We start from the raw sequence: 280,491 nt of genomic DNA on the forward strand, positions 1-280,491 counted from the left end.
AATAATACATTCAAACTAGAGCTCTCTTTACAATATTTTGTAAACATCACCCCAAATCTGCTATTGAAAGATTTAATTTACCACGCGAAAATGGTGGTAGGGGTTTTTCAAATCTAGAAATTCTACAACACAATCAAATTGCTTCACTAAAAAATTATTTTCTCAATAGAGCTCGTGATAACACTTTTTTTAATGCTTTGGTTTCAGCGGATAAAGGTTACACACCTTTAAATTTAAGTGATAATATAAGTTCAGATATTGTTGAGCCAAATATACCTGACAGTATAGCAAATATAAAACAGAAGTCTTTACATGGGAAAACAGAAGTCTTTACATGGGAGATATTTTAAAGAACTGGAACGACCAGACATTAATATTCAGGCTTCTCAGGAATGGCTTAAGAAATCAAATATTCACCCTGAGACTGAGGGTTTTATAAACTAGGCAAAAATGAATAGGGAATTTTTGAATTTTTGAATTTTTTATAAATACAGTTTAAAATGTGTAATGAAATGTGTTAGAAATATAAATATGTACACATTAAATGTAATGTTTCAGGTACCTGTACCATTTAAAATTTATCTAGTGTTTAAGAATATGTGGAAGGATTGGGACAATTATTTTGCTTTCCAAGAAAAATTGTGGAATTCCCTATTCATTTTTGCAATACAAGATCGTGTTATCAATACCAAAAATTATAAAAAACACATATGCGGTTTAAAATCGATCATCCATAAATGTAGGATTTGCGGAACTGAAGGGGAAACCATTGAACACATCATTTCTTCTTGCACCGTTTTGGCTCAAAGCGAATATAAGAAACGTCATGATATATTCGCTAAAATTATACACATGAATTTAGCTGTTAAATTCAATTTATTAAAGGATACACAAACACATTATAGTTATACACCAGAAAGTTGTTTGGAAAATGACAGTTACAAGTTATATTTTGATAGAACAATTTTAACTGACATTCATATTAAGCATAACAGACCAGACATTATAATTTTAAATAAACAACAAAAGCAAGCATATCTTTTAGATATAGCTGTTCCAAATTCACATAATATAACACAGACATATAACACAAAAATTAATAAATATTTAGAACTCTCCGTTGCTATGAGAAATCTTTGGAGTTTAGAAAAAAAATCTATTTTACCACTTATAATTTCAGCAACGGGAATAGTACCCCAATCTCTTTTTAAAAATTTAAAAATTCTGGATTTAGGGAACACATTGGTAGTTGAAATTCAAGAAGGTATATTATAATACTCATGTCACATCGTGAGGAAGTTCCTTAACATTGACACAGAACATAATACACAACAAAGTCAAAATGCGGAGGCGAGACGCCGGTAATTATGTTGATAAGCACTGCACTATTACTTGACAGTAAGTAATATCCGTAATAGTGTATACATATGTATACTCCGGCAAAATTGCCGTGCCGCCGGGTGGCGGAGGGATCGCAAAAATCATTTAGGTTTGCTTTGTCGGCCAACTGTACTGACTATTTAAGTCAAATAAAAATGTAATTTCCGAGTAGCACTAATCTCTACAATAGAAAGTAATTCAGAATATTCATGATTATGCAACCAGAGAAACAGAATAGTTTCTACAGCCCAGCAAGTAACATTAGTATGGTGCGGCGTACCGATAGCGTTTGTTCAGAAATGATATCAGTCAAGAAAACTTATTGTATTTATACAGTTGTTTAAAAAATGCCCCACTAAAATTATTGTACTGTGTTCAGAAGCATTTGGTAGGTGAGGGAAAAACATTTAAAAAATTCTTGGTCTTCATTTCTCTACACAATAGGAGTTTTGTAAAGATCTTTAAACGTTGTTAGTTGTAATTATTATTACTAAATAATACCCAAAATGCAACAAAAGTATGCAGAATAGAAGGTTGATTAATAATTTTTAACCCAATCTCTGCGGTATTTAATATTAAATGCGATTTACCTCGAAAATTATGCAAAAATCGATTAAACTATTTCACGCATTTGCCAAATTTACCATAAAAGAAACCTTCATTCTCGTGCAAATTTAACACCAAGAATTTTTTAAATATTTTTCGCTCACTTACCAAATGCTTCTAAACACTGTACTATAGTTTTAGTGCAGCATTTTTTAAACACCCTGTATCTATTGATCAACAAATGAGCATCGAATACTGTAAGACGTATGCGGATTAGGTCTAAACTGACCTATGTAACAAAATTTATTTAAACAGAACAATTCGGTTGCCATGATGACCATAGCACTCCCGATCATTGAAAATATCCCAATTTAATATATACCGGGTGTATTATGAAAAACCTTTGGTGCTATAACTTCCTTATTTTATATCCGATTTTAACAAATGATACGTCAAACACAATCGTTTTAGAAACACTATAGCCCGACATGAAATGATTTTTTTTAACATTATATTTTTTGACAGACCGCAGCTAACTTTGTTTTTTTAAGTTGCACTGTATATTTTTTTATCTTTATTCTGATAGATGTTCATCTTCTGAATACATAAACATTAAAATAAAAAATCTAAAATTTGTTTTAATAAAGAAAAACAGAATTTTCAAAAATCAAGTGACCATAACTTTACTATAGCAAATGTTTGAAATTACCTCCATTCTCTTTAAGGCACATTCGACACCTTCCACTGACGCCCATTGCGATAAAAATTCTGGTGGTATTTGTTCACATACTGCTACGATTCTTTTTATTAAATCATCTCTGTTGTTGACCGGAGTCAAATAGACAATTAGTTTGTTTCAAAATTTAGCAATATTATTATTGAACAACATTGATTTTGCATAGATCCAACCAATCAACAGCTTCATATCATAGCAACTACAACCTTGTTATATAGCAATATTGGTAAATTTTAAAACAGAATCGCACCAATTGTCTTGAATGTCCATAGCTGCCTTAGTCACTTTGCAAATTAGAATGCACTTTTATTACTGTTTAATGTGACTGCTTAATTAAAAAAAATACATCATTTTTTAATTTCTTCTTTTTGTTTCTATGCATGAGCATGGTTGTTTACATTTTCATATTTAAAATAAAAATCTCTATAAAACTGAGCAAATAAAGTTAATATGTAGTGCCATTTGAAAAAAAAAAGTTGACTATCATTTGTCAAAAACAGAACTCAAGAACAAATATTGGACCAATTCAAATTGTAGAAACGATTTTGTTTGACATATCGTTTATTAAAATCGGATAAAAAATAAGGAAGTTATAGCACCAAAGGTTTTTCATAATACACCCGGTATAACTATAATAAAGAAAAATAAGCACAAATATAATTTCAAGATCATTTATTAAAGAAATCATAATGAGTCGTTTTTTGTGCCGATCAGTGTACAGTCGGGAGCTTTGAAAAATAACCAAAAAGTGACATGGAGTGTATAAATGGTAAAATATTCTAGGAGAATTCGTTACACTTTCACCAGAAATACTTAATTTGTTTCTTATTAATACATGCAACTATTCTTCAGCAGATCTATCACATGAATTATAAATGATCTTGAATTATTATCTACACATAGAATAAATACAAAATATTTAAAACAACTGACTTATAAATGTAATAATATCGAAAAAATTAAATATTTGTTAAGGAATGAGCAAAACAGTTAATTTTTTATTTGCTTATATTTAATATTCTTACTTGATTATTTTTATTCGATATTTTTACAGTAGGTATACATATAGAGCATGTTATTTTAACATTATGTAGAATTTACATTATCATTACAATTATGTATTGTAATGAAAGAAATTTTATATAGCAACATCTTTCTCAATTTTTACTAAATAGAAACAATAAAAACTCAATTGATTTTCACAAAAATATTTCTTTGTGTTTTAATAACAAAGCCACTTCCTACAAAATTCTAAAACTAAAACTATTTATTGAGTGACCTTTTTGTCATAAAGATTTTGAAAAATATGTATGTAGAATAAGTTTCCAAATAATCATAAGCATAATATGCTTCGTACAGAGAAATATTTGGATTTGGATATTCATTTTATTTCCTCATACAGTAAGGTAAAAAAAAATAGTAATTTATTATCCGAGTTTTATAATAAGACACCATTTTGTCGTACGCATTTTTTAGAGCATGAGGAACGCAGCGAGGAGTACTAAAAAGCAAACAAGTACGACAAAATGGCTTATAAAACGAGTGTAATACAATATTTTTTCTATTTTGCCCCTATTTTACATTTTAAATTTTAAAAAAGTTAAAAAACATAATGCTAGGAAAATTATATTTGGCAAATATAAGGGTTGGTAACGCTGGTAACTAGACGAACAATTGCAAGTTTTGAGTGTTGTGAAGTGCAGTGATCACGTAGCAACTACCAAGCAACTATGTACTCACTGTGAGTCACTGCAAACATTAAAAATTTAAGAAAATGTTCCTGAAACGCGTATCGAAAAGAATTCCTTTTCGAAACCCGTTTGTGTTATAATGAAATGTTAAAGGTGGAAAATCGAAAAATAAATAAGTACATATTAAGCGATTTCATGTCAAGAGATTTGCAACAAACAACTTTAATCTTAGATTCAAGGCAAAATTTTTCTTTCAGATTTGCAAAGATATTTTATTTTATGCGGTAATCACAAATTATTGAGAAACACCAGAGAGAAATCATTTAAATTTTTTGTAACGAGCGTTCTAAAAAGAATGTGTTCAAGCAGGCCGTGGTTTTCTCTATTTTACAAACGCAGGTCATCTTCTTGGACATTTCCTTCAGATACATAAATCCGCTTTGATCATCATTTAATCATTAATTTAACGTAAAAATCAAGCAGCACTGAGAAAACCAGAACTGGTTGACAGTTCTAAAAACAGTTATTTTTGTAGAAGAAATAATTTACACCTCTACTTGTTCGGTGAATAAATGACGCTTAAGATCTACCAGGCGCGTAGCCAGGGGAGGGCCTAGGTGGCCCTGGCCCACCCCAAAATTTGCCGGCCCACCTGTGTGCCCACGTTAAGGAAACTAAGAAAATATTTTTGAATTAAATAAATGTTAAAAAAAAAATTTTTAGAACAAGAAATATAAGTACCAAATCTGAAAAGTAACAATATCCTTTACATACCTAAACATTTTTGCCCATAAAAATACTTGAGTCATTAAATCAGACCTGCCCGTCCAAGCTATCGACAACGTTATCATTATCAACTGCTTAGTCGTCAAAAAACAATCATATGGGTTACTTCCCGGTTCAGCTTTCAGTTTCTTTCTTTCGTCTTTACCGTCTGGTTTTATAATTGACATTTTATTTTGTGGACTGTGGTACTGTGTTACTGATTAAAATGAGTGGTAAAAGAACAATACAAGATTTTTTTTCGTCACATAAGAAGCAAAAAAAAGTGAAGAATCGTCAGAGGAACCATCAACAAGTACAAAAGTTACTGAAAATCAGCCTCCTGGCTTTGAAATACTGGTTAAAAGCGCCGAAACTGTACTGTACACCAGATCTTCAACTTGAAAGTGACGTCTTATCAGACTCAGAGTCCGACCCTGGTGGAGATGATGAAAAATCTCCCGAATTTAACGAATGGTTGTTGGACAAAAATAAGCAAAGTGAAAAAGAAAAGCCATCGATTCACAAACAACCTCCAGGACCAGGAGATATTTCACAAAATGTTACTGATGGACCCACGCAACCAATCTTGAAGTTATTTCCGAGAACGAAATTTAATGATAAATTTAGACAATTTAATAGTTCATGGTATAAACTCTACCCTAGCTGGTTGGCATATAGTGTATTAAATGACGGTGCGTTTTGTTTTGTGTGCCGACATTTTTCAGTAAATCCTAGTCAAGTGTTTACTAGTGTTGGTTTTAAAAATTGGAAAAGAGCTTTAGAGAAAGAATCTGGATTTAAACAGCATGAAACTAGCTCCGAGCACAGAAACTGTCATCTAAAATGGATTATAGTCAGGTAAAGTCAAATCCAAGAATATCTGTGGCCAGTCAGATTAATGAAGCTCATTTGGCTCTAGTAAAAGAGAATCGTAAATATTTAGGAATCGTCATTGATATTTTAATGTATGTATACTGCCACACAAAATATTGCACAAAGGGGACATCGTGAAAATGAACAGAGTTCTAACCGGGGAAACTTTTTGGAATTATTAAAACTTTTTTCGAAATACAATCCCATTATTAAAAAAAAAATTAGATGAAGATCTACCCCAAAACGCAAAGTATACAAGCCCGCAAATTCAAAATGAAATTTTATATATACGTTCTAAAATGATTTTAGACCAAATAAGTGCTGAAGTTAATCAGGCTACATGCTTCGCTGTAGTGTGTGACAAAACAAAAGACATTTCCAAAACAGAACAAATTTCGGTAGTGTTACGTTATTATTTAAAAGGAACTATTTATGAACGATTTATAGGATACAAAGCCGCAAAAGATTTGAACGCTCAAGCACTGCTAACTTATCTTAAAGAACTATTAATTCGATGTAAAATAGATTTACAAAATTGTGTTGCTCAAACATATGATGGAGCAAATGTGATAAGTGGTCGCTTAAATGGGGTTCAAAAACTTTTCCGTGATGAAGTTCCAAAAGCTGTGTATGTGCATTGTTTTAATCATCGTATAAATTTAATTACCGTGGATGTTTGCAAAAGCCTAGCCCACGGAAAGACATTTTTTGATCTCTTAGAAGCACTTTACATTTTCATATCTGGCTCTGCAGTTCATTCCAAATTTATAGAAACCCAAGTGCTTTTAAATCCCAAAAGAAAACCTATTGAATTAAAAAAAATTTGTTACACACGATGGACAGCACAAGTTCAAGCATGTTCTGCATTTAAACAACTAATTACTGAAATACTTGTATTTTTAAATAAATTAATCGTGGATAAAAGTGATCGGGCACCAGAGGCAAACGGATTTTTATATCAAATAAATTTCAATTTTATTTTCAATTTATGTATGTATAAAAATATTTTAAAATTACTAAAAGGGGTGAGTGACTATTTTCAAAAGGTGTCTTCCAATCTAACGGAGGCGAATATTCTTTTAAAATCTACACAAGACACTTTGAAGGCAATGCGCCAAAATGACAAACAGTTTGCATTATTATATTCAGAGAGCGTTAAAATTTGTGAAGATAACAACATCGAAATACCAAGTAAGGACACAAAGCCATCCAGAAGAATTAAAAAGATTCCAAAGCGCCTAGAACAATATCTCATCACATCAGAACTCGGTATTCAAGAAGAAGAAATGCTTGAAGATTCTCATTTTAAGACTATTATATATATTTTTCCCCACATTAGACTTAATTTTGCGCGGCATGGATGATCGCTTCAATAAATGCGAACATATTATCAACGCTGTCAGTGTTTTTCATCCAGAAAGTTCTGTGTTTTTAAAATACGAGTGTGTGGAACCTCTTGCTGCCCATTATGAAATAAATTTGGAAGCCCTTAAAGCAGAACTTATCATTTTGCCACAAACAATCGAGCGCTTTGAAAGTGAAAAAAATGTTAAAATTACAAACATTTTGCAATTTTTAGATATGCTAGAAGTTTATAAAATAGTTTTTCAACAAGTGTATCAACTAACAGTAATCTCAGTGACAATACCAGTTTCTAGTGCCGGTTGTGAGAGAACATTTTCCTGTTTGAGGAGACTTAAAACATATATTCGGAACAAAGTGACTGATGAAAGACTTGATCATCTGGCAATAATAAATATTGAACATTCTACCGCAAAAGCTCTAAACACGGATGAAATTATCAACAAATTTGACGACAGTCATAATAACAGAAAACTTGCTTTACACTAAGGTAAGTTTTTTGTGTGTTTTATGCCTTAATTAAGCAGCCCACCCAAAAAAATTGTTGGCCCACCTGTGGCCCACCTAATATTAGCAACCTGGCTACGCTCCTGAGATCTACCAATGACCACAATTTTTTTGGAAGCTCTTTACATTTTATTTTATTGTGTTTGATACTTCTTCTTCTCAACAACTTTAATCGGTTCGCTACAAGGTGTGACATTCACTTTGACTCTTTGAAAACAATTCTTGACGCTGTAGAATACCGACTGTTGTCTTTAAAGAGTTGATCATTATTATGACTTATTTATTAGCTTGTAATCTAGTTGTACAGCACATTATTTCCTGTAATTGGGTGCTTCTTGTAGGAAATATATTTATTATTATTATTATTATTATTATTATTCTTTACACGTGAAATATATGTAGATGTAGTTGTTACAATTTATTGAGAAGAATATTTTCAACAAAACTCTATCTCCACATTCCTAAAGCTTTCAAACGATGGAAATTTCGAAAGAAACATTTTTATTCGTTTTCAAAACTGAACAAACATTTTAGTCTAATATTTATTTAATGTTGAAAGTGTACCTCCGATTCATCTGACATTGAAACATAAAATACACGAAAATCTCAAAGGAAAAAAATGTTTTACTCAATTTTGTTTGCAAATAAATTTTTGTAATTTATTATCACGCAAAAAAATTAATTCAACGAGAAATCTAAGTCAGAGCTGTTTTACAAGTTCAAATTATTTAACTTCTAATTTTAGAGATTCGATGATTTGAAATTAGCGAAAAATGTTAAAAAACATGGTAAAGTATGAATGTACTAGTTTTTTATTTATTGTTATTTCATATCAGTCGTCGTACTTGTAGCCGACCCCTTCAAAAACACTTTTCCATCTCTTACGACCACTACACTACTGTTTGTAATCTGACACTTGTCATATCAATCGTCATCCGAGCTCTTGCACGAAATACGTCTCACTCAATACTCCAATAGTCAATAATTAATTCGAACAACTGTTCCCATTTGAAATATCTTAAAATCAACCTCGAACATTGAAGGCCAACCGGTGCCAAATCGTTTCGCCAAAAACCCATTTACCCAGACCCATTACATGTCAGTTTAATTGCAACTTGTGCCAAACGTCGTTTAAACATCATCTGTTTACTTCGACAACATAAACAAAAACAAAAAAACCTGACGTCTCACTTTGTCCCGGTTCAGAATAATCACCGGATCATCTTTAACGTCTCCACCCCCGCGTGCACACCACCCTCGACTGTTCACCATCAACACATGGCTTACGTTGTCAGAGTGCCAATAAATCACCCCATCGATGGTTTACATTAAGTTCGAAGTGGGAGCGGCGATAAGGACACCCAAATTTGTCACAACATAGGTGGGCCACGCTCTCAAGACGCACGCACTCTCTACCATATGGGCACAGAGACACTATTCAAAATTTCACTTTTATCGCATTTAACGATTTCACGGTGCCCCGACTTTATTACTCCCTTTGAAGACGATTTATTGTGTGTGCGGTATAAACCGGGGGCGTAAAATCAAAGTTACAAATAGTCGGACTACTGTTTCGGATTCCGGACTATCAAAATATGTCGTAAATTAGGGGGCGACAGTCGAGACAGGGGGTTGTGGCGGGCGCAGGGTGGAGGCTTCTCGGGTCGTGTTTCCGCATCGAATAGATCATCTCTGGGGATCTTTTTGAAGGAGATAATTTATTCGTTATATATAGATGGGTGTTGGATACGAAGAAGCGCGAAGTGTGGGTCGGATGGATGTCAATCGTCGTGTTTGTGATGGAGTTTAGATGTTCCTCTCAAAATAAACATCATTTTAAAGTCATTAAGTCGGGTGTACCTTGGGAGTCTTTCTTTTTGGCGCGCACACCTAATTTACCACGTACAGGGTGGACACTCAACACTGACTGCTGATCGGTGTACCACAAGACCCCGTTCGAGGACCTTTCTTATACTATATCATAAAGGAAAGAAGGGTGACTGCGGACACCATCCTCTTTTTCCATCATTCTAGGCCTCTGGTGATCATCAATAAGCAGTGGTGACTCGTCGGAAAAAAAATTGACCTCTTCGTGCTGATTGGTGTACCGTAAGACGCCGTTCCAGGACCTTTGTCATTACCTATATAAAGGAAAGATGGGTGTTTCCGCACGCGACTCTTTTTTTCCAACATTTTTTACCTCTGGTGATCATCAATAAGCAGTGACGACTCGTCGGAAAAAATTTTAGGTCGACCGATGACCCCAAATTTCCTCATGCATCTTGGTAAAAACGCAAAGCTTGGCTCCACGTTTTTATTGGACAAGATGTGTGAGATTTTCTTGGAGCTAAGATTTTAGCGTTTCTGCGTAGATTTCTTGTGAACCGATCCACATCGACCGTTTCTATTTTGGTCTCGATTAGGGACTCCGGCCCTGATAAATGCCCCAACGCCAAAAGCTCCAACTATTCTACTCAGACCGTACAGCGTGAACCATTAATACCGATCTCTTTTACACGAAAATAGTTCACATTTTCGTACAAAAAAAATCCACATCGTCATCTCCGCGTTATCTCTTTTCACATGGCGCTAGTCTCGCGCTTATCTGGAACGGGTGAAGGTAGAGCCCGGAGGGTTTTTTATAAACGTGAGATGTTTTCGAGCTGATGGTAATTAACATGAAGTGCTACCACTTGACGTAAACAAACTGGCCATAAATTTAATGGAAACCATTCGACGTGGGAAATGAGAGTTTTGTGTATACAAACAAGCCACAAATCATCCAATTTTGATTGTGTGTTACTCTTCGGAGCAAGAATTTGGGTTGTTTAGAAACCGGGACGATGACAGAGGAGCCTACAAATTCACACACTGCAGGACAGTGGAGGTATTCATCGCGGCTTTGGAATTTTACGACGTCGTCTAATGAAATTCCTCAGAGAGAAAAATTTTCAACAGTACAATAATAATTTAGAAGAAGCTCAAAAACTTAAACAAAAATTGTGTTGGATTCGGTGCGCCACAGTCAATAGATACGTGGTAGGTACGGCCATTTTGATCGTGACGTCACAAGCTTCATCGAAAAACGAATTAACCTCCAGAATTTAATAAAAACAGTAAAATTTTTGCTTAGCACTCTTTTTTTTAGTAGAACGATGTGTTTAGGCTTTACAATTACTGCCTCGTGGAGTAAAATCACATTAATGACGCGAAAATTGTCATTTACAAGTGAGGTTAAGTTTGTGTATTTATTGTTTTTGCGTAATTTTTACTTTGTGAATCATTTAAATAACACCAAATCACAACAAATGCTTCTTACATCTTAATTATATGTGTAGCAAATATTTTTTCAAGTAAATTGTACTTACAACGACTTACAATCACGAAAATGTTGAAAAGATACTTTGACTTTCCAGGTTTCAACGTCTTTTGCGACGTTTGATGAACAGTAAACACCCTGGTATCAACTGAAATTATTATATACACTTGCCACCAAGCTTTTGCTTATCTCACAATTTTCAATCTTGCATAAGAATGATTAAAACACCGTATTTGATACTTTCTGAAAATGTAAACAAATTTTGACGTTTGGCCTTCCTCGTGACGTCACACGCTGTCTGGCTTAAAGACACGCTAAAGTCCATTCAATAAACATCTGGACTGTGAAAATCAAAATTGCAGTTGTTAGGTTGGTTAAATCACTAGTTATTTTCATATTGCCCAATTGTTATCCATGATTTTTTAATTTTTCAAACTATTCATTTGTTTAAATTGACAGTGTCAAATAAATTGCAAAATTATTTAAGTGTATTTTGTAAAAAGGTTAAAATGGAAAGTTCAAAACGTACTATTGGGGACAAAATACTTTGGTCGTCATTTTTCTGTCACTTCAAAATAAATTAATGTAAACCAAGCATTAACGTCAAGTCAATAGTGATGACAATTTCAAATAATTGACTTTTCTCTTGTCAAAAATATGGCACCATCCACCATTCAAAAATTTAGAATCATCTCCTTTGATTCTGGGGGATTGTCCATGGGCCAAATTGCCTTGTGGAAACCTTTTCTATTTTTCTTCCTTGGAATATCTCCTTCAGTTGTCCATTTTTCGGTATTTATCATTTTGCAATGATGAGTTTGATAGTGACAGTGGTTGACAGTAGTAAAAAATAAGGTTAACCGTCCTAATGCTTGCTTTACAACTTTATGTCAGTCAACTGACTTTGACGACCAAAGTAATTTGTCCCCAATAGTACTAGGGTGGTTCTATTGGTGCGAGAGAAGAGGGCCATAAGAAACTATTATGAGGAACAAACAAAAAAGTGATAATAACGGGAAGAAATTACAAATTTGTGCCAAAGCCGCTCCAGTATTGTTAACTAAGAATTGGTGTTCGTTCTTGTGGTTCAGAAATCAAAATTTTGGAAAGATAAGCGTTAATCAAGTGTTAAATAATAAATGAAACAAATTAGTTTATTTTGAATGATTTTGGTTGTGACCTGTTTTCAGTTTGTCACGTGTTTTTATAAACTTTATTAAATTGCTCTAATTCATTTAGTTGCTGCATTTCACTTCAAGTGTTCGAAGCATTGAATGATTCAAAACATTTTTAGTTCAATGATTAAAAATGTAAACATAACCTAAATATATTTTGTAACTAGATTTTGATGTCAGTACTATTACGATCATAAAATTTTGGACATCAAACTTCTGTCACTTTAAAAAATTTACTCTAAATCATGCTTTATTGAAACTGTCACATGAAAGATGAAATTGTTGTCAATTTGACACCGGTTTAAAATATAATTTTTTTACTATGCGAGTATATTTGGGTATTTGTTTTATATTTTTTTATTAATTAAAACCTCGTTCCATTCCATTTGTCTGATTTTTACAACTTTTTGAATATTTTCTCGGTAAATCTGACATTCACATTTTCAAAATTGACACAATCAAAATTGAGGTTATTAATACATAAAGGTCGTTTTAAAATGTATGACAGCACGATGACATTAGTGTCAAAAATTTTTTGATCGCAATAGTACACTCTAGCGAAATTTGTTTATATCCAAGTACAGTCAAAACAAGCATTTTATTTAAAATTTAATTTTGACAGTTCAGGAGGTTTTTGAATTTACTATAGGCCAAATACGCGTGAGACATACGTCACATCAAACTTGCTTAATATCCAATATTGTAAAGATGAGAATGTGACACTCTGCTTGCCTTCCCTTCTCCTAAATAATACTCCGCGGCTAGCTGCCTATAGGAGATGTTTCGTTTTTATTGATTGCATATTTGCATATTCAGGAATATGTTCTCTAACGAGCCGCCACTGCTCATTAATGGACATTAGGCCTACAATCTATAATCGGTTAGAACTCTACCTTTTCGGCTTAATTAAAAAAAAAATATATACAGGGTGATTCATATAGTTTCATAAATATTTTAACCAGCGGCAGATTCCGGTCTCAAAAGGCTCTTGAGAATACAATTTTCAGTTTTTTCACTATTAGTAAATGCCATTCTTCGCTAAATTATTCCACTTTACGTCCAATGTATAACAAATGTCATTAATGTCATAATAGAAGCAAACAATTGTTGCTACAGAGAAAATATTGGTATTATAAAGTTCGCTTTAGTTTCATTTTGACAACAATGCCTGACAGTTTGATTAAACGTAAAATATTTTCATTTATCTGCAGTTCTTAGAAGGTGGTAGTACACTCTTCAACATGCTGTATCTTCAACAATTTTAACCTTAGAACCTAGACATTTTTGTAAGAGTGTCTAGGGGTTGGAATCTACCATTGGTGAAAGTTTGTATGATACTATACGAATCACCCTGTATATTATTATTAATATATTTCGAATGCTTCTTTTTGGTAATGGGAGAAATTCTTAATACTAAGAGGACCTTAAATATTCTCTCGATGATGTTTGACGAAACTTCCAGAAACTTTCAGTAAGAGTTTATCCTATTCCCACTTCTAAAACGTACAGGATATAGATCCAGAACATAGTTGGAATTAGAATGGCGTCCTTTTTTGACGTTACTGTGTGTTTAACAAATAAGGAAAAAGTGTATCGTATCCTCAGATTTAAAACGAGCAGTATATACAGGGTGTTTCTGAAATAGGTGCATTAATTTTAACTGGTAATAGAACTCGTCAAAAGGAACAAGTTTTTTATCTACCATTTTGCCGAAAAACGATGTTTAATTCCAAAAAAAAATTGGAGAGATTTTTCACTGAAATAGCCCTACGCCACTAAATACTGCAATGGCTAATTGAGATCAGCGCTAATATGAAAAAAACCTCCATTTTCATCCAGAAAACGTGTTTTAACGCAGAAATCAAAATTCAAAGAAATCTACATGTATAGCAAAAAATCCACTTCGTAAGAATCTGGTTGTTTGAGGTTTTTAGGTAGCTTCGTTTTGGAGATATGAACGGTTTTAGGAAAATCTTTCCGACTTTTTTAAGCCATTACGCAACGTTTTTCTCCAAAATGGCAGAGAGAAAAGTTGTTCCTTTTGATGAGTTCTATTACCAGTTAAAATTAATGCACCTATTTCAGAAACACCCTGTAGATCCAGAGCTTGGGCGGAATCAAAACGGGGTCCGTCTTTGATACTGCTTTGTGTTTAACCAATAAGGAAAAAGTTTATTGTATCTCCACTTTTAAAACCAACACGATATAGATCCAGAGCTTGGGTGGGATAAGGCGTCCGTTTTTGATGTTTTTCCCAGAGGGGAGCACAAAATTGCACTTGATGTGATAAATCTTTAGCCAAGACGACTCAAGAAAAAACGCGATGCACACACGTTGAAGCAAAAAAAAAACGTGTAGCCGTGTATACCGCTTGTGACAGACCGTATGTTTCCGAACTAATGATTAATTAGCAAAGGGACACGTAAAAGTGAGCGTGTGACGACTTGTCACAGATCGTGGGACGTGATTGATGCGTTTCATACAGGGTGGCGCACCGAAAATGATCTGTGAGGTCCCGGTCAAGGCGGCTGGGCGGAAGCGTTCGTCGAAAAAAACAAACATTAGAAAACGATTAGGACGGTGTGGGCCGACTTTAGTTTCAGTCGTTGCTGACTGAAGACTTTTGATCAGTTTTGCAAAACGAGCGACTCAACAAGCCGACGCTCGGTCTCACGTCGCGACTCGCAAATAAAAGAGACGAAGAAAATATAATTCCGTTTATTCATCTCACCTCGTTCACATATAAATAAAAATAATACTCTTATGATTTTAATAATAATAATAATGCTAATAATAGGAGATAACTGATAATAACTGGTAACAATATATTTTTTTGGTGGCGCTGTTTGGGGGCGGTGCCTTCACCGCGGCCCGAAGTCGTAGCCGTTCTGGTGCAGGGCCGGACTCCTGAAGTTGGCGTTGTTGCCGTAGAAGCCTGTGTAGTTGCCGTAGACGGTCCTGCCGAAGTTGGCCCCCCTCATCGCTTTCTCGTTGCTGTACACCGGGTTGTAGTTGTGGAGGAGGTTGTGGGGGTGGTAGACTGGTCCGTAGTTGCACAACTCTCCCGAGTAGGGCTGCCCTATCGTCGTCAGGATGTTCGACTGGAGGAGGGAGGTCTGCGGCGGCGGCGGCGGCCCCTGCTGGTACGTCCTTTGCGGGGCGAAGAGCGGCGCCGCCTCCGTCGCCGCCTGGAGGTGGTCGGGGGCGGCGGCGTCGTCGCCGTCTGCAAAGCGGGCGATATCTGTTAGTTTTTCGTGCGGAAAATGTAAACTCGTTGTATAATTTATGTAGTCGATGGTCGGCCATGTGCTCCACTAAATTATAAACACAAATCTCTGTGTATGTGTATCATCTACTTAACCAGACTGTTTACAAAAGCGTTAAAAAGCACCAAAATCCTTACCGTTTTACGATATATACTTGTAAACAGATGGTAATTGAGTTTATGTTTCAAGACTAGTAGCTTAAACTTGAAGGCTTCTTAAATTCTCGGTAGGATGGTTGGGTTTTAATTTTTTTCTGGGAGTTTGTTTTCCTAACGTAATTTCGTTTGGGAGTTTGGCGAAGGTAAATATAAATAAGGAGAGATCAATCGGGCCGACGGTCGACGAGGTTTCAATTTATAATTATTGAAATGATCTGAGTTAAATTTACCTTTGTTATTGCAGCTGGTCGGAGTGGACCGTGATGTAGTTCTTTGCCTCTGAACTTGACTGCTCTGGCTAACAGCTTCTGGACCACTGTAACACAAAAATAATTACGTTACATAAAGGACCATTATTAAACCGTTTTTTCCTTGCTCATGTATTATTTATTACAGGTGAAAAGGCACCAGAGAAACTCTAAACTTTTCTTAATTTTATTATAGAAATTTCTCTACGAAAATTCGTAGACAATAATTTTTACATATGTACAGGGTGTTATTAAATGGTTAGGAATAAATTTCGGGGTGAATTCCTTATGAAAAATGTGGCTTAAAACCTAAATAAAGTTTTTCGTTAAAATGAGTAGTTTTCTCAAAAAAAGAAAAAATAAAAATAAACGTATTCTGGCATAACCGTATTTTTTTTTTGAAATACTGCGAAATAATGGTTTAAAGAAAAAATTTAAACGTGGAACGTTGAATTTAAAAAAAAAAATCAAAACTAATGCGATTTTAGGCAGACAAATGAACTAATTAGAGAAATTCTCCAACAGTGGACTACATTTTTTTTTTTTTTGAGAAAACTACTCATTTTAACAAAAAACTTTATTTAGGTTTTAAGCCACATTTTTCGTAAGGAATTCACCCTGAAATTTATTCCCAACCATTTACTAGCACCCTGTATAATAATGTTTTTTCTTAAGGTGTTCTTTTTAAATTTATTTAATTCTTAGTAAAACTTGTCCAGTTAAATTCAGATTTGATTGTGTTGGTTGTTCTAAAAACGTTCAGCGTCTAGATACTGTAATCGTTATTTACATTACAAATGCGGTAAGCTACATTTTACATTCCACTTTTTTCTAAACTTCCTGGCGTGTAGGAAAATCAAGATATAAAAGGTGTTTTTTTTTAAATTAGATTATAATTTTATTATTGAAAGAACTATTAATACGAAAGAAGAATTGATTTTTACGTATTCAGAGCATATTTATTTTTTACTGAAAAATGTATCATCGAAATTTAAACAATTTATTTAGAAATCATAAAATTTATAACAGAGCAAAAACCAAAGTCAGTTTTAAATACTTAAATTAATTAATGTTCTATCCAATGAATTATTTTCAGATTTTTGTTTTTTTTTGGGTTAAAAAAAAAATAAAAAAACAAACAATTTCTCCAGTGCGTCATATTTTTCTGATGTCATTTTTTTTTTCTTAAAACAACATAACGAGTAAATTGATTTCTCTTTAAATGTTTGTTTAATACTGAGACGTTTTACAATACCTAGGTACTTAAAAATGTATAAAACAAAAAATGCTTAATTACTTATTTTTAAAAAAAATATTCGTCACATTTCTTCGATATCACTATTATTTATATTTTATTATACAGAGTGATCAACAAGAATCCAAATCAGAGCATGCGTTGCAAATTATCGGTCACGTCGTAGCAAAATCATATGCACATAAGCGGTCAAAACATGGGCGTAGACAATTTATGGTCTCAAACGCTACTTAATAAAAATGATACTTTATGAATTTTAGACGTTGGAATTATAATTGTGCATTTTATTATTATTATAAGATAAAGGAAACAATTTATAAGATTAACAAGAGCAACATTTTACATTTGTAAGAGTAAGTAAATTATCATCTTTATTGCCAAACGCGACGCTACTGGTACGGAGATGCTTCGTTGAAATGTCACATTTCAAAATTCAAGGTTGTTGTTGTTGACAATTTAAGTGATTTAACCTAGAATACAAATCTTCGATTTCGGCAAAGTTTACAGACGTTTATTGAAGTTGTAAGCAATAATTATCCCAGAATAAGTTGTAAAATGGGTTTTACCATTATAGAGAAGGCATTTTTATTAGATTATTTTCGAAAGAGGGTGAAACAAGAAAATGAAGACTGGCCTTACTTTGTACCCCCTTACACCGAAGAATTTTAAGCCAGATGTTCGAACCTGATGGTATTGGTTATCAACAAGTTTATCAATGTCTTAAAATTATAGTACCTAATTTTAGCAAATCATAACCCATCATTAAGAAGAAGTCAGGTCAGTCCTTAGTTCAAATTTTAGAAATGGTGCAAAATGTTCAACAAATTATCAAGGAACATCCCTCAACTTCCATAAGGCGTTTAAGACAACAAGTTAAATTGTGTTATGGCACTTATCAGAACTTTTTTAAGAAGGATATTAATTTGTTTCCCTTTGTATGTTGCAAGAAATAAAACCCACACATTACCCTAAACAAATTGATAGCTTCATAAGGGTTTTTGAAATTATGAGAGGCGAGTTTGATTCTGTCTGGACCACAATGGAGAACATTTTGAGCAGTTTTTGTGAAAACTTATTTTTTGACCTTGGAGTAATTTAAATGTTTTAAACACTGCTAGAAAAGATACGAGTAAGTTCTCAATTACCCAAAAATTAGAGAATAATAACTTTTACACTTTTCTTACAGAAAACAACAAAACAAAGAATGGTGAAAAATAATTATTTTTAAAATTTTGTAACTCAAGATTGTGCCTTATGAAGGAATTTTGTGTAACTGTGTGTTTTTTCCTTAATCAATAATAAATAATAATTAATTATAACTTGCTTTTAAATCTATTATTCATGAATTACAAAAAATTTATAAAGGCAATTAATGATAGATTTTTGAGAGGTAGGCAGCCAACAAAACGACTGTCCACAGCAAGTAAATAAAAGCGGCTGATCCATGATAGAAATACGTTTCGATAAAACAAAAGATGAGGTAGCACTCTTGATTTGGTTTCTTGTTGATCACTCTGTAGTATTCGGCAGTGTCAAAATGAACAGAATGTCAGAAAGAATAAAATTGTCGTGGAGCAACGAACCATCTCAGATAAAATCCCACCAGCCAGACCCTCAAAAACATTTAAAACTTCATCGTTTATTTTTGTGATGTACTGTACGTAATCTACCAATATTTTACAAAATCATGAAATACAGGTGTCCCGAAAGTGCGCCGCCTCCGCCGCATCTACCGTTGGTATTTTTAAATTTTATAATTGGCCCCGGTCTCGGACACACGCCGCCGCCTAAAATAAAACAAATAAATCGGACACCCCGTGTCAAAACAGCACCATAAATTCGCCGGAGCCGGGCGAAGAGTTTCGAAATTCCCCCCATCTTTTACGGCCGAATAAAATTATTGGAAGTGTTAACCTGGACGCCTCGTGTGGGTGACTAATTCGTTTTTAATTTCAAACAGAAGCCGGAATATTTTAAAAAGTTAGTCGACTCAAACTAATAAAGTCGCTCGTAAATACGTTAAAGTGACGGTCTTTGTAATAATTTGAGGTAATTTGCTCGTAAATACCATAAAACAGTTCGTTTCGTTAAGTTATTGGACAGGTCGGTTATTCTGTGGATGCCACGAGACAACCTAAATCCGCTCCGGACGGCTTACATGGGACTTTTGATGTGTGACTGTTGGTATTTTTAGACTCGAGAAGTTGGCGAGAGCGTCGCTTCTCTGGCGCCCCCTTTCGGAATCGAACGAAAAAAGAATGGGTGATAACGCCTGACCAAAAAGTAAAGCCACATATTTTGCACGAGTGATATTTCGTGGGATTATTATCGGCACCGCTCGAAAGAATGGTACCTCTTGATCAAATAAATCAAAACATTTCAAAGATTCAAGTTAAAAAAAAAAATGGAAATATTGCATCCCGTTTTACGAAGTGTTGGGAACTTGGTGTGTATGTGTATAAATAAACGATTCACAAACGTCAATTTTAGTTTATAATGTTGATGAGTTCTCGTAAATATTATTAAAATAGAGATTTTTTCAGTCTCGATATACTTAAATTTTTATTAATCCAATAAACCAAAATTTTGATTGCTACTTTTGTCGATTTGCAATAATTAATAAAAAATAAAAACACGCTGTACAAAAAAATCAACCAATTTACGTGCAAATGATGGCTGAATCAAAATCACAGTGGTGTACTCGAGAGGCTTTTTTGCGACCCCGATTTGAGTTATATTGAAAATACTTGGAATAAATGATATTGATTTTTTAACCATTTATCTGCAAATAACGAATTCGTTGAACACCGAAACATTTATTTAGAGAAAAATGAAGCAAGCTTGAGATTGGATCTATCAAAAGAAGAAATATTGTTTTCAGGATAGAAATGAATCTTTGGACCAGGTGACAAGAGCAAAGGAAAAAGTCACCATTTGACATCGTCATGATTTTACAAAGTTTGACAAACGACGAGAAAATTTTAAGCACACGGAAAGTGTCAAAAGAAAGACTCTTTTTTTCTGCTTTAAAATGTTTTCTCCTGAAAACAACCAGAATCTGGTAGAAACATTGTGATTGTTTTGGAAGACTCTGAAAGCAAGATTGATATTTCAAAAACTTTGTGATTTCTCAAAATCGTATTAATATTAAAATTGGTAGCCCACTATAATTGATTGCTCCAAGTTCAAATAAAATATTATCAAAATGGCGGAAATATCAGAAATCGACGCCATCTTGGTTTTTTTTTATGGAAACACCCCATTTTGATATCATGTTTGGATTCTACGTTAAATTTTGAATTTAGAACCTCCTTTTGTCAACACTTATCTGTCATCGTTTTTAACCTGTCATTTTTTTCGCAAAAAGCGGGGTTACAGGGCTTCATTAACAAAATTATAACTTCTGAACCATTGGGAACAAATAATTGATATTTTTTTTATTGAATTCCTGAAGGTTTGGCCAATCTTTTGCGCTACTAGTGACATTTTTTTTTATGTTTCATACGCCTACTGCAATTTTTTAAAATTGATGATCAAGGAATGTCGAAATCTTAATTTTTTTAAATGGCAACTACCATTTCTATTTTTTAAATAAAATATTCTTTTCTTTTGTCAAGCAATTGTTTTAGGTATTTGAATTTTTATTCAAAAGTCGCATTGCAATAAATAGTAGATAACAACAAAATAATAAAAAACAAGCAAATTAACAAACAAAAAATTTTGCAAATGCTCAATGTGTGCTCCGTTTTCATTGAAAATTTCTTACGAACGGGCTATGTGAATCACCCTGTATATTAACAAAATCTCTTTTGGGAAACGAAGATAAAAGTAAAATGTTCTCTTGAAAGAACTCTTCACAGCATTATTATTATTATTATTTGACCGTTGTTTTTTTGCCATTTTTAATTGTTTGTTCGTTCGTCCTTATTTCTTTTGATTTTTTTTTTCAGTTTCCCTCAACGTGTTTTTAATGTTCGTCGTCGGTTACGCGTTTTACGCTTGGACAATTTACGATGTGTAAAAAAATAGTCAGGATGAATAGGCAGGACCGGCTCGTAAATTTGAGAGGAGACCGGTCTAGTGCCGTTATTATGGATCAGTTCCAATGATCCCGTAAGGTTGTCATTACTGAGTGGAGAGAGTGTTATTTCTGTAACTGCCAAGCGTTTGAATTAATAGCCCCGAAGTATTCGAACGCATCCATCTTCCAATCTGGCTGTCTCCCCCTTACAAATGATGCCATTCCTGGGTGCGTGTCGTACCGAATTTTTCAAATACACATCGACAATTATGTTCGACGCAGAAATAAAACCGAAAGACGAAAATCCCGAATCGGCGGCGAGAAGAGAGAGTGGATCATTCGTCCCGCCGCCACTTAATCATTCCCACAATAAAGGATGCGATTCTTCCTATCTCGTATAAATCTTGTGGACGATTATGAATGTTATTTATTTTGATTTTGGGGGATTTTTAAATTTGAAACATTTCTTGCTAAGCTCCCGATATATTTTTAGATTAAAACTAATAAACATTTCAGTGTAGCGCGAGATTTTTAAATAAATATATCTACACACTGCACAGTTTTTATATGACACGGGATGCTTCGTACCATATTTATAGCTTTCATAAGTGAAAATAGAAAGTGCCACTTATCGCATCGAGATACGGAAAAAATTTCACGCCTCTGTTCTTATATTATTATTAGACGGATTTCCACGACCGTTAATTCCTAAAGACAGATTCGGATCGGTCGGCCTTGAACGATTTGCAACCGGAAACTGTCACATTTTTCCGACAGGTCGAATCGAGTTTTCCGAGTCTTAGACGAGAAAGTGAAGTGTTTTGAAATCTGTAAAATTTCAATGTACCTATCCAATGAGTCACAAACTGATTCATTTACTTTTAAAACTTGACTCTAGAACAGTTTTTTTTTAAAGACAAATTAGAAAATTGTAGTTAATACGGTGTGGACAATATAACTAAGTCGTGCAAAAATTTAGGAATTTTAGAACCTTTTGCGCGAGAATTTAGATTTTCTGATTCAAAATAAATTTTGCCAGTCACTGTTGATAACTTTTCTTATTGATGGAAGAATTTTTGAGAGCGGTACCAACAAATTCGGAACCTAATTGTTTGAATCAATTCTCAAAAAATTTTAAAACTTTTCTACGATCGTGCAAAAAGTGAGTGTTCATTGCATTGTTTTTAGTGGAAAAAATGCCTCTTAATTGCACTAGTGCAATAAAGTCTTTATTGCACGCATCTGTCAACAGTCTGTGTATGATCGTGCAAAAAGTGAGTGTTCATTGCATTTTTCGCACACGACGCACAGGACTGAACTGTTGTTTATCGTTGCTTTTTTTTGTTCGATTGTAGAAAAAAATGTTGTAAGCAACACGTGCAAAAAGTGTTATTGCACTTGACGTGTTGTCCCACTCGCCTGCGGCTCTTGGGACAATTTTCACGTCGCGTGCAATAATCATTCACTTTTTGCACTTGTTGCATAAATAACTATTATGAATAGTGAATATAGATGTCATCCTTTTTAAAATTCGAATAAAGAAAACAAAGTACAGTGTTTGTTTTTTTCACTCGCGTTTTAATCTGGCCCACTCATACCAAAAAAAGCCCAATTTACACACGAACTCGTTAAACAAATAACTATTATAGTACAAACAGATATTACGTATCAATAGGCAGATGCACAAAGTGCAGTAAGTATTTGAACCTGTCGTTGTTTATTTTAAGGAAAATAAAAATCCATAAGCAGATGTTTTAGAACCGCACCCAACGAAACGTGTTTTTGCACTTTAGCAGTTTCATCATAACTCAAAAAAAAAACTCATATTCGTATTGCCATAAAAATCTAAAACAACTACAAATAACAAATGATGTCTACTTACGTCTCGTCTGGATCACAGTCTCGGAAGCCTTTCGCGAACGGATTGCTGGCGATCTTCAGCTGAGTTATCTGTCAAAACCTCAACCGTCACACTCTTCCAATAAAAAAATCCTCTCGATACTCACCCTGTGATTCTGGTAAGCCGTGACGGCCGTGAACGCCGTTTCCGGAAACACGAAAGTCTTGAAATTGTCGCTGCAGTTCTCCTCATTGGTGTTGTTGCTGTTCTTGGACGGCAAATACACGATGTGGAACCTGGGCTGGTATCGGTGCATCGAATTCAAAATTATCTGCGGAAAAATCAAGTTACCTCCCCTCCGGGCGCCATTTTGGCGTTACTCACGTGACCGTTATCGTCGAGTTGGTTATTGGTCAGTTTGAGTTTGTCGAACGACACTGTCTGCTTCATCCACTGCGCTCCAGTGGCGGGGCTGTCGGGGTGGACGTGGATGCGCGGGGGGGACACCGGATCGGCCTTGCCCGCCACCACCCAACTCGAACTGAAATTGCAAATCTCCTTCTTACTCGTTTTTGTCTCTACCACACTCTACGTACCTGTGAAATGCGTATCTGTATCTCTTGTCGTCCACCGGAACGAAGTCCATCATCAGCATGTACTCGGCGTGCAGGTCCAGGCCGCACAGCTTCACTTGGAACGTGGGGAACATCCTCCTGCCGGCTTTGGTGACGATCATCTCGGTGCCAAGGGAGTGGAACTCGTCCCAGAGATGCTTCATCTCGAGGATGGCGCCGGCGTTCGTCAGGGCAGGCGAGATGGAACTGGCTGTCAAGCTGCATCCACAGATTGGTGTCAAACACACGATCCGTACGAAGATGTGTACGCAAGTGGCACTCGCGTTTTTTTTTAGATTGGAGGTGACTTACTTGGAGTGGTTTTTGTTGTGTGTAGTTGTCCTGTTGTTGTTGTCTCGTTCTGTTTCGGTTTCGACAGGAATGGAGTCGGCTTGGTCTAAGGGGGAGTAGGCTTTTCGGTCCTTGCCCGCGCTTTGGAGGCATGCTGCAAGAATTCACAAAGATGTTTAAAACAAATCCGAAACAAAAAATATTTATCGACAAAGACTACGTTTTTTACAAAAAAAATGGGAAATATAAGTAGGTATACCTAATAAAAAAAATAAAAGGATCCAAATGACTGAGATAAAAGAAATAACATCAAGGTTGAGTAAATCAAGAACAATACACAAAATACACGGATGAGAATGATGAAGATTTTTTTCAATTTTTTTTTCATTTCTTCAATTTCATGGCGAACAAGAAACTAAACAGAGATGAAAATGAAATGAAAATTCAAAGATATCTTTTGACTTGGCAATATGAGTCATATAGAGGCAACTAAGAGCAAGACAAAGTTGAGAATGCCACAGGTCAAAGTTGAAGTCATTTTCGACAGAAAACCGAAATGTAATGACTAATGACAAGAAACAAGACGGAGATGAGAATGAATGAAAAAAATATACGTTTTTTAGTAAACAGAAGACAAAATAGAAAGGAAAATAATAATATATAATAAAGTTCTAAAATTTAACAAATTTTCAATTTACTTTTCAAGTATCAAAGTTTGTGCTATTTCTGTTAAAATTCAGTGGTAAGTAAAAAAAAAGAAGAATAGATGAAACTGAAAAAAAAATCAGAGCTCCACAAAAGTGGAAACTATTTTCGGCATTATGTATTTAAAAAATTTAATGATAAGCAATGTCAAAGCAAAGTGAGAAATTATATGTCAATCGATAGCTTCAAAATATTTTTTTTTTATACTTCAACAGATATAGCGATAAAAGTACAAACGTCAAGTTAATGTTTCTTGAAAATTTGTCAAAAAGAACAATCTGAGTAATAGTAATAATGTTTTTTTGTAAAAACGGAACATAACCAGCGAGAGGATGAAATAAATGCCCTAATAGAAATTCACGTCTTGAAACAAACTAGTGCAGTTTACTTTTTCAAGGTTCCTGATCTTAGCATAACGACAATGAAATGTCAAAATAAACGCGAAAACAAAACGAATTTTAATTTAAGTTGTTTCCGTGGAATATACAGTTGTTGCAAACATTAATTATTACATTAGACGTGTCTTAAGTAGTTAGACTAATTCTAATCTCGTATTTCTGGCGGGGTACATACAAAATTGTCTTCGGTCATTTTTCATTTGTTAATAACAATTGAAATTTGAATCTTCCAAACAACATTACATTTGTTGCCAACCACGATGAAATTCCCCAAATTTAAAAATTGTTAATTTTCACTTAAAAATGACTCAAAAGGTAAAAGTAGAAAAAGTGGTCGTGGTGATAATATCTCGTTTATAAGGCATTTTGTAGCACTTACTTCTTCATGGCATTCCTCACAAGCTCGTCGTACCCTAAACCCATGCATGCTACAAAATGCTGCTTATAAGACTCGTATCGTAATATAACGAGTGTTCAATTGAATAGTTCATCAAGTTGGCTATGAGTTTTTGATGAAAGACGAGAGCGAAAAACGGATGATGAGATGATGCCTTCTTTGACAGTTGACAGATGTCATTTGTGTTTTGGGAGTGTAACGTCTTTTTTGAGTTGAGTTTCGTTGATATTATTAACGCAACCTTAGTAACGGCAAGTGTGCTTATTTTGACCCTGATTTTTAAAAGCTTTAATTGAAAGTTTAAGGTTTTTTAATAGAGCAATTCAATTTAAAGATTTGACAAACAATACCTTACATTTTTTTTCTGGCGTCAAAATATCTCGTTACAAATCACTGATAACAAAAAATAAAAATTATACAATAATATAATAGTTAATAGTATAATAGTTTGTTTATTTTATTATCTTTTTTTAATTCTTATTTTATTAATTATTGAGCTTTATTTGATATAAATTGCACAGAATTTGTTTTTGTAACTACATTTCTCACATTAAAAATTTTTAGAAAATAATAAATGTTAATTTCAAAAATCAAAAATTCACATTGTATATACTCATAAATGTTTTGGTGAAAAAGACAAAAAAAGATGAGAGTACATAACAGAAGAATATAAAAACCAAAAATTTTCCAAATTCCAACAGATGAAAGAAAAATTCCACCTTAAGTACATAACATCTTTGTTTTACAATACAAAAATTTCCGATAATAATGCGGAATCTGGAAAAGTGCCGCGAATGCTTGCAGTGTTTCCACGTTGAATGGCAAAGGAAATCCTCTCGAAAAGGAATTTCTTTGATTTTGAATCGCCTGATTCCGCGATAAGTCGATTTCCGATGACATTAATGAAATCGATGGCTTCTTTGCACCAAGGGCCTAAGGTTTCAAAGGCTAAACCTTTAAATACGTAATTTCACGAAATAATTGAAGTATATTTGCTATGTTTGCATTTACAAGTCATTTCAGCGGCAAAACCTGAAACTTCAGAAGTTTTCAAAACGTAACTGTCTGCAAGTGTATCTACAATAGTAACCTCCCAAACTAAAGGTTGACCTTTAATCCATGGTACTAAAGTCATCCCATCTGGGCGTTTTCCATCATCCCGAGACAGTCCGTTTGGTTCTAACGTTGAATTAACATGAATAGAAGTCAAAGAAGTCAGTTAAACGTAAATTAAGTATTCTTCCTATAGAAGAATCAATTGAATTAACATAATTAGAAAATTTCCAAAATGGAGTTGTTCTTAATAAAAAATTAAATTTTGGTATGAAAAGACAGTTCTTGATTAAAGTATAAGCCACGTGTCTGCTAAGAAGTTCAGCTTTGTTTAAAAGATTTTCAACTGTAATTCTAGTTTTTTCGACAGTATTTTTGAAACCTTGGTCAAAGTTTGGAGAGCCTAAAAGAGATAAACTTCCTCGGTCACAAATTTTAATACCTGGTGCTAAATTTTGAAATTCCTTTATCCCTTTTAAATCTGTGTCTCCAGAGCAGCGAAAGATCTCCCATTTGTTAATGTTTAATTCAAGACAACTTTTAGATAAATTGATAACTTCGGACAAAACTACTTCTGGGTAATCAGCTAAGGTTCCATCATCTAAATACCAAATATTCAGTTGAGAATCCAAAGATAAAATAATTGATTGAATGGCAAGACTAAAAAATCATAGGACCGCAAGGATCTTCTTGCGTTTTAACAATTCTCAACTTGTTTTTTGAAAAATTATGAAAAACACACTTAATGACTCAATCTTTACCGTTAGCTACCAGAAAAATTCGATTCTGTTACATTTCGTTGAAATTTGCTTCGTATTGATAGATTTGCAGATTTTTTAAATTCTTGTAGGTACTCGACTGGAGTTCCAACAGAAAAATAAAAAATCTTTATTACATCTGTTCATAATTATTGTACGTTTCAATTCTTATATGCTTCAGTTCATCATCTTCTTTGTAAGTAGGTATGTACTATATCCTTGGACCTGGATTGACTTTTATATTTTCTAGTCCGTATCAAAGCATAAACCCTCACAAAAAATTAGCCGCTGATCGTGAGATGCACATTTTGCTTGGGTGATTCAAAATGATTGTGGATAAATATGGCAACTATGTACGAAAATTTATATGGTAGCTCTGTAGGTAGGATAGAGTTGACATTTCTTTGACAGTTCATAGGCGCACAATTTTGAAAATTGTCAACTCAATGTGTAATGGTAACAATGATTGAGTCTGTTGGCAATGAAACAATTGAAAAGTACTGGTGTTTTTTGTCTGGTAAGTCGCACTAACCGGATTTTTTAACTTGAGACGACATTAAAAACATTTTGGTTATGTTTATGCTATTACAAAAATGAACCTTTGATGGTAAATTTCAAATTTGACACATTTCACTGTTACCAACAGATTCAGTCATTCTTGATCACACCATATAAAAAATCAAATGCACGCATATGAAATGTCATACAAATGTTAACTCCACCCTACCCACACAGTTGCCACATAAATTTTCGTACATAGTTGCCATATTTATCCACAACCATTTTGAATCACCCAATATCTCGAACACTAAAATAGAGCGACAAAGTCCCAGTGATTGTGCAAATTAAAAATGAAAAAAATGTATTTCATGTTTTTACAAATTGACATCTTTTTTGGTTCTCCCAGCATCTTATACTCGTATGTTTGCATACAAAATTATTTTTCGAACAAAAATATAGTAATACATATAATACATGTCATCGTCACTTATTTTTTGTTTTATTTCTCAAGTGAGTTGCACAGTGAGGTAGTAACTCACCCAACAAATTGGTCAGCAGTTGCCATTGCTTTGTTCCAATTGAATTAGTGTGACGAACATAGTTCTCAGCTTTAACTTCCTCGGGAAAAGTTTATTTTTCTTTGAAGAAAAAAAGCAGATTGCTGCTTGATGTTAAAATTTTGTCTTTTCGAGGTGATCAAATTATCTAAAAAATGATCAACAAATCCCTGTGTTGTTTCAAAGATGATTTCATTTTTTTTCAAAATAGACAATAATTTTAAGATCTTACAAACGGGTGGTCAAAAAGTATTTCTGGCAGTCTTATACATTCTTCTCTTTTCAGTAAGGTTTTCTATTGAAACTTGCTTTAAATTGTAACGTACGGGAGTAAAAAATTTAAATAATTATTTTGTACAAATTACTCAAGTAAGGTCACTTTCATCGAATTTAGCAGTTGATGAAGTAATCGCTCAAAAGGTGAAAACGTTTCAGTCAAGATTATATTCTTTGTACCTAGATAGGTAGATGAAAAAAAAAATGTCGATTTCGCTCCAGTCTTTTCCCACCCGATTAATCACCGGAAAAGGGCGAAAAAATGGAGAATATTTTCGTCGCACTTAAGCAACGAAAAAAATCCTTTCAGAAACAGCGACGCTTGCCGACGCTCAGCGCCGTCTAATTGCAGCCACCCGACGTACAACTATTTCACTAAATCAAACAGTCTCATTAGTTAAACACATTGCACATTTGTAACCAAACCGTGTGATTTATTTGACACCGAAAAGAAGACGAAAAAAAACCCTCTCAGAAACCATCAATCTCCGGCGTTTTTTTCTCCGGCTCGCCACTCACCCTCAATCTGCTTCATCGGCGTCACCGTCGAGCTGTACTGCCAGCCGTCTCCGGGGGCGGTGTAACAGTACTGCGGTTGGTACGAGTCCATGGCCGTGCTGGTGGACGGCTCCTTCAAGAACTGGTTCTGCTGATGGTGGTGCATTTCTCCCGCATAATATCGCACAGGCACGCCACTGGTCTCACCACTCGCTCACAACCACCCCCGAACCGCCACGACCGCGAGTTCAAGAACCCAATTAATCCGGGATCTAGTTAGCCGAGTCCAATGAAAACTTGATTAGCTTCGCGGGCAGTCGCGAACAGTTGAACGTCGTCACTTTTAATTTGATCGCGGCACCGGCGATGAAATCGAATTTTCGACACCTTCGACCGTATTAACCTGGAATTTATAGTTAGGCGGCGGCGTGGAGAAGGGGAGCGCGCGGCGGCTCGCCCGGAGGCGGACGGGCGAAAGTGCGGTTTTCCGGAGGGCCCCGGCGGCGGCGACGCGGAAAACTAATAACACCGACGACACACCACTGTCGACGGAATATTCTCTTTTATATCATTAACTATTTAGATATTTTCACGGCCAACTTAAATGAAGCACGTTGAGTGACTGAAGCTTAAGTTTTTCACACATGTTGTCAACGTTGGCCATGACAATTTTGGAAGACTGCTTCCCCCACCACGCGATCCTGCTCGGGAAACGGCTTATGTAGAGCGTGGGCGGGGCCTAGGTGCATCGTGTACACTCCGGAAAGAACATACTTGTTTAAATTCGGTGGCGATAAAAAATACCAATAGGTACATCTATATTTTTTTTATTTGGTCCATGCAATAATAGTAACAGTAGTAATAATAATAATTTCATTAGGTATTTGCTGTCAGAATTGTTGTCTGCTTTGCTCTTGTGTAAAAAGTGGGGGTAGATATAGCAAAAATAAATGGTATAAGAAATAGTGCTTTGAAAGGAGATATCATTACTTAGAAATAATATCCGTATCTAATAATAAATAATTCCGCTCTTGATACTTCTCCTTTTTTTTAGGTAATGGTAGTAAAAATAAAATTTGTCTATTGATTTAACATTTTAAAGATATGTAATTTGTTAAAGTTACCTACTAGAAGTAAGGTTGACAAAGTTGCCTTCTACATAGTACCTACTTTTTGCTTTATATGGTTGGCAGCACGTAGCTTTGATCTTAGTACACAAAATTCGAAATTCGACATCGCGGCAAAATTGCAGTCATCCTATCTTGATGCTGCTCAACTCTGATTGGTCAAGTTTAGGATGTCTTTTCTGGATTATCGCTTGAGATAGAACTTTTTTCTTCAAAATCAACATGTGCGTTTCAACGAGAGGTACAGCTTCCCCATTGTAGCTTGAGCTGTGAGAGTTGGATGCGCAGTGGTCTAACACTGATTTTGTCGCATTTCTTTGCTGCTTCCAGGATCTCGTTATCGGACCTCTTTATTCAACTTTGCGCATCCATCACAGCTCAAGCTACAATGGGCAAGCTGTACACGTCTATAAACTTGCGCAGACATCTGACGCATCTCGGTAGCCACGCCTATATACCTATGTACCTCTCGTTGAAATGCACTCTATAACATTTACTCAAATACCTCCTTTTTTCTCTGGGGACACCCTGTATATTTGAGAGTTACTACAATCACATTTGCATATGTATTATTTTATTAGGTATTGTTGAGTTTTACATAAAAATTGACGGTTAGGATGTTTGACACTGACAGATTTGACCCCAAAACAACTTACACCGTTCAATTTGGTAAAATTTACACTAGCGGATGGAATGATGGCCCTACGTAAGTAGATATACTTTTTTCAAGAAGTTGACAGTAGGTACGGAACATTGTGTTACAATAACAATAACATAGTCAAAAATAACTGTGGTCATGTGGGCTAATGCTTGCTTTAGTTTTCATTGAGGTACTATGGCGGACAATAAATTTAGGCCGGCCTGTCGTTGAGTTGACATCAAAATGTGAAGCTGGCATTATGTTCAACTAACCCCATTTTCGATTTTTGTCATTCTTGTCATCGTGACAGCGATAATCAAAATTAAAATTGGGAAAAGAATCGTGCACCAGAGAGAAGTGCTACTACAAATCAGTTATGCTAGTGCGTCATGATCTGTAAGTAACGAAAAAGGCGAAGGAAACGCCAAACAGCTTGAAAACCTTCAGTCTGACAAATTGACACATCAGTCATAATGACAATAAATGGTCGCTTGCATTGACTTTTTTGAAATGTCAGTAATTTGCCGGCCTAAATTTATTGTCCGCCATAGTACCTACCTATAGTGTAGTTTCATTAGTTGACAAATCATGGTGGTGTGATTAAGAACGAGGACAATTACGGGGTAATAAAGTAAAAAAGTCAAGAAAAGAAAATGTACGTTTATTTGAAAATAATAGCATTAGGTATCCTTTAATTTTGCTGCGAAGTGAAGCCATTTTTCACCACACTTCACACTTAATACTTAATATAATATAACCTCTAAACTCAAATATCGGTTAAGCAGATTCATGATATTATCGATCGGCAATCATTCGAAAACTCACATGGAAATAGACACCGTTCTATTTTGAATGACAATACATATATGATTGATTCGATATGATTGTCTTTGTGACTGGCCTTATGACTAACTTTGCGTGTTAAAACACATAGTGTAAATAACCAAAATTCTTGCTTGTGATAAAATCACGTGATAAATCACATAGTGTAAAGCGCACTTTACTGCATTCTTAACATTTTCTGTTAAAATTTGGAAATTTTGTTATCAAAGGGTATATGTAGTTTTTTAATGCCATTACAATCAGAAAAGAAAACTCTAACAGAACCAATAAAAAAAATTATAGGTTACCATTTGAAAAATAAATTGCCCATAAATGGGTAGATAGTAGGTATAAAAGTTATATGTTCACTCAGGTTTGTAGTGTTTTTAGAGCCATTTCATTTCCTGTATAATTTTTTGGGTCATTAATAGCAAAGTTATAACGTGGGCCGTTTTTTTTTAAAGACAGACTGTATAAATTTACAGGGTGAGCGAAACTCAATGTCTCAACTCTATTCATCGATTTTTTTTTCTTAGAATATTGGCATATTTAAAAAGAGCTAATTTTTCTGAACAAATTTTGTAAAGAAAAAAATTTGCTATCTTTTTCCGTTAAAAAATTATAAGCAAATTTGTAAAAAAAGTATTACCTATCAAAAATTCGCATTGTCACGATTTAAACAAGATATCAAATTTTTTTCTATACAAAATTTGTTCAGAAAAATGAGTTCTTTTTAAATATGCCAAAATATAGGTATGTTTCTGGGAAAAAAAAATTCGATGACGTCATTACTTCAGTTTCCAAATATGGAAAAATATGCAAATTTGGTTTAAAATGAACCTTACTCAATCCCATTTAAGATCCTCTTTTCAAATTTTTTCTATCGTCTTTCCTTTTCTTTTAATAGAGCTGAGACATCGAGTTTCGCTCACCCTGTACATTACATATAGTCTGTTTTTTAATCAAAGAACCACGACCTGTTGATTTAGGTTTGTAAATATAAAATTTTACCAAATTTAGGGAATTTAATGATATAAATATATACATATATATAATAATATAAAGTACCTACGCAAATTTGCAGCTAAAATTTGAACGTGTATTAAAAATGCCTCGCAATGTAAGACATTATTAAACATTCAAATTAATTGTTATTAGTTGTTATTAACTTTATTAACATGCTGCGCTACTACTCAATTTTTATATGATGATATTTTTTACCCTAGGACCCTAGGTCAAAAGTGTACAATGTTGCCAGCTCTATTTGTGTTGTGGTTCTTTGATTAAAAAACAGACTATATACTCCATTCTTTATCTTGGTGAGTGGTCGATGCGATCAAGCAAGTCATGGGTAGCTTTATAAGTTTTACTTTTTCCACCAAATTTTTGTGTGGTGTAAATCAAATATTAACTGTCATCGCTGTCATTCAGATTCAGAATCTTCGTCAAGCATTCATGTCCAAATCTCGCGATCTTATGTCGCGAAATGTAAATACATATGTATACATATAAGCCGTACACATCGATTTAACCGTTCCCGGTCTGAAAATCATCGCCGACCTTCGTCGGTCAATCCGACCGAAAATTATGCCTGTGTTAAGGTAGATAATATTGCAAAGAAGTTTGGGTTTGAAAAATTAACCGGATTCTTAAACTATAAACTGGACCTAATTTGACCGGAAAGTGTGTGGCCGGTCTAGAACATTTTGAAATTCTCAAGTAAGTTATTAAAATTTTAGAGAACGATGACACGTTTGAGGTTATGTTTCGGTGCATGTGAATCATGAGCAATTTAACTTGGAAAATAATAAATAGAAAGACTGCGGCGTCTCTGTAAGTACATTATTGTAATATTTGAATATTTTTTAACAACTACCAACAGTACCAACGCACTTTTCCATGGGAACTTTAAAAAATCCCTAAATTCAACGTGACGGCTGAAAATTTCCCTAAAACCACTCACCAAGATAAAGAATATGTATTACTGCGTGCCCCAAAATTCGCGGAACAACTCAATGAGGCAATGTCAACTCATGTTAGAAAATAATGAGAAAAATAATTTAAAAATTCTATACCTCTTAGATTTGAAGATATGGGGGCTCAAAAGGGAGCTTTGATCTCATTTATTTTAAAAATTAAAAAAGATTTTGACTACATATTTGTCTTTTACTAGCCAGTAACCTAATAATTCTGAACGATTGTGATCAGGTTTGTAATGATTTTGTTCATTTATTTCCAGCATTTCCAAGTAGTAATTTTAAGTTTGTTTTATCTCAAAAAGCGTGCGGTAACATGGCTTTGATTTTTCCCTCTCATTTCCATGGATACTACAAAAATGAAATATTTTGCAGACTATTGAGATGCATAGAATGTTTTCAAATGTTGCCACATTTAGTGTAACGAATAGGTCCATATTATCTTCTACAAAAAAGAAGATTTTTTTTTTCAGACATTTTTACCTGATATCTTAATGACTACTTAACAACGTAGTACTATGTATGTTGTTCCGCGAATTTTGGGGCACCATTATACAGTGAGCGGCAAAAGTAGGTATGGAATAAATTCCTTAAGAATTATACAAAAAAATTTTCTGAAAAATTTTTGGACAGGTCAATTTTAGTTTATAAAAATACATGTTTTAGTACCAAAGAAAATTCCAAGCAGTCATTTGTTTTCGAGTGATGACGTCGTCGGTATTTTTTTATACCCCTTTTAATTGTCTAAACGACAGCATAAAAATTTTGTTATCTTACATAAGAAAATTTTTGAGAAAAAAAAAAGTTGGAAAAAATAAATTTTATAATGAACAAAAACAAGTCAAAAAATCAAGTAGGTAAATCAAACAGTCAAATGTTACTGTCAATTTCATTCGTATGTGTTATTTGTTATACAAAACGTTTTCGAAAATGACTCATTTAACAAAAACGTATAGAAATTTTAATTTTGATTGGGTGCTGGGATAAAACTAAAACACTCGAAAACAAATGACTGCTTGGAATTTTATTTGGTACTGAAACATGTATTTTTATAAACTAAAATTGACCCGTCCAAAGATTTTTTTGAAAAAAATTTTGTTTAATTTTTAATGAATTTGTTCCATACTTTTGCCGCTCACCGGTAGGTACATTTAGGTACTTCATTATTTCCAACATTTTCAAGAACGGATTTTATGTCGGTTTTACCTCAAATCAAATAACATATGGCAGCATGGTCTTGATTGCTCTTTCTTATTTCCATGGATACAAAAAAAAAGAAATACAGTGCCTTCAAAATTAGAGTAGATTGTGATTTTATTATGAAGTTGGCAACATGCAATTTTTAAAGACAGCCCAGCAGTAACAATTGACAGCACAGTACACGTTTATTCTGATCGTGACATAAAACTATTAACAACTGTCCATTTTAAAAAGTCTACCAACCGTTAATAGACAAAATATATTAATCACAGCCTACTCTAATTCCGAATTTATTTAAATTAAAGGCACGGTATTTGTAGATTTTTGGGATAAATCGAATGTTTTTAAGTAAATGTTGTTACATTTAGTGTAATTAAAGATCCATATCTTCTACAAAAAATAAGATAGTTTTTTGTGAAGATTTTTACCTGATATTTTATGACTACATACTTAGAAACAGGGAATCGTGGCTGCAACGGACATTTAACTGGCAAATATGTGTGATGTGTGAACTGGCCTTTATTGAATATAACCCAACTTTTGCCCCGATAATGCCCTTTCCCTGCTTTTTTGATGTCATAAGAAAAACTTCAAAGTGATTTTTAATAATTTATTAATGACACTAATGAGTGGTTTACATCATTTTTTTTAGAAATGGAAGGGGTAAAACGGATTTATTTCCTTACAAACCACAAAAATTTCTGATGTGAGGGTTGCAAATGATTTAAACGTCACACTTTATTCTTAGAGTGACCAAATGACCAATAACATAACAGAAAATGCGAGAAATTCATAAAAAAAAAACAAAACAGCAACGCATCCATCCTTTCCTGTTTGTATGTTTACACAACGTTTGATTTACAATCCGTGCTGCCAACGGCAACTCCAAGAAACATACACAGAAGGCGTGGCTTCCCTTTTCGGACACACCCAGTACACTCCGCCAAACAATCGACCATCCGTCACTCGTCATCCTCGCTAAGTAGGTGCGAATGTGACAATTACGACTCCATTAATCAAAACGAAAAAATGAATGTTCGTAGATCGTTGCAGGACAGAATCAGTTTTCAATTTCACACTGGAACACCAATAAAAACGCGTCGCTTGTTTGAACAAATTTTGTTTTGATTTGGGAAAAGGAACGGTGACACGTGGAACACCTTGGCTGAACACACCCTCTACAAAAAGATTTTGTAAATGTGCTCACATATGGCGGCAATAAAATTGATGCACTGAAATAGAGCCATAGGGAAGTGTTGACAGTCGAGAGTTAACGTTTCCTTCCATTTATAATATGTCTGTCAATGGGATGACCCAGGTTGCGACCTTTATTACAAAATTGAGTTAATTTTAACGGCGGATGAATCACTCGATTTTCAGGATCAATCGACGCTCTTAATTGCGGTGCCACTTCAGCACTTCAGGTCACCACGCGGTTCGACACATCAAAGACGAATTTCAAACGTTTCCGATGACTTTGATGTTACTTACAGTGCCACGTGACTGGCTTTGATGCCACGGTTTAGAGAGATCAACCACTTCGTTTTAGATATTTTAACAGATTCGCACGGAGACGAACAATATTCTCGAGATATTTTTGTGCAGAATGTTCAAACATCGCATCTTCAACATTCTCCAACTGAACCCCGTTCAAAGATGAAAAAATGACAACTCGGCCAAAATAAAATTTTTAGTTTTTATTAAAATGCAACAGATGGCGCAACAACATGCAAAAAGTGGTGGGGATAATTAACATGGCGACCAGAGGGAGATCTCGCTGCCTTGACCTAATCTTCTTTCACGAAATCTTCGTCAGCTTTCTGGAAACCATCACGCAAGTGTTCTGGAACGTCGACTTCTCGTAAATTATCTTCTCCTATTTCTTCTTCGGTCCTGAAAATCGACAATCTCGAGTGAAGAACAACGATCATTAGTACCAACCTAATAAGAATGTCCACTAGATTCTCACAGGCCAGGAGCGCTTTCTTGTCTTTTTCCCACTTGTGTAATTCGCGCAAGATGACGTACGTGTTCTTGTCGCGGATAAATTCCCTGTTTTGGCGTTTGCTACACAGCTGAGTCAGCGCCTCCAGGAGCATACACCGGATGTCTGGATCTTCCTCCCTGACCTTGTCCTCCGGAAGATACTGTAAGTCAAGAGGTAACTTATCGTTGTCTTCGTCGTCGAACTCTTCATTTCCGGCCAGAGGTAAGAGAAAACTGGGCAAAATATCCACTTCCGCCCCCAAAAGCCACTCGTGGAAGTCGTCCTCAAAGCAACAATTCTTCAGCGTCCCCACGACCCCCCCTCTCCGCACCAGCGACTCCTTGTACTCTGTAAACGGCAAGAGTCGTTGCACTACGCACTTGTCCTTGTCGAGAATGTACCTCCGCACGCGACTACTTTGCGACAAGTTCGACAAAACCGGCCCCAGATAATGAAGCTTCGCCCCGACTTCGTTGTGTTGTTTCTTCGTAAAAATATTGATGACCTCGTCAAAAGTCTTGCCGCTTTTCTCGATGCCGTCAATCACTCTTTCAAAAAGATGACTGGGACGGGAGAGGTTTGACAAAATCATGCAACACGAATCGGCGATTTTACTGCGTGGGTCGAAAATGAATTTCAATGTAGTATTGATTATATTGTCGGGTGGTTTCTGGAGGGGCGGAGAGTGCGTTTCGATGTCTAGGTCAAGGAGTTGTTCAGCAGCCTTTTCTTGGGTTGAGATGTTGATGAGGCACAGCGAGGCGTCTTTCGCTATGGGGGTGTTGCTGTCGTCCAAGAGCGATATCAGGGAGATCAAGAGGACGGGGAGCTCGGTCAGGGCGGCGATGCCAGACTCGCTACCAGTTAAACCTGGAGTTTGTAGTTGACAAGTAAACATAACCTAAAAGTATCGAGTGTTACCTAAGATGTGTTCAAGTGCGACGACTTTCAAATCCAAACGAGCACCGATTTGGATGAATTTCAACAATTCCTTCAACGAGTCACTCATTTTTGTGTTTACTTTGAAATTACAACTAACAGGTTAGAATAGATGCACATGAGCACATGTTATTGAATTGACATTTTTGTTGCATCTGTCAAGCACTGAACACTTACTCCAACTTACTCTGTCAAGAGCACAGTCAAGAGCACGTCAAGGGTGTCAAGCACAGAACACCTGTGTCAAGGTGGTGTCAAGTGTCATTTGCAAATGCGGTCCATCGGACGTATCGACGATTAGAAAGTACATTGTAAATAAAACGAATAAATTCTCAGTTCGAGACAGTAACAAAGTGACGTTTTATGGTATTTTTTAACTGTTTTGAATACTAAGTCCAAGTTACAAATGATTTAATAATTATTTACACACTTTCCTTTCCTCGTGTTTGACGTTTGTCATAGTGGTGGGCACATCGAAACAAAAACATCGATGTCTACCAACATCGATGTTTAAAAAATTTGGCATCGATGGTCGATATATTGTCAGAGAAACATCGATATTTCACAAACATCGATATTTTGGGTTATGGTACGGTACAAAAACTCGTTCAAGTTTAAATAAATGTGTTATATTCCCAAACGATAAAAAAAGTAACAAAAATAAAATGCGAAATTCTGTAAATAATTAAATATTACGAAACAATAAAAAAGTAACAAAAACAAATCAAAAAATTCTGTAAATATGTAGATAACAAAATTCATGTCAAAAAAATAAAGTATAAACAATTCTGGTAAGATAAGGCAAGTACCTAATTATTATCAATTGAACTCAAGAAAACTAATTTATTTAATCTCTGAGGTTTGAGGCGACTTCGTTTTGCAGTTACGATTTGCCCAGTCTTCGAAAACAGCCTCTCTGCAGGTACTGAAGTTGCACAAATCTGTAAAGTTAACGATTTTAGGTAAATTTGATAATAATAGATACATAAATAACTTAATACAAACCTGTAAATATTTGAGGGCAAGCTTATGTAAATGTGGGTATGTAATCTTCATGGCTTCCCATATCAGCAGGGGATCACTCTTCAAAGGGTACACTGGACTATTAATGTACTGTGACACTTCTGCATTGATGATATTTTTTATATCGTCTTCACTGGTTCCTTTATTTTGGTGTTCAGCGACCATGGTTTTGTGTAATTTCCACAAGTCCATTTCTTTTTCTATTTCTTCTTCTATTGGGCTGCTCTCCATTTGATTATCCACATTATCAACTGCAAATAGTTTTTCCAATTTTCGTTTAATAACAAGAATAGAATTTCCCACGGCGACATAATCTTTGAAGTGGAGCTTTTTAAACCGGGGATCCAGTAATGTTGATATTGCCAGGGTTTCAACATGTTCCATTTTTCCAAATCTTTTGTGAATTTCGGACGATAAGGATTGCTTTAAATTAATCACCTCTGGAGAGTCTGTTTGTTGATTATCGAGTTCTGATTTCAGACAGTGAACCATTGGAATGATTTTACTTATGGTAACGTATTTGTCTGCAGATACTTCCTTGGTGAGCACTTCTAACGGCTTTAACATATATTTTACATCCTTTAGTATATTTATTTCATATGCGCTGATCATATTTGGAGCACTTGGCTCATTAAGTAAAATATCGCTCACAACAGAGCGAAGACGTAAAAATCTTTCCAACATGTAAAACTTCGAATTCCAGCGTGTATCTACACACTGAATTAATTTCAAAGGTTCACTGGTACCGCTTTCAATTTGTTTAGCTCTTAGCGCCTCAGCGGCGATACAACTTTGTTTAAAATATGTGACAATGCGTTTCACTTTATCAATTACTTCTGAAATAGTGGTTTCACTTTTTATAGCATTTTCTGAAACTAAATTCAAGGTATGTGCAAAACAATGCACATGTACCTTCAATCCAAAGGTGTCACATGCCGCTTTTACCATATTTTGGCCATTGTCTGTTACAATGGCCAAAATCTTATTATACTTAATATTCCAGTTCTCACATTCCATTTTTAAAATCTCAGAAATATTTTCTGCTGTGTGGCGTTTCTCAAGATGATGCACACACAGATTTACTGTTTTTATAGTACTTCCCTCAAGATAATGTAGTGTTATACCCAAAAAACTAATCGTCTGATGGGTTTCAGTCCATATATCAGCTGTCAGTGTATAATTGTCAATGTTTTGTAACCTATCTCGAAAAATTCTAGATATTGTTTCGTATCTAGAATCAAGTAGCCTGGAAAAAGTTTTTCTGCTAGGAAGTGTATACAGCGGAAGAACTCTTTGCAAAAAATTTTGAAATCCAGCATTTTCCACAAAGTACATAGGGAGATTGTCTGTAATTATCATTTTCAAAATTAAATTTGTGGTTTCAAAATCCCTTTTACCGCCTGGTTTGAATTGTGTTATTTCATTAAAAACTGTCGGAATAGTATTGGACTTTTTGATATGTGATGATGAACTCTCAAGGGTCACAGTACTAGCTAGGCTATTGGTACTTACATTAGACATATTATTATTTGTATCGGCACTTGTGGCGCCCTGGTTTGATTCTGGTTCAATTTCGTTGTTTGTACTTTTGTTTTGATTTACTTCTTCAGCCGTCTTTACGTCTTCAGCCACATGGTTTTTATGCATTCTCGAAACATGTCCTAAAAGATTTGTTGTATTGCCGGATGTCTTGAGTTTTTTTCCACACAAATTGCAATTGGCGAATCCATCTCTTCTTTTTGTGAAATACTTCCAGACGGAGCTTGTTTTCCCCATGACCCTTCCTGAACTCCTAAATTAACAAACAAAATAATGAATACATACCTACCTACAACAATCTTCTAATTAAATAAAGTACAAAAGAACTTCACTTACCCTGTTGTAACTTGTGACCAACTAATTTTAACTGGACGACTACCACTGCAACAATGCGATAACCAAAACCAAATTGTTCATATACTGTTGCGTTCACATGAAGTCACGAAATCACGTTAATCAGGGCCCAAATTACATTTCACATCACATCACAATGATTTTTTTGCTTAACTAGCACATTCCATAACCGGATCTATCTGCAAAATCCAACCACATCCAGATCAATCCAGACTTTCTCCCGCCAAAGAGACGCCGTTTCAACCACAGACCTCTGCACAGACCACAGGTTTCAACTTTCAAATCTTTGTGATGGATTGTCTTTGTTCTTTGCACGTGCTTTGCGCTGCAAAAAAACCAATGGGGTTTGCGTTGGCCAAGGATTGACTCTGGGCGTGCGTAGAAGAGAAAACCGCTAACATCGAATAGCAAAACATCGATAGTCTTCGATATATCGCCCTCATGAAACATCGATATGTTTTCATCGATGTTGTCGAGAAAACCTCGATGTTCTAAAACATCGATATTTTTTGCCCACCACTAGTTTGTCAACTGTCTTAAAGTTTGACAGAATACAACAAAATAAAACATTAATTAATGGATAAATCTGGAGGCAGGACGAAGGTTCAAACTTTCATATTGACCCAAAATGAGTTCGGCCAAAAGATATACACGTCCCAGTCGGACAGGACCAAAAGGTGAGAATTTTCCTCAATAAACACAACACACGAACATAACCTCACTTTGCAGCTACATAATCGACGACGAAGGTAACATGGTTCAGTACCAACCTTCCACATCAATCAGAGCCGTGAAATTGGAAGAATGTGGAGTTACCGCAGAAGATAACTTCGACGAAATGAGCGCTGAGGAAGATGACTCGACCCATTTCGGAATGATCAATTCATTGGAGAGTGCCAGTGATTTTGATGATCATTTAATGCAAGAACTTGATTCAGACCTCATGAATGTGGAAGATTCACATTCAAATCTCATTATGCAGCACATGGACATACAGGAGCCACTCTCCAGACTCAGACAGTTGTTAGAGCAACGACTGGGGCTCAGTTTAGCAGATTATTCATTTTACCTTCAAGGGGCACAGATGGTAAATATTGATACTAAGTCAATAAATCAGTAAATAAGTCAACATAAATAATTGACATGTCAATATGATGACCCTGCCCAAAGATTTTTTTTATTCATACATACCTACCTAATAGAAAATTTGTGACATTTGTTGTGTTTGATTTTGGAAAAATCGGCATTTCTTGATTTTGTCCATAATTTCAAATTTTAGTCGGAATTGACACTTCTATTAAATAGAAACAGGATTGGCTTCAGGTACATTTTGGGAAGGCCACATTAAATAGTATTTTCCGTGAAAGGCAAAATTTAGTTTATTTAATTTAAGACATTTAATTAAGACATAAAAAATCGTGTTAAAAAATATATTTATATTCTAGTTGGAGAATAATAAAAATTTAGTGGAGCAATGCGTTCAAGGCCAGGGTCTGGTCCAGATCAACGTCCAACTTCAAGCAAACCTCAAACGGATCAACATTTTGGACGTACTGAAGCCAGCTGAAGACTACATCCACGTCGGTAAGTCTGCGTCGCCTGCGAGGTTAAAAAGTATAAAATTCGCATCGCGTTTAGACGAACTGAGCCAGAACGAGGCGAAACAGTCTCCCCCGCCGAAAGCTGTGGTCCAGTGGCAGGTGGATCTGCCCTACAAGAAAGAACAGGACCGGCTCAAGATCCCCCACGATCCCATCGAGTGGACGGAACTCCAGGTTCGCCACTGGGTCCAGTGGGCCGTCAGACAGTTCAACCTGCCCAACATAAAACTGTCAGAATGGACGATGACCGGAAAAGAACTGTACGAACTGACGGTGACCGACTTCCAAAAGATAGTACCGCACGATCCGGGCGACGTCTTCTGGACCCACTTGGAACTCCTTCGGAAGATGAAGGTCGTGGCGACGAAGAAGGAAGACGCTTCGCCGCCCAGAGACGAACCGCAAGCCATCATGAAACAGAGGCGGATCAGCCGTGTGATGAACAATTACGCGTCGGCGGTCAGCTACTTCGACAACGCTGGAACGTCAGGAAACAGGTAAAGACACGACGAGAACAATAACAGAAACGTAACTGTACATCATAGCCAACAAAATTCTTCAAAATAATTTTATTTCGTTTTTGTGGTCGCCACAGGTCAGGCAACAACGGCCAGATACAGCTGTGGCAGTTCCTCTTGGAGCTGTTGACGAGCAAAGAGTACAAGTCGGTAATTCACTGGACGGGGAACGACGGCGAGTTCAAACTGAGGAACCCTCAGCTAGTGGCACAGCTTTGGGGCGAGAGGAAAAACAAACCCACCATGAACTACGAAAAGTTATCTAGGGCCTTGAGGTACTACTACGACGGGGACATGATATCGAAAGTGCACGGCGAAAGGTTCGTCTATAAGTTCGTCTGTGATCTAAAGGAAATGTTAGGTTATGATGCGCGAGAACTCTCAAATTTGATCAATTACGGAAATCCGATGATCAAAGACAAAAGTTAATGACGCAGAAGTTGTAGTCAAAATGACAGAAACAGAAAGTGTATCGAGAGTGGAGCAAAGTGGTGACGCGGAAAGGTGTCTGCAATTTTGATTTCTTTGTCCTTGTGTACTGTTATTAAAACCGAGAGGTTGAATGAAATACGTTTTCTACTTTGAATTGATTTTTATTTATGATACAATCAAAGTTACACATAGCTTACTAACAAATATTGCAATAAAAAATACTTGTTGCATTTTTTTAATCGATGACAGTCTCGAGAGACGCGCCCGGTGCACCGAAATGACCGATTTCTTCCCAACAAGTCGCAACAAAAACAATAGAAAGAGAAGAGAGCAGGATGAGAGAAAGAGAGAGAGAGAGGAGCCGGGCGCAAGTCTCAAGTATAACATCCGACCAAGAAAAACAGAAAACAAAGTCTAATCTGATAGTTCTAACTCGACCTAGATTTATTTCCTTAATTACCTTAGACCTAACTGAGTATTTAGCGTATACATATAATAGTCACAAGAAGCTCACTTATCTATCATGGTTCAAGCGGCCGCGACCGTCCGGTCGCGGTGTTTCAAGTTGCAATCTAACGCTTCTTCTTGTAATGACTTTCGAGCAATCGTTAAGTTATCACAGACCGACATAGCAAAAAATAATAAACGTAACACCGATATGGCGATCACGCGTCTCTGGACCGAACAGAGACGGATTTATTGCTGGTTCTGGTCCAGGGACGGGCGGGGACTACCCGACTTGTCACGCACTACAGCAACTATAAAAACGTAGTATATACACTGCATTTACGTATACATGAGTTTAAAAAAGAAAACGGGATCGGTGTCTAATGCCCCGAAATGGCAACGGATCCAAACAATGTCATGATCACACGTACTAACAATATATTATTTTTATTTTGCTTTTTCATATATGAATTGGATGGAAACCTTCGGATACCTTAAACTATTTATTGTATAATTACGTATATTAGTTCCAAGTAGTATACTTTTTGGGGGTGCGACATCCGAAGAAACAAATTCTCCTAGAAACGCTTGGAATGTCTGACCGAATTCGGCTCGTCGGATGTCGCGCCGGTTTACTCGTTCAGAAAACATTTCTTAATCCTAATACTGTACGACGATGAGAATTCAACTTACAACGATTTATACAACGACGAAAACAAACAGATTAATCCAGAGAGATAGAAGAGAGAGAAAGAGAAATATAATAGAGGGCGCTCTTGCAGTGTTACATGATTATTTATAATTAATTACAATATTCATCTTTTTATACATAATACTGGAATGAGCATTAACTTTGAAAATGCGTATACATTTAAAACGTAAACACGTCCAATGGAATTGAGGTATATATTACGTATACAGGTTTCGATAAATCAACATACATTTTTTTTCCATAATTTCAGCCTTATGAATGCGTTTAGTTTTCCATTTGTGGCGCTCAACACAAACAACTGTTAGGCGAGTTTTGCTTGGCCTCGTAGATATGACTTTTGAAAAATTTTCGCTTTCAACTGGACTTTTTGGCTTACTGGTTGTTTCATGGCCTTTCGGGAGCATTGTCTGGACTGTTTGCGTAACTGAGGGGGTCCACTTGGTGGCCGTTCTGGTTGATCTCGTTCTGGGCGTTGGAGTCTATCACCAGACTGCCCTCTTCGCCGTCGCTGCTGTACGAGTCGCCCTCGTCGTCCGAACTCGACAGCATTCCTAAGAAAACGTCAACAACAAACCAATAAAGTGCATTCAAAAATCGCGCCTTCAAATCTACTTCTGCTAATCGTGATATTGTCAGATGGCGCTACGATCTGTTCAAAAACCCGAAGCGTTCACCGACATTCAAAACTAAACCAGGTCGATAACTCACCGCTATCGATCTGGGGCTGCATGTTGGCGAAATCCTGCGGCCAGAACCTGCGGTTGTTGTTCTGGTTCTTCTTCTTCTTGTGCGTGGGCGAGGCGGCGACCGCGTTGTTGTCGGCGGGGGCGCTCGCGTCCAGCATCGGTTGCAGGATCCTCCTCCTGGCGTTGATGAACCAGTTGTTGACTTGGAGCAACGTCAGGTTGGTCTGGGCCGCTATGTGGCGCTTCTCGTCCTCGGTGGGGTACGGATGGACCAGGTGCTGGAACAGCCACGACCTCATCACGCTGGTGGCGTGCTTCGGCAGCACGCCCCGCTTCTGTTTACGACCGCCTCGCGTCGTGAAGTCGCTGTCGCAGTCGTCGGCCGAGCCGCCAGGGGTGGTCGGTGCCGGGGACAGCGGCCCCGAGCTCTCGCTCGGCGGCACCGAGCAGATGTTGGCCCCGATCTGGGACAGGGGAGTGGAGCCGTGCACCACGAGGTTCTCGCAGGGGGGCTGCGCCGGCTGCAGCGGCGGGGTGGGACCGTTGTAGTGGGGGACGCTGTAGCTCGGGGGGTTGTCGAGTTGCCGGTCCATCACCGTCGACACCACCTACCAATGTAAACGCAACAAAAATCTAGAGCAGTCCGCTTTTCTCCCGTCAACGCGATTATCAATTTATCGATTAAATCCTTCGATTATTATTAATTCATTAATGAAGACTCACCGGCTGAGGCGGACTTATGGAATACTGCACCGGACTGTTCGAAGCGGATCCGCTCTCGGAATTGCCGTGCGACATCATGTTGTTGTTGTTTTCTAAACTGTTCATTAGTCCAGCTGCACCTAAAACATCTAATTTTCAGCTCGAACAACGCGCTACGTTCCCGTTTTCTTCAGCTCACCTTGGGGATAATCCGAACGCAAGAGATTTTCCGACTGCATTTTCCCTTTGAGACATGTGATGTAACGATTACAAAAATCTTTGCACAGTTCCTGCACCTTCTCCAGCTCCAGCAGATGTATCCTGAGCACTTGGATTGCTTTGATCATCTGAACAAAAACAATAATAACAATAACAATACAAGAATTTATTGAAGAAGACTATTCACGTGCATCAAAGTTTCAGAAGAAGCTTTGCACTCATTTTTTTTTTTTTTTAAATTAGCAAAAGTGCGGTGGATTTGCATTTGATCATTTGAAGTTTGTCGCATTACCAATCCGTCAATTTCCGGTTCGTTGGCGAGGAACGGCTTCCGGTCGCGCTCCTGGTGCTGGACGAAGGCCTGGATGTCCAAATTGAAGGCGTCGCTGGACTGAGGGTCGGACGATTGCGTGGCCAATTCGCATCTTTCGAACAGGAGGGCCAACAACGGAAACAGGGGGTGTCTGAGGGATCGCGTCCGTTAGTACCATCCGTCAAAATGGAAAAGTACTAGAGAGTGTCTTACTTGTACACCGCCCTTTTGTCGGCCTCGAACTGTGCCTGATCCGAATCGGCCGGGGGAAACACCGTCGTCGCCAAGGTCTGCGGTACGGAATCGGCGGCAGGTGGCACGCTGATCATTGCGCTTTGCACTCCACACTCCATTTCATGTTACCTGTTCGAAATTAAACAAATCTTGAGCGAGTCGCGAGATCCGACGGCGATAATAAAAGAAACTAATAAAGAAGGGATGTAGCGAGGGTGCTCTTTAGAATTTAATTTAACTAATTTCGAGCGGAAAATGTTCGTTAGATTGTTTTCCTTAATGATATTATGATTACTCGACGGCGGTCTTTCCGGCACAGAAATCGATATTTTAAAAGGGATGACGAAACGAGTAAATCACAAGCGAATCTCCGTCACGACATCGTCTTTATTTCTACGCTCACACTTTTCTCATTTTTATTCGAATCGACAATAACGGTGTTGGGATGGCTTACGCCACTTTATATCCATCTGAAATCGACAAACAAACAAACAAGACGAGGGGTTTTTAGATTTTTTTTTGTTGGGTTGATCTATCATTAATTAATTTTGCTACTTGAAGAGTTCACCAGAAAAAAAAATGGCTGTATGAAATCAATGAAACTGACAGATGTTGACGAAGATGACTGACATGTTCGCACTTCTGGTTTAATTTGCTTTATTTTTAAAATGCATTTAATTATTTTTTGTGCAACCGTACGCGAAACGAGCATTTCGCGTACCCAAAACCTAAGAGGAAAAAAAACCAATATAACGGTCATCCATATTCTTAGCATATTTTACGTTGGCAACAAGATTGCTGACATGTGAAATTTTTCTTTAAAAAAATCGAAGAATTCGTTTTATTAATTCTTTTGTCATTTTTGATTACATCAAAATGAGTTCTATTCCATTATTATTGTATAAGTATAAAAACCACAAAAAAAATGTATGCTTTTTTCGTCACAGCTTTCGTAAATTAAGAAACTGAATTTCGTCAATTTTATACAAGAAACAATATTAGACTATTATCCAATTGATAAAATATTATTTTTATGTGACGCTTAAGTTACATAATACAAATGTCAAAGTATGTATATAAGATTGTATCCAATTAATTACAGAAATCGAAAAAAAAAATTTCTTTACACGTTTCTCTTTAACATAAAAATAAAGAATCTAGGTGCCATCACAATTTCATAAAAAAAAAATAATGTGCTTAGTATTGAGTTACCAACATTTGTTGAAGCTTATAAAGTTGGTTGGTACCCATGAGCAAAATTTCAAACTATTAGGTTAACAATAAATGTTTAAAAATGACAGTGTTGTCAACAGAAATTGGTAACCAGAAACGCATACCAACCGAATAAAATCTTAACCCAATGTTGATCCCCAGGTATTTGTTGATTTTAATATATACAAAGTGTTTTGTAAATACAAGGGATAAGATAATAACATTAACCCTAAACCCGACAACTCCGAGTGTCCCTACAAAATATTCGATAAAAGAAAATGCGCAAATCTCTTGGTTTTTTTCGACTTCTTCGCTTGGCAGAACTCGAAAGCCGCGTCGCATTTCCACGTGACATTTCCCGTTGAAAACCGGAAACCGTGAACGGAACCGAATCAATGCAAAGAGGGAAAACAGAGTCGCTCCCATAACTTGTCGACTCCGGCCACTTTTCCTTCCTCTCCGTTATTCGGGAATCACGATGCAAAGAACACAATGTGTCCAATCAATAATGGACATTCCCCATGATTTACAAAAAAATAAGCGCAAGAAAAGAAAGAGCAAGAAGAGAGAAAAATCCAGACTGGAAACGCCGGTCTGGAGGCGGCGCGCACACATCCACACTAAAAAACAGCTGGTCCGGCAATATTTGGTTAAAATTAATAAAAGAACATCGGGTGGCGGCGAGCGTGGCGCTGCTACATCGTGGACGATTTGTGACCTTATATAAACGTTCCATACGTCACGGGATGCCGCCCCCGATATGTTTAATTCATTCCGTTCCGGGCGGGAGAGGAACACAATTATTGTACTACGGAATCTGTCCCTCGGTGACACTTGTACATAATGACCCCTAAGGCCGTCCTTTTTCGTGTCGGGGGGTCCTGTGAGGGCGTCTCCGTCGCACGACGTCGCGACGCCTCTCTGTTTCTTTCCGGTGCACCACTGCATTGCACGCAACGGCGGTACCGGAATTTGCATCTCCACCATCGGAATTTCCGCGCTTCCGGGACGAAAATTCTCACAAACACAAATTAAGAAATTAAACGCTTTAAAAAAAAACTTGGGAAATTTTTATTTAATCAAGAAATTATTATTACTGCTAATATACATATGTATATCAGGTGTTACATAAATTTAATCAATAGAACTCTTTGAAATAAACATTTTTTACATATTGATGTTTGTTTAATCGAATATTTTTTTTACGTTTTTTCTAACCCCTAATACTCTGCTCATGGGATAATCATCACTTGAAACAAAAGACTGAGTGAAAATGTTTTTGTGCGATAAAAACTTGATGGTTTTTTTGAAGAAAGAACGATCGCTGTTCTAATACAGTTTTTACTATTTTTCATTCGAATATTTTAATCGAATAATTTTTTTTTCGTGCTTCGTTATGAATATATGTGTAAACACATGAGCGCGTGTGAATTTTAGGGTTCGAATTACATTTAATTTTAACTCTCGTTTGAAGAATTTGAAAAAATGATAAATTTATTACGTGGACTTCCACAACACCCGGTATATCACTACGACACTGACGAAAACGATAAGAATACGGAATACGTAAAATTCGTAGATTGTCTCATACAAATATCATGCGTTCAAATGAAAACCTGGGCTGAAAAAAGTAAACCATTTGGAACAGTGTACCCAGTGAGTTAAGTTTCACCGCTCGAACCTCTAATGGATTTAAAATTCTCAAAAAATTCAGGAATAATTGTGTAGAACATTCTGTAAAAATTTCGATTTTTTTAATGAAACAGGTAAACATTTCATTTTAATTAAATAACCCCTACATGAATTTACATAACATTTCACTGAGAGTCCTTTCATACATGTAAGAAAAATTTGGTGTCATTGAAATCAAGAAAAGATCACCGGTTTTTGAAATAAATAGAATTTGATATTAAAGTGCAAAATTTAGCTATGCTGTACATATTATTAAATTGGGCGGTCACTTCCACATAAGAGTTTGACATGGGTTATTTATGGTACCCTTTAACTTTATGGACTTATGAATTATAAAGGCTGTTTTTTTAAATTTGGCGTCGAAGTTGGCGTTGGAGAGTCGATTGAGAACGCACCACTCGTGTAAAAATGTAAGATCCGTATACAGGGTGATTCATCTTTTAGCGCCGGTGGCAAAATGACCCTTAAGAATTGAGAAAAATTGATGCAATTTACATATCTGATTTGTCAAAAAATTGACTTTCGGTCGGTATAATTTATTTAAAATTTTTTTTTTATGGGCAGATATTTATGAAAAACTTTTTTTTTTTATTTTTCGTGTTTAAATGTTTGCATCAGCATGTGGCTAATGACGTATAAAATCGATATCTGCAATCCGTTTCGAAAAATGTTTGATAGTTTTTGAATTAATCTATTTTAATAGAAAAATTGCTTTTATTGCTACTCTTTGGTTTGTGGCGTTGTAAATCTTCTTTAACAATGGTTACCTTGTAAAACTGACCTGCTTAGGCGAATTTATTCGATTTTACGAATAGAGTTGTAAAGGACCCACTGATGTGGCAATAAAGATCCCCTAATAGATCTTATTGTTAAGATATTGGGACATTATGTCGTAAATCATGAAGTAAATACAAATTTGATTATCAAAATGCGTTTATTTCAATAATACGATATGTTAAAATTAATTTAACATGGTCAAATTGTGTGAAAATACCTGAATGTATATATGCCACAAGGTTGAATAAATTAAACAACTAATTGAGAAAATTCCAAAATTTGACCTAATTAACTTATAAATTTCATTTTGGTAATTGTTCACTTTAACTACTTCTAGAATTTTCGCGTTTTTCTAGCTAGACAGCCTCAGGGCGTCCTCCTAGATCATTTCCCACCATTCAAACCTCTCTAAAGTTTCGTAATTTTTATTAATTTTTAATAATCGTACGGGCGGTAAGACTTTACTCACCCGGTACAGTTTGAATTTCCCGCCGTTTGACACGAGTGACATTTGTTTATGTTTAATCGGCACATGATTGAACATGTTCGTTTTTAGCAAAGGGTGCTCTTAGATATTTGCTTCGAGAATAGGAATTGTTAGTTATTCTATTTTTAATGTAAAACGTTGCAAAGAAAGAAAAACAAAACAGAAAGATGTTTTTGTTTAAAAAAACTGTAATACAGTATGTTTCAAAAAAAGTAAGAAGAGCGGCTGTGACAAATAAAAGCCACGGGAACATATGGCATACACATAATCACAGACTAAGATTCACATAACCTAACTTTCAATTTGAGAAATCTACGGGACAGCGTGGCGGCTCGGTTTTAATGTTGATAACGGTGACTCATTCACCTAGGAATCGTTTTGAAATCAAAACCATTCTTCGTTCGAATCGAAATAGTGACATTTACGGCTGGATTATTCAAGTTAAGTCGTACGTTTTCAAATGTTTTGTGTTTCACAGCCGATCTTTATCATAAATTATTTAAAACATTTGGTACATACCTAATACATATTTTACACCCGTTTCACGTCATTTATTGAGAGATCACATCTAAAGTAGAGAAATACACTCACAATACATACATAGTTCTTTCACACATTATTATAATAAGTAATGAGTAAAATAGTTGGCAAAGCACTACATATTTCGATAATTATTAAAAAAATTTAACAACAATTTACGATTGATTTATATTAACTCATTTTTTATGAAATAGATATTATATTGATGATTATAGTACAGGGTTATTCTAAATGATTGTAGTCGAAGTAGGCCATGCCCATGTTATTACGTTTTTGCCGCTTTCATGTGAACTGTCAGTTGTGTCGCTGTCACTGTCATTTTTTAGGTGAAAAGTGCAGTGATGAGGATTTTATTTATTTTTGTTAAATTAACGATTGAATCCAGAAATATTGAGTTGTTCTACAATCAATTTTAAAAATAGTGAGTTGTTTTGTACCCAATTTAACACATCATTTTGATGATTTTTTTATGTGGAGCGGCTTTTCACGCCTACTTCGACTACAATCATTTAGAATAACCCTGCATATGAATCATATAATAACTTCAATACTTCGTAGGAATTATCATTAATTTATAGAAATATGTACCCGTAATGATAAAATCAAATCCACCCTGGATGCCGTGCCCTCTTTTTTTATATTATGATTAAGTACAATAAAAGTTCTGTAATGTTTATTATCCTAATTGGAATAGGAATTATAAAAATTAAATTTTTAATTTAATTTACAATAAAAGTCCTGTAATGTTTATTATATGATTATTATTATTCCTAATTGGAATTACATATCACTATTATTTTATGTATTATCATTATCGTGATTACATTTTTCTTCAACATCTGAAGATGTAACACACACCTACACATTTCTTATTGGTATTGAAAACATTTATATACATTAGAAAAACGCAAAATAAATCCCGTTTATATACAGGCTGTATTAAAAAAAAACGGCCCACGCTATAACTTTGCTATTGATGACCCAAATGAAAAAAATTGTACAGGAAACGAAATGACTCTAAAAACACTACAAACTTGAATGGGCATATCATTTTTATACCATCTACCCATTTATGGGCAATGGGGAACTTTTGTTTTTCAAATGGTACCTATAATTTTTTTGTTGATTCTGTTAAAGTTTTTTTTCTGATTGTAATGGCGTAAATAACTATACCCTTTATTGACAAAATTTCCGAGAAAAAAAAGGAAAATGCATCAAAATTAGATTTATTGTTATATTAATGAAAAAATCAAGTTAACCGACCTCTATTACTAAATAATTTTCAGGAATTATAATTAAATAAATAAAATTTGCAACATGAAACGTGCGTAAAATTGACATTTTTAAGTCCAGTACACTACCGACAAATTTTCGTTTATGAAATAAGGATAAATCTAATTTTGATGCAACATATTTTCCTTTTTTTCTCGAAAATTTTGTTATCAAAGGATATACATAGGTACATAGTTTTTATGCCATTACAATCAGAAAAAAAAACTCTAACAGAATCAATAAAAAAAAATAGGTTACCATTTGAAAAACAAAAGTTGCTTATTGTCCATAAATGGGTAGATGGTATAAAAATTATATGCACACTCAGGTTTGTAGTGTTTTTAGAGCTATTTCGTTTCCTGTATAATTTTTTTCATTTGGGTCATCAATAGCAAAGTTATAGCGTGGGTTGTTTTTTTAAGACAGCCTGTATATAAACGAGATTTATTTTGCGTTTTTCTAATGTACATAAATGTTTTAAATACCAATAAAAAATGTGTAGGTGTGTGTTACATCTTTAGATGATGCGCAATCAAACTGTTAATTATAATTATTAACAAAATTACAAAAAAACAAAAATATCAACTTTCTAACGGAAAGTACCGTTAAGTAAGCTTAAAATTCTACACTGCTTTGCTAATTTAACCGACTTAATAATCATAATCTTCAAGAAAACTATGGGTTGTTAAACGTTCTTGGTGTCAAATTTTCTCCGATTCAAAAATACACAACTGTTATATTTTGAAATCAGCAAAAATATGTTTCCGGTGTTAATAAAAATACATACTGTACAAAATTCCGTTCCTTCTTTGTAAAGCAATTAAACGTTGTTAAAAAAAAAAACAAATCCAACTAAAAATATACATATACAGGGTGATTCATATAGTTTCATAAATATTTTAACCAGTGGCAGATTCCGGTCTCAAAAGGCTCTTGACAATAAAATTTTCACTCATACATCAAAAATTGGCAAAAATTACCATATCGGTTTTTTCACTATTAGTAAATGCCATTACACGCTAATTTATCCCACTTTACGTCCACTGTATAACAAATGTCATAAATGTCATAATAGAAGCAAACAATTGTTGCTATAGAGAAAATATTGGTATTATAAAGGTCGCTTTAGTTTCATTTTGACAACAATGCCCGACAGTGTGTTTCAAGGTAAAATATTTTCATTTATGACATAATTTATCATCAACAATTTTAACGTTAGAACCTAGACATTTTTGTAAGAGTGTCTAGGGGTTGGAATCTACCACCAATTAAAGTTTGTATGATACATTACGAATCACCCTGTATAAAGAAATTCAATTTAGTTTTGATTTTAAACGTCTGTTAGACGTTATTAATATTCGAGGGTCATTTGAAATTAAAAAAAAATCCCCGCGTTGCTACATTTGTCCCATTGACAACTGTCAAATGTCAAGTGGATCTGTTAAGTATTGGGTGATTCAAAATGATTGTGGATAAGTATGGCAACTATTTACGAAAATTTATGTGGCAACTCTGTAGGTAGGATAGAGCTGACATTTCTTTGACAGTTCATAGTCGCGCAATTTTGAAAATTGTCAAGATATAAAAAAATTAAATGCACGCTAATGAAATGTCATACAAATGTCAACTATACCCCACCCACACAGTTGCCACATACATTTTTGTACATAGTTGCCATACCTACTTATCCACAATCATTTTGAATCACCCAATAGTTTGTTGTACAACTTTTTAAATATCTCTTTTGTTCGACACTGTCAGAATTTGAGAATTTTCTCCTGTGTGAACGGATTTTGATTTCTCAAAAAGAAACGTCAAGCTAATTTTACAGATTTTAAGCGATTTGTTGCCTTTAACGGGCTTGTCGAACAAAAAAACGTCGTATTCAACGCGTTTCACTGGCGTTTTAAACTGGTCCACTTATGCCATAAAGAGCCCAATTTACACACGAACTCGTTAAATAATATACTATTATAACGAAATGCCTGATTTTGTTCTCTAGATTTGTAACACTACACACACTAACAAAAAAACACAAGTCAAGACAAGGGATAAATGCTGTATCACTTAAAAAATATATCGTAGGTAAGGTTATGATTGCAATGTTTTCGGAGAAAAAAGGGACGTTGTTGATTATCTTCCCAAGGGCATAAGAAACTAAAAAAAAAAACAACTTTTCAAGTTAAATCGAATTAAAATTGATAACGATCACGCGGTATTTTACATATTTTTTCAGATTCACTCGACTCCAAAACTGTAATATTTTTACTATCTATTAACGACAACAATAACAAGCAAACTAATAGATCATTATACGGGGTCATTATATCGCGCATTCAAATGAAATCCTGGGCTGGGGAGGCGTTGGAAACCGTCAATTGTTGTGCTTTTTTAAAGCGTAGATTAATTGGAGCATGTTGACAGCTAACCTAAAATTTAGAGCCAAACAAATCTTCCTTTTTTTCTTTCTTTGCAATGTTTTACATTAAAAATAGAATAACTTAACGATTCCTAATCTCGAAGCAAATATCTAAGGGCACCCTTTGCTGAAAACAAATATGTTCAATTATACTTAAACAAATCTCATTCGTGTCAAATGGCGGGAAATTAAAACTTTAGACTGTTCTAAACGGTTTAATTTTTGCAACGCCTACTCAGCCCAGGATCTCATTTGAACGCGCGATAAATTATCGTACCATCATAGGTGGCTGTACACTATGCTTTAGGTGCACTAGTTGTTACAAACATTTATAATTAGTGCGATTCTGTTTCAAAATTTAGCAATGTTGTTATTGAGCAACATTGATTTTGCATAGATCCAACCAATCAACAGCTTCATATCATAGCAACTACAACCTTGTTATATAGCAATATTGGTAAATTTTAAAACAGAATCGCACCAATTGACCCCGTATTTAAATGACAAAACAATCTGTAGTACGACGTTACCAAATGATACATGCTGATTCACACATAACTTTCCGACCCTAACGAATTTTAAATGCAGCCAGCAATACGTTTTTCATTCATAACTTGATCCACAAACGTGAATAATTTTAAACTTTTGAATGGTTTGGTCATCCCTCACAAGTCTCCATTATAAAAATTTTAAAAAGGCAGTAATCGACATTCTTTTTTTTATTTAAGGAACTGATATACATTACATCAATATCATATCGACCCTTGCGTTATTGGAACACATTTTAATTAACAAAAAAAGTCATTTCAGAATTATACAAAAAGGAATTGTCAAGTGATTGTCAAATAATGCTAGGAGTGTCCACATTTCATAGTAAATAAAGGTATCAAGTTAGAATGAAAAACGTATTACTGGCTGCATTTAAAATTCGTTAGTGTGTGAGCAGTCTGTATAACGTTTTGATTAAAATTAAATCTGCGTTTTTATATTTTATTAATAATTAATTTATCAATTGCGAAGTATTAGAAAAGTTCATTTGAAATTTAGAAACAAATATGATTTACAAATATCGAAAAGCTGTCTGATTTTTTTAATGACGAAGTAACCGACATTCGATAATGACAGTTCCGCCGCCTTGATTAGCAGAATGCTGAAGTCAGATGTGTTAATTGTAAGAAAATTGCACTTCACACCACCCTACTCGTTTTAACAATTTCCCGACCGAATCCGCTCCAGTGCCAGAAAGTAATTTTTCCCAAATCCCCGCCATAAATTCCAATAAATCCTTTTTCCACCTCGCATTCAAAACGTGGCCATTCCGTCGGTAAAGAAAACAAACACACACAAAAAATGAAAGAAAAGACACCTCGACGCCAATTTTCCGTCTCTGTTTTTCACGTTCGCCACCGCCGTCCCCATCCCTTTACGCCAGTCTGTTTTCTTTATATTTTTAAGTTGGTGCATGCTTAAAATGTTTATGACTGCTTATGTGTTATTTGAATACACACCGTGAAATATGCCGCGCTACGGATCCCGCATTAATTTAAAAACGAGAGGGAAAAACGTAACGTCCCGGAAATCGCATCCGACGTGAAAATTGTGACGGACACGTGATCGGTGACTTTGTGATTGAGGCGATTTGATTTTTGGGGAAATGACAGCCGTCAGGTTGTCATTGTGTGAAGCGGTCACGAATGGAATGGAAATTGTAGCGACCGCTTTGGCTTCAATTAAACGAAAGGCGAGACGTAAATCTGAACTTGTTTACACACGACGCACCTAACCTAAACGATGCGATGTGCTAAATGGTACAGAAAATATGGAAGGGCATATCAATTTACACTGATTACAGTCCGAGTGCTAACCAACCGACGGGTTAACCTCGTGACAGGCCGCGGGGGTTGGTCCCGACACCCAAAACTTACATAATTCCTCTCAAAAAACGGCGAACTCCTTGAAATGGCTCCCCATCAGGAACCGATAATTCTTCCGCACAAAAACACCATCATCACATCAAAGACACCCGGTTCCGAAACACAACGAGCAAGGTTAACTCGATCGCGCACCAAAAAAAAACACACATACGAAAATTCACCAACAAATCACCAATAGTCGTGGAAACAAGGGAAAAAGGCGCTCGTCACCGCCGCGACGCTATCACATGTGACTATTCCGGTATTTTTCGACGAAAATCAAGTGTTTACATGTCACTTTGCTCGTAACAAATGACTTTCTGTCTAGACTCGCAAGACGTATGTCAATATTCGTCAAAATCAAAATGGCTACGCCTTTAATTCTCGAGTACGGACGTACGGCGGCGCGTGCGTCGCCCTCGCACGTACAACTTCGCGGCGCCCCAAATCCGAACGTATGTTCTAGATTGATCAGACTAAAACACGCCCAACGCAGTAATTACCGACGAAATGGTTCAAATTCGAGCGCCAAATATATTTTTTTACCGTCCCAAAGGCCATCAACGGCATCGTTTGCTTTCGTCCCCGTGCGAAAACGTCAACTTGGACCCAACGGCAATTTTGAAATTATCTCTCTGAGGCATGCGCCCTAAACAGTTTCCTCGTTTTTTATCTATCAAAAACCGCTTTACATAACGTTAAAAACTTAATGGCATTTTTATTTTTGCATAATATCTACGTTCAAAATGGAAAAAAGCGGCATAGCTTAGAAAAAGTGTTAAAAACTGGTGGTGCAATTTTAAATGGGCAAAAAAAAAGATTTTGCGCCGTAAACACCATCCTTCTCTTATAGACAAGTCTTCCAGACTAAAGTTTATTAGGCACTTAATAAATTACGTTGGTACACCTGTCAGAACTGTCAATTATTTTTTTTACTTTTACAGTTTCGGTGTTCTACAAAAAAAAAATCACTAGTGGAATCTAGTCTTTTACCGATTCTTAATTAGCAAAACAATTAGTTTACGTCACGACCACTTTTTGCGTATTAATCCTAAATTCTTAACTAAATAGTATACATAAGTTGTTATAAAAGGCGATGAAATCTAAATTCGTCATAAAAAAGGCAGTGTAATTTATTAAACATTTATTATTTATTTTTACTTTTCAACAGAAAATTTTTTGAATCAATTCACAAACCCTCCGTTTAAAAAAATTCAAAAACAACACGAAACTTAGAAAGATTAGCAAGACAGAGGTTAGTAGAAATCTTCGCCGCTGATCTTCCACCATCGCAACATAATCTTTTATGTACAAAAACCTGTTCCTGTAGTGTTCAGGCAGCTCGAATTTGCTAGGAATCGGAAAAAGTGAAATATAAAAATCTAACATCAGCCTTTTAATCATTTGATTATCTACAGAACGCATTTGGTCCAGATTGTCGTTGAGGCAAACAAACTTCCTGAAACGAGACTTTTCAGATTTACACAAAAATACAATCGAAACTCACTTTGTGTTCTTTCGTATCTCGTCCAACTGGTTAAACACTTCGGTGACGTTCGAATTTAACATTTTGAAGAAGACGTGTTTCCTTTCCGCATCTTTGATCATCTCAAATTTGTACTTGTGTCTTATTCCGAAATTTAACTGGAGAAAGAACGAAAGTCGGTTGCACCCGGTTACGATTTCTTTGGTTATGAAAATATCAGACTTGGGGGAATACCCTGAACAGTTCATCAGGATGGAAGTGAACTGTCCGAAGGATTCGTCGCTTATCGGAAGATCGTACAGTTTCGTCATTACAGTGCGAATTTCTGTTTCAGACCAGATGCTGAAAAATAAACAAAAAAATATTGTTCACTCTGTGGTTATCAGTTATAACGGTTATCACATATTTCAGAAAAATTCATGCATCCCTTTCAGAAAAAAAAATACTACATAGTTAACTATTGATCAACGTTTCCATAATTGGCGATTTCGACTACCGTTGGGGGCGCCACTGTTGCCAAGTCATACTCCCGCTCGATCCGGCTTATGTCTGTGCATTGTTTTTTAAAGCAAGTGTTGGTTTTACGTAAATTTGCTGTTTTTCTGATTGCTGTTTTTAATGTTACGTAAAACGACAACACTTTAGTTTATTAGGGGCTACAGCCGAAAGCGGATGTGTCGTGGAAGGCGTAAAGTGTTGTGTGCGAAGTTAATTTTATGTGGTGTTACTAAAGTGATAGAAACAAGGTAGGCACGAAATTTTTGGATTATGTCTACAAACAAGTGTCTTGAGTGTCACCCAATATAAATCATTTCAAAATATAATCTTAAAATACTATATATTTAACTTCCAAATGTAGTCTCCTTTTTTAAATTGTTTTCCACAGACCCGCATATAATTAGAAGATTTTTCCATTAATAAAGCACTTCCCCATGTTTCCTTCTCTCTACGCTGTCTTTAGAACCGAAAACATTTTCGCTGCAAACATGTTTTTTGGTTCGACACTGTCAGAATTTGAGAATTTTCTCCTATGTGAACGGATTTTGATAAATGTCACAAACTTGTCAAAACGAAACGTCAAGCTAATTTTAAAGATTTTAAACGATTTGGAGCTTTTATGGGGCTCGTCGAATCAAAAAACGTTGTATTCAACTCGTTCGTGTGTAAATTGGGCCTTTTTTGGCACTCGTGGGCCTTTAAAACGCTCGTTTCACTCGCGTTTTAAAATGGCCCACACGTGCCAAAAAAGGTCCAAATTACACACAAACTCGTCAAATAAACTACTATTTTTGTTCGACACTGTCAGAATTTGAGAATTTTCTTCTGTGTAAACGATTTGGGTTTTTTTGGCACGAGTGGGTCAGTTTAAAACGCGAGTGAAACGAGCGTTTTAACGGCCCAGGAGTGCCAAAAAAGCCTAATTGAGACACGATCGAGTTGAATATAACGTTTTTTTGTTCGACGAGCCCCTTAAAGGCTACAAATTGCTTAAAATCTTTAAAATTAGCTTAACGTTTCGTTTTGACCAGTTGTGACATTTATCAAAATCCGTTCACACAGGAGATAATTGTCAAATTCTGACAGTGTCGAACAAAAAAATTATTTGTTTAGAGGTATTTTCATATTTGGTGGCGGAAACAAGACTGATAAATGTCACAAAAATGTATTGTCTTACTTTTTTTACGAAAACTAAGCAAAATCAGATTAATAAAAATAAACTGTATAGGAACTTTCGTGCAAACGTGTTGGTAGAACATTCGAAAAGTGGCGCCAATAAGTAACATTTCAAATGTTACTCTGTTAAGCCGCGAAAATAAAAAGTGTAGTGACTTAGTTATGTAGTAGTTGTTTTTTCTCAAGTTTTGTTCACTTTTCAATAATCACATACACAACAAAAACAATGCGGAAGTACCTGCTAACAATCAGATAAGTTCTTACAGATTGTTTTAAAATATGTAGTTACATAACCTCACATTTTTTCATTCATGCATAGCCTAAGACTAGAACGTTACTCGTTCTTTGAGAAGACTTATTACTGTCTAATATGATATCCATCCTTACCCCGATGAATCTGTATCGAACCGAGTAAATATCTCATCGATGCCCACCTCCACCTTCTCATGTATCACAAAATAATAATAAGCGAAGGCGAACTGTACATCGTCGACGCTTCTGAAGCGATTTCTCGCCGTCTTCGCGAAATATCGCCGGAACTTTTTTTGCGCTTCTTCCATTATCTCCTTATCGATCAAAATGGGGGCGTGTGCCGGTACTTTGCGTACTGAAAAACCGTAAAACTCGTTCAGTATGCGATTCGTATGTTGCAAAGATGCGGCATACGCGTCCACGCTACGGCGCAATTTGTACTCTCCGCTCAATTTTTTGCGCAATTTGCGACGTTTCAACTTATCCAACTGGATCACTTTTTTGTTGTGTTCGGCGATTAATTCCGAAACGTTCGCGTTGTTTTGCAAGTGACGGACCACGCTGAAGTTGCGTCCGGAAGTTGTGTTCTGCAGAGTGAACAATATTTTGTCGTAGTTCGTCTGTTGGGTCTGTTCAGGGGCATCATAGTCAGACAATTTGACTATAACATCACCAAGAAGAGTCTACAATTGTACAGATCAGCACATTGATTTGGGAAAGCGATTTTGCACCTTGTACGCGGCGTCACAATCGCCTCCGTCCATCTGACAGTTGGGATTGTTGCAAGCGTTGTCACAGTGGCCATCTGCCACATACAACCAAGAACAATCTGGCGAACACATTGGTAGCAGCCAAGCTAAATAGATGAGGAAACCGCGACTGGGAGAAATGAAGTCGTCTTTGTAGATCGGCGAGCGCAGGAATACATCGTCGTTAAAATAAATAAAACGTTTAGACAGCCCCGGTATTCTAGAAAGGTTCATGACTGAGACATTTGGAGGTTAGGTTTGGTAATAAGTCACCTATGTAAATGTAATTCAATTGCTGGACTAGAAAATGTTGGTAGGTTATATTTATCAGTGAAAATCTCATTATGCGTGATGAGTGAGACTTTATCACAATCTAAATTTAACCAGTGCGGAATTTGCCCGTTGGTCACGATGTAGACGTGCCCGACCCACGGCGCGAATTTCTCCAGCGATCTCAGAGAGAACTTGAGTTCGTTTTTATCGTCGTATCTCTGGGCGGAAGAGTCAACTCGTACCCCAGTTTCTTTACGAAGGTAAGTATTCAGCAACTTGACAAATCTCGGGTCGGAGCCGTTCACCCACGTGTACACCACATCGATGGGTTCGTCACGTGGACAGTCATTCAAGAAATGATAAGTTATCTGAAAGGCTTTAATGAGACGGTAATTTTGATTTTGTCAAAACTAACCTCAAAAGTGTGGATGAAGAACAGAAGTATCGCAACTGCTGTCAGACATAGACACTTGTGATGAATCAGACGACGGTTCAAATGGAACACCAAAACCATTTTCGGTAAAGTAACTCATCATTCACTTTTGTGTTACACCGAAAATAGTTTTGAATTTGGCCCCTGACACGTTGACATTTCGTCGACAGTTGCGCACACAGAGTTGCGCAGTTCGACACTTCTTCACCTACATCAATAAAACTACACGTCCTCGTATTTGTTTATTTATTTTATTTGATCACAGTACTTTACTCCTACTACACTATTCCGAAGGCTTTATCGAATTGCACCTCGGAAATTCTCTTCTTCTTCAACTTCTTCATCAAAGCGACATCCTTGGCCAGTTCGGCGAACTCCTGCTCACTCACCCCACCAGTTTTTTTCTTTTTCTTAGCCGGCTCATCACCGTGACCCTCTTTTGCTCGATTTCGCTTCAACTTCTTCGCTTTCTTGTTTAATTTTTTCTGTTTGGCCAACGACCACGGCTCTGTGGCCTTCTTAACGGTTTTATCCTTGCGCCCCGGCCATGAACCGGTGTCTTTGTATATTTTTAACTTTTCTTGTCTGACCGCTTCTCTCTTCTTGTCCTTGTACGGAATCGTGCTTAAATCTACGTCATCTGTGTTGTCGAAACTCGACGAATCGACGGTTTTCAGTTCGGGCATTTTCGGGAGCTGCAACAGTCCGTAGGTGTGGGCCACTTGTGCGAACGGTAACTCTTTCACTCGCAACAAGAGGGAGCACTCGTGTTTAGAGTATGCCCGGATGTGCGAGACGAAAGCCCTGATTGCCCTCTCCATCAAGTCTCGGTCAGTTTTCTGCAAATCTCGCAATGATTTCGTCAGAGAAGTTGAGCTGTCGTCATTGGACTGGTCCGGGATAAGGTGAAGTTTAACTCGTTGATTTTTCTCAATGAAGTGAACATAAGCTTCTTCCGTGTCCAATAAAAGAATGACGGACGAGCCCTGACGGCCCTGGCGAGCTGTTCGACCTACTCTATGGACGAAGGCGCTTGCATTGGCAGGGGGATCCCACTGAACCACCCAATCCACCTAACAAGTGTCACATCATTAATCATTTCGTTATTTCCATTTTTCAACATTTCTACAAGTTGTATCGATTATTCTTAATTTGAAAAAAGTAAATAAATTTATGAAATAGAAAATTTTTTTTTTTAGTTTTAGGGACTTTTCATTTGTAACCACAATGTCTCAAATGAACCCACTTTAAAATTTGTTGTAATGAAACAAACCTCTGGTATGTCTATTCCTCTGGACAAGACATCAGTACAGAGGAGTAACCCTTTAGACAAGCCCTTGAACTTATCCAAAATTTTCCTCCTTTTGTCTTTCATCTTCCCGTGCATGGCCAGGACCGGCATGTCAATTTTCGTCCCAAAAACATGAGGCAGGATTCCAGACCAGTAATCAACGCATGCGCATGTCGGCAAAAACAACATTCCTTTCTTCACTTCCTCACATTCAAAAAACGACAACAGAGCAGCCAACTTATTGTTATTGTTCACAACAATGTAATAGTTTTCTAACAACTCAGGCGTGCTGTGTTTGTCTTTGACGCTGACGCTGACCAGAACGGGATTTCTGAGACCTGCCCTGATCAAATCTTGCATCTGTTTAGTTTGTGTAGCGGAAAACAAGCCTGTCCTCCTCTGTCTCGGTAAATAACTGAGAATCGTGTCAACAGACTTTTGGAAACCGTAATCTAAAAGTCTGTCAGCCTCATCTAAAATCAAAATTTCCTGAAACATCAGTTAGGTGGCGGGAGTTGATTATCATATCAGTACCAAACTTTTCAGTGATGCTGTCAAATTCAACTCAGTTTTCCTCGAAAGCAAATCCTCGAATCTGCCAGGAGTGCATATAATTATGTTGCCACCCTTGCGCTTAAAATGGTCGAGGTCGTGTTCCACCGAATTGCCTCCGACCAGTAGCAGGCGACTTATCCCCTGTAAGTGAGAGTTGAGAATTTAAATTTTAGGCAGGCACTACATACCATTACAAAAACAAGTAATTTAACCAGGACTTGTTCAGTTTGTAATGCTAATTCCCGCGTCGGTGAGATTATCAACGCTCCAATCTCGTGCTTTTTCCATTTCTGCTCGATCTGTCGCGTCTTCAAGATTTCCAACAGTGGAATTAAAAATGCGAGAGTTTTCCCTGAACCTGTGACAGCTTCAGCGACGACGTCTTTCTTGTTTATCAGCTGCGGTATGGTGGCAGCTTGAATTGGTGTCATAGTAGGGAAATTTAGCGCTTTTATGGCACTTTTTATTTCTTCGTGTAGGGGCACCCCCAAAGTTTCCCAAGACTTTCGAGTGGTGGATTTTTTATCCATTGTATCAAATTATTTCAACTGTAATAAATTATTTGTGAAATTTGTCTCAGTTGGAACACGAAATTGAATTTTATGTACGTTTTAGCATATTCCAACAGACCACTTTTAGGTTAGGATCGCAACAACACTGAACAACACGAGATGATACACTTTCGGTAGTTCTGTCTAATGGACATTTTGTCGAAATTTAAATTTGAGTATTGTGTACTTTTCTACGATGCAATTTCACCTTGTATCTTTTGTTCGGTTTAAATCAACATTATTAATTTATTACAGTTTCTTTGTACTAATTATTTTGTGTTTGAAGCTTCATTATTTCGAACTGTCGTCGGATGAACTGCACGACTTTACAAACTTTATGCCAGTGGCGTAGTCGAAGATAATTTTAAAAAAGGTAATTTTACTTGAAATCGCTCAATTTTCATAGTTAATTGTTGAGAAGGATAATTATGAGAAAATTAATAGCGGCACAAATGATTTAGTTGTTTTTTTATTGAGAATTTTACATGTTAGAATTTTATTGTTCGTTATTTCCTTTTAAATTCGAACATTTATTACTTATTCATAAAGTTATTAATTAGGTCTTGAAATTTTACATTCTGTTTCTATACACAATAACTCTTTATAACTTATCTTTAAATAGAAATAACTACAATATACAACTGTTCATATTTATTTAAACTAAACGATAACGAAATAAATATTTATTAAATTAAGGGAATATTTGTTTTGTCTATAATAATATTAAAAACCGACAACTAAAAGAGACGGAGGGGTCGGTTCGCACTGTCGAGTCCGGTAAAAAGAAACAACGTTTACATTTGGTCGCGACGTTTATGAGTGAAACGAATAGAAGAAGCTTTACCGACTCTGTTCTTCTGATTATTAAACGTTAGCAAAACATTACCACAGCCAATGGAGCTTAAATCAGCGATTAATAAAACCGACGGAATCACGAATTCATTACATGACTTATGGCATAACTCTCGATTCCGTCTCTAAAAAACAAAAAAAAACCAATAACAAATTCTATCGTTACACAACTTTAATTTGGCATAGATTTGGAACAGCAGCTCTGATCGTTTTTGTGTTTGGGAGAGTTCTTCTTGGGCGATCCGTCAGACTTCTTTGACGACCCTCCAGCGCCCTTCGGCGACGATCCGCCGCTCTTCGGCGACCCCTCGCCCTCATCGTCCTCCTCTTCCTCGAGCAGCTTCCGCGCCAACTTCACCGCGTAAAATTCGTTATAGTGTTTCTTACGTTTGTTCTCAAATTCTCGTTTTTTCGCCTTCTCCTCGGGGCTCAGATCCTCGTCTTCGTCGTCCGATTCTTCCTGCATCAGAGCCTTGGGGGGCAGGGCGGCACCCGATTTGATTTTCTGTTCGAGCTCAGCCAAGTTTAGACCGTCAACTTTGTCCGGATCCAGGTAATTGTACGGGGTCTTGGGTTCGTCGATTTTCATGTGGCCGTAGTCCTTGTCGGCGGGGTGGAGCGTCGCTATGATATTCATCTCGTCCCACGTCGTTTCTTTCAGCGATTTTCTACAAAATGTTCCGATTAGTCATCTGATAAGCAATCCTAACCAAACAAAAAGCGGACAGTGACTGTTGTCGTATTTTCGGCGATTTCGCCTGCGGAGCGCAACCCTACCTTGCCGTAGCGCGTACATCCTGTTTGTCGAAGCTGCTGGAATTTTTTAATATGCCTTTCGAGGGCCTTTTTTGTAAATTATCTGCCATTGTTGTTACTGAAATTTGACATGTTTTGTGTCTACAGCCACACCACACACACCCCACTGTCCCTTGGCGGGACCCGAGAATCAGCCAAATTACGTGTCTCGAGCGGAAAAACACCGGCCCAGACGTGGTTTCCACCAAAACAGGTGTTGTCACTTTTATTTATGTAATTATGCGACGAACGACTCCCTCGGAAGGTGCGAGGGACGTCACTTTACTCGCAAACATGGCGCATGCGCGTCACAAATTCAAGTGTCAAATGTATCATTTTGTCAATAATTTTGATTTCGCAGCGTTTTTCCCTTCATTTTTCCGCGAAAATTAGCAATACAGTGATCGGTCAGTCGACAGTCATCCGAGCGAAATTCCAGTGTGGGACGATAACAGTTTTTGAAAATCGCCGAGTCCCATTGCGCACGCGCACTTTTTTATAAATAGCTTCTTTCAGTATCAAATTTCTGGTTTTTAGTCGTATAGTGAGTGCGGTGGGTTGTTGTCGTTTTTCACGAAAAACCAGTGTCGTGCCAAATTCGATAGGAAGGAACTTATTTTTTACACAAATCTAAGGTAAGTCCCTCGATTTTGCACGTTTCCAGTCATCGGCAGTCGCATCTGCGACGTTTCGGCGTTAAAAATGGAAAAAAATTAAATCGGCCACAAGCCTACACGTATATACACGGGGTGAGTCCAATTTTTGTCGCACCGGCGGAGAAAAATCAAGCTGTCTCGAATGTCATTGATCGTCACTTGTTCCGAGACAGTCGGCGGTGCCGGGGCGAAACAGCAACACGATCCCTTCATGTCACAGTTTTTTCCCTCTGTTTCTTCGTTGGATATTTTTTTTTGCGTTGCAGTCGGGTCCGAGCGGTGCATCCAGATCGCCGCCGCTTATTTTTTCACGTTGCACACCTACGGAAGAATTTGGATTGCAGCCAACTTTCTAAATTTGTGCGGAATTCGGCGTGTTTTTCGGAATTCTGAAAGCGACGTAACACGTTTCGATTTTCATCGCAAACCGGAATCGCACACGTACGTATGTGCTCACGTACAACGGGAGGCTGCCGTTGTCGAATGGTCAAGCAAGCGTAGCATTATTTCCACGGCTACTTGACCCGGCCCAACAAACAACGACATTCTGACCTCGTCCTGGCCGCTCCGGATGGTGGTTGTACTTCTTTGCTATCCGGCCGTCGTGAGCGTTCAGACGTAGATGATACTTTTTTTTAGCGAATGTTGCTCGTTTCCACTGCATACCTAAACAACGACCGGAGTTTGTTGATCTCTGACAGGCGAGTTAATGACCTAGTCGCGGAATTTAGGACTTTTTTCATTTTTCTCTGTTGTTTGGATCAGGCTGGCCAACATCGAAACTTGTGGATTTTTGTTTAGCTGATGCTTGTCAGTTTTTTCACAGTTTATCCCATTATTTCACCTGACAGAAGGCTAAAATAAATCCTGTATGAACCTACTACAAAAATAATACTTCATATTAAAAAAAAAATGTTGTAGTAGTACAATAAATGTTTCTAATATCGTAGTTGGCTGTGATGTATGGTGCCGTATGGATTTGCCGCCTCTTCTGGACTTGTAAATTTGACATTTGACAGTTCACATTTGTCCTTTGCAGTTTTCATTGTTTATCAGTTTTTTGTAAGTTCATTAGTTAGTTGAAGAAGTAAAAAAAGTTCTAATTTGAAGACGTTTTTGTTGGTCCAAATTTTAGACGTAATCAACAGATTTGTGTTAGGAAAACAATTAAGTGGAAAAATTTGAGGAAACTATTGAGGATTAAAGGAATGACCAGAGCACAGCCCACAAACATTTTACAATATTTTAATTAAAAAAAAAACAAGTGTTTAAATGACAGTTTAAAGACTACAGGACGCAATATTGGTCAATGTGCCAAAACATTTTTGAAAATAAGTGAAAAGGAGCAATCAAGTACATATCTGGAACAACGAACACTTTTGCTTTGAAAACAATACTTTTTTTTGTTTGTTTTTGTAATGTTTCAATAAAATTTTAATCAATGAAACAAGCTAAATTAGTTGTGAGGTGATTTGATTTTAATTATTTGTTACAATTTTTTTACTTTAAATTACACCCATCTTAAATCCTTGTATTTAGTCAACCATGCAATCACATTAATTTACGTTTAGTGTAGTATAGTTACGCTATGTATTGTAGGCGGCAAATTACACTGGCAACTACGATGTACGATGTTAGTACATTAGTACACAGAAAACTCTGACAAATCAAGAAGTAAACTGACAATCTTTTGTTTAATAATAATAAGGCTAGACTTGCTCCACCACTTGTTTGCTGTTTTTTGTCCGGGCGAGAATCCGGACTATTCGCGTTTTGTTTGGTCAATGGCGCTCTCCGGTCGCACGACTGGTCGAGATTAATCGCGGCATGCGAAAAAATTCGAAAGATCGACCATATTGCCCCAATTAAAATACCAATGAGCTCTTTAATGGTCAGCGTGTTTTTTTTTTGTTCGACGATTTGTACACGGAGGAATGTTAAACGATTCGCGCACAAAAAAAAAAAAATAGTTTAGAACACATTGTCGATTCACGGTGCCCACCAAACCGCAAATTCTAATTCGGTCGAGTTTTTATTTTTTCGTTGTGCAGATTATATTCTAATGAATGAATTAAATTGTTCAGCGGTGATAACCGCGAGGTTAACTGGCGTGACGGCGATATTTCTTTCAGTTTTCATGTTTACCTACTCCAGTGTTGCGTCGCGGTTCGTCGTCTTGTCGTGTTGACATAAAATGGAAATGTCAAAAAAATTTCGAAGGTCAGATTTCAAAGCTTCAGTTGTCAAATACGTAACAACTCAAATTGAACTTGAAGTACACTGAAGAAATGCTTCTGTATGTTCTTCTCGCCAGTTGTACATCTTAACTTGGCGACTGTGCTTGCTGGAAATAACTTCAACTCTAACGTTTAAAAGGGATGTTTTATTATTTTTCTAATGGTGACAACGAAAACTGTGTCGGGTTCATTTTTAGCATTAAATGTCAAACGTGATTCATTTAGCGAACAAACAGTGGTGTGAATTGTTTCTGTTGTAAAATACATTTTTTTTAGAACTTACCAACTACAGTTTTGCTGTTTTTCTCAGTGCTACATGATTTTTACTTTACATTAATGATTTAAGTGAGGGAAATGTCTAAATATGTATATCAACCTGCGTTTGTAAAAGAGAGAGAAAATCACGGCCTATGTTAACACGGTTTTTTTTTGAACGGTCGTTATAATTGTTCAAAAGTGCGTTTATTAAAAAAAATCCTAATCTACAGGGTGTCGTAGTTACGATGAAGACATCTCTATATTTTCATTAACTGTAGGAATAGAGATTTGAATTTTTGCACAGTCGAGGTGCATCTTTTCTGGTATTTATCTCAAATGTAAGTTGCAAACCCAGCCAATTGCGATCTCGCGAATTGGGTCAATTCTCGTTATTTTGCTTCCTGTTGGAGATATTGAAAGAAGTTAGATCAGAAACGGTTGGGAATCTCATTGTAATCTAATATACAGGTGTCTCAAAATTTGCGAATTCCGAATTCAGAGCGTTGTAGGGGATCACTTCAGTAGTCTTTAGTAGCTTTACTGTAGAGTAAAAAATCTTAAATTTTTGTAATTTTTCTTAAAAATTGAACGGCAACATAGCTAGAATAGTATTTTGTTACTGTGGATATGAAGGCTGCTATGTATTGAACAAAATTAAAGTGCTTATATCTTCTTCAGGAAGACCGAATTTTTTTTTTCAAAGCATTTTTCGACCTCCACTGGGTCCTTCCCTACCACGTTCTGAATTCGGAATTCGCGAATTTTGAGACACCCTGTACATCCAGTTTCAATGCAAAATTTGATCTTGATTTTTCAAAATAAATAGTTTCCATAAACGTGCCATGAAAATGAAAGAACTTGTTAAAAGCAAATTGAAAAATAGTATATTATGCAACGAGATTTATAAACGGCACTTTACACACGAGTTTTATTTATTAGGCAAGAGCGGAGCGAGTGTTTAATAAAAGAGTGTCCAAAGAAGTTTATAAACGAGTTGCATACTATACTTTTTCTATTTTGCACCTATAACACAGTCGGTATAACACTCAAACGGGTTTCGAAAAGAAGGTCTTTTCGATACACGTTTCAGGAACATTTACTTAAATTTTTAATGTTGGCAGTGACTCATAGTGAGTTGTTGCTACGTGATCACTGCACTTCACGACACTTTAAATTCAAAATTTACAATTGTTCGTCTATTTACCAGCGTTACCAACCCTTATATTTGCCAAATATAATTTTCCTAGCATTATGTTTTGAACTTTTTTTAAATTTAAGGGGCAAAATAGAAAAAATATTGCATTATACTCGTTTTATAAACCATTTTGTCGCACTTGTTTGGTTTATAGCACTCGTCGCTGCGCTCCTCGTGCTCTAAAAAACGCGTGCGACAAAATGGTGTCTTATAAAACTCGTATAATAAATTACTATTTTTTACGACCAAATGAACAATGCAAATACACATAACACATAACTTCTTTATTCAACGTTAATTTAAACATAAAATTCGAACCTGATAAACGTCAATTGACAAGTGACAACTAACTTCATTTTGACTGTCACATGATTTTTGCTATTAGAAAGACCAGAGCGTGATTAAAAAGCCCGTTCCTAACTTCACCTCGTTATTAAAACGCACGAAGTCACATCTTGTCAAGGTGTATTTAAAAGATCATAAAATTTGAAACAGGTATTGTAACACAAACTGATTTGAAACAATGAACTATTGCATTTTTTTTCTTGCAAATGTTCCACCTTTAATTTGGGTTAGCTCTAACTTTTGTATCAATTTTTTGTGGAATCGCTTTATCTGTTTCGTAAATATTTAAAAAATGACATTTACAAAAAGGACATGTATTTGTATACTTTTGCTATCGATGTGTAGTTGAATTGAGGAATTTATCGTTATCAGTTTGACATTTCGAGATTTAATTTGAACTGCACAATTCGGATGTAGCAATGCTTTTTAATAATAAAATAGTAATAAAGATACCAGAATGAATCATGTAGTATTTCGACGGCGCGGCGCTTAGTTCAACGGTTTAACCCACGAGTGACATTTGACATGTAAACAATTGCATTGTTTCGCAAGTTGGTAAAGACTACATGAGATTTTGTCAAGTCCACAATGACTAAACGTTGATTTGGACGAGGTCAAGTGCGTTCTCTACTAATATTTGAGGAGAACTAGTAAGCATGTTAGGTCTTAAGCAAATTTGACATTTCGACGAGTCAAATTTTTTACAACAAGTAGTAGTCTCCTTCCGTTCTACGTCGTCATGAATGGGAACCTTGGTGTTGTGTGCACACAATGCAAATGTTGTATGCTTCTCAAGATCATACTTCGAGTTCTGGAACATGTGCGGCCGGTAGTATTTCCGTTCGATACCAGAAGAAACAAGATGAATGATCGTCTTCTTCAACGCGCAACGTGGCCATAAAAAATGTTTGACTTTATCAGCGTCTCACCAGAGCTCGATGGATTTATAACCGCGAAGGGAACAATTCTTATCTTAAATTATTATAAACAGTGCGTGCGCGCCACCCAGATTTCACTCGAAGCCCCCGTGAATGATTTTTTCTTTTGGCGGACTAAAATTTACCGTCCACGACGAATCACAGTGCGGGAGAGAAGATCGTAAATTTTGTCCGAGACAGTACGTTGACCGGGAGGGAGGTTTAAAAATCCACACCCCGGGAACGCGCCCCTGAATCGTCCCCATAAAAATAAAACACGCCGAAGACGGAACAAATTATATCACTTCGTCTAGATCGAAACGTTCAGGTGCATCATCGGGTGTGTTCACCTCGCAAAGTTCTATATCTGATTCTGTTCGGCCGACGGAGATCCAACATCAAAAATAGATCCCGGTTGGATGTTTGGAATTGCTCTCAGCAGTTTCTGGTACATTATTTCCGTTCGATGCGTGTCATTTCTGCGAACATTTCGCTCCAGGAAGCGGGAAGGATCGCTCGCGGACACGTTTGAGCCTACCCAACTGTAGCTGAGACCAACGGAAGAGTTTGCAACAGATCTGCGGCTGTAGAGCAAGAGTTGCATCGTTTGTTGTGTCACATGACATTTTTGCCAGATTTTTTCACAGATTTGACACTCCATAACGTTCACTTTTTTACCTACGCAAAAACTACGATTTCGATAGTGGCAGCATTTTTATTTTGGTCAGATCTAACCGGTCGCTGTCAACAGGTTAGAATTAGCAACTTTTGATTTAGGTCATACTCGTATATTATGAGACGTACCACAGTGTTCTATTTTAGGACCTGTACTTTGTCAAATACAACAGAGGAAAACTTTGTTGGTGAATCATCACTTGATAATAATTTTAATCCGTGTACTGGTGTACTCTTCACTTCGTTAGATACTTTGGAAAAATAGAAATAGGAATAGAAATTGGAAAAAATTTATGATGTTAGTAACACTCTTAATTTTTAAAAAGGAAATTGAAGAGACATATAATTAAAAATGAATTCAGTATTTCTGGAGACAGACAAAAAACAGTGGTGCTAGACATCATGTTCTTGACGTACACTTTATTTGTTGGCATTTTTTCAACGGGAATGGAACAGTAAGCGTTTCTGACACCTGTCAATAGTTTCTGGATTCTGCAACTTGTCTAAACGACCGTGTAAATATTTTTTGTAGGGTTCAAATCGGGACGACCCGAGGATCACTAGATTTGATTTAACCGACTCGGATTATTATTACGTTGAGGTTGGTCTTTCGTCAGCTCGTAATTTTTTTTTTGAGTTGGTTCCATCCAAAAACAAATCTTTTTTTCGGATTGTCGAGTTTTTGACGATTTCAAGCTAACTTTATCCGAACCGGACGATTCCTTTTCCTCGGAATTCTATCAAAAACTGTAGTTCATGAAGGTGTCAATAAATTGTTAAAAAAGACCTGGGTCTTGGAACTTTACCTCCATAAAAAGGGGTCCACTACAATCGCACATTTGTTATTACCTCTCTCTCTCTGCTCCTTTTTTTCCACAAATTTCAAGCAATGTAATATTGAACCAACAGCTCGATACGAAAATATGTGATTTTGAGTAAATCTAAGAGTACATATTTGTGTAACATATCAATTCTGGACAAATCGTAACTAGTTTTTCTCTTGCCCGTGATTACAGTGAAATTCTTAGTACGTCTTATCATTAATGGATGCTATAGTTTGTCCAGCGAGAGATTGGTTGACATAAAAATCACTAAATTCTACCAAGAGAAAGTAGTACCTAGCGCACGTAAAATTTGAAATAATTTAAATAAATTTTAGATCCTTCAAGCAGTAAGATTTTTGCCCTGAAATCATGCTCTAATTAATGTAGTATGTAATGTAGTGCATTTTGTAGTGTTGGGTTACAAGCCTACAATTTAAAATCTCCCAATATCGCTGAACGAAGTATACTAGTAAATAAGCAAAGCAAATAGAAATCAAGAGATTTTTTCAAAAGAAAGTACATATGACGTTTTTAAAATCTAAAATGCGTGTGTATAATCTGTTTCAAAATCAAAAATCCACCAACACTGAATTCTACCTCGAAAATACAACCGACAACGTCGCCAACTTTTGTTTTTAGTGTGTGTGCAAGTGTCAGAAAAAAGTGGGGTTATGAAAGAAAACTGTTGGACAGTCGTTTTGGTCGTAGTTCATCGTGTTTTTTTATTCTCATTTTATTATTTCACTCAAAAGGTAAATAAACTCAACAGTTCAATGTCAAATTATGGCGGGAGGAAGGGCCAACCCAAAAAAATGAAACTTATTCTAGGGATTTCTTTTTTTCTGCCAACATAATTCAACAGGTGGTGGATTTTTGATTGACCGAGACCGAAAATTATTCTAAATGGTAAAACTGTACAAAAAAATCAAATTAAATGTAAAACGAAAAAATCATTGTGCACCTCATCTGGTTATGATTTAATTATTGCAAAATATTTAAAGTGCATTACTAAGTGACCAAGCTCAATTAACTCTTGCACAAATATGCCAATGCTAATAAAATGCAAAGGTGTTTTCGAGGCATTTGCAAAAATTTGAGCCTTGAAATTGATTTTGTGTACAGGGTGATTGAAGTTTTACCGCCCGATCAAAAACACCCACTTCTAATCGATTTAAAAAACTGAAAAAATTCAGGAACGATTGTGTATCGCTGTAGAATATTCTGTAAAAATTTCAAATTTTTTAATGAAACAGGTAAAGATTTGCTTGTAATTCAATAACCGCTACATTCATTTACATAATTTTTCACTAAAAGTCCATTCAAACATTTAGGAAAAATTTAGTGTCATTGAAATCATGAAAACATCACTGGTTTTTGAAATAAATGGAATTACATATATTAAAGTGCAAAATTCATCTATGATTTATTATTAAATTGGGCGGTCACTTCCACAAAAGAGGTTGACATGGGTTATTTATGGTACCCTTTAGGGACTAGAGAATTATTAGAAAAGTTCTCAACAGATGTTTACCAACAATGAGGTATTTACTTATGACACTGTCTTAATGTTAAAATTTGAATAATTCAAAAACTAATCGTTTTATTTTGATGCGAATTTCATAAATGTGTTCTTAGAATTAATTGTGAATTATGAGCGTGTACGAAAAAAAAAATGTTTTTGCTCAAAATCGATTTTTTTAATTTTATGGCTCTGAATGAAGTGATAAGGGAAAATTGATTGCACACATTTGAAGCCTTATATCAAGAGAATGTAACCCTAAGGTTTCATAAATTTTACTAATTTTTTAATAGGGTATCGCGCGGGCGATAAAACTTGAATCACCATGTACATAAATGTTGAAAACGGTGTTAATTTTTTTTAACTTAACATCTGGTAACGTATTTGTCAGAACATCGAACCGGTATCTTGACACAACAAATAAAATTTTCTGAAACATATTTAATGTCAATTTTCCGAAGAGCGACTCGGTTTGCGCCTTATTTTAAACAAGCCCCGCGAGATTATCTAATTCGGTACAACATCCGAAGAATTTATCCTGTTCGGTTATTTTTAAACGACCGCACATTCCTCGTCTTCACTAGGTAAGTGTGACGGTCGATACGAACCAATCTATTTCTACATCGGAGGATTGTCTTTTTATGCGTCACTCGTATCGGTTTGGCATTGGGAAAGTGGCATTTTTGAAACCTTTTTTGGAAACGGTGACGCGACCGACAGTTACACGAGCCGATTACAAATTCTGTGTTTATTTATGTTTGCGCAAACATTGCCGCATGTGATTTTGATAACGTTTGTTGTGCCGCAGGGGAAGGTGGGGGCGGCAAGTGACTACATTGACGTGCTTGGAACGATACGATTTTGTATTCAAATGGATAAGAAAACATTTGGACGAGGTGCCAGTTGAACACTTTTTTTTCCACCAGAAACATAATTTAATAATTTGTATTTCGGCAAGATTCAAGTTCACGTTCGATTTGACGTTTCGAACGCATGACGAAAATAACCGAAATATGTACATGTGTCCGAACAGTTTAGTGAAAGAATCTCGTTTCGTAATTGTACATTTTTAGTCCAAGAACAAGAAATGCATCTCATTAATCTAAATTCACTCTGACCGGTAAATTGCATAACGCCCAAATAAAAATATAAATACATAAATGACAAAGTCGGCTGCGAACGAATGACATTTATCTCAGTTGTTATTTCGATATGTTGGTTCGCTTTATGTTTTGCTTTCTACTTCTACTTTGGAGAAACGGAATGTGATTCTCAGGACGCAACAAAATGAAATGTTTTTTTTTCGAAATGCAGTCGGATGATGAAACAATGAAAAGCGAGTGCAGCACCGTTTAAAGACACAAGCGGAGCTGATGGCTCTTGAGAAATTACGACGAAAGTGGATACGCGGAGGATTACAGGTAGAAATTTGGATTCACCAGGAAAGCGTGGTGTAAAAAAAATGAAAATGATGTCATTGGAAACGGTCGGGGGGTCAATTCTTGATCGTTAGTAACTTTGCGAACATTCGCAAAATTGCGAATTTTTCTTAAATCCAATTCTTGACTATTCGTTTTGTTACGAATTCGCAAAATACTATTCGTTTTTTGCGAGCGGAATTATAAGTGGTGTAAAATCACGATTATGATAAAATATCAACATTTAAGTGAAAATCGATGAAAATGGATTAATAAAATATGTGATTTTTGAATCGGTCAATAAGCGTTAAAAAAAGTGCCATAGCCGTTCATTTTTGCACGCATTTTGCGTTTAAAAAGTGCCGTAGCGTGTCATTTTGTAACGCAATTATAAAATTTTTCATTCATAATTAGTAGTTTTTTTAACGAGTTCGTATGTAAATTGGGATTTTTTTGGCATGAGTGGGCCAATCTAAAACGCTAGTAAAACGAGCGATTTTTAAAGATCCACGGGTTCACACAGGAGAAACTTTTCAAATTTTGAGTGTCGAAAAAATTGTTATCTAAACTTACGGGCGCCAAAAATTTTTTGTATGCAACTCGTTAGTAAAGTATCTTTTTTTACTCGGCGGATTTGCGCACTCGCTTCGCTCGAGCGGCAAATTTTCCTTCTCGTAAATAAAAGTATTAGGTACATACTTTACTCACTTGTTGCATAAATAATTAAATAACTCCACCAACATTTGCCTTTGCTTTTTAGTTGCATTCGTTCCCAGTGTCATTTTATTACTGTTCATTTTAATCAAAAATTAGGATGAGCACAAAGCACTGACAATAGTGACAACTTTTTAATTTGTATATGACAATTATTAAAAAGAAGACTTGTCAAGAATAGGCTTTCTTTCCACCATTCGCAATTTATTCTTCGCAAAAATGCAAATTCGCAAATAAACGATCATAGTCAAGAATTAACTCCCAGAATAATCCAGTTGTTTTTGTTTCTTAGTTCTAACTGGCTTTGTATTTAGTTTCTAAACGCGATTTTTTTTTTTTTTGAAAAAAGTTGTTTACATTGTTTAAAGAGAAAAGAACTATCGCGCGTTCAAATGAAATCCTGGGCTGAGTAGGCGTTGGAAAAATTAAACCTTTAGAACAGTGTAAAGTTTGAATTTCCCGCCGTTTGACACGAATGCCATTTGAAAAAGAAAGATTTTTTTGGCTCTAAATTTTAGGTTAGCTGTCAACAGGCTCCAATTAATCTACGCTTTAAAAAAGCACAACAATTGACGGTTTCCAACGCCTTCTCAGCCCAGGATTTTTTTTTTATTTGAACGCGCGATACAACTATTACACTGTTTTTTAAAAGGGCAACCACTCGTTAAATTTGTGTGCGGTCGTAAATTTTGTTATGGAAAAGAACAGAACTGTTGAGGTAACCCGATTATTGTCTATTTACCTGCTTTGCAGTGTGATGAAAAACGTTAGCCATCACATTTCTGCAGACCCAAATTTACGTTCGTTCATAGACAAAAATGATATTTAATAAAAAAAGCTTTTTTAAGACGGACACGAATTTATAACTCATTTATTAGAATAAGTAAATAAGAATGGTAACGAGCTTTCAAAATAATTTATGCTCAAGCGGCCCCGATATTCTCTCGTTTTTAGTTGGTATGCTTTGACATTTCCTTTAGATACGTAACCTCACATTGATCGTCATTGTAATGTAAATTAATTCATTCAAGTAAAATTCATATTGTCGCACTCAGAAAACCGGGACAACTCCCATTGGATAGTTCTAAAAACAACTATTTTTTGCGGACGAAATAATTCACGCGGATGCTTGTTAACCTAATAAATGACATTTGACATTAATTGTGGTTTGACAGGTGATGAAGCTACGCCATACGGAAACGGAAGCAACAGGCCAACAACAACAGGTTTTTTGAACGCTCGTTAGTTGCCACTATAAAGCAATATTTAACTGTCATAAGTTGCAAATGTCAAAAATTAGTATAACAACGGTTTTTCATGACTTTTTTTTAATCATCGTTTAAATTTCGTGTATTTGTTTGTTAGTATTGTCAAATTGGTGATTTCATTGCTTCGAAAGGGGTCACACTTAGTGACAAGTAACCTACAATAATTATTTATAATTCTTCCTCTAGCGAATTCAGAAATTTTACCTATGTAGCCAGAAACTTTGCATCAGGAGCAATTATGTAGAAATCATACGCTTTTCGGATTAGATCTACTCGTACATTGAGTTTGCCGCGATCTGCATCAATTTTTGAGCCGTCGCTCGACAGTTCAGTACACACTCACTTCAAGATGTTCGCTAAATACAACAAACGTTATCAAAACGTAAATAGCAAACGATTACAACTGTTTATCTATTAATATTGAAGGGCAATCTTGCGCTATTTTTGACATTTGTTTGACATCTGATCTGACATCCATGGGCAGTTGGACACGCCCACAAGTCCCACAAAGGGCGACTCGTCTTTAATCACAGTCGAATCACTTTTTTAGTATTTCGTGTAATTGATAATTGTAATTAATAAATAAATCGTAACAAATACTTCAAATGACCTTATATTTGACCCCGCCGAGCCGCCTGTGGACACTTCTACTCCGCTCAGAAAAAAAAATGAAACTTTAATCGTCTATGGAGAATCACAAAGGCGCAATTTTCGACCGCTTGAAGATAAAAAGTATTATTCTTTGTTTTCAAGGTTTATTGTGGGTTGTTTTGAGTCTCGTACAATCAAAACATGGAAACAAATACGAAGTAAATTTACACAGCCAAAAAATTGCAAAAATCTTTCTCAAGACTTGTATGCTTTTTCCGTGAACAGAAGTGTACTAATTTTTGCAAAAAAATTAGGTTTTTTTATTTTGACATTTCTAAAAAAATCATTGTTTTAAGCTTCTAAAAATATCAATCTCCAATGTACTCATTTTACGAATATTCGCCAGGCCAAGGTGCATCTCAAAAACGGGTGACCCAATTTTTTTTATTTTAAACTATCATATGTCAAAAATAAATTAAATCGACTACCTTGAAGTCAAAAATTCTATTTTTGTTATTTGATTTGACACGGAATGACCATAGATGTTTAAAAGTTAAAAATAAGAAATGGAACATACAGTCATATCATAAGTCACTGAAAGTTCAATCGTTCTGGAACTGTTCAGCCATCTGTCACATGATAAGGAGAATTGTTAATGGCAAAATAAAAACTGAGTCTTACAATTTACTTTGTAATAAACCTTATGGTGTGGGAAAACGTTATAATCGTAAAATGAAATCCAAACAATAATAGAACAATCAGAATTAACAATCGCATAAAGCACAACGCCCACCTTCGGAATTCGCCGATAACACATTTGACAGTCGTTACAAGCGTGGAGCGTTTATCCGGACGTTTTTGCATTCAAATAAAAACATTTATAACGTGAAGAGCAAAAACCCCATCTTAAGACTTGGGTGATCCACGTTGGAACCATTCGCGAATCATTTCCAATACCGATTCCTCGGCCGGACTGGTGATTCACGTAGATTTTGAGCAGTGAATCACGAATTTCTCCGCAAGTCGAAAGCAATGTAAACACGACGGTCGCATTTATCGCGTTCTCGTAAAGAAATAAGCCGAGCATGACTGGCTTGTCAATAGTGCAGGCAAACAGCGCATCTGTTGACAGTTAACGTTATCGGAACTGAGTCGTTGTCTTCTCGGAGGTCCCCGATCCGTTTATCAGTCCCATTGCTCGGAAGGTTACGAAAATCTGTCCTCTCTTCCCCTCGGCGCAGGATGCGGTCTTCCATGAAGGTGGACGGTCAAGCGACGAAACCGGGGAAGTCGGACAGGACGCGGTTGATAAGCACGCCGCACGATCCGGAAAGAAAATTCCGTCGCATGAATTTCCGTAAAAGTTGAAAATGATCGTCGTAAAGGATTTCTCAGGATTTCAAAGGTAGATTGCAAGTCTCGGTCGGCTGTTTTGCGTCCTACTTGTTCCTTGGCTCCGGATAGGAGATTCGAATTCTGCCGAAACTAATTGGCGGTTTTCTTTTTCCGCGAAGGTGGCGAGGAAAAAATATTACAGCGGATTTGAATTTTTGGAACGGCGGTAATTGTTGTGCTCCATCCATTCCGGCTTCAATGAGATTCCATTAAGTTTGTTGGTCGGTGTTTCCTGTTGCGGAAACTCTGAGATTTTTATCTGGTCTTAATTAATTTAATGAATTCGTAAATGTACGTTTTCTCTTGTTTTGGGTGCATCTGGGCCGAATAGGTGGAGTTCGACATGATCCTGTTCTATTCTTGGTAAAAGAATTGGTGTTTCTGGTGTGGATTCGTGTGCTTGACAGATTTACGAACGATTATTTTCGTTTTTAATTTGTGGTTGATTGGTCCGACGAAAACTTGATCGGTTGTTGGTTTGTTTCCAGATGGCCGAAACCGTGAAAAAGTCAAGAATCGTAAGTGACACCGACGATAATCTAGAGGAAGCCTTGATGGAAGAATTTAACCTGAGACTAAAAAAGTGCATGAGCCAAGTGTGTTATTTCGCTTCACTTATCGCTCCACTCTTCCCTAAACATCGACAGTGTTGTGTCGATTTCTACGGAAGCAGTGTCGTTTCTCAATCGATTAACAGGCGTGTGTGCCGTGCGTTTGTCTACTAACATCAATTTCCAGGACGACCTCCAACAAAACACCGAAACGACGATCATCGACAACGAGGAACTGTCGAAAACCGCCAGTCGAGACTTGATCAAAGCCGAACAAGAGAACTATTACGAAGAACCGATCGAAACGAACGGGAAACAAAACGGATACCATCAAGAAGAGAACATTTACGAGAACGTAGGACACCAATCAAATAAGACTGATCCAGTAGCGACGGAGCAAAACGTCGACAACGCGACGAGAATCGACCAAGACGACGAAACGTCCGCGGTCTACGAAGACATCGACGACGACCCGACGACGAACAGCCGACCGGACTTGACCCTGACGGACCTGTGCGAGGCCAAAGAGGTCGAGCAGGAGGTCAAGTCGGCGAAAGACAGGATGCTGTTGTCGACGGACGTCGCGCCGTGTCTGCTCTTCACCCAGACGGTCACCTCGCCCATGCTGACTCCGTCCGAGGAGAACATCGACTTCTTGAAGGGTTTCCGGAGGGAGTCGACGTCGAACGGCGACAACGACGCCGTCGTCACGGACATCGACGAACTGAAGACGAAAGCGTCCGGCGATTGGGTCGTCGTCGATAAAGAAGAGAACGTTTACGAGAATTCGGAGTTCCTCAAGCGGAACAAGGACGCCGCGATCTACGAGAACCTGAAACTGGTCCAGGAGAACATCTACGAGAACCTCAAAGATCTAGAGGCGAAAGTCGACAAGGAGAACCAGGAAGTGATATATCAGAATGTGGGCGAGTTGAGAGAGACGCAGGAGGAAGAGACGAAAGAAGAAGAAAAGATGGCGGTGGCGACCGAGGAGAAGGGAGAAAGTGACGAAGATCGGCCAGAAACGGAAGTGGTTGATGTCGGCAAACAGATCGACAAGTTTGAGAGCGAAGAGGTAAGCAAGAAACGGGGGAGCAGGGTGGAGGTGGGACGTCCGGAGGTTCAGTGAGTCGGTAGTTTCGGTGTTGTTTTTCGCTTGCATGTTGTGTAATTTACACATTATTATTATTATTATTATTATTATTAGGTATTATGTTGTTGCTTTGGGATGTGGATTCAGAAACTTGTGATTTTTTTAAACATCAACGAAAGTCACATGCTATTACTTTTCTTATTTTTTTTTCTCCAAAAATATATTTTTTTTTTACTGTTAACTCAAAAGAATTTTTTTTGTTTTTGTTTTGATGTTTCAGGTTTGTTTATTCTTTCAGATTGGACTGTTTTTAAAGTTAGATTATGTCAACGTTACTGTTAGTTCTGCAATTGGGAGAAATAATCAAATTAAGGAAAACGGTACACTTTTTTGGCCTAACGTCAAAAAAAAATACGTCTATTATTGTATTCAAAATGGAGTCGTTTATGGATATCTATTAAAGCACTCGTGGTTTAATAGATCTCTAAGAAAATTTTTATCAATATTTCAGTTATTATGTCATTTACACCAAAAAACTTCCAATATTAATATTCAAACTCTACTTTTTAACATCTGTTGCAGATATAGTTGCATCCGTTACCTTGAATTACCAATTAATACAAAATTCCATTTGAACATTTAATTTTTTTATTTAAAAATTTAAAAAAGGGTCCAAATTCGAAAAAATAACAAAAAACTCGTTTTATAAGGGCACTCGTCCCAAATAAAACCGGGACTCGTGCGCCAAATCAACCCTTCTAAAACTCGTTCTTTAATATACTATTAAAGATCATCAAAATCAAAGTAGGTAAAAAATAAATGAGGCGCGTACGATTTGACAGTTACCAATGTGGTAAACAAAATTAAATTCATGTCACCAACATTAGAACCGTAACATTACTGTTTCCATTAGTTGCCTTTATACGTATTTTTATCGACCGTTCCGACATAAATTCCTTCTGAAACACCGATTTTACGGCAGAGAACTTTGCACCGTAACTTTTCTGAATCCACCACAAAGAGCGCTGTTTGTTCTGTTCGTTATAATTTTTTTTCTTTTCATTTCGAATTTAGAGCACGCAAGTGACTGAATCTTATGTAGAAACCACAACTGTCGAGTCGCATTCGTCGGCTGACAAAGGACTGAAGAAGAAAAAATCGAAAAAGTCGCGAAAAGAGGAGAAAGAAAACATTTCAGTTGTAAGTTGTGTTGTTTCGTTTTCGTACGTCTTTCGGTCTCTTCTCTTGTTGGGCTTCGACTAGTTTAGTTGTTTTTTTTTTTTTTTTCAATTAACGTTTGTTTTTAGAATGGAACTAACAATGATTGCGAGGATTCTTTTTATAACGTTAACGTGAAAAACCTGGTAAGCGCCTGTTTTCTTTTATAGATTTTTTTAGTTGCATTTTTTGCTTTGTCCCTTTTGTACCACGTCCTAGCGCATGATCGGCCTTAATTTTCTGTTTTGTTCGCAATCAGTGTAGGAGTTTCGGAGATTTGACTAAAATAGGAGACGACAAACCGTCTGCTAATCACAACCGTACAGATAGAACGGTAAGGCTTTTCCCCATTTTTTGTTGTTTATTGTTGTTATTATTTTTATTTTGGTCTCTACCGTTGTGCATGTTGTTGATTCGTTTATTATTTTGTCGAATAGCGTACTAAATCTTTGTCCGATGCTATGTGCCTTGCCTCTAACAAACTCATTGAGAACGTCTTCTCCGGAGTGTCTGTACGAGCATTGGTAAGAGCTTCTAGTGCCTCGTTCTAAATACGAAGCGGCTAACTTGTAGTTTTTTGCATGTCTTGCATGGTGCACTAACCCAATATCCGTAGAGAGAAAAGTTTCATTCCAACATTGGAGACTGTAGATTCACAAAAAAACTTGTCGATCGTTCAAACGTAGACGTGGTAAGTGTCGACAAGGAGAATAGACAATTTTAATTTCGTCCGGACACGTTTTTCCACGTTTTATTTTCGGAATCGTTAAAAAATTGTGTACACGATAACCTCACGAGCGGGACGAAAGAATTTAAGATGTGCAGATGGATAGATAAACATTTCGTTTTTCTCCCGGTGGGCTTTGAAACGCTTGAATGCTTAAGAGGTTTAACATAGTTCTTTTCGAGCGACGTTTCCTACTGGAAAAAAGATGTCCAATTTACTTGCTCCAAAGAACATTTCAAAATGTGATTTTCTTTATTCCGAGTGATTTTTACGAAGCAAGAGAGAAATGTTTTCCAAAAAGTGTCCACCTGTATTTACACAATATGTATAATTAAGCAATTTTTAAAACTGAGTTGGCGACGAAAACCAAAACTAGGTGCGTAGATTAACTCGTACCAATGCAACTGTCAAAATAAAAAAAAACTTATACGTCAATTATATTTTCAATTAAACAACTGTTTAAGTACACCTCATTTTTTGACAAAATCAATGAATAGTGTTTTGTTTTTAATAAAATCGACAATAAACAACTTTTTAAAATAAATATATTTTTTTGTTATTCAAAATATCATCAGAAACTTTGATTACGGTAATAGACGTAGTTACTTAACACAATAGAGAATCAAAAAAAGCTTTCCCTTGCAAAATTCTTATCGGATGCAGATTTCCTTTTTTCGTAGATGTTTTTATTGCTTGTAGTTTCTCGTACAGTTCCATAAAAGTATTTCTATTATTTTCACTGCTGTTTCCATCAGTCTATGTTTTTACCTCCCGTATGTGTACATTTTTCTTCCTTCATCCCAACATTCTCATTATACAGAAAAAATATCTAAAAAATTCTATGTCCAAAAATAAAATGACATTTATTTTTTGAGCTACAATTTTTTTTAATTGCTTTTAGTCTTCTACCTTGTCCTACAACCTCGTAGGTAAAATTTCGGCACATTTTAAAAATACACCCTGTATATCATGTTTTTTAAAATGTACGCCAATGCGAAGTAACCTATAGGAAATATGCTTTAAAACAAGGAAACCGCATTGGTGTACGTTTTATAAAATATGATATACAGGGTGTATTTTTAAAATGTGCCGAAATTTTACCTACGAGGTCGTTTGACAACGTAGAAGACTAAAAGCAATTTAAAAAAATTGTAGCTCAAAAAATAAATGTCATTTTATTTTTTGACATAGAATTTTTTAGATATTTTTTCCGAGTTCTACATGAAGCCAGTAGCTCGTGGTTAAAATATCTGTACAACTTTAAATAACACCCTGTATAAATAAAAAAAGGACTATTTCACCATAAGATTTTGATTTTGACACGTTCCGGTAATTATACTAATCGACTTTTGTTTTTCATTGGGCTTCAAAATTTTTGTGATCCTTTGTATGTACTATTTCATCGATTCCTCTTCTATTGTAAATTTTTCTTGTCATGTTAATTGCTATTTTTTCATTACCTTTAAACGCTTCTTGTCATTTCGTTCCTCTGCCGGAAGTTGTTCGTTTTAAACCCCTCTTCCTCTCTTATCAATTCAAGACATTTTTACATTTTCTAATGCTTCAAACAATTAAAATGGTTCGATATCCAACGTCCCACATACACATAAATCACCATATCGCTTTATAATACTGCTTTGACATTTAAATTCCAATACATTTTTTTCGCCATAAATTAAACTCGCATTTATCAATTCCAGAATCGTTAAAGCCTAGGGATATTTACATTTCAGCTTGCCGAGGACTTGATTTCGGAAAACCCTCCATTTCACTGTGGTATAAATTATGTGAAGCGTGATTTTCTCCAAGTCGCGAGACAATCGTAAAAATTATTTTCGCATTTTCAGTGGTCGCCTCACAAAACGAAAATAACTCGTGTGAATAATCGAAGACATCAAACAATTGCTTTAAATTTAGAGACATTTCGCCGAGTAAGTTGGCATCGCCAAGATGAGATCATCGCGGTTAAATGACTCACCGTGCTGGTGGTGCCAATTCGGTTGACCCAACGCGACAATTTTTGATAGCCACTGTTTCATTTTCGAGATATTATGGATTTTTGTTTTCGTTTATTTTAACAAGTCGTCGTTATCAGAGACTACTTAGTGCGTAATCTGTATTTATCACAGACGTACACCCACACATTCAACAATCGAACACCCGACAACTTCGATGTGTTGTTCAGTGCATTGCTTTTATTTTGGAATTTTTCATCTGAATCACAAAAAAAAAACACTGAACAAAATGTAATCTGCAACTTTGCTGTATAAAATCGTCGTTTGCCATCCATAATAAATGTCAAAATAGGACTTCTGTATTCAAATATTTATGGAGTTGCAAAATGTAGTCTGTTGGTATTCTTAAATTGGTAGGTTGGTAGCACTTATACACTTCAAGAGCTCACTAGAGCCAGATTCTATGAAAAATGTATCTAGTGTAAAGGGGTAAATGCGCAGAAGTCGCAAAGTTGTTGAGGTCTCGTTGTTAAAACTTGACTCCTTGGAGTTCAAGGTTTTACAGTTTATTGTAATAAACCGTGAGAGTCGTCAAAAATCGGCAGGAAGGTGTCTACTTTACCGACTTTGACGAACAATAGTTTACGACAAAAATTAAATTGCTTACCGTCTACTGTTGCGCAATAGTATATTACATAACGACAATGAAATAGAGTTATTTGTACAACTAGTTATGAAAGTCATACTTTTTTTCACGAATTTGCAGATATGTAAATGAAAAAAAGAGACTTTCATAAAGTGTTGTATAATCTGTTTCAAAATAAAAAATCCACCACCTGTTGAATTCCCCAGAAAGTTTTTTTTTTTTTTTGGTTGGCCCAACCTCCCGCCAAAATTTGACATTGAACGTTGAGTTTATTTACGAAACACAAAATAATTATTATGTACAAAAAGGTTTTAGCTACCATATCATACTTTTTGAGTGAAATAATAAAATGAGAATAAAAAACACGATGAACTACGACCAAAACGATTGTCATAACCCCACTTTTTTCTGACACTTGCAGACACTAAAAACAAAAGTCGGCGACGTTGTCGGTTGTATTTTCGAGGTAGAATGCAGTGTTGGTGGATTTTTGATTTTGAAACAGATTATACAATCAAGCTTTTCGATGCAAGAGTGCTTCAGATTATTGCATTGACGACGAAAATAAAAATGTCTGATAGTGAAAATAAATCAAACAAATTGAGTGTGCGACTCGATAAAACGCTTCACTTGTAGCGTGCTGCTCAATTACTCACATTTTGAATATTTCACAAAACGAAAATTTATAATAATATCTTCGAAACACTTCGAAAACACCACACGTTTAAATAAAATAATTTAAATGACGTAACTGTCATGAACCAGTGTCGCCAACATTAAAATTGAAATTGTCTATATCACTAACAATAAGATGTCTCACTTCGAATCGGCTCTGAATTGTGAATCCTGCTTTTGCAGAAGTCGAGTTTCAGCAAATTCGACGCTCTACAGAAGAAAAACGTCCTCCACGTCCGTTCATCGGATTCGTCAAAGGCCCAGGAAAAGTTCAATGTAAGCCATGCGTGCTCGTAGTTTCTTGCGTCTCGAACCGATTTTTTTTTATTCAGGGCGCCCAGATTGACACTTCCAATTGCCGAGCCTGCGAGAAGCCCGTCTTTCAGATGGAACAGATCAAAGCCGAGAAGGGCGTCTGGCACAAGAACTGTTTCCGTTGCACCGAGTGCAACAAACAACTTAAGTCAGTTGCGTTGACACTCCCCCGACCGAATATTGAAACGTGTTCTGTTCCAGTGTCGACACATATCAGAGCAATGAAGGCAGCCTCTACTGCAAGCCCCATTTCAAAGCCTTATTCACACCGAAAGCCGTCGAAGACGACGCCCCCCGTAAGTTGACATCGTTATTGTAGCGTGTCTGACAGTCGATCGTACTGTGAAATTGGTCGTGTTTTCAGACAAACCTAGAAAGCCCGAGCTGATTATTCGGGAAAGTCAGCCAGTTGAATTACCGCCAGATGTCGTTAGAGGTACAGAGAATAACGAAAGAGTGTGCTTTGCATCATGCATTTGACAGTTAATCTAACGCGCCATCTGTCTTAAAATCGTAACATCCAAATCAGTCGACGGAAATATTTTTAATTAGCCAGATTGGGGAGCGGCGAACGATCATTAAAATGTGGTCCGGTTCGGTTTATCGATCAGAATTGGAAATGTTGACGGACCGACGGGACTGTTGCTCGTGCAGTGAAATGTCATATTAATTAATGCATGAGATTTGTTCCAAAATTCCTTTACTTGGTCATCCGAAAACACCTATTCTGTTGATGGAAATCAGACCATATTGAAAAAAATATGGAGAATGTTTACAATTTAAAAAAATATATATTCTATTACTTTTTGCCAAGAGGTCACAAACATATGTATTTTTATAACAAAATTTGCAGATTGCAGTCATTTATTGTTTTGTTTTTTAAAAACAAGTTAGAACACCAGTGTTTCATGAAAGTTAAGTGCACAACTGTGCAAACATAATAATTAAATTTTTACACTTGGCAATAATCGATTAAAAATTATTGCTATTATAGTTTATTAACTTAATTGCCCGTCGGCGAGCAATTGATTGTATATAATGTAATTTTTCCCCAAATAAAATTATTGTGAAATTTATCAAGTCAGCATTTGCGCACTAATCGATTAATCCAATAATTACCTTGCACAATAGAAACTGATTAAAAGTATTAATCAAGCTAATGGTGCAGTTTAGTCCCCTACTTAAAACCCGACTCGCCTCTGGTGGCTACTTTCTGCAAACATTCTAAACGTAATTGAGCTATGAACGAAAAAATTCGTCTGTTTAATGCCACTACACGTATCAAAAATTAAAAATAAATACTCAATGCTCTTTTTGCAATTTTAAAGAGTGATTAATTCTTTTTCGCGTGTTTCGTTCTTCTTTTTTGGCGAATGATTCCAGTCCAACTCCACCACTGTCGACGTAAATTAACAAGCGTTGTAACTAAACTTGTGACCCGATGTCGTCACGTCAGATCAGTTGATTTGGATGTTTGCAGCGAGCGATAAGCCCGACCTCGGTCTCGAAGAGCTCCAGAGTCTCAACGTGAAGGAGCGGTTCCAAGTGTTCGAACACCATCAACAGACGGAAACTAACGAGGATCGCACACTGTCCACTGTCAACGTAAAAAGATCGCCGTCGATCCTGTCAAAATTGGCAAAGCAAGTATTGACACTTTTCGATAATTCGTCAGTCGACAACGATTTGTAGGTTTCAGGCGAAAGGTATGGACATTGGCGTCGCCGACGACTCTTTGAACGGCATCCCCATCGAGGAAAGTTCGTCGGAAGAGGAGGAGGAAGACGACGGCATCGAAGGCGAAGACGCCGACTTGATCAGGGCGAAAAAAGTCCAAAAGGAGAAGCCGTTCCATTTCACGGGAATGTCCGACGTCAAGAGCAGATGGGAGCAAGGGGAGCAGCACTCGTCGAGGGACGAACGCCGGGAAGAGAGAAAACAGGAAATACAGTCCATCAGGAATAGACTGTTCATGGTATTTGGTGGCGACGAAGTTTCAGAGTGTTTCGTAATGAGGTGTGGTCGTAGGGCAAACAAGGAAAAATGAAGGAGGCGTATCAGCAAGCGGTGATGGAGTCCGAGTCTTGCGTCAACTTGAGGAAGGAACCCATCGAGATTTGCGACACTAAATCCTTGAAAGAACGATTCGAAAAGGGAGAACTGGTCAACGAGCACGAGGCTAAAGAGAAAGACGCAGAAGACACCGAAGTTTTTGAAAGTGGTAGGTGAAACATGTCTAGTCAAAATTATGATTGCAAAAAATTTACAAGGTCAGCAGCGTCGATTCAAATTGTTGTAGCGTTCAAAATCATCGTTTACGGTGACCATATTAACAGTTAGCATTGAATTGCGAATATGTTTTAATTTGATAAATGTATGTCACAACATAAATCCAAGTATAAATGTGAGGTTATGTTGTTGTCACTGCAGAATTTTTTTTAGTCAAAAATCTATTTCTTCCTCAAGTTCCTTTTTTATATTTGTTTACTAGATGGAACAAGGTGATTACAGAAATTTTCGTCAAAATGAGGGCTAAAATAGGCCAAGTTTATTGTTCATTGAACGACGTGAAGTTAGCAAGACATCTGACTGATTTTGACTTGACTCCTTGACTGTATTTATTGCAGAGATCAGCAAGAAATCCCGCTCCCTCTTCCTAGAATTGGACGCCAACGCGTCAAAAGCACCCCAACTCACCCCGATTTCGACGCCCAAGATCGACGTGAAAAAAGTCCGAGAGGTAAGTTCGAATTTTCGTCCGTCGAGTGTGCCGTGTACAAATGTCACTTGTTACACGGCGCACCCTAACCTCAAACTTCGGTGTGCGCTCTTGAATAACGGCGCGTTCGTACTTTGAAGAGTTACTTAATGAAATCGGCGAGCGAGGACGTTGTCAAGTCTTCGGTCAATCCCGTGGACGACGTGCAAGTGCGCACTGCCGACATCCAGCGGCGTTTCAAATTCTTCGAAACGTACAAAGAACCGGAAAAGAAGAAGAAAACTTTCAGGATAACGCCGCCGCGCGAAGGACAAGCCAAGGTTGTGCAGTGTTGTTGAGATGCGTGCAGCTTTTTGCTCTTAATCGACTAACGTTATTGTCAAGGAATGGTTTACTAATTCGTATTAATAATAATGAAGTGCTGCGCCGGATTTTTTTTTTTTTGTTGCTGTCTGTCAATTAGGTGTGTTGAGATCGGGTTGTTTCTAGGCCCCCACGCCCGACAGGGACGTTTACAGAGATCCGGAGATCGTCCGTTCGGAAGAACTCGTCGAGGACTCTGTAATAGCGAAGGAGACGCACACGGCGACCAAGATGCTCAACAAGTTTAGACAAATGGAAGAGAATCTGACCAAAGAACCCCAACCGTCAGGTACGATTCAACAATAACATAGGACGATCACGTAACGATAAAGTCAACCAATTGCAGGACCCAAACCTTTGAAGAGGTTCACTCCTCCCCCGGAGCCGGCGAGACCGGAGTCAAGCAGCGAAGCCGAGAGCGGATCAGAAGAAGAAAGCGAAGAGGAAGACGAACCCGACAACGTTAAGGTCGCCGATGATGACTTGATCGAGGTTGAGTTATCTCGTCGTTTCGGCGGTTCCTCTTTATAATTTTTTTTGTCGTATTCAGGCGCAGAAAGCGGCGAGGGCCAAGCAACTGCGTGCCAAATTCGAGCGCTGGGAGGCCAACGAGATCAAGAAGGAACAAAACAGCGGCACAGTCAACATCATCGAAGAGCTCGGCGAAGAACAGTCGCAGATCGAATCTACTAAATCGTAAGTCGACGTAGATTTAAGCGAGTTGCCGAACTAGCGAAGTCTCGAGGTGTGCATTAATGCGTCAACGTTTTGCCCGTTTGGCAAATGACTGCACGCGACCTTGACGCTTCACTTTTCCGCCTCGTCCGCAGTCACATGATTTGATTATTTTTGAAGTTTGCGCGCCCGTTTCGAATCGATGAGAGAGGGCAGTACGGAAACGAACAGGACGCCGAGGGTGAAAGTAAACAGATTCGTGGTAAGTACAGTAGTCGGTGTGCATCGATTGTTTTTTTTTTGTTTTTTTTTTTTTTGCCTCTTGAATTGTCTTTTTTCTAACAAGTGTTTTTGTTTTGTCTTGCACTAATCAGACGTACATGCATTGAAAAGCGTTTGCATGCAGCATTTGTTGTTGTCCGACATTTGTAATTAGTTGATTGTCGTTTGTTTCCAGTGAACGAATTTTCGGCGGTCGACGATTTTCTTATCGATAAAATTTCTACTGGCTTTTTTGTCTAACTTTTAATAAGTAACACTAGTTGATAGGTGATAGGTATCTGAAAGAAAAAAAAAACAATTGCGAAACAATCCAGAGAGATGTCAATGTGAGAAATCAATGTTGTACAACTTTCCTAAACATTTTTATTGGATTTTTTGATAATTGAAAGGATGTTTGTTTTTTTATTATTTGTCTTTGTAAATTTTATAAAATTCGTTATCTGATTGATGTTCCATAACGTTTGCGATAGATCTGTTTGTTGCTATTGAATTTTATATATTTGTATTACGTCAAGGTAAAATGGACATTGAATTCCTGTCCCAGTTCATGTTAATTTGATGTCTGTTTTATTCGAGTCGACAACTGCGATTATGTAATTGTGCCAATTTATCATGTTATTATTATTATTATTTTTGAGTGAAATAAAATATACATATATGTGAGATGCATTTTACTTAACCTGGAAAAAAGACAATTCGAGGTTGACGCAGGAACAATATTAATTTAGCTTTCGTTGGTGAAGGAGCTGCCCAACGTGACCGAAACTTGCGAGAGTTGTAACTCCAGAGTTTACCCATTGGAAAAAATATCCGTGCACAATCACATCTACCACAAGAACTGCTTCAAGTGCATGGAGTGTAATTGCGTCCTGAGGTAAGATGGCGCCAAAATCGTGTAACAAACTCAAAATTAAACTGTTGAATCGGCGCTGTTGAATTTTTTTTTGAGTAGCGTACTGTGAATTGTGTGGCGACCGCGTATATTGCACAAACGTCATTGGGTGGAGGGGCTTGAGTGGTGTACAAGTGCTTTTTTTTTTCGTTTTTTTTTTATTTTATTTTCGCAGGATGGACTCGTACTCGTACAACCAGGGTCTGTTGTACTGCATGCCCCATTTTAAGCGGCTTTTTATTTCCAAGGGTAACTATGATACCGGATTCGGTCTCGGTCAGCACAAGGAGAAATGGAACGCGACCCTGGCTTAATTGTATCTTGTGATAAAACAAATAAATCTAAGTAACGCCTTAATTGCCTTCATTGAATATTTTCTACTCTAGCAATATTTATCGTACTTAAAAAACTATATGTATCGAGCTTGTCAAGATTGCATTTTGTTAGATTTTATTTTTCATATTTTTTAATGTATTATTTTTAACTATAAGACGATACCTATTATTCTATTACCAATTATGATGTGATTTTTATCGAAATAAATTTTTATTGTCGAAGTCGTTTGTTTATAGTTTGGTCGTTTTAAAAGTGGAGATTGGCCTTAACCTCACTTAATTAGACGTATTCGTCAGTGACAATTACTAATGAATGGTTTATTGGTATTATTATTACACTGTGATAAAAAGAGGTCGTTTCAGCGGCGCAATTTTACCTTCGACGTGTGACAGTTGACATTTACTTGTATCAAGACACGAAAAATGATCCCGTGGCGAAACTTGTACCACTTTTACAGCGAACAGAGTTTATTCTGTTCGATAGTATCAGTGGGCATGCTTGAAGTAAGTACATATTGATTTTGTTCGGAACAGCTGATTGCGTCGTAAGATCGTAAGTGTAGTGGAAAAATATTTTTTTGTTTTGATTCGAAGCGATCCCCCGAAATGTTGTAAATGCGGGACGATTATGGATTATATCCGGGAATTCGACATCAAACTAGACAAGGAGTACTACTATGCTGGCGAAAACATCAACGGCGTCGTCGTTCTGGACACTGTGGAGAACTTCAAACTGCGAAGTAACAACTCGACGCCCCAAAAACCGCTTACCCACTTGTTTGTTTTTTAAGCGATCAGGATCCTGCTGAGGGGGAAGGCCCACGCGGAATGGAAGGTCCTACTGTCCGGAGACCGCAGGACGGTAAATGTGTTGCATTGTGTCGATAGAGTGTACCGAAGCGTTGCGTTCAGGTGAAGGATGACCAGTACTTCATCGACGAGAGACAGGTGGTCTGGGGGGAGAAGAATCTGGAGACGACGATACCGATCCTCCCGCGGGGGATGCACAAGTTCCCGTTCCGGTTCTCGCTGCCGGAGTCGAGTCTTCCGTGCTCGTTCGAGAGCAAGCCGTGCTGCATCAGGTACTACTTCAAGGTCACCATCGACATACCGTACGCGAGTCCGCCGCAGGGGATGAAGTATTTCACGGTGATCGGGCCCCACATCGACTGCATGGACGAGCAGTACTTGGTGAGGGTCCCCAGTCCGCGGACGCCGGTGCCGCCCCGACGCGCGCACCGGGGCCCGCGGCTGCCGTTGCCAGCCCCTCTCACCTCGCCCCTCGCAGAAACCGGTGGTGTGCGAGGACCGCAAGAGCACCTGCTGCTGGTGCTGCAAGAAGGGCACCGTCAGCCTGCGTTGCGTCCTCGAGCGCTCGGCCTACGTCTGCAAGGAAAGCGTCAAGTTAAAAGCGACAATCGACAATCAGAGCGGCGACGAAGTCAAGCTGAGAGTGAGACTGGAACAATGTTGTGAATTCTTCATCGACAGAGGCGTGCTGGGGGTCAGCAAGGACCTGAAGCACCTAGTTTTCGAGTACAGGTCAGCAGGTCAACCGTGACGGGCACGGTCGTGCATGTAGGCTGTGTTTCAGGGGAACCAGCGTGAAGCCGCGCTCTCGCAGCAAGTGGGACAGTTCCAATAGCCTTGTTTTACCTCCGATGCCTACCACACTCGTTGGAATTTGTAGATTAGTACAAATTTATTACGTGCTTTCGGTGAGTAACGCTTCCGACCGACTCGGCTCTAACTTGCTCTTCTAGGTTAGTCTAGATAGCGACAAGGATGCGGACGTTGTCCAAGTCAATTTTCCGATAACTATAGCGACCGTACCTTTCCGAATACCGAACACGAACACCTCACCCACAATACGATACGGTAAGTCGCGTGATGATCATATTGTCTTTTCGACATTAACCGATCGTACAGAACACGCTTCCTCTCACGTCGAAGGAGGGCAATACATCGGACCAGAGTTTCTCCTAGGACAAGTCTACGACGGAAACGAACACCACATTAGGTAAAGTATATTGTTTGTTGTGTTTTCTTTTTCCAGTGACTTACTTTCTTTGCAGAGAGCCTATCGTACTGTACAAACCTTTATATGTAACCGTAGATAAGTCTGAGACAAACTAATCAAGGCAATAAGAATTTTATATATATGAAGGCAGGGTATATAATATCACTCGATTTGTTTTATATCACCTCAAGACTGATCATAGGAACACTAGTAGTCAATTTTTATTGGTTTTTGTACCCTGGGAATAAACGAACTAGTGCGAAATACGTGACCTCAGTATTATCTTCCAATGTGTCAAAAAGCACCAATAAGAATATATGATTATATATTAGAACACAAAACTTCTATATAAATGTTGCCAAAGTGTTTTTGAGTGTAATATATTATTACGATCGTCTACCTGGTACTGTTTACTTTGCTCAAGATTAGGCATTTTTCGATTTGGATGTGAATTATTTTCGGTCCTTAAATGTATTATCTAGAGAAAAGTTACTGTTACGAAGTGTCGGTTAGCAGAAATGATGATTTATATTTATATATAACTGTTATTTGTTGTACTATTTTGGAAATGATACCTAATAAATGTTTACAAATTGTAGATAACCATACTGTTCACCCGACAATTCTTTTTCACCTCTTTACACCACTTGCTCTAATTTTATAGTTATTTTTATATTTAGGTGTCCTTTGCACGTTCCCGCCCATAGTGGGAAAGTGCAATCACTGCTTATAAAACTCATGTAAGCATAACATACATACATACATATAAAAAGAACTTCTCATTTTTTTGGATTGTTTTTCAAGATAATGGCCATTTTATACTTGATGACGGTACAGTTTTCTAAATTAAGAAACTTTTCCACTGTAGATGGTGCACCGGTAATTTCAAGCACACTTACTACTTACACAATACGTTTTTCTTTAATCACAAATTCACAAAAAACTGTTACGAGTTACATAAACCCCAGCGTAATGTACGGGATTATCATAAATGTTTCTTAACATCTAGTTGGCGTAGCGGCGCACCTAAAGCATGGCGCACAGCCACCTACGATGTTAGAAACATTTATAATAATAACCCCGTATACGAAACACTTCAATTTATTCTTTCTTTTCGCAAATCCTAGTAAAACAGGCTCCAAGAAGCTTTGGTATTTTGGTCCAAGGAATCGGATAACATGCAGCAGACAGCGTAGAAAAACTTTCAAGTGCTTTTAATTTAATTTTCAAAAAGAAGCAACACTGAATACAAAAATTAAGCAACTAGTGTGTCGTACAACTTGCATTAGGTAGTGAGTCAATAAGCGCATTTTGAAAGAATGCAATGCGTCTGAAGATTCACCTGAACTAACATTCCAAGGTCCACAAGAGAAGGTTTAAAAAGAAAGTACTCGTAGTACCTAGCGCATGTAAAATTTGAAATATATCCTTCAAGCAGTAACATTTTTGCTCTGAAATTATGCTCTAATTAATGTATTCTAGTGCATTTCGTAGTGTTAGGTTAATTTAATACAATTTAAAATCTCCCAATCTCTCACTGGACGAAGTATACCTACCGAAAAAGGCTACAGGAAAGATGTTAATATATATTCAAAATCGAAAATGAATCCACCGTCCACATTTAATCAATCAGAGAAAGTTGTTGTCAGCGTAGAGTGATGGCAGTAATAAAGAGAAGACGATAACATCGCGGATGATGATTAGTTGAGTGGCACTTAATTGGTCTTATATTATTACACTCGTTCGTTTTTTTTCAAAACTAAACATGAATGCCAAAAAGTCTGGAAACACCCAAATGAAAACGTAACGCATAATTTTTGAAAAAAATCTAAAGACAGGTCAATTAGTGTTTTAATAGTTATTTGTATCACAAGGCCAGAAACTGCACGTTTGCGAGCATGAGTACGGTTTGCACTACGAGTCGGTAGACGAATATTGCAAGTACGAATGTTCGCAAAACAGTTTCTGGACGTGTGATACACAAAATTTTTCATGCCGACTTCTGCGGATTTTTGTTAAATGGAAGTTAAAGAACTTGTTTTAATAATTGATATTAGGGACTTTTTTTGTGTTGGTAACACTTACATTTAAACATTTAAATTTTAAAATCAACATCGCTCTTATTTCCTGACATTTATTAAATTTAATTAATATGTTTTGTTTTTGACATTTTCCTGAAACATTTGTTGTAATAAATACACCAGCCCATATTCAAGAAGTGGCTCGAAACGTAATTTTAATTAATTAATTTTTTTTTGTACGTTGTTATAAATAGAAAAACATTTTTAACGAGCCATCCACAGAACAAACATTGACGTTTGATAGAATTCTGATAACAAATGCCAACCAAAACCGATGACAACTCGAAATCCCTACTTTTAGCCGGACTAGGCCGGCAATGCATGTGTTTCTGAACGATTTCGAGATCTGTAATTTACCAAATTCCGGCCCGAGGCACGAAAAAAAGATTTCTGCTGATATTTTCTTTTTGGTCTTTCGGATAACTTTGAAAAATTTAGTTATAAAAAAATAGGTTTTTTCAGGAAATTTCTTACGTAAATTGAATTTTTTTTTGACCGTCGGGTAGACAATTAAAAGATCTATTAAAAACGGTAGTAAAAATGCGACGTTGCCTTCAAAAAAAAACCTCTGAAGACATCGCAACTCTTTGATATGTACCATCAACAGAAAGCCTTTTGAAAACGCTAGTTCACCTGTTTTTGCGTTTTTCTCGAAAATCATTCGTTTCTATTTTATTGGAGTGTTTTCAGACTTTTTGGACACACTGTATACACATTAAATTAAATCTTATTTTAATTACAACATAAAATGTTTACTGTGACGCAAAAAATGTTTGGGTTTTAATAAAAGTTCTGTTTAAAAGGGTCTAGCAAGTGTCCTTCAAATCTGATTTAACATTAGGTAGGTACTAGAGGTAAAGTCAAAACGAAACATGACATCACGTGGTTTGCGCAGAAGACGAATGTAGATCAGTTGAATCCAGCTTACGTATATGACAGTGGCGGAGTCAAAAATTTTCTTTTGTTTACGCTATAGAGGAATGTTCTGAAGATGAAGTTCTATTTTCCCGTCTCTGACCCAGAAGTTAATTTTTATTTTTGTATTTTGTCGTCGAAATCTTTGGCTCTGTTGAAATCTGACATTGCAATTTGACGTTTCGTAATTGTAACGTCAAAAATCTGTCAACAGGACCTCTGCCGGTGGGTTTACGATAACTCTGCCTTTGGTATGAGAAGCGGATGCTTGAGGTGGCGACAAAGAAAATACTTGGCTACCATTACATATTTATATATCTTATAACGTCTATAATAATATACAAATTTTTGTGATATACTACAGAGAAACGCCTTAATTGGTTAAAAAAAATATATATAAATTTTCTATTTACTATAAATAATTAGCCTACAACACAGAACACTTAATATTTTAATTATAAAACTTAACTGGAGGATATTACTGCTGGAATAATCTAAAAAATCGTCTACAAAGGCATAAACATTTCAATGAAATAAGTGTATTTAATTCTGAATCAACAACAGTATCGTTAGTTTTATTTACAGTTACTTGTAAATGATGACAACTTCAATGACGTTTTGAGTACTTGTGTGAAAACCGAACGGGTCTGTATCACATTGAGCAGAACAGAAGAAAAATCGGCCAACCCTCAGAATAAAAATAAAGAAAAAAAAAAATAATTCAAACCTAACATGCGCACGAGTCGCCGTTACTACTCGGTTTATTTGTGTTGGTAAGTTTGATTTGATCAGGGAACTCATTGTACAGATCGACGGTCGAGTTTTGCTGGGCCAGGGCGTTTTTGGCGATGGCCAAGAACGCTTGTTCCACGTTTAGTCCTTCCTTGGCTGACGTTTCGAAGTATGGAATATTGTTTTTCATTTGACACCACTGTTGCGCCCTCTTTGACGAAATGGCGCGCGGTTCTAGGTCCACCTTATTACCTAACAAAACGAACGGGAAATTTTCGGGCTCCCTCGGCGAGGCCTGTATGAGGAACTCGTCGCGCCAACTGTCGAGCGACTTGAATGTGTTGGGGGCGGTCACGTCGAAAACTGCAATTTTGCGCTTATTCGGGTCGCGCAGCTCGCTTCTAGCACTTACCTAGCACGCAGCAGTCGGCGCCGCGGTAGAAGGCCACCCCAAGGGACTGAAAGCGCTCCTGTCCGGCAGTGTCCCATATCTGCATGGTGACGGTGCGGTCGTCCACTGTCACTTCTTTCGTGAGGAAGTCGGCGCCGATGGTGGCCTTGTACTGGTTCGAGAATTTGCGGTTCACGTATTGGTTCATCAGGGAGGTTTTCCCCACGCTGGAGTCTCCCAGAATGATCACCTTTAGTAGGACTTTTTTGCGACTCGCCATCTGGAATTGTACCGCGAACAATGCAAACAATACGAACTGATCTGAGGGAATCACAATTATTGAATCACGACTATTTCATTATTGATGATAACATGACATGAATCATCAACGTTATTGTCCACAAAGAGCTGTCAGCTGATTTCAATGTCAAAATTTATTTATCCCACACCACCCCAGATTGGTAACGTCTTATCCCTCACCTGATCAGAATACAATCAATGACTCTTACCTTAAATTTAACTAACAATTTTCCTAAAAAGGATGAATTATAAACGACTTTACACTAACTGATTTATTGCGTATGACAAACTGAAAATGGCGTCTTCACTACAGTTCTAGTAACTTTCATTTTGTTACCAAATCTACACACGCGTCAATATTTAAAATGAAACTCCCAAAATTCAGTTCCAATCCTCATTGCACACATCAAATCCCGTCATTTTTCCATTCTCGTTCTTTAGACTCCTCAAACCTCTTTTTTTTTTCAATATACCGCCCTTCTTACAACATGTTGGTATCGCCCAATCCCCCAATTTTGACATTTTTCCAATTGACAGGACAAACTGTCAGTGTCATGTTCTGTGCTGTCATAAACTTAACATAACCTGATAACCCACCTGTACAATGCCCATTCACTCCACGTGAAATGTCCCAATCTGAACCTCTGGTGTGCCTCCCGGGCCAGCGCCTGTGCCTCTCCGACCCCACTCACGTTTCGGGTCAAGGCACGTACGAGCGCCAAGGCTACATATACTCCACCCTCGCCGGTACCGTCGACATCGTCGAAAAAGACGACGTGAAAATCATCGAAGTGCACAGTTCTGGCAAGCAGACTCTGGTTCCCACGCAAGGGGACATCGTCACGGCTCAGATCCACACGATCACACAGCAGTTCTGCAAGTGTCACATTAAATGCGTGGGGGACAAGGTTCTGGGGCGCCCCTATCGCGGTATCTTGCGACGAGAGGACGTCCGTGCCGCTGAGAAGGACAGGGTCGAGATTTACAAAAGCTTCAGACCAGGTGATGTGATTCTGGCTCGGGTCTTGCCAATTACAGAGGCGCACACGTATCAGCTGTCCACGGCGGAGAACGAGTTGGGTGTAGTGACGGCTCATTCTGAGCATGGACATCTGATGGTGCCAATCAGTTGGACGGAAATGCAGTGCTCGAAGACTTTTGTAAAAGAGGCGCGGAAAGTTGCCAAAGTTGTGCCAGAGAGTGTCCACCAGGAATTAAGCGAAAATTGACATCTATTAAAGACATCTCATTTATTTAAAATTGTTTTACGTTTTCACCTACCACAAGATTATATGTTTAGTGATTTATATGTATATACTCTTGTAAAACCAAAACATAACCTCACATCTCATCTTTTTAACAAAACAGTTACATAAATAAAATTAATCTATAAGGTTCAATTGTGGTCTTCTCCTAGAAGTTTGTTCAATTCGTTTAGCCTTTGTGTGGTTTCTAGGGTGGAAGGTTTCTTTAGCAATTCTTCTTTTTCCTTCTTCAGGCTGAGCCGGTTGTTAGCATTGAGTTGGTCAAATTTCCAAGCACCAGCGCCGTCAAACTGCAAGATGTGGGTGTGGAATTTCCTGTAACGTGAAATTTAATAATCGTCGATTAAAAAATTAAGGTTATGTTTACTGACCACAAAGTGGGACGGTGAGTGATAGTTAAAAGCGTAATTCCCATGTCAATAGCCGTTTGGTAAATGAAACTTTCGACATCGATCGACACTGCTGACGTACACTCGTCCAAGAGAGCATATTTGGGCCTGTAACACACAAAAATTAGATAACATCACTTTGAATGCGATATGGCATACTTATGATAGAACAGCCTGGCAATCGCCATCCTTTGCTTCTCGCCGCCTGACAAGATGTCCGTCCAGTCTTTAACCTGGTGGAAGGTGTCTCTCTCCACGATATGCTCCAAATGGACCAATCTCATGATCTTGAGCAGATCGTCTTCAGTGATTTGTTTGTTGATCATGTCGGTCGCCGTGTCGGGATATATAATCTGATCCCTCAAGTTACCGATTACCATATAAGGTCTCTGTGGTATGTAAAACATGGAATTTTTGGGCGAGTGTAGTTCGCCGCCGTAGATCGGCCACAAACCGCTAAGAATCCGGAATAAGCTGGATTTTCCACAACCATTTGGTCCTGTTATCAACAAGTGCTGACTGGGTTTCAGTTCTAGACTCAAAGAGGGACAAACTACATCACAGTTGGGGGTCACGATCGGAACGTCCTTCAGGATTATTTCGTTGTTGGTCGATATAATCATCTTGCCTGTAAACAGTTTAATATAAAAACTCACCCATTAATAATTTGTTCCTGCTAAAACTTTATAACAAACTGCATCATCTAGTTATCTTAGAAAAAATTATTTCATATTTCGCGTTTATTTTCTTTTATAATTTTACATTATTTTGAATTGAAAGGACTGTAGGAACTTTGATGTTTTGTGATTGGTAGTACAGTTTGGTATTTACGTTTGACATGTTAAAGTTTTGCTACTGCTTGATCTCCCATTAGTTCAGTCAAGGCCATATGGATAATTTTCGAATTATCCATATTTTTCTTTTTTTTTAACAAAAATTGTAACAATTTTTAATTATTTTGTACTGTTGGACATTTAAATAAAAGTACACTCGTACCAACCTTTAGCCAGTGGCTGATCTCCCTTGAATTCAATCTCCAAGTCTCCACATTTCTCCTTCTTTTCCACCATAGTCTTGTGGTAAATTCCCTTGCTCGCTTCCTCCAACACCGTGAACATGTTGGCGACCCTGGCCGTGTGCCCCGCCAACTCCACGATGTCTTTGTAGCTCGACATCAACCTCTCCACGGCACTGGAACCCGTAAGCAGCAGATTCTTGGCCGTGGTGAAATAGTGCGTCCTCTCAGAGACACTGTCTTGTGCGTCCCCTCCCACCATCTTGGCCGCAGAGAGAGCAACTGACGGATCATCGCCCAGAAGAGGCAAGTTCATCAACTTCGTCGGCTTGGGGGTGTTGGAGAGCGGCCCCGCCGCCAAAAGAATCGGCAGCGACACCACGATCATTCCCGTACCGGACCAGACGTACTTCATCAAGAACTGCTCCAACATAACGAACCAGAGTTTGACGCCGAACATGTGCTCCAGGTGCTGGGACAGAATGCGGAAGGCGCTTCTCAGCTGCGACTGCTCGACCTTGTGCCCACCGTAAAATGCGATCTCTTCGGCGTTGGAGACGATCCGCGAGTGCACGTGGCGGAGGTAGCCCTTTTTCTCGGCTTCCTGGGCCACCAGTTGGCCAAACCTGGGCGAGACGAGCTTGAGCACCAAGGCGGAGAAAACGACGACACCAGAGATGATGGCCGGGCCGGTGATCAGGTTCGCGTTGCGGCTCTTCACCAGGTTGGCCAGCGCGATAGCCATCAGGAGGATGTCGAACATGGGCTTGGTGATTTGGCCGTAGAGGTGGGAGACGGTGCTGGCGACGGTTTCGATGTCGTCGGTGAGGCGCTGGGCGCAGTTGTCGAGACGGCCATCGAGGACGGTTACCTGAAAAGATTTTTCGAATTTACATTAATTCTCACTATTTGTCAACATCCAAAATGACTGAATTCTCAAATCTTTTAAAAAATAAGTACTATATGTATAAAGTTGCCAAACCGGAATCGATCGGTGAAGGCGTAAAATCTCATAAAAGTAACAGGCATAGCAAGGACTTGGACTTAACAAATCTACAAATCATAACTTATTTCTTATTGGAATTTGATGATGGAAACGAGCGTAGCTTGATATTATAAGTACATCATCGCTGAATTGATTGTTTTTCAATTTCTTTACTGTTGGCTAATGTACATATGTCAAATTGAAAGAAAAATGTTATTTTTAGATGTTGTGTTTAGTTTTTTGGAATTATAATTTTGTTTGGATAAAGCTGTATGCAGGAATCTCCAAGCCCGTAGGGCGAATAAAAAGCATTATCGCTGGCCAAAAAAAAACTCGTACAGCCAAAATTTTAGCATTGTAAATCAAAGTCTACAACGTCAAACGTCAGTGTCAAAATCAATGCAAAAAAATGGGTTTAATTGAAATTCAAAAACAAACTACAACGCAGCGTTTAAGAGACACGGGCAATTGCTGCTGAGGTTTGTGTTGATAAAGGTACCGTTTTATTGGCCAAACAAAAAATCAAACCTATGCATACATAACCTTTATTAAAAAAGCGATGTTTACACAACTCAAATTTTTTATTTTTGGATCTGTTGTTCGGTCATCTGTGTACGAGTTTTTTTTTGGCCAGCAATAGTACAGTCGCGAGCAATAAATTTTGGTCGCCAAGGTCATTCTTTGACGCAATCGAAAATGCTTCATTGTAAAACAGTCGTAAATGTCATAACCTATCATCATGTTGTATGGCATTAATTGTCATTTTGTTCTCATTTTTTTGACACTGTTGGCAAGGATTTAAACTGTCATATTATTGTCACTGCCAAATGAATGAATTTTCAAAACGGAATCTAGCATCAGTAAGCAAGCAGACGAAGCAGCACATTTTAAAGGCTTTCAACAAAATAAAAGAAATGACTCATGGAGATAATGGAAACGTAATGAAAAAGTACCGCGCGTTCAAATGAAATCCTGGGCTGAGTAGGCGTTGGAAAAATTAAACCGTTCAGAAAAGTGTAAAGTTTGAATTTGCCGCCGTTTGACACATTTGTTTATGTTTAATCGGGACATAATTGAACATGTTTGTTTTCAGCAAAGGGTGCCCCTAGATATTTACTTCGGGAGTAGGAATCGTTAAGTTATTCTATTTTTAATGTAAAACGTTGAAACGAGAGAAAAAAGAAAGATTTTCTTGGCTTTAAATCTACGCTTTAAAAAAGCACAACAATTGACGGTTTCCAACGTCTTCCCAGCCCAGGATTTCATTTGAACGCGCGATACTAAATTGTAGAAGCAGTGGCGCTTCAAAATTCAATACAGAATATCAACTGCGAATTAACAGTTGTATCAAACACCTGGCTTGGATACAACTATTAACTCGTCGTTTTATATTTTGTATTGAATTTTAAAACGTCATTTTGACAATTCAAATCAAGGTGTCAGCGGTGTTGCCTCTTTTAATTAAAAATTTAAATGATCTCACGGTGCCTAGCGACGTAAAATTTGAAATACGGGTACAGTTGTAGCAAAAAAAAAAACGGAAACTCGGAATAAAATTGACACATTTTTACAATACAAGAACACTGAAAATTTTACAGACGCATGTCCAGAAGAATATGTTTGTTACATATTAGGCATTCACGATCTTTTTGGAACCGAGTTGGTTATGACGATCTAGTGATTTTTTTGGCAGTACCTCGGTGATAACTAAATTCCCTAAAGGAAATTGACACTTTTTGTATTAGGTTAGGTTGTTTTCAGTTTAAGGTTATGTTTTCTGAATAGGTACATTGCTGCCGGATCTCTTAAATCTGGTCTGTCCTTTTTAAATTGGAAGTATAGGCCGTGCCAAATTCAAATAACCACCACCTGTTGAATTATGTTGGTGAAAGCAAAATTACACTAAGTGTATAATGGCAATTTTGATATTACTAGGATGCTAGACCAATCAAATCTAAGTATACAACGTTGCCGGTTGATTTTCTGGGTAGAATGCAGTGTTGGTGGTTATTTGGTTTTGGCAAAGAATATATACAGGGTGATTTTGAAGGTTGTGCAGAAATTTTAATCACGAGCTACTGGCTTCATGTAGACTCGGAAAAAATATTTAAAAAATTCTATGTCAAAAAATAAAATGACATTTATAATTTGACATTTATAAAATGACATTTATTTTTTGAGCTACAATTTTTTTAATTGCTTTTAGTCTTCTACGTTGTTCCACAACCTCGTAGGTAAAATTTCGGCACATTTTAAAAATACACCCTGTATATCATGTTTTATAAAACGTGCACCAATGCGGTTTCCTTGTTTTAAAGCATATTTCCTATAGGTTACTTCGCATTAGTTATTTGATGGTTATTAGGTTCGGAACGTAAAATGTCAAATTGTATTCTACGCCAGCTATTTTGATGTAAAGTCGCTTGTGCTACTGAATATGTTCAGTTGTATTGTTCATTGTCACAATCGTCTTTATTTCGTGTCTTTTGGTACAAAATTTGCTTACACCTGAAACTTTTCTGACTTTTGAAAATTATTGAGATACATAACCTCGAACGTGATCTAGGGAGATTTTACGATACAGGTTTTCCGAAATGAAAGGTTTTAGGGTGGTACAGCCTGGTCTTAGAGGGAATTTTGACACTGACAATTGTTTTAAAAAAACCCACTTTTTTAAATAAACAACACAGGACAAAATGAAGACACCTAATCATAAATTGGAGTCTAAATTTAACACTGACAGCCTGACAGCTAGGATTCCTACGCTACAACATACGGGATGCGTGACAAAAACTCGCGATGAGATTTTTATTTAGATACCAGAGACCAGATATACTTTTTATTTATTATGGCGCTTGCATGCACTGCACACCTGCACAGCGCACAAATGAAAATGTGGTCGTCACTTTTCGCCGTTGGCGAAGAAAATGATAGCCAACCTCATTCTGTGATTTCTTAGGTTGAAAATTAACGAGTAGGCGTGCTGACATAAGACTGTTAATTGTTTTTGTGGTATTATATTTTTATACCGAACAATGAACACCGCTAACGGAAAAAGAAAATTTTGTGAGAGATTTAAAGTGGACAATGAAAAACAACCTTCAGTTGTTTTTTTTTTTCATTCGATTATGTTTTAGCACCTACGGCGAAAAAAGTCGTGTCAACAAACCCGTACGGTTTAATAATCGACGTTACATTTTGTATATCAAGACCTATCTCATTGTATTGTTAACAGTACTGTTGTAAAAAAAAGTTTACCCTGTAGTAGCTCTGATTCTTGAAGTACAACTTGTAGGAGTGGTCCACGAGCCTCGTCCTGAAACTGAGAGCGATCTTGCTCTCCAGATACTTGATCATGCTGTTGATAAAAGTGGCCGGGATGGCAACGGCGAACCACTTCATCAACTGCTTGCTGAAGTTCTTCGGCTCCTTCCTCACAATGTACTTGACGATGGCCCCCTCCAGATTGGCCACGTAGATACTCAGGAAAGTCCTCAAGAACAGAAACGTCGTGTGTCCGGTCAGCAACCCGATCTCCGCGCAGAACAAGTTGGGGATCATAATCCGGACCAGCTTGATGAACTGCAAGATGAATTGGAGGTTGAGGGCGGGTATCGTGGTTCGCAGTCTCTGACGTTTTGACAGGTTATTCTTCAGCTTGACCCCGTTCTGGGTTTGAACGTTCTTCTTGACTAGATTGTTGTTAATGTTGGTTACGTCATCGCGGCGGGTGATAAGGGGGTAGGCGACTTTGTAAGTGTAGGCGAAGAGAGCCGCCGCCACCACCGCACCGGACAGGGTGGTGCGGTTGATGTGGAGGGCCTGTTCGGTCTTTTCCATGAATTTCGACACGACTGTCGGCATTTTGGGGGTTGTTCGTTGGTTACTTTCGTTTCAGTCAAGTTGGCAGGGCGTTTGTGGTGATTTCGGAGTTCATCGCGGCATCATGTCATGCAACCTGAAGAAAAAAAAAAGAAACTGTACGGCACGTCACAATGCATTTTTTCCGATCTAAGCAAATAGTATTTAATATTCGTCACTGTCAAGGTCACGACGGAAGTATGCCGACTGATACAAGAAGTCAACGGATCGGACGCACGCATTACGTAAATGACTGAAGACAGGACAGTGATCAATTTTTCCATGCGTCATCGAATTCAATTAATTAGTTGGTTTGGACGTCACGAAACTTGTATTTTTTTAAGAAAAAGAATAATTAAACTGTTCTTAAAACTGGAGTGGCTTCGAAAACCTCAACCTCGAAGTTTTGGAACAATAAAATTAAAACAACTCTTTATATGTATTTGCAATAATGAGCCCGCCTGTGCCTAAAAGAAAACATATTTTATTAATACATAGTTGCAACTTTGCCATTGTTAATTTTCCTGTCACTTTGGTGCAGTTTTGAACATTTTGGCCGCATTTTATTTGTTCGAAAATTACAACTTGAGCACCTTGAGGAAAAACAACATTCCTGTATTTTACCGATTAAAGGTTATAATTTAAAAAAAACTGCCAGATTTTAGTACATATTACTGTCATCTGTCATCGAAGATCGCGTCCTACGGGCAGGTAGGTAGTCGATTATAAAAACACTAAAACGGAAAACATATGAATTGAATTTTTTTTGCGCCCTTAATGAAAACGATTTTTTGTTCGACACTGTCAGAATTTGAGAATTTTCTCCTGTGTGAACGGATTTTGATAATTGTCACAACTTGTCAAAACGAAACGTCAAGCTAATTCTAAAGATTTTAAGCAATTTGGAGCCTTTAAGGGGCTCGTCGAACAAAAAAACGTATTCAACTCGTTCGTGTGTAAATTGGGCCTTTTTTCTCGTAGCATTTTAAACTGGCCCACTCATGCCAAAAAAGGCCCAATCTACACATAAACTCGTTAAATAAACTACTATTTCTGTTGTCAAAAGCGGACGAAAGTAATTCTTTTTCGGATGCACTTTTTCGGACGCTGATTCGTGTCGTCATCTGTTTTGTAAGTTAACAACAAAACCGACTGAAAACAAATGGATATTTTACAGTTAAATATACCTAACCAAAGAATTTTATTTGCACGAAAAAACGTTATATCGTTTATTTCTGAGGTAATTGTTCACTTTAGCTACTTCTGGAATTTTCGCGTTTTTTCTGGGTAGACAGCCCTGGGCGTCCTCCTAGATCGTTTCCCACCATTCAAACCTTGTGCAAATGCCTCTTTTTTCTCAGCAATTTAATTGCTACTGTTATTTGATTTTGGAAATTTTGTGCATGGCAGCTTATTTGTTAGTTGCCGATTGTAGATATTTATTTTGAATTTTTATTTGTTAATTTCGTAAAGAATTTCTTCTTCTGCAACTAAAAAGCGATCTTCTCGTTGGCGGCCAAGATCGCGCTTATTCATTTCGAACCGCCGGAAATCATGAGGATGCTGTATAATAACGTTTACAAAGATTCGTGCATTAGCAAGATCCTTTGAGGAAACCTTTCACTGTAGATTTGTCATGGTAGCTCTGAAATGTTCACGGGCTTCGCTATAGATGGGAACTATTTTTTTTAATAGCAACCAAGTGATTTTTTTGCTGATTTTTATTCCTTTTTTGTTTTTTCAAATGACTTGATATTTTTTTCCTACGCTTTATTAACAAAATTTCTGTGTAAAATCATAATTATCAATAACCGGCAAAATGTATCATGTATCAAATCAGATGTTTGTTTATTCATGTAAACATAATTCCCGACCCGACCCGGACATTCAAAAACGGAAAGGGCCCTCACCTTCCCAAAATTGGCGACGGGCCCGGACCTACCTTCCAAAAACCGGCTCGGACTTTCCACAAATCGACAACGATTGTCTTTTTCGAAGGTCCGGGCCCGCTGTCGATATTTGGAAGGTCCGGGTCCGTTGTCTTTTTGGGAAGTCCAGGCGCACTGTCGATTTTTAGGGCCCGTTGTGTCTTCGGAAGGTCCGAACCCGTTGTCTTTTTGGAAGGTCCGGGCCCGTTGTCGATATTTGGAAGGTTCGGGCCCGTTGTCAATATTTGGACAGTCCAGGCCCGTTGTCGATATTTGGAAGGTCAGGGCTCGTTGTCAATATTTGGAAAATCCGGGCTCGTTGTCTTTTGGAAAGTCAAGGCCCGTTGTCGATTTTTGGAAGGTCCGGGCTCGTTGTTTTTTTGGAAAGTCGGGGCCCGTTGTCTTTTTGGTCGACTCCGGGTGGGCTCCGGGTGGGTTCCGGTTGGGCTCTGGGTCAGGTCGGTTCCGGGTGGGTTCCATGTCGGGTCCGGTGGGGCTTTGGGTCGACTCCGAGAGAATTCCGGGTCGGTTCCGAGTGGTTTCCGGGTCGATTTTGGGTGGTTTCCGGGTCGGCCCCAGGTGGACTCTGCGGGGCTCTGGGTCGATTCCGTTGGGTTCCGGGTCGGATCAGGCGGGTTCCGGGTGGTTTTCGGGTTGGCTCCGGGTGGTTTCCGGGTAGTTTCCGGGTCCGCTCCGGGTGGGTTCCAGGTCGACTCCGGGTGGGCTCCGGATCGGATCGGGTCAGGTTGGGTTAGATCTGGCACATGCTATTGCAGCGCAGAATGGAGAGGACTTCATTCTCATTAGAGAGCCGAATAAAAACAGAGCAAGAGGTCATAACTCATAAGAGTCATAAGACCACGTACACCAATAAAGATATGACCACCTGCATAATCAACGCGAGCAAGAGACGCAACGTATAGTCGTTTTTTTTCTCTTGTAAAAAAAAGTATTACTTGACTCACTTGTTGCATAAATAACTATTGTAATCGAGTCGTCCATGAATTTGAATCCGTATGTCTTCTGCGATTGATATGTCGAGATCTATCCTGTGTTTCAAGCTGTGTTTATTGGTGCGTGGAGTTCAAGTAACGACATACGATTTCGGATTCATGGATAACTCGATTACAAATTAATTTGATCGCTAAGGCTACAAAGTACAGAGGAAATAACAGCATTCTTTCCTGGGGTGTATTTACTATTTTTTCACAGCCGAAGTAAGATTAAAATCGATGTTTTTTAAAACCTAATTTATTGACATTTTAATTTTGAAAGATTTGCACATTTTAACAGTTTCTAAATGCAAATACCTTGACAACTGAAAATTTATGTAAACACATACGTTCGACTGTGCTTTAAATTTTGTGCGTAGTGAAATGGAAATAAAAGAACCACCAGAAATTGTCGAAGCCGCTGTTGCTGTAGTTGAAAAAATGTTGCATGCAAAAATTCCACAAACACTGCCCAAAACGACTTAATCAGTTATAAAAAGCTAAGTTGCCTTTAATCGCGATAAAAAGCTACCTTGCTTCTAATCACTTAACAAATCACCTGATCGGTCAGAATTTGAAAAAATCACCACGGTGATTGGCCGAATATTATGAAATGTATTAATCGTTAAAAAAGTGCTACTTTCATTACGATTTTTCGTTATAAAAAGTCAACTTTCATTAAAAAAACCAACAGTTAGTGCTATCAGAATCAACGTCATTCGTTAATTACATTCGTAACTGCAACCTAAGAACAAAAAATTGAGCAAAATACAAGGTTCTTTTCACGAAAAAATTATTAATTATTATTATCAACTTATATTCTGTCCTACGGATGAACAGTAGGCAAATTACAACATCCTTGAAATCTGAATCTGAACCACTCACACGAGATCAAGAACAATTTTCAATTTTGCTAACAACACATTTTTTTTAAGTTCATTTATGGTAATGGGATAAAAAATATCCAGTGGGTTACAAGTCGCTTTACCATTTAAAAATTTAACTGATATCAAGAAATATTAGTTGGAAACTTTTGTACGTTGTGAAATGAAGAACAGGCTTGAAATACACATACATAAATACTAAAATTAGTACAGCTTGCCCGTTGTAGTTAGCTTGAGCTGTGAGGGATGCGCAAAGTTGAATAAAGAGGTCCGATGATTGAGAGATTGGAAGCAGCAAAGAAATGCGACAGAATTAGTGGAGGGGCTGTTAGATCACTGCGCATTCGGCTCTCACAGCTCAAGCTACAATGGAGAAGCTGTATATTAAATAGAGTTGGCTCCATTTTAGTTGTCATTGTCATATTTTGGTTACATGTCATTGTCATTTTTCCAGCGTAGAAAATGACACAAGAAACGTCTGACATTTTAACGAAATAAAATTAGGTTAGAAAATATTTTTAATTTTTGTAGTGCATTCTTCCTATTCCCCCTCCACGGAATATGACAATATGAAATTGGGAAGAAGCTTACTATGTAACCTGTATAACTCCGGACAATAATTGGTTACCTACAAAAATTACTTTACACTGTTAACAGAATTAGAATGTCTTCTACACCTACTCTAAATATATATTTATTTGAAGGCCCGATACATACATACATACATATACATACTCAATTTCATATAAATGTGCGTCTAAGCAAGCCACGAAAATCTGTTTTCTATTGGTGTTACAGTAAATTTGATTTTCAAAGTTGCTTGTCCTGCGCGAACCTTGATTACAATTTGTTAGTTTTTTGGTCCGTTTTAGCATTGCTTATTTCAAAAGTAGTGTTACGTTTTTTTACTGATTAAATTAAAGTAAATCTTACTTGTTTTTGTCTTTGTATTTTTTTGCCAAATAAAAATTTATTGGTCAACCTATAAGGGATCTGTCATAATTATGTGACTTTTGTAATGTAAAGGTGCTTTTACACATGCACAGCTCACTTGATGAACATTTATAAAGAGCGATCAAATTAATTTGTAATCGAGTCATCCATGGATTTGTATCCGTATGTCTTTTCGATTGATATGCCCAGATCTAACCTGTGTTTTAAGTTGTGTTTTTTGTTCAAGTAACGACATACGATTTCGGATTCATGGATAACTCGATTACAAATTAATTTGATCGCTCGATATGAAATCAACTATAGTTGTTATGGAAAATGCCGTAAAAAGAAACTTACGTGACATCATTTTCCATACAAGGTTAATGGAAATATAACGTGTTCACATATCAAAGATCCACCACCTGTTGACAGTGTTGACTTATGTCAAGATACGATAACTGAAACGACAATTTTATCAAATTGGCGCATGTCCTTTAGAAAAATATAAACGTCTGTCATTAGACAGACAGACAGACAGCATTTAGCAATGCTCAATCCAACGTCAAACATATTTAGGTTATCTACTTGACATGTTGGACCATTTAACATAAAGCACGTTACACTACAACATTTTTGAAAAGTTGACAAAACTATGACGTTTTGCTGTACTAGTTTTTCATGAATTCGATAGTGCTTTGGATATAAATTGCGGTGTTGGTGGATCTTTGATATGAGAATGGGTTTAATAATTTTTTAATGGTAAATAGTTATCAGCCACCTGTACATACCTAATTTATTCCGTATCTAATGATGTTATGATGATGTCAAGTTAAAAAACATACTTATTAAAATCACAAAAATCGCAAAGTTGGCAAAGTCAAAAAGAAATGGCAATCTGTCAGGGAAGATCGCATTCTAGCGAGAATGAAGTTTTAAACAATATATCTGATGGTATTCCTTTAGGACCTGAATCAACGTAAATGCTTTTTTTGCAATCGTACTCTGATGAACACTTTTCTTTAATAATTTTCCACCTGGAAAGTTCCATTTTACCGGACTAGTCCTGTAGAACAAGAAATTGAACTTGGAGTTTTAGATTTATTTATGATTATACATTAAGTGTACAATTATATGCCGTTATAAATGAACATTTAGGTATTACATTATTTTCAACATTAATTACATGAGTCGCTTCTTCTAGGTGAACGAGTTTCCCGCTTCCGGACGTAGTAGTATTCTCTTCCTGGTTCTGTATTTTTTTCGCGATGTTAATATTATTCTGAATGGAATTTTCTATGTATCCCTCCGCCACTGATGTAGACTTCCACCCTCCGATGTACACTAGCACCTACTTCTTCAGTTATCGTTTCCACTTTTATCTTGTTACACCATGCTTCAAATTCCGGGAAAACTTTTTCATACCTTTCCCGCGACACAGAAGGTAGTAAATTGTCACAACACGCTCTAGCGGCCTCGTTAATGTTATTTTCACAGTCAAAATTACTATCATCACTAATTTTCAACCGAAATTCACGAAAAATTGCAAACACGAACGTTGTTTTTACAAATTGAAAAATGTTTGTTGACTGGTTGCTAAGGTAACACACGGGCAATATTATTACTTCAAAGCCACCGCAGTTTTAAAACGATACATTCGCACCACGTCCGGAAAGTTAGATTTTACTGGATGAGTAAGCAAATACCAAATACCTGGTAGCTTACGAGACCAGTAAAATTTAACTTTCCGGACTTGTTACGTAAATTCGTATCCCACCTCCACCCGGCGGCACGGCAATTTTGCCGGAGTACGTACACTATTACGGATAATACTATCAAGTAATAGTGCAGTGCTTATCAACATAATTACCGGCGTCTCGCCTCCACATTTTGACTTTTTTGTGTTTTATGTTCTGTGTCAATGTTAAGGAATTTCCTCACGATGTGACATGAGTATAATAATATACCTTTTTGAATTTCAACCACCAATGTGTTCTCTAAGTCCAAAATTTTTAAATTTTTAAAAAGAGATTGCGGTACTATTCCAGTTGCTGAAATTATAAATGGTAAAATCGAAATTTTTTCTAAACACCAAAAATTTCTCATAGCAACGGAGAGTTCTAAATATTTATTAATTTTTGTATTATATGTCTGTGTTATATTGTGTGAATGTGAAAAGATATGCTTGCTTTTGTTGTTTATTTAAAATAATAATGTCTGGTCTGTTATGCTGAATGTGAATTTCAGTTAAAACTGTGCGATCAAAATATAATTTGTAATTGTCATTTTCTAAACAACTTTCTGGTTTATAAATGTAATGTGGTTGTGTATCTTTTAATAAATTGAATTTAACAGCTAAATTCATGTAAATAACTATTCTAGTAAATACGTTTCTAGTGAATACTATTTATTGCGATCATTAAATTTTGGACGTCATTTTTCTGTCACATAAATAAAAATTATGCTTTATTATAATTGTCACGAGATGAAATTGTCAAATTTGTCTACAATTTGTCAATATGCCACCCGTTTAAATTGTTAAGTTTTTAATTTTTATTTATTTCTTTTATATTTTATTGATTAAAACCTCATTCTATTCCATTTGTCTGATTTTTAAAACTTCTTGAATGTTTTGACACAAAAATCAAAATTAAGCTTATTAATACATAAGGGTCGTTTTAGAATGTAGACAGCACAATGACACTAGCTTTCAAAATTAAATGATCGCCACCGTACCAACCTTTTACGTTTTATCAAGAAAAAAAAAAGAACTCTCAAACGAAATTTTATTTTAGTGATAAAAGTAAAAAAAAGTGACTATAGATAATTAAAGCAAATTTAATGGATTGGCATCCCTGAGCAACTGGTAAACTTCATCATTGACAACTGGCATTTCTTGATTAATTCTTTAGGTTAATCGACATTAGAAATAAGATTTTACAAAATAATGGTGAAAACAAGTTTTAATAACGTGATTAAATTAAAAACAAAACAAACAATAAAGAAAAATTATAGAATGACGAAGACAAAAAAATCGGGTATACCAACATAACCGAAGTAGTTAAAATGAACAATTACCTAAATTAATGTTTTTTAAGACTTTGCCCAGACCAACACGAAAAATGTTATAATAATATGTTTATTTCCAACAGGTTGTACACCCAAAAACAGGAAAATAAGGTAAACAGAAAAAGATAATGTCTGGATACCCTAGACAGGAAAAATAAATACCGACTTATAATGTAATAAAAATGTTATTCAATATTCCTGCGCTGTCAGTTTTCAGGTATTCGGCCTGTTTTGCAGCACTTGGCTGACGCCTCGTGCTTCAAATTTGGGCTTCCTACCTGAAAAGTGATCTGACAGCGCTACTCACATGAAAATACAGCTTGCCCATTATAGCTTGAGCTGTGAGGGATGCGCAAAGTTGAATAAAGAGGTCCGATAAAGAGGCCCTGGAACAGCAAAGAAATACGACAAAATTAGTGTTAGACCACTGCGCATCCGACTCTCTCAGCTCAAGCTACAATGGGGAAGCTGTAACTATTTACGTACTCCCATGCGGACAAGAAATAACTCTTTTTTGGACGCACTTTTTCGTATGCACTTTTGCGGACGCACTTTTCAGGGCATGGACCGTGGCGCTATCTGTTTAGTAAGTTAACAACGAAACCGACAAAACCGAGTAAACCGACTGAAAACAAATGAATATTTGACAGTTAAATTTAAGCAAAGTATTTTATTTGCCCCAAAAAGTGTTGCATCGTTTATTTCAGGTGCTTATTTGGTGCATAATAAGAAAATGGACATTCATATAATCGATAGCAACAGCGTGATGAAGAAATACCTAATACAACAGACAAAGTGATGTCTAATGTCTAATACGCCGCCGGACATCGCAGATGATAATCGCAATTATTGTCATGTCACCATAAATTATGTAAATACGTAATTGTATCGCAAATAGTAAATTTCTCGTTTTGTTGGTAAGCTGATAAAAAATACTATAAAAAAAAAGCGTCAGCATGTATTAATAAATGTATCTACCTATTTAAAAAAAAGTAGATACAAAATAAATTTGTAATTTTTCCAATGATGTCTTTTGCTTTGTAGTTCGTGCGGTCGTCTAAAAAAATTAATGTGCACCACGGCCAAAAAGTGCCTTTTGTCCTCGCCTGTTTTCAAGTCTCGGCTAGAGTTGAACGAAAAAGATGCACTTTTTGACCTTGATACACAATAGTTATTTAAGATATAAGTGTAAAAAGTTATCCTTTATTGCACGAACGGGTTTAAATTTCGACCGAGGTACGAGGGAGTATTTTAAAGGATGTGAGTGCAACAAAGGAACTTTTTACACGTATGTCTTACAACATTTTATCTACGATCGTGCGATCATCGCACCGGTTTCAACATAAATTTGTATAAAATAAATATTATTGATTCAATATTTTATGAATAACCAAAGTCGTTTGAGAACCACGTCGTTTAGCAACCTACTTCTAAACAATGTTTCCAACAAATTGTATTGTTGTATTCTGACAGTTCTGTGCCATAAAAGCATGTACTAAAAGTTTTATGGCACGAATCCGTCAGTTCACTAAACGTCAATTTTTACAACGATTTTTAGTGCAAAAAGTGCCTACTTTTTACACGATGGTAGATAAATAACTATTTCAACGTACCTAACAGAAAAAGACAAACATTTATAGGCATTTATTGACAGATGCAATTGTTGTGTGTGTGTGTCAAAAGTTTATCAGAAACTTATTTAAAGAAAGTATTTTCGTCATTCAACTAATTTTTGCTAATGTCATTCCAGCATAATAAAATACAATGACTCGAAAGAAGCGAATTTAGTTATCTTACATGCGTCAAAAAAAAAACATAAACCCTACTCTAGGGGTTGAATGGACCAAATTATGCTTTTCATTTTGACAGTGATCTATTATTCTTTAAACAAGTCAGTTATTTTTTTCTGAGATGCTGGAAACTTAAGAAATAATTCAAGATTTTGTTCAACTTATGTAACGTACTCTAAATTGTACTCTCTACAAAAGAACCAATTAGGTAAACTGCAAGCAAATTGTCGTTAAAACAATACGTATATGTACTGCTAAAGGTACCATCCAATTTACTCAAGACAAATAACAATTATCTGTTATTTTGTAAACAATAATAACAGCGCCTCATTTGTCACTAATTTGTCATTAATCTATTAAACTAGAGGGGCACTTAAACAAAGGATGATTAATCCAACTAAGACCTGAGTCATTTAACCACTATGTGTTAATTTAAACGCTTATAAAAATAATCAATTTTTCCATAATGGGTCGTAAGGTTTATGCGACACCGAATTTTTGTCAAACCGCTTTCGATTTTTCATTCCTCTGCATCAATATTAAATTTTGAAGCTAGCACACAACTAATAAAAACAAAACTTGAAATTCTTGTCCATGTGATCTTTTAAGACGAATAAAATCGTCGTAAAGAACATCGGTTCTCCATGCAACGACTCATCCATGAAAGTAATAAGTAATAACGGAAGTGGTTAAAATCACACGTCAAACAAAATCCCAAAACAAAGTTTGACATTTAAGTGTGTTTGCACATCGCAACGTACTTCCCGATGTAGTAACTCAGGCAATTTTTTCTTTTTTCAGTTTTTTTCTTTTCATGACCTACTTTCATACGTTTTTAAATAGTTACATAAAATGAAAGCACTCAGTACCTTACTATTAAAAAAAAAAAATGTATTCCGTTTAAATAGACATCGACACAAACCGGTGGACGTCTCTTGGGTAACGTTCGAGAGTATTAAAAGGAAAAATGGGAAATTTTTCGACGAAATCGAAACGCTGTAGAATCAAATGACCTTGAAATGGTAAAGAACGCTCTAAAAAACTGGAACCAGCGGGTTATTCAGCTCTAGAACAGTGGCCCAAATTACGTGAAAGTACTAAAACTGGGCCTTGAATTAGTGATATTGTTATATAATTTAATAGGCACCGGGGAGATTTTATCCAAATTGGGCAATACAGTCAAGTGACGTCTGAAGTGGTATTTGCAATAGTTTCTTCGACATCTGTATCTAGACCATTGGTCTGTTTTTTCTCTCAATTAAGTGAATCTGGCTGGTGTTGCCTCGATTATGCAAGTTCGGCTATTTGGCACAACGAAGTTATGAAACTGATGGAACACTTCCCGGAGTTTGTCAAAATGTCGACGATTCCGTCACAGAAACTGTGATCTAGTGACGTTGGATTCAGTTGTTCGTCTGCTTGTCAAGACCCACACGATGCGCTGACAATTGATCGTCGCCTACTCCGATAGATGATGAATCGAATTTTTCGTGACAACGTTTTCAGACAAACAATAACAATTGAGCACGTTTCGGCCTTGGCTCCTATCGATAAGAGTCCGGGTTAGAATACAAAGTTAAAGGGTCGCTATTATCGCCAAATTATTTCAACAATGGCGTGATAGGGCGATCCGATCAAATTAGTAGAATAACGAAGCCACTCGACCAAATCAAGATCCGTTACGTCACCTGTCAATATTTTGACGTTTCAGTACGGTTTTTTCAAAAACGATCACGCGACAAGTTATTGATCCCTTCTTCTCGTTAATTATTCGAATCATTTTTCAGTAGTCGCCTCCAAAAATGCAATTTTTCCAAACCTTGAATTAATCAACTTGCGTAATGATCAAGAGGAAAATACACATCCAATACAAAAACCGTCTGTTCTACACTTTTCTACTGTTCTGCGATGAATTTGAGGTTAGAATAAAGGATATTGAAAGGCAAGACGTCACTTACCTGAATTACGTATATCACCCTGTATATGCTAGTTTCACCACCCCGGAACTGTCAGTCACGGCTCACTCGATTTTTCGTTTCCGTTTTTTTTTTGTGCGATCACAACACAAAGTCACAGCACTTTTCGAAATGTCGGTTGTAAAGTCGCAGTCGTGAATGTCAGGTACTCAGGTTACATGTTCATCGCAACAAGGCAATTATTGCAATAACAACAACAATGACGAACACCGCTTTACTAAAGAGCGAAAGTGACAGATAATGTAAAAAAATCCTAGGACTGGTGAGTGGTGGGGGTGACATCGGCCGAGAGAAAGCAGTGGCGGCGCATCGAATTTTTACAACAAAGGCGGCGAAACGGTACTTGTTACAGAGAAGGAAAGCTACTTTTACTTTCAATGGGCGTTTTATTTTTGTCCTGTGATTGTTTGCGAAATTACTTTCTCTTCAATTGTTGTGTCGGAGATGAGTTTCGGGTGTTTAAAAATTGACAGTGGCGTGCGTTCAACCATTATGTGGGAATATTAAAAAGCGTTGACCTTACGTGTAATGAACTAATGAAGCTTAGTGTTAAGAAACAATTAAAAAACAATGAGTCTTAAACAAATTGACCGATTGTGTGCAGCGTCGTCGGCATAATATCAAAACAGACTTTAAACTGTTGATAACGAGATCATTACTTCAATTAACGGCAGCAACTTCGCTTTCTCGTTGTCCGCGATCAAAAATCCGTCTTGTAGTAGGAACACTTCCTTACTTATTCTTGACACCCGTACGCAACCCAAACTACAAAGATTTTCGAACATGACGTACGCCACTGCCTTCCAATTTTAATGGATTCATATTGTCCGGTAAGCAAGAGGGAGAGGAGAACCAGGCTTCACAGTAGAAAGGAAACTGAAAGTGAAGAGTTACGAAATAGTGACGAACTATTTTGCGTAAAACTGCGAAAAAAATAATACAAAGAAACGGCAGCGTACCTACCTACGTGCTCTCCTGCTCGCATACTTATCAAAACCATTAATATTTATAAGGTCGTCCATGTATCGAGAAGCCATAAAAATGACTGAAACAAGTAAGAACACGTTTGATAAAAAATAGTTAAATAGAAAGATGGCCCTGATCCCCACGAGAGCCATCAAGTGGGTCATGGTGGAAAAATAAAACAGTTACAAGTTTGCGGTTGTCTTGACGACCAATGATTATTCGAGTACTGACTTGATTTTTCGCACTTTCCTCGGGTACTTTCTTCAGGTTCCATCGACCTCACCAGCGCTCATAAAAGACTCTCGATTTTTTCCCCACGGTTTAATTCAATCGTGACATTTAGGCTCCCGTCAAAGACAATAAAACTGATGTCGAAGCTTATTCTCTTCGCCGGATTTAATAGGGCTAGGTGTGATTATCGACATTTTCTATTTCGGTGCGATTCCAGCACCTCCTGATTCGATATTCCATACGGGTGGCACCCATTTACGTCACTTTATAGTGGTCAAGGTTAGCCACGATCCGAAAAATTAATATACTCGACGTTTTTGTCGTAGAAAGTCGCGTCTTATGTCATGGAACAGAATCAGTTTTGTAATGATTATAGTGTCGGCATTATCATTAGCTAAATAGAACGTTTCGGGTTTCGAGGGAAAAGCGTGAAGTTGGCGTTGCTTCATGGGCATCAGATCGAAAAAAATGCGCCCTTGAAACCCAAACAGCGAAAAATGTGGGGCGCGAATTGTCCTTGAGATTTAAATTTGTTTAGAAATTGGATTTCGCTGCCCAAATGACAGCGTCTAAGGTCACTAGAAAGCAGGCTAATCTGATTCGTTCAAATATTTGAAATTGAAAAAGAATCGAGTGTTGAGTTTTCGCGAAGACGTGTAACTCAACACGACGCGCCATAAAATCGCTAAGTAAAACGGAAAACCTGTCCCTGATCGGAGCAATTATTGGCTCTCGTTATTGATAATCACACGCTTTCACGAAATAAAACACAACTTAACGCTGTTTGTTTATTGGACCAACTAATTAAGGCTACAGCGGGATTTCTGTACTGTTTATGCGTATGACTATTTTGAAAAATGCACAACCCACAATTGTTTAAGATTCAAATCATTATAAATCGACGTTTTTCAGATTAGACGACGATAGCTTGGGCAGATTGTCCGACTCGGTCGGTATCAGGACCCCGATCGGCTTGATTTGTTTTCTCTTGTCCCTCAGTTTTGACAGTTCCAGTTTCAGTTTGTCCAAGATGGCGAAATTTGGAGAGTTTATTGCCGCTTTGCTCTGCAACAGCGTGATTTCCTGCTCTTCCAACTTTTTTTCTTTGAAACTCTTCACGGAACCGTTTCCGTAAAGCCTCAGCAGGGACCCCCACGACGTGATGTGAGGATGCAGCGCCTGAAAATTACCTAATTTCAGATTTCCCTTTAAAATGGCGGCCGTTATTGCCATTCAGGACAGAGATATTTTTATTGTACGCCAAAGAGACTTCAACGATGGAACTCGGCGCGCAATTCCGCCGACGATGGACATGTGAAAGGCGAAGGCAGTTGGTACAGGCTTTTTAACGGAAACGCAATAAAATGTACACCTGTTACCATAAGAGTCGTCGCTCCTTTACTGAGTAAATCTAAATTAATGTGGCCACAGCGGTGGGACTGGTTTCAAACATTTTCACGCATTAACAGGCAATTCTGAAGGTACTTGCTTTCTTATTTTTGGTTTTGTTGGAAACAACTTCAACTCTCAATTGTCACTACACGCATATTTGCTTCCTGTTTTAAAAATTAAAAATCAATTTCAAATGGCTTAAAAGTCTGTAGATCGTACGCCATCGAATCAATCAGTTTTAAATGGCTTAAATCAGATCTTCCCATTTGGATTATCGTGACCGATCTCAACAAAAATTAAACGCTATAGAAAAAAAAATACTATTAAGCTTACATTACGTCATAAAGATTAAAATCAGCGATGAAAAAGGAGTTTGAACTTGATCATTATTTCCGTTAGATTTTTATCTGACTCGAATATGAAGTTCACAAAAAACTTTTACTAAAAAATATTTAATTTTCTACTTAAGACGTTGTCGAGTTTTCATTTAATGTGGTGTCATTAAATATTAACGCAACATGAAATTAATTCAACATAACCTGAATACGTGTATATGAATATGTAGTTTACTTATTGTTTCTCACTTCCTTAAATACTGTAATTAATTTCTATGCCATACTACATATGTATTTACATTATAATGAGATTATAAATGGTACTAATGATTTTTTCTTTTCTCTTTTTGCATTTTTATCTGTTGGTTATTGTCATTTTTTTATACATGTCTACGTAAATCATATAATTCTATGTTTGATAAACTATTAAAATACAACATTAACATTTCATAAGTTCGCAAGACGTGCGTGCGATATGAAAAACGTCATTAAATAGTATTTGTACGATGCGTTTAATTTTTTTTTTTTTATTGAACAGCACTGTGCTCGAGAAAACACAAAAAATTACAATTTGCACTACATTGTGTTTAAGAATTACATTTATTATCTCTCTGCGAAAGCTGTTTGTGAACGGACTGTTATAGTCCTCTGTTCCTAGAAACAAACGAGTACTAAAAATATCTGTTTTATCGACGACGCTTAATTTATTACGCTAACGCAAAACGTATTAAAAAGCCATTTATGGACGTAATTAAAATTAAATTTTTTGATACCTACGACTGAACCGCGTCTACTTGAGAACTCGATTCGTTTTCTCAGAAATCCGCGTTTTACGTCATGAATTTAACTTGGAACGTAAACAAATTTAAAATGATTTATTTCCTTGTAATTTGTCGTCCCTCACGGACCAACTCACCTGTAGTATCGCTTGAGACGCTCTCTGTTTCCCGTCTCTTTTGTTCTTGCACACTACCGTCGCTGTGTGCTTCCCAACTGTCATGGTGAACTGGTTTTTTTTATTTTTCAAAGTGTTGCCCTGATAGCTGATTTGCAAGTCGTTAAGACCGAAATTTCGTTGTAGACAGGTTAGCAGGATGTCGTGAGGGGAGGGTTCGGTCGTTTTCGCACAAAACTCGGCGACTCTCGGATCCTCTATCCTGATCTCGTCGAAGAACTAACACAGGAGAAGTTAATATCGTCCCCGTCGTCAAATTTGACTCGAATTTACCGACAAATCCTGATCCTGGTCCTTGCTGGCGCTAGAACCCGTTTTGGCGTCGATCGTTATTTTCGACTTCATCTCGGGGATCAGTATTTCCAGGGTGGCCCTCGCCGCCTCCGACTTGGCCTGTTTTTTGCTCGTGCCGTACCCGATCCCGTACTGCATGTCGTTGATCGAGACCGTTGCGGCGTACGGGGTGGCGGCATTTTCTGCAAAAATGAAATTGAGCAGTGGTGCCAACGTGAAAGCGGTGAGATTAGAATTACCCAACTCTGTGAACTTGTAAGTCGGCTGCTTTTTGAGGGCGTGCTGAACGTACTCGTGCAAGATGCACACGTACGACTTCCCGTTGGGGTTCATGATCCACTCTTTTTTCGTGTTCGTGCTGGTATTCTCCCTAGATTCCGAGTTTTGTATCGGGAAAGTGATGAGTTTAGTGCCGGCCGGTAAGTTCGGTCTCTGTAACTGTTTCTCGTGTTTCCTCTTCTTGGTGAACTGCCTCCTCTCCGACCACGACTTGAATCTCATAACTTTGATAGTTTTGAACTCAAACAGTTTTTCCGCGTAACTCCTCACATCTTCCGGTTTAAGGTTCTGTGATTCGATGTTCTCCTTGACCGTTTCAATTCGAGCGTTCGGCAATTCTTGGTTCATGGTTTCGCTCTCTTTCTCCTTTTCGCTTTCGAGAGCGCGGCGGTAGCTCAGACATGGAATGGCACTTAGGGGAATTTCGTGTTTCTGTATCGTGAAAATTTCAATTAACAACAGCGACAAATGATTGGCGACGAATTGGAAATGAATCCCTACCCTTACTGAACCTGGCCCCAGAAAATACGGTTTGGCTAAGGTACAAACTCTTGAGTTCTTGTGCAAGTACAGGGGCATCCCGCTGTTGTGAGTCACTTGGATCCACCCCTCGGGTAGAACGTCGAAATGATTCTGGCATTTTTCAATCAGCACCACTTTGTCCTTTTCCTCAAATGGTTGCTTCTCAGAATTGTCTAAAGTCACATTTGAGGTTAGGTTTTTTTGACAACTGACACAAGAGGCGTGGTTTACCTAGACCAGCTTCCGAGGCTTTGCGCTTGTTGAACAGCGCGTCTTCCAACATTCTGTCTATTTCTTCATCGGGAATATCTGAATCATACGACATCGACTTCTCCGAGTCCGAATCCTCCGTCTCGTCCAAGATGTGGAATTTACGCACATCTTCGACGTTGCCGTTTTGCGACGAGTACGGACAGATCGGTTCGTTGAATTCTTCACTAGTTTGATTGCTAACGTCGTCCGAGTAATTTCCGTTCACTTTCAAGACGTTGATGTCGGGTTTTTGGTCAATAATTTCCGACTTGACCATCTCCATTTTGGACAGTTTTTAAGCACCTTTCGATCTTTCTTATTTGGTCCTTTGCCGATCGGTTTTCGTACGGTAACAATTAAAAGAACATTCCAACCAATACATTAACAGATTGAGATGTTCTTTGAGTAGTACCGCAGAAAACCAGCTTCTTTGGTCTCTAGTATCCCAGTACGACTGAAAAATATCAAACTCGGTTAAACTGGGGATGTGAATCGCGACGATTTTTTCACAAGTTTCGCTTCTTTATCGCTTATTAACGCAAGTTATGCAGCCACTCACCTAAACCCACCATCTTGCAAAGCTCCACGCAGCACGCAGCCGCCAACGCCGCCAACCTGATACCAGAGACCTACCTGAAGCCTGAAGACTACAGCCAACCACAGCTAACCACAGCTGAAGTGTATTCTCTGCAATTCTCTTGCTGAAGATCCTGAAGATAGATGACAGGATGACAGAACACCCAAACCCAACGACCCAACACCAATAGAGAATCGACCCCATCGTAATGACGCTATGCGACATCTGCCGGCTACAGCTTCATATACGCAACATATTTATTAATTTTATCTTCTCTACCAAATTTATTCGTTTATTCGTTCTTTTACTTCTGTTCCTTTTTACGGAATTGATTCCGATGTACCATCGTGCGGTCATGGTAGAAATAAAACGGAAATGATCATCAATGTTTGCTATGTATTTACGTGCGAAAAAATCAAATTTGGCGCCACTGTAGCTTTGTAAATTGATCATTTGTCAATTCAATTCAACAGAAAATCGAAAAAAGTCGTTACATTTTTTTTTTGTATCGAAAAGTGAAGAATTTCGCGTGGCGTTCGACCAGATTTGCACTTTTCCGCCACGAGAATGTCCGAAATAATTGTAAGTAACCGAATTCGGAAGTCATAAAAGCCGACCACAATATAAACATAACCTAAAAACTTCCAGGACACACAACCGAGAGATCGAAAAGCGAGCGAAAACTCCGACACCGAATACGACCCTCAATTCAAACCCATTGTCAGCCTCCCGGAAGTGGAAGTGACTACGAACGAAGAGAACGAGACGGTCCTGTTAAAGTTGCGGGCGAAGTTGTATCGTTTCGACACATCGAGCGACCCCTCGGAATGGAAGGTAGCGTTCTCATGCGAATTTAACTTGTACGAAAATATTATCGTTGCAGGAGAGAGGCACCGGTGAGATGAAAATCTTGCAACATAATGAAAACAACTCAGTACGTATAGTGATGCGCCGAGACAAGACGTTCAAAGTCTGCGCCAACCACTTCATAACGCCGTGGATGGCGTTGAAACCGTGCTCGGGGAGCGAGCGGGCGTTCTTGTACACCGTCGCCGCGGATTTCGCTGATGAGAAGCCGAAAAGTGAATGCCTGGCGATCAAATTCAGCAACGTTGACAGTAAGTCGGCACGTCCATGGAAGCGCCGCTAATCGCCCTCTTTCAGACGCCAATTCCTTCAAAAGTAAATTTGAAGAGGCGAAAACCATCCTCTTGGAAAAGTGCAAATTATACAACGAAGAGGGGGAGGTCGAGGAATGCGGCGATCCGATCGGAACCGAGGAAGTTATGGAGAGATTAGCGAAGCTTGAAATGAATAAGCAATTATGTGATGGAGTTGACAAGGAAAAGTGAAAGTCTGCTGGACCGTTTCCTTCTTACTTGATTTGGTGGATTGCTTTCAAGTATTTTCTTAATTGTGACTTATAATTCAGATTGCTAGTTTTTTACGAATAAACCTATTTTAATAGAATTTTTTCTATCGCAGGTGCAAATGAAAAAACAACGGGAGTAAGCTATCATTTTATAATGAATTGTTAAACTTATAGATATATTACAAATATATTACAATTTTACAATGACAGATTAATGTAGAAATATTAAATTCAGTAACGTTTTGAACAAAATTATGTCACGACAAATGGAACAAACTCGTTTCAAGTATTTCATCGACACTCGCGTCACATACATACATTTAGGCTTTTTTTTCTGGTTTTTGTTGAAAGAAAAATGCGTCACGGCTCGATTCGTTATTGTCGAAAACAACAGAAATATACAAAGTACGAATGGAATGTATAGTTACGTAGATTATTAATAATAAATATAATCAAATAGCGCTACATTAGACAAAACTATCAGTCAAGTATTTTTCCATTTTTATACTCATAAGTAAACTAGCGCGCGAAGTGTCCCGCGACCGCACTCGTGGGGCACTTCGTCGGTACAAATTAAAAAAAGTACAATTAGGCGATTTTCGTATCAAACGTTTGAGCAGTATAAAAAATTAAGTACATATTTATAATCCTCCTATTGTAGTTAAAAACGAACAACTTTAGCAAAAAACATTTATTCATTATTGCTATTCCCCTTTTGTTCGAGATAATCGTTTAGAATTATGAGACAACAGTCTTTGATACAAATTTTTTTAAGCTACGGACATTTTTTTTTTTACATTCAATATAATCTAGAAATGAAACAATCTAAAGCAACAAACGGTACAACTGAGGAAAATTGATATGTAGAAAATATAGCATCTATATTATGTATATTTTTGATTTACAGTTAATAAAATCATTGGTGTTGTCCCTTCTTTTGTGGTTGTCTTGTCATGAATGAACTCATCGAAAACAACAAGATCCTTACGTAAGATGAGCACTAAACGTGTATAAAAAATTTGTACAATATAAAAGATTACATAAAACTTTCGTTAAGAGAGAAAAAATCACAATAGTAACGTTTCATCATTTTTGATTCGTTTCAATAAATAACGTCAAGCTGCCACATGTCAACATATATAGTAAAAAAAAAATTATAAAATGTTCACTTAGTGTTAGACACGTCGTACGTCACTGTGAAGCGTCTTCGTTTACAATTTCACACTAAAAAACCTTCGGATCCGTTGACCCTGATCTGCGCCCTTATGTTTTGCACGCTGTTCATGATCTTCTTCTGATGGCCGACGAGCGTGATCCCCAACTCTGTCAGTTCTTTTACCGTCAAGTTCACAACGGCGTCCATCGTGTTGATGCCTCCCGCGTGGAAGTTCTCCAAGTATCTCGTCATTTTTATCGAGTTCAGCCACTCCTCCACGGACGTGAAGTTCGTCAAGTCGGGAGCGTCGGCCGACAGGGGATTCGTTGAACTACAACATTTCATCCGGTCACTGTCGGCTCGACAACGCAACTGGCTAATTTCCGTGCATGTGCGTTGAAAATTAGCCAGCCAAGTCGTCTTCGGTTGTTGCCATAATGACTTTTTATTTTTGTTAAGTTGCGACACGAAACGAAAACATGCGCAGATTAGGTGAAAAATAAGAGAGAAGCAAACAAAACGAAACAAATACCTGATGTTCCTAGTGCAAAAAAAAAACAAACAAAGCATATTTACATGTTGTTAAAAGTGACCCAAGCGCCCTCTTTAGTGTACATGTGTGGTGACAAGTCAGTGTCTTCTCTATGGGTGTACGTCTGATCAGAACTGCCGAAATTGCGTGTGCCGCTACATTCGTATAAATTGAAACGTTCTTGCGACACCCAACGATCGAAACTGACCAGGGAGTCGCGAAGATTGTTCCCGACTTCGTAATTCTGCAAAAGAATCACGTCGGGGAGGCCGTAATCGCCGACGAAATACTGTTCCTGACCGATTATGGGCAGTTCTGACGCGCGACGCAACTCTTGCCAAATGTATGGATTAAATGGTGGTGGCGGCTGGCTAGAACGAAAAAATAAAAACTAAACACAGGATCTGACGATGGTTCGTTCGGGTGAAAGTTCTACATAATCGTTTAAAGGCGGACGATGTGAGTAGTGACTACGAACGTTAATGTGCAAGTACTGAACTTTCTAAAGGAATCGTGAAAATCACAAGCAATAATGATCGGTGTGTAGATTGAATAGTATTGTACGTCTAAAAAAGCCGCCGTACAAGTAGGAGAAATAATAAATATTTAAATTTTGCTCTAAAAATGTACGGTTGCGGAATTAAAATTTCGGGCAGTATTTTTCTGTCAGAATAAATAGTTATTTGTACAACTAGTTATGAAAGTCATACTTTTTTTCATGAATTTGCAGCAAATAAGTGAAAAAAAGACTTTCATAACGTGTTGTATACACTATTTTTTTGCATATCGATGTAAGTTGAGAAATTTGGTCTAAAAGGATTTATAAAAAATTACAACAAAAAAAAATGCTTTGACAATCATATTTTATAAAATGTACGCCAATGCCCAGTAACCTCGAGGAAATATGCTTTAAAACAAGGAAACCGCATTGGTGTACATTTTATAAAACATGATATACAAGAATGTATTTTTAAAATGTGCCGAAATTTTACCTACGAGGTTGTGGGATAACGTAGAAGACTAAAGCAATTAAAAAAATTGTACCTCAAAAATTAAATGTCTTTTTATTTTTTGACATAGAACTTTTTAAGCTAGTTTGACACGATGCTAAATTTTGTATAATCTATTCTTTATCTTGGTGAGTGGTCTTTGGGAAATTTTCAGCCGTCAAGTTGAATTTAGGGATTTTTGAAAGTTCCAATGGAAAAGTGCGTTGGTAGTTGTTGAAAAATATTCACATATTACAATAATGTACTTACAGAGACGCCGCAAAGCCTTTCTATTTATTATTTTTCAGGTTAAATTGCTCATGATCATGATTCACACGCACCGACACCGAGATATAACCGTATAAACGTATCATCTTCACATTGCATCGTTTTCTAAAATTTTAATAACTTACTTGTTCTAGACCGACCACACTTTCCAGTCAAATTTGGTCCGGTTTATGGTTTAAGAATCCGGTTAATTTCTCAAACCCAAACTTCTTTGCAATTTTGCCCGGCACGGGACGGGAATAATGTTCGGTCGGATTGACCGACGACGGACGCCGATAATTGTCATATCGGGAACGGTTAAATTTAAGAATCGATGTGTACGGCTTATATATTTACATTTCGCGATATAAGATTGTGAGATTTGGACATGAATGCTTGACGAAGGTTCTGAATCTGAATGACAGCGATGACTGTTAATATTTGATTTACACCACACACAAATTTGGTGGAAAAAGTAAAACTTACAAAGCTACCCATGGCTTGCTTGATCGCATCGACTACTCACCAAGATAAAGAATGGAGTATAGAAAATTTGTTAGAAAATGAGAGAGACCCTCGATCAGGACCAATGAACGATCAGGATCATAGTCTGTCTTTCTCATTTTTACAGAATTTTCTGTGAAATTTAGTATCGTGTCACACTAGATTTAAATATTTTTTCCGAGTTTTAGGTACTACATGAAACCAGTAGCTCGTGGTTAAAATTATGCTGGTTCATTCTCGGATACCTGTATGGTTCCATTTAAAAAAACAAAGTGACACTTATTTGACATAACAATGAGTGTTGAAAAAAATAAAACATTAAGCCGTTTTGTAGTGTTTTTTAACCATTATACAGTTTTTTTTATTATTATTAAAATCGGACAATAAATAATGGGGCTACGGCTTGCGGCGTTTTTTAGGAAACGGCCTGTAAATGTTATCTATCAACATCGTAGCTGGCTGTGGTTTGGATGTACAGGGTTATTCTAAATGATTGTAGTCGAAGTAGGCGTGAAAACTGAATGTAAAATTTATGGTTGCCGCTCCACATAAAAAAATCATCAAAATGATGTGTTAAATTGGGTGCAAAACAACTCAATATTTTTAAAATTGATTGGAGAACAACTCAATATTTCTGGATTCAATCGTTAATTTAACAAAAATAAATAAAACCCTCATCTCCGCACTTTTCACCTAAAAAATGACAGTGACAGCGACACAACTGACAGTTCACATGAAAGCGGCAAAAACGTAATAACATGGGCATGGCCTACTTCGACTACAATCATTTAGAATAACCCTGTATTAGCCAACACGATTTTTTTAAACACGCAGCAGGCCAAGATATTTTTTTGTTAGATTGGCGTCAGGTCCTGTCATATGACGTTTCGTTATTAAATATTAGTCTTGTTGTCAATTCCGTAATTGATTGTCAGATTTTCATAGACAGTCCGAATTCGAAACAATCGTGAATGCTGTATATGTACATTTTTGCCGCCTCTCAATTTTTGCGTGCTTGAATGTAAATTTGACGTTTGACATTTTGCACTTGTCACTTGCAATTTTCATTGTTTGACATTTTTCAAAATGCAAATTACAGCATTCCGAGTTATATTTTTCACTTGGTTAATTTTTTAGTTGCAAAACATTTCGTTTGTGAGTGATCGCAACTACTCTTTCCTTCTATACAGGGTGGAAACTTTAATTGGAATAAAATTCATAACTTGGAAATAGGCGATTTTTGTAAAAAATACCGAAACAGGTCAATTTTTATTTTTCCTTGCCCACATTTTGACGCATATGGTTTTTGCATATCTGCTCCCGGAAGTGCGCAACCACCCCCAACTTTTTTTTTTTCAAACGTCAATCAATTCAAAGTAGGGTTAGAATCAGATAAGGGTTATTTCACATTAAAAGTCAAGACAATGACGTTGATGTCCCACTTTTTTTGCCCGCAATAGTAAATAGTGATATTAACGAATTCTATTACCAGTTAAAATTAATGTACTTATTTCTGAGACACGTTGTATATATACCTATTACAGTACATACTTGTACGATTTATTTGGACATTTCGTACTTTTTCGTTAAAAATCGTATCGATAGATTTACCATTTAAATATTTTTCTGGCGAAACGCCATAACGATCACGTAGAACTTTCAAAAAATCCTGCTCTAGACTTTAAAGAATAAAACAATGACGAGACAGATGAAAAAAGCTGGGGCATGCTCAGAGTGCGACCGTCCAACTCACCGATTCTGAGCTATTTTTCTTAATGTATCCGGTACCCGGATCAATTTATCTAACGTTTTTACGATCGACTGGAATGTAGGCCTGTGTGTCCTCTCCTTCTGCCAACAGTCCAACATCAACTGGTAGATGGCTTCGGGACAGTCCATCGGAGCGGGCAACCTGTACCCCTTTTCTATGCTCTTGATGACATCCTGGTTCGACCAGTTCCAATATGGCCTCTCTCCGTACGACATCACCTCCCAGCAGACGATCCCCATCGACCAGACGTCGCTCGCCGACGTGAATTTCCTGAAGGCTATCGCCTCCGGCGCCGTCCACCTCACCGGTATCTTCCCCCCTCGTGTGGTGTACGCCCCTTCCGTCGCGCTCTCTATCTCCCGGCTCAGACCGAAATCCGCTATTTTACAAACCAGCTGCGAATTCACCAGGACGTTCCTCGCCGCCAAATCTCGATGGACGTAGTTCATCTCGCTTAGGTACTGCATGCCGGAGGCGATGCCTCGTAGCATCCCCACCAACTGGATCACTTGGAATTTGCCGTCGTTGGCCCTGAGGAAGGTGTCCAACGAGCCGTTCTCCATGTACTCGGTTATGATCATGACCGGATTCGATTTGGTCACCACCCCTTGCAGGAATATCACGTTCGGGTGTTCGAACTGGCCCATGATCGAGGCTTCGGTCAGGAAATCGTTGCGAGCCTTGTCCAGAGAGCCCGCCTTCAAGGTCTTGATGGCCACGTCGATGTCGATGCCGTTGGTTTTCAGTTTGCCCTTGCAGACGTCCCCGAACTCGCCGCCGCCTGAAACAATCCACGCAAGAGAGTCTTTGATCGAATTCGTCCGAGGTGATACTCACCGATGATGGCTTCTATCGTTATGCAACTGGCGTCGATTTCCCTTGCGAACTCCCTTACGGCCTGATTAGGATCTTCGTAAGTGTGTGGATCGATGTAAGTCCTCGAAGACCCACTAATTCCAGTGAAGAGAGGTGTGGTCACTAGAATTCATTTGAAAAACATGTCATCCGTCGCGTACAGTGAAACATTTTTGTGAACGAGCTTGGCAATACATGATAAATGATGGCAAAATAAAAAAAGAATTACCGTTCGTATGGGTTGTAACTATTGGGGGATTGTCCAAACTGTGATGTACTAAAAATAATAAAAAAAAAAACATAAAAAAACATGACACGACACAAACAATTAAAACAAAAACCATAAACTAGATGGAACTGACAACAAATGGGATGGGAAGTAATTAATAAAAGCTACAAATGGTGAAAGTGCAAAAAAAAACAGTGTATAACGTCACACCGAGGTGATATTAAAACGTGAGACTTACTGTAAGTCACTACCAATCCTGTCGGGTAGCGTGAAAGTGTATCGAAGGCATCATTATATATAAGGTGGTTGGTGCAATCTAACATTGACATAAAAATGACAATCGCTAAGTTACGGGGAACTACCGAATTTTAGCAGAACCTATTGTAGATTCCAAGGACTTACGATTAGAGCATTTGGAAAATGTTTAAATTTTTAGTAGACTAACACAATAAAACGTTTCCAAATGCTCTGGTCCCGGTCGTCACCATTATTTTAAAAAAACACACAACGAATTGCGGTTTACCTTCTCCATTGCGGTACTCCAGAGTGTCACAGTCGCTTGGTTGCTTTTTGTTGCACTCATCGTTGGACCTCGACCTTAGAAACATAACCGTGAAGACGATGATGACGACGAGCACCACTACGACGACCACTATAGACCCGGCGACCAGTTGAAGACGGAATCCCTCTTCGTCGCCGACGTACGCTGAAACAGACCCCGTCATCACCTTCCGCCTTCCGATCGACTACGACTTACCAGTGTTGAGCACCTGTCCCGTGGTCTTGAAGATGACGGGCGAATACGCCCCCCAACCCCTCTGCGTCTTGGCCCTGACCTGGAGGCCGTACTCGGTGCGCTGCTGCAGGCCCGATATGGTGGTCGACAACTCCGTCGTTAGGAGACTTGTCGAGTTGCTGTAGTCGATGTCCGATCTGGGGAACCAGCGCACTTCGTACGTCTCAACCAGGTCGTTCTCAAGGTCGTTGCCGTCGGTGGTCGGCGGCGCGTCCCACGCCAGAGTTATCTCCGAACTCATCACAGACGTGACGCGCACGTTGGTAATGCTACTCGCCACCAGAGCCTCGGTGGTTACGGTCACGTCGGCATACTCGGGGGACTGTTTCGAACGCATGAACGAGACGCCGTTCTCGGCGAAAATCTGGAATCGGTAAGTGGTCACCGCGTTCAAACCGGAGATGGTGACCCGCGTATCGTTAAAGGTTTCCTGAAACAATTTGTCAACACAGCTCTCTCGGAGTTTTTTTTTTCCTTGTTCTCACCGTATGGGGGTTGTACTGTACTAGGCCTAACGTGCAGGCGTCGCACTTTATCCTGTAAGCTATGTCGATGCGGCCCCCAAGATTCTCCGGGGGGCTCCAACTCAGTGCCACCGTGGATTGATCGACGAAATTCACGGTGAGATTTTGTGGCGCCGACGGCGGTTCTGCCAAAGAAATTGTCAATTGAAGATGTGATTTTTAAAGAAGCTGGAGGCTCACGTGTGCAAGACATGTTCTTAGGGTCGGTGGGGGCCCTGTAGTATCCACTATTGCAGCGGCATTCGGCGAGGCCGTAGTCCTGGCCGGTGGAATGATCCGGACAAGGGAGGCAGGATCCGTCACCCACTTCAGCCTTATAGGTCCCAGGTCCGCATACTGAAGAATTTACATCAAAAACATCCATTTTCGCTCCCAAATTCACAAATTGTTAACAGAAATTCGTTTACATCTAAATACGTCCACTGATAGAATGCAGTTTTTTAAATATCCTTAGATAAAAAAATCCCCAAACCATAACATTAAAATATTAACAAAGTATCATAGATTGTGTTGGTAATATCTTAAAACATTCGTGCCACTGATTCTCATTGGTTGTTGAAATCCACGCGAAATAGTAGTTTATTTAACGAATTCGTATGTAATTTGGGCTTTTTTTGGCATGAGTGGGCCAGTTTAAAACTCGAGTGAAACGAGAGTTTTAAAGGTCCACGAGTGCCAAAAAAAGCCCAAATTACACAAGAACAAGTTGAATACAACGTTTTTTTGTTCGACGAGCCCCCCAAAGGCTCCAAATCGCTGAAAATCTTTACAATTAGCTTGACGTTTCGTTCTGACATATGACATTTCAAATTTGAAATTGTCAGTACTGTCAAGCATTTAGATTTGCGATTTTTCATTTTTTGAGCTTTATTTTGCGTTTCTCTGATTTTAAAAGTTATTCATTTTGATCGTGTTGCTGTTTTGACCAGTTCCGTTGCGATTTTTTGTTGATTTTTTTGAATTTGTGAAGTGAGTGCGTGCCTCAAGAATCTGGCATAATGAACACTTTAAGTGACATTACAAACATCGAAAATGATACAGAGGTAATTTGTGTTAAGCCATTTCCGAAAAAAGCTGGATATTTTAATTTCAGTAGCCAGCTTTTTTCGGAAATTCAAAAATGTATTGTGGGTTGCATTTTTAATTCCGTGTGGCACATTATCACTCGTGAAATGCCCTGTATTAATAAAACCTAATACATTACTCCTACTATACTGAAGTTTTCTTTCGTCTTTCCGAAGTGCAAACATGCAGAATAATAATAGAACATCACGTGTAAACCTGCTCTTTCAATTTTTGTAAATTTCGCGCCGGATCTATTTGTTGTCGCGTACAGTGAACTTTTTTAGTAACATTTATGTCAAGCAATCTATGAGTGGACAGAGTTATACAGGGTTATTATAAATGATTGTAGTCCAAGTAGGCGTAAAAACTGAATGTAAAATTTAATGGTTGCTGCTCCATATAAAAAACATCAAAATGATGTGAATACGTGAGTACACCGTTCACACACAGGAGTTAAATTGGGTGCAAAACAACTTAATATTTTTGGAGTCAATCGTTGATTTAAAAAAAATAATAATAAAACCCTCATCACCGCACTTTTCACCTAAAAAATGACAGTGACAGCGACAAAAATTGACCGTTCACACGAATGCGGCAAAAATGTCATACCATGGGCATGGCCTGCTTCCACTACAATAATTTATAATAACCCTGTATAACTGATATTCTAAAAAGTGAGGTTATATTTCCTATTAATTTTCCTAGAGGGACCAATGCAGTAGTACAAACCTAGAAATGTATACATCAAGTGAGTATTGTACAACGTGTCTCAGAAATAAGTACTATTCCCGACACGGAATTTTGGCCAACATTTTTTAGACATTTCTAAAAAAAATGATGTAAACCAATCATTAGTGTCATTAATAAATGACAATTATTTAAAATCACTTTGAAGTTTTTCTTGTGACATCAAAAAAGCAAGCAAATGGCATTATCGAGTCAAAAGTTGGGTTATATTCAATAAAGGCCAGTTCACACGTATTTGTCAGTTGTGGCCAAGATTCCGTGCCCGGAATAGTACTATTGCGGGCAAAAAAAGTGGGACATCAACGTCATTGTCTTGACTTTTAATGTGAAATAACCCTTATCTGATTTGAATTGATTGACGTTGTCATCAAGTATTGTAGGTTGTAGGGAATGATTGAAAGTAAGCACGTAGTGAAATATTTATTTAATGCAAAGTTCCAATCCAAATCTACCTTTATAAAAAAAATAGGGCATTTGGAAAAGGAAAATACGAGTATAAAATCAATTTTTAAACTGTCAGCTAGAATAGTGTCAAAAAAAATGACAATAAAGCTTGAACTACATCGAATTTTTCAAAACTGACAGAAATTTGGTGTCCCACTTTTTATGCCCGCAATAGTACTAATTTTAACCGGTGACTGATCTCGTTAAGAACAACAAAATTGTTATGTCCCATTTTTTCGACATCTAATTTCCATTTTAGTATTTTACCGCCCATAAATTAACGACCTGTCTATTTTCTAGTTATATGATCCAATGAGAGTGACCGTGATATAATAGTTTTTGTAAAATCAACGCAAAAGTTTTTTCGTTCTGCGGCCGAGGTAGAGAGAATTAAATTTTTAGTTAGTTTTATACCACTCCAAAAGGCAGGTGTTTACGTGTTGATTCTGCTATTTGCGCTAAAATTTTGTGAAAATGGGGCGTTTATTTTCCAATTGTGAATACATAGATATTGTGTAGTGTATGGTGAACCGTGCGAGGATTTCTGTGCAACGTCTTTTTGTGGGGATACTTTCGCAATAACAAAGGTATGTTAGAAAGAATGGAAGAATCATTTCTTTGGCACCTTCATTATTGCAAAATTCGCAAATTCTGACAGTGTCGTACAAAAAAAAAATTATTATTAAAAAATTGTTTTCATTTAATATCTACCATAATATGATTCTCTTTTTTCTCTTCCACCCTTATCATTATAGGTCACAGCAACGGGCGCAGCAATTAGCCGCTGTACGCAAGAAACAAGTCAAAGTTTTCTTGCATTTGTTTTTTGTTCTTCGCTTATCGGGATCGGCGAAGCAAGTAATCCCCATAGGCGAGTAACGAAATTTGTGCCAAATCTTTTAATAATTTTAATTGAATAACTTCAAGGTTTAGAAAAAAAATATAATATATTTAAATATATTGTTGCTATTATCGAGTTCTATTACCAGTAAAAATTAATGTACTTATTTCTGAGACACGTATTTCATGTAATTTTTTAGAAACCAAAACTCAAAAAATGTCAAATGATTGAAAACAGTGCTGCACCAATACCAATTTAACAGTGTACTAGAGTGCATTTCAACGAGAGGTACACAGGCGTGGCTACCAAGATGCGCCAGATGTAGGGGAAGGGCGACCCAAAATCGAGTGCATTGGCGTAGTCCAGTTTTATTTTTGTTTTTACTTTCACAACACAGAAAATATCAGATTTTCACAACCGGTATTAGAAATCAAGTTGTATGACATAAAAGAGAAGACGGTGAAGAACAATAACCTGGCTGTGATTTGCGACAAAATGACGAAAAATCAGCTGTTGAAATGAAATTAGAAAATTCCCTGGAAAGTACAAACTAACGCGCCGCTACTGTCTAGGTAAGCCACGCCACCGTAGACCGAAACAAATTTCTGCGCAAGTTTATAGACGTGTACCTCTCGTTGAAACGCACTCTACTAACAGTGCACAATCTACCCTGATCCCATCTTCGACACGTACCGTTGCAGCTCTGTTTCTCGACGTCCGGTTGAAATCCGGCTTTGCATTTGCAACCACCGCTGGGCAGCGTCCACTTCCCGTCCCCTTTGCACAGATAGGTCGGGGTGGCGCCGACCACTTCCGCGTTGACCACGCAACTACCTGTGGCTTGTTCTATTATTGTGATCTCTTTGCCGGTCGGCGTTGCTGGAAATTTGGCGAAATTGATGGTGATCTCCGGACAGGTTATGTAGTAGACTTTGATGGCAAGGAGGGATATGCAGGCGCCTTGGTCGCGGAACGCAAAGTATACCCCCTTCTTCGTCACGGGAATGCTTTTCACTTCGGTGTTGATGTTCACTTCGCTGTTAGAGTTGAAGCGGCCCTCGCCCGCCGCTATGCGACCTTGTAATCACGCCCGACAATTAGTACCTTGTCAAACAGTTGGTGGTGGCGAAAAACAAACGTCGTTTCTTAGATTGCGTACACACCGTCAAATTATTGAAACCTGTCATTTGGTCTTTGGTACGAACCAATCTACGAATCGACTGTTGTTTGTCGTAGACTTGCAATTCGTTGTGTGCATTCCTACCTATGAGCTTGTATCTTTCGGCGTCCCACGGAGGGGGCTCTCTCGTAGCCGCGTCGAACTCGTAATAAAGTAAACTGAAGGTTTCCTTACACGATAAGGCATTGCCTGAAGAGGGAAACCTTGCATCAGAACAAATTGAAAAAAAAGGTCATAAGTACCTGGGAATAAGCTGCAGTCTCTTATTGTGAATTTTATTTCAATGTATATTCTGTTGGCGACGCCCCGGTCTATGAAAGGTGTCCATAACCAATTGTTCACGTTGTTGTAGGCTACGTCGCAAACGACGTACGACCTCCAGTTGATGCCTTTCTGGAAGTTCGTGAAGGATTCTTCCACCCACTGTAAAGGACAAAAATATAATTTCCAATAACAAAAGGAACTGTTGTTCCAATTAACTGTCGCAATGATTATTCAGCTTATCACTTCGAAATTCGGAAATAAAAAATTGCCTTAACCACCACCCACAGTTGGAAAATTCCGCATCACGTAAAGGGCCCCCGTTCTCCCTTAACTCAATTATCTCACCCTACATTACCGACCTGATTTAAATTCAACGACGTTCCGTTCTCCCCTTATTTCGTCCCTGTCACAGTCCCTTATCGAACGTCAAAAAAACCTCCAATGGATAAATGACAACCGTCATCGTACCTGACTTTTCTCTTGCACATTCGCGGAAATGTGGAAGTATTTATTTTTTCTTGTCTTTTCCTCGGAAAATAGTCGCATGTTTTAATGTGCAGTTCCGGAAGAAGAAATCGTGATGGGGTAGAAACGTACAGAGAGAAACGATAGCAATTTGGTTGGCATGGCTACTAATCATTCTTGATTACTGAGCTACTTTTCCACCCTCGACTGGTACGTGATTTGGTGTCTTAAGGTGGCGCCGTTTTATTGTTCCCCGATTTTTCGTGAATTGTTCGATTCCGTCGAATTCATTTTTCCCGACGACGAATTGTTTGCTTAACTGACTCCAAGTCGTACTAAAAAAATGAAAGGATTTTTTGTAGTTTATTTTATTGTGCGACCTGACGGCTTGATCAACAGGTTTTTTTTCACTTACAGAAAGAACGATACTATACTTGATTGATTTAAAAAAATATTTATAACGATGATTTATTATTAGACTTTTCCAACACGACGTTAAGTTACTCGAATTTAGATAAATTGATTTGAAAATTTTGAAAACTTCGATCGCTCCACCCACAAAAAATGTGGTTAGTCCACAATTTTTTTCATGATTCACCGATAGTTTTTAGTTAACACTTATCAGTCAACTGCATGTTTTTAAGCAGGAACAATTAGCACAATAATTGTGACAAACATTTGATTTTATCATTCATTCAGATAATTTTGTGTGGCTCAGATTTTTTTTTTTTAATAATTTTAATGAGATTTAAGTAAACTCGCTCATCGAAAAATGCAATACACGATAAAAAATTCGCCAATCATTCTCCAAAATGAGGTTGAAAAATGTTTCAAAAGGTGTCTCGATACTTCCTGCACCTATAAATTCTTTATTGGCGACTTAATTAAATCGGTATGTATTAATATATGTTTTATTACAGAATTGATTTCTCGTTGATTTTATCTATCTTATCTCTGAAACATAAAAACCGTCCGAGTTCAAACACTCTCAATAGCATGATAACTTTGGATTTAATTCTAGCAATTTATTTGAAGCTATCCGTGGATGTGCTGCTTTTCCTTCATTTCTGTTGCCGTTCCAAAATTGGATCTAGGGAAACCCGTCTTCGTTGCGGAAAAATCGATGGAAATTAATCACCGATAAACCGGAAAAAGTTGAAATACCGCCATTACCTTTATCTTTCTCTACAATAGAGTACACGCGTGCTCGGGGTGACAATTCGCTTAATATTTCACCCCCTATTTTCGACCGGGATCGGTGCGGAGTCGTTGCGCGATTGTGGTCCTTTCGTACCGTGAATTTGGGGGCCATGTCAGTTTGGACGGTGGCAAGGCACACAATTCAGGAAACGGCAAATTTGTTGCCGGAGCGAGGGCAAAATTAACTGTATTTGTACGTGTCGGACATGTATAAGATGAAATAATATTTGTACATGGGGGCCAAATAAAAGCCGGACCGATATTTATTTCTCTCGGAGAAGTTTTATTGGTCGACAATTATCCATCTTCTGGACTTATTTAATAAACTAATGGGGGCACGTGCCGTCTGTAAACCGAATACATAAATCATTATCTCGAAACAAACAATCAACAAGGCTCTCTGTTCCGACAACTGTATTTTTTTCCTTTTGAAGTATACATTTCACCAGTGGCGGCTCGTCTTGTCTTAGCACATTTTGTAAAAGATTCCGCTGCGTAAATACCTATATGTATATATTAGGTATACGACGATCTGCTTTGCTGACGAGATCTAGTGTTGGTCGTTCCGTTTTTGTTGTCTGCTCTGAGGAGCCGCCACTGTGTTTAACTGTTGTTTACAGTGGAACAATGTAATTATTTGTGCCATTACTCCCAAAGCCCCGCCTATATTAGAATGTCATAAACCTGTTCCAGGTTGCACATACACATATAAATAATTAGCTGGATAATATCGGCGCTGGATGTACCAAATAATCTAATATGAAGAGGTAATAACACAGGACCGAAACGAGTTTTTTCTTGTCACAGTCATCACTCATCACAGTAGGAGCTGAACCAACAAATGTTTCGATTAAAAAATATCTTGTCTTGATGGTGCAAACGAATACGCGAAAAATGATTAAATCCAGCTAAGCGTAGAATTGATTTGGACGAATCGTAAAAACTTACCCCTGGCGTATTCGCTTGAGGTCCGTAAGGGTAGCGGGTCCAGTCCAATGTGGGTTCTCCTGTTGTGTCTAAAAGAACAACTGCAACAAAACAGCATAAAGTCAATCAGATTATCACGGTTTTAATTGAACAATCATACACTACTGTTTTTTTTTTTTTAATTAAAAAAATATGTATTTTTAATTTAAAAAAATGTATTTTTAATTTAAAAAAAAATCAAACATCACTTTATTACTGATCATAATATATGACAAGCACGAATTTGTGGAAAATGTCGAATGTTTCATGTCTATTTCAAATATGCCACCTGAAACCAGTACAATTGGCTTCCCGAATCTCCAGATCTCGTCTCAAATGAGAAATTGTGGGATGAACTGTTGAGGGAAGTTCGAAAATCACCTATCACAAGCTCCAATAAGTGTTTGGTATTTTTAAAATTTAACTATACAAACTGTACTTGTTGAAACGATAAAAAAATTTCATAGGATCAGAAAAGTCATCAAAAAAGTATGAAAATACATAGTTGTCGACTTGCCTAATTCATGCAACAATGTATGTACACCTCGACGCAAAATTAACGCATACTGCTTAAAAACTTTTAAAAGCCTGTAAATTTAAATTTTAAATGATATACATACAGGATGTAACAGAAAAAAGTGCATTTATTTTAACTGGTAATAGTACTCATTAATTACGTTTCTAAATTAAGTTTCTTTGAATACATATTTGCAAAATTGAATTGCCATTTGTCCCCCCTTTATTTTGACGTGCCGTTCATGTTGAATCCAATTTTATAAACCTAAAAACTTTTTTAAACAGGAATCGTAAAAACCGAATGTTTTTATTCCCCTCGTATTGCACTTTTCATTCATGGTTTTTTACCAATCAGTATGTTTTGCAGTAATGTTTTTTCCGGAAATTGGGCTTCATGTTTATTTAACGAGTTCGTGTGTAAATTTGGCTTTTTTTGGCATGAATGGGTCAGATTAAAACGCGAGTGAAACGAGCGTTTTAAAGGTCCATGAATGCCAAAAAAGGCCCAATTTACACAAGAACGAGTTGAATACAACGTTTTTTTGTTCGACGAGCTCCTTAAAGGCTGCAAATCGCTTAAAATCTTTAAAATTAGCTTGACGTTTCGTTGTGATTCACAAAAAAATACTCTTTTCAAAAATATTAAATTTGCCATTTAAAAAAAATCAAGTTAGCCTTGTATCTTCAGAATAAATGAGGTTAGAAAATTGAAATGATAGAATTTAAACATTTCTAACTGTGTGTCAAATTTCAACGAGTTCTGGTAAACCGTTCTGAAAATATTTAGCTGTATCCATACTTTTCAGCGACCTGTATGTACGGGTCATTATAAATGATTGTACCATCGTAGGTGGCTGTGCGCTATGCATGTTCATGCATGAAATATTAAAATAAATAATCTCTTGTTTGTGTTTAGCCACAGTGACTTTAATTTTCAATTGTAGGTAATTTTTGAGAGAAATTAATATTAGATTAGTGTTTACTTTAAAGATGGTGGATATAATAATATACAGGGTGTCTCAAAATTCGCGAATTCCGAATTCAGAGCGTTGTAGGGGATCACTTCAGTAGTCCAAATATGGAAATTAAAAAAAAAAACAATCGGGACATCCCCCACAAAGATACATTGGTCTGAAGGTGCACTCTGTGAACTGCGTTTTCTTCCCATGCAGGCTGAAAAGCTCAGTGTTTATTGTTATTTATGGTGTAGATGATTGTGGAAAATAATAACGTAAAACATTTTTTTGAAGAATAGCTTTACTTTGGAGTAAAAAAATCTTAAATTTTTGTAATTTTTCTTAAAAATGGAACGGCAACGTATCTAGAATTATATTAAAATAAATTGAAATTAAAATTAAAGTGCTTATATCATTTTCAGGAAGTGGGAATTTTTTTTCTAAGTATTTTTCGAGCTCCACTGGGTCCTTCCCTGCCACGCTCTGAATTCGGAATTCGCGGATTTTGAGACACCCTGCATATTAATAAAACCTATATGTATTACTCCTACTATATACTGAAGTTTTCTTTCGTCTTTCCTAACTGCAAACATGCAGAATAATAATAAAACATCACGTGTATAAATCTGCTCTTTCCATTTTTTTAAATTTCGCGCCGGATCTATTTGTTGTAGCGTAGAGTGAACATTTTTAGTAACATTTATGTCAATCAATCTATGAGTGGACAGAGTTTACAATTTATGTTTACAAATGTCTTCTCAATTTACAAATAAATTACTAGTAATAATTTCTTTAACAGGAGCCGTTTAAGATGTTTAATTGACATTAAACTAAGAGATTTTAAAAAAGAGGACTATATGTTTAGGACCCCAGCAAGTGACACTAAATCTAGGTTCGTCCACACGATGAAAATTAATGTGTAATTTATTATGATCTCTAAGTCATCCTGACTGCGCTTCTCCATGGGTAGAGTACCTAATCTAATTGGTGCATTTTTAACCATGAAAGAATGTACTTAATGCTATGACAGAGATTTCTTTAAAAAACAATCGCTCAGATTTAAAACTCATAAGAACAATTTGGAAGGACATAAAAACGACTATGGAAAATTTCCCAAAATCTACAAGAACCATGTGTAATGTTACAGAGGCTTGAATTCAATTCCTGTTGAAAAATACCTACAACACGGTGTTGCGTGCCGTAAGTGATTTTCTTGGTATAGTATTGAAACACCAAAATTTAAAAAGATAAAAATCATATCTAGAAACTAGTACCTATTTCGTTTTAAAATTTGAAAATATGACGTATTGTACGTACTTATCTCCGAAAAAATCCTGCTGGTAACATCTACTGCAGGTTATTCTAATTCCTAGGTATAAAATTGTGCGAACAATTATTTAGATCAAAGAAGCCATTGAAATCTCGGCCGTATGTCGTATTTCTGGTTGCATATACACGTTACAATTTAAATTTCGAAATTTTTGCCGAAACTCGGCCAAACAAGCAACAACGCTGTATGTCCATTACTTCGTTATTGAAAACACCATTACGAAAGTACGATTAATCTTTTATGTCCTGAAGTAAAAACCATTTTTGCATTAAAATTTGATTCATAGTGACAGTTGTTTGACGTTTGTTAGGTGAGACGAAAAATCTGACACTGTCAAAGTCATAGCCGCCCCTTATCTAAGTAATTGTTGATCGCTCCGTATTTTTACGAGTTGATCGAACTCGGATGAATCATGTTTTTTTTACAATCTGAAAAAAATCCAACAAATGTAAAACAGTGTTGCTGTGGTGACTTCATGAAAGTAGTATTCCGTCCAAAATACATATTTCAACGTTAAAAGTTCCATTTTGTCTGAAATTCGTGCTCTCGAATTCGTAATTTTGGTTTATCCGAATTTTCGTCCCCCGTCATGACCACATCCAAGACGTACATTCCAAAAATTATATAACCAGGATAAGGGTTATGAGTTATGACGTTCCCATTCCTGTGGCTTTCCCGCGATCGAGTAAAAATTCGCGAACCTAGTTTCGGATCGGTGGTAAATTTTCGCCATATCCATACAATAACAACAGAAGGAGGCACTTGAAACGTGTCGAGATGTGCACTGGTAGACCTGTCTCGTATCGATTTTCTTATGCCCCGGGGACCTGTACGGGACCGCGCCGTGCTCTCTTCCTCTAAACTCAGTTTCGGGTATCCTTTGAAGTTGAAATACCTCCAGACTTTGCCACTTAGGCCGCACATTGATGCTTCAACTACCTGCTCTTAAGGTCGGGTTTTGATGATGATGATGGAACTCTCCTTCCTTTTCTCGTCGATTTCCACGACGGCTGATATTCATGAGATGTGGTTGTTTATACTGGATGTTTACTGCCCCAGAATATGTATTAGGGGACACGCATCCATATTGAATCCTACCTACACTTATCGCACTGTATACGCGCCTCGTAAAAGTGGTTCGTAGCCCACCAAGAATTTCATATTGAATCACCGGAAACTTTGCCATATCTGAGCAATAATCGCCCTGTACACCTGTACACACGATTAATTTTTACTATCCCTCATTCACTCGCGAGTTAATTGTCGATTTCATTCACACGATGACTCAAAAAAAACTAACCCAAAACATCAAATCTACACTTTCAACGTTTTTGCTAGAACTGAGAGAATAAAAAAAAAGTTATTAACAAAATTAAAACCGCCGTTGCCTTTTAGGGCCACCGTGAACACCTTTCCCAGCTCCTTCGCCAACTTTCGTAATTGCTCATTATGCAACTTTGCAATTTGTTAGTTAATTTTTTTCATTTACCTAGTTAATTAATAGAAAGTAAATTAATTTGTTCGGAAAAAGCGACTCGGACAAACATGATCTGGCAGAACTGTTCATCTTGATATATCGGAATCGAAACGGCCATCGATGCTTTTTCTATGTCAGTTACCGTATGCAAAGATAAATGATTTGTAATTAATTTTAATAACAATTTCCGTCTATGATCAGGTTGGGACTGGTTGTCGTTGTTACTTTCACCGTTTGACGGATTATGTATTACCACTCCGGGTGTTCTTTTTCCTGGATTCTGACGCGAATCAAAATCGCAAACGACTCTTCGACCGCTAGATCGGTCGGTTTCTTTCGATTATTTGATTAAAAACGGCGACGACACCGAGACAAATCTTCGTGTTGTACCACGTCGTCGGTTAAAAATAGAAGAGATGAAATATTTAAAAATAACGAGATTTCTTAACACCCAGAGACAAATGTCGGTGCCATCGCTCTGGTAATTAACGAGTTTTAAACATTTTTTTATTGTGACGCCGCAGAAATAGTCAGTCGGTCGAAGCGAAACAAGAGTTTGTACCTACGATTGTGACTTGAAACTTCTCTCAGACCATGAAGATTGACTGAAGATAATTGATTTAAAAAGAAAACAGTTAAAAGAGAAATCAATTGAAAATTTGGTGAATTTAAAAATTAAATTTAAATAAGGAGATTCAAAATAAAAGAAATTGCTATTCGAAGGATTTCCCTTGCCATTCAACGTGGAAACGCTCCAAGCATTCGGGGCAATGTTTGTATGTATTGTAAAACAAAAATATTATAAACTTCATGCATTACCTAATAGATTTGTTATTTTTTTCAATAATAAATTTAAAAGATATTCCAGACTTGTACTTCTGAGAAGCTCTTTGTAGCGGTTTGACTTTAAAAAAGTTTTTCGTATATGTAATTACATACTCTAATCAGAAGAAAAATTTCCAATTCAAATTCGTAAATTTATCACCAAAAAGTTTTTGTGAAATAAAAAAATGTATCCGATTAAAAAACAAGGTCTTGTTATATTATTATCGATTAAATTTCTTAATGGCGGTAAATATTGGGTGATTCAAAATTATTGTGGATAAATATGGCAACTATGTACGACAATTTATGTGACAACTGTGTGGGTAGAATAGAGTTGACATTATTTGTATGACATTTCATACGCGTGCATTCAAGGCGATCTTCATTTAACTAACTTGAGACCGCGTTGGTGCATTTTTTTATACCACTGCACATTGACTTGACAATTTTCAAAATTGCGCAAATATGAACTGTCAAAGAAATGTCAAACACTATCCTACCCACACAGTTGCCATATAAATTTTCTTGCATAGTTGCCATATTTATCCACAATCATTTTGAATCACCCGATATGTACAGTCGGTTGCAAAAAAAAAATCGAGTACATCATAAAAATCACGAGCACTCAATTTTCCTATTTTTAACACATGTAAATCAGGCTTTTTCGACTTTTAATGGCATACTTTTTCAAATAGGTTATGTCTAACACAAGGAATGTCATTTGTCTGACGTAAGAAATGAAAAGTTTTGACATTTTGCTTGTCTCGGCAAATTAAACTATTGGCGATTCCAGCTATCAGTGAGACATCTGGTGAGAATTGTGTGCAAAATGTCAAAACATACCCAAGCCGTTGTTTGTTAAAGTGGTTCGTGTTTTTTAGACAAAATGACGGTTTAATCGAATTTTATTTATAAAAATGACTAAAAATAAGATCCGCAAAACAAATTGTTGTATTTTTGGCTGTAATACGTGCCGAAACAACGAACCAGAAGCATGTTTTCAATTATTTCCGCGTTGTGGCGTAAAAGCAAATTATGTTTACATCCGAAAGTTCTTCACCGATTGCTTTGAAATTTTGACACAACCTTGCATTAGAATAGGCGCGTATTGTTATGTACCTTATATTGTACAGGGTGATTCACGTACCCCGTTCGTTAGAAACAAACTTTCTGATTTCCCAAAACCGTATTAATATGACTATATCATTCATTACTTTATGAACCAATAAGAATCTTTGATTTTCTTTAGTTACCATGTATTACAGCGGTTATTGTAGTAACCAGGGCGATTTCGAATACATATACGAACCTTTGTATATTCGAATATACCAACCTTTGTATTTTCGCTCGCCGCCTTAACTTACAAATTTTTTTGCGCTAGCCGTCACATTAACGTCACATTAAATCGCTCTGCTACTGAATGCGCCCAGTCGGTTTCGGGAACCTGTTTATTTATTTATTTTATTCATGATATAGTCTACCCGTATACAACTCGAGGATGGAAAATTCTCGATTACTCGACGTGTTGCCGGAAACACCACTCGATCTACGATCTCGTGGTGTTTCCGGGCCACACGTCTCGTATAATCGAGAATTTTAATCCTCTAGTTGTATAATATATGAAAATTGGTAGCTGACTATAATCGACTACCCAAAATATTTTCAAAATGGCGACACTTCCGGAATTACCGGAAATCTACGCCATCTTTATTTTTTTTTAATGGAAAGGTCTCATTTTGACTTCAAAATTGGATTCTAAGTTAAATTTCGAGTTTAGAATCTCCTTTCATCTTTTTCGCAAAAAAGTGGGGTTACGAGGGTTTCATTAAAAAATTTATAACTCCTGAACCATTGGAAACAGATAATTGAATTTTTTTAATTAAATTCCTAAAGGTTTGGCCGATCTTTTGCGCTATTAGTAATGGCAAAAAACGAAAATCCACTACAATAAAAATGTAAATGTTCGTTTGTTCAAAATATTACGAGTAAATCACCGAAAGTTCTTCACCGATTGCTTTAAAATTTTGACACAACGTTGCATTCGAATACGAGCTGTCTATTTACTCGCATTTTCTAATTATTTAACCCAATGACAGTGACCGTGAAATAATACTTTTTGTAAAATCAAAGCAAAACATTGTGTTTTTAGAATACAGTTTTTCCACTCTGCGGCAGAGGTGTAGTTTTTAGTTAGTTTTGTCCGACTCCACAAGGCAGGTGTTTACGTGTTGATTCTGTGATTTAACCTAAAATTTTGTGAAAATGGCGAGTTTATTTTCGAGTTGTGAATACATAGATATTGTGTTGGTGTATGGTGAAGCGTCGGGAGTGCTGCTCGGGTCTAGATAATTTCCGTGTAATTTCTTGTGGGGGCACATGAAGGACTTGGTATATTCGATCCCAATTGACAACTGAAGTTTTAAGAAAACGGGCGGAAAATGCTGCCACAACAATTCGCAATAACAGAGAAATGCTGGTAAGAGTGGAAAAATCATTTCGTCGGCGCCTTCATTATTGTATTGACAATAACGGCGGTCACTTTGAACACTTCTTGTAGTGGCTAGTGATTACTACTAATTTCAGGAGACATTTTGTCATTATTTGGGTATGAGCGATTCATTCGGGTCATTTTAAAATATTTATTATTAAAATTATTTTCATTTAATATTTACCATACGATTCTCTTTTTTCTCTTCCATTATAGGTTACAGCAACGGCCGCAGCAATTAGTCGCAAGAAACAAGTGAAAGTTTTCTTGCATTTGTTTTTTGTTCTTCGCTTATCAGCATCGGCGAAGCAAGTAATCCCCATAGGCGGGTAACGAAATTTGTGTCAAATCTTTCAATAATTTTAATTGGATAACTATAAGGTTTAGGAAAAAAATTTATTCTCATTATCTTACGGGAAACTACAGTCCATGGCGGCTACACCCTCCGATCCTTATTTCGTCGCAAGTATTTGCAGCGTTTTTAAAACTTGTCTGTAGTAACACCTTCACCTTGAATTAACTCGTAGACAATAACAGAAACTGAAGAACAAGCAATTTATTTCGGTCCAGCATTCGTTAGCTTGTCTATGCAATAACTTGCGTTGTTAAAACGTTTATAAAAACAAAAGTTAATTTGCTGATGATGGGTTTTTAATATGATTTTAATAATTTGAAAATAATACCGACGCGACGACTTGTAACAAATGATTTTATCAGATTTGATACGGTTTTTATTATATGTGATTTTTTATGTCTCTACTCTGTATGTAAGTCTTTGTTCGATCAGTACGCGCCGCGTTGAGTAACTGTAGTTAAGAATTACCTAGTTAATAGAAAATATTCCACAACAGATTCCTGATGCTACATGAAATTCATCACTTTACAAAATTATAAAATTGACAATTTCAACCACTTGAATACATACCTTGTTCGGCGTCTGCTTCTTGTTGGACCAACACTACAAGCAGGGGCAACAGATGCATCACCAGATCCATTTTGCTATGTCTTTAGATTGTGCAGGGTTAATGTTGCGTCCTGCCGTAAGTGGCGGACTTCACCATTGACTGCTATTTCATTCTGAAACAACAAAACAACCGATAGTACCGACAACTGATGCAGCTCATTTCATTATTATTATGTTTGTTATGAAAATTTTAATTTTACAAATGAAAAAAAAAGTACAAAAGCAGCAAAAGCTTTCGCAGCGTGTGGCGCAAGTATCGATGTGTGTGATTCCCCCACAGAAAATCCACCCCGGCAATTGGGTTGGATTTTCTTTTGTGAAAGGAGGAACTACACATCTGCCACCGCCGTCCCATAATGACTTCTGCTCGCAGAAATTAGGGCCACGGATGAAAAAGGTCCTGGCAAAATAGTCAACAGTTGCCACTACTGGGTTATTTATTTAGGAATTTTCGGAACCATTTAGGCCGTCGGTATTGTAAACTGGAATTACACGGTCATATTTGGACCGCCGTTGTAAAATGTACATTGTTGGATTTAGTCAAAGTGAAAAATGAACCAATACGGCTCATAAATCAGATTTCGATTTAAGCGGGTGCTACACGGCTTGTTGGGATCATTTTCTTAGATTTTTAGAAAGACGACTTTCCGATTGCGACATCTGCACAGTGAGAAACAGGTACGCCTCGGGGGTGCGCTCCAAATTCGCCGTTCTTCGTTTCAACATATGAAATCATATTTTCGTGCAATAATAAAATTATTTATAGCGGAATGATGTATGAGACTCAGAGGAATATCGTAAACAACTCTAGATGATAATGGTCGGCCATCTGTTTCATGTTACATTCCACCTATTCCTAATATTTATCTTTCAAACTGTTTTAATTGTCTAATAAACATGCAGCGGCAGTCAAGTATTTCCAACGAATATACACACGAATTTTATACCCCTTTTGGTAATATAAAGAACGCCGTAAATTTATAAATACCGGAAGCTGGCTATTTTCTCCTTGTCGGAGTGACGATAAAAATAATTAACCGGGCGGCATCCATCCTTCTAATGCTAAAAATACACGGGACGCGGCCAAGAAAATTCTTTTCATGAGATCAAATTATGATTTATGGTTGCCGGACCAAATAATTGCATTCCCAAGGTTTTAAATTGAGACATTTTTTGTAATTAGAAGTTGCTCTTGATGAACACAAAAGGTGGTTTAGCGACATCATCTCCTTTTTTACAATGTCTGTTATTATTATTGTATTAAACTACACACATATTTCTTGAATTCCATTCTTCTTCTGAAGAAACTTGTGTCATTCGAAATTCTCCATTTGTCATATGCACATGTTAAATTCATTCCCGATGAATAGAATAAACGATTGTGCATCGGACGCGTCTACATATCATCGTCACACCTGCAACTGACTCGACAAGGAGTGACGAAAGATATCAAAAATGAAAAAAAAAATACAAGTGCAGTTCACAGCTTTGCCATTAGAGATAAACATAAATAATGTTTCTCTTCTCGTCCTGTAATTACCGACCAGTGAAGCATGGAACGCCTAAAGACAGCCGCACACGAAATAATGATGATGATAATAATAATAATAATAAATGGGATCGAAATGCTCAAGCGATTTTGAAAATTTGTCAGTGAGCCTTCTTCACAAAGCTGCGACTATTTCCAGGTACTGCCTCTGGTACTGCAGCACACTAATCAAAGTTGAAAGAAGCGACCGTACCTTTTATTAATCGGAAAAACTTCACCGATTCGCGGTTTAACTGTTTCGTTTGATTTCGTTGCTGCGGAATCCTTTCGAATAGTACCTGGGGTACTGCTGCGCGCGTCTCTCGTGATTTGCCTACTTTTTCGGCACGATCTTCAATTTGTAGGAGATTGTCGCAGACGCTCTACCTACGGCCTCTTCATTTTTGTTACAATAATTTCAGCTTCACCGTTACTTTCATTATAATAACGTTATTGAATGTGTTTTTGTTACAGAAAACCGTTTTATTTTTTTCCTTTTCGTCTGTTCTTCCGGTCACGTGATGATAGCTTAGGACTGGAGTGAACTACTGCTCTGTTGCGTTGGAAATTTTTGACACTTTCCGTCCGACCAAGCGAACAGCATGCTTGGCGAACGCTTTTTCCACACATGTGGCCGCTTAATTGTACTAATGTCGAGAAAATTCCGATATTCTTTTACTGTCGTAGGAATAAACAGAATCATAACCGATTACGTGTGTGTTGGAACATCTGTTGTCAAACACACGAATTTTGAAATCTTATCGATAAAGCAAGGAAGGATGTCGTAAATTTTAAAATGATTTGGCAACGGTGAATCACAACTTACTCAGAACATACCAAAATTAATCTCACCAATTTATTATTTATTGTTATTTTTATGATTATTGTTATCAAGGAAAATAAGAAATAATTAGAGATTAGATCCCTGTTGCGCCGCATCTGCGGCAATACCGCAAGTTATTAATATACCTATACCCAAAGGAAGTCGTTGTATTAATGCACTGACATGTTTATTGGGGATAATTAGTTAATAAAGCTGTTAAAAATGAAATAAGGGAAGCGAACACGCGGAAATGAGATTTTATGGGTATGTTACACGCTCACTACTGTTTTCCATGTAATAATGGGTCGTTTTATTATGTTTATGTGATGGGATCAAGTTGTGTTTCTTCCCCTTTCGGTGGAGGGGGTCTGGTGAGTGATAGCGGGCGCTCAAAAAGAAGTCTCGTCAAACTGTCAAAAATTCATAACGTATTCTGTCGAAAAGCGACAGCATTTTTGAGATTTTCACTTTGGAAGTCGGTCAAAATGGCCCAAACAAGAATTGTTTTTGACACAACGTCAAAATCGACGAGTACGGGATTAATGTGAGAAACGCGTGACGATCCCGGTAGCCCACTTGATGGGAAAACTTTCTGATCGTACGTTACTTAGGCGCACATGTTTCCGGCATCGGAAAAATTTTAATTAAAGCAATAACGAAATGGTAACTTCACGTTCACGATCTTACACGTTTCGATGGATTGTTTCGAACGCGTGACTCCCATCGACCATAAATTATCCGAAGAGCCCATAAATTTCTTCAAAGCTTTTAGTCAAAAATCCTGATCATTACTGGTGCGAATTGCAGGGTTCGGAGGCGGTATCAAGTGGGATGCGTTTTTGACTAGACGTTATGAAAATATTTCGAAATTGTTGGAATTACCTTTAATTATTATTTACAAATAATCCGTCGATTACTTTCCGGTGATCTAAAATTATCCTGAACCAGTTTTGCAACTCTCGCATTAGTCAATTTATTTTACTTCTTGAAACGAACGCTCTGTCCGTTTAAAAAAATGACCTTCTTGAGGCTGTGTAGTCGCTAAAAAACTGAAAAATTGACGATCCACTCGGAGGTGAAATAACATCAAATGATCCACTTTATCAATTAATAATAATAATTAAATAAGTTCAAATAATAACCACAACAAAGAGTAATGTCGCTAAAATTTCAGAATGTATTACTAGATATTACACATTATTTTCCCAAAACTAATTATTATGAACCTTTTTTAACACTCGTTTTTAGCCACAAAACTTGTCCTAAACAACTTCTACGAGTGAATTATTGTGAGAATATGTAATAATAATAATAATAATACGATGCCCCTACTTTGACAGGACTATCATCATTCGATCGGTGAAGTGTCGGGTGCGGTCATTGTTGGGATGGGTGACCGCCAAGAGAAACCGCGTTCCGTTGTAATTTTAGTATTACTTCATTGTTTGATTACTCGATTTTCAGTATTGTGTGTAATTCGTAATGTCGCATAAAAACCATAATAAAATAAAAATCCGGCCTCGATGCCGTGCCCCCTTTTTAATACCAATATGTACACTTAACTGAAAATTTTAATTTCACAAACCAGTTAAAATTATAGAACCAGTCTCTTGCTCAGTTTCTCTGGCCTTCGTCCATTCCGGGTGTTTTGCCGGAATAAATTCCTATAAAACCCCTTTTATCTACGGCTGCTTGGATAAAACCTTATAACCACATTCATTTGCAGTCATTTGAGTTGCGTAATGTAGTTCATTACCGCACTGGTTTCATTACGTAAAGCATTTTTATTTAGAAGCAAACAGACAATACATAATTATTTACGAACCGAGTGCGAGAAGACATTTTTGCACATGAACGCATTATTTGAGACACAAGCGACGAAGGAGCGAGTGCTTCATTTGCGCGAATGTGCCGAATACGTCTTCGCGCGTCGAGCTTTGTACAATATTTTTTGAAACGAACATTAGCATTTTTAAATTATTACCCAATAGTTTCCAATTTAGTGAATAGATGGTGCTTGTCCAAGTGTCAAATGTCAATCGAATTAATAGCGATTTATTTTCATTCTTTCAAAAGACCAATGCTAGTGCGCGAAATCTACGTTCGTGGTTAACTGTTGCGTTTGCGAAATATCATTTTGAAGTTAGTGAGTTCAAAAATAACTAATTTATCACATCTATCTGTCAGAATCCGCCACAAAACTTGACTTGTAGAGACTTGGGAAGTGTGGACATTCGTCTGTGTTTCCTAGAAACGAAAACTGACTCGACTTACTTAAAATCACTAATCCAAATCATATCTGTTGCAATTTGAACTCATAAAATATGGCTTTTAACCCTGTAATGTGCAAATTTAGTGATAAACACGCAACTTCCGCATGTCCTCATCTTATTGAAACACTAGACCTTATCAGTTTACTTATGACAAACATATTGTCATCTTTAAATAATTTAACGCTTTTGTTCGAAAGTTTGAATAAATTATTGGACTTCAGTCCCGTCATGAAAACGAAAGCTTAGCCAGTTCCATAATCTTTTTGACTAATTGTAGCCCCCAAACAGCCGACCCTGCTTTGTAAACTTGTTTCAAGGCACGGTGTGCACAAACTACCTGGTGGAACACATTCGAACGTGATTCGGGTAAATACTAGGATGAAATTTATAAACACGTTTCCTTATTGTATCGACGGACAATATATCAATAATATAAATCCTCTATGTGACTAAAGTAGGTAGCTGAGCTGCAACAAAAGGTGACGAGCCAAGAATGCGTCCCAAATCCGTGACAGTTTGTCTTTGTACCTTTCAAATCTTTTGCCCAAGCGTTCGAATTAATTCCTCGCAAAATTTCTGCTCTGTAAAGGTGATTCTTTTCGATAACATTTAGAAACTTTCCAAGGTGGGTACATTTTACGTGACAAGTAAACGAGAGAATGAATCGAACCATTGATATCACCCTTTTTCGATGACGTCACAACAGTGTACCTGTTGAATCGTTATTTATTGACAAGTTTGTCGTCCCCACCTTTCAGTACACTTCGTGAGCGTTCAATTTTTTTTTTCTCTCGGTTTCTAACGAAATTTGGCAAACACCGACAAACGATAAGGAACGTTGGGGATTTTCTGTTAAAAAAAGTGAATCAGCAGTTCCTAATGGGAACAGTCAATACGGTTTAATTTCTTAACAGTGGTCATCCACTTCGCCTGAAAAATTCTTTTGTTATCTAGATGTTAATAGAATTAACCCATTTTCATAAATCCTAGCGAACAGCGCCGCCATTTAATTTCAATTAAACCTGATTTTGACAAACAAGGCGATCTTATAGGGGCACGAGAGTCTCAGGAAATGGGACAAATATTTCCAAAGGGAACGTCACGAAATCTACCACCCTCGACGTCATCTTTCCGGTTCGTTTTTACCCTGGCGACCATGCGTCCAAGGTCAGCGGTCGTCCCTTTTGGAAATTTCTCGTGTTTTGCCTTTTACAATTAGTAACCGATCACATAGAGGTTTTGTGTGTTCTAGATCTATTTCGGTGTTGACCTGTCCTTTTTCTTCTTCAGGTCATTCATCAGCGACGAAAGAGCGTACAGATGAATATGAAAAGCTGGAGAGACGACTCCTTTCAAACCAACATCGATTAAAACTTGAAGTTGTGAGTATGTAGGTGACGAAAAAAAACATAAAAACAACCGGTGCATAGTGCTCCTAATGAGACATTACTCCCACTTAACGGGATGAAAAGTCGAGTCCTTTTTGTCACAAATCTGTATTCGCTGATCTTGCAGTTCAACGATCTCAGAGTTGCACAAAAAGTTGTAAAAAGTTCGACGCAAGCTTCGTCATCAAGAAGAGATTTTTAAGGAGGATGCACGTCCAAAGATGCATCTCGGCTGCTTGACAGTTATCCGTCAAAGTAGGCGTATCAATCTTTAGGATTATTTGCATTCTGATGTTTGCAGACCTGTATCTGTTTGTACAAGTCAATATTTACTTGTTTATTAAATGTATTTAAATTTCAGTGTGGCAAATACAAATAAGATGGATCGCGTTACGCCCATTAATTAGACCGAAATTAGGAATAAGCAGTTGTGACGAACACACCGGACAATTCTTTGTCGAGAGTGTGCGTCCGATCTTAAACACTCCGTAACATTAGTGCTCTGGTATTCAACCAGCACACCTTAACTTTTTTTGTACCTAGGTATAAAATACCAGTGGTGTCGGCCATTTTGAAACAGGTTAAATAATGTAATCAGAATGAAATGCCTAATCGTATCTTCGGTAAATCACTTTCGGGGAAGGCAATAGGGGTGGAACCGACATTACGGTTGGCAATAATCGCAAAACAATCGCTGCCGCCCTGAAAAAACAAACGAGACCTCCTACCTGTCACATGATAGATTCTTCACATTTTGGCCGAAAACCGTCGATATTGATTGCAACACCGACTGAACCGCCGAAACCAGCGACTATCTTATCCCCACAAAGTGAAAAAACCACAATATCCAGTCAAGATGCACCCGATTTCGGCGGAACACTGCAACGCCGCTGACACTTCCAGATCACACACTCGAGACTTGACTCGGGGGCACTGCACACGGGACGCGTATTTTTCGGGGGAGGAGGTCCTTTCGATGGGTTTCTGAGCGATTTTCCGTGCGCTTTTCACGACATTCCGACACACAACAACCAGCACGGCCCGCTTTGATACAGCATCGCTGAGCGCACTGAACCCGACGGTAGTCTTCGCAAAGCCGTGTTCACACTGGAGAAATGGTGGCGCGCACCAGTTTGAACTCTGCCGGTGGTATCGATTGCGACGGTGAGAGTGCGCACCGACTTCCAATTCCTAATCGCTTTCCCGGATTATGTTTGTTGTGGAAAATCGGACTTCGGGACGGGGATCGCGATCGCCGAAAAAGCAGGAGCGCTAACTGCACCGGAATTTCCTCGGGGGATGATAGATGGGGCTGTCTGTGTCCAGGGGTGGCGAAGTCTTGTCTTGATAATACCGTCGCACGATGAAAAAGCTACCACAGTTAAAAAATCAAAGAAATGTAGTAGAAATGTAATTCCTATAGTAGGTATTATCTACTACGTTAATCACGTTTTGTAACTCGAGTAATTCACAAACAAGTCATGCTCAGGGGCGTAGTAGTCCATAATGAGGTGGGGGGAGCTTAAAAAGTGCTGTTTCAGGGAGTTTTCCAAAAATATAGAAAATCGATACAGTTTCAATCGAATTAGTAAATTACGGTCGATATGAAAAGAAATTGTCTAAATTTCAACAATGAAAGATGAAAAAACACAAGAACATGTTAACACAACCATATCTGGTGTACTTATGTTTGCAAAATGATGTAAACAATATCGATCAAGACATCAAAACATTGTAAACTTAACAAACATTTGTATTAAACGAAAACGAATATGGTATTATACCTACCTAAGTACTACCTACCTATATCTTTCATGAATATGCTGAAGGGAATACTAGAACTTGTTTTAAAGAGTAATAGCAGAGATAACAAGTGTTCAATTGAATTATTCATCAAGTTGGCTATGACTGTATTTTTTAAGAGACAACAACATCGTAAATTAAGTTGGTTAGACAAAGATAGCGACAAAAATCAAAGCCAATTTGATGAACTTTTCAATTGAACACATGTTATAATAGAGAAGTGAAGACTTTATCTGTTTATTTCGATGTGGCTAATTGACATTTGAAGATTGAAAGCATAGTTTATTCTGTTTTTGCTGTGAAATCTTCTCTCGCGATAACAACCAAACCAGAAGCTCAAATTCGCTACCAAATTTTAATAAGTTGAAATCGAAGGTCGTGAGTCTTCAAGTCTCAGGGTTGGAGAAGTCTTTGGTGAATGGTATTGTACTCTACGCAAATCATTCTTTGTGGTGTTCACACTTTCACTAGAATATCCCGTGTTACATTTTTTGACACATTAAAGAAATTGTACTCAGTATCAACGCGGTAAGGGAACTTCTGATAAAAATATTACTCAAAATTCTCAACACATTCTTTGTGAAAGACAATATTACACTTACACAGAAGAAGATCTGTTCGAATTTTATTAGGTAATACATATACATATGTAATTTCTCGTTTCCGTGTTGTTTCTTAAGTTAAAATGAAATTCAAAAGTATTTGCAAACAGCTGGGATATTAATTATATTGTTATTCTCTTTTATGTTGTTGTTATTTTTACCAACGGGGATGGGAGTGTCTAAATACAGATGCGAAGTGGTCTTACTGCATCACTGGGTACTGCTATCATGTTTTTTAGATGAATGCTATAAAACATGGATTGCTGGTTGTTGTTAAATTACAACCAAGGTGAAATATGCAGCACAAAAACGGATAGTTTGGTAATAAAATAAGTCTAATGGTTTTTGTGAACTGTACTCGTCTTCACGCAAATGGAAGAGTGAATCTGAAACAAAATTGATTCAACATTTGTCAATGATTCAGCACCCCAAAAGACTAACGTCACGAAACTTATCCGAGGGGATAATCGCTAATCGCATTAGCACTAAACTTGAAATTTTCTAAACTATTAGGAAAATGTTCTCACAAAGACAATAAAAACCACGTATTATACATACAATGTTTCCAAGCATCACAGAGTGCATAATAAAAAGTCGAGAAAAAAGCAAGTGCGGAGTTGCATCGTCCCATCAAAACAAAAAAAGTACTCTTTTTAGTCATTAGTTTGTATGCTTTCGCTCTCATTCAATAATTGTTATGTCATTTCTCTAATTATTATTATACACCCTCTTCGTGTCCCTCTATTATTATGCAATCTATTTTCCAAGAGAGGAGAGGCATATTGCAACAACGCTTTCCCGCTCCTCCGTGATCGTAGGTGTGCATGTGAACAAAAATGTCAACAAAAGAGACTCCTTCCACAAAACTGAAATGACCGTCGTGACATCAACAACGGAATCATTTGTATTCCGGTGGTGTTGTTGTTTTTACGAGAAATCACGTACATGAATAAAATTGCATCGGATTTATTATTGTTGTTATTATTATTACTGCGCAAAGTCACCACAACATATCTATTGCAATTATCAACACGTGCTTACTTCCAAGAAATTAATTTTAACGAGACGGTGACTTTAATAGACATTTAACACGGTGACGCGTTCATTTTCTTTTACCGTTTCTTATATTGTTAGTCCGATACAAAGGGGAAAAACAGGTGTTTTGTAAATTCACGTAGATTTTCCTGTTGTTCGACAAGATGGTGCACGATCTCATACAGTACGATCCGTCAGGAATTTTAATGTTTCATCTCACTCTTTTCACTTTTCTTCTCTTTTTTTTAAATTAATAACAATAATATTTTTGGTGTTGGATTTTTTTCCAATAGTAGAATTATTGATCAGTTTTGAATTTCTTCGGTAAGCGAGACATCGCAGTTGCTTATTATCTCATTTATTAGAGAAAAGCGAAAAACATAAACAAAGAGTAATTTGCTCAATGATTGGAACATCGCGTCTTAGTTGACTACACTGATGGAGACCGTGAAAAATTGTAAATTGAGTTTTTAGAATCCTGTGTTCTTTATAATTTAATCACTGCTTAGCTTCTCTTCTGGTCAAAGAATGTCGATAGAAATTACGACCGTACTTACCTATTTCAGTGCAGCTCTCAACATTTCCATTTATTTAAGCATTTCACGTAACATGCTCTGTCAGATAATGTTAGACAGGTTTTCGTTACATTTTTAAACAATAATTGCAAATAAGAATTTGAACGTGAGACGTTGGGTCGTATAGGCAAACCAACATACAGATACAATGCCGAACAGATGACTATTCCCTTCACCTGTCAAATTTGAATTTTAAACCAATCGTAAATTAAGTAATTATGACTATTGAAATTGAAAATCACCAGTCACACATTATTACATCGATAAATGCCGTCTTCTTGTTTTGTTACTTTGCAATAACAGGAAAACTGCATGAATGAATTTAAGTTACCTTGTATTTTGCGTTTGTTTTAAATCTCGTTCAAGAAATAATCTATTCAAATTTTTATTTTAATGCAAGTAAGTTTTGTTACTTTAAGTAACAACATTGGAACTAACTAGGATTAGGCAGGGTATACCGATCAGTTGATGATTAGTGATTACTGATTACTATATATGCGCTGTGCAGCTGGTTCCCGTGTTATTGATAAGTAACATACCTTTTTTTTCGTAAAATAAAAGTTTATCGATAAGGTCTTGGGGTATTTTACACTTGAATAATTGACAATTTAATCTTTTTTTATCTTTCTTAAAACAGTTTTTGGTGTTATTCATCGAAAACACTGTTAGTTAAATATTTCTCCTTTCAATATTTTTTTTCTTGTACCCATCTTTTGTTTTTGGTTATCGTTTTTCAACATTATTTAATATTACAACTGTTCGTGAGGCTGCTGAATAAATATGAATTACCAGTTCCACTAGACACGCAAAATGATACTTTTTAGTGATCTACCTGTATTTTCAAAAATGTAATACAAAGTCAATCAAAATAATACAACACAATTGTGATGCAAAACAATAAAAAAAATTATCATTACATTTGGCACCTCTACAAAGTCTTAGGGTAGGTGGATATAATACTAAATTGAAACTGTGCAAGTTAAAATAAAAGTGCACTGAGGGAATAATTGTTAGTATTCGACAAGCACCAAATCATATAATTAAATTACTGTTTGATACTATTAAATTGTGGTGGGCGTCTACCAAATAAATAGATCGATAATGAGTAAATTGTTATTCGTACATTACTGCCCGAATTACGCCCATCTACAATTTAAATACTCTACTGATACAAGAACCGACACCTTACAAATAAACTAGCACACGTTTCATTAGATATGGCTACATAATTGGTCCTCCCCTAACAAACATTGTAATATAATTTTAATCCGTTAACACATACTAAACAACGTGACATATAATAATTTAATAAAGAAAATGTCCTTTGCTAATTTAAAATGGAAGCATGTACCGCGCTACACAAAAAATCACACCACAAATCTAGTGGTCTTTTTTCGATGGTGCGGCATTCGAGATATGTTAAAAACTACTTTTTTTTTAAGAAGAGCGCTCAGTACAACTGATAGAGAGAACAAATCGTACTGCGGTGTAGTTCATCATGTTTTGTATAAATACGTCGAGCCCTGCGTGAATAAATATCCATTCTGAAGATTAGACTTTGTCGCATTTTTTACATTAAACTTTACAAATAACCTCTAACACTATCACAAAGAGTGGTGCACGTTGCCAGCCAGATCGATCTCGATTCTCGGGAGTAGAACAGTCAGGTTGTCGTTAAACAGGAACCGGTTCGTTAGTAGCTGACAGAGCCATCTTCGAGAGGGTTGATAGGCTACGCCTAGGAAAACCGCCCCCGCTACCGCCTTCGGAAAATATCTTTCGAAAACTGAAACCGTGCAAGTCCGTTTTCTTATCACCAATCGTCGATTCGGATGCGATACTTACAACTTCCGTATCCCCGACTCGGAACACTTCTTCCACGGAGCGTCGTCCGGTTCATACGGGAGGGGGCCCTGCACCGGGGCGTCCTCGTCCACCGGTCTAAAATTCACAGGTGCTATAGTGCGACCGATAAATTTGAAAGGCGGTTGGTTGTGAAGAATCAAAAGTGGTTCGTAGATTGACTCGCACGACAGTTTGTGTCAAACTAATATGCGACTTGTTTTTTTTTTTGCAAATTTAAAATCAATCTGACCGTACGAATCAATTTATGAAATAACTTTTGTTTTCCACGGTCAACCAAAGAAATGAAAAAAAAACTCACTGTTTTGAACTTAAAATATTATCACATGCATTTTCGATTTTTTCCATAAACGGAAAAAGTTTCGCAATTCTAGAAGAAATCATAAAAAAATAATCAAAGAAACTAAAAAAAAAAAATCAGTCTAATATTTACGTTTCGGATTTGTTTTTGGGTCGGTAAGTTTCGAGTTCATCTTCAAGATCGCTGACGCGGGCTTTTAGTTCGTTCCGTTCGTGCAGAATGTCCTTGAGTTCTTGAGTAGTGAAACGAGGTCGATTGGGGTCGTCTAAATCGTAGACGGCTTTATTACTTGGAATGGGTGGGTCGCACTGAAGACATTTCTCATTAGCTCAATGTAAAAAATAAATCTTTAGTGACAGATTTTATATTTAAAAAGAGGCCACGGTGCGGATCCGGGCCGAATTTTTATTTATCATTATATAAATAATGAAGCTATGAAGTGTTGAAGTTAAAAACGGATCGCGATTTCCCCAGCGATCACCCTTCCAATTACCGACTGCGTCCGATGATGCTTAATAGTAAATAATTGTTAATACATATATTAATATTAATTATCTGTTTTGAAAAATATACTATTAGTGATAAGATGATTGCAGTCTTTTTATATTTGCTGATGTCCTTCGTCCTTGAGTCTGTATTGTTGTACAATGTGTCAAAACCACAATTAGCGCCACCTGTACTGGTACAAATATATTTATGATATGAACCTTGGTCAAATCCTCGTTTTCTTTCTGCGCGAGCCCTAGTCGTTGCCTCAGCCCCATGATGTCCCTCTGTTGGTCCTGGAGTTGTACCAGAAAGTCGGCCCTCTCTTCGCACAACGTTCTCACTTGGCTCTGGAACAGTTTGTGTTTTCGGCGCAATTCTCGACTTGTCGAATTGAGACGTTCCACTTGCGATTTCAAATTATCTATGTCGCAACATTTGTCTTGCAACAATTTGTCCTTAATTCTGATCTCATCTCTCTGCTTCTCCACACTGTCTTTGAGTTTCTGAAGCACGTCTCCATTGCCGTGCTGAAGCGTCGGCGACAACGGCTGATGGCTGGGACTAGCATCCTTGGCTAGTCTTCTGTTCTCTTCCTGCAGACGCGACACGACGGCCAACAGTTCTTTGGTTTCCGCGCGCCACTGTTCCTCGATGACTTCCAATTCCTTCATTTCAAACAAGTCAGTAATATAAGGGACGCTCTATGCTCACTCACCTTTTCGAACTTCTGTCGGTATTCGGCCTTTTCCAGCTTGTCATTTTCCAGTTGGGATATCTTTGACCTGAGGTCGTTCAGTTGTGTGTTTTCCCGTTCGTTTCGCGTTGCCAGATTTTCGAGTAGCTCCAAGGCGCTGATCACTTTCGGCATCAAAGAAGTCACAGCATCTGCCCCGTATTGATCGATGATTTTCTCGCATTCTTTGCCGATGTCTGAAGCAATGTCGTACACATCCACCACTGTAATTTCGCCCCCTAGATCGTTATCCTCCTCCATCTTGTCCGGAATGATGTGGTACTTAATGCGGGGCATCAAAGGACAATTATTTTAATCACACCTTTTTAAACTTGTCTGAATCACCATCTCAAAACACGCTTCTTATTGATCCTTTCATCCTTTCTTTCCACTCTTAAAACTGACAGCTGTCAAATGCCAGAATGCCACACCACATTAAAACTACTTGTTACATAAGTACACATGAACTACTCAGCTATGCTACAACCAGCAATCCAGCATTCAAATTACTTTGTAATCATCTAAGGATTTGAATCCGTATGTCTTTTGCGTTTGATATGTCGAGAATTCGAGATCTAACCTGTGTTTCAAGCTGTTTTTATTGGAGCGTGGAGTTCAAGTAACGACATACGATTTCGGATTCATGGATTACAAATTACTAGTCTCGATGGTACAATCATTTATAATGATCCTGCCAACGTGAAAATGTTTATTTGAGATTCTCAAAATAAATCCGGTGATTCCCGGGTGAAGTTGGGCTACTCTAGAGATGCTGAAAAAAATTGTGGTAATGCGAGGGCATCACTTTGTCCTAAAAAGCCATAAAGGAGTAAGCACAACATAACAGTTGTGAACGAACAACTAAAAAGCACAGAACACATCTAAAAAGTAGAGAGAGTTATGGAACCGAAGGACCGGCAGACCGAAAAAGTTTGGGAATCAGTGGTTTCGTTTTCTACCTGTCCAGTTTTTCATTACCTACGTTATTTTCTCCACAATTTTTCCATTGAAAAGGTTTAATTTGTAAACTAGTTGGCTACAAACAAAAGCTAATTTTTTTTTACGTGTTGTAATTTTGACATTTTTTCGACAAGATTTATAATAGTATCCACTTACTAGGATTGTGTTTGTGTTTGAAGAAATATAATATACCTATTACCTATTTATTTAAATATCTAATTACAAGACGCAACTATGACATACAGTGATGCCAACATGATGGCAAACGAGTAACCAAATTCCTAAAAGGATAAGGTAGGTGCGCTATCTAGCCACCACGGTTAACGGTCTCTAATTTTCCAACCAATGAAAAGTGGCCAGGTGAAAACAAAACAAGTGATGTACGTGTCGTAAGTTTGAGTTTTTATTTATCGCCCGTTTATCTTTCCCACATTCCGACGTGTCGATCCAATGAATTCGAGTTGAAATCCAAATAATGTATTTGTGGAGTTACTTTTTAGGCTCGATCGTGATCCTCTCCACCCTGACAAACCCCGGAGAGGCGTGCAGAGGTTGCGTCTCCCTCGACGAGTACAACTTCGACAAGATAATTTCCAGATTCGACGCCGTTCTCATCAAATTCGACGTAGCCTACCCTTATGGAGAGAAACACGACGTCTTTACGAAGCTCGCTGAGGAAGTGGCCAAGAGCTCAGACCTCATCTTGGCCGAGGTGGGTGTCAAGGACTATGGCGACAAAGAGAACGAACCCCTAGCCCTCAAGTATGGCATCACCAAAGATGACCTCCCTGCAGTGCGCCTCTTCCTCAAAGACAAACCCCACGTGGAGTTTTCCAAGACGGCGGAATGGACGCTGGATAACTTGCGCAACTTGATCAAGGACAACACTGATATCTACATTGGACTTCCTGGATGTTTGGAAAAGTTTGACAAACTAGCTTTAGAGTTTATCAACTCGGACAACAAGCAGAAGAAGCTGGAGGAGGCGGAGCAGGTTGCAGGTGTGGCAGATCAAGATGACAAGAGCACAGCTAATGTGTATGTCAAGTTCATGAAGAAGATCGTCGAGGTCGGGACTAGTTTTGTCACCCAAGAATTTGGACGCTTGAGCAAGATTTTGAAAGAGGGGAAAGTGACTGATAAGAAAAAAATTGAGCTGGGCAACAGGTTGAATATTTTGCGGTCGTTTTCCTTACCAAAAGATGAGCTGTGAGATGTTTTTTCACTGATTTTCTACCAAATTGGAAGTGAACATTCCAACAATTTTTGTAATGTTTACTCTTGTATGTATTTGTGTTTTCGTAAAAAATAAAGTCAAGAAGTCAGTATCTACCAAAGTTTCATTTTAAATTAATCCAACTCTAATTACCTAGTTAGTTTTCAAAAGTCATTTAAAATAATATTTAAGAAACAGCACGAAGAAGTCACAGAATAGATAATATCAACGTCAGTTTGAACAGTATCGATTGGTAGCTTCGAAATTGGGATCGATTGTTATGAAGACGTTAAATTTCATAAAAAGATTTGTGTATGTATTTATTTGACTAAAAAAGACTACAACATGATCGATCAATTAAAAAATAAATCGAGTCGGCGTGTTACCTATGGCAACCCATGCTATAGCCTAGGCTCCAAAGCAAACTCGATTTATTTTTTAAATGATCGCTCGGTATAATTAAAATAGTTTTGTCCTATCTTGTTTATTGTAAAAGTTTAAAAAAGTTTCAAACTGCAAATATTATTACATAAATCGTCAAAAATAAATTATTAAATATCTAATCTTGACAGAAGTAATAAATACGTCTTGGCAGAGTTTTAAGGCCTTTAATTGCTTTTCACTTATCTTGACCTGAAAAAATTCGAGTAATTTTTTTAATGAAGCTATTATTTGTTTTGGAAACTTTCCTCACTACGTCTCGGAATTGCCCGATTTTTAAGAAACACTCACCCGAAAAATCTAAGAAATATTAACGATTCATTTCAATTTGTATCACCGAGTTATTATTCTCAAGAAATCAAGACGCTGCCCGTGACATGCATTCAAACATTCTTAAAATACGTTGCAGTAATTGTTGAAGTTAATTCTAAATAACGATTTCAGATAAACTGCAAAAAGTTTCTCACAAGAAATTAATACAATAACTGTTGAATGAGGAGATAGGTACCTATGTCCTCTTTCAACGCAGTAACAATATCACTGATGAACAAAAAAAATTAACTAAATTGTAACAGCGATAAAGCTAAAAGTGAACATCTCTTCCATATATGGATCGACGTAGGTATCTTTTTGAGATTGCATTGTTAACACTACTTTCAATAAAAATTAAACAAATTATGTTTATTAATCGACTCTTTAGAAGCATTTTGAGAATGATGATTTCAAATATTTCAGTTGTCCTTCCCCACTCAACAATCTGCTACCTACATTTTAATTCTTTCAATTCTGTATCTGATCAAGCATGAGTTCCGTTTTATTCTGTGAAATCATACTCTTATGTTAAATTTTAAAATATCCTCGGTAGGTATAACAGAATTATATCACTATTAATGTGATTACGTAAATATGAGAATCCTTGAAATAAGTAAACGAAGAAAAAATTATTTAAACGATGTGAACATTACCATTATAGATTTCAACGTGGCATGTCATAATCTCACTTTTTAAGATCGTACACCATCTTGTTAAACAACTGGATGTGCCTAGGCCTACCTTTAGTAGTCCCAGAAACAAAATCCTTCTCCTTCATTAAATGTATATTTACTTAACCAACATGGAATAGAATAATTGTCACCATTTACAACAATCTTAAACTCTGTCAAGTCATGTGTTGGTAAAAGCAACTTTTTATCTACCTGGCTGTATAGTCAGTTAAAATATTCCTACGCGAGCTTAACGAAACTGCATTAACTAATTAATTCTTGAAACGTAGACCGTTTCAATTATTTCTGTCGTAACCAACATTTTATTGATAAAATTCTCGACCCCATGGACTCACCTTTCACGATCTACTGTGTACGTTACCGTACCATATTTTCTGGAAAACAAAGTCAAAAAAGAAGCGTCGCCTGCAGAAAAATTTAAAATTTGGCGCTTACCTCTAGGTCAACTTTTGAGTTGGAGTTGGAAATTCCTACTACCACAAATAAGTACTCTGTTTGTAAACAGGTTTGTATAAGAATCAGTTTGATCATCTTGGCTCAGTGGCGAGTGACTTAGCGCCGAGACTATTTTGAAACGGAGCAGTCCCATTGTGAAGTGCCCAAAGTGTCAAAGTCGCATGAAGAAAACTCCCGAGAAAATCGACAACGTTTGAGGTAGGCGCAGAAAAATTCGTTACCTTGACAGAGGACAGGAAAATACCGTGCAAAACTAGTTTGATGAACATTGTTCAATCCAACGCATTAAAATAATAATAATTATAATTGCTAATTAAGCTGTGCCGTTACTCGTTGCGAGATTCGACCAAAAAAGGCTTTTGTGCGCGCTATTCGTTTCCACGAATCCAATTTTCTTCGAAATCGCTTCCAAATAATGTTTCACTGATAACATTCTGATGAGGTCAAAGCATATCCAATAATTGTTGCGTTCTAACGTGGAACAATATTTACTCTTGGAGATAATAGTCGTTTAAACCGACTCTAGTCGTCCTAATTACTGGGTGATTCCGTAAAATAATTGCCTCCGAACCGGAAACGCTTCTAGAATAAAGAAGTGTTTGCGTGAACATCAATTCCGCTAATGTATGTGTTTTTATCATTTTTTTCTAATTGGCAATTTTGTTTTTCTACACTGGAACTTGTTTTCGTCCAAATTAATAAAATAATTCTGCTGATAATTAAATCACGAGTGATGTAGTTCGCAAAAAACGCATACATCTAAATTCCTGGAAGGTGTGTTCATATGTTGACCGCGAGGAAAAAAGGAAAATCGTTTTTAAAAATTAAGTAATCGCTCAAGGACACCGCTTCCTCGCCTGTTTACCGTCGTTAGACGTTTGACTGTTTTCAGTTCACCATGTTTGCACTGATCTCGCTCCTGGTCCTCACCAGCTCGCTGGCATCCTCTCAGAATCCGTCACCGTGCCCAGAACTCTTCTCGTACGAACCTCGCGGACAAGAGGAAGACCGCTGGTACGGAGTCATACGTCTGCAAAGCCGCGAAGACCTCGACGGTGTTTGGTTGAAGATCACGCTCGACAGGCCGGCCGAGCTTTTAGGGGTACGAAGTCATCAGACACTTTAATAGAGTAAAACAGTCCGAAAAGTAACAGTTCTGGTCCAGACACGCGTTTGAAGTTTCACGGTCTGCTTGACTCATCTCTTTCCAGAACTGGTTCGGGGAGGCTGTATCGAGCGACAACCAAGAGTTCACGGTGAAGAATCCCGGATACAAGCTGGAGGCGGGACCTCCGGTGTCGGTGCGATTTTTCGTCAAATACAACGCCGCCTCCACCGTTCCCAGCGTCAAGAGTGTCAAGCTGAACGGGAAGACGGTCTGCACGGCGAATCGAGAGGAGACGGTGTCGACCACGCCGAGACTCCACATCAGCCAGATCAGACCTAACAGGCCCAACAACAAGCCGACAGGAAGACCCAGCGGCGGCGGCGACGAGGGGGCCTACTTACACAACAGGGAACCGCCGTCGCAGCAGAGGCCTTCCAACAATTACAACAATAACGAAGGCTCCTCGCAGAGGCCTTCCAACAATTACAACAATAACGAAGGCTCTTCGCAGAGGCCCAACAATTACAACAACCAACAGTGAGTACAATGGTGCTTAGCAACGTTCCTTGTCACGGTCACATTTAACCAGAATTTAAGTTTCTCCGTGTTTCGTTATGATTTTATTTTGTACTTGAAAAGCGGCGTTATGTTGCCGAAAATGACGGCAAACGGTGCTTTTCTCGTTGACCACTTAAACCCGAGCTAATCTTTACGAAATTTGTTTTTAGGAGCAGCAACCACGGCGGCAACAGGTGAGTGCTTACCACACTTCTCACACACACAAACACTCATAAAAATTTGCACACATTGTAGACGTCCCTCAGGCAGTAGCCAATCCAATTCCATCAACAATAGTCACAGGTACTCTCAAAAAAAAAAAATCACAGACACTTACGAATTGTTGTAACATATAACAAACATGTCATTTCAGAGAAAGTCAAACAACGCAGAGTTCAGGTACGAATTCCAACGGCTTATCAGCCGAAGAAGAAACGCCACACAACGAATCTGACTTCTTCCCAGGTGACTTCGCCGTGCACAGACCCAGCCAGTCGCGACCGCCGTCGAGACCGTCTTCGGTGAGCAAACGAAACGTGGCTTGCGGTACAGTCGCGATGAAAGCGAGCCCCCTCATATCGTACGGCCAGAACACGACCCAAGGTGCTCGACTGCAAATCGACGAAAACCTTCGTTGTCGCTAAATTTTGTTTTTCTAGGCCAGTGGCCCTGGCACGCTGCCCTTTTCCACGCCCAGGGGCCGCAACTCATGTACACGTGTGGGGCGACTCTGATATCTGAGACTCACATTTTGACCGCAGCCCATTGCGTGGCCAAGCCCCAGACCAGCCGTGCAATAGACACAAAACGTCTAACCGTCTATTTGGGTATTGTATAAATGGTCATTCCACCTCGCACTCAATCGGTCGTTTCAGGTAAATACAGTTTGAAAAAATTCGGACCGGGGACGCAAGACAGAGAAGTATCTGACATTTTCATTCACCCCCAATACAATTATAGTGTTTACTTTAATGATATTGCAGTTTTAAAGTTAAAAAATCCCGTCGACATAACGAATTATGTACGACCGTGCTGTCTGTGGGAGGACGGCGAAGAGATCGAACGCATTCTCGGCAACCTAGGTCTGCACTGATTCGCCTCCACGTACAAAAACTAACAACCCCCTTGCAGGTACCGTGGTCGGGTGGGGCTTCGACGAGAAACGCCAGATCTCTGACACACTGATGCAAGCCCAGATGCCCGTGGTCTCCACAGTAAACTGCATCTATTCGAACCGAGAGTTCTTCTCGCAATTCACCTTCGAGAAGACGTATTGCGCAGGATTCAGGAACGGTAGAACTGCCGATATATTTTTTTTCTAAAAAACAACAATAACAGATGATGCAGGGACAACCGTGTGCAATGGAGATTCAGGTGGCGGGATGGTCTTCCCCAAATCTGGCACCAGCGGACACAATACTGTGTGGCAGATCAGGGGTATTGTCTCTGTGGGAGTGGCGCTTCAAGGACAAGGGGTGTGCGACCCCAGACATTACATCGTTTTCACAGATGTGGCCAAACATTCAGACTGGATCAAACAAGTTATGAAAGAATGAAAACTTCGCTCTCTTTTTCTAATACTCATATTGTGATATTCTTAATTAAATACAATTTTTTCTACAATCAATGAGAATAAACGTATCTACCTTTGAGTATGCGATTCATGAGAATCCTGCGACCCGCCGGCGTCGACATACGCTGTTTCCAACCGTGACGTAGAATGCGTTTCCGTTCGGACGGTCGCGGGAAGTGGCAGCGAATCATAGTTCGAACAGACGTTTCATACATGCCCCCAATCAATGAAGGGACTGCTTGTCTGAAACCGATCACTCATTCAAAACACGAATGTACTGAAATTTAAACACTTACCTCAGCGACAGCAGCATATTCGGCACCAGAACTGTTAACCCAGCCATCATCCCTAAAATCAAAACATAACCTCAATCAGCAAAATTTCGATGACTGAAACCGGAACTGCTGAAAACAATTTAAAGGTTAGTTTTTTCGATTCACGCCAATTATAACTGAACCTTTAGTTTTATCTTTTATCTAATAAATTGACCGAATTTACAGAAAAGCTAGGTTAGGTTTTTCAACTTGTCGTTCCCAACTCGTCGGAATTAGAAAACCACAGCATCCTTTCATTCCTTTCCAATCTGCATTTTACGATTTTTCTTCTTTTCTACAATAATTGAAATACTTACGACGACGAAATTGTTATAACAGAAATTCCAGAAATTGAACTTTAAAGTGGACCATAAATAGTGAGAAATGTAACAGCAAATAGAAACGTATCGATATCAAACGAAGTACGCCAAAATTTTAATAAACATATTATATCAATATGTTAAGCCCTAATGCCTAATGCGCTGCAATTTTTTACGTTTTTTAATATTTCAATTTGAAAAGGAAAATTTTATATTTGTCAAGTTGTACGTCATGAGGTGGCGGCAAATTTAAACAAGATCCACCTTGACCGTAATTGACCTGTGAACATGAATGGGGATTCCTACCTTGTCCTTGACTACAGCACCTACCGAAGACAGCTTAAAGCAAAACGGGTTTCGGAAGACATTACCAATGCCGTGCAAAACGTAGACTGTAATTAGTTAGTTTTAGATATTAAAAATAAATTAGCGTCACCCCGTAATGCGTCACCCTTAGTCGTTTTGTTATGGTGTGTGACACTAAAAACTGGTCCATCCAGTCGAAGTCACAATAGTGTACGAAAATATCGAAAAATATTTCGATCTGAGTTGTGTTTATCGTGTTTTCATTGTACAGCCAAGTGTTGAGTTGAAGAAGTGCGACGATTGACGCTCGATCATGGTAAGTAGGTATGCGATACGTATAAACTTCCGTTTTTTGTCGAATCGCCTTGATATTTAAAAACCGACCAGTTGTTTTGAGTTGCTGGTCGAAAAAACAATTAATGACAATGATAACGGTAAAGAAAAATTTTGCTTTCCATACGGTTCGAGGTTTACTCCGGCTAGTTATTCCATAATCGCTAAAAATATTGCTGTTTATATTCCGGTAAAGGTCACATAAAAAACTGATTATTAAAAAAAATCTTGTAGAATGCCAAGTGATGCGTCGAGAAATTGGAAAACCCCACCTATTAGTCTGGCTACATACGTATTAATAATTTCAGGAATTCGCGATGCAACTCTTGATCGGTTTTCTCCTCCTGGCGAGGGCATATGCCCAGATGGTCTCCCCTTGTCCCAGGTTCTTCAAGTACGAGCCTCGCGGAACGGAGAACGACCGATGGTACGGTACTGTCACCCTTCTGACCGACTCAGATTTGTCCGGAGTGTGGTTGCGTTTAATTTTCGACAGACCCTCCATCCAGCTCGGGGTAAGGATCTCATGTCGTTTTTCCCACCGACCAAGACTTTGTTTGTAGAACTGGTTCGGCGAAGTCGTCACCACTGACAATAAAGAATATCTTGTAAAAAACCGCAACCACAAGCTGACCGCGAACGTGCCGTATAATCTGCGATTTTACTTAAAGTACAATCCGGGTGAGGCGCCCCCAAAACTGACCATGTTTAGACTCAACGCCAAAACGGTCTGTCCTGAAAACGGGGCTACAACCCAAGCGCCAGTCACGACGGGCCAGTTGATCACCAGCAATGTTCTCTCCACCACCGGCAGTTCTTTTCCAAACAACAATAACTACAACAATAATAACAATGGTGGCACTTTGTAAGTTCTTTTTGATCAATGTTACGAGAAAGAATGGTAGCGTAAGTAGGAAATTAGTCGCCCGAAACAGAATTTTCTTCAAGCGCTCTTTAGTAACAACATTTCCTGGATAATATACAACAAACAAGATGTCGTATTATTCACAATTTTGAAGACGATCAAAACTTCAAAATAACAACACCACTAAAGCAAGGTATTTCACACTTGCAACCTTGTTGTTCCAGCGTGAGACCCGGAGGAGCCTTCAACCATCAATTGACAAACTCGGAAGAAGATGATGACTTCTTCCAAGGGGACTTCGCCATCTTCAACAAACCGCGACCTCCGTCCTTCCTTGATGTAGCATGCGGAACCGTCGTGGTAGGTGTCCAGCCTCAGTTTCTTTGTCGTGAAAAATTTCAGTCTTTCAGATGCCACCTCGACCGCTCATTACCCACGGTCAAACCACCCACGAAGGAGAATTCCCCTGGCACGCCGCCCTCTACCACGCCAAAGGAATCGACTTGACCTATATCTGTGGAGCCTCTCTGATCACGCGCCACCATCTTATAACCGTGGCCCATTGCGTGACCAAAAGGAAATCGCAAGAAACCCTAGATCCGGGCAGTTTGGTGGTCTATCTGGGCAAGTACTATCTGAAGAGGTGGTCGAATGTCGGCATTCAAGACAAACACGTGGAAAAGATTACGGTACATCCGAGTTACAACGCTCAGAGTTTCACCAATGATATAGCCATCCTCAAGATGCATACGCCTGTAGAAATAACAAATTACGTGCGTCCGGTCTGTCTGTGGGACGAAGACTTGCAGTTGCAGGCAGTGGTCAGCAAATCAGGTTGGAGGCAGCAACAGAATTGAAGATTTGTCCGTTTTCGACGTATTTGATTTTACCTTTTCAGGCACTGTTGTTGGTTGGGGTTTCGACGAGAACGGTCACGTAACAGAAATATTGACCAAAGCGAAAATGCCGATAGTTTCGCAAGAGACGTGCATTTACTCGTTCCCCGATTTCTATTCCCGATTCACGTCCAGCAAGACGTACTGCGCCGGCTTCAAGAATGGTAAGAACAGCCAAGCGTGCTGTAACATTTAAAAGTCAGATAGTAGGTCGATTCATGCAAACTTCAACTCTCAAATTAGCAACGTTCATTGCTAACGGATGCGATTCAGTTATGTGTTATGATTTTTTTTTTGATATTTGCAACAAGCATACACTTTTTTGGATTATTTGTTGAAGGTACTTCCGTTTGCAACGGTGACTCTGGGGGCGGTATGGTGTTCCCAAAGACTAGTTCCAGTTCGAGCAATCCTGTGTGGCAACTTCGCGGCCTCGTTTCAATAAGCGTGGCGCTCCAGAATCAGCTCAAATGCGATTCTTCGCACTATGTGGTTTTCACCGACGTTGCTAAATATCTCGACTGGATACGAGCTTCTCTCGACTAATGCAAGAGGAGCAGTTTGACAAAACGCTCATCCGTGACTACAGATACATAATTTACATAGATATTATAGATTTTAATGAAGTTTATTGTTTCTTGTATTACTTTGAAGGTAGATGTTTTTATTCAAACTAACAAACACTGTCAAACCCCAGTTATAACTTGGTGTGTTCAGGATTCGGTTCGTTTCTGGAAATAACTGAAATTCGTCTACCCTTCAGCACATTTCTACCCTTAAAATAGCTCCGATCGTTGGCCAAAATTTCATGGGTATAGTCAAATCTTGCGGTGCCGTTCATAATATAAAGCGACCGCCTTTTGAGCAAGACGTCTGCATAAAATGTCTTGTTTTTATCGTGCACCAGTCTCATAACGCTATCAGTTAAGAGACTCAGACCTGCTATGGTATCTCCACAAAACTACAGTCGTCACAGATTACTAATCACCACTACTCCACTATTTTTTTCTTACTCACCCTGACGGCGTCAATGTGAGGCTTGATATATCCGTTCTTGTCCAAATCCAAAATGTGCACGTATTTCAGCTGCGCCACGTGTGGAGGGAACGCAATCTGTCTGACTCTGTCCAAAATTTTTGTGTTTGCCTCATTCCACGTTAACCGTTCCGTCTCGCGATAACCGTGAATAGCCTGTCGACAACAAACTCGTTTAAAATGTTTATTTGTGACGAAATAAACTAACATCGTCCCAGTGGTCGAATTCATATTTTAAATTATTCATGTACGGCTCAATTTCTTGGATTATGCTCATCTCCTCAGATTCTGCCAAGAAATCATTGTGAATTGCCATTGTCGATATTAAAGACCAGCCTAAAGAAGTCTCTTGGCAAAGAGCCTCGCTTAATTGGATGTAATCGGGAAGTTTATTTGCGACTATAAATTAACATAACCTCAAATCGGTATTTTTAAAATACCAAGTGAAAACGTTACCTTTTTCCACTGATTTGCCTTCGGAAAAGTGGCGGTGCTTTGTCAGTTGATATAGTCGCCTCAAAAGCATTCTCGACGAATTCTTTTTAATTTAACTTTCAAGAGTTAAATTTTCGTCAAGATATATAGGTTATATTTTGGCAACATAACCTATGAATTGCTATAAATACCATAATAAAATAAAAATAATTTAGTAATTAAGTTGACACGTTGACAGTGCTGCCATAGTGCTGCGCACTGCGCTAAGCAAGCAGCTGTGTGGTGAAGCTGGTGAAGTGTGCTCCCACAAGGCACAAATCAGCAACCATCAGCAACTCCGCAGAGGCGTGATCAAGATCACAGGGGAAAGAAAATTATAATACACTGATAACAAGTTACCAAACTACTCCCGGAATCTACACCGATTTTTTTAATATTTTGTATTTTTGTAGTTCAGTCCAAAGTATTAAAAAAGGTAATTATATGTTTGTCGTAGGCTAATTATAAATTCAGTCGTTTTATAAAAAGCCCTGTCAGTGTGGATTTTGTAAATGACTAGGCAAATTGTAAAATATAGAATAAATTGAGTATTTTTATAATTCGACCGAAAATTTTAGGCTTGACCCCCGTCGTGTTCGGGTGGCCGCGTCCGTCCTGAGCTTTTTCTTGGCAGGACACTCGAACGGGTTGATGTCCCCACACTTTGAAGAAGAGGGCACTCGTCGCCAATTCGACAGAAGTAGAAGCCACAAACATCAGACAATGTATATTTTACTGATTACTGTTATCGTTTGTTTAACAAAACTTTTCTGTGGAGTGAGATCAAAATGCATGACTAATGTTTCAAAACAGTGAAGGAACACAGCTGGCTTTAAACAAATCATTTAATAGATTTATCAATAGATTTCATTTCGTGTATTACGTATCAGATGCGAGCGAATAAGGCTCCGTTACTACAAAACCGCTTAATTTTTTCAAGATTAACTGTTATGTCACTGTTTTTTTAAATAGAAACATATATTTATATATAATGATGTGTAACACCTTGAGTTTTGTGCAATAAAAATTCAAGAAAATAAATAAAGAGTTTTTTTACGTTACGATATTTTAATAAATTTGAAAAAATAGTACTTATATTACATACCCAGGAGGAAAGTGTTCCATTCCTGTCGAGAGAACAGTAGTTTACCGAGAGGCTTGCCCTCGAGGTGAACTAGTTCTTGAGACACAGAAATGGACTTTCGCAGAGGTTTGTATACCTACTACTTTATTCACAATCAATCATTTAATAAAACAAGCAACATTATAATAATAAAAAACCGACCTCCATAATATTATCGTTTATTTCGGCAATAGTAGTTTATTTAACTGACGAGTAAGGGAAAATTAACAATTTTTCAAATTTGGGGAATTTTGTCGTGGTTGGCAACAAATATCATTGTTTTTTGGAAGATTCAAATGGGGCCATTCGACAACACGAATAAATGCATAATAGTTCGCGGTGAAAGTAATTTTCACCAAGATGTTGTCGACAGCAATTTACCAGGGATTAGTTTAACTGGCCAAGACACGTTTAATGTTTGCAACAATTGTATATTCCACGGAAAAAACAACTTAAATGAAAATTCGTTTTGTTTTGACGTTTATTCTGACATTTCATTTTCGTCATGCCAACCTTGAAAAAATAAATTGCACTAATCTGTTTCGATAGGCAAATTTCTATTTTTGTTCGACACTGTCAGAATTTGAGAATTTTCTCCTATGAGAACGGATTTTTATAAATGTCACCACTTGTCAAAACGAAACGTCAAGCTAATTTTAAAGATTTTAAGCGATTTGGAGCCTTAAAGGGGCTCGTCGAACAAAAAAACCTTGTATTCAACTCGTTCGCGTGTCAATTGGGCTTTTTTAACAGTCGTGGGCCTTTAAAACGCGAGTGAAAAACGCAAAATGCGTGCCGTAATATCTTTCATATAGACCCAAAGTCGAAAAACTATTAAAATTCCGATATTTGAAAAAAATTCGTATGAACTTAACGTATTGCTTTGGAAACGGACGTCTCTCATATGAGCACGGGTGTAAAATTTTACATGTAATATATTTTTATTATATTTGTATTATATATTTTATAAAACTTAAATTTTAATAGCATGTAGTCTCTCACAATATGTAATAACTAGGTAAAAATAATGTAACCTACCGCGTACAACCTTTAACAGTTATTTTAACGGGCGTCACAAACATGATAGTGCTATCGTAACAGTTAAAAAAAAATAATAGAAGAACAAAGCGAACACAAGTACAGTACGGGAAATTAGATGCAAGTAGCTTGATGGCGAAGGAGTTGCGAAGCCGGTATCATGTCTGAGCAAAATTCACAGGGCAATTCCACTTCGGGAGAACTGGGTTGTGGTGCTACGAAATAGTCATCGGTTTCCGGTGAGGCTCTCCTCCTCGGGTTGAACCTGGCCAAGTCGGGCCTGCAACCTGTCTCGTGTTGGATTAGGTCTTCGTGTGGAATCGGGATGTTGCAGAATTCACAAGGAATCGTCAGTTCCGTCGGAGGATTTCGTCTCCTGGGAGGTAGCGGCGCCGGACCTGTTTAAAAAACAAAGTAGAACACGCCTCACTTTTGCTGGCGCTCTGCCTAATTGCGATTCTTTAACCTTGTCATTTTTATTAGCCAAGCACAAACCGAAGCTCAAGGTTTTTCGGTTAAAACTGTTCTGGGTCATCCTCCGTGAACCGGTCGGTAAGAAAATGAAAAATCCCGTCTGTTCGACGGAGAGTGACCCCGAGGTGGGCGCGCGTCATGCAATTATCTCACAGCGGACCTTTATTGTGATTGAAGTGATTTCGTGGAACGGCTCCGTTATGTCTTAAAGGTACGGTGATGCTGGCCGAGTCGTGCAATAAGTTACGAATATATTCCGTCTTGCCTGAGAAAGTCCGACGTTTAATCTCAATCAAAATTAACCCAGGGGGTGATACTTACAGTCCAATCGTCGAGAAATCTCTTTGTAGCTTTCACCTTTTTCTTTGGGAACGGTCGGAGGAGGGCTGTAAGTGGAAGGGAACGAGTAGACGGTAGAGTCGAAACCTGAAAAGGATCTCAACGGGGCAGGTCTCGGACGCTGGATCGGAGAGGATTCCGTGGCGCTTCTCTGAGTGGAAGAATCCCACGACGCTCGAGGACCCGGTTCTGGCAAAATGGAAAAGAATTTATTCGACAATTGCATCAAGAAAAATTGTTCGTGTTGAAAACAGGAAGCAAATCCAACTTTATAAATAGCCATTAGGTACTATTTAACTTTTTTTATAGTGATTTATTTTTGCATCAAAAGTGCTTTGACCCGCCTAAACATCGATTCTAGTAGAACGAGAATAGTATTTGAACACTTACACAGACCTCCAAAAAACTGTAATTCTAGTAGAAAATTGTTCGTTAATTCTTTTATTATCGCTTTGTACGTTTTATGCTGATACGATAATTTTAAACATATACATAGATTTCGAGAAACACATCTCGCAATAATGTTGACCCGATAATTATCGAAAATTATCAAGAATGAGTCACTGCGAGAGAAAATAAAACTGGAAGAGGCACATCACAATCAATCATTTACAGCATTAATTTAATATAAATTTGACATTTCATTTTGACCTAATAAATTTGACGTTTCATTTTGACATACACTTTTTCGATAATAATATAACAATACCTTGTTTTTTAATCGGACAATTTAATTCATACACTAAAAATCCCATAAGCAGCGGTGTTTTTGTCATTATGACTGCGAAAAAAGTTTGCCCTAACTTTTTCGGCGACAAAACGGAACCTAACGTTTGAAAACGTCTGATTCTAGTAGGTCTGCATCATAGTGATTTATGTATTCATTAAATTGTCTTACCGAATTACACTCAAGCTTTTTTTTTGGGTCAAAGTAAACTTGACATTTATAATTCGAGTTTTGTTGTCTGGCAATTAAACTCAAAAAACTGCCAGAAAAAATTACTCGTCCTACGGACTCGTAATTTTTTCAGAGGCACTTTTTTTCGTTAAATTGCCAGGCAACAAAATTCTCATTGAAATGTCAAGTTTACTTCGACAAAAAAAGCTCTCGTGTAATTATTTATAAGTTATAAATTTTTTTATTTCACAAAAACTTTTTGGTGCTACTGATAATTTACGAATTTGATTTGGACATTTTTCCTCTGATTAGAGCCCGACAGCGTAGCTGGAGGGCTTTATCTTTGAAGAAAAATGTCCAATTCAACGAGTAAATTTATCAAACACAAAAAGTTTGAGTAGATAAATTAAAAAATTTATTCGATCGAAAAAAACGAGGTCGAGTTATATTTGTTGAAATTATTTCCAGACCAGAAAAAAAACAACAAACAACGACAATATCTTACTACATATTTATCGACGAAGAAGTTATTTTCATTAAATTATAAAATGAACTGTCAAATGTGATAAGAGGAAAGAAAAATTGTAATTACTGATAAGAGGAAGCGAATTTTTATCCGAGATAAAAAGTCAAATTCTCATTGAACCATTGTCTGTGCTGCTATAGTGATGGAAATAATCGCAAAAAACTCTGCTCGGTGTTTTTTCACTATAAAATCAATTTGATTGGTCCAGATTTGAAAAATGCTGCAATTTGATTGGTTAAAAAATTTCGAGTTGGATTGTCATCCAAAATTTTGACAATTTTGAGAATTTAATTGCGAACCGAACAATTTTTTGCAGTAATTTTCATCTAATATTTGATCATTTTATCAATTTATTGTTTACGATATGATAAGATATGTGACAGTTGAAGAGACTAATCTAATCTTGGACATAATTCCACAATCCTCAGACAAACTAATCGAGCTTTCCTCACGACAAACTTTACTGAATAATAGGTAGAGCTGCAGACCGTGTTATGGGGCGCAATAGTATATTATATACCAAGGTGGAGAAGTTCATGATTATAGCCAGAGCGCCAAGATTAGAGCCCGAGGCGCGCCGAGGGTTGTAAGGCGCGAAGGCTATAAGGGACTTCTCCATCGTGGTTTATATACTATTTTTTTCACTACTAGATACGTTAAAACCCTTTCTGCTAATAATTATTAATCAAATTATTTTGTCAGATGCGACGGGTCCGAGTTGTCATTTCTTGACAGTTGGTATGAAAATCGTCTACGTTAACCAATGAAATAGACGACAATCTTTCGTTGCTAGGTGACGGTTGTTCCATTATTCACCACTGGTTAATAATGAAAAATTATTTACCTGTCACTGGGCCAACGTAGAAAAACGAAACTTCTCAGTGTTCTATGACAACCGATAACGCTAGACTTTATTACTAGTAGTGAAAAAAGTAGTTTTACCTTGTGTCTCTTATATTATTATTATTTAACGTAAACTAGATAATAACGAAACGTCACATTTTGATAGTACCAATATTTTGACAGCTCCATTTTAATTCCTAACAAAAGAATTTTGTTCATCTTTGTTTGCACTGACCAATCAACGTACAGCGTTTGGGCGGCAAGTTTAAATAATCTGCAAAACTTACCATCCTTCAGTTTCAAAAAGCCATGATTGGAATCCATGTGGATTTGTTTATACTTGAACATAACTAACTCTCCACACTCCAAACATTTATCCGTGCGTGTGCCGCAGTAATTCTCGTGCTCCTCCAGCTCCAATTTGGGGAGCTCCAAGTCGCAGAACTTGCAGGCGAGCAGATTCGACTTCGGTTTTTCGGATTGTTTCTGTTGCAGAGCTTCTGTGGCGACTTTTTGGCTCTGGAGCGAGTAACCCGTGTCCACCAGCCTGTCGTACTTCTGCATCTGTCGCTCCTTCCTCGCCGCCACCTTCTTGTTCTCGATCGCCTTTCGATCCTGGTAGTACTGACTCCGTTCCAGGTTAACGGGAGGCGGCTCCGACTTCTTCGTCTTCGGCTTGACAGCCACGCAGGACTTCTTGTGGGCCTCGAACTGGTTCTTCGGGATGGGTTCTCTGCAGACGTGACAGAGGGTGATGTTGCGGGCGCAGTGCGCCGTGTGCATCACGTAGTTGTGTTGGGGTATTTCCTTTTTGCTAGGGAGGAAAGCGTCAGCAGTGGGGTCGAAGGGAGGAAAAAGCTTACCAGTTGCCGCATATTTCGTGCTCGATGTCGCCATTCATGGTCGACGAATTCGCTAGGATTTTGCGATGTGAATGCACCGAGAGGAAAGCCGCTCGCAAAGGCTGCCGTAAGAACTATTTTTAGGAGCCACCGAGTCCCCCAATGACTCTACTGTTCTAAATTTATCAGCCAAGGTATTTTTCTGTAGGGTCAGTCGAAACTCGCTTCCATAAAACCGATTTTTCAGTTTCCGTCTAATTATAAACCCGCTGACGATGTCGCGATATCTTGTTCTTTCACACGCTCATTTAGCCACAAAGGACACAGGTTTTTTATGTCACGTCTTGATTATATCAATTTAATTTTAAACTAACGTGAATAGAACACTTCGATCAGGTACCTATCTCGCTATTCAACACCACTCCAACACCTCCACAATGACGAGTTTACTGCGTCGATCCACACCAAATACAGTGGTATTTCCCCCAATTACGTTTTGCGCTGTTGCCACTATTACTTTCGTAATCGTACTTGATGCGATATTTGCAGAGCGGATTCGAATTATATATATGCGCTTGCATGACAAAATGGTCAACATTCAGGACTTTATGTCGCGTCTTTGTCCAACGAGATATTAAAATGTATTGCATAAAGTCCGGTCTATGAAGGAATAATCTTATTGGGTCTCGCTTTTATCAGCAGAAACAGCTGCTACAGTGAAACAATTTGTTTTACTGCAATCTAGCGAGTCTACAGAAATATTCGTACTCTGCAAATAGTGGAAATACAGTAAAATGATTCAACAACCGTTCAGATTTTGTTAGACTTGGAAATACGAATAAGATAAAATATCATTAAACGACTAAATAGTCTGCAATGTAATGTCGATGGTTAAGTTATGACTAATTAGGTGCAGCCGATTACAAAAAATCTAATAGATACTCTAATAGAAAACTTCTACAAAAGAAAAAATGTACCTAATAATGTATGTCTTTTATTGTCCAATTATTCGTTGTTTCAAAAATTGAGACTTTCTTATCTCATATCTTATCAAAAGCAATGACATACAAATGAGTAAGTGTTTCTATTTCAACCATACAACAATAACAAATTGAAACAAATACGCTTGTCTGCGAAACAGTGTGCGGAAATATGATCAAGAACGATCTATTATACATAATTATCTATTTACCGTGAGATCATTTAAATTTTTAATTAAAGTTGGCTATGACTTTAAAATTAGATTGGCAACACCATTGACATCTTGATTTGGTTTGTCAAAGTGGCGCTTCAAAATTCAATAAAGAATATGAAACTGCGAGTTAACAGTTTTATCAAACACCTGGCTTGGATACAACAGTTCATTCGCCGTTTCATATTTTGTATTGAATTTTAAAGCGTCATAAATCAAGGTGTTAGCGGTGTTGCCAATATGATTTTAAAGTCATAACCTCCTTTAATTATGAATTTAAATGATCTCACAGTAATATGTAGTATTATTACCTAAACTAGATAATTGAAAGGAGTAAAAGATATCAATATAAGAGCCGATGAAATGATTTATCTATCTATGCATCGTTAGTAAGTACGCTTTTGCTAAGTATCGTGCCTTCAAATTAATTCGGAATTAAAGTGTGGTCGCTGAACAGATGGAGTACCTAATAAAAAAAGGGATGTGGCGTTAGTTGCGCAGAACGATATTATACGCCGAAACCTGTTTCACAATGAGGTAGGTTTTTTTGCCATTTGACATTCTCATGAGAATATATGATAGACATAGACTGAGAAAAATGTTGCATTCATTGACGTGCACATTTTCTCCAAACATGAACACGTGCTCAAACTACTGAAGCGAGGTTAAAATCAATGAGATGCCGTGAAGTTATTTTTGTGGATGTACATCAGGCTTTCAAAAATATGCGCACGTTTTGAATAAGCCAATTGGAAGCTGCTGTTTAAAATACGCGGGCATTAGGGGGCGGTTTTATTACTCCATCTGTTCAGCGACCACACTTTAGAGTAGGCTGTGATTTATATATTTTGTCTATTAACGGTTGGTAGACGATCCTAGGCTGTCCAAGGTCACTGCTGTGCTGTATTTAAAAATTGCATATTACCAACTAGTCAACTTAATAAAAAAATCAGTCTTCTCTAATTCCGAATTTATTTGAAAGCACGGTACAATATGTCTTGTAAGGCCCAGGTATACTAGCGAAATGTCAGATGCATCGCACGCACGTTGACCCTCCGGCTACTGTTGCTCTTAAGAATTAAACAAGTGAACATCTCTCCAGTCCTACAGAAATCGCCGTATGAAAGATGGAGGATTGTGATGGCGAAATTAGGTGAGATACACAGATGCGGAAAGTGTTAAAGTTTTAAATATAGTGAAAATTTACGATTTTATGAAAACGTGTTGATTGTCAAAGGAACTGTACATCGTTCGGAATGTTTTGAACGCCTGCTGTGATTCATTCTCTACAATCAGTCAATCACATTGTTTGAATAGGTCCAAATAATTTAATGTTTCATTGTACCCTGTAAGAACACCTGTTCTCGTTTATTTGTCTCGGGAATGTGGAACATCTATGGTTGCCAGCTTTTAAAAAATGTTGTTTATAACATTAAAAACCAAAATATAAACAAATAAAATATCTAAAATTCTGTAGGTAACTGCAGAGCAAAGCTGCAAAGGCTATAATGTAATATTACTACCGAGACAGAGGTGGCGCTCGACTCGCACAATTTTCCACCGAACATTTTATTTTGTCTATTTGGTCTTGTAACGTTTTTCCATTGGAAACGTGTAATTTTGATATGGAAAATTCCCGTGTACTAGAAAATGTATTGCCAAATTTGAAAAAGAGGAATTTGCGTCGTAGCCCATTCCCATTTGGGAGCGGTCGGTCCAGCCTGATCCTTTTCGAGTTTTCGCAATGGTTGTGGTCGATTTTCGTTGAATTATCAATCTGTTAGGCTAATAATGGGGAAGGGTGGCGAATTAAGGGTGTTTTTCTTAATGGAAGAGTCGTTTGGGTCGTTTATCGCATGCGGCGTAGGAGAAATCGGGGTCAGAGAGCGTTGGAAAGGCGCCTGGCAACAGCGCGTTCTGTCTCCTGATTGGTCAGAGTGGCCTCTCGACGGGTTCGATATCGAAATTCCTTCCTGCGTAGAAAATCATTTGTGGTCTCCTCGCCAAAGCGAACAGTCGGTTAAAACATGAAACTATGCGTAATAATCTTTTATAATGTCTGTCCTATCATCATCGAGACGCCGACGACGACACCAGGACAGATTTAAACAGTGAATGAGTGACTATTTTCATGCCATTTTATCACAATTATCCTGCCTAGTGATCATATAATTAGGTTGCGAGAATGGCGCTCGTATGTGATATCGAAAGGTTTGCATTATTTTTTCGCCCAGAAATTACACACGGAAAACCGTTTTTCATGGCCTGAAATATGTTAAGATCGTTATTGGGGCGCGGGCCCCGCACGATCGAGACGCGTCGCTTTTCCGCCGAAAATTTCGACATTTTCTCGACGAGAAAAAAGCGAGATTTTTAGCGGGGGTCACGCCCTGAAAAAGCTGACGCGTCATTGTCGGTCTGTCAAGTCGGGGACTCAAAATTTCCTAAAGGTAAAACGATTATCATATTTTTCAAACGTTGTTTTGCAGTAAATCCGAAATTGCGACGCTTTCAACGCGATATTAGCATATTTCTTGAGCGAGGTGAAATTTTATTTTGTGTAGTTCTCAAGATGGCCGTCGATACGGCCGTGTGCCAACTCTCCGTGAATTGACGTTTAGCTTTTGTACAATTCTAACCAAATTTTAATCCATCCCAGCCAATGAATTCTAATCAGAAATTTATTCGTGCTAACGTTATTTCATCTTCTTTCTTCCGATTTCATACGAGAATCTTAAAACTATTTTATTTCTTTCTTAACAAGAACCATGTGGGGAAGGTGGTGTGGGATTTAATATTTTTTTATCAAATCAATCGCCGTAATTACTGAGCTTTTTTTAACAAAAGTAAATTGTCTTCCTCATTTTTGCGTCGTAGAGAATTTGCACACGGCCAATCGGCGATGAACCAGTGGCTCCCAAACCGTGTGGCCACAACATTTCAAAAAAGACCACGACATGAATTTTTATTTTAACAGATTACACGATAGAGCGCGACAGAGAAGTGCATAAAAAAAAATGAAGCCTCAATTGCAAAACACGACTAGGCGGTCACGTGACATCGTGTACCTTTGCATTTATGGACCTGTGATCGGTCCAAGTTGATTAATAATTTCTGTTATTGAGCCTCGCTCGTCTAGGAAAAATCGTTTCGTGTGTGTTTATTTTGGGGGATGTAATTTTTACGATTTTGAACGAGCGCGATAAAGTTTGGGGACCACCGAATTGTTCGCGCCGGTGTCCTTGAACATCGCGCGCGCCATCTCTGTCCGTCCGACGTAATCTCGCAGAGGCGGCTAATACAAATATTGTTGGCGCAGTACTTCCACCGTTGCGGAAGAAGCAGCAGCTCAGCCACCGGTAGATAACGATCTGGAGGATGGTGAGATCGAAGACGACGGCGAGGATGAGATGCCTGTCGAGGCCGCCCCGAAGGAGAGCGAACCGACGCAACAGAAGGAGAAGCCGGAACAGCGACCGGTCGACAGGACCAGACACGAACGGCCCGAGAGGCGGAGGCACGAGGATAAGAAGAAGCACATGACAGAGGCCGAGAAGAGCATCCTGCATTTGAGGAAACGAGAGAGGATGCAGAGGGAGAAGTGGGAGAAGTACAGGAAGGAGCAAAACCTGGAACCTCCAGGTGAGAATATAACAAAGGTAGTCGTGGAAATGTTTTATTTGTTGATTTACGTAGTGGTGGACGATTTCGCTATCAATATCGAAAAGGCGATCGCCAGCGTTTTGAAAAAGGACAGCAAACACGTCAGTGACGAAGAGAAAGAGGAGGAGAAAAGGGGTCGCAAGCGGAAAAACCGCGACAAGGACAGGCCGAAGGGCATCAAACAACGAAAAATGGACTCGCCCAAGTCGGAAGACATAGACGAGAACGAGTTTCTAAACGTTCGAGGTGGAAGTCCCAAATCCGAAGACAAACAAGACAGATCGGTCTCTCCTCGGTCAGACGACTCGTACGACTCCGAATACTCGTCGGATCGGAGCAAGGGCGATGAACGTCGAGAGAGAAAGAGGGACTACAAGAAGGGCAAAGGGCGAAATCGCGATAGGAACGGGAAGAAAAACAGAGAGAGACGTCCCGAGCAGCAGCAGCAATTCAAGGATGCGCAAGGTGTTTGCGTGTTTTTCCTCCAAGGGAAATGCCAAAAGGTAGGTTTCACTACCGACGTAGAAATATAAAAGGTGATTATCCTTCCGTTTTCAGAACGATTGTCCGTATTCTCACGAAGCCGTGCCCCCCATGAAGCTAGAATTATGCAAGTTTTACCTGAAAGACTGTTGTGCAAAGGGCGAAAAGTGTTCCTACATGCATTCAGAGTTTCCGTGCAAATTTTATCACACGGGACTGGTGTGTTTACAAGGGGAAAATTGCAAGTTCGCCCACGGAAGACCGTTGGACGAACATCGCAAACAAATCCTGTTCAAGCACATTGAAACCGCCCCGAGAGAGATCCTTGGAGGCTTTCCGCGAATGAGTCGCGAAGAAGCTCTCAACAAGATCAACATCGCCCAACAGAATCTAGTCGTTCAATACGGGGGCGACAAGAAAGACGACAAAGGGATGATACCGTCACTGTTCGAGATTAATGTGCCCGTGCCCTCGGATTTGGGCACTGAAAGTAAGTAAATTGGAAAACACAACTTGACAAATTATGACTGTTGATTGTCTAAACGAACCTGTAAATTGTAAAATTCTTTCATTAGCCACCAAGCCGAAGACGGAAAAGTCATCGCGGAACAGACCCTCTCGTTGGCAGGACCCAGATCCTGTCGACGCGGCCCAACCCCCCTCAACCTTCCCCATCAAGCCCTTCAGCTATGGAGCCCAGGATCAGGACATGAGAGTGAACAGCAATGGAGACATCGACATGCGCACTCTACCCCCTCTCGCCCAAATCGCCCCCCAGACGACCCAGTTGATGGGTGCGGGGGTCGAAGAGCCCAGTGGGGATACCGAAACGACCAATTTCACCCAAGACATCGACATCAGAAATCCGAACATGCTCCAGTTCGACACGAAAGACGTCGACATCAGACAACAGACGATGGATCCGAGGATTTTGGCGACGAAAGACGTCGACATCAGACAGATCCCCCCGGTTTTCGACGACGAAGAGTCCAAACTGCAGATAGACACGGGGGAGGGTGGGAACCAGGGATTGCCGGTTGACTTGCCTAAAACCCAGAGAGAGCTCTACATGAGGATACAGTCCCAGCAGAAAACAAATTTACCTGAACAAAATACGGAAACGGTCGAAGTCGACGAGAACATCAACTGGTATTCGGACGACGATGACGACGACGAAAATCGACTGACCATCAAGGTCGACAACGAGGAGGAGAAGAAAGAGGAGAGCGAGGCGATCATGAGTCCCCCTCAAATCAAACCGTTGGATGTGGTGGAGAAACTCGGGGATCTGTCGAAGATCGACATCTCCGCGGAGGTGACAAAACTGCTGACTTCGATGAGTCAAACCGCCGCCAAGGAGGCCCCCAAACCGGTGGTAATTCGCGATCCGCGACAGCAAAGGTCGCAACCTACCGAACCTAAACTGAGCATCTACGAACAGGGCAGCATTCCGACGGAATCCGAGCCTCGGAGTCCAGACGAAGTCGTCGACTCGGACTTCCGCAGCAGACCCGACGTAGACCTGCGCAATCTTCACTTGCCATTCAAGGGAATGTTGAACTACACCCCCGCCAAAGAGATAGACGCCAGCGTCAATTCGCACCCTCCTATGACGTGGAAGGTCGAGATCGTCGACATTCCGCGACCGGATTACACCGGACTTAAACTGAACGTCCAGGACGCGGAAAAAACCGGAGATCCCCGACTGAAAAAGATATTCCGGCTGGGCGCGGAGGAGAAAGACAGTCCGGCGAGTCCGAAGGCCAGTCCCAAAGCGACGGCGACGAGAATCGATCCTCGCCTCAAAAAGATCGACGAGAACAAGCAACAGCAGGACGCGGGAAGTTTGACTTACAACCAGCAACTGAACATCCTTCAGAGCTCGGCATTCTTCCAGAGTCTTACCAGCAACCAGAAGCTGCTCCTGAATCAGGAGTTGGCGTCCAGAAACGAGAACGGTTTCAACGATCCGGTGTTGAACAGCGTGCTCTCGACCCTCAACCTGATACCGAACACCAACATGAACAGTCCGAACATGGGTGCGGCGCTCAACATTCTAGCCAACGTGAACAAGTTGAATCCGGGGATGATGAGCAACAACCCGCCGGCACCGATGGTCCTCAGGCAGAATCCGAATCTGATGAACCAGATGGCGCAGAGCATAGTACAGCCGGGACTGTTGGGGGCGGCGCCGGGAATTCCCAATCTGCCCGCCGACTTCCCGATGAACTTCGATCCGAGAAACGGCGGAGGGATGATGAACAACGCACCGGGACCGTTCGGGAACTTCCCCGACAACAATTTCGGAGGGTTCGACGATTACTATCCGCCCCCGGATAACAATTTCGGGCATTCGGGAGGCGGCGGTAACAGAGACAACAGGAATTTCAACCGGGATCGCCGAAGAGGACGGAACAATTTCAACAGGAATAACGGCAACAGGAACTTTAGGAATAGGAACAACAGGAACAGAAGTCACACCCCTCCGTAAGCACTGGTGCCAACTTGACGAAACGCTCAAACCTAGTTCATTTGTTTTGTAAATAATATACATACTTCTCGACGTTTTTTTTTCTTCGGTAAAACACGAAAGACTGAAAGGATTTTCATGTAAATATTGTTCATGCAATCATTTTATTAAGGTGATAATCGGTTCTCTTGTTTTGGAGGTTGTGGCCTCTGTCAGAGTTTGTATTGAATGTTTTAAATAACTTATTTTGTAAATATACGAATAAAATTGTCATTCCTATTAAAGCGATGCAAATGTTTTGTATATACTTGTACTTTAAAGTTATAATGTTAGGGACGCATTATTTATTTTTTTGTCTATTATTTATATTACTTTAAACTTTATATTTTTATGGAAGATTTTTTTAATGTATCGATCAACTCAACAGATTTTTATTTATCAAGTATAGTTGTATGTAAAATGTTACTTACGCGCCAGGATATTTCGCGTCTTAAAAACAAGGCAGAACCCTAAAAACTTAGCTATTTTCCCAAACGTAAACAACCGAAAAACACCTAATATCCTTCAAAAGGCACTAATTTTTATGTACCCCAAAAGTACCCAAATATCTGTAGATCACCAAAAATTGGGCACGCGAAAAAACCTTTGAGAATCGCCTACCTAAAATCACGCAAAATTAGCTCGAGAACACCCCAAAAAACTTAACAAAATACCTTGTTTTTAAAACACCGCAAAATGGCTTTTTATTTCTGGACCAAGCCATTAAAAGAAAAAAACACCCAAAAAAATCATTACTAATTTGCTTGTTTTTATGCACCCCAAAATGGATTTTCGTTTTTGGACCAAGCCAATTGGCACATGCAAAAATCATTGAAAAACGACCGAAAAGGAGCCAAAAATCCTATTCAAATCTTAGGTTTTCAACAGAAATGGATGTTTATTTCTGGACCAGGAAGTTAGGGCACTTTAAAAAATTTAATAAAAACAATGGAAATTAGTCCCAATAAGTTAATAAAATTATTGAAAAAGAGGTCAAAGTTCCTCATTTTTAGATACCTACCGCAAAATGGCTTTTCATTGATGGACCAGGAAGATAATTGGTAAAATAAAAAAATATACCAACAGTCTTGTCTGAATATTTCACCGGTTCCAGATGAAACCACTGCAATATGTACTATTACTTTTCAAGACAAAATATTAGTTCAGACGACAATTATGCACTTTAAAAACAGTAAAACATCTCAAAAAGGCAATATGAAACTATTTAAAAAAAAAGCCAAAATTCTTATTTAAATCCCTCGGTTTTCAACACCCGAATATTTCCCGAGTTAATAAAAAAAAGTGCAAAACATTCCCTGTTTTCGTTCCGACTACAATCCGATTTATTCTTAGCAAATAAGTGAAAAATAGTAGTACAAAAAAAAATAAGTATGCTTTGACAACCATCTTCAAGAAGATGGAATAAAATGATGCAAAAAAGTACTACTTTCACTACGATTTTTCGTGTAAAAAAGTGCTACTTTCACTAGGATTTTGCGTGTAAAAAAAGTGCCACTTTCATTACGATATGCAAAAAAATGATTTTTGTTATTTCATTGATTTTTCATTCATTTTGTGTATTTTAGGTCTTCAAAATTATTCTTCTACCTGTAAAAATATGCTAAAAACTTTGCTCCCACAAGTCGTGTCATAGAAATTTTTTTGTGGATTTTCATATTTTAGACTTCTTGGGAATTGATGAGCGCCATTTTGTTTGATTTTAAGATTTTTTTTTGGAGATGTAAAAGTTGGGATATTTTGTTGTTTCTGAGGGGAGTTGTTTGCGATTTTTCGGTCGTTTTTCAATGATTTATGCATGTGCCAATTGGTTTGGTCCAGAAATGAAAAGCCATTTTGGGGTGCATAAAAACAAGCGGATTTGTAATGTTTTTTTTTTATGTTTTCCTTTTTTTTTTGCATGCGCCAACTGGCTTGGTTCAGATACAATAAAAAGCCATTTTGCGGTGTTTAAAAACAGGGTATTTTGTTAGTTTTTTAGGTGCTCTTGAGGTAATTTTGCATGATTTTAGGTGATTCTCAACGGTTTTTTCGTGTGCCTAATTTTTGGTGGTCTACAGATATTTGGGTACTTTTGGGGTGCATAAAAATTAGTGCTTTTTGAAGGATACCTATTAGGTCCTTGTCGGTTGTTTACTTTTGGGAAAGAGGCCAAATATCCTGGTCCATAAGTAACGTTTTACATAAAACTTAACTTCGTTCAGCGAGAGTTTGGGCGATTTTAAATTTTATTAAATTAACCCAACACTACAAAATGCACTAGAATACATTAATTAGAGCATAATTTCAGGACAAAAATGTTACTGCTTGAAGGATATATTTCAAATTTTACGTGCGCTAAGTACACTTTCTCTACGTCGAATTTAGTTATTCTTATGTCAACCAATCCCTCGCTGGACAAACTATACCATATTACTAGTATCATCTGTCAGCTGTCAACAACAAAAAATGAACACACGCATTTTAGATACAGCCTGTATATATTCTGTATAAGCGCTTTATTATTTTTTATAAACTACTATTAAATATTCGTAAAATATTTATTACAACTTCTCACATCTTACAATGATAATAACATCGACGATGTCCTCTGCTGTTGAAAATGAAAATCGTTTATTGCTCGTGTTTGACAAGGGAGCGCTGTCATTTGGGTCAAATCGAGTGCGTCTTTGCATGGAGCCCACCCGATGAAGCGGAACTGTTATTAGTAAACACCACTTGCGGAATAAATCACCACGTTAAAATCACTATAAGTAGGCTATGATCAGTAAGAATTTCGTCGTTTCATCGAGAAGCCTATCGTGACTAACGCGCAGTTGTAGCGTTAGACACCCGACATTCACAGCCTGCTCCACAAACGAAAATATACACAAATCAAACGAAACGCTTAAATCTCATGCAAAACGAGTGATATTTTTGACCTTAATTCCTGTAAAAGAACCGAATTATGCGGCTTCCGTGACGATTTTGACGTCGAAGCCGTTCTTCGCCAGACCATAGAATTTATCCGGTTTCAGATTGGCGGAGGTGAACTGCCACCCCAGATGCGAACTGCACATCTTGCACTGCATTATCGTCCAAGAATACCTGGAAAACCTTGAATGTGATCGAACATGTGCCTCAGAGGGAGACTCACCCGGGGAACCAAGAAAACTGAGCCGAGGGAGGTCCGATCAATGTGAAGTTTGTGGCCTTGGACACCGTCACGGTTTCGTAGACGTAACCGCCGGGATTGCAGTAGTTGCTCTGCACGCCATCTTTCGACATCGGGAAAACGTTGTTCTGTTGGGCGATTTCCGCTTCGCATTTTGCGCAACAGATCAGTCTTTTCTGGAAAATGAGTTTCGGAATTGGCCAGTGAAGGTTTTTATTGTCCTCTTACCATGTTCAAGTAGCGCAGTTCCAATCGCAGCCTCTCTATGGCGGTTCTGATCTTCATGATTTTCAGTCTCTCTTCGTGTTTAAGCTGAAAATTCTGTACGAACCAGAAGGACAACTGTACAGGATCGTGAGGTATGAACTCGATCAAATAATAACTGGTCAAGCCTTGGATGAGTTTGTCACGTAGAAAGCACATCTCGTGTTTGTCGTAGACCCACGTGGCCAGCGGATACTGACACAGGTGGTACTGTCTGTACTTGCGGTATTTGTTGAACTCCCTGTAATCGGTACATTTGAATCTCGCGCGCAGTTTGAGCGAGTTGAGTTGGGTGTTCGATATGGGGGAAGTTATCGGCGGTTCCAGCATGACCTTGACGGTGACCTGATACAGCTCACCGACTAGGGTTTTTATTTCTTTACCCGGGACAAGTTGGCACCTTTGTCGACTTCGCGCTTTCAAATAAAGTACGTCGTTTCTGAGATGGGTTTCAAAAATTTCCATGATGACGCCGTAGGCGAAAACGCTCTTAAAATCCTTACTGCACATAGTTCAGATTAAAAACAGTTGCAACAGCAGTTACCACTTACGTGGGGGTTAACAACACGAAAGCGTTCTTTTTCTGGGTGTGTCTTTGTAACATGTTGATTTCCAGATCGTTGTTCAACACCAAGGGGAGTGTAAAGCCGGGAAACACCAGAGTGTTGGTCTGAATGGCAGCTAAAGTGGTGATTTCTCCATCATCATAAAATGCACACCCAGAGACGTTATCTAATTTTCCCAAGTACTGAAACTTTACAGTAGAAAAAAATCTCGGTGAATGACACACTCACCCGATGAGACGTCGGTAGGTCGATGTCGAACTGGTCGTGCGATCGAGCACTACCTGTCGAAACAGAGATGATTTAAACAAAATTACTTTGTTGACGTTCGTCCAACCTGACTGTCTCTCTGCCGAATTATTCGGTTCGACCTCCATGGGGACATGTCCGTTTTCCATTTGCCCATCCGGGAGATTATTGGCGTTGTCATCTGAATCTGACATGGTCGGATGTTTTACGTCGGATCAGTAAATAAATAAATGTCAAAAGTGACAGATCACCTGATGTGCCAGACTTGAAAGGAGTAGATCAAACGTATCTTGATAGTTCAAACATCAATTCACCAACAACAGAAATATTAATTGTGGAACATAACCACATAACAGTCGCACATATCAGGGCAAAAGAGAAACACCTGACGGCAATTTTTTTTGAAAAAAGTTTATCGTCTTTTTGTTGGTGGTTAGGAATTTTCCGCAGTGGCAATTAAAAAAATTTGAAACCAATGAAGCATTTAGGTGCAGAATGATCAAAGAGCGAAACTGTACAAATTGTACTAATTTTATTACTCAATTTATTTGATTGAGTTTGTTTTATGAAAACGACTAATAATAGTACAGAGATGTACTAAAACAACTTACAGTCCCTAAAAATACACCACATAATAATAATAACATAAAAAAACAGGCAAAATGAGGCTTCGGTACGATTCTGCAAAGTCGTCATTTAGACCAGTAGTTTCCAATCTTTTTACATCCGAGGACTTAGATAAAACGTAACGCTGGGAGTTTGAGTTTCCTCAAAGATATAGTACAATTATGGCTTCATTGTTTATCTTGTATTAAAATGTATTAGTCTTCACTGTAGAAAATCACAAAACTCTCTCGTACAACTAGACCCTTGCCATTGTCCGGCAGCAAACAAATTCAGGTTGATATTTATCGGTTTATTGCTTTCTAACGGAGGCCCTGAATAAGCCGTTGCAAAATACTTTAAAAAACAAAGCCGTAATAGCACAGAACAAATTTATCACGGAATTTTGGAAGATTTACATCGGTGAATGGGCCGATAAGAATGACCTCCATCTAGAGACGACTGGTTGGGAGTCACTGATTTTCATAAATGCGCACGCGTAGTCGCTGCCGAACGTGTGTCAGTCGTAAAATTTTAAATTTTTAACGTGTTTTGAGTAACGTTACTGCTGACAGGTACAATTTTAGTGTGTAGTGTTTTACAATATTTTACAATATTTTAAATGGAAATGGAGGACGATTTTAAGCGTAAACTTTGTGACATGGATGAGCTCGACGAAAAAATGTAAGTAATCCAGTTTGCTTTCTTGTTTTTAAAGGAAATAATTGGTAATGTTAGCGTCGACAAAAAGCCGTGGGCACAAAAACTCCTGACGAGCGCGCAACAAATCACGAAAAAGGCCGTGCTCAATTGGTGCAATATTATTTATAAAATAGGGGAGGCCGAACTGGACATCGACGATTACGTTTCGATATTCCTGAATCAGATCGAGAGTCTGTACGAAGATCTGATAACGGACGTGGACGCGATTCAAGAAAAAAGCCTCGACAAGATCATGAGGCTGTTGCAGCAGATGGAGAATCTGTGTAAAGACCTTCACGTCGAAATTCCGACGTTAAACTACGAGAACATGCCTTTGTGCGACCTGCATAGGCTCGTCCTCCAACGAGTGGAGGAGTACGAAGCTCTGGCCGAGATCCGACGCAAGGAATTGCGTGACCTCCACCAGAAACAGTTGACTTTGTGCAAGAGTCTAGGTTGGGAACCAAAACTCCTCTCGGAATCCCCACTGCCGCTACCCAAGGAGATGGAGGATTTGCGAATGCATGTTGACAGTTTGGAGAATGAAGTTTTGGAGCGTGAAGAGAAATTCTTCATGTTGAAAGAGGAAGTAGTGGACATCGTCGGCGAACTCGGAGCGTCACCGAATCTGGATTTTGAAAGGGAGATTTTGGGCTTGAGCAACACCGACGTCCGAATCGGGGACGGCGACTTGGAGCAGCTTCAGCTGTACCGCGACCGGCTCGTCGAGCAATTTAAAAACGTGAAAGAGGAAATCTCGGAGCTGAGAAGCAAGGTCGACGGACTGTGGGACAAGCTGGAGACGGATATCGCGGAGAGGGACGCCTTCCGACAGAAGAACATCGGCAACTCGCTGGAGACTCTGAAAGCCCTAGACGTGGAGGTCAAACGCTTGGAGGTGATGAAGAAGGCGAACATTGAAGGGTTCATCAAGCGGCAGAGGCAGGAGCTGGCAGAGATTTGGGACAAATGCCATTGTACTGACGCGGATAAGGGTGACTTTCCGTTTTACTATTCGGATTGTTATAATGAAGACCTGTTTGAATTGCACGAGAGAGAAATCGAGAAATGGAAAGGATACTATGAGGAAAACAGGGAGTTGTTTGTGTCACTAAACGAGTATAAAAAGTTGTGGCAGGAACATTTGGAATTGGAACTGAACTCGGGGGGCGCTAATCGATACAAAAATCGAGGAGGTCAGTTGCTCATGGAAGAAAAAATGCGCAACAAGTTCAGAAAGAGAATTCCCATGATCGAGCAGAACCTCGTCAAGCTGTCAGAAGCATATCTCTTACACAAAGGCAAACCCTTTTTTACCTACGGGAAGACGGTAGAGCAGTACATTAATCAGTTGCACGAGGATGAAGATAAGGTACGTAATATTCCGTTGCTTTAAGGTTCTTTGGTAGCAAAATATTTTTCCGATTTATGATTCAGTAACTTTTTCTGAACTCGATTCGGTAAGCGATTCACGCTTTTCGAAGATAGAGAATGTGATATTTTAAATGGATCAAGCATATGCATACATATTTGGAAGTGATTTGAATTGTGTTAGTTAATTGTCTAAACAAAACGGATAAAACAAAGAAAAGTATAGTTAAGAATTGGTACCGAGGAGCCTTAAAGTTTTCTTGTCTTCCCGAAATTTCCTACCGTTTTACGTTTCCTGTTCATTTTCCTTAATGTTTCACCTGTTCGTTTAACGACGACAAATCGTTACTTGTGCAGGAGTTCAAGCTTAAGTTGAGCGCCAAGAAGCAGCAAAGGGAGCAAGCGTCGACCGTAGGCAGGTCCCGGATGGCACTGTTCCCGGTGTCGTCGATGGCCCTCAATCCGTCCCCGACACCTCGCCACTGTTCCAAACGGAAAGTGCCGGCGACCCCGGCCACCGAGCCCGTCAAGAAGCTGAAGACGGCCAGTCAGACCAAAAAGTCAACGAGGAGCGGCCTTCCGAAGCTGAACGTCTCGCGGAATCGGAGGAGGTCTGCGAGAAGGGACAAACTCCGACAGAGACTGTCTTTCAAGTCGAGTCAGAGTTCGAATAAAGAAAACGCGACGGCGTCGACGAGTTACAACGATTTCGAAGTGAGTACTACAAGAGGGGTGGGTTTTTGCGGTGTTTTAATGAGGTTTGTTGGACGTTCGCAGAAGGAAGTCTCGACGAAGGTTAATTGCAGGAGTACGGCGTTCGTCTTGAAAGAGTCCAATGAGGCGATCGCATCGCCCTTCACACCAACCACGTCCGAGTTTGTGACTCCGCAGAGGGTGGTGCTGTTGCAGAAAACTCCCTCGCAGAAGCACGTGCCCAAATTAAAAATCGATTTCGTTTAAAACGTAATTATTTCTGGAAAAAATCGATTTCGTTTAAAACGTGTTACTGTCATAATTATTTGTGGATTATGTTTTTTTATACGTTTTATGTATTAAAAGAGTATTATTGGTTTGTTTTTAGCTCTTAAGGTGCTCTCTATGTTTTGTGTTTGAAACACTTTGTAAAAGTATATTTATAAAATATATTGGAATTTCTACAGATGCTTGTACAGGATGATTCAAGTTTTACCGCCCGCACGATAGACCCTATTAAAAATTAGTAAATATAAGGGCGCGTACAGACTACGCGAACCGAGCATGTAATGTGATGCTCGTCGCAAAATTGGTGCCACGAACAGCCGACGAACCGAGCGCGCAACGAACAGCTTCTATACTCCGTTCACTGATAGATCGCACGCCTTTTCACAGACACAGAGACGAGTGTCTATGCTGCAAAAAGTCGAATAGTGCACATAACATTTGTTTATCATTAATACATACTCGAAGAATAAATAATTCAACTTCATTCAGATTCACAGCTGTAATTCTGTTAACAACATCATAGGCGTAGGAAAACTACTGGCGGGATGGAGAGTGCACGTTTCTCAGGTCCTCTCAGGCTGTTGATGTTGCTATGGAAACTTTAAAAAACGCGCGTTTTTGAAAGTTGGATTTATACACACTGAGGCGTGCTTTAATTAAGTAAAATAGGTTACCAATAAAAAAAAATATAACCATCACGGGTGCTGTGCTCGTATTTCGGCGATGGTCAGAATAAAATGGATGCCCGTTTTGGGACCGATTTCTAATGTTACCTGAAAAGGTAGGAGGTTACAAGGAAGGGATTCGTCGCTAAAGTGTGCTTTCAAAATAAAATTTTCAATCTCCCGCGAACGTACAAGTAGTATCTTTTTTCGAGATTTTCAGTCCTATCATTGTCAATAATTTGTCAAAGTCTGTAGGAGACATTCTTGTAAAATTTTTATAATGTCCACTGACATGTTGAATATTTTGAATTAAACGCAGTTTTACATTTCCACTTTCAAAATCATTTTTATTTATGACCTGCTACTTGTGCTGTCGTAAATTTAGGTGACAATGGAAACTGTCAATTTTATGGCAAAAAGGTTTAATTAATAATTTCCGGCCGAAATCGTACCTTTCATGAGTTATAATAGAAACTTACCTCTTTTCAGAAAATTTAAGAATTTCCGGCCGAAACCGTACAATTCTTGAGTTATAAAATTTCTGCCTCGAAAACTTCTTTTTAAGAAAATCGCATGAGATGTAGAAACTTACGTCTTTTTAGAAAATTTAATAATTTCCGGCCGGAACCGTACAATTCTTGAGTTATAAAATTTCTGCCTCGAAAACTTCTGGTTAAGAAAATCGCATGAGATGTAGAAACTTACGTCTTTTTAGAAAATTTAATAATTTCCGGCCGGAACCGTACAATTCTTGAGTTATAAAATTTCTGCCTCGAAAACTTCTTTTTAAGAAAATCGCATGAGATGTAGAAACTTACGTCTTTTTAGAAAATTTAATAATTTCCGGCCGGAACCGTACAATTCTTGAGTTATAAAATTTCTGCCTCGAAAACTTCTGGTTAAGAAAATCGCATGAGATGTAGAAACTTACGTCTTTTTAGAAAATTTAATAATTTCCGGCCGAAACCGTACCTTTCACGAGTTATAATTGAAACTTACGTCTTTTCAGAAATTTAAGAATTTCCAGCCCAAACCGTACATTTCTTGAGTTATAAAATTTCTGCCTCGAAAACTTCTGGTTAAGAAAATCGCATGAGATGTAGAAACTCACGTCTTTTTAGAAAATTTAATAATTTCCGGCCGAAACCGTACTTTTCACGAGTTATAATTGAAACTTACGTCTTCTCAGAAATTTAAGAATTTCCTGCCCAAACCGTACATTTCTTGAGTTATAAAATTTCTGCCTCGAAAACTTCTGGTTAAGAAAATCGCATGAGATGTAGAAACTTACGTCTTTTTAGAAAATTTAATAATTTCCGGCCGAAACCGTACCTTTCACGAGTTATAATTGAAACTTACGTCTTTTCAGAAATTAAAGAATTTCCTGCTCAAACCGTACATTTCTTGAGTTATAAAATTTCTGCCTCGAAAACTTCTGGTTAAGAAAATCGCATGAGATGTAGAAACTTACGTCTTTTTAGAAAATTTGATAATTTCCGGCCGAAACCGTACCTTTCATGAGTTATAATTGAAACTTACGTCTTTTCAGAAATTTAAGAATTTTCTGCCCAAACCGTACATTTCTTGAGTTATAAAATTTCTGCCTCGAAAACTTCTGGTTAAGAAAATCGCATGAGATGTAGAAACTTACGTCTTTTTAGAAAATTTGATAATTTCCGGCCGAAACCGTACCTTTCACGAGTTATAATTGAAACTTATGTCTTTTCAGAAATTTAAGAATTTCCGGCCGGAACCGTACAATTCTTGAGTTATAAAATTTCTGCCTCGAAAACTTCTGGTTAAGAAAATCGCATGAGGTGTAGAAACTTACGTCTTTTTAGAAAATTTAATAATTTCCGGCCGAAACCGTACCTTTCACGAGTTATAATTGAAACTTATGTCTTTTCAGAAATTTAAGAATTTCCGGCCGGAACCGTACAATTCTTGAGTTATAAAATTTCTGCCTCGAAAACTTCTGGTTAAGAAAATCGCATGAGATGTAGAAACTTACGTCTTTTTAGAAAATTTAATAATTTCCGGCCGAAACCGTACCTTTCACGAGTTATAATTGAAACTTACGTCTTTTCAGAAATTTAAGAATTTTCTGCCCAAACCGTACATTTCTTGAGTTATAAAATTTCTGCCTCGAAAACTTCTGGTTAAGAAAATCGCATGAGATGTAGAAACTCACGTCTTTTTAGAAAATTTAATAATTTCCGGCCGAAACCGTACCTTTCACGAGTTATAATTGAAACTTACGTCTTTTCAGAAATTAAAGAATTTCCTGCCCAAACCGTACATTTCTTGAGTTATAAAATTTCTGCCTCGAAAACTTCTGGTTAAGAAAATCGCATGAGATGTAGAAACTTACGTCTTTTTAGAAAATTTGATAATTTCCGGCCGAAACCGTACCTTTCATGAGTTATAATTGAAACTTACGTCTTTTCAGAAATTTAAGAATTTTCTGCCCAAACCGTACATTTCTTGAGTTATAAAATTTCTGCCTCGAAAACTTCTGGTTAAGAAAATCGCATGAGATGTAGAAACTTACGTCTTTTTAGAAAATTTAATAATTTCCGGCCGAAACCGTACCTTTCACGAGTTATAATTGAAACTTACGTCTTTTCAGAAATTAAAGAATTTCCTGCCCAAACCGTACATTTCTTGAGTTATAAAATTTCTGCCTCGAAAACTTCTGGTTAAGAAAATCGCATGAGATGTAGAAACTTACGTCTTTTTAGAAAATTTGATAATTTCCGGCCGAAACCGTACCTTTCATGAGTTATAATTGAAACTTACGTCTTTTCAGAAATTTAAGAATTTTCTGCCCAAACCGTACATTTCTTGAGTTATAAAATTTCAGCCTCGAAAACTTCTGGTTAAGAAAATCGCATGAGGTGTAGAAACTTACGTCTTTTTAGAAAATTTAATAATTTCCGGCCGAAACCGTACCTTTCACGAGTTATAATTGAAACTTATGTCTTTTCAGAAATTTAAGAATTTCCGGCCGGAACCGTACAATTCTTGAGTTATAAAATTTCTGCCTCGAAAACTTCTGGTTAAGAAAATCGCATGAGATGTAGAAACTCACGTCTTTTTAGAAAATTTAATAATTTCCGGCCGAAACCGTACCTTTCACGAGTTATAATTGAAACTTACGTCTTTTCAGAAATTAAAGAATTTCCTGCCCAAACCGTACAATTCTTGAGTTATAAAATTTCTGCCTCGAAAACTTCTGGTTAAGAAAATCGCATGAGATGTAGAAACTCACGTCTTTTTAGAAAATTTAATAATTTCCGGCCGAAACCGTACCTTTCACGAGTTATAATTGAAACTTACGTCTTTTCAGAAATTAAAGAATTTCCTGCCCAAACCGTACATTTCTTGAGTTATAAAATTTCTGCCTCGAAAACTTCTGGTTAAGAAAATCGCATGAGATGTAGAAACTTACGTCTTTTTAGAAAATTTGATAATTTCCGGCCGAAACCGTACCTTTCATGAGTTATAATTGAAACTTACGTCTTTTCAGAAATTTAAGAATTTCCTGCCCAAACCGTACATTTCTTGAGTTATAAAATTTCTGCCTCGAAAACTTCTGGTTAAGAAAATCGCATGAGATGTAGAAACTTACGTCTTTTTAGAAAATTTAATAATTTCTGGCCGAAACCGTACCTTTCACGAGTTATAATTGAAACTTATGTCTTTTCAGAAATTTAAGAATTTCCGGCCGGAACCGTACAATTCTTGAGTTATAAAATTTCTGCCTCGAAAACTTTTGGTTAAGAAAATCGCATGAGATGTAGAAACTTACGTCTTTTTAGAAAATTTAATAATTTCCGGCCGAAACCGTACCTTTCACGAGTTATAATTGAAACTTACGTCTTTTCAGAAATTAAAGAATTTCCTGCCCAAACCGTACATTTCTTGAGTTATAAAATTTCTGCCTCGAAAACTTCTGGTTAAGAAAATCGCATGAGATGTAGAAACTTACGTCTTTTTAGAAAATTTGATAATTTCCGGCCGAAACCGTACCTTTCATGAGTTATAATTGAAACTTACGTCTTTTCAGAAATTTAAGAATTTTCTGCCCAAACCGTACATTTCTTGAGTTATAAAATTTCTGCCTCGAAAACTTCTGGTTAAGAAAATCGCATGAGATGTAGAAACTTACGTCTTTTTAGAAAATTTGATAATTTCCGGCCGAAACCGTACCTTTCACGAGTTATAATTGAAACTTATGTCTTTTCAGAAATTTAAGAATTTCCGGCCGGAACCGTACAATTCTTGAGTTATAAAATTTCAGCCTCGAAAACTTCTGGTTAAGAAAATCGCATGAGGTGTAGAAACTTACGTCTTTTTAGAAAATTTAATAATTTCCGGCCGAAACCGTACCTTTCACGAGTTATAATTGAAACTTATGTCTTTTCAGAAATTTAAGAATTTCCGGCCGGAACCGTACAATTCTTGAGTTATAAAATTTCTGCCTCGAAAACTTCTGGTTAAGAAAATCGCATGAGATGTAGAAACTCACGTCTTTTTAGAAAATTTAATAATTTCCGGCCGAAACCGTACCTTTCACGAGTTATAATTGAAACTTACGTCTTTTCAGAAATTAAAGAATTTCCTGCCCAAACCGTACAATTCTTGAGTTATAAAATTTCTGCCTCGAAAACTTCTGGTTAAGAAAATCGCATGAGATGTAGAAACTCACGTCTTTTTAGAAAATTTAATAATTTCCGGCCGAAACCGTACCTTTCACGAGTTATAATTGAAACTTACGTCTTTTCAGAAATTAAAGAATTTCCTGCCCAAACCGTACATTTCTTGAGTTATAAAATTTCTGCCTCGAAAACTTCTGGTTAAGAAAATCGCATGAGATGTAGAAACTTACGTCTTTTTAGAAAATTTGATAATTTCCGGCCGAAACCGTACCTTTCATGAGTTATAATTGAAACTTACGTCTTTTCAGAAATTTAAGAATTTTCTGCCCAAACCGTACATTTCTTGAGTTATAAAATTTCAGCCTCGAAAACTTCTGGTTAAGAAAATCGCATGAGGTGTAGAAACTTACGTCTTTTTAGAAAATTTAATAATTTCCGGCCGAAACCGCACCTTTCACGAGTTATAATTGAAACTTATGTCTTTTCAGAAATTTAAGAATTTCCGGCCGGAACCGTACAATTCTTGAGTTATAAAATTTCTGCCTCGAAAACTTCTGGTTAAGAAAATCGCATGAGATGTAGAAACTCACGTCTTTTTAGAAAATTTAATAATTTCCGGCCGAAACCGTACCTTTCATGAGTTATAATTGAAACTTACGTCTTTTCAGAAATTTAAGAATTTTCTGCCCAAACCGTACATTTCTTGAGTTATAAAATTTCTGCCTCGAAAACTTCTGGTTAAGAAAATCGCATGAGATGTAGAAACTTACGTCTTTTTAGAAAATTTAATAATTTCTGGCCGAAACCGTACCTTTCACGAGTTATAATTGAAACTTATGTCTTTTCAGAAATTTAAGAATTTCCGGCCGGAACCGTACAATTCTTGAGTTATAAAATTTCTGCCTCGAAAACTTTTGGTTAAGAAAATCGCATGAGATGTAGAAACTTACGTCTTTTTAGAAAATTTAATAATTTCCGGCCGAAACCGTACCTTTCACGAGTTATAATTGAAACTTACGTCTTTTCAGAAATTAAAGAATTTCCTGCCCAAACCGTACATTTCTTGAGTTATAAAATTTCTGCCTCGAAAACTTCTGGTTAAGAAAATCGCATGAGATGTAGAAACTTACGTCTTTTTAGAAAATTTAATAATTTCCGGCCGAAACCGTACCTTTCACGAGTTATAATTGAAACTTACGTCTTTTCAGAAATTTAAGAATTTTCTGCCCAAACCGTACATTTCTTGAGTTATAAAATTTCTGCCTCGAAAACTTCTGGTTAAGAAAATCGCATGAGATGTAGAAACTTACGTCTTTTTAGAAAATTTGATAATTTCCGGCCGAAACCGTACCTTTCATGAGTTATAATTGAAACTTACGTCTTTTCAGAAATTTAAGAATTTTCTGCCCAAACCGTACATTTCTTGAGTTATAAAATTTCTGCCTCGAAAACTTCTGGTTAAGAAAATCGCATGAGATGTAGAAACTTACGTCTTTTTAGAAAATTTAATAATTTCCGGCCGAAACCGTACCTTTCACGAGTTATAATTGAAACTTACGTCTTTTCAGAAATTAAAGAATTTCCTGCCCAAACCGTACATTTCTTGAGTTATAAAATTTCTGCCTCGAAAACTTCTGGTTAAGAAAATCGCATGAGATGTAGAAACTTACGTCTTTTTAGAAAATTTGATAATTTCCGGCCGAAACCGTACCTTTCATGAGTTATAATTGAAACTTACGTCTTTTCAGAAATTTAAGAATTTTCTGCCCAAACCGTACATTTCTTGAGTTATAAAATTTCTGCCTCGAAAACTTCTGGTTAAGAAAATCGCATGAGATGTAGAAACTTACGTCTTTTTAGAAAATTTGATAATTTCCGGCCGAAACCGTACCTTTCATGAGTTATAATTGAAACTTACGTCTTTTCAGAAATTTAAGAATTTTCTGCCCAAACCGTACATTTCTTGAGTTATAAAATTTCAGCCTCGAAAACTTCTGGTTAAGAAAATCGCATGAGGTGTAGAAACTTACGTCTTTTTAGAAAATTTAATAATTTCCGGCCGAAACCGTACCTTTCACGAGTTATAATTGAAACTTATGTCTTTTCAGAAATTTAAGAATTTCCGGCCGGAACCGTACAATTCTTGAGTTATAAAATTTCTGCCTCGAAAACTTCTGGTTAAGAAAATCGCATGAGATGTAGAAACTTACGTCTTTTTAGAAAATTTAATAATTTCCGGCCGAAACCGTACCTTTCACGAGTTATAATTGAAACTTACGTCTTTTCAGAAATTAAAGAATTTCCTGCCCAAACCGTACATTTCTTGAGTTATAAAATTTCTGCCTCGAAAACTTCTGGTTAAGAAAATCGCATGAGATGTAGAAACTTACGTCTTTTTAGAAAATTTGATAATTTCCGGCCGAAACCGTACCTTTCATGAGTTATAATTGAAACTTACGTCTTTTCAGAAATTTAAGAATTTTCTGCCCAAACCGTACATTTCTTGAGTTATAAAATTTCTGCCTCGAAAACTTCTGGTTAAGAAAATCGCATGAGATGTAGAAACTTACGTCTTTTTAGAAAATTTAATAATTTCCGGCCGAAACCGTACCTTTCACGAGTTATAATTGAAACTTATGTCTTTTCAGAAATTTAAGAATTTCCGGCCGGAACCGTACAATTCTTGAGTTATAAAATTTCTGCCTCGAAAACTTCTGGTTAAGAAAATCGCATGAGATGTAGAAACTCACGTCTTTTTAGAAAATTTAATAATTTCAGCCGAAACCGTACCTTTCACGAGTTATAATTGAAACTTACGTCTTTTCAGAAATTAAAGAATTTCCTGCCCAAACCGTACATTTCTTGAGTTATAAAATTTCTGCCTCGAAAACTTCTGGTTAAGAAAATCGCATGAGATGTAGAAACTTACGTCTTTTTAGAAAATTTGATAATTTCCGGCCGAAACCGTACCTTTCATGAGTTATAATTGAAACTTACGTCTTTTCAGAAATTTAAGAATTTTCTGCCCAAACCGTACATTTCTTGAGTTATAAAATTTCTGCCTCGAAAACTTCTGGTTAAGAAAATCGCATGAGATGTAGAAACTTACGTCTTTTTAGAAAATTTGATAATTTCCGGCCGAAACCGTACCTTTCATGAGTTATAATTGAAACTTACGTCTTTTCAGAAATTTAAGAATTTTCTGCCCAAACCGTACATTTCTTGAGTTATAAAATTTCTGCCTCGAAAACTTCTGGTTAAGAAAATCGCATGAGATGTAGAAACTTACGTCTTTTTAGAAAATTTAATAATTTCCGGCCGAAACCGTACCTTTCACGAGTTATAATTGAAACTTATGTCTTTTCAGAAATTTAAGAATTTCCGGCCGGAACCGTACAATTCTTGAGTTATAAAATTTCTGCCTCGAAAACTTCTGGTTAAGAAAATCGCATGAGATGTAGAAACTCACGTCTTTTTAGAAAATTTAATAATTTCAGCCGAAACCGTACCTTTCACGAGTTATAATTGAAACTTACGTCTTTTCAGAAATTTAAGAATTTTCTGCCCAAACCGTACATTTCTTGAGTTATAAAATTTCTGCCTCGAAAACTTCTGGTTAAGAAAATCGCATGAGATGTAGAAACTTACGTCTTTTTAGAAAATTTGATAATTTCCGGCCGAAACCGTACCTTTCATGAGTTATAATTGAAACTTACGTCTTTTCAGAAATTTAAGAATTTTCTGCCCAAACCGTACATTTCTTGAGTTATAAAATTTCTGCCTCGAAAACTTCTGGTTAAGAAAATCGCATGAGATGTAGAAACTTACGTCTTTTTAGAAAATTTAATAATTTCCGGCCGAAACCGTACCTTTCACGAGTTATAATTGAAACTTACGTCTTTTCAGAAATTAAAGAATTTCCTGCCCAAACCGTACATTTCTTGAGTTATAAAATTTCTGCCTCGAAAACTTCTGGTTAAGAAAATCGCATGAGATGTAGAAACTTACGTCTTTTTAGAAAATTTGATAATTTCCGGCCGAAACCGTACCTTTCATGAGTTATAATTGAAACTTACGTCTTTTCAGAAATTTCAGAATTTTCTGCCCAAACCGTACATTTCTTGAGTTATAAAATTTCTGCCTCGAAAACTTCTGGTTAAGAAAATCGCATGAGATGTAGAAACTTACGTCTTTTTAGAAAATTTGATAATTTCCGGCCGAAACCGTACCTTTCATGAGTTATAATTGAAACTTACGTCTTTTCAGAAATTTAAGAATTTTCTGCCCAAACCGTACATTTCTTGAGTTATAAAATTTCAGCCTCGAAAACTTCTGGTTAAGAAAATCGCATGAGGTGTAGAAACTTACGTCTTTTTAGAAAATTTAATAATTTCCGGCCGAAACCGTACCTTTCACGAGTTATAATTGAAACTTATGTCTTTTCAGAAATTTAAGAATTTCCGGCCGGAACCGTACAATTCTTGAGTTATAAAATTTCTGCCTCGAAAACTTCTGGTTAAGAAAATCGCATGAGATGTAGAAACTTACGTCTTTTTAGAAAATTTAATAATTTCCGGCCGAAACCGTACCTTTCACGAGTTATAATTGAAACTTACGTCTTTTCAGAAATTAAAGAATTTCCTGCCCAAACCGTACATTTCTTGAGTTATAAAATTTCTGCCTCGAAAACTTCTGGTTAAGAAAATCGCATGAGATGTAGAAACTTACGTCTTTTTAGAAAATTTGATAATTTCCGGCCGAAACCGTACCTTTCATGAGTTATAATTGAAACTTACGTCTTTTCAGAAATTTAAGAATTTTCTGCCCAAACCGTACATTTCTTGAGTTATAAAATTTCTGCCTCGAAAACTTCTGGTTAAGAAAATCGCATGAGATGTAGAAACTTACGTCTTTTTAGAAAATTTAATAATTTCCGGCCGAAACCGTACCTTTCACGAGTTATAATTGAAACTTATGTCTTTTCAGAAATTTAAGAATTTCCGGCCGGAACCGTACAATTCTTGAGTTATAAAATTTCTGCCTCGAAAACTTCTGGTTAAGAAAATCGCATGAGATGTAGAAACTCACGTCTTTTTAGAAAATTTAATAATTTCAGCCGAAACCGTACCTTTCACGAGTTATAATTGAAACTTACGTCTTTTCAGAAATTAAAGAATTTCCTGCCCAAACCGTACATTTCTTGAGTTATAAAATTTCTGCCTCGAAAACTTCTGGTTAAGAAAATCGCATGAGATGTAGAAACTTACGTCTTTTTAGAAAATTTGATAATTTCCGGCCGAAACCGTACCTTTCATGAGTTATAATTGAAACTTACGTCTTTTCAGAAATTTAAGAATTTTCTGCCCAAACCGTACATTTCTTGAGTTATAAAATTTCTGCCTCGAAAACTTCTGGTTAAGAAAATCGCATGAGATGTAGAAACTTACGTCTTTTTAGAAAATTTGATAATTTCCGGCCGAAACCGTACCTTTCATGAGTTATAATTGAAACTTACGTCTTTTCAGAAATTTAAGAATTTTCTGCCCAAACCGTACATTTCTTGAGTTATAAAATTTCTGCCTCGAAAACTTCTGGTTAAGAAAATCGCATGAGATGTAGAAACTTACGTCTTTTTAGAAAATTTAATAATTTCCGGCCGAAACCGTACCTTTCACGAGTTATAATTGAAACTTATGTCTTTTCAGAAATTTAAGAATTTCCGGCCGGAACCGTACAATTCTTGAGTTATAAAATTTCTGCCTCGAAAACTTCTGGTTAAGAAAATCGCATGAGATGTAGAAACTCACGTCTTTTTAGAAAATTTAATAATTTCAGCCGAAACCGTACCTTTCACGAGTTATAATTGAAACTTACGTCTTTTCAGAAATTTAAGAATTTTCTGCCCAAACCGTACATTTCTTGAGTTATAAAATTTCTGCCTCGAAAACTTCTGGTTAAGAAAATCGCATGAGATGTAGAAACTTACGTCTTTTTAGAAAATTTAATAATTTCCGGCCGAAACCGTACCTTTCACGAGTTATAATTGAAACTTACGTTTTTTCAGAAATTAAAGAATTTCCTGCCCAAACCGTACATTTCTTGAGTTATAAAATTTCTGCCTCGAAAACTTCTGGTTAAGAAAATCGCATGAGATGTAGAAACTTACGTCTTTTTAGAAAATTTGATAATTTCCGGCCGAAACCGTACCTTTCATGAGTTATAATTGAAACTTACGTCTTTTCAGAAATTTAAGAATTTTCTGCCCAAACCGTACATTTCTTGAGTTATAAAATTTCTGCCTCGAAAACTTCTGGTTAAGAAAATCGCATGAGATGTAGAAACTTACGTCTTTTTAGAAAATTTAATAATTTCCGGCCGAAACCGTACCTTTCACGAGTTATAATTGAAACTTACGTCTTTTCAGAAATTAAAGAATTTCCTGCCCAAACCGTACATTTCTTGAGTTATAAAATTTCTGCCTCGAAAACTTCTGTTTAAGAAAATCGCATGAGATGTAGAAACTTACGTCTTTTTAGAAAATGTGATAATTTCCGGCCGAAACCGTACCTTTCATGAGTTATAATTGAAACTTACGTCTTTTCAGAAATTTAAGAATTTTCTGCCCAAACCGTACATTTCTTGGGTTATAAAATTTCTGCCTCGAAAACTTCTGGTTAAGAAAATCGCATGAGATGTAGAAACTCACGTCTTTTTAGAAAATTTAATAATTTCCGGCCGAAACCGTACCTTTCACGAGTTATAATTGAAACTTACGTCTTTTCAGAAATTAAAGAATTTCCTGCCCAAACCGTACATTTCTTGAGTTATAAAATTTCTGCCTCGAAAACTTCTGGTTAAGAAAATCGCATGAGATGTAGAAACTTACGTCTTTTTAGAAAATTTGATAATTTCCGGCCGAAACCGTACCTTTCACGAGTTATAATTGAAACTTACGTCTTTTCAGAAATTAAAGAATTTCCTGCCCAAACCGTACATTTCTTGAGTTATAAAATTTCTGCCTCGAAAACTTCTGGTTAAGAAAATCGCATGAGATGTAGAAACTTACGTCTTTTTAGAAAATTTAATAATTTCCGGCCGAAACCGTACCTTTCACGAGTTATAATTGAAACTTACGTCTTTTCAGAAATTAAAGAATTTCCTGCCCAAACCGTACATTTCTTGAGTTATAAAATTTCTGCCTCGAAAACTTCTGGTTAAGAAAATCGCATGAGATGTAGAAACTTACGTCTTTTTAGAAAATTTGATAATTTCCGGCCGAAACCGTACCTTTCATGAGTTATAATTGAAACTTACGTCTTTTCAGAAATTTAAGAATTTTCTGCCCAAACCGTACATTTCTTGAGTTATAAAATTTCTGCCTCGAAAACTTCTGGTTAAGAAAATCGCATGAGATGTAGAAACTCACGTCTTTTTAGAAAATTTAATAATTTCCGGCCGAAACCGTACCTTTCACGAGTTATAATTGAAACTTACGTCTTTTCAGAAATTAAAGAATTTCCTGCCCAAACCGTACATTTCTTGAGTTATAAAATTTCAGCCTCGAAAACTTCTGGTTAAGAAAATCGCATGAGGTGTAGAAACTTACGTCTTTTTAGAAAATTTAATAATTTCCGGCCGAAACCGTACCTTTCACGAGTTATAATTGAAACTTATGTCTTTTCCGAAATTTAAGAATTTCCGGCCGGAACCGTACAATTCTTGAGTTATAAAATTTCTGCCTCGAAAACTTCTGGTTAAGAAAATCGCATGAGATGTAGAAACTCACGTCTTTTTAGAAAATTTAATAATTTCCGGCCGAAACCGTACCTTTCACGAGTTATAATTGAAACTTACGTCTTTTCAGAAATTAAAGAATTTCTTGCCCAAACCGTACATTTCTTGAGTTATAAAATTTCTGCCTCGAAAACTTCTGGTTAAGAAAATCGCATGAGATGTAGAAACTTACGTCTTTTTAGAAAATTTGATAATTTCCGGCCGAAACCGTACCTTTCATGAGTTATAATTGAAACTTACGTCTTTTCAGAAATTTAAGAATTTTCTGCCCAAACCGTACATTTCTTGAGTTATAAAATTTCTGCCTCGAAAACTTCTGGTTAAGAAAATCGCATGAGATGTAGAAACTTACGTCTTTTTAGAAAATTTAATAATTTCCGGCCGAAACCGTACCTTTCACGAGTTATAATTGAAACTTACGTCTTTTCAGAAATTAAAGAATTTCCTGCCCAAACCGTACATTTCTTGAGTTATAAAATTTCTGCCTCGAAAACTTCTGGTTAAGAAAATCGCATGAGATGTAGAAACTTACGTCTTTTTAGAAAATTTGATAATTTCCGGCCGAAACCGTACCTTTCATGAGTTATAATTGAAACTTACGTCTTTTCAGAAATTTAAGAATTTTCTGCCCAAACCGTACATTTCTTGAGTTATAAAATTTCTGCCTCGAAAACTTCTGGTTAAGAAAATCGCATGAGATGTAGAAACTTACGTCTTTTTAGAAAATTTAATAATTTCCGGCCGAAACCGTACCTTTCACGAGTTATAATTGAAACTTAGTCTTTTCAGAAATTAAAGAATTTCCTGCCCAAACCGTACATTTCTTGAGTTATAAAATTTCTGCCTCGAAAACTTCTGGTTAAGAAAATCGCATGAGATGTAGAAACTTACGTCTTTTTAGAAAAATTGATAATTTCCGGCCGAAACCGTACCTTTCATGAGTTATAATTGAAACTTACGTCTTTTCAGAAATTTAAGAATTTTCTGCCCAAACCGTACATTTCTTGAGTTATAAAATTTCTGCCTCGAAAACTTCTGGTTAAGAAAATCGCATGAGATGTAGAAACTCACGTCTTTTTAGAAAATGTAATAATTTCCGGCCGAAACCGTACCTTTCACGAGTTATAATTGAAACTTACGTCTTTTCAGAAATTAAAGAATTTCCTGCCCAAACCGTACATTTCTTGAGTTATAAAATTTCTGCCTCGAAAACTTCTGGTTAAGAAAATCGCATGAGATGTAGAAACTTACGTCTTTTTAGAAAATTTGATAATTTCCGGCCGAAACCGTACCTTTCATGAGTTATAATTGAAACTTACGTCTTTTCAGAAATTTAAGAATTTTCTGCCCAAACCGTACATTTCTTGAGTTATAAAATTTCTGCCTCGAAAACTTCTGGTTAAGAAAATCGCATGAGATGTAGAAACTTACGTCTTTTTAGAAAATTTAATAATTTCCGGCCGAAACCGTACCTTTCACGAGTTATAATTGAAACTTACGTCTTTTCAGAAATTAAAGAATTTCCTGCCCAAACCGTACATTTCTTGAGTTATAAAATTTCTGCCTCGAAAACTTCTGGTTAAGAAAATCGCATGAGATGTAGAAACTTACGTCTTTTTAGAAAATTTGATAATTTCCGGCCGAAACCGTACCTTTCATGAGTTATAATTGAAACTTACGTCTTTTCAGAAATTAAAGAATTTCTTGCCCAAACCGTACATTTCTTGAGTTATAAAATTTCTGCCTCAAAAACTTCTGGTTAAGAAAATCGCATGAGATGTAGAAACTTACGTCTTTTTAGAAAATTTGATAATTTCCGGCCGAAACCGTACCTTTCACGAGTTATAATTGAAACTTACGTCTTTTCAGAAATTAAAGAATTTCCTGCCCAAACCGTACATTTCTTGAGTTATAAAATTTCTGCCTCGAAAACTTCTGGTTAAGAAAATCGCATGAGATGTAGAAACTTACGTCTTTTTAGAAAATTTGATAATTTCCAGCCGAAACCGTACCTTTCATGAGTTATAATTGAAACTTACGTCTTTTCAGAAATTTAAGAATTTTCTGCCCAAACCGTACATTTCTTGAGTTATAAAATTTCTGCCTCGAAAACTTCTGGTTAAGAAAATCGCATGAGATGTAGAAACTTACGTCTTTTTAGAAAATTTAATAATTTCCGGCCGAAACCGTACCTTTCACGAGTTATAATTGAAACTTACGTCTTTTCAGAAATTAAAGAATTTCCTGCCCAAACCGTACATTTCTTGAGTTATAAAATTTCTGCCTCGAAAACTTCTGGTTAAGAAAATCGCATGAGATGTAGAAACTTACGTCTTTTTAGAAAATTTGATAATTTCCGGCCGAAACCGTACCTTTCATGAGTTATAATTGAAACTTACGTCTTTTCAGAAATTAAAGAATTTCTTGCCCAAACCGTACATTTCTTGAGTTATAAAATTTCTGCCTCAAAAACTTCTGGTTAAGAAAATCGCATGAGATGTAGAAACTTACGTCTTTTTAGAAAATTTGATAATTTCCGGCCGAAACCGTACCTTTCACGAGTTATAATTGAAACTTACGTCTTTTCAGAAATTAAAGAATTTCCTGCCCAAACCGTACATTTCTTGAGTTATAAAATTTCTGCCTCGAAAACTTCTGGTTAAGAAAATCGCATGAGATGTAGAAACTTACGTCTTTTTAGAAAATTTGATAATTTCCGGCCGAAACCGTACCTTTCATGAGTTATAATTGAAACTTACGTCTTTTCAGAAATTTAAGAATTTTCTGCCCAAACCGTACATTTCTTGAGTTATAAAATTTCTGCCTCGAAAACTTCTGGTTAAGAAAATCGCATGAGATGTAGAAACTTACGTCTTTTTAGAAAATTTGATAATTTCCGGCCGAGACCGTACCTTTCATGAGTTATAATTGAAACTTACGTCTTTTCAGAAATTTAAGAATTTTCTGCCCAAACCGTACATTTCTTGAGTTATAAAATTTCTGCCTCGAAAACTTCTGGTTAAGAAAATCGCATGAGATGTAGAAACTTACGTCTTTTTAGAAAATTTGATAATTTTCGGCCGAAACCGTACCTTTCATGAGTTATAATTGAAACTTACGTCTTTTCAGAAATTAAAGAATTTCTTGCCCAAACCGTACATTTCTTGAGTTATAAAATTTCTGCCTCAAAAACTTCTGGTTAAGAAAATCGCATGAGATGTAGAAACTTACGTCTTTTTAGAAAATTTGATAATTTCCGGCCGAAACCGTACCTTTCACGAGTTATAATTGAAACTTACGTCTTTTCAGAAATTAAAGAATTTCCTGCCCAAACCGTACATTTCTTGAGTTATAAAATTTCTGCCTCGAAAACTTCTGGTTAAGAAAATCGCATGAGATGTAGAAACTTACGTCTTTTTAGAAAATTTGATAATTTCCGGCCGAAACCGTACCTTTCATGAGTTATAAATGAAACTTACGTCTTTTCAGAAATTTAAGAATTTTCTGCCCAAACCGTACATTTCTTGAGTTATAAAATTTCTGCCTCGAAAACTTCTGGTTAAGAAAATCGCATGAGATGTAGAAACTTACGTCTTTTTAGAAAATTTGATAATTTCCGGCCGAAACCGTACCTTTCATGAGTTATAATTGAAACTTACGTCTTTTCAGAAATTTAAGAATTTTCTGCCCAAACCGTACATTTCTTGAGTTATAAAATTTCTGCCTCGAAAACTTCTGGTTAAGAAAATCGCATGAGATGTAGAAACTTACGTCTTTTTAGAAAATTTGATAATTTCCGGCCGAAACCGTACCTTTCACGAGTTATAATTGAAACTTACGTCTTTTCAGAAATTTAAGAATTTTCTGCCCAAACCGTACATTTCTTGAGTTATAAAATTTCTGCCTCGAAAACTTCTGGTTAAGAAAATCGCATGAGATGTAGAAACTTACGTCTTTTTAGAAAATTTGATAATTTCCGGCCGAAACCGTACCTTTCATGAGTTATAATTGAAACTTACGTCTTTTCAGAAATTTAAGAATTTTCTGCCCAAACCGTACATTTCTTGAGTTATAAAATTTCTGCCTCGAAAACTTCTGGTTAAGAAAATCGCATGAGATGTAGAAACTCACGTCTTTTTAGAAAATTTAATAATTTCCGGCCGAAACCGTACCTTTCACGAGTTATAATTGAAACTTACGTCTTTTCAGAAATTAAAGAATTTCCTGCCCAAACCGTACATTTCTTGAGTTATAAAATTTCTGCCTCGAAAACTTCTGGTTAAGAAAATCGCATGAGATGTAGAAACTTACGTCTTTTTAGAAAATTTGATAATTTCCGGCCGAAACCGTACCTTTCATGAGTTATAATTGAAACTTACGTCTTTTCAGAAATTTAAGAATTTTCTGCCCAAACCGTACATTTCTTGAGTTATAAAATTTCAGTCTCGAAAACTTCTGGTTAAGAAAATCGCATGAGGTGTAGAAACTTACGTCTTTTTAGAAAATTTAATAATTTCCGGCCGAAACCGTACCTTTCACGAGTTATAATTGAAGCTTACGTCTTTTCAGAAATTAAAGAATTTCCTGCCCAAACCGTACATTTCTTGAGTTATAAAATTTCAGTCTCGAAAACTTCTGGTTAAGAAAATCGCATGAGGTGTAGAAACTTACGTCTTTTTAGAAAATTTAATAATTTCCGGCCGAAACCGTACCTTTCACGAGTTATAATTGAAACTTACGTCTTTTCAGAAATTAAAGAATTTCCTGCCCAAACCGTACATTTCTTGAGTTATAAAATTTCAGTCTCGAAAACTTCTGGTTAAGAAAATCGCATGAGGTGTAGAAACTTACGTCTTTTTAGAAAATTTAATAATTTCCGGCCGAAACCGTACCTTTCACGAGTTATAATTGAAACTTACGTCTTTTCAGAAATTAAAGAATTTCCTGCCCAAACCGTACATTTCTTGAGTTATAAAATTTCTGCCTCGGAAACTTCTGGCTAAGAAAATCGCATGAGATGTAGAAACTTACGTCTTTTTAGAAAATTTAATAATTTCCGGCCGAAACCGTACCTTTCACGAGTTATAATTGAAACTTATGTCTTTTCAGAAATTTAAGAATTTCCGGCCGGAACCGTACAATTCTTGAGTTATAAAATTTCTGCCTCGAAAACTTCTGGTTAAGAAAATCGCATGAGATGTAGAAACTCACGTCTTTTTAGAAAATTTAATAATTTCCGGCCGAAACCGTACCTTTCACGAGTTATAATTGAAACTTACGTCTTTTCAGAAATTAAAGAATTTCCTGCCCAAACCGTACATTTCTTGAGTTATAAAATTTCTGCCTCGAAAACTTCTGGTTAAGAAAATCGCATGAGATGTAGAAACTTACGTCTTTTTAGAAAATTTGATAATTTCCGGCCGAAACCGTACCTTTCACGAGTTATAATTGAAACTTACGTCTTTTCAGAAATTTAAGAATTTTCTGCCCAAACCGTACATTTCTTGAGTTATAAAATTTCTGCCTCGGAAACTTCTGGCTAAGAAAATCGCATGAGATGTAGAAACTTACGTCTTTTTAGAAAATTTAATAATTTCCGGCCGAAACCGTACCTTTCACGAGTTATAATTGAAACTTATGTCTTTTCAGAAATTTAAGAATTTCCGGCCGGAACCGTACAATTCTTGAGTTATAAAATTTCTGCCTCGAAAACTTCTGGTTAAGAAAATCGCATGAGATGTAGAAACTCACGTCTTTTTAGAAAATTTAATAATTTCCGGCCGAAACCGTACCTTTCACGAGTTATAATTGAAACTTACGTCTTTTCAGAAATTAAAGAATTTCCTGCCCAAACCGTACATTTCTTGAGTTATAAAATTTCTGCCTCGAAAACTTCTGGTTAAGAAAATCGCATGAGATGTAGAAACTCACGTCTTTTTAGAAAATTTAATAATTTCCGGCCGAAACCGTACCTTTCACGAGTTATAATTGAAACTTACGTCTTTTCAGAAATTAAAGAATTTCCTGCCCAAACCGTACAATTCTTGAGTTATAAAATTTCTGCCTCGAAAACTTCTGGTTAAGAAAATCGCATGAGATGTAGAAACTCACGTCTTTTTAGAAAATTTAATAATTTCCGGCCGAAACCGTACCTTTCACGAGTTATAATTGAAACTTACGTCTTTTCAGAAATTAAAGAATTTCCTGCCCAAACCGTACATTTCTTGAGTTATAAAATTTCTGCCTCGAAAACTTCTGGTTAAGAAAATCGCATGAGATGTAGAAACTTACGTCTTTTTAGTAAATTTGATAATTTCCGGCCGAAACCGTACCTTTCATGAGTTATAATTGAAACTTACGTCTTTTCAGAAATTTAAGAATTTTCTGCCCAAACCGTACATTTCTTGAGTTATAAAATTTCTGCCTCGAAAACTTCTGGTTAAGAAAATCGCATGAGATGTAGAAACTTACGTCTTTTTAGAAAATTTAATAATTTCCGGCCGAAACCGTACCTTTCACGAGTTATAATTGAAACTTATGTCTTTTCAGAAATTTAAGAATTTCCGGCCGGAACCGTACAATTCTTGAGTTATAAAATTTCTGCCTCGAAAACTTCTGGTTAAGAAAATCGCATGAGATGTAGAAACTTACGTCTTTTTAGAAAATTTGATAATTTCCGGCCGAAACCGTACCTTTCATGAGTTATAATTGAAACTTACGTCTTTTCAGAAATTAAAGAATTTCCTGCCCAAACCGTACATTTCTTGAGTTATAAAATTTCTGCCTCGAAAACTTCTGGTTAAGAAAATCGCATGAGATGTAGAAACTTACGTCTTTTTAGTAAATTTGATAATTTCCGGCCGAAACCGTACCTTTCATGAGTTATAATTGAAACTTACGTCTTTTCAGAAATTTAAGAATTTTCTGCCCAAACCGTACATTTCTTGAGTTATAAAATTTCTGCCTCGAAAACTTCTGGTTAAGAAAATCGCATGAGATGTAGAAACTTACGTCTTTTTAGAAAATTTAATAATTTCCGGCCGAAACCGTACCTTTCACGAGTTATAATTGAAACTTACGTCTTTTCAGAAATTAAAGAATTTCCTGCCCAAACCGTACATTTCTTGAGTTATAAAATTTCTGCCTCGAAAACTTCTGGTTAAGAAAATCGCATGAGATGTAGAAACTTACGTCTTTTTAGAAAATTTGATAATTTCCGGCCGAAACCGTACCTTTCATGAGTTATAATTGAAACTTACGTCTTTTCAGAAATTTAAGAATTTTCTGCCCAAACCGTACATTTCTTGAGTTATAAAATTTCTGCCTCGAAAACTTCTGGTTAAGAAAATCGCATGAGATGTAGAAACTTACGTCTTTTTAGAAAATTTAATAATTTCCGGCCGAAACCGTACCTTTCACGAGTTATAATTGAAACTTACGTCTTTTCAGAAATTAAAGAATTTCCTGCCCAAACCGTACATTTCTTGAGTTATAAAATTTCTGCCTCGAAAACTTCTGGTTAAGAAAATCGCATGAGATGTAGAAACTTACGTCTTTTTAGAAAATTTGATAATTTCCGGCCGAAACCGTACCTTTCATGAGTTATAATTGAAACTTACGTCTTTTCAGAAATTAAAGAATTTCCTGCCCAAACCGTACATTTCTTGAGTTATAAAATTTCTGCCTCGAAAACTTCTGGTTAAGAAAATCGCATGAGATGTAGAAACTCACGTCTTTTTAGAAAATTTAATAATTTCCGGCCGAAACCGTACCTTTCATGAGTTATAATTGAAACTTACGTCTTTTCAGAAATTAAAGAATTTCCTGCCCAAACCGTACATTTCTTGAGTTATAAAATTTCAGCCTCGAAAACTTCTGGTTAAGAAAATCGCATGAGGTGTAGAAACTTACGTCTTTTTAGAAAATTTAATAATTTCCGGCCGAAACCGTACCTTTCACGAGTTATATTTGAAACTTATGTCTTTTCCGAAATTTAAGAATTTCCGGCCGGAACCGTACAATTCTTGAGTTATAAAATTTCTGCCTCGAAAACTTCTGGTTAAGAAAATCGCATGAGATGTAGAAACTTACGTCTTTTTAGAAAATTTGATAATTTCCGGCCGAAACCGTACCTTTCATGAGTTATAATTGAAACTTACGTCTTTTCAGAAATTTAAGAATTTTCTGCCCAAACCGTACATTTCTTGAGTTATAAAATTTCTGCCTCGAAAACTTCTGGTTAAGAAAATCGCATGAGATGTAGAAACTTATGTCTTTTTAGAAAATTTGATAATTTCCGGCCGAAACCGTACCTTTCATGAGTTATAATTGAAACTTACGTCTTTTCAGAAATTTAAGAATTTTCTGCCCAAACCGTACATTTCTTGAGTTATAAAATTTCTGCCTCGAAAACTTCTGGTTAAGAAAATCGCATGAGATGTAGAAACTCACGTCTTTTTAGAAAATTTAATAATTTCCGGCCGAAACCGTACCTTTCACGAGTTATAATTGAAACTTACGTCTTTTCAGAAATTAAAGAATTTCCTGCCCAAACCGTACATTTCTTGAGTTATAAAATTTCTGCCTCGAAAACTTCTGGTTAAGAAAATCGCATGAGATGTAGAAACTTACGTCTTTTTAGAAAATTTGATAATTTCCGGCCGAAACCGTACCTTTCATGAGTTATAATTGAAACTTACGTCTTTTCAGAAATTAAAGAATTTCTTGCCCAAACCGTACATTTCTTGAGTTATAAAATTTCTGCCTCGAAAACTTCTGGTTAAGAAAATCGCATGAGATGTAGAAACTTACGTCTTTTTAGAAAATTTGATAATTTCCGGCCGAAACCGTACCTTTCACGAGTTATAATTGAAACTTACGTCTTTTCAGAAATTAAAGAATTTCCTGCCCAAACCGTACATTTCTTGAGTTATAAAATTTCTGCCTCGAAAACTTCTGGTTAAGAAAATCGCATGAGATGTAGAAACTTACGTCTTTTTAGAAAATTTGATAATTTCCGGCCGAAACCGTACCTTTCATGAGTTATAATTGAAACTTACGTCTTTTCAGAAATTTAAGAATTTTCTGCGCAAACCGTACATTTCTTGAGTTATAAAATTTCTGCCTCGAAAACTTCTGGTTAAGAAAATCGCATGAGATGTAGAAACTCACGTCTTTTTAGAAAATTTAATAATTTCCGGCCGAAACCGTACCTTTCACGAGTTATAATTGAAACTTACGTCTTTTCAGAAATTAAAGAATTTCCTGCCCAAACCGTACATTTCTTGAGTTATAATATTTCTGCCTCGAAAACTTCTGGTTAAGAAAATCGCATGAGATGTAGAAACTTACGTCTTTTTAGAAAATTTGATAATTTCCGGCCGAAACCGTACCTTTCATGAGTTATAATTGAAACTTACGTCTTTTCAGAAATTTAAGAATTTTCTGCCCAAACCGTACATTTCTTGAGTTATAAAATTTCAGTCTCGAAAACTTCTGGTTAAGAAAATCGCATGAGGTGTAGAAACTTACGTCTTTTTAGAAAATTTAATAATTTCCGGCCGAAACCGTACCTTTCACGAGTTATAATTGAAGCTTACGTCTTTTCAGAAATTAAAGAATTTCCTGCCCAAACCGTACATTTCTTGAGTTATAAAATTTCAGTCTCGAAAACTTCTGGTTAAGAAAATCGCATGAGGTGTAGAAACTTACGTCTTTTTAGAAAATTTAATAATTTCCGGCCGAAACCGTACCTTTCACGAGTTATAATTGAAACTTATGTCTTTTCAGAAATTTAAGAATTTCCGGCCGGAACCGTACAATTCTTGAGTTATAAAATTTCTGCCTCGAAAACTTCTGGTTAAGAAAATCGCAAGAGATGTAGAAACTCACGTCTTTTTAGAAAATTTAATAATTTCCGGCCGAAACCGTACCTTTCACGAGTTATAATTGAAACTTACGTCTTTTCAGAAATTAAAGAATTTCCTGCCCAAACCGTACATTTCTTGAGTTATAAAATTTCTGCCTCGAAAACTTCTGGTTAAGAAAATCGCATGAGATGTAGAAACTTACGTCTTTTTAGAAAATTTGATAATTTCCGGCCGAAACCGTACCTTTCATGAGTTATAATTGAAACTTACGTCTTTTCAGAAATTTAAGAATTTTCTGCCCAAACCGTACATTTCTTGAGTTATAAAATTTCTGCCTCGAAAACTTCTGGTTAAGAAAATCGCATGAGATGTAGAAACTTACGTCTTTTTAGAAAATTTAATAATTTCCGGCCGAAACCGTACCTTTCACGAGTTATAATTGAAACTTACGTCTTTTCAGAAATTAAAGAATTTCCTGCCCAAACCGTACATTTCTTGAGTTATAAAATTTCTGCCTCGAAAACTTCTGGTTAAGAAAATCGCATGAGATGTAGAAACTTACGTCTTTTTAGAAAATTTGATAATTTCCGGCCGAAACCGTACCTTTCATGAGTTATAATTGAAACTTACGTCTTTTCAGAAATTTAAGAATTTTCTGCCCAAACCGTACATTTCTTGAGTTATAAAATTTCTGCCTCGAAAACTTCTGGTTAAGAAAATGGCATGAGATGTAGAAACTTACGTCTTTTTAGAAAATTTAATAATTTCCGGCCGAAACCGTACCTTTCACGAGTTATAATTGAAACTTATGTCTTTTCAGAAATTTAAGAATTTCCGGCCGGAACCGTACAATTCTTGAGTTATAAAATTTCTGCCTCGAAAACTTCTGGTTAAGAAAATCGCATGAGATGTAGAAACTCACGTCTTTTTAGAAAATTTAATAATTTCCGGCCGAAACCGTACCTTTCACGAGTTATAATTGAAACTTACGTCTTTTCAGAAATTAAAGAATTTCCTGCCCAAACCGTACATTTCTTGAGTTATAAAATTTCTGCCTCGAAAACTTCTGGTTAAGAAAATCGCATGAGATGTAGAAACTTACGTCTTTTTAGAAAATTTGATAATTTCCGGCCGAAACCGTACCTTTCACGAGTTATAATTGAAACTTACGTCTTTTCAGAAATTTAAGAATTTTCTGCCCAAACCGTACATTTCTTGAGTTATAAAATTTCTGCCTCGAAAACTTCTGGTTAAGAAAATCGCATGAGATGTAGAAACTCACGTCTTTTTAGAAAATTTGATAATTTCCGGCCGAAACCGTACCTTTCATGAGTTATAATTGAAACTTACGTCTTTTCAGAAATTTAAGAATTTTCTGCCCAAACCGTACATTTCTTGAGTTATAAAATTTCTGCCTCGAAAACTTCTGGTTAAGAAAATCGCATGAGATGTAGAAACTCACGTCTTTTTAGAAAATTTAATAATTTCCGGCCGAAACCGTACCTTTCACGAGTTATAATTGAAACTTACGTCTTTTCAGAAATTAAAGAATTTCCTGCCCAAACCGTACATTTCTTGAGTTATAAAATTTCTGCCTCGAAAACTTCTGGTTAAGAAAATCGCATGAGATGTAGAAACTTACGTCTTTTTAGAAAATTTGATAATTTCCGGCCGAAACCGTACCTTTCATGAGTTATAATTGAAACTTACGTCTTTTCAGAAATTTAAGAATTTTCTGCCCAAACCGTACATTTCTTGAGTTATAAAATTTCTGCCTCGAAAACTTCTGGTTAAGAAAATCGCATGAGATGTAGAAACTTACGTCTTTTTAGAAAATTTAATAATTTCCGGCCGAAACCGTACCTTTCACGAGTTATAATTGAAACTTATGTCTTTTCAGAAATTTAAGAATTTCCGGCCGGAACCGTACAATTCTTGAGTTATAAAATTTCTGCCTCGAAAACTTCTGGTTAAGAAAATCGCATGAGATGTAGAAACTCACGTCTTTTTAGAAAATTTAATAATTTCCGGCCGAAACCGTACCTTTCACGAGTTATAATTGAAACTTACGTCTTTTCAGAAATTAAAGAATTTCCTGCCCAAACCGTACATTTCTTGAGTTATAAAATTTCTGCCTCGAAAACTTCTGGTTAAGAAAATCGCATGAGATGTAGAAACTTACGTCTTTTTAGAAAATTTGATAATTTCCGGCCGAAACCGTACCTTTCATGAGTTATAATTGAAACTTACGTCTTTTCAGAAATTTAAGAATTTTCTGCCCAAACCGTACATTTCTTGAGTTATAAAATTTCTGCCTCGAAAACTTCTGGTTAAGAAAATCGCATGAGATGTAGAAACTTACGTCTTTTTAGAAAATTTAATAATTTCCGGCCGAAACCGTACCTTTCACGAGTTATAATTGAAACTTACGTCTTTTCAGAAATTAAAGAATTTCCTGCCCAAACCGTACATTTCTTGAGTTATAAAATTTCTGCCTCGAAAACTTCTGGTTAAGAAAATCGCATGAGATGTAGAAACTTACGTCTTTTTAGAAAATTTAATAATTTCCGGCCGAAACCGTACCTTTCACGAGTTATAATTGAAACTTATGTCTTTTCAGAAATTTAAGAATTTCCGGCCGGAACCGTACAATTCTTGAGTTATAAAATTTCTGCCTCGAAAACTTCTGGTTAAGAAAATCGCATGAGATGTAGAAACTCACGTCTTTTTAGAAAATTTAATAATTTCCGGCCGAAACCGTACCTTTCACGAGTTATAATTGAAACTTACGTCTTTTCAGAAATTAAAGAATTTCCTGCCCAAACCGTACATTTCTTGAGTTATAAAATTTCAGCCTCGAAAACTTCTGGTTAAGAAAATCGCATGAGGTGTAGAAACTTAGGTCTTTTTAGAAAATTTAATAATTTCCGGCCGAAACCGTACCTTTCACGAGTTATATTTGAAACTTATGTCTTTTCCGAAATTTAAGAATTTCCGGCCGGAACCGTACAATTCTTGAGTTATAAAATTTCTGCCTCGAAAACTTCTGGTTAAGAAAATCGCATGAGATGTAGAAACTCACGTCTTTTTAGAAAATTTAATAATTTCCGGCCGAAACCGTACCTTTCACGAGTTATAATTGAAACTTACGTCTTTTCAGAAATTAAAGAATTTCTTGCCCAAACCGTACATTTCTTGAGTTATAAAATTTCTGCCTCGAAAACTTCTGGTTAAGAAAATCGCATGAGATGTAGAAACTTACGTCTTTTTAGAAAATTTGATAATTTCCGGCCGAAACCGTACCTTTCATGAGTTATAATTGAAACTTACGTCTTTTCAGAAATTTAAGAATTTTCTGCCCAAACCGTACATTTCTTGAGTTATAAAATTTCTGCCTCGAAAACTTCTGGTTAAGAAAATCGCATGAGATGTAGAAACTTACGTCTTTTTAGAAAATTTAATAATTTCCGGCCGAAACCGTACCTTTCACGAGTTATAATTGAAACTTACGACTTTTCAGAAATTAAAGAATTTCCTGCCCAAACCGTACATTTCTTGAGTTATAAAATTTCTGCCTCGAAAACTTCTGGTTAAGAAAATCGCATGAGATGTAGAAACTTACGTCTTTTTAGAAAACTTGATAATTTCCGGCCGAAACCGTACCTTTCACGAGTTATAATTGAAAATTACGTCTTTTCAGAAATTAAAGAATTTCTTGCCCAAACCGTACATTTCTTGAGTTATAAAATTTCTGCCTCGAAAACTTCTGGTTAAGAAAATCGCATGAGATGTAGAAACTTACGTCTTTTTAGAAAATTTGATAATTTCCGGCCGAAACCGTACCTTTCATGAGTTATAATTGAAACTTACGTCTTTTCAGAAATTTAAGAATTTTCTGCCCAAACCGTACATTTCTTGAGTTATAAAATTTCTGCCTCGAAAACTTCTGGTTAAGAAAATCGCATGAGATGTAGAAACTTACGTCTTTTTAGAAAATTTAATAATTTCCGGCCGAAACCGTACCTTTCACGAGTTATAATTGAAACTTACGTCTTTTCAGAAATTAAAGAATTTCCTGCCCAAACCGTACATTTCTTGAGTTATAAAATTTCTGCCTCGAAAACTTCTGGTTAAGAAAATCGCATGAGATGTAGAAACTTACGTCTTTTTAGAAAATTTGATAATTTCCGGCCGAAACCGTACCTTTCATGAGTTATAATTGAAACTTACGTCTTTTCAGAAATTTAAGAATTTTCTGCCCAAACCGTACATTTCTTTAGTTATAAAATTTCTGCCTCGAAAACTTCTGGTTAAGAAAATCGCATGAGATGTAGAAACTCACGTCTTTTTAGAAAATTTAATAATTTCCGGCCGAAACCGTACCTTTCACGAGTTATAATTGAAACTTACGTCTTTTCAGAAATTAAAGAATTTCTTGCCCAAACCGTACATTTCTTGAGTTATAAAATTTCTGCCTCGAAAACTTCTGGTTAAGAAAATCGCATGAGATGTAGAAACTCACGTCTTTTTAGAAAATTTAATAATTTCCGGCCGAAACCGTACCTTTCACGAGTTATAATTGAAACTTACGTCTTTTCAGAAATTAAAGAATTTCCTGCCCAAACCGTACATTTCTTGAGTTATAAAATTTCTGCCTCGAAAACTTCTGGTTAAGAAAATCGCATGAGATGTAGAAACTTACGTCTTTTTAGAAAATTTGATAATTTCCGGCCGAAACCGTACCTTTCATGAGTTATAATTGAAACTTACGTCTTTTCAGAAATTTAAGAATTTTCTGCCCAAACCGTACATTTCTTGAGTTATAAAATTTCTGCCTCGAAAACTTCTGGTTAAGAAAATCGCATGAGATGTAGAAACTCACGTCTTTTTAGAAAATTTAATAATTTCCGGCCGAAACCGTACCTTTCACGAGTTATAATTGAAACTTACGTCTTTTCAGAAATTAAAGAATTTCCTGCCCAAACCGTACATTTCTTGAGTTATAAAATTTCTGCCTCGAAAACTTCTGGTTAAGAAAATCGCATGAGATGTAGAAACTCACGTCTTTTTAGAAAATTTAATAATTTCCGGCCGAAACCGTACCTTTCACGAGTTATAATTGAAACTTATGTCTTTTCAGAAATTTAAGAATTTCCGGCCGGAACCGTACATTTCTTGAGTTATAAAATTTCTGCCTCGAAAACTTCTGGTTAAGAAAATCGCATGAGATGTAGAAACTTACGTCTTTTTAGAAAATTTAATAATTTCCGGCCGAAACCGTACCTTTCACGAGTTATAATTGAAACTTACGTCTTTTCAGAAATTAAAGAATTTCCTGCCCAAACCGTACATTTCTTGAGTTATAAAATTTCTGCCTCGAAAACTTCTGGTTAAGAAAATCGCATGAGATGTAGAAACTTACGTCTTTTTAGAAAATTTGATAATTTCCGGCCGAAACCGTACCTTTCATGAGTTATAATTGAAACTTACGTCTTTTCAGAAATTTAAGAATTTTCTGCCCAAACCGTACATTTCTTGAGTTATAAAATTTCAGCCTCGAAAACTTCTGGTTAAGAAAATCGCATGAGATGTAGAAACTTACGTCTTTTTAGAAAATTTAATAATTTCCGGCCGAAACCGTACCTTTCACGAGTTATAATTGAAACTTACGTCTTTTCAGAAATTAAAGAATTTCCTGCCCAAACCGTACATTTCTTGAGTTATAAAATTTCTGCCTCGAAAACTTCTGGTTAAGAAAATCGCATGAGATGTAGAAACTTACGTCTTTTTAGAAAATTTAATAATTTCCGGCCGAAACCGTACCTTTCACGAGTTATAATTGAAACTTACGTCTTTTCAGAAATTAAAGAATTTCCTGCCCAAACCGTACATTTCTTGAGTTATAAAATTTCAGCCTCGAAAACTTCTGGTTAAGAAAATCGCATGAGGTGTAGAAACTTACGTCTTTTTAGAAAATTTAATAATTTCCGGCCGAAACCGTACCTTTCACGAGTTATATTTGAAACTTATGTCTTTTCCGAAATTTAAGAATTTCCGGCCGGAACCGTACAATTCTTGAGTTATAAAATTTCTGCCTCGAAAACTTCTGGTTAAGAAAATCGCATGAGATGTAGAAACTCACGTCTTTTTAGAAAATTTAATAATTTCCGGCCGAAACCGTACCTTTCACGAGTTATAATTGAAACTTACGTCTTTTCAGAAATTAAAGAATTTCTTGCCCAAACCGTACATTTCTTGAGTTATAAAATTTCTGCCTCGAAAACTTCTGGTTAAGAAAATCGCATGAGATGTAGAAACTTACGTCTTTTTAGAAAATTTAATAATTTCCGGCCGAAACCGTACCTTTCACGAGTTATAATTGAAACTTACGTCTTTTCAGAAATTAAAGAATTTCCTGCCCAAACCGTACATTTCTTGAGTTATAAAATTTCTGCCTCGAAAACTTCCGGTTAAGAAAATCGCATGAGATGTAGAAACTTACGTCTTTTTAGAAAATTTGATAATTTCCGGCCGAAACGGTACCTTTCATGAGTTATAATTGAAACTTACGTCTTTTCAGAAATTTAAGAATTTTCTGCCCAAACCGTACATTTCTTTAGTTATAAAATTTCTGCCTCGAAAACTTCTGGTTAAGAAAATCGCATGAGATGTAGAAACTCACGTCTTTTTAGAAAATTTAATAATTTCCGGCCGAAACCGTACCTTTCACGAGTTATAATTGAAACTTACGTCTTTTCAGAAATTAAAGAATTTCTTGCCCAAACCGTACATTTCTTGAGTTATAAAATTTCTGCCTCGAAAACTTCTGGTTAAGAAAATCGCATGAGATGTAGAAACTTACGTCTTTTTAGAAAATTTGATAATTTCCGGCCGAAACCGTACCTTTCATGAGTTATAATTGAAACTTACGTCTTTTCAGAAATTTAAGAATTTTCTGCCCAAACCGTACATTTCTTGAGTTATAAAATTTCTGCCTCGAAAACTTCTGGTTAAGAAAATCGCATGAGATGTAGAAACTTACGTCTTTTTAGAAAATTTAATAATTTCCGGCCGAAACCGTACCTTTCACGAGTTATAATTGAAACTTACGACTTTTCAGAAATTAAAGAATTTCCTGCCCAAACCGTACATTTCTTGAGTTATAAAATTTCTGCCTCGAAAACTTCTGGTTAAGAAAATCGCATGAGATGTAGAAACTTACGTCTTTTTAGAAAACTTGATAATTTCCGGCCGAAACCGTACCTTTCACGAGTTATAATTGAAACTTACGTCTTTTCAGAAATTAAAGAATTTCTTGCCCAAACCGTACATTTCTTGAGTTATAAAATTTCTGCCTCGAAAACTTCTGGTTAAGAAAATCGCATGAGATGTAGAAACTTACGTCTTTTTAGAAAATTTGATAATTTCCGGCCGAAACCGTACCTTTCATGAGTTATAATTGAAACTTACGTCTTTTCAGAAATTTAAGAATTTTCTGCCCAAACCGTACATTTCTTGAGTTATAAAATTTCTGCCTCGAAAACTTCTGGTTAAGAAAATCGCATGAGATGTAGAAACTTACGTCTTTTTAGAAAATTTAATAATTTCCGGCCGAAACCGTACCTTTCACGAGTTATAATTGAAACTTACGACTTTTCAGAAATTAAAGAATTTCCTGCCCAAACCGTACATTTCTTGAGTTATAAAATTTCTGCCTCGAAAACTTCTGGTTAAGAAAATCGCATGAGATGTAGAAACTTACGTCTTTTTAGAAAATTTAATAATTTCCGGCCGAAACCGTACCTTTCACGAGTTATAATTGAAACTTACGTCTTTTCAGAAATTAAAGAATTTCCTGCCCAAACCGTACATTTCTTGAGTTATAAAATTTCTGCCTCGAAAACTTCTGGTTAAGAAAATCGCATGAGATGTAGAAACTTACGTCTTTTTAGAAAATTTGATAATTTCCGGCCGAAACCGTACCTTTCATGAGTTATAATTGAAACTTACGTCTTTTCAGAAATTTAAGAATTTTCTACCCAAACCGTACATTTCTTTAGTTATAAAATTTCTGCCTCGAAAACTTCTGGTTAAGAAAATCGCATGAGATGTAGAAACTCACGTCTTTTTAGAAAATTTAATAATTTCCGGCCGAAACCGTACCTTTCACGAGTTATAATTGAAACTTACGTCTTTTCAGAAATTAAAGAATTTCTTGCCCAAACCGTACATTTCTTGAGTTATAAAATTTCTGCCTCGAAAACTTCTGGTTAAGAAAATCGCATGAGATGTAGAAACTTACGTCTTTTTAGAAAATTTGATAATTTCCGGCCGAAACCGTACCTTTCATGAGTTATAATTGAAACTTACGTCTTTTCAGAAATTTAAGAATTTTCTGCCCAAACCGTACATTTCTTGAGTTATAAAATTTCTGCCTCGAAAACTTCTGGTTAAGAAAATCGCATGAGATGTAGAAACTTACGTCTTTTTAGAAAATTTAATAATTTCCGGCCGAAACCGTACCTTTCACGAGTTATAATTGAAACTTACGACTTTTCAGAAATTAAAGAATTTCCTGCCCAAACCGTACATTTCTTGAGTTATAAAATTTCTGCCTCGAAAACTTCTGGTTAAGAAAATCGCATGAGATGTAGAAACTTACGTCTTTTTAGAAAATTTGATAATTTCCGGCCGAAACCGTACCTTTCATGAGTTATAATTGAAACTTAGGTCTTTTCAGAAATTTAAGAATTTTCTGCCCAAACCGTACATTTCTTGAGTTATAAAATTTCTGCCTCGAAAACTTCTGGTTAAGAAAATCGCATGAGATGTAGAAACTTACGTCTTTTTAGAAAATTTAATAATTTCCGGCCGAAACCGTACCTTTCATGAGTTATAATTGAAACTTACGTCTTTTCAGAAATTTAAGAATTTTCTGCCCAAACCGTACATTTCTTGAGTTATAAAATTTCTGCCTCGAAAACTTCTGGTTAAGAAAATCGCATGAGATGTAGAAACTCACGTCTTTTTAGAAAATTTAATAATTTCCGGCCGAAACCGTACCTTTCACGAGTTATAATTGAAACTTACGTCTTTTCAGAAATTAAAGAATTTCCTGCCCAAACCGTACATTTCTTGAGTTATAAAATTTCTGCCTCGAAAACTTCTGGTTAGGAAAATCGCATGAGATGTAGAAACTTACGTCTTTTTAGAAAATTTGATAATTTCCGGCCGAAACCGTACCTTTCATGAGTTATAATTGAAACTTACGTCTTTTCAGAAATTTAAGAATTTTCTGCCCAAACCGTACATTTCTTGAGTTATAAAATTTCTGCCTCGAAAACTTCTGGTTAAGAAAATCGCGTGAGATGTAGAAACTTACGTCTTTTTAGAAAATTTAATAATTTCCGGCCGAAACCGTACCTTTCACGAGTTATAATTGAAACTTACGTCTTTTCAGAAATTAAAGAATTTCCTGCCCAAACCGTACATTTCTTGAGTTATAAAATTTCTGCCTCGAAAACTTCTGGTTAAGAAAATCGCATGAGATGTAGAAACTCACGTCTTTTTAGAAAATTTAATAATTTCCGGCCGAAACCGTACCTTTCACGAGTTATAATTGAAACTTATGTCTTTTCAGAAATTTAAGAATTTCCGGCCGGAACCGTACAATTCTTGAGTTATAAAATTTCTGCCTCGAAAACTTCTGGTTAAGAAAATCGCATGAGATGTAGAAACTCACGTCTTTTTAGAAAATTTAATAATTTCCGGCCGAAACCGTACCTTTCACGAGTTATAATTGAAACTTACGTCTTTTCAGAAATTAAAGAATTTCCTGCCCAAACCGTACATTTCTTGAGTTATAAAATTTCTGCCTCGAAAACTTCTGGTTAAGAAAATCGCATGAGATGTAGAAACTTACGTCTTTTTAGAAAATTTGATAATTTCCGGCCGAAACCGTACCTTTCATGAGTTATAATTGAAACTTACGTCTTTTCAGAAATTAAAGAATTTCTTGCCCAAACCGTACATTTCTTGAGTTATAAAATTTCTGCCTCGAAAACTTCTGGTTAAGAAAATCGCATGAGATGTAGAAACTTACGTCTTTTTAGAAAATTTAATAATTTCCGGCCGAAACCGTACCTTTCACGAGTTATAATTGAAATTTACGCCTTTTCAGAAATTTCAGAATTTCCTGCCCAAACCGTACATTTCTTGAGTTATAAAATTTCTGCCTCGAAAACTTCTGGTTAAGAAAATCGCATGAGATGTAGAAACTCACGTCTTTTTAGAAAATTTAATAATTTCCGGCCGAAATCGTACCTTTCACGAGTTATAATTGAAACTTACGTCTTTTCAGAAATTTAAGAATTTCCGGCCGGAACCGTACAATTCTTGAGTTATAAAATTTCTGCCTCGAAAACTTCTGGTTAAGAAAATCGCATGAGATGTAGAAACTTACGTCTTTTTAGAAAATTTGATAATTTCCGGCCGAAACCGTACCTTTCACGAGATATAATTGAAACTTACGTCTTTTCAGAAATTTAAGAATTTTCTGCCCAAACCGTACATTTCTTGAGTTATAAAATTTCAGCCTCGAAAACTTCTGGTTAAGAAAATCGCATGAGATGTAGAAACTCACGTCTTTTTAGAAAATTTAATAATTTCCGGCCGAAACCGTACCTTTCACGAGTTATAATTGAAACTTACGTCTTTTCAGAAATTAAAGAATTTCCTGCCCAAACCGTACATTTCTTGAGTTATAAAATTTCTGCCTCGAAAACTTCTGGTTAAGAAAATCGCATGAGATGTAGAAACTTACGTCTTTTTAGAAAATTTGATAATTTCCGGCCGAAACCGTACCTTTCACGAGTTATAATTGAAACTTACGTCTTTTCAGAAATTTAAGAATTTTCTGCCCAAACCGTACATTTCTTGAGTTATAAAATTTCAGCCTCGAAAACTTCTGGTTAAGAAAATCGCATGAGATGTAGAAACTCACGTCTTTTTAGAAAATTTAATAATTTCCGGCCGAAACCGTACCTTTCACGAGTTATAATTGAAACTTATGTCTTTTCAGAAATTTAAGAATTTCCGGCCGGAACCGTACAATTCTTGAGTTATAAAATTTCTGCCTCGAAAACTTCTGGTTAAGAAAATCGCATGAGATGTAGAAACTCACGTCTTTTTAGAAAATTTAATAATTTCCGGCCGAAACCGTACCTTTCACGAGTTATAATTGAAACTTACGTCTTTTCAGAAATTAAAGAATTTCCTGCCCAAACCGTACATTTCTTGAGTTATAAAATTTCTGCCTCGAAAACTTCTGGTTAAGAAAATCGCATGAGATGTAGAAACTTACGTCTTTTTAGAAAATTTGATAATTTCCGGCCGAAACCGTACCTTTCATGAGTTATAATTGAAACTTACGTCTTTTCAGAAATTTAAGAATTTTCTGCCCAAACCGTACATTTCTTGAGTTATAAAATTTCAGCCTCGAAAACTTCTGGTTAAGAAAATCGCATGAGGTGTAGAAACTTACGTCTTTTTAGAAAATTTAATAATTTCCGGCCGAAACCGTACCTTTCACGAGTTATAATTGAAACTTATGTCTTTTCAGAAATTTTAGAATTTCCGGCCGGAACCGTACAATTCTTGAGTTATAAAATTTCTGCCTCGAAAACTTCTGGTTAAGAAAATCGCATGAGATGTAGAAACTTACGTCTTTTTAGAAAATTTAATAATTTCCGGCCGAAACCGTACCTTTCATGAGTTATAATAGAAACTTACCTCTTTTCAGAAAATTTAAGAATTTCCGGCCGAAACCGTACAATTCCTGAGATATAAAATTTCTGCCACGAAAACTTCTGGTTAAGAAAATCGCATGAGATGTAGAAACTTACGTCTTTTTAGAAAATTTAATAATTTCCGGCCGAAACCGTACCTTTCACGAGTTATAATTGAAACTTACGTCTTTTCAGAAATTTAAGAATTTTCTGCCCAAACCGTACATTTCTTGAGTTATAAAATTTCTGCCTCGAAAACTTCTGGTTAAGAAAATCGCATGAGATGTAGAAACTTACGTCTTTTTAGAAAATTTAATAATTTCCGGCCGAAACCGTACCTTTCACGAGTTATAATTGAAATTTACGCCTTTTCAGAAATTTCAGAATTTCCTGCCCAAACCGTACATTTCTTGAGTTATAAAATTTCTGCCTCGAAAACTTCTGGTTAAGAAAATCGCATGAGATGTAGAAACTCACGTCTTTTTAGAAAATTTAATAATTTCCGGCCGAAATCGTACCTTTCACGAGTTATAATTGAAACTTACGTCTTTTCAGAAATTTAAGAATTTCCGGCCGGAACCGTACAATTCTTGAGTTATAAAATTTCTGCCTCGAAAACTTCTGGTTAAGAAAATCGCATGAGATGTAGAAACTCACGTCTTTTTAGAAAATTTAATAATTTCCGGCCGAAACCGTACCTTTCACGAGTTATAATTGAAACTTACGTCTTTTCAGAAATTAAAGAATTTCCTGCCCAAACCGTACATTTCTTGAGTTATAAAATTTCTGCCTCGAAAACTTCTGGTTAAGAAAATCGCATGAGATGTAGAAACTTACGTCTTTTTAGAAAATTTAATAATTTTCGGCCGAAACCGTACCTTTCACGAGTTATAATTGAAACTTACGTCTTTTCAGAAAATTTAAGAATTTCCAGCCGGAACCGTACAATTCTTGAGTTATACAATTTCTGCATCGAAAACTTCTGGTTAAGAAAATCGCATGAGATGTAGAAACTTACGTCTTTTTAGAAAATTTAATAATTTTCGGCCGAAACCGTACCTTTCACGAGTTATAATTGAAGCTTACGTCTTTTCAGAAATTTAAGAATTTCCTGCCCAAACCGTACATTTCTTGAGTTATAAAATTTCTGCCTCGAAAACTTCTGGTTAAGAAAATCGCATGAGATGTAGAAACTTACGTCTTTTTAGAAAATTTAATAATTTCCGGCCGAAACCGTACCTTTCACGAGTTATAATTGAAACTTATGTCTTTTCAGAAATTTAAGAATTTCCGGCCGGAACCGTACAATTCTTGAGTTATAAAATTTCTGCCTCGAAAACTTCTGGTTAAGAAAATCGCATGAGATGTAGAAACTCACGTCTTTTTAGAAAATTTAATAATTTCCAGCCGAAACCGTACCTTTCACGAGTTATAATTGAAACTTACGTCTTTTCAGAAATTAAAGAATTTCCTGCCCAAACCGTACATTTCTTGAGTTATAAAATTTCTGCCTCGAAAACTTCTGGTTAAGAAAATCGCATGAGATGTAGAAACTTACGTCTTTTTAGAAAATTTGATAATTTCCGGCCGAAACCGTACCTTTCATGAGTTATAATTGAAACTTACGTCTTTTCAGAAATTTAAGAATTTTCTGCCCAAACCGTACATTTCTTGAGTTATAAAATTTCTGCCTCGAAAACTTCTGGTTAAGAAAATCGCATGAGATGTAGAAACTTACGTCTTTTAGAAAATTTAATAATTTCCGGCCGAAACCGTACCTTTCACGAGTTATAATTGAAACTTACGTCTTTTCAGAAATTTAAGAATTTCCTGCCCAAACCGTACATTTCTTGAGTTATAAAATTTCTGCCTCGAAAACTTCTGGTTAAGAAAATCGCATGAGATGTAGAAACTTACGTCTTTTTAGAAAATTTAATAATTTCCGGCCGAAACCGTACCTTTCACGAGTTATAATAGAAACTTACCTCTTTTCAGAAAATTTAAGAATTTCCGGCCGAAACCGTACAATTCTTGGGTTATAAAATTTCTGCCTCGAAAACTTCTGGTTAAGAAAATCGCATGAGATGTAGAAACTTACGTCTTTTTAGAAAATTTAATAATTTCCGGCCGAAACCGTACCTTTCACGAGTTATAATTGAAACTTATGTCTTTTCAGAAATTTAAAAATTTTCGGCCGAAACCGTACCTTTCATGAGTTATAATTGAAACTTACGTATTTTCAGAAGTTTAAGAATTTCCTGCCCAAACCGTACATTTCTTGAGTTATAAAATTTCGGCCTCGAAAACTTCTGGTTAAGAAAATGGCATGAGATGTAGAAACTTACGTCTTTTTAGAAAATTTAATAATTTTCGGCCGAAACCGTACCTTTCACGAGTTATAATTGAAGCTTACGTCTTTTCAGAAATTTAAGAATTTCCTGCCCAAACCGTACATTTCTTGAGTTATAAAATTTCTGCCTCGAAACTTCTGGTTAAGAAAATCGCATGAGATGTAGAAACTTACGTCTTTTTAGAAAATTTAATAATTTCCGGCCGAAACCGTAACATTCACGAGTTATAACTGAAACTTACGTCTTTTCAGAAATTTAAGAATTTCCTGCCCAAACCGTACATTTCTTGAGTTATAAAATTTCTGCCTCGAAAACTTCTGGTTAAGAAATTCGCATGAGATGTAGAAACTTACGTCTTTTTAGAAAATTTAATAATTTCCGGCCGAAACCGTACCTTTCACGAGTTATAATTGAAACTTACGTCTTTTCAGAAATTTAAGAATTTCCTGCCCAAACCGTACATTTCTTGAGTTATAAAATTTCGGCCTCGAAAACTTCTGGTTAAGAAAATCGCATGAGATGTAGAAACTTACGTCTTTTTAGAAAATTTAATAATTTCCGGCCGAAACCGTACCTTTCACGAGTTATAATTGAAACTTATGTCTTTTCAGAAATTTAAGAATTTCCGGCCGGAACCGTACAATTCTTGAGTTATAAAATTTCTGCCTCGAAAACTTCTGGTTAAGAAAATCGCATGAGATGTAGAAACTCACGTCTTTTTAGAAAATTTAATAATTTCCGGCCGAAACCGTACCTTTCATGAGTTATAATTGAAACTTACGTCTTTTCAGAAATTTAAGAATTTTCTGCCCAAACCGTACATTTCTTGAGTTATAAAATTTCTGCCTCGAAAACTTCTGGTTAAGAAAATTGCATGAGATGTAGAAACTTATGTAATTTTAGAAAATTTAATAATTTCCGGCCGAAACCGTAACATTCACGAGTTATAATTGAAACTTACGTCTTTTCAGAAATTTAAGAATTTCCTGCCCAAACCGTACATTTCTTGAGTTATAAAATTTCTGCCTCGAAAACTTCTGGTTAAGAAAATCGCATGAGATGTAGAAACTTACGTCTTTTTAGAAAATTTAATAATTTCCGGCCGAAACCGTACCTTTCACGAGTTATAATTGAAACTTATGTCTTTTCAGAAATTTAAGAATTTCCGGCCGGAACCGTACAATTCTTGAGTTATAAAATTTCTGCCTCGAAAACTTCTGGTTAAGAAAATCGCATGAGATGTAGAAACTCACGTCTTTTTAGAAAATTTAATCATTTCCGGCCGAAACCGTACCTTTCACGAGTTATAATTGAAACTTACGTCTTTTCAGAAATTAAAGAATTTCCTGCCCAAACCGTACATTTCTTGAGTTATAAAATTTCTGCCTCGAAAACTTCTGGTTAAGAAAATCGCATGAGATGTAGAAACTTACGTCTTTTTAGAAAATTTGATAATTTCCGGCCGAAACCGTACCTTTCATTAGTTATAATTGAAACTTACGTCTTTTCAGAAATTTAAGAATTTTCTGCCCAAACCGTACATTTCTTGAGTTATAAAATTTCTGCCTCGAAAACTTCTGGTTAAGAAAATCGCATGAGATGTAGAAACTTACGTCTTTTTAGAAAATTTAATAATTTCCGGCCGAAACCGTACCTTTCACGAGTTATAATTGAAACTTACGTCTTTTCAGAAATTTAAGAATTTCCTTCCCAAACCGTACATTTCTTGAGTTATAAAATTTCTGCCTCGAAAACTTCTGGTTAAGAAAATCGCATGAGATGTAGAAACTTACGTCTTTTTAGAAAATTTAATAATTTCCGGCCGAAACCGTACCTTTCACGAGTTATAATAGAAACTTACCTCTTTTCAGAAAATTTAAGAATTTCCTGCCCAAACCGTACATTTCTTGAGTTATAAAATTTCTGCCTCGAAAACTTCTGGTTAAGAAAATCGCATGAGATGTAGAAACTTACGTCTTTTTAGAAAATTTAATAATTTCCGGCCGAAACCGTACCTTTCACGAGTTATAATTGAAACTTATGTCTTTTCAGAAATTTAAGAATTTCCGGCCGGAACCGTACAATTCTTGAGTTATAAAATTTCTGCCTCGAAAACTTCTGGTTAAGAAAATCGCATGAGATGTAGAAACTTACGTCTTTTTAGAAAATTTAATAATTTCCGGCCGAAACCGTACCTTTCACGAGTTATAATTGAAACTTACGTCTTTTCAGAAATTAAAGAATTTCCTGCCCAAACCGTACATTTCTTGAGTTATAAAATTTCTGCCTCGAAAACTTCTGGTTAAGAAAATCGCATGAGATGTAGAAACTTACGTCTTTTTAGAAAATTTGATAATTTCCGGCCGAAACCGTACCTTTCATGAGTTATAATTGAAACTTACGTCTTTTCAGAAATTTAAGAATTTTCTGCCCAAACCGTACATTTCTTGAGTTATAAAATTTCTGCCTCGAAAACTTCTGGTTAAGAAAATTGCATGAGATGTAGAAACTTACGTAATTTTAGAAAATTTAATAATTTCCGGCCGAAACCGTAACATTCACGAGTTATAATTGAAACTTACGTCTTTTCAGAAATTTAAGAATTTCCTGCCCAAACCGTACATTTCTTGAGTTATAAAATTTCTGCCTCGAAAACTTCTGGTTAAGAAAATCGCATGAGATGTAGAAACTTACGTCTTTTTAGAAAATTTAATAATTTCCGGCCGAAACCGTACCTTTCACGAGTTATAATTGAAACTTATGTCTTTTCAGAAATTTAAGAATTTCCGGCCGGAACCGTACAATTCTTGAGTTATAAAATTTCTGCCTCGAAAACTTCTGGTTAAGAAAATCGCATGAGATGTAGAAACTTACGTCTTTTTAGAAAATTTGATAATTTCCGGCCGAAACCGTACCTTTCATGAGTTATAATTGAAACTTACGTCTTTTCAGAAATTTAAGAATTTTCTGCCCAAACCGTACATTTCTTGAGTTATAAAATTTCTGCCTCGAAAACTTCTGGTTAAGAAAATCGCATGAGATGTAGAAACTTACGTCTTTTTAGAAAATTTAATAATTTCCGGCCGAAACCGTACCTTTCACGAGTTATAATTGAAACTTATGTCTTTTCAGAAATTTAAGAATTTCCTGCCCAAACCGTACATTTCTTGAGTTATAAAATTTCTGCCTCGAAAACTTCTGGTTAAGAAAATCGCATGAGATGTAGAAACTTACGTCTTTTTAGAAAATTTAATAATTTCCGGCCGAAACCGTACCTTTCACGAGTTATAATAGAAACTTACCTCTTTTCAGAAAATTTAAGAATTTCCTGCCCAAACCGTACATTTCTTGAGTTATAAAATTTCTGCCTCGAAAACTTCTGGTTAAGAAAATCGCATGAGATGTAGAAACTTACGTCTTTTTAGAAAATTTAATAATTTCCGGCCGAAACCGTACCTTTCACGAGTTATAATTGAAACTTACGTCTTTTCAGAAATTTAAGAATTTCCTGCCCAAACCGTACATTTCTTGAGTTATAAAATTTCTGCCTCGAAAACTTCTGGTTAAGAAAATCGCATGAGATGTAGAAACTTACGTCTTTTTAGAAAATTTAATAATTTCCGGCCGAAACCGTACCTTTCACGAGTTATAATAGAAACTTACCTCTTTTCAGAAAATTTAAGAATTTCCTGCCCAAACCGTACATTTCTTGAGTTATAAAATTTCTGCCTCGAAAACTTCTGGTTAAGAAAATCGCATGAGATGTAGAAACTTACGTCTTTTTAGAAAATTTAATAATTTCCGGCCGAAACCGTACCTTTCACGAGTTATAATTGAAACTTATGTCTTTTCAGAAATTTAAGAATTTCCGGCCGGAACCGTACAATTCTTGAGTTATAAAATTTCTGCCTCGAAAACTTCTGGTTAAGAAAATCGCATGAGATGTAGAAACTTACGTCTTTTTAGAAAATTTAATAATTTCCGGCCGAAACCGTACCTTTCACGAGTTATAATTGAAACTTACGTCTTTTCAGAAATTAAAGAATTTCCTGCCCAAACCGTACATTTCTTGAGTTATAAAATTTCTGCCTCGAAAACTTCTGGTTAAGAAAATCGCATGAGATGTAGAAACTTACGTCTTTTTAGAAAATTTGATAATTTCCGGCCGAAACCGTACCTTTCATGAGTTATAATTGAAACTTACGTCTTTTCAGAAATTTAAGAATTTTCTGCCCAAACCGTACATTTCTTGAGTTATAAAATTTCTGCCTCGAAAACTTCTGGTTAAGAAAATTGCATGAGATGTAGAAACTTACGTAATTTTAGAAAATTTAATAATTTCCGGCCGAAACCGTAACATTCACGAGTTATAATTGAAACTTACGTCTTTTCAGAAATTTAAGAATTTCCTGCCCAAACCGTACATTTCTTGAGTTATAAAATTTCTGCCTCGAAAACTTCTGGTTAAGAAAATCGCATGAGATGTAGAAACTTACGTCTTTTTAGAAAATTTAATAATTTCCGGCCGAAACCGTACCTTTCACGAGTTATAATTGAAACTTATGTCTTTTCAGAAATTTAAGAATTTCCGGCCGGAACCGTACAATTCTTGAGTTATAAAATTTCTGCCTCGAAAACTTCTGGTTAAGAAAATCGCATGAGATGTAGAAACTTACGTCTTTTTAGAAAATTTGATAATTTCCGGCCGAAACCGTACCTTTCATGAGTTATAATTGAAACTTACGTCTTTTCAGAAATTTAAGAATTTTCTGCCCAAACCGTACATTTCTTGAGTTATAAAATTTCTGCCTCGAAAACTTCTGGTTAAGAAAATCGCATGAGATGTAGAAACTTACGTCTTTTTAGAAAATTTAATAATTTCCGGCCGAAACCGTACCTTTCACGAGTTATAATTGAAACTTACGTCTTTTCAGAAATTTAAGAATTTCCTGCCCAAACCGTACATTTCTTGAGTTATAAAATTTCTGCCTCGAAAACTTCTGGTTAAGAAAATCGCATGAGATGTAGAAACTTACGTCTTTTTAGAAAATTTAATAATTTCCGGCCGAAACCGTACCTTTCACGAGTTATAATAGAAACTTACCTCTTTTCAGAAAATTTAAGAATTTCCTGCCCAAACCGTACATTTCTTGAGTTATAAAATTTCTGCCTCGAAAACTTCTGGTTAAGAAAATCGCATGAGATGTAGAAACTTACGTCTTTTTAGAAAATTTAATAATTTCCGGCCGAAACCGTACCTTTCACGAGTTATAATTGAAACTTACGACTTTTCAGAAATTTAAGAATTTCCTGCCCAAACCGTACATTTCTTGAGTTATAAAATTTCTGCCTCGAAAACTTCTGGTTAAGAAAATCGTATGAGGTGTAGAAACTTACGTCTTTTTAGAAAATTTAATAATTTCCGGCCGAAACCGTACCTTTCACGAGTTATAATTGAAACTTACGCCTTTTCAGAAATTTCAGAATTTCCCGCCCAAACCGTACATTTCTTGAGTTATAAAATTTCTGCCTCGAAAACTTCTGGTTAAGAAAATCGCATGAGATGTAGAAACTCAAGTCTTTTTAGAAAATTTAATAATTTCCGGCCGAAACCGTACCTTTCACGAGTTATAATTGAAACTTACGTCTTTTCAGAAATTTAAGAATTTCCTGCCAAAACCGTACATTTCTTGAGTTATAAAATTTCTGCCTCGAAAACTTCTAGTTAAGAAAATCGCATGAGATGTAGAAACTTACGTCTTTTTATAAAATTTAATAATTTCCGGCCGAAACCGTACCTTTCACGAGTTATAATTGAAACTTACGTCTTTTCAGAAATTTAAGAATTTCCTGCCCAACCGTACATTTCTTGAGTTATAAAATTTCTGCCTCGAAAACTTCTGGTTAAGAAAATCGCATGAGGTGTAGAAACTTAGGTCTTTTTAGAAAATTTAATAATTTCCGGCCGAAACCGTACCTTTCACGAGTTATAATTGAAACTTATGTCTTTTCAGAAATTTAAGAATTTCCGGCCGGAACCGTACAATTCTTGAGTTATAAAATTTCTGCCTCGAAAACTTCTGGTTAAGAAAATCGCATGAGATGTAGAAACTTACGTCTTTTTAGAAAATTTAATAATTTCCGGCCGAAACCGTACCTTTCATGAGTTATAATAGAAACTTACCTCTTTTCAGAAAATTTAAGAATTTCCGGCCGAAACCTTACAATTCTTGAGTTATAAAATTTCTGCCTCGAAAACTTCTGGTTAAGAAAATCGCATGAGATGTAGAAACTTACGTCTTTTTAGAAAATTTAATCATTTCCGGCCGAAACCGTACCTTTCACGAGTTATAATTGAAAATTACGTCTTTTCAGAAATTTAAGAATTTCCGGCCGAAACCGTACAATTCTTGGGTTATAAAATTTCTGCGTCGAAAACTTCTGGTTAAGAAAATCGCATGAGATGTAGAAACTTACGTCTTTTTAGAAAATTTAATAATTTCCGGCCGAAACCGTACCTTTCACGAGTTATAATTGAAACTTATGTCTTTTCAGAAATTTAAGAATTTCCGGCCGGAACCGTACAATTCTTGAGTTATAAAATTTCTGCCTCGAAAACTTCTGGTTAAGAAAATCGCATGAGATGTAGAAACTTACGTCTTTTTAGAAAATTTAATAATTTCCGGCCGAAACCGTACCTTTCATGAGTTATAATAGAAACTTACCTCTTTTCAGAAAATTTAAGAATTTCCGGCCGAAACCTTACAATTCTTGAGTTATAAAATTTCTGCCTCGAAAACTTCTGGTTAAGAAAATCGCATGAGATGTAGAAACTTACGTCTTTTTAGAAAATTTAATCATTTCCGGCCGAAACCGTACCTTTCACGAGTTATAATTGAAAATTACGTCTTTTCAGAAATTTAAGAATTTCCGGCCGAAACCGTACAATTCTTGGGTTATAAAATTTCTGCGTCGAAAACTTCTGGTTAAGAAAATCGCATGAGATGTAGAAACTTACGTCTTTTTAGAAAATTTAATAATTTCCGGCCGAAACCGTACCTTTCATGAGTTATAATAGAAATTTACCTCTTTTCAGAAAATTTAAGAATTTCCGGCCGAAACCGTACAATTCTTGGGTTATAAAATTTCTGCCTCGAAAACTTCTGGTTAAGAAAATCGCATGAGATGTAGAAACTTACGTCTTTTTAGTAAATTTAATAATTTCCGGCCGAAACCGTACCTTTCACGAGTTATAATTGAAACTTATGTCTTTTCAGAAATTTAAGAATTTCCGGCCCAAACCGTACATTTCTTGAGTTATACAATTTCTGCCTCGAAAACTTCTGGTTAAGAAAATCGCATGAGATGTAGAAACTTACGTCTTTTTAGAAAATTTAATAATTTCCGGCCGAAACCGTACCTTTCACGAGTTATAATTGAAACTTATGTCTTTTCAGAAATTTAAGAATTTCCGGCCGGAACCGTACAATTCTTGGGTTATAAAATTTCTGCCTCGAAAACTTCTGGTTAAGAAAATCGCATGAGATGTAGAAACTCACGTCTTTTTAGAAAATTTAATAATTTCCGGCCGAAACCGTACCTTTCATGAGTTATAATTGAAACTTATGTCTTTTCAGAAATTTAAGAATTTCCGGCCGGAACCGTACAATTCTTGAGTTATAAAATTTCTGCCTCGAAAACTTCTGGTTAAGAAAATCGCATGAGATGTAGAAACTTACGTCTTTTTAGTAAATTTAATAATTTCCGTCCGAAACCGTACCTTTCACGAGTTATAATTGAAACTTATGTCTTTTCAGAAATTTAAGAATTTCCGGCCCAAACCGTACATTTCTTGAGTTATACAATTTCTGCCTCGAAAACTTCTGGTTAAGAAAATCGCATGAGATGTAGAAACTTACGTCTTTTTAGAAAATTTAATAATTTCCGGCCGAAACCGTACCTTTCATGAGTTATAATTGAAACTTACCTCTTTTCAGAAAATTTAAGAATTTCCGGCCGAAACCGTACAATTCTTGGGTTATAAAATTTCTGCGTCGAAAACTTCTGGTTAAGAAAATCGCATGAGATGTAGAAACTTACGTCTTTTTAGAAAATTTAATAATTTCCGGCCGAAACCGTACCTTTCACGAGTTATAATTGAAACTTATGTCTTTTCAGAAATTTAAGAATTTCCGGCCGGAACCGTACAATTCTTGAGTTATACAATTTCTGCCTCGAAAACTTCTGGTTAAGAAAATCGCATGAGATGTAGAAACTTACGTCTTTTTAGAAAATTTAATAATTTCCGGCCGAAACCGTACCTTTCATGAGTTATAATAGAAATTTACCTCTTTTCAGAAAATTTAAGAATTTCCGGCCGAAACCGTACAATTCTTGGGTTATAAAATTTCTGCCTCGAAAACTTCTGGTTAAGAAAATCGCATGAGATGTAGAAACTTACGTCTTTTTAGAAAATTTAATAATTTCCGGCCGAAACCGTACCTTTCACGAGTTATAATTGAAACTTACGTCTTTTCAGAAATTTAAGAATTTCCTGCCCAAACCGTACATTTCTTGAGTTATAAAATTTCTGCCTCGAAAACTTGTGGTTAAGAAAATCGCATGAGGTGTAGAAACTTACGTCTTTTTAGAAAATTTAATAATTTCCGGCCGAAACCGTACCTTTCATGAGTTATAATAGAAACTTACGTCTTTTCAGAAATTTAAGAATTTCCTGCCCAAACCGTACATTTCTTGAGTTATAAAATTTCTGCCTCGAAAACTTCTGGTTAAGAAAATCGCATGAGATGTAGAAACTTACGTCTTTTTAGAAAATTTAATAATTTCCGGCCGAAACCGTACCTTTCACGAGTTATAATTGAAACTTACGTCTTTTCAGAAATTTAAGAATTTCCTGCCCAACCGTACATTTCTTGAGTTATAAAATTTCTGCCTCGAAAACTTCTGGTTAAGAAAATCGCATGAGATGTAGAAACTTACGTCTTTTTAGAAAATTTAATAATTTCCGGCCGAAACCGTACCTTTCATGAGTTATAATTGAAACTTACCTCTTTTCAGAAAATTTAAGAATTTCCGGCCGAAACCGTACAATTCTTGGGTTATAAAATTTCTGCGTCGAAAACTTCTGGTTAAGAAAATCGCATGAGATGTAGAAACTTACGTCTTTTTAGAAAATTTAATAATTTCCGGCCGAAACCGTACCTTTCACGAGTTATAATTGAAACTTATGTCTTTTCAGAAATTTAAGAATTTCCGGCCGGAACCGTACAATTCTTGAGTTATACAATTTCTGCCTCGAAAACTTCTGGTTAAGAAAATCGCATGAGATGTAGAAACTTACGTCTTTTTAGAAAATTTCATAATTTCCGGCCGAAACCGTACCTTTCATGAGTTATAATAGAAACTTACGTCTTTTCAGAAATTTAAGAATTTCCTGCCCAAACCGTACATTTCTTGAGTTATAAAATTTCTGCCTCGAAAACTTCTGGTTAAGAAAATCGCATGAGATGTAGAAACTTACGTCTTTTTAGAAAATTTAATAATTTCCGGCCGAAACCGTACCTTTCATGAGTTATAATTGAAACTTACCTCTTTTCAGAAAATTTAAGAATTTCCGGCCGAAACCGTACAATTCTTGGGTTATAAAATTTCTGCGTCGAAAACTTCTGGTTAAGAAAATCGCATGAGATGTAGAAACTTACGTCTTTTTAGAAAATTTAATAATTTCCGGCCGAAACCGTACCTTTCATGAGTTATAATTGAAACTTACCTCTTTTCAGAAAATTTAAGAATTTCCGGCCGAAACCGTACAATTCTTGGGTTATAAAATTTCTGCGTCGAAAACTTCTGGTTAAGAAAATCGCATGAGATGTAGAAACTTACGTCTTTTTAGAAAATTTCATAATTTCCGGCCGAAACCGTACCTTTCATGAGTTATAATAGAAACTTACGTCTTTTCAGAAATTTAAGAATTTCCTGCCCAAACCGTACATTTCTTGAGTTATAAAATTTCTGCCTCGAAAACTTCTGGTTAAGAAAATCGCATGAGATGTAGAAACTTACGTCTTTTTAGAAAATTTAATAATTTCCGGCCGAAACCGTACCTTTCATGAGTTATAATTGAAACTTACCTCTTTTCAGAAAATTTAAGAATTTCCGGCCGAAACCGTACAATTCTTGGGTTATAAAATTTCTGCGTCGAAAACTTCTGGTTAAGAAAATCGCATGAGATGTAGAAACTTACGTCTTTTTAGAAAATTTAATAATTTCCGGCCGAAACCGTACCTTTCATGAGTTATAATTGAAACTTACCTCTTTTCAGAAAATTTAAGAATTTCCGGCCGAAACCGTACAATTCTTGGGTTATAAAATTTCTGCGTCGAAAACTTCTGGTTAAGAAAATCGCATGAGATGTAGAAACTTACGTCTTTTTAGAAAATTTCATAATTTCCGGCCGAAACCGTACCTTTCATGAGTTATAATAGAAACTTACGTCTTTTCAGAAATTTAAGAATTTCCTGCCCAAACCGTACATTTCTTGAGTTATAAAATTTCTGCCTCGAAAACTTCTGGTTAAGAAAATCGCATGAGATGTAGAAACTTACGTCTTTTTAGAAAATTTAATAATTTCCGGCCGAAACCGTACCTTTCATGAGTTATAATTGAAACTTACCTCTTTTCAGAAAATTTAAGAATTTCCGGCCGAAACCGTACAATTCTTGGGTTATAAAATTTCTGCGTCGAAAACTTCTGGTTAAGAAAATCGCATGAGATGTAGAAACTTACGTCTTTTTAGAAAATTTAATAATTTCCGGCCGAAACCGTACCTTTCATGAGTTATAATTGAAACTTACCTCTTTTCAGAAAATTTAAGAATTTCCGGCCGAAACCGTACAATTCTTGGGTTATAAAATTTCTGCGTCGAAAACTTCTGGTTAAGAAAATCGCATGAGATGTAGAAACTTACGTCTTTTTAGAAAATTTAATAATTTCCGGCCGAAACCGTACCTTTCATGAGTTATAATTGAAACTTACCTCTTTTCAGAAAATTTAAGAATTTCCGGCCGAAACCGTACAATTCTTGGGTTATAAAATTTCTGCGTCGAAAACTTCTGGTTAAGAAAATCGCATGAGATGTAGAAACTTACGTCTTTTTAGAAAATTTAATAATTTCCGGCCGAAACCGTACCTTTCACGAGTTATAATTGAAACTTATGTCTTTTCAGAAATTTAAGAATTTCCGGCCGGAACCGTACAATTCTTGAGTTATACAATTTCTGCCTCGAAAACTTCTGGTTAAGAAAATCGCATGAGATGTAGAAACTAACGTCTTTTTAGAAAATTTAATAATTTCCGGCCGAAACCGTACCTTTCACGAGTTATAATTGAAACTTACGTCTTTTCAGAAATTTAAGAATTTCCTGCCCAAACCGTACATTTCTTGAGTTATAAAATTTCTGCCTCGAAAACTTCTGGTTAAGAAAATCGCATGAGATGTAGAAACTTACGTCTTTTTAGAAAATTTAATAATTTCCGGCCGAAACCGTACCTTTCACGAGTTATAATTGAAACTTACGTCTTTTAAGAAATTTAAGAATTTCCTGCCCAACCGTACATTTCTTGAGTTATAAAATTTCTGCGTCGAAAACTTCTGGTTAAGAAAATCGCATGAGATGTAGAAACTTACGTCTTTTTAGAAAATTTAATAATTTCCGGCCGAAACCGTACCTTTCATGAGTTATAATTGAAACTTACCTCTTTTCAGAAAATTTAAGAATTTCCGGCCGAAACCGTACAATTCTTGGGTTATAAAATTTCTGCGTCGAAAACTTCTGGTTAAGAAAATCGCATGAGATGTAGAAACTTACGTCTTTTTAGAAAATTTAATAATTTCCGGCCGAAACCGTACCTTTCATGAGTTATAATTGAAACTTACCTCTTTTCAGAAAATTTAAGAATTTCCGGCCGAAACAGTACAATTCTTGGGTTATAAAATTTCTGCGTCGAAAACTTCTGGTTAAGAAAATCGCATGAGATGTAGAAACTTACGTCTTTTTAGAAAATTTAATAATTTCCGGCCGAAACCGTACCTTTCATGAGTTATAATTGAAACTTACCTCTTTTCAGAAAATTTAAGAATTTCCGGCCGAAACAGTACAATTCTTGGGTTATAAAATTTCTGCGTCGAAAACTTCTGGTTAAGAAAATCGCATGAGATGTAGAAACTTACGTCTTTTTAGAAAATTTAATAATTTCCGGCCGAAACCGTACCTTTCACGAGTTATAATTGAAACTTATGTCTTTTCAGAAATTTAAGAATTTCCGGCCGGAACCGTACAATTCTTGAGTTATACAATTTCTGCCTCGAAAACTTCTGGTTAAGAAAATCGCATGAGATGTAGAAACTAACGTCTTTTTAGAAAATTTAATAATTTCCGGCCGAAACCGTACCTTTCACGAGTTATAATTGAAACTTACGTCTTTTAAGAAATTTAAGAATTTCCTGCCCAACCGTACATTTCTTGAGTTATAAAATTTCTGCGTCGAAAACTTCTGGTTAAGAAAATCGCATGAGATGTAGAAACTTACGTCTTTTTAGAAAATTTAATAATTTCCGGCCGAAACCGTACCTTTCATGAGTTATAATTGAAACTTACCTCTTTTCAGAAAATTTAAGAATTTCCGGCCGAAACCGTACAATTCTTGGGTTATAAAATTTCTGCGTCGAAAACTTCTGGTTAAGAAAATCGCATGAGATGTAGAAACTTACGTCTTTTTAGAAAATTTAATAATTTCCGGCCGAAACCGTACCTTTCATGAGTTATAATTGAAACTTACCTCTTTTCAGAAAATTTAAGAATTTCCGGCCGAAACAGTACAATTCTTGGGTTATAAAATTTCTGCGTCGAAAACTTCTGGTTAAGAAAATCGCATGAGATGTAGAAACTTACGTCTTTTTAGAAAATTTAATAATTTCCGGCCGAAACCGTACCTTTCACGAGTTATAATTGAAACTTATGTCTTTTCAGAAATTTAAGAATTTCATACATATTTTACACCGTTGGATTCCTCTCGTCGAAGAGCTTCTTTTCAAATAAAAATTTTTGCGAAATTCGCAAAAAAATAAATTTTTTAATTTTCGAAGATTTTTGGCTCAAAAGAAGCTGCTTGACGAGAGGAATCCAACGGTGCTAAATTCATCGCTCTAAGTCGCTTAATAACGGAGTTATGGCCGTTTGAAATTTCAAAACTTTAAACGGCCATAGCTCCGTTTTTACGCAAGCTACGGCAATGAATTTTACACCGTTGGATTCCTCTCGTCGAAGAGCTTCTTTTCAAATAAAAATTTTTGCGAAATTCGCAAAAAAATATTTTTTTTAATTTTCGAAGAATTTTAGCTCAAAAGAAGCTGCTTGACGAGAGGAATCCAACGGTGCTAAATTCATCGCTCTAAGTCGCTTAATAACGGAGTTATGGCCGTTTGAAATTTCAAAACTTTAAACGGCCATAGCTCCGTTATTAAGCAAGCTACGGCAATGAATTTTACACCGTTGGTTTCCTCTCGTCGAAGACCTTCTTTTCAAATAAAAATTTTTGCGAAATTCGCAAAAAAATCATTTTTTTAATTTTCGAAGATTTTTAGCTCAAAAGAAGCTGCTTGACGAGAGGAATCCAACGGTGCTAAATTCATCGCTCTAAGTCGCTTAATAACGGAGTTATGGCCGTTTGAAATTTCAAAACTTTAAACGGCCATAGCTCCGTTATTACGCAAGCCACGGCAATGAATTTTACACCGTTGGATTCCTCTCGTCGAAGAGCTTCTTTTCAAATAAAAATTTTTGCGAAAATCGCAAAAAAATAATTTTTTTAATTTTCGAAGATTTTTGGCTCAAAAGAAGCTGCTTGACGAGAGGAATCCAACGGTGCTAAATTCATCGCTCTAAGTCGCTTAATAACGGAGTTATGGACGTTTGAAATTTCAAAACTTTAAACGGCCATAGCTCCGTTATTACGCAAGCCACGGCAATGAATTTTACACCGTTGGATTCCTCTCGTCGAAGAGCTTCTTTTCAAATAAAAATTTTTGCGAAATTCGCAAAAAAATATTTTTTTTAATTTTCGAAGATTTTTAGCTCAAAAAAAGCTGCTTGACGAGAGGAATCCAACGGTGCTAAATTCATAGCTCTAAGTCGCTTAATAACGGAGTTATGGCCGTTTGAAATTTCAAAATTTTAAACGGCCATAGCTCCGTTATTACGCAAGCTCCGGCAATGAATTTTACACCGTTGGATTCCTCTCGTCGAAGACCTTCTTTTCAAATAAAAATTTTTGCGAAAATCGCAAAAAAATATTTTTTTTAATTTTCGAAGATTTTTGGCTCAAAAGAAGCTGCTTGACGAGAGGAATCCAACGGTGCTAAATTCATCGCTCTAAGTCGCTTAATAACGGAGTTATGGCCGTTTGAAATTTCAAAACTTTAAACGGCCATAGCTCCGTTATTACGCAAGCCACGGCAATGAATTTTACACCGTTGGATTCCTCTCGTCGAAGAGCTTCTTTTCAAATAAAAATTTTTGCGAAATTCGCAAAAAAATATTTTTTTTAATTTTCGAAGAATTTTAGCTCAAAAGAAGCTGCTTGACGAGAGGAATCCAACGGTGCTAAATTCATCGCTCTAAGTTGCTTAATAACGGACTTATGGCCGTTTGAAATTTCAAAACTTTAAACGGCCATAGCTCCGTTATTACGCAAGCCACGGCAATGAATTTTACACCGTTGGATTCCTCTCGTCGAAGAGCTTCTTTTCAAATAAAAATTTTTGCGAAATTCGCAAAAAAATAAATTTTTTAATTTTCGAAGATTTTTGGCTCAAAAGAAGCTGCTTGACGAGAGGAATCCAACGGTGCTAAATTCATCGCTCTAAGTCGCTTAATAACGGAGTTATGGCCGTTTGAAATTTCAAAATTTTAAACGGCCATAGCTCCGTTATTAAGCAAGCTACGGCAATGAATTTTACACCGTTGGATTCCTCCCGTCAAAGAGCTTCTTTTCAAATAAAAATTTTTGCGAAATTCGCAAAAAAATATTTTTTTTAATTTTCGAAGAATTTTAGCTCAAAAGAAGCTGCTTGACGAGAGGAATCCAACGGTGCCAAATTCATCGCTCTAAGTCGCTTAATAACGGAGTTATGGCCGTTTGAAATTTCAAAACTTTAAACGGCCATAGCTCCGTTATTAAGCAAGCTACGGCAATGAATTTTACACCGTTGGTTTCCTCTCGTCGAAGACCTTCTTTTCAAATAAAAATTTTTGCGAAATTCGCAAAAAAATCATTTTTTTAATTTTCGAAGATTTTTAGCTCAAAAGAAGCTGCTTGACGAGAGGAATCCAACGGTGCTAAATTCATCGCTCTAAGTCGCTTAATAACGGAGTTATGGCCGTTTGAAATTTCAAAACTTTAAACGGCCATAGCTCCGTTATTACGCAAGCCACGGCAATGAATTTTACACCGTTGGATTCCTCTCGTCGAAGAGCTTCTTTTCAAATAAAAATTTTTGCGAAAATCGCAAAAAAATAATTTTTTTAATTTTCGAAGATTTTTGGCTCAAAAGAAGCTGCTTGACGAGAGGAATCCAACGGTGCTAAATTCATCGCTCTAAGTCGCTTAATAACGGAGTTATGGCCGTTTGAAATTTCAAAACTTTAAACGGCCATAGCTCCGTTATTACGCAAGCCACGGCAATGAATTTTACACCGTTGGATTCCTCTCGTCGAAGAGCTTCTTTTCAAATAAAAATTTTTGCGAAATTCGCAAAAAAATATTTTTTTTAATTTTCGAAGATTTTTAGCTCAAAAGAAGCTGCTTGACGAGAGGAATCCAACGGTGCTAAATTCATCGCTCTAAGTCGCTTAATAACGGAGTTATGGCCGTTTGAAATTTCAAAACTTTAAACGGCGATAGCTCCGTTATTACGCAAGCCACGGCAATGAATTTTACACCGTTGGATTCCTCTCGTCGAAGAGCTTCTTTTCACATAAAAATTTTTGCGAAATTCGCAAAAAAATATTTTTTTTAATTTTCGAAGATTTTTAGCTCAAAAGAAGCTGCTTGACGAGAGGAATCCAACGGTGCTAAATTCATAGCTCTAAGTCGCTTAATAACGGAGTTATGGCCGTTTGAAATTTCAAAATTTTAAACGGCCATAGCTCCGTTATTACGCAAGCTCCGGCAATGAATTTTACACCGTTGGATTCCTCTCGTCGAAGACCTTCTTTTCAAATAAAAATTTTTGCGAAAATCGCAAAAAAATATTTTTTTTAATTTTCGAAGATTTTTGGCTCAAAAGAAGCTGCTTGACGAGAGGAATCCAACGGTGCTAAATTCATCGCTCTAAGTCGCTTAATAACGGAGTTATGGCCGTTTGAAATTTCAAAACTTTAAACGGCCATAGCTCCGTTATTACGCAAGCCACGGCAATGAATTTTACACCGTTGGATTCCTCTCGTCAAAGAGCTTCTTTTCAAATAAAAATTTTTGCGAAATTCGCAAAAAAATATTTTTTTTAATTTTCGAAGATTTTTAGCTCAAAAGAAGCTGCTTGACGAGAGGAATCCAACGGTGCTAAATTCATCGCTCTAAGTCGCTTAATAACGGAGTTATGGCCGTTTGAAATTTCAAAACTTTAAACGGCCATAGCTCCGTTATTACGCAAGCCACGGCAATGAATTTTACACCGTTGGATTCCTCTCGTCGAAGAGCTTCTTTTCAAATAAAAATTTTTGCGAAAATCGCAAAAAAATAATTTTTTTAATTTTCGAAGATTTTTGGCTCAAAAGAAGCTGCTTGACGAGAGGAATCCAACGGTGCTAAATTCATCGCTCTAAGTCGCTTAATAACGGAGTTATGGCCGTTTGAAATTTCAAAACTTTAAACGGCCATAGCTCCGTTATTACGCAAGCCACGGCAATGAATTTTACACCGTTGGATTCCTCTCGTCGAAGAGCTTCTTTTCAAATAAAAATTTTTGCGAAATTCGCAAAAAAATATTTTTTTTAATTTTCGAAGAATTTTAGCTCAAAAGAAGCTGCTTGACGAGAGGAATCCAACGGTGCTAAATTCATCGCTCTAAGTTGCTTAATAACGGACTTATGGCCGTTTGAAATTTCAAAACTTTAAACGGCCATAGCTCCGTTATTACGCAAGCTACGGCAATGAATTTTACACCGTTGGATTCCTCTCGTCGAAGAGCTTCTTTTCAAATAAAAATTTTTGCGAAATTCGCAAAAAAATATTTTTTTTAATTTTCGAAGATTTTTAGCTCAAAAGAAGCTGCTTGACGAGAGGAATCCAACGGTGCTAAATTCATAGCTCTAAGTCGCTTAATAACGGAGTTATGGCCGTTTGAAATTTCAAAATTTTAAACGGCCATAGCTCCGTTATTACGCAAGCTCCGGCAATGAATTTTACACCGTTGGATTCCTCTCGTCGAAGACCTTCTTTTCAAATAAAAATTTTTGCGAAAATCGCAAAAAAATAATTTTTTTAATTTTCGAAGATTTTTGGCTCAAAAGAAGCTGCTTGACGAGAGGAATCCAACGGTGCTAAATTCATCGCTCTAAGTCGCTTAATAACGGAGTTATGGCCGTTTGAAATTTCAAAACTTTAAACGGCCATAGCTCCGTTATTACGCAAGCTACGGCAATGAATTTTACACCGTTGGATTCCTCTCGTCGAAGAGCTTCTTTTCAAATAAAAATTTTTGCGAAATTCGCAAAAAAATATTTTTTTTAATTTTCGAAGATTTTTAGCTCAAAAGAAGCTGCTTGACGAGAGGAATCCAACGGTGCTAAATTCATCGCTCTAAGTCGCTTAATAACGGAGTTATGGCCGTTTGAAATTTCAAAACTTTAAACGGCCATAGCTCCGTTATTACGCAAGCCACGGCAATGAATTTTACACCGTTGGATTCCTCTCGTCGAAGAGCTTCTTTTCAAATAAAAATTTTTGCGAAAATCGCAAAAAAATAATTTTTTTAATTTTCGAAGATTTTTGGCTCAAAAGAAGCTGCTTGACGAGAGGAATCCAACGGTGCTAAATTCATCGCTCTAAGTCGCTTAATAACGGAGTTATGGCCGTTTGAAATTTCAAAACTTTAAACGGCCATAGCTCCGTTATTACGCAAGCCACGGCAATGAATTTTACACCGTTGGATTCCTCTCGTCGAAGAGCTTCTTTTCAAATAAAAATTTTTGCGAAATTCGCAAAAAAATATTTTTTTTAATTTTCGAAGAATTTTAGCTCAAAAGAAGCTGCTTGACGAGAGGAATCCAACGGTGCTAAATTCATCGCTCTAAGTTGCTTAATAACGGACTTATGGCCGTTTGAAATTTCAAAACTTTAAACGGCCATAGCTCCGTTATTACGCAAGCTACGGCAATGAATTTTACACCGTTGGATTCCTCTCGTCGAAGAGCTTCTTTTCAAATAAAAATTTTTGCGAAATTCGCAAAAAAATATTTTTTTTAATTTTCGAAGATTTTTAGCTCAAAAGAAGCTGCTTGACGAGAGGAATCCAACGGTGCTAAATTCATAGCTCTAAGTCGCTTAATAACGGAGTTATGGCCGTTTGAAATTTCAAAATTTTAAACGGCCATAGCTCCGTTATTACGCAAGCTCCGGCAATGAATTTTACACCGTTGGATTCCTCTCGTCGAAGACCTTCTTTTCAAATAAAAATTTTTGCGAAAATCGCAAAAAAATATTTTTTTTAATTTTCGAAGATTTTTGGCTCAAAAGAAGCTGCTTGACGAGAGGAATCCAACGGTGCTAAATTCATCGCTCTAAGTCGCTTAATAACGGAGTTATGGCCGTTTGAAATTTCAAAACTTTAAACGGCCATAGCTCCGTTATTACGCAAGCCACGGCAATGAATTTTACACCGTTGGATTCCTCTCGTCGAAGAGCTTCTTTTCAAATAAAAATTTTTGCGAAAATCGCAAAAAAATAATTTTTTTAATTTTCGAAGATTTTTGGCTCAAAAGAAGCTGCTTGACGAGAGGAATCCAACGGTGCTAAATTCATCGCTCTAAGTCGCTTAATAACGGAGTTATGGCCGTTTGAAATTTCAAAACTTTAAACGGCCATAGCTCCGTTATTAAGCAAGCTACGGCAATGAATTTTACACCGTTGGTTTCCTCTCGTCGAAGACCTTCTTTTCAAATAAAAATTTTTGCGAAATTCGCAAAAAAATAATTTTTGTAATTTTCGAAGATTTTTAGCTCAAAAGAAGCTGCTTGACGAGAGGAATCCAACGGTGCTAAATTCATCGCTCTAAGTCGCTTAATAACGGAGTTATGGCCGTTTGAAATTTCAAAATTTTAAACGGCCATAGCTCCGTTATTACGCAAGCTCCGGCAATGAATTTTACACCGTTGGATTCCTCTCGTCGAAGACCTTCTTTTCAAATAAAAATTTTTGCGAAAATCGCAAAAAAATATTTTTTTTAATTTTCGAAGATTTTTGGCTCAAAAGAAGCTGCTTGACGAGAGGAATCCAACGGTGCTAAATTCATCGCTCTAAGTTGCTTAATAACGGACTTATGGCCGTTTGAAATTTCAAAACTTTAAACGGCCATAGCTCCGTTTTACGCAAGCTACGGCAATGAATTTTACACCGTTGGATTCCTCTCGTCGAAGAGCTTCTTTTCAAATAAAAATTTTTGCGAAATTCGCAAAAAAATATTTTTTTTAATTTTCGAAGATTTTTAGCTCAAAAGAAGCTGCTTGACGAGAGGAATCCAACGGTGCTAAATTCATAGCTCTAAGTCGCTTAATAACGGAGTTATGGCCGTTTGAAATTTCAAAATTTTAAACGGCCATAGCTCCGTTATTACGCAAGCTCCGGCAATGAATTTTACACCGTTGGATTCCTCTCGTCGAAGACCTTCTTTTCAAATAAAAATTTTTGCGAAAATCGCAAAAAAATAATTTTTTTAATTTTCGAAGATTTTTGGCTCAAAAGAAGCTGCTTGACGAGAGGAATCCAACGGTGCTAAATTCATCGCTCTAAGTCGCTTAATAACGGAGTTATGGCCGTTTGAAATTTCAAAACTTTAAACGGCCATAGCTCCGTTATTACGCAAGCCACGGCAATGAATTTTACACCGTTGGATTCCTCTCGTCGAAGAGCTTCTTTTCAAATAAAAATTTTTGCGAAAATCGCAAAAAAATAATTTTTTTAATTTTCGAAGATTTTTGGCTCAAAAGAAGCTGCTTGACGAGAGGAATCCAACGGTGCTAAATTCATCGCTCTAAGTCGCTTAATAACGGAGTTATGGCCGTTTGAAATTTCAAAACTTTAAACGGCCATAGCTCCGTTATTAAGCAAGCTACGGCAATGAATTTTACACCGTTGGTTTCCTCTCGTCGAAGACCTTCTTTTCAAATAAAAATTTTTGCGAAATTCGCAAAAAAATAATTTTTTTAATTTTCGAAGATTTTTAGCTCAAAAGAAGCTGCTTGACGAGAGGAATCCAACGGTGCTAAATTCATCGCTCTAAGTCGCTTAATAACGGAGTTATGGCCGTTTGAAATTTCAAAACTTTAAACGGCCATAGCTCCGTTATTACGCAAGCCACGGCAATGAATTTTACACCGTTGGATTCCTCTCGTCGAAGAGCTTCTTTTCACATAAAAATTTTTGCGAAATTCGCAAAAAAATATTTTTTTTAATTTTCGAAGATTTTTAGCTCAAAAGAAGCTGCTTGACGAGAGGAATCCAACGGTGCTAAATTCATCGCTCTAAGTTGCTTAATAACGGACTTATGGCCGTTTGAAATTTCAAAACTTTAAACGGCCATAGCTCCGTTATTACGCAAGCTACGGCAATGAATTTTACACCGTTGGATTCCTCTCGTCGAAGAGCTTCTTTTCAAATAAAATTTTTTGCGAAATTCGCAAAAAAATATTTTTTTTAATTTTCGAAGATTTTTAGCTCAAAAGAAGCTGCTTGACGAGAGGAATCCAACGGTGCTAAATTCATAGCTCTAAGTCGCTTAATAACGGAGTTATGGCCGTTTGAAATTTCAAAATTTTAAACGGCCATAGCTCCGTTATTACGCAAGCTCCGGCAATGAATTTTACACCGTTGGATTCCTCTCGTCGAAGACCTTCTTTTCAAATAAAAATTTTTGCGAAAATCGCAAAAAAATAATTTTTTTAATTTTCGAAGATTTTTGGCTCAAAAGAAGCTGCTTGACGAGAGGAATCCAACGGTGCTAAATTCATCGCTCTAAGTCGCTTAATAACGGAGTTATGGCCGTTTGAAATTTCAAAACTTTAAACGGCCATAGCTCCGTTATTACGCAAGCTACGGCAATGAATTTTACACCGTTGGATTCCTCTCGTCGAAGAGCTTCTTTTCAAATAAAAATTTTTGCGAAATTCGCAAAAAAATATTTTTTTTAATTTTCGAAGATTTTTAGCTCAAAAGAAGCTGCTTGACGAGAGGAATCCAACGGTGCTAAATTCATCGCTCTAAGTCGCTTAATAACGGAGTTATGGCCGTTTGAAATTTCAAAACTTTAAACGGCCATAGCTCCGTTATTACGCAAGCCACGGCAATGAATTTTACACCGTTGGATTCCTCTCGTCGAAGAGCTTCTTTTCAAATAAAAATTTTTGCGAAAATCGCAAAAAAATAATTTTTTTAATTTTCGAAGATTTTTGGCTCAAAAGAAGCTGCTTGACGAGAGGAATCCAACGGTGCTAAATTCATCGCTCTAAGTCGCTTAATAACGGAGTTATGGCCGTTTGAAATTTCAAAACTTTAAACGGCCATAGCTCCGTTATTACGCAAGCCACGGCAATGAATTTTACACCGTTGGATTCCTCTCGTCGAAGAGCTTCTTTTCAAATAAAAATTTTTGCGAAATTCGCAAAAAAATATTTTTTTTAATTTTCGAAGAATTTTAGCTCAAAAGAAGCTGCTTGACGAGAGGAATCCAACGGTGCTAAATTCATCGCTCTAAGTTGCTTAATAACGGACTTATGGCCGTTTGAAATTTCAAAACTTTAAACGGCCATAGCTCCGTTATTACGCAAGCTACGGCAATGAATTTTACACCGTTGGATTCCTCTCGTCGAAGAGCTTCTTTTCAAATAAAAATTTTTGCGAAATTCGCAAAAAAATATTTTTTTTAATTTTCGAAGATTTTTAGCTCAAAAGAAGCTGCTTGACGAGAGGAATCCAACGGTGCTAAATTCATAGCTCTAAGTCGCTTAATAACGGAGTTATGGCCGTTTGAAATTTCAAAATTTTAAACGGCCATAGCTCCGTTATTACGCAAGCTCCGGCAATGAATTTTACACCGTTGGATTCCTCTCGTCGAAGACCTTCTTTTCAAATAAAAATTTTTGCGAAAATCGCAAAAAAATATTTTTTTTAATTTTCGAAGATTTTTGGCTCAAAAGAAGCTGCTTGACGAGAGGAATCCAACGGTGCTAAATTCATCGCTCTAAGTCGCTTAATAACGGAGTTATGGCCGTTTGAAATTTCAAAACTTTAAACGGCCATAGCTCCGTTATTACGCAAGCCACGGCAATGAATTTTACACCGTTGGATTCCTCTCGTCGAAGAGCTTCTTTTCAAATAAAAATTTTTGCGAAAATCGCAAAAAAATAATTTTTTTAATTTTCGAAGATTTTTGGCTCAAAAGAAGCTGCTTGACGAGAGGAATCCAACGGTGCTAAATTCATCGCTCTAAGTCGCTTAATAACGGAGTTATGGCCGTTTGAAATTTCAAAACTTTAAACGGCCATAGCTCCGTTATTAAGCAAGCTACGGCAATGAATTTTACACCGTTGGTTTCCTCTCGTCGAAGACCTTCTTTTCAAATAAAAATTTTTGCGAAATTCGCAAAAAAATAATTTTTGTAATTTTCGAAGATTTTTAGCTCAAAAGAAGCTGCTTGACGAGAGGAATCCAACGGTGCTAAATTCATCGCTCTAAGTCGCTTAATAACGGAGTTATGGCCGTTTGAAATTTCAAAATTTTAAACGGCCATAGCTCCGTTATTACGCAAGCTCCGGCAATGAATTTTACACCGTTGGATTCCTCTCGTCGAAGACCTTCTTTTCAAATAAAAATTTTTGCGAAAATCGCAAAAAAATATTTTTTTTAATTTTCGAAGATTTTTGGCTCAAAAGAAGCTGCTTGACGAGAGGAATCCAACGGTGCTAAATTCATCGCTCTAAGTTGCTTAATAACGGACTTATGGCCGTTTGAAATTTCAAAACTTTAAACGGCCATAGCTCCGTTTTACGCAAGCTACGGCAATGAATTTTACACCGTTGGATTCCTCTCGTCGAAGAGCTTCTTTTCAAATAAAAATTTTTGCGAAATTCGCAAAAAAATATTTTTTTTAATTTTCGAAGATTTTTAGCTCAAAAGAAGCTGCTTGACGAGAGGAATCCAACGGTGCTAAATTCATAGCTCTAAGTCGCTTAATAACGGAGTTATGGCCGTTTGAAATTTCAAAATTTTAAACGGCCATAGCTCCGTTATTACGCAAGCTCCGGCAATGAATTTTACACCGTTGGATTCCTCTCGTCGAAGACCTTCTTTTCAAATAAAAATTTTTGCGAAAATCGCAAAAAAATAATTTTTTTAATTTTCGAAGATTTTTGGCTCAAAAGAAGCTGCTTGACGAGAGGAATCCAACGGTGCTAAATTCATCGCTCTAAGTCGCTTAATAACGGAGTTATGGCCGTTTGAAATTTCAAAACTTTAAACGGCCATAGCTCCGTTATTACGCAAGCCACGGCAATGAATTTTACACCGTTGGATTCCTCTCGTCGAAGAGCTTCTTTTCAAATAAAAATTTTTGCGAAAATCGCAAAAAAATAATTTTTTTAATTTTCGAAGATTTTTGGCTCAAAAGAAGCTGCTTGACGAGAGGAATCCAACGGTGCTAAATTCATCGCTCTAAGTCGCTTAATAACGGAGTTATGGCCGTTTGAAATTTCAAAACTTTAAACGGCCATAGCTCCGTTATTAAGCAAGCTACGGCAATGAATTTTACACCGTTGGTTTCCTCTCGTCGAAGACCTTCTTTTCAAATAAAAATTTTTGCGAAATTCGCAAAAAAATAATTTTTTTAATTTTCGAAGATTTTTAGCTCAAAAGAAGCTGCTTGACGAGAGGAATCCAACGGTGCTAAATTCATCGCTCTAAGTCGCTTAATAACGGAGTTATGGCCGTTTGAAATTTCAAAACTTTAAACGGCCATAGCTCCGTTATTACGCAAGCCACGGCAATGAATTTTACACCGTTGGATTCCTCTCGTCGAAGAGCTTCTTTTCACATAAAAATTTTTGCGAAATTCGCAAAAAAATATTTTTTTTAATTTTCGAAGATTTTTAGCTCAAAAGAAGCTGCTTGACGAGAGGAATCCAACGGTGCTAAATTCATAGCTCTAAGTCGCTTAATAACGGAGTTATGGCCGTTTGAAATTTCAAAATTTTAAACGGCCATAGCTCCGTTATTACGCAAGCTCCGGCAATGAATTTTACACCGTTGGATTCCTCTCGTCGAAGACCTTCTTTTCAAATAAAAATTTTTGCGAAAATCGCAAAAAAATATTTTTTTTAATTTTCGAAGATTTTTGGCTCAAAAGAAGCTGCTTGACGAGAGGAATCCAACGGTGCTAAATTCATCGCTCTAAGTCGCTTAATAACGGAGTTATGGCCGTTTGAAATTTCAAAACTTTAAACGGCCATAGCTCCGTTATTACGCAAGCCACGGCAATGAATTTTACACCGTTGGATTCCTCTCGTCGAAGAGCTTCTTTTCAAATAAAAATTTTTGCGAAATTCGCAAAAAAATATTTTTTTTAATTTTCGAAGAATTTTAGCTCAAAAGAAGCTGCTTGACGAGAGGAATCCAACGGTGCTAAATTCATCGCTCTAAGTTGCTTAATAACGGACTTATGGCCGTTTGAAATTTCAAAACTTTAAACGGCCATAGCTCCGTTATTACGCAAGCTACGGCAATGAATTTTACACCGTTGGATTCCTCTCGTCGAAGAGCTTCTTTTCAAATAAAAATTTTTGCGAAATTCGCAAAAAAATATTTTTTTTAATTTTCGAAGATTTTTGGCTCAAAAGAAGCTGCTTGACGAGAGGAATCCAACGGTGCTAAATTCATCGCTCTAAGTCGCTTAATAACGGAGTTATGGCCGTTTGAAATTTCAAAACTTTAAACGGCCATAGCTCCGTTATTACGCAAGCCACGGCAATGAATTTTACACCGTTGGATTCCTCTCGTCAAAGAGCTTCTTTTCAAATAAAAATTTTTGCGAAATTCGCAAAAAAATATTTTTTTTAATTTTCGAAGATTTTTAGCTCAAAAGAAGCTGCTTGACGAGAGGAATCCAACGGTGCTAAATTCATCGCTCTAAGTCGCTTAATAACGGAGTTATGGCCGTTTGAAATTTCAAAACTTTAAACGGCCATAGCTCCGTTATTACGCAAGCCACGGCAATGAATTTTACACCGTTGGATTCCTCTCGTCGAAGAGCTTCTTTTCAAATAAAAATTTTTGCGAAATTCGCAAAAAAATAGTTTTTTTAATTTTCGAAGATTTTTAGCTCAAAAGAAGCTGCTTGACGAGAGGAATCCAACGGTGCTAAATTCATCGCTCTAAGTCGCTTAATAACGGAGTTATGGCCGTTTGAAATTTTAAAACTTTAAACGGCCATAGCTCCGTTATTAAGCAAGCTAGGGCAATGAATTTTACACCGTTGGATTCCTCTCGTCGAAGAGCTTCTTTTCAAATAAAAATTTTTGCGAAATTCGCAAAAAAATATTTTTTTTAATTTTCGAAGATTTTTAGCTCAAAAGAAGCTGCTTGACGAGAGGAATCCAACGGTGCTAAATTCATCGCTCTAAGTTGCTTAATAACGGACTTATGGCCGTTTGAAATTTCAAAACTTTAAACGGCCATAGCTCCGTTATTAAGCAAGCTACGGCAATGAATTTTACACCGTTGGATTCCTCTCGTCGAAGACCTTCTTTTCAATTAAAAATTTTTGCGAAATTCGCAAAAAAATATTTTTTTTAATTTTCGAAGATTTTTGGCTCAAAAGAAGCTGCTTGACGAGAGGAATCCAACGGTGCTAAATTCATCGCTCTAAGTCGCTTAATAACGGAGTTATGGCCGTTTGAAATTTCAAAATTTTAAACGGCCATAGCTCCGTTATTAAGCAAGCTACGGAAATGAATTTTACACCGTTGGATTCCTCTCGTCAAAGAGCTTCTTTTCAAATAAAAATTTTTGCGAAATTCGCAAAAAAATATTTTTTTTAATTTTCGAAGATTTTTGGCTCAAAAGAAGCTGCTTGACGAGAGGAATCCAACGGTGCTAAATTCATCGCTCTAAGTCGCTTAATAACGGAGTTATGGCCGTTTGAAATTTCAAAACTTTAAACGGCCATAGCTCCGTTATTACGCAAGCCACGGCAATGAATTTTACACCGTTGGATTCCTCTCGTCGAAGAACTTCTTTTCAAATAAAAATTTTTGCGAAAATCGCAAAAAAATAATTTTTTTAATTTTCGAAGATTTTTGGCTCAAAAGAAGCTGCTTGACGAGAGGAATCCAACGGTGCTAAATTCATCGCTCTAAGTCGCTTAATAACGGAGTTATGGCCGTTTGAAATTTCAAAACTTTAAACGGCCATAGCTCCGTTATTACGCAAGCCACGGCAATGAATTTTACACCGTTGGATTCCTCTCGTCGAAGAGCTTCTTTTCAAATAAAAATTTTTGCGAAATTCGCAAAAAAATATTTTTTTTAATTTTCGAAGATTTTTAGCTCAAAAGAAGCTGCTTGACGAGAGGAATCCAACGGTGCTAAATTCATCGCTCTAAGTCGCTTAATAACGGAGTTATGGCCGTTTGAAATTTTAAAACTTTAAACGGCCATAGCTCCGTTATTAAGCAAGCTAGGGCAATGAATTTTACACCGTTGGATTCCTCTCGTCAAAGAGCTTCTTTTCAAATAAAAATTTTTGCGAAATTCGCAAAAAAATATTTTTTTTAATTTTCGAAGATTTTTAGCTCAAAAGAAGCTGCTTAACGAGAGGAATCCAACGGTGCTAAATTCATCGCTCTAAGTCGCTTAATAACGGAGTTATGGCCGTTTGAAATTTTAAAACTTTAAACGGCCATAGCTCCGTTATTACGCAAGCCACGGCAATGAATTTTACACCGTTGGATTCCTCTCGTCGAAGAGCTTCTTTTCAAATAAAAATTTTTGCGAAATTCGCAAAAAAATATTTTTTTTAATTTTCGAAGATTTTTAGCTCAAAAGAAGCTGCTTGACGAGAGGAATCCAACGGTGCTAAATTCATCGCTCTAAGTCGCTTAATAACGGAGTTATGGCCGTTTGAAATTTTAAAATTTTAAACGGCCATAGCTCCGTTATTAAGCAAGCTAGGGCAATGAATTTTACACCGTTGGATTCCTCTCGTCAAAGAGCTTCTTTTCAAATAAAAATTTTTGCGAAATTCGCAAAAAAATATTTTTTTTAATTTTCGAAGATTTTTAGCTCAAAAGAAGCTGCTTAACGAGAGGAATCCAACGGTGCTAAATTCATCGCTCTAAGTCGCTTAATAACGGAGTTATGGCCGTTTGAAATTTTAAAACTTTAAACGGCCATAGCTCCGTTATTACGCAAGCCACGGCAATGAATTTTACACCGTTGGATTCCTCTCGTCGAAGAGCTTCTTTTCAAATAAAAATTTTTGCGAAATTCGCAAAAAAATATTTTTTTTAATTTTCGAAGATTTTTAGCTCAAAAGAAGCTGCTTGACGAGAGGAATCCAACGGTGCTAAATTCATCGCTCTAAGTTGCTTAATAACGGACTTATGGCCGTTTGAAATTTCAAAACTTTAAACGGCCATAGCTCCGTTATTAAGCAAGCTACGGCAATGAATTTTACACCGTTGGATTCCTCTCGTCGAAGACCTTCTTTTCAATTAAAAATTTTTGCGAAATTCGCAAAAAAATATTTTTTTTAATTTTCGAAGATTTTTGGCTCAAAAGAAGCTGCTTGACGAGAGGAATCCAACGGTGCTAAATTCATCGCTCTAAGTCGCTTAATAACGGAGTTATGGCCGTTTGAAATTTCAAAATTTTAAACGGCCATAGCTCCGTTATTAAGCAAGCTACGGAAATGAATTTTACACCGTTGGATTCCTCTCGTCAAAGAGCTTCTTTTCAAATAAAAATTTTTGCGAAATTCGCAAAAAAATATTTTTTTTAATTTTCGAAGATTTTTGGCTCAAAAGAAGCTGCTTGACGAGAGGAATCCAACGGTGCTAAATTCATCGCTCTAAGTCGCTTAATAACGGAGTTATGGCCGTTTGAAATTTCAAAACTTTAAACGGCCATAGCTCCGTTATTACGCAAGCCACGGCAATGAATTTTACACCGTTGGATTCCTCTCGTCGAAGAACTTCTTTTCAAATAAAAATTTTTGCGAAAATCGCAAAAAAATAATTTTTTTAATTTTCGAAGATTTTTGGCTCAAAAGAAGCTGCTTGACGAGAGGAATCCAACGGTGCTAAATTCATCGCTCTAAGTCGCTTAATAACGGAGTTATGGCCGTTTGAAATTTCAAAACTTTAAACGGCCATAGCTCCGTTATTACGCAAGCCACGGCAATGAATTTTACACCGTTGGATTCCTCTCGTCGAAGAGCTTCTTTTCAAATAAAAATTTTTGCGAAATTCGCAAAAAAATATTTTTTTTAATTTTCGAAGATTTTTAGCTCAAAAGAAGCTGCTTGACGAGAGGAATCCAACGGTGCTAAATTCATCGCTCTAAGTCGCTTAATAACGGAGTTATGGCCGTTTGAAATTTTAAAACTTTAAACGGCCATAGCTCCGTTATTAAGCAAGCTAGGGCAATGAATTTTACACCGTTGGATTCCTCTCGTCAAAGAGCTTCTTTTCAAATAAAAATTTTTGCGAAATTCGCAAAAAAATATTTTTTTTAATTTTCGAAGATTTTTAGCTCAAAAGAAGCTGCTTAACGAGAGGAATCCAACGGTGCTAAATTCATCGCTCTAAGTCGCTTAATAACGGAGTTATGGCCGTTTGAAATTTTAAAACTTTAAACGGCCATAGCTCCGTTATTACGCAAGCCACGGCAATGAATTTTACACCGTTGGATTCCTCTCGTCGAAGAGCTTCTTTTCAAATAAAAATTTTTGCGAAATTCGCAAAAAAATATTTTTTTTAATTTTCGAAGATTTTTAGCTCAAAAGAAGCTGCTTGACGAGAGGAATCCAACGGTGCTAAATTCATCGCTCTAAGTCGCTTAATAACGGAGTTATGGCCGTTTGAAATTTTAAAATTTTAAACGGCCATAGCTCCGTTATTAAGCAAGCTAGGGCAATGAATTTTACACCGTTGGATTCCTCTCGTCAAAGAGCTTCTTTTCAAATAAAAATTTTTGCGAAATTCGCAAAAAAATATTTTTTTTAATTTTCGAAGATTTTTAGCTCAAAAGAAGCTGCTTAACGAGAGGAATCCAACGGTGCTAAATTCATCGCTCTAAGTCGCTTAATAACGGAGTTATGGCCGTTTGAAATTTTAAAACTTTAAACGGCCATAGCTCCGTTATTACGCAAGCCACGGCAATGAATTTTACACCGTTGGATTCCTCTCGTCGAAGAGCTTCTTTTCAAATAAAAATTTTTGCGAAATTCGCAAAAAAATATTTTTTTTAATTTTCGAAGATTTTTAGCTCAAAAGAAGCTGCTTGACGAGAGGAATCCAACGGTGCTAAATTCATCGCTCTAAGTCGCTTAATAACGGAGTTATGGCCGTTTGAAATTTTAAAACTTTAAACGGCCATAGCTCCGTTATTAAGCAAGCTAGGGCAATGAATTTTACACCGTTGGATTCCTCTCGTCAAAGAGCTTCTTTTCAAATAAAAATTTTTGCGAAATTCGCAAAAAAATATTTTTTTTAATTTTCGAAGATTTTTAGCTCAAAAGAAGCTGCTTAACGAGAGGAATCCAACGGTGCTAAATTCATCGCTCTAAGTCGCTTAATAACGGAGTTATGGCCGTTTGAAATTTTAAAACTTTAAACGGCCATAGCTCCGTTATTAAGCAAGCTAGGGCAATGAATTTTACACCGTTGGATTCCTCTCGTCAAAGAGCTTCTTTTCAAATAAAAATTTTTGCGAAATTCGCAAAAAAATAATTTTTTTAATTTTCGAAGATTTTTGGCTCAAAAGAAGCTGCTTGACGAGAGAAATTAAACGGTGCTAAATTCATCGCTCTAAGTCGCTTAATAACGGAGTTATGGCCGTTTGAAATTTCAAAACTTTAAACGGCCATAGCTCCGTTATTACGCAAGCCACGGCAATGAATTTTACACCGTTGGATTCCTCTCGTCGAAGAGCTTCTTTTCAAATAAAAATTTTTGCGAAATTCGCAAAAAAATATTTTTTTTAATTTTCGAAGATTTTTATCTCAAAAGAAGCTGCTTAACGAGAGGAATCCAACGGTGCTAAATTCATCGCTCTAAGTCGCTTAATAACGGAGTTATGGCCGTTTGAAATTTTAAAACTTTAAACGGCCATAGCTCCGTTATTAAGCAAGCTAGGGCAATGAATTTTACACCGTTGGATTCCTCTCGTCAAAGAGCTTCTTTTCAAATAAAAATTTTTGCGAAATTCGCAAAAAAATATTTTTTTTAATTTTCGAAGATTTTTATCTCAAAAGAAGCTGCTTGACGAGAGGAATCCAACGGTGCTAAATTCATCGCTCTAAGTCGCTTAATAACGGAGTTATGGCCGTTTGAAATTTTAAAACTTTAAACGGCCATAGCTCCGTTATTAAGCAAGCTAGGGCAATGAATTTTACACCGTTGGATTCCTCTCGTCAAAGAGCTTCTTTTCAAATAAAAATTTTTGCGAAATTCGCAAAAAAATATTTTTTTTAATTTTCGAAGATTTTTAGCTCAAAAGAAGCTGCTTGACGAGAGGAATCCAACGGTGCTAAATTCATCGCTCTAAGTTGCTTAATAACGGACTTATGGCCGTTTGAAATTTCAAAACTTTAAACGGCCATAGCTCCGTTATTACGCAAGCTACGGCAATGAATTTTACACCGTTGGATTCCTCTCATCGAAGAGCTTCTTTTCAAATAAAAATTTTTGCGAAATTCGCAAAAAAATAAATTTTTTAATTTTCGAAGATTTTTGGCTCAAAAGAAGCTGCTTGACGAGAGGAATCCAACGGTGCTAAATTCATCGCTCTAAGTCGCTTAATAACGGAGTTATGGCCGTTTGAAATTTCAAAACTTTAAACGGCCATAGCTCCGTTATTAAGCAAGCTAGGGCAATGAATTTTACACCGTTGGATTCCTCTCGTCAAAGAGCTTCTTTTCAAATAAAAATTTTTGCGAAATTCGCAAAAAAATATTTTTTTTAATTTTCGAAGATTTTTAGCTCAAAAGAAGCTGCTTAACGAGAGGAATCCAACGGTGCTAAATTCATCGCTCTAAGTCGCTTAATAACGGAGTTATGGCCGTTTGAAATTTCAAAACTTTAAACGGCCATAGCTCCGTTATTACGCAAGCCACGGCAATGAATTTTACACCGTTGGATTCCTCTCGTCGAAGAGCTTCTTTTCAAATAAAAATTTTTGCGAAATTCGCAAAAAAATAGTTTTTTTAATTTTCGAAGATTTTTAGCTCAAAAGAAGCTGCTTGACGAGAGGAATCCAACGGTGCTAAATTCATCGCTCTAAGTCGCTTAATAACGGAGTTATGGCCGTTTGAAATTTTAAAACTTTAAACGGCCATAGCTCCGTTATTAAGCAAGCTAGGGCAATGAATTTTACACCGTTGGATTCCTCTCGTCGAAGAGCTTCTTTTCAAATAAAAATTTTTGCGAAATTCGCAAAAAAATATTTTTTTTAATTTTCGAAGATTTTTAGCTCAAAAGAAGCTGCTTGACGAGAGGAATCCAACGGTGCTAAATTCATCGCTCTAAGTCGCTTAATAACGGAGTTATGGCCGTTTGAAATTTTAAAACTTTAAACGGCCATAGCTCCGTTATTAAGCAAGCTAGGGCAATGAATTTTACACCGTTGGATTCCTCTCGTCAAAGAGCTTCTTTTCAAATAAAAATTTTTGCGAAATTCGCAAAAAAATAATTTTTTTAATTTTCGAAGATTTTTGGCTCAAAAGAAGCTGCTTGACGAGAGAAATTAAACGGTGCTAAATTCATCGCTCTAAGTCGCTTAATAACGGAGTTATGGCCGTTTGAAATTTCAAAACTTTAAACGGCCATAGCTCCGTTATTACGCAAGCCACGGCAATGAATTTTACACCGTTGGATTCCTCTCGTCGAAGAGCTTCTTTTCAAATAAAAATTTTTGCGAAATTCGCAAAAAAATAGTTTTTTTAATTTTCGAAGATTTTTAGCTCAAAAGAAGCTGCTTGACGAGAGGAATCCAACGGTGCTAAATTCATCGCTCTAAGTCGCTTAATAACGGAGTTATGGCCGTTTGAAATTTCAAAACTTTAAACGGCCATAGCTCCGTTATTACGAAAGCCACGGCAATGAATTTTACACCGTTGGATTCCTCTCGTCGAAGAGCTTCTTTTCAAATAAAAATTTTTGCGAAATTCGCAAAAAAATAGTTTTTTTAATTTTCGAAGATTTTTAGCTCAAAAGAAGCTGCTTGACGAGAGGAATCCAACGGTGCTAAATTCATCGCTCTAAGTCGCTTAATAACGGAGTTATGGCCGTTTGAAATTTTAAAACTTTAAACGGCCATAGCTCCGTTATTAAGCAAGCTAGGGCAATGAATTTTACACCGTTGGATTCCTCTCGTCGAAGAGCTTCTTTTCAAATAAAAATTTTTGCGAAATTCGCAAAAAAATATTTTTTTTAATTTTCGAAGATTTTTAGCTCAAAAGAAGCTGCTTGACGAGAGGAATCCAACGGTGCTAAATTCATCGCTCTAAGTCGCTTAATAACGGAGTTATGGCCGTTTGAAATTTTAAAACTTTAAACGGCCATAGCTCCGTTATTAAGCAAGCTAGGGCAATGAATTTTACACCGTTGGATTCCTCTCGTCAAAGAGCTTCTTTTCAAATAAAAATTTTTGCGAAATTCGCAAAAAAATAATTTTTTTAATTTTCGAAGATTTTTGGCTCAAAAGAAGCTGCTTGACGAGAGAAATTAAACGGTGCTAAATTCATCGCTCTAAGTCGCTTAATAACGGAGTTATGGCCGTTTGAAATTTCAAAACTTTAAACGGCCATAGCTCCGTTATTACGCAAGCCACGGCAATGAATTTTACACCGTTGGATTCCTCTCGTCGAAGAGCTTCTTTTCAAATAAAAATTTTTGCGAAATTCGCAAAAAAATAGTTTTTTTAATTTTCGAAGATTTTTAGCTCAAAAGAAGCTGCTTGACGAGAGGAATCCAACGGTGCTAAATTCATCGCTCTAAGTCGCTTAATAACGGAGTTATGGCCGTTTGAAATTTCAAAACTTTAAACGGCCATAGCTCCGTTATTACGAAAGCCACGGCAATGAATTTTACACCGTTGGATTCCTCTCGTCGAAGAGCTTCTTTTCAAATAAAAATTTTTGCGAAATTCGCAAAAAAATAGTTTTTTTAATTTTCGAAGATTTTTAGCTCAAAAGAAGCTGCTTGACGAGAGGAATCCAACGGTGCTAAATTCATCGCTCTAAGTCGCTTAATAACGGAGTTATGGCCGTTTGAAATTTTAAAACTTTAAACGGCCATAGCTCCGTTATTAAGCAAGCTAGGGCAATGAATTTTACACCGTTGGATTCCTCTCGTCGAAGAGCTTCTTTTCAAATAAAAATTTTTGCGAAATTCGCAAAAAAATATTTTTTTTAATTTTCGAAGATTTTTAGCTCAAAAGAAGCTGCTTGACGAGAGGAATCCAACGGTGCTAAATTCATCGCTCTAAGTTGCTTAATAACGGACTTATGGCCGTTTGAAATTTCAAAACATTAAACGGCCATAGCTCCGTTATTAAGCAAGCTACGGCAATGAATTTTACACCGTTGGATTCCTCTCGTCGAAGACCTTCTTTTCAATTAAAAATTTTTGCGAAATTCGCAAAAAAATATTTTTTTTAATTTTCGAAGATTTTTGGCTCAAAAGAAGCTGCTTGACGAGAGGAATCCAACGGTGCTAAATTCATCGCTCTAAGTCGCTTAATAACGGAGTTATGGCCGTTTGAAATTTCAAAATTTTAAACGGCCATAGCTCCGTTATTAAGCAAGCTACGGAAATGAATTTTACACCGTTGGATTCCTCTCGTCAAAGAGCTTCTTTTCAAATAAAAATTTTTGCGAAATTCGCAAAAAAATATTTTTTTTAATTTTCGAAGATTTTTGGCTCAAAAGAAGCTGCTTGACGAGAGGAATCCAACGGTGCTAAATTCATCGCTCTAAGTCGCTTAATAACGGAGTTATGGCCGTTTGAAATTTCAAAACTTTAAACGGCCATAGTTCCGTTATTACGCAAGCCACGGCAATGAATTTTACACCGTTGGATTCCTCTCGTCGAAGAACTTCTTTTCAAATAAAAATTTTTGCGAAAATCGCAAAAAAATATTTTTTTTAATTTTCGAAGATTTTTGGCTCAAAAGAAGCTGCTTGACGAGAGGAATCCAACGGTGCTAAATTCATCGCTCTAAGTCGCTTAATAACGGAGTTATGGCCGTTTGAACTTTTAAAACTTTAAACGGCCATAGCTCCGTTATTAAGCAAGCTAGGGCAATGAATTTTACACCGTTGGATTCCTCTCGTCGAAGAGCTTCTTTTCAAATAAAAATTTTTGCGAAATTCGCAAAAAAATATTTTTTTTAATTTTCGAAGATTTTTAGCTCAAAAGAAGCTGCTTGACGAGAGGAATCCAACGGTGCTAAATTCATCGCTCTAAGTTGCTTAATAACGGACTTATGGCCGTTTGAAGTTTCAAAACTTTAAACGGCCATAGCTCCGTTATTAAGCAAGCTACGGCAATGAATTTTACACCGTTGGATTCCTCTCGTCGAAGACCTTCTTTTCAATTAAAAATTTTTGCGAAATTCGCAAAAAAATATTTTTTTTAATTTTCGAAGATTTTTGGCTCAAAAGAAGCTGCTTGACGAGAGGAATCCAACGGTGCTAAATTCATCGCTCTAAGTCGCTTAATAACGGAGTTATGGCCGTTTGAAATTTCAAAATTTTAAACGGCCATAGCTCCGTTATTAAGCAAGCTACGGAAATGAATTTTACACCGTTGGATTCCTCTCGTCAAAGAGCTTCTTTTCAAATAAAAATTTTTGCGAAATTCGCAAAAAAATATTTTTTTTAATTTTCGAAGATTTTTGGCTCAAAAGAAGCTGCTTGACGAGAGGAATCCAACGGTGCTAAATTCATCGCTCTAAGTCGCTTAATAACGGAGTTATGGCCGTTTGAAATTTCAAAACTTTAAACGGCCATAGCTCCGTTATTACGCAAGCCACGGCAATGAATTTTACACCGTTGGATTCCTCTCGTCGAAGAACTTCTTTTCAAATAAAAATTTTTGCGAAAATCGCAAAAAAATATTTTTTTTAATTTTCGAAGATTTTTGGCTCAAAAGAAGCTGCTTGACGAGAGGAATCCAACGGTGCTAAATTCATCGCTCTAAGTCGCTTAATAACGGAGTTATGGCCGTTTGAAATTTCAAAACTTTAAACGGCCATAGCTCCGTTATTACGCAAGCCACGGCAATGAATTTTACACCGTTGGATTCCTCTCGTCAAAGAGCTTCTTTACAAATAAAAATTTTTGCGAAATTCGCAAAAAAATAATTTTTTTAATTTTCGAAGATTTTTGGCTCAAAAGAAGCTGCTTGACGAGAGGAATCCAACGGTGCTAAATTCATCGCTCTAAGTCGCTTAATAACGGAGTTATGGCCGTTTGAAATTTCAAAACTTTAAACGGCCATAGCTCCGTTATTACGCAAGCCACGGCAATGAATTTTACACCGTTGGATTCCTCTCGTCGAAGAGCTTCTTTTCAAATAAAAATTTTTGCGAAATTCGCAAAAAAATATTTTTTTTAATTTTCGAAGATTTTTAGCTCAAAAGAAGCTGCTTGACGAGAGGAATCCAACGGTGCTAAATTCATCGCTCTAAGTTGCTTAATAACGGACTTATGGCCGTTTGAAATTTCAAAACTTTAAACGGCCATAGCTCCGTTATTACGCAAGCTACGGCAATGAATTTTACACCGTTGGATTCCTCTCGTCGAAGAGCTTCTTTTCAAATAAAAATTTTTGCGAAATTCGCAAAAAAATAGTTTTTTTAATTTTCGAAGATTTTTAGCTCAAAAGAAGCTGCTTGACGAGAGGAATCCAACGGTGCTAAATTCATCGCTCTAAGTCGCTTAATAACGGAGTTATGGCCGTTTGAAATTTCAAAACTTTAAACGGCCATAGCTCCGTTATTACGCAAGCCACGGCAATGAATTTTACACCGTTGGATTCCTCTCGTCGAAGAGCTTCTTTTCAAATAAAAATTTTTGCGAAATTCGCAAAAAAATATTTTTTTTAATTTTCGAAGATTTTTAGCTCAAAAGAAGCTGCTTGACGAGAGGAATCCAACGGTGCTAAATTCATCGCTCTAAGTCGCTTAATAACGGAGTTATGGCCGTTTGAAATTTTAAAACTTTAAACGGCCATAGCTCCGTTATTAAGCAAGCTAGGGCAATGAATTTTACACCGTTGGATTCCTCTCGTCGAAGAGCTTCTTTTCAAATAAAAATTTTTGCGAAATTCGCAAAAAAATATTTTTTTTAATTTTCGAAGATTTTTAGCTCAAAAGAAGCTGCTTGACGAGAGGAATCCAACGGTGCTAAATTCATCGCTCTAAGTTGCTTAATAACGGACTTATGGCCGTTTGAAATTTCAAAACTTTAAACGGCCATAGCTCCGTTATTAAGCAAGCTACGGCAATGAATTTTACACCGTTGGATTCCTCTCGTCGAAGACCTTCTTTTCAATTAAAAATTTTTGCGAAATTCGCAAAAAAATATTTTTTTTAATTTTCGAAGATTTTTGGCTCAAAAGAAGCTGCTTGACGAGAGGAATCCAACGGTGCTAAATTCATCGCTCTAAGTCGCTTAATAACGGAGTTATGGCCGTTTGAAATTTCAAAATTTTAAACGGCCATAGCTCCGTTATTAAGCAAGCTACGGAAATGAATTTTACACCGTTGGATTCCTCTCGTCAAAGAGCTTCTTTTCAAATAAAAATTTTTGCGAAATTCGCAAAAAAATATTTTTTTTAATTTTCGAAGATTTTTGGCTCAAAAGAAGCTGCTTGACGAGAGGAATCCAACGGTGCTAAATTCATCGCTCTAAGTCGCTTAATAACGGAGTTATGGCCGTTTGAAATTTCAAAACTTTAAACGGCCATAGCTCCGTTATTACGCAAGCCACGGCAATGAATTTTACACCGTTGGATTCCTCTCGTCGAAGAACTTCTTTTCAAATAAAAATTTTTGCGAAAATCGCAAAAAAATATTTTTTTTAATTTTCGAAGATTTTTGGCTCAAAAGAAGCTGCTTGACGAGAGGAATCCAACGGTGCTAAATTCATCGCTCTAAGTCGCTTAATAACGGAGTTATGGCCGTTTGAAATTTTAAAACTTTAAACGGCCATAGCTCCGTTATTAAGCAAGCTAGGGCAATGAATTTTACACCGTTGGATTCCTCTCGTCGAAGAGCTTCTTTTCAAATAAAAATTTTTGCGAAATTCGCAAAAAAATATTTTTTTTAATTTTCGAAGATTTTTAGCTCAAAAGAAGCTGCTTGACGAGAGGAATCCAACGGTGCTAAATTCATCGCTCTAAGTTGCTTAATAACGGACTTATGGCCGTTTGAAGTTTCAAAACTTTAAACGGCCATAGCTCCGTTATTAAGCAAGCTACGGCAATGAATTTTACACCGTTGGATTCCTCTCGTCGAAGACCTTCTTTTCAATTAAAAATTTTTGCGAAATTCGCAAAAAAATATTTTTTTTAATTTTCGAAGATTTTTGGCTCAAAAGAAGCTGCTTGACGAGAGGAATCCAACGGTGCTAAATTCATCGCTCTAAGTCGCTTAATAACGGAGTTATGGCCGTTTGAAATTTCAAAATTTTAAACGGCCATAGCTCCGTTATTAAGCAAGCTACGGAAATGAATTTTACACCGTTGGATTCCTCTCGTCAAAGAGCTTCTTTTCAAATAAAAATTTTTGCGAAATTCGCAAAAAAATATTTTTTTTAATTTTCGAAGATTTTTGGCTCAAAAGAAGCTGCTTGACGAGAGGAATCCAACGGTGCTAAATTCATCGCTCTAAGTCGCTTAATAACGGAGTTATGGCCGTTTGAAATTTCAAAACTTTAAACGGCCATAGCTCCGTTATTACGCAAGCCACGGCAATGAATTTTACACCGTTGGATTCCTCTCGTCGAAGAACTTCTTTTCAAATAAAAATTTTTGCGAAAATCGCAAAAAAATATTTTTTTTAATTTTCGAAGATTTTTGGCTCAAAAGAAGCTGCTTGACGAGAGGAATCCAACGGTGCTAAATTCATCGCTCTAAGTCGCTTAATAACGGAGTTATGGCCGTTTGAAATTTCAAAACTTTAAACGGCCATAGCTCCGTTATTACGCAAGCCACGGCAATGAATTTTACACCGTTGGATTCCTCTCGTCAAAGAGCTTCTTTACAAATAAAAATTTTTGCGAAATTCGCAAAAAAATAATTTTTTTAATTTTCGAAGATTTTTGGCTCAAAAGAAGCTGCTTGACGAGAGGAATCCAACGGTGCTAAATTCATCGCTCTAAGTCGCTTAATAACGGAGTTATGGCCGTTTGAAATTTCAAAACTTTAAACGGCCATAGCTCCGTTATTACGCAAGCCACGGCAATGAATTTTACACCGTTGGATTCCTCTCGTCGAAGAGCTTCTTTTCAAATAAAAATTTTTGCGAAATTCGCAAAAAAATATTTTTTTTAATTTTCGAAGATTTTTAGCTCAAAAGAAGCTGCTTGACGAGAGGAATCCAACGGTGCTAAATTCATCGCTCTAAGTTGCTTAATAACGGACTTATGGCCGTTTGAAATTTCAAAACTTTAAACGGCCATAGCTCCGTTATTACGCAAGCTACGGCAATGAATTTTACACCGTTGGATTCCTCTCGTCGAAGAGCTTCTTTTCAAGCAAAAATTTTTGCGAAATTCGCAAAAAAATATTTTTTTTAATTTTCGAAGATTTTTAGCTCAAAAGAAGCTGCTTGACGAGAGGAATCCAACGGTGCTAAATTCATCGCTCTAAGTCGCTTAATAACGGAGTTATGGCCGTTTGAAATTTCAAAACTTTAAACGGCCATAGCTCCGTTATTACGCAAGCCACGGCAATGAATTTTACACCGTTGGATTCCTCTCGTCGAAGAGCTTCTTTTCAAATAAAAATTTTTGCGAAATTCGCAAAAAAATATTTTTTTTAATTTTCGAAGATTTTTAGCTCAAAAGAAGCTGCTTGACGAGAGGAATCCAACGGTGCTAAATTCATCGCTCTAAGTCGCTTAATAACGGAGTTATGGCCGTTTGAAATTTTAAAACTTTAAACGGCCATAGCTCCGTTATTAAGCAAGCTAGGGCAATGAATTTTACACCGTTGGATTCCTCTCGTCAAAGAGCTTCTTTTCAAATAAAAATTTTTGCGAAATTCGCAAAAAAATAATTTTTTTAATTTTCGAAGATTTTTGGCTCAAAAGAAGCTGCTTGACGAGAGAAATCCAACGGTGCTAAATTCATCGCTCTAAGTCGCTTAATAACGGAGTTATGGCCGTTTGAAATTTCAAAACTTTAAACGGCCATAGCTCCGTTATTACGCAAGCCACGGCAATGAATTTTACACCGTTGGATTCCTCTCGTCGAAGAGCTTCTTTTCAAATAAAAATTTTTGCGAAATTCGCAAAAAAATATTTTTTTTAATTTTCGAAGATTTTTAGCTCAAAAGAAGCTGCTTGACGAGAGGAATCCAACGGTGCTAAATTCATCGCTCTAAGTCGCTTAATAACGGAGTTATGGCCGTTTGAAATTTTAAAACTTTAAACGGCCATAGCTCCGTTATTAAGCAAGCTAGGGCAATGAATTTTACACCGTTGGATTCCTCTCGTCAAAGAGCTTCTTTTCAAATAAAAATTTTTGCGAAATTCGCAAAAAAATATTTTTTTTAATTTTCGAAGATTTTTAGCTCAAAAGAAGCTGCTTAACGAGAGGAATCCAACGGTGCTAAATTCATCGCTCTAAGTCGCTTAATAACGGAGTTATGGCCGTTTGAAATTTTTAAAACTTTAAACGGCCATAGCTCCGTTATTAAGCAAGCTAGGGCAATGAATTTTACACCGTTGGATTCCTCTCGTCAAAGAGCTTCTTTTCAAATAAAAATTTTTGCGAAATTCGCAAAAAAATAATTTTTTTAATTTTCGAAGATTTTTGGCTCAAAAGAAGCTGCTTGACGAGAGAAATCCAACGGTGCTAAATTCATCGCTCTAAGTCGCTTAATAACGGAGTTATGGCCGTTTGAAATTTCAAAACTTTAAACGGCCATAGCTCCGTTATTACGCAAGCCACGGCAATGAATTTTACACCGTTGGATTCCTCTCGTCGAAGAGCTTCTTTTCAAATAAAAATTTTTGCGAAATTCGCAAAAAAATATTTTTTTTAATTTTCGAAGATTTTTAGCTCAAAAGAAGCTGCTTAACGAGAGGAATCCAACGGTGCTAAATTCATCGCTCTAAGTCGCTTAATAACGGAGTTATGGCCGTTTGAAATTTTAAAACTTTAAACGGCCATAGCTCCGTTATTAAGCAAGCTAGGGCAATGAATTTTACACCGTTGGATTCCTCTCGTCCAAGAGCTTCTTTTCAAATAAAAATTTTTGCGAAATTCGCAAAAAAATATTTTTTTTAATTTTCGAAGATTTTTAGCTCAAAAGAAGCTGCTTAACGAGAGGAATCCAACGGTGCTAAATTCATCGCTCTAAGTCGCTTAATAACGGAGTTATGGCCGTTTGAAATTTTAAAACTTTAAACGGCCATAGCTCCGTTATTACGCAAGCCACGGCAATGAATTTTACACCGTTGGATTCCTCTCGTCGAAGAGCTTCTTTTCAAATAAAAATTTTTGCGAAATTCGCAAAAAAATATTTTTTTTAATTTTCGAAGATTTTTAGCTCAAAAGAAGCTGCTTGACGAGAGGAATCCAACGGTGCTAAATTCATCGCTCTAAGTCGCTTAATAACGGAGTTATGGCCGTTTGAAATTTTAAAATTTTAAACGGCCATAGCTCCGTTATTAAGCAAGCTAGGGCAATGAATTTTACACCGTTGGATTCCTCTCGTCAAAGAGCTTCTTTTCAAATAAAAATTTTTGCGAAATTCGCAAAAAAATATTTTTTTTAATTTTCGAAGATTTTTAGCTCAAAAGAAGCTGCTTAACGAGAGGAATCCAACGGTGCTAAATTCATCGCTCTAAGTCGCTTAATAACGGAGTTATGGCCGTTTGAAATTTTAAAACTTTAAACGGCCATAGCTCCGTTATTACGCAAGCCACGGCAATGAATTTTACACCGTTGGATTCCTCTCGTCGAAGAGCTTCTTTTCAAATAAAAATTTTTGCGAAATTCGCAAAAAAATATTTTTTTTAATTTTCGAAGATTTTTAGCTCAAAAGAAGCTGCTTGACGAGAGGAATCCAACGGTGCTAAATTCATCGCTCTAAGTCGCTTAATAACGGAGTTATGGCCGTTTGAAATTTTAAAACTTTAAACGGCCATAGCTCCGTTATTAAGCAAGCTAGGGCAATGAATTTTACACCGTTGGATTCCTCTCGTCAAAGAGCTTCTTTTCAAATAAAAATTTTTGCGAAATTCGCAAAAAAATATTTTTTTTAATTTTCGAAGATTTTTAGCTCAAAAGAAGCTGCTTAACGAGAGGAATCCAACGGTGCTAAATTCATCGCTCTAAGTCGCTTAATAACGGAGTTATGGCCGTTTGAAATTTTAAAACTTTAAACGGCCATAGCTCCGTTATTAAGCAAGCTAGGGCAATGAATTTTACACCGTTGGATTCCTCTCGTCAAAGAGCTTCTTTTCAAATAAAAATTTTTGCGAAATTCGCAAAAAAATAATTTTTTTAATTTTCGAAGATTTTTGGCTCAAAAGAAGCTGCTTGACGAGAGAAATTAAACGGTGCTAAATTCATCGCTCTAAGTCGCTTAATAACGGAGTTATGGCCGTTTGAAATTTCAAAACTTTAAACGGCCATAGCTCCGTTATTACGCAAGCCACGGCAATGAATTTTACACCGTTGGATTCCTCTCGTCGAAGAGCTTCTTTTCAAATAAAAATTTTTGCGAAATTCGCAAAAAAATATTTTTTTTAATTTTCGAAGATTTTTATCTCAAAAGAAGCTGCTTAACGAGAGGAATCCAACGGTGCTAAATTCATCGCTCTAAGTCGCTTAATAACGGAGTTATGGCCGTTTGAAATTTTAAAACTTTAAACGGCCATAGCTCCGTTATTAAGCAAGCTAGGGCAATGAATTTTACACCGTTGGATTCCTCTCGTCAAAGAGCTTCTTTTCAAATAAAAATTTTTGCGAAATTCGCAAAAAAATATTTTTTTTAATTTTCGAAGATTTTTAGCTCAAAAGAAGCTGCTTGACGAGAGGAATCCAACGGTGCTAAATTCATCGCTCTAAGTTGCTTAATAACGGACTTATGGCCGTTTGAAATTTCAAAACTTTAAACGGCCATAGCTCCGTTATTACGCAAGCTACGGCAATGAATTTTACACCGTTGGATTCCTCTCATCGAAGAGCTTCTTTTCAAATAAAAATTTTTGCGAAATTCGCAAAAAAATAAATTTTTTAATTTTCGAAGATTTTTGGCTCAAAAGAAGCTGCTTGACGAGAGGAATCCAACGGTGCTAAATTCATCGCTCTAAGTCGCTTAATAACGGAGTTATGGCCGTTTGAAATTTCAAAACTTTAAACGGCCATAGCTCCGTTATTAAGCAAGCTAGGGCAATGAATTTTACACCGTTGGATTCCTCTCGTCAAAGAGCTTCTTTTCAAATAAAAATTTTTGCGAAATTCGCAAAAAAATATTTTTTTTAATTTTCGAAGATTTTTAGCTCAAAAGAAGCTGCTTAACGAGAGGAATCCAACGGTGCTAAATTCATCGCTCTAAGTCGCTTAATAACGGAGTTATGGCCGTTTGAAATTTCAAAACTTTAAACGGCCATAGCTCCGTTATTACGCAAGCCACGGCAATGAATTTTACACCGTTGGATTCCTCTCGTCGAAGAGCTTCTTTTCAAATAAAAATTTTTGCGAAATTCGCAAAAAAATAGTTTTTTTAATTTTCGAAGATTTTTAGCTCAAAAGAAGCTGCTTGACGAGAGGAATCCAACGGTGCTAAATTCATCGCTCTAAGTCGCTTAATAACGGAGTTATGGCCGTTTGAAATTTTAAAACTTTAAACGGCCATAGCTCCGTTATTAAGCAAGCTAGGGCAATGAATTTTACACCGTTGGATTCCTCTCGTCAAAGAGCTTCTTTTCAAATAAAAATTTTTGCGAAATTCGCAAAAAAATATTTTTTTTAATTTTCGAAGATTTTTAGCTCAAAAGAAGCTGCTTAACGAGAGGAATCCAACGGTGCTAAATTCATCGCTCTAAGTCGCTTAATAACGGAGTTATGGCCGTTTGAAATTTCAAAACTTTAAACGGCCATAGCTCCGTTATTACGCAAGCCACGGCAATGAATTTTACACCGTTGGATTCCTCTCGTCGAAGAGCTTCTTTTCAAATAAAAATTTTTGCGAAATTCGCAAAAAAATAGTTTTTTTAATTTTCGAAGATTTTTAGCTCAAAAGAAGCTGCTTGACGAGAGGAATCCAACGGTGCTAAATTCATCGCTCTAAGTCGCTTAATAACGGAGTTATGGCCGTTTGAAATTTTAAAACTTTAAACGGCCATAGCTCCGTTATTAAGCAAGCTAGGGCAATGAATTTTACACCGTTGGATTCCTCTCGTCGAAGAGCTTCTTTTCAAATAAAAATTTTTGCGAAATTCGCAAAAAAATATTTTTTTTAATTTTCGAAGATTTTTAGCTCAAAAGAAGCTGCTTGACGAGAGGAATCCAACGGTGCTAAATTCATCGCTCTAAGTCGCTTAATAACGGAGTTATGGCCGTTTGAAATTTTAAAACTTTAAACGGCCATAGCTCCGTTATTAAGCAAGCTAGGGCAATGAATTTTACACCGTTGGATTCCTCTCGTCAAAGAGCTTCTTTTCAAATAAAAATTTTTGCGAAATTCGCAAAAAAATAATTTTTTTAATTTTCGAAGATTTTTGGCTCAAAAGAAGCTGCTTGACGAGAGAAATTAAACGGTGCTAAATTCATCGCTCTAAGTCGCTTAATAACGGAGTTATGGCCGTTTGAAATTTCAAAACTTTAAACGGCCATAGCTCCGTTATTACGCAAGCCACGGCAATGAATTTTACACCGTTGGATTCCTCTCGTCGAAGAGCTTCTTTTCAAATAAAAATTTTTGCGAAATTCGCAAAAAAATATTTTTTTTAATTTTCGAAGATTTTTATCTCAAAAGAAGCTGCTTAACGAGAGGAATCCAACGGTGCTAAATTCATCGCTCTAAGTCGCTTAATAACGGAGTTATGGCCGTTTGAAATTTTAAAACTTTAAACGGCCATAGCTCCGTTATTAAGCAAGCTAGGGCAATGAATTTTACACCGTTGGATTCCTCTCGTCAAAGAGCTTCTTTTCAAATAAAAATTTTTGCGAAATTCGCAAAAAATATTTTTTTTAATTTTCGAAGATTTTTAGCTCAAAAGAAGCTGCTTGACGAGAGGAATCCAACGGTGCTAAATTCATCGCTCTAAGTTGCTTAATAACGGACTTATGGCCGTTTGAAATTTCAAAACTTTAAACGGCCATAGCTCCGTTATTACGCAAGCTACGGCAATGAATTTTACACCGTTGGATTCCTCTCATCGAAGAGCTTCTTTTCAAATAAAAATTTTTGCGAAATTCGCAAAAAAATAAATTTTTTAATTTTCGAAGATTTTTGGCTCAAAAGAAGCTGCTTGACGAGAGGAATCCAACGGTGCTAAATTCATCGCTCTAAGTCGCTTAATAACGGAGTTATGGCCGTTTGAAATTTCAAAACTTTAAACGGCCATAGCTCCGTTATTAAGCAAGCTAGGGCAATGAATTTTACACCGTTGGATTCCTCTCGTCAAAGAGCTTCTTTTCAAATAAAAATTTTTGCGAAATTCGCAAAAAAATATTTTTTTTAATTTTCGAAGATTTTTAGCTCAAAAGAAGCTGCTTGACGAGAGGAATCCAACGGTGCTAAATTCATCGCTCTAAGTCGCTTAATAACGGAGTTATGGCCGTTTGAAATTTCAAAACTTTAAACGGCCATAGCTCCGTTATTACGCAAGCCACGGCAATGAATTTTACACCGTTGGATTCCTCTCGTCGAAGAGCTTCTTTTCAAATAAAAATTTTTGCGAAATTCGCAAAAAAATAGTTTTTTTAATTTTCGAAGATTTTTAGCTCAAAAGAAGCTGCTTGACGAGAGGAATCCAACGGTGCTAAATTCATCGCTCTAAGTCGCTTAATAACGGAGTTATGGCCGTTTGAAATTTTAAAACTTTAAACGGCCATAGCTCCGTTATTAAGCAAGCTAGGGCAATGAATTTTACACCGTTGGATTCCTCTCGTCGAAGAGCTTCTTTTCAAATAAAAATTTTTGCGAAATTCGCAAAAAAATATTTTTTTTAATTTTCGAAGATTTTTAGCTCAAAAGAAGCTGCTTGACGAGAGGAATCCAACGGTGCTAAATTCATCGCTCTAAGTTGCTTAATAACGGACTTATGGCCGTTTGAAATTTCAAAACATTAAACGGCCATAGCTCCGTTATTAAGCAAGCTACGGCAATGAATTTTACACCGTTGGATTCCTCTCGTCGAAGACCTTCTTTTCAATTAAAAATTTTTGCGAAATTCGCAAAAAAATATTTTTTTTAATTTTCGAAGATTTTTGGCTCAAAAGAAGCTGCTTGACGAGAGGAATCCAACGGTGCTAAATTCATCGCTCTAAGTCGCTTAATAACGGAGTTATGGCCGTTTGAAATTTCAAAATTTTAAACGGCCATAGCTCCGTTATTAAGCAAGCTACGGAAATGAATTTTACACCGTTGGATTCCTCTCGTCAAAGAGCTTCTTTTCAAATAAAAATTTTTGCGAAATTCGCAAAAAAATATTTTTTTTAATTTTCGAAGATTTTTGGCTCAAAAGAAGCTGCTTGACGAGAGGAATCCAACGGTGCTAAATTCATCGCTCTAAGTCGCTTAATAACGGAGTTATGGCCGTTTGAAATTTCAAAACTTTAAACGGCCATAGTTCCGTTATTACGCAAGCCACGGCAATGAATTTTACACCGTTGGATTCCTCTCGTCGAAGAACTTCTTTTCAAATAAAAATTTTTGCGAAAATCGCAAAAAAATATTTTTTTTAATTTTCGAAGATTTTTGGCTCAAAAGAAGCTGCTTGACGAGAGGAATCCAACGGTGCTAAATTCATCGCTCTAAGTCGCTTAATAACGGAGTTATGGCCGTTTGAACTTTTAAAACTTTAAACGGCCATAGCTCCGTTATTAAGCAAGCTAGGGCAATGAATTTTACACCGTTGGATTCCTCTCGTCGAAGAGCTTCTTTTCAAATAAAAATTTTTGCGAAATTCGCAAAAAAATATTTTTTTTAATTTTCGAAGATTTTTAGCTCAAAAGAAGCTGCTTGACGAGAGGAATCCAACGGTGCTAAATTCATCGCTCTAAGTTGCTTAATAACGGACTTATGGCCGTTTGAAGTTTCAAAACTTTAAACGGCCATAGCTCCGTTATTAAGCAAGCTACGGCAATGAATTTTACACCGTTGGATTCCTCTCGTCGAAGACCTTCTTTTCAATTAAAAATTTTTGCGAAATTCGCAAAAAAATATTTTTTTTAATTTTCGAAGATTTTTGGCTCAAAAGAAGCTGCTTGACGAGAGGAATCCAACGGTGCTAAATTCATCGCTCTAAGTCGCTTAATAACGGAGTTATGGCCGTTTGAAATTTCAAAATTTTAAACGGCCATAGCTCCGTTATTAAGCAAGCTACGGAAATGAATTTTACACCGTTGGATTCCTCTCGTCAAAGAGCTTCTTTTCAAATAAAAATTTTTGCGAAATTCGCAAAAAAATATTTTTTTTAATTTTCGAAGATTTTTGGCTCAAAAGAAGCTGCTTGACGAGAGGAATCCAACGGTGCTAAATTCATCGCTCTAAGTCGCTTAATAACGGAGTTATGGCCGTTTGAAATTTCAAAACTTTAAACGGCCATAGCTCCGTTATTACGCAAGCCACGGCAATGAATTTTACACCGTTGGATTCCTCTCGTCGAAGAACTTCTTTTCAAATAAAAATTTTTGCGAAAATCGCAAAAAATATTTTTTTTAATTTTCGAAGATTTTTGGCTCAAAAGAAGCTGCTTGACGAGAGGAATCCAACGGTGCTAAATTCATCGCTCTAAGTCGCTTAATAACGGAGTTATGGCCGTTTGAAATTTCAAAACTTTAAACGGCCATAGCTCCGTTATTACGCAAGCCACGGCAATGAATTTTACACC

The 280,491-nt window shown here is 36.8% G+C and overlaps 25 protein-coding genes and 2 long non-coding RNA genes across 67 annotated transcripts; 11 read left to right on the forward strand and 16 right to left on the reverse strand.

The window, feature by feature from the left end:
* Positions 1 to 15,056: 15,056 nt before the first annotated feature.
* On the reverse strand, positions 15,057 to 29,874 carry org-1 (optomotor-blind-related-gene-1). Its single transcript, XM_069045463.1, has 8 exons — positions 29,212 to 29,874; positions 24,069 to 24,201; positions 23,739 to 23,975; positions 23,527 to 23,683; positions 23,309 to 23,473; positions 23,185 to 23,252; positions 16,009 to 16,094; positions 15,057 to 15,577 (listed from the first exon to the last, which is right to left on the reverse strand). Exons 1-8 carry the CDS (start codon positions 29,354 to 29,356, stop codon positions 15,216 to 15,218), a joined length of 1,353 nt encoding a protein of 450 aa, XP_068901564.1. The 5' UTR covers positions 29,357 to 29,874; the 3' UTR covers positions 15,057 to 15,215.
* LOC138129219 (uncharacterized) lies at positions 17,430 to 18,491 on the forward strand. Its single transcript, XR_011159163.1, has 3 exons — positions 17,430 to 17,971; positions 18,027 to 18,410; positions 18,468 to 18,491. It is a non-coding gene; the product is annotated as an uncharacterized lncRNA (long non-coding RNA).
* Positions 29,875 to 36,632: 6,758 nt separating the features above from the next.
* On the reverse strand, positions 36,633 to 38,312 carry LOC138129240 (protein HGH1 homolog). The gene is made up of 3 exons (XM_069045524.1): positions 37,864 to 38,312; positions 36,897 to 37,812; positions 36,633 to 36,848 (listed from the first exon to the last, which is right to left on the reverse strand). Exons 1-3 carry the CDS (start codon positions 37,949 to 37,951, stop codon positions 36,743 to 36,745), a joined length of 1,110 nt encoding a protein of 369 aa, XP_068901625.1. The 5' UTR covers positions 37,952 to 38,312; the 3' UTR covers positions 36,633 to 36,742.
* Positions 38,313 to 38,494: 182 nt separating this feature from the next.
* LOC138129249 (uncharacterized) lies at positions 38,495 to 41,325 on the reverse strand. Its single transcript, XR_011159166.1, has 3 exons — positions 40,780 to 41,325; positions 38,887 to 40,696; positions 38,495 to 38,822 (listed from the first exon to the last, which is right to left on the reverse strand). It is a non-coding gene; the product is annotated as an uncharacterized lncRNA (long non-coding RNA).
* Ets97D (DNA-binding protein Ets97D) lies at positions 41,326 to 43,502 on the forward strand. Of its 2 annotated transcripts, XM_069045504.1 has the most exons (5): positions 41,326 to 41,474; positions 41,527 to 41,884; positions 42,243 to 42,381; positions 42,436 to 42,895; positions 42,994 to 43,502. In XM_069045504.1, exons 1-5 carry the CDS (start codon positions 41,374 to 41,376, stop codon positions 43,343 to 43,345), a joined length of 1,410 nt encoding a protein of 469 aa, XP_068901605.1. In that variant the 5' UTR covers positions 41,326 to 41,373; the 3' UTR covers positions 43,346 to 43,502. The 2 variants fall into 2 exon arrangements, with proteins under 2 accessions (XP_068901605.1, XP_068901604.1); XM_069045503.1 differs by having other exon boundaries at positions 42,243 to 42,895.
* Positions 43,489 to 57,349, reverse strand: LOC138129234 (homeobox protein PKNOX2-like). Of its 2 annotated transcripts, none has more exons than XM_069045508.1 (7): positions 56,986 to 57,349; positions 46,641 to 46,790; positions 46,407 to 46,578; positions 46,095 to 46,242; positions 45,917 to 46,035; positions 45,216 to 45,801; positions 43,489 to 45,058 (listed from the first exon to the last, which is right to left on the reverse strand). In XM_069045508.1, the coding sequence occupies exons 2-7, from the start codon at positions 46,778 to 46,780 to the stop codon at positions 44,892 to 44,894; spliced, it is 1,332 nt and encodes a 443-aa protein (XP_068901609.1). In that variant the 5' UTR covers positions 46,781 to 46,790; positions 56,986 to 57,349; the 3' UTR covers positions 43,489 to 44,891. The 2 variants fall into 2 exon arrangements, with proteins under 2 accessions (XP_068901609.1, XP_068901608.1); XM_069045507.1 differs by having other exon boundaries at positions 45,917 to 46,044.
* Positions 57,350 to 58,102: 753 nt separating this feature from the next.
* Positions 58,103 to 62,059, reverse strand: Gnptab (N-acetylglucosamine-1-phosphate transferase subunits alpha and beta). The gene is made up of 6 exons (XM_069045494.1): positions 61,823 to 62,059; positions 61,408 to 61,775; positions 61,117 to 61,354; positions 60,521 to 61,068; positions 58,481 to 58,801; positions 58,103 to 58,432 (listed from the first exon to the last, which is right to left on the reverse strand). Exons 1-6 carry the CDS (start codon positions 61,919 to 61,921, stop codon positions 58,138 to 58,140), a joined length of 1,869 nt encoding a protein of 622 aa, XP_068901595.1. The 5' UTR covers positions 61,922 to 62,059; the 3' UTR covers positions 58,103 to 58,137.
* Positions 62,060 to 62,069: 10 nt separating this feature from the next.
* On the reverse strand, positions 62,070 to 64,535 carry LOC138129228 (probable ATP-dependent RNA helicase DDX55 homolog). Of its 2 annotated transcripts, XM_069045496.1 has the most exons (5): positions 64,295 to 64,535; positions 63,875 to 64,234; positions 63,666 to 63,827; positions 63,114 to 63,620; positions 62,070 to 62,913 (listed from the first exon to the last, which is right to left on the reverse strand). In XM_069045496.1, the coding sequence occupies exons 2-5, from the start codon at positions 64,214 to 64,216 to the stop codon at positions 62,119 to 62,121; spliced, it is 1,806 nt and encodes a 601-aa protein (XP_068901597.1). In that variant the 5' UTR covers positions 64,217 to 64,234; positions 64,295 to 64,535; the 3' UTR covers positions 62,070 to 62,118. The 2 variants fall into 2 exon arrangements, with proteins under 2 accessions (XP_068901597.1, XP_068901596.1); XM_069045495.1 differs by having other exon boundaries at positions 63,875 to 64,535.
* A 153-nt stretch (positions 64,536 to 64,688) lies between these two features.
* LOC138129247 (protein phosphatase inhibitor 2-like) lies at positions 64,689 to 66,101 on the reverse strand. Its single transcript, XM_069045532.1, has 2 exons — positions 65,867 to 66,101; positions 64,689 to 65,757 (listed from the first exon to the last, which is right to left on the reverse strand). The coding sequence occupies exons 1-2, from the start codon at positions 65,953 to 65,955 to the stop codon at positions 65,262 to 65,264; spliced, it is 585 nt and encodes a 194-aa protein (XP_068901633.1). The 5' UTR covers positions 65,956 to 66,101; the 3' UTR covers positions 64,689 to 65,261.
* Positions 66,102 to 66,376: 275 nt separating this feature from the next.
* LOC138129220 (myb-like protein X) lies at positions 66,377 to 92,564 on the forward strand. 13 transcript variants are annotated; one of them, XM_069045465.1, is made up of 23 exons: positions 66,377 to 66,519; positions 80,385 to 80,492; positions 80,635 to 81,522; positions 82,615 to 82,740; positions 82,848 to 82,904; positions 83,018 to 83,092; positions 83,196 to 83,282; positions 83,375 to 83,449; positions 86,945 to 87,037; positions 87,094 to 87,224; positions 87,278 to 87,372; positions 87,441 to 87,512; positions 88,557 to 88,719; positions 88,769 to 89,051; positions 89,105 to 89,297; positions 89,704 to 89,816; positions 89,936 to 90,115; positions 90,285 to 90,447; positions 90,505 to 90,650; positions 90,709 to 90,854; positions 91,014 to 91,095; positions 91,859 to 91,989; positions 92,183 to 92,564. In XM_069045465.1, the coding sequence occupies exons 2-23, from the start codon at positions 80,385 to 80,387 to the stop codon at positions 92,319 to 92,321; spliced, it is 3,546 nt and encodes a 1,181-aa protein (XP_068901566.1). In that variant the 5' UTR covers positions 66,377 to 66,519; the 3' UTR covers positions 92,322 to 92,564. The 13 variants fall into 13 exon arrangements, with proteins under 13 accessions (XP_068901566.1, XP_068901570.1, XP_068901574.1 ...); XM_069045469.1 differs by having other exon boundaries at positions 80,385 to 80,414; XM_069045473.1 differs by lacking the exon at positions 89,936 to 90,115.
* An 81-nt stretch (positions 92,565 to 92,645) lies between these two features.
* On the forward strand, positions 92,646 to 94,977 carry LOC138129238 (arrestin domain-containing protein 3-like). Of its 5 annotated transcripts, none has more exons than XM_069045516.1 (8): positions 92,646 to 92,846; positions 92,937 to 93,082; positions 93,141 to 93,204; positions 93,255 to 93,533; positions 93,631 to 93,884; positions 93,937 to 94,060; positions 94,106 to 94,362; positions 94,418 to 94,977. In XM_069045516.1, exons 2-8 carry the CDS (start codon positions 92,958 to 92,960, stop codon positions 94,476 to 94,478), a joined length of 1,164 nt encoding a protein of 387 aa, XP_068901617.1. In that variant the 5' UTR covers positions 92,646 to 92,846; positions 92,937 to 92,957; the 3' UTR covers positions 94,479 to 94,977. The 5 variants fall into 5 exon arrangements, with proteins under 5 accessions (XP_068901617.1, XP_068901619.1, XP_068901621.1 ...); XM_069045518.1 differs by having other exon boundaries at positions 92,674 to 92,846; positions 93,134 to 93,204; XM_069045520.1 differs by lacking the exon at positions 92,646 to 92,846 and having other exon boundaries at positions 92,853 to 93,082; positions 93,134 to 93,204; positions 94,106 to 94,220; positions 94,272 to 94,362.
* A 2,678-nt stretch (positions 94,978 to 97,655) lies between these two features.
* On the reverse strand, positions 97,656 to 99,136 carry Rab7 (RAS oncogene family member Rab7). The gene is made up of 3 exons (XM_069045528.1): positions 98,991 to 99,136; positions 98,503 to 98,761; positions 97,656 to 98,453 (listed from the first exon to the last, which is right to left on the reverse strand). Exons 2-3 carry the CDS (start codon positions 98,759 to 98,761, stop codon positions 98,086 to 98,088), a joined length of 627 nt encoding a protein of 208 aa, XP_068901629.1. The 5' UTR covers positions 98,991 to 99,136; the 3' UTR covers positions 97,656 to 98,085.
* A 138-nt stretch (positions 99,137 to 99,274) lies between these two features.
* Positions 99,275 to 100,181, forward strand: Csl4 (exosome component 1 Csl4). The gene has a single exon (XM_069045531.1). The coding sequence runs from the start codon at positions 99,408 to 99,410 to the stop codon at positions 100,008 to 100,010; it is 603 nt and encodes a 200-aa protein (XP_068901632.1). The 5' UTR covers positions 99,275 to 99,407; the 3' UTR covers positions 100,011 to 100,181.
* On the reverse strand, positions 100,015 to 118,102 carry Abcd1 (ATP binding cassette subfamily D). 2 transcript variants are annotated; one of them, XM_069045491.1, is made up of 6 exons: positions 117,848 to 118,102; positions 105,694 to 106,393; positions 101,436 to 102,321; positions 100,595 to 101,063; positions 100,418 to 100,543; positions 100,015 to 100,361 (listed from the first exon to the last, which is right to left on the reverse strand). In XM_069045491.1, the coding sequence occupies exons 2-6, from the start codon at positions 106,297 to 106,299 to the stop codon at positions 100,178 to 100,180; spliced, it is 2,271 nt and encodes a 756-aa protein (XP_068901592.1). In that variant the 5' UTR covers positions 106,300 to 106,393; positions 117,848 to 118,102; the 3' UTR covers positions 100,015 to 100,177. The 2 variants fall into 2 exon arrangements, with proteins under 2 accessions (XP_068901592.1, XP_068901593.1); XM_069045492.1 differs by lacking the exon at positions 117,848 to 118,102 and adding an exon at positions 111,391 to 111,469.
* A 1,734-nt stretch (positions 118,103 to 119,836) lies between these two features.
* Positions 119,837 to 123,812, reverse strand: pasha (partner of drosha). The gene is made up of 7 exons (XM_069045497.1): positions 123,651 to 123,812; positions 123,071 to 123,545; positions 122,819 to 123,012; positions 122,278 to 122,749; positions 122,018 to 122,220; positions 121,706 to 121,963; positions 119,837 to 120,241 (listed from the first exon to the last, which is right to left on the reverse strand). Exons 2-7 carry the CDS (start codon positions 123,372 to 123,374, stop codon positions 119,954 to 119,956), a joined length of 1,719 nt encoding a protein of 572 aa, XP_068901598.1. The 5' UTR covers positions 123,375 to 123,545; positions 123,651 to 123,812; the 3' UTR covers positions 119,837 to 119,953.
* A 277-nt stretch (positions 123,813 to 124,089) lies between these two features.
* LOC138129244 (ran-specific GTPase-activating protein-like) lies at positions 124,090 to 125,138 on the forward strand. Its single transcript, XM_069045529.1, has 4 exons — positions 124,090 to 124,250; positions 124,317 to 124,502; positions 124,552 to 124,786; positions 124,833 to 125,138. Exons 1-4 carry the CDS (start codon positions 124,236 to 124,238, stop codon positions 125,018 to 125,020), a joined length of 624 nt encoding a protein of 207 aa, XP_068901630.1. The 5' UTR covers positions 124,090 to 124,235; the 3' UTR covers positions 125,021 to 125,138.
* Positions 125,139 to 125,177: 39 nt separating this feature from the next.
* Eph (Eph receptor tyrosine kinase) lies at positions 125,178 to 155,753 on the reverse strand. Of its 8 annotated transcripts, none has more exons than XM_069045479.1 (16): positions 155,132 to 155,749; positions 148,353 to 148,504; positions 139,818 to 139,897; positions 137,183 to 137,363; positions 137,025 to 137,129; positions 136,454 to 136,837; positions 132,844 to 132,999; positions 132,625 to 132,788; positions 132,101 to 132,569; positions 131,867 to 132,049; positions 131,582 to 131,659; positions 131,344 to 131,391; positions 131,097 to 131,237; positions 130,242 to 131,040; positions 126,773 to 127,099; positions 125,178 to 126,527 (listed from the first exon to the last, which is right to left on the reverse strand). In XM_069045479.1, the coding sequence occupies exons 2-16, from the start codon at positions 148,420 to 148,422 to the stop codon at positions 126,260 to 126,262; spliced, it is 3,453 nt and encodes a 1,150-aa protein (XP_068901580.1). In that variant the 5' UTR covers positions 148,423 to 148,504; positions 155,132 to 155,749; the 3' UTR covers positions 125,178 to 126,259. The 8 variants fall into 8 exon arrangements, with proteins under 8 accessions (XP_068901580.1, XP_068901581.1, XP_068901582.1 ...); XM_069045480.1 differs by having other exon boundaries at positions 131,582 to 131,599; positions 155,132 to 155,747; XM_069045483.1 differs by having other exon boundaries at positions 126,387 to 126,527; positions 126,729 to 127,099; positions 155,132 to 155,753.
* A 3,479-nt stretch (positions 155,754 to 159,232) lies between these two features.
* Positions 159,233 to 162,251, reverse strand: Rilpl (Rab interacting lysosomal protein like). Of its 4 annotated transcripts, none has more exons than XM_069045509.1 (6): positions 161,787 to 162,251; positions 161,290 to 161,736; positions 160,715 to 160,890; positions 160,583 to 160,651; positions 160,264 to 160,359; positions 159,233 to 160,194 (listed from the first exon to the last, which is right to left on the reverse strand). In XM_069045509.1, the coding sequence occupies exons 1-6, from the start codon at positions 162,099 to 162,101 to the stop codon at positions 160,023 to 160,025; spliced, it is 1,275 nt and encodes a 424-aa protein (XP_068901610.1). In that variant the 5' UTR covers positions 162,102 to 162,251; the 3' UTR covers positions 159,233 to 160,022. The 4 variants fall into 4 exon arrangements, with proteins under 4 accessions (XP_068901610.1, XP_068901611.1, XP_068901612.1 ...); XM_069045510.1 differs by having other exon boundaries at positions 159,233 to 160,204; positions 161,787 to 162,248; XM_069045511.1 differs by lacking the exon at positions 160,583 to 160,651 and having other exon boundaries at positions 161,787 to 162,250.
* An 854-nt stretch (positions 162,252 to 163,105) lies between these two features.
* On the forward strand, positions 163,106 to 164,094 carry wbl (endoplasmic reticulum protein 29-like protein wbl). Its single transcript, XM_069045525.1, has one exon. It carries the CDS (start codon positions 163,240 to 163,242, stop codon positions 163,975 to 163,977), a length of 738 nt encoding a protein of 245 aa, XP_068901626.1. The 5' UTR covers positions 163,106 to 163,239; the 3' UTR covers positions 163,978 to 164,094.
* Positions 164,095 to 165,883: 1,789 nt separating this feature from the next.
* Positions 165,884 to 169,199, forward strand: LOC138129230 (serine protease gd-like). Of its 5 annotated transcripts, XM_069045502.1 has the most exons (11): positions 165,884 to 166,079; positions 166,774 to 166,983; positions 167,093 to 167,526; positions 167,718 to 167,741; positions 167,803 to 167,850; positions 167,921 to 167,946; positions 168,013 to 168,150; positions 168,207 to 168,374; positions 168,423 to 168,629; positions 168,679 to 168,840; positions 168,886 to 169,199. In XM_069045502.1, exons 2-11 carry the CDS (start codon positions 166,780 to 166,782, stop codon positions 169,101 to 169,103), a joined length of 1,629 nt encoding a protein of 542 aa, XP_068901603.1. In that variant the 5' UTR covers positions 165,884 to 166,079; positions 166,774 to 166,779; the 3' UTR covers positions 169,104 to 169,199. The 5 variants fall into 5 exon arrangements, with proteins under 5 accessions (XP_068901603.1, XP_068901599.1, XP_068901602.1 ...); XM_069045498.1 differs by having other exon boundaries at positions 167,921 to 168,150; XM_069045501.1 differs by having other exon boundaries at positions 165,890 to 166,079; positions 167,921 to 168,150; positions 168,895 to 169,199.
* mRpL34 (mitochondrial ribosomal protein L34) lies at positions 169,115 to 170,202 on the reverse strand. Of its 2 annotated transcripts, none has more exons than XM_069045534.1 (3): positions 170,061 to 170,202; positions 169,417 to 169,468; positions 169,115 to 169,363 (listed from the first exon to the last, which is right to left on the reverse strand). In XM_069045534.1, exons 2-3 carry the CDS (start codon positions 169,464 to 169,466, stop codon positions 169,171 to 169,173), a joined length of 243 nt encoding a protein of 80 aa, XP_068901635.1. In that variant the 5' UTR covers positions 169,467 to 169,468; positions 170,061 to 170,202; the 3' UTR covers positions 169,115 to 169,170. The 2 variants fall into 2 exon arrangements, with proteins under 2 accessions (XP_068901635.1, XP_068901634.1); XM_069045533.1 differs by lacking the exon at positions 170,061 to 170,202 and adding an exon at positions 169,752 to 169,891.
* A 31-nt stretch (positions 170,203 to 170,233) lies between these two features.
* On the forward strand, positions 170,234 to 172,807 carry LOC138129233 (chymotrypsin-C-like). 2 transcript variants are annotated; one of them, XM_069045506.1, is made up of 7 exons: positions 170,234 to 170,376; positions 170,702 to 170,908; positions 170,957 to 171,258; positions 171,483 to 171,618; positions 171,669 to 172,092; positions 172,157 to 172,318; positions 172,495 to 172,807. In XM_069045506.1, exons 1-7 carry the CDS (start codon positions 170,374 to 170,376, stop codon positions 172,698 to 172,700), a joined length of 1,440 nt encoding a protein of 479 aa, XP_068901607.1. In that variant the 5' UTR covers positions 170,234 to 170,373; the 3' UTR covers positions 172,701 to 172,807. The 2 variants fall into 2 exon arrangements, with proteins under 2 accessions (XP_068901607.1, XP_068901606.1); XM_069045505.1 differs by lacking the exon at positions 170,234 to 170,376 and adding an exon at positions 170,434 to 170,494.
* On the reverse strand, positions 170,840 to 174,673 carry LOC138129242 (alpha-ketoglutarate-dependent dioxygenase alkB homolog 7, mitochondrial). Of its 2 annotated transcripts, none has more exons than XM_069045527.1 (4): positions 173,646 to 174,673; positions 173,398 to 173,588; positions 173,172 to 173,345; positions 170,840 to 170,981 (listed from the first exon to the last, which is right to left on the reverse strand). In XM_069045527.1, the coding sequence occupies exons 1-4, from the start codon at positions 173,713 to 173,715 to the stop codon at positions 170,976 to 170,978; spliced, it is 441 nt and encodes a 146-aa protein (XP_068901628.1). In that variant the 5' UTR covers positions 173,716 to 174,673; the 3' UTR covers positions 170,840 to 170,975. The 2 variants fall into 2 exon arrangements, with proteins under 2 accessions (XP_068901628.1, XP_068901627.1); XM_069045526.1 differs by lacking the exon at positions 170,840 to 170,981 and adding an exon at positions 172,764 to 173,115 and having other exon boundaries at positions 173,646 to 174,671.
* Positions 174,674 to 175,722: 1,049 nt separating this feature from the next.
* Positions 175,723 to 180,221, reverse strand: LOC138129239 (TRAF-type zinc finger domain-containing protein 1-like). Of its 2 annotated transcripts, XM_069045522.1 has the most exons (5): positions 179,768 to 180,221; positions 179,192 to 179,718; positions 176,620 to 176,826; positions 176,459 to 176,563; positions 175,723 to 176,222 (listed from the first exon to the last, which is right to left on the reverse strand). In XM_069045522.1, exons 1-5 carry the CDS (start codon positions 179,803 to 179,805, stop codon positions 175,939 to 175,941), a joined length of 1,161 nt encoding a protein of 386 aa, XP_068901623.1. In that variant the 5' UTR covers positions 179,806 to 180,221; the 3' UTR covers positions 175,723 to 175,938. The 2 variants fall into 2 exon arrangements, with proteins under 2 accessions (XP_068901623.1, XP_068901624.1); XM_069045523.1 differs by lacking the exon at positions 176,459 to 176,563 and having other exon boundaries at positions 179,768 to 180,219.
* A 1,514-nt stretch (positions 180,222 to 181,735) lies between these two features.
* On the forward strand, positions 181,736 to 187,978 carry su(sable) (suppressor of sable). 2 transcript variants are annotated; one of them, XM_069045489.1, is made up of 5 exons: positions 181,736 to 182,091; positions 184,258 to 184,580; positions 184,635 to 185,104; positions 185,160 to 185,574; positions 185,660 to 187,978. In XM_069045489.1, exons 1-5 carry the CDS (start codon positions 182,066 to 182,068, stop codon positions 187,573 to 187,575), a joined length of 3,150 nt encoding a protein of 1,049 aa, XP_068901590.1. In that variant the 5' UTR covers positions 181,736 to 182,065; the 3' UTR covers positions 187,576 to 187,978. The 2 variants fall into 2 exon arrangements, with proteins under 2 accessions (XP_068901590.1, XP_068901589.1); XM_069045488.1 differs by lacking the exon at positions 181,736 to 182,091 and adding an exon at positions 182,917 to 183,149.
* Positions 187,979 to 190,137: 2,159 nt separating this feature from the next.
* ohgt (ohgata) lies at positions 190,138 to 192,238 on the reverse strand. 2 transcript variants are annotated; one of them, XM_069045514.1, is made up of 6 exons: positions 191,930 to 192,238; positions 191,824 to 191,876; positions 191,581 to 191,777; positions 190,994 to 191,531; positions 190,748 to 190,941; positions 190,138 to 190,698 (listed from the first exon to the last, which is right to left on the reverse strand). In XM_069045514.1, the coding sequence occupies exons 1-6, from the start codon at positions 192,033 to 192,035 to the stop codon at positions 190,557 to 190,559; spliced, it is 1,230 nt and encodes a 409-aa protein (XP_068901615.1). In that variant the 5' UTR covers positions 192,036 to 192,238; the 3' UTR covers positions 190,138 to 190,556. The 2 variants fall into 2 exon arrangements, with proteins under 2 accessions (XP_068901615.1, XP_068901616.1); XM_069045515.1 differs by having other exon boundaries at positions 191,935 to 192,084.
* A 460-nt stretch (positions 192,239 to 192,698) lies between these two features.
* On the forward strand, positions 192,699 to 195,678 carry LOC138129226 (protein regulator of cytokinesis 1-like). The gene is made up of 4 exons (XM_069045493.1): positions 192,699 to 193,128; positions 193,183 to 194,518; positions 194,875 to 195,231; positions 195,295 to 195,678. Exons 1-4 carry the CDS (start codon positions 193,067 to 193,069, stop codon positions 195,475 to 195,477), a joined length of 1,938 nt encoding a protein of 645 aa, XP_068901594.1. The 5' UTR covers positions 192,699 to 193,066; the 3' UTR covers positions 195,478 to 195,678.
* Positions 195,679 to 280,491: the final 84,813 nt, after the last annotated feature.

Source organism: Tenebrio molitor, chromosome 4 (genome assembly GCF_963966145.1).
Source record: "Tenebrio molitor chromosome 4, icTenMoli1.1, whole genome shotgun sequence".
Lineage (NCBI taxonomy): Eukaryota > Metazoa > Arthropoda > Insecta > Coleoptera > Tenebrionidae > Tenebrio > Tenebrio molitor.

What these genes read in the sequence shown, in the direction of transcription:
- org-1 (XM_069045463.1), bottom strand. Translation starts at nt 29,356, where the DNA reads ATGCACCACCATCAGCAGAACCAGTTCTTGAAGGAGCCGTCCACCAGC. An exon ending in GCCGATGAAGCAGATTGAGG is followed by an intron (nt 24,202 to 29,211) that starts GTGAGTGGCGAG and finishes GAATTCTTGCAG; the next exon opens with CATGCCTCCAAAGCGCGGGC. An exon ending in CGGCTTACCAGAATCACAGG is followed by an intron (nt 23,253 to 23,308) that starts GTGAGTATCGAG and finishes AGGTTTTGACAG; the next exon opens with ATAACTCAGCTGAAGATCGC.
- LOC138129240 (XM_069045524.1), bottom strand. Translation starts at nt 37,951, where the DNA reads ATGAGTGACTCGTTGAAGGAATTGTTGAAATTCATCCAAATCGGTGCT. An exon ending in CGCACTTGAACACATCTTAG is followed by an intron (nt 37,813 to 37,863) that starts GTAACACTCGAT and finishes TACAAACTCCAG; the next exon opens with GTTTAACTGGTAGCGAGTCT. An exon ending in CTAGTGGACATTCTTATTAG is followed by an intron (nt 36,849 to 36,896) that starts GTTGGTACTAAT and finishes GTCGATTTTCAG; the next exon opens with GACCGAAGAAGAAATAGGAG.
- Ets97D (XM_069045503.1), top strand. Translation starts at nt 41,374, where the DNA reads ATGGATAAATCTGGAGGCAGGACGAAGGTTCAAACTTTCATATTGACC. An exon ending in CAGTCGGACAGGACCAAAAG is followed by an intron (nt 41,475 to 41,526) that starts GTGAGAATTTTC and finishes CTCACTTTGCAG; the next exon opens with CTACATAATCGACGACGAAG. An exon ending in ACCTTCAAGGGGCACAGATG is followed by an intron (nt 41,885 to 42,242) that starts GTAAATATTGAT and finishes TTTATATTCTAG; the next exon opens with TTGGAGAATAATAAAAATTT.
- LOC138129234 (XM_069045507.1), bottom strand. Translation starts at nt 46,780, where the DNA reads ATGGAGTGTGGAGTGCAAAGCGCAATGATCAGCGTGCCACCTGCCGCC. An exon ending in GACAAAAGGGCGGTGTACAA is followed by an intron (nt 46,579 to 46,640) that starts GTAAGACACTCT and finishes GCGATCCCTCAG; the next exon opens with ACACCCCCTGTTTCCGTTGT. An exon ending in CCATAAGTCCGCCTCAGCCG is followed by an intron (nt 45,802 to 45,916) that starts GTGAGTCTTCAT and finishes TTACATTGGTAG; the next exon opens with GTGGTGTCGACGGTGATGGA.
- Gnptab (XM_069045494.1), bottom strand. Translation starts at nt 61,921, where the DNA reads ATGGTTTTGGTGTTCCATTTGAACCGTCGTCTGATTCATCACAAGTGT. An exon ending in ATTGAATTACATTTACATAG is followed by an intron (nt 61,355 to 61,407) that starts GTGACTTATTAC and finishes GAACCTTTCTAG; the next exon opens with AATACCGGGGCTGTCTAAAC. An exon ending in ATTGTGACGCCGCGTACAAG is followed by an intron (nt 61,069 to 61,116) that starts GTGCAAAATCGC and finishes GTACAATTGTAG; the next exon opens with ACTCTTCTTGGTGATGTTAT.
- LOC138129228 (XM_069045496.1), bottom strand. Translation starts at nt 64,216, where the DNA reads ATGGATAAAAAATCCACCACTCGAAAGTCTTGGGAAACTTTGGGGGTG. An exon ending in AATTACTTGTTTTTGTAATG is followed by an intron (nt 63,828 to 63,874) that starts GTATGTAGTGCC and finishes TCTCACTTACAG; the next exon opens with GGGATAAGTCGCCTGCTACT. An exon ending in GAGGAATAGACATACCAGAG is followed by an intron (nt 62,914 to 63,113) that starts GTTTGTTTCATT and finishes GACACTTGTTAG; the next exon opens with GTGGATTGGGTGGTTCAGTG.
- LOC138129247 (XM_069045532.1), bottom strand. Translation starts at nt 65,955, where the DNA reads ATGGCAGATAATTTACAAAAAAGGCCCTCGAAAGGCATATTAAAAAAT. An exon ending in GATGTACGCGCTACGGCAAG is followed by an intron (nt 65,758 to 65,866) that starts GTAGGGTTGCGC and finishes AACATTTTGTAG; the next exon opens with AAAATCGCTGAAAGAAACGA.
- LOC138129220 (XM_069045465.1), top strand. Translation starts at nt 80,385, where the DNA reads ATGGCCGAAACCGTGAAAAAGTCAAGAATCGTAAGTGACACCGACGAT. An exon ending in TAAAAAAGTGCATGAGCCAA is followed by an intron (nt 80,493 to 80,634) that starts GTGTGTTATTTC and finishes ATCAATTTCCAG; the next exon opens with GACGACCTCCAACAAAACAC. An exon ending in CACCGAAGTTTTTGAAAGTG is followed by an intron (nt 89,298 to 89,703) that starts GTAGGTGAAACA and finishes TATTTATTGCAG; the next exon opens with AGATCAGCAAGAAATCCCGC.
- LOC138129238 (XM_069045516.1), top strand. Translation starts at nt 92,958, where the DNA reads ATGCGGGACGATTATGGATTATATCCGGGAATTCGACATCAAACTAGA. An exon ending in CACCTAGTTTTCGAGTACAG is followed by an intron (nt 93,885 to 93,936) that starts GTCAGCAGGTCA and finishes GCTGTGTTTCAG; the next exon opens with GGGAACCAGCGTGAAGCCGC. An exon ending in AAATTTATTACGTGCTTTCG is followed by an intron (nt 94,061 to 94,105) that starts GTGAGTAACGCT and finishes TTGCTCTTCTAG; the next exon opens with GTTAGTCTAGATAGCGACAA.
- Rab7 (XM_069045528.1), bottom strand. Translation starts at nt 98,761, where the DNA reads ATGGCGAGTCGCAAAAAAGTCCTACTAAAGGTGATCATTCTGGGAGAC. An exon ending in CGCCGACTGCTGCGTGCTAG is followed by an intron (nt 98,454 to 98,502) that starts GTAAGTGCTAGA and finishes GCAAAATTGCAG; the next exon opens with TTTTCGACGTGACCGCCCCC.
- Csl4 (XM_069045531.1), top strand. Translation starts at nt 99,408, where the DNA reads ATGTCCCAATCTGAACCTCTGGTGTGCCTCCCGGGCCAGCGCCTGTGC.
- Abcd1 (XM_069045491.1), bottom strand. Translation starts at nt 106,299, where the DNA reads ATGCCGACAGTCGTGTCGAAATTCATGGAAAAGACCGAACAGGCCCTC. An exon ending in AGAATCAGAGCTACTACAGG is followed by an intron (nt 102,322 to 105,693) that starts GTAAACTTTTTT and finishes AAATCTTTTCAG; the next exon opens with GTAACCGTCCTCGATGGCCG. An exon ending in AGATCAGCCACTGGCTAAAG is followed by an intron (nt 101,064 to 101,435) that starts GTTGGTACGAGT and finishes AACTGTTTACAG; the next exon opens with GCAAGATGATTATATCGACC.
- pasha (XM_069045497.1), bottom strand. Translation starts at nt 123,374, where the DNA reads ATGGAGATGGTCAAGTCGGAAATTATTGACCAAAAACCCGACATCAAC. An exon ending in TTACAAGTTCACAGAGTTGG is followed by an intron (nt 122,221 to 122,277) that starts GTAATTCTAATC and finishes TCATTTTTGCAG; the next exon opens with AAAATGCCGCCACCCCGTAC. An exon ending in ACCAGGATCAGGATTTGTCG is followed by an intron (nt 121,964 to 122,017) that starts GTAAATTCGAGT and finishes CTCCTGTGTTAG; the next exon opens with TTCTTCGACGAGATCAGGAT.
- LOC138129244 (XM_069045529.1), top strand. An exon ending in GCGACCCCTCGGAATGGAAG is followed by an intron (nt 124,503 to 124,551) that starts GTAGCGTTCTCA and finishes TTATCGTTGCAG; the next exon opens with GAGAGAGGCACCGGTGAGAT. An exon ending in CAAATTCAGCAACGTTGACA is followed by an intron (nt 124,787 to 124,832) that starts GTAAGTCGGCAC and finishes GCCCTCTTTCAG; the next exon opens with ACGCCAATTCCTTCAAAAGT.
- Eph (XM_069045479.1), bottom strand. Translation starts at nt 148,422, where the DNA reads ATGGATCTGGTGATGCATCTGTTGCCCCTGCTTGTAGTGTTGGTCCAA. An exon ending in AGACTGCAGCTTATTCCCAG is followed by an intron (nt 137,130 to 137,182) that starts GTACTTATGACC and finishes TTCCCTCTTCAG; the next exon opens with GCAATGCCTTATCGTGTAAG. An exon ending in CGAAAGATACAAGCTCATAG is followed by an intron (nt 136,838 to 137,024) that starts GTAGGAATGCAC and finishes CGTGATTACAAG; the next exon opens with GTCGCATAGCGGCGGGCGAG.
- Rilpl (XM_069045509.1), bottom strand. Translation starts at nt 162,101, where the DNA reads ATGCCCCGCATTAAGTACCACATCATTCCGGACAAGATGGAGGAGGAT. An exon ending in AAAACGAGGATTTGACCAAG is followed by an intron (nt 160,891 to 161,289) that starts GTTCATATCATA and finishes AAATGTCTTCAG; the next exon opens with TGCGACCCACCCATTCCAAG. An exon ending in AATATTTTAAGTTCAAAACA is followed by an intron (nt 160,360 to 160,582) that starts GTGAGTTTTTTT and finishes TGTGAATTTTAG; the next exon opens with ACCGGTGGACGAGGACGCCC.
- wbl (XM_069045525.1), top strand. Translation starts at nt 163,240, where the DNA reads ATGTATTTGTGGAGTTACTTTTTAGGCTCGATCGTGATCCTCTCCACC.
- LOC138129230 (XM_069045498.1), top strand. Translation starts at nt 166,780, where the DNA reads ATGTTTGCACTGATCTCGCTCCTGGTCCTCACCAGCTCGCTGGCATCC. An exon ending in GGCCGGCCGAGCTTTTAGGG is followed by an intron (nt 166,984 to 167,092) that starts GTACGAAGTCAT and finishes ATCTCTTTCCAG; the next exon opens with AACTGGTTCGGGGAGGCTGT. An exon ending in AACAATTACAACAACCAACA is followed by an intron (nt 167,527 to 167,717) that starts GTGAGTACAATG and finishes ATTTGTTTTTAG; the next exon opens with GAGCAGCAACCACGGCGGCA.
- mRpL34 (XM_069045534.1), bottom strand. Translation starts at nt 169,466, where the DNA reads ATGATGGCTGGGTTAACAGTTCTGGTGCCGAATATGCTGCTGTCGCTG. An exon ending in AATATGCTGCTGTCGCTGAG is followed by an intron (nt 169,364 to 169,416) that starts GTAAGTGTTTAA and finishes GATCGGTTTCAG; the next exon opens with ACAAGCAGTCCCTTCATTGA.
- LOC138129233 (XM_069045505.1), top strand. An exon ending in AATAACAATGGTGGCACTTT is followed by an intron (nt 171,259 to 171,482) that starts GTAAGTTCTTTT and finishes TTGTTGTTCCAG; the next exon opens with CGTGAGACCCGGAGGAGCCT. An exon ending in TAGCATGCGGAACCGTCGTG is followed by an intron (nt 171,619 to 171,668) that starts GTAGGTGTCCAG and finishes TCAGTCTTTCAG; the next exon opens with ATGCCACCTCGACCGCTCAT.
- LOC138129242 (XM_069045526.1), bottom strand. Translation starts at nt 173,715, where the DNA reads ATGCTTTTGAGGCGACTATATCAACTGACAAAGCACCGCCACTTTTCC. An exon ending in AGGCAAATCAGTGGAAAAAG is followed by an intron (nt 173,589 to 173,645) that starts GTAACGTTTTCA and finishes GTTAATTTATAG; the next exon opens with TCGCAAATAAACTTCCCGAT. An exon ending in AATTCGACCACTGGGACGAT is followed by an intron (nt 173,346 to 173,397) that starts GTTAGTTTATTT and finishes TGTTGTCGACAG; the next exon opens with GCTATTCACGGTTATCGCGA.
- LOC138129239 (XM_069045522.1), bottom strand. Translation starts at nt 179,805, where the DNA reads ATGAATGGCGACATCGAGCACGAAATATGCGGCAACTG. An exon ending in CACGAAATATGCGGCAACTG is followed by an intron (nt 179,719 to 179,767) that starts GTAAGCTTTTTC and finishes TTTCCTCCCTAG; the next exon opens with CAAAAAGGAAATACCCCAAC. An exon ending in TCACTTCAATCACAATAAAG is followed by an intron (nt 176,223 to 176,458) that starts GTCCGCTGTGAG and finishes TTTTTTAAACAG; the next exon opens with GTCCGGCGCCGCTACCTCCC.
- ohgt (XM_069045514.1), bottom strand. Translation starts at nt 192,035, where the DNA reads ATGTCAGATTCAGATGACAACGCCAATAATCTCCCGGATGGGCAAATG. An exon ending in TTCGGCAGAGAGACAGTCAG is followed by an intron (nt 191,877 to 191,929) that starts GTTGGACGAACG and finishes CTGTTTCGACAG; the next exon opens with GTAGTGCTCGATCGCACGAC. An exon ending in AACTGCGCTACTTGAACATG is followed by an intron (nt 190,942 to 190,993) that starts GTAAGAGGACAA and finishes CTCATTTTCCAG; the next exon opens with AAAAGACTGATCTGTTGCGC.
- LOC138129226 (XM_069045493.1), top strand. Translation starts at nt 193,067, where the DNA reads ATGGAAATGGAGGACGATTTTAAGCGTAAACTTTGTGACATGGATGAG. An exon ending in GATGAGCTCGACGAAAAAAT is followed by an intron (nt 193,129 to 193,182) that starts GTAAGTAATCCA and finishes TGGTAATGTTAG; the next exon opens with CGTCGACAAAAAGCCGTGGG. An exon ending in TGCACGAGGATGAAGATAAG is followed by an intron (nt 194,519 to 194,874) that starts GTACGTAATATT and finishes TTACTTGTGCAG; the next exon opens with GAGTTCAAGCTTAAGTTGAG.